This window comes from Panthera onca, chromosome D4, assembly GCF_046562875.1.
Source record: "Panthera onca isolate mPanOnc1 chromosome D4, mPanOnc1 haplotype 2, whole genome shotgun sequence".
Classification (NCBI taxonomy): domain Eukaryota; kingdom Metazoa; phylum Chordata; class Mammalia; order Carnivora; family Felidae; genus Panthera; species Panthera onca.
In genome coordinates, this window is record NC_138351.1 from 92,320,241 (window position 1) to 92,563,967 (window position 243,727).

Below are 243,727 nucleotides of genomic sequence, written 5' to 3' on the forward strand. Positions count from 1 at the left end.
AGCAGCTGTTCCTCAAAAGGGGGTTCCCGTCTGCCAAGGTGGCACCCGGGAGACACCCGGGTAACGAAGGTACCTCCCCGCTGACACCCCCTCCCCCCAGGACAGCGGGGCCCCAGGGAGGGGATGGTATGGGGTGGGAAGGGCTCTTCACCTCTGTGGCCTTCTTTCCAACACCCATAATCCCAGAGTCCTGGTGAGAAGACACATGAGCAGCCCAGCCTGGGGGGCATTCTACGAGATAACCTGGCCACTGCCCCTCCCAACTGCCCCGGTCCTCCCTCCTCCCGAGGAGCAGGGACAGACTGACGCGCTGTCACAGACGGGAGGAGACGACCGCAGGTCGCGTGTGGCGTCCGGGTCGGGTTCTGAGCAGGAGGAGGAAGCTGACGGACGGATGGACGGACGAACGGACAGACGCGCTGGCGAAAGCCACATACGGTCGGTGCCGAGGGCGCCTTCTTGTTGTGCAGGCACCCTGACCTTGGTGATGCGAGGGGGTGATGATGGGGAATCTGGGAGAAGGGTCTGCGGGAGCCCCTGTGTTACCTGCAGCTTTTCCGTAAATCTAAGAGCAATCTTCAATAAAAAGTTTATTTAAACAAAGAACGGGCACACCCCTTGTCCCCCCCCCTCCCCCCGCCGCAGAGAGAGATGGGGTGGGGGGGCTTTGGCTCATCAGCGTGGACCAGACGGAGGCGCTCCACGCGAGAGGCAGCCGCCGGCCTTCTGCCACTCTTTTTGTTGCCCTGGATGGCCCTGGGCACAGGCGGGGGCCGGGGAAGCCTGGCACCCGGGTGACCAGCAGGGCCGCAGCTCCCTCTGCGGTGCTGTCCCGGCCCTGCAAAGCTCTGGGGGACCCCTCCCCACTCCACCCTCTGACTCGTTTCTTGACCTGGGGTTCCGGCACCCCCAGGGCCTCTGTGGGCCCCCTGGTGTTGCGTGCAGAGCTTTGGAAGTCTGGGCACGAGGCAGGGGAGTCTAGCGGTTCGGCCCATGGGTGTTGGCCAGTCCTGGCTCTGACCCTCTGGACGCCTGTGTCCTCTCAGCCTCGGTTTCCTTGTCTGTAAGGCGGGACAGCGGCAGCACCCAACGCAGCGCGGGCGCATGCGGGGCCAGGGACCGGGCAGGGCTGGAGGAGGGACGTGCCATCTGGGTGGGGCGCTGTGGTCCCGCATGTGAGGTGGTTCAGAGGGAACAGACAGGTGGGAGCCGGGACGGAGGCCCTGAAGGGAGTGGCAGGTGTGCAGGCCCCCACCCCCACCCCAGTTTCACCTTCCCTCCCCCACACCTGCTTTCTGCTTCACCCCAAGGCTTTTAGGAAGACGACGTCTCAAGAGCATCACACACCATTTTCTCCCTCTGTGTTTTAGAGAAGGTCAACTTGGTGTCACAGGCCCCTCCCCCCCCCCCCCCCCCAAAAATGCAGAGGCTCACTGGGCAGTTGTAGATAGACTAGAACTTCCAGATGGACTTTTCCTGTTCCAGGAAAGGGATGACCTACCGTTTGGGCCAGACTTAAAACACTGACTCAAAGAACTCTACACATCTTCTTTCTAAAACGAGCACCTCGGGGCGCCTGGGGGGCTCAGTCGGCTGAGCGCCCAACTTCGGCTCAGTTCACGATCTCGCGGTTCGTGGGATCGAGCCCCATGTCGGGCTCTGTGCTGACCGCTCAGAGCCCGGAGCCTGCTTTGGATTCTGCGTCCCCCTTTCTCTCCGCCCCACTCCTGCTTGTGCTCTGTCTCTCTCCGTCTTTCAAAAATGAATAAACATTAAAAAAATTTTTTTTTTTTTTTTTTTTTAAATGAGCAGCTCTCAGCAGCGCCTGGCTGGCCCAGTCGCTGAAGTGGGAGAGTCCTGATCTTGGGGTTGTGAGTTCGAGCCCCTCGTTGGGTGTGGAGATCACTTAAAAAACTAAAATCTGGGGGCGCCTGGGTGGCGCAGTCGGTTAAGCGTCCGACTTCAGCCAGGTCACGATCTCGCGGTCCGTGAGTTCGAGCCCCGCGTCAGGCTCTGGGCTGATGGCTCAGAGCCTGGAGCCTGTTTCCGATTCTGTGTCTCCCTCTCTCTCTGCCCCTCCCCCGTTCATGCTCTGTCTCTCTCTGTCCCAAAAATAAATAAAAAACGTTGAAAAAAAAAATTTAAAAAAAAAAAAAAAAAAAAAACTAAAATCTGAAGAAAAAATAAATCTAAGATAAATAAAATGAGCAGCTGTCACAATTAAAGCAGCCACAGGCCACCACTTGGCAAGGGCCCTGTGTGGAGCCCTGCCCCGCCCCGCCCCGAACTCGCAACCCACGGGCCGAGAGCCATACCCAACAGATCCGTCCAAACGTCGTTTGTCCAGCTCATCTGTGCTAAGCACCAGTCACGGACGGGGAGATTAATACAGCCGCAGGGCCACAGCTCTTGGGAGCGACATACAGCTTAAGAGTTGTTGCCCCACGGTGGGGGCGAGTCCTGTGAGCAGTGGGAGGGATAAAAAGACTGGGTATGATCAGGCAGGCTCCCTGAGGAGGAGACCCCTGAGAGCCTGAAGGGACATAGGAAAAGTGAGCAGCAGGAGCCAGGGAAAGCCAGGCAGAGGAGACGAGTGTTGCCAGCAGGAAGAACAAACAGCTTATGCAAAGGCCCTGTGGCGGAAGGCGTTTGGTGAGTCTGAGGGCCAGGATGCGATCGGCCAGAGCGTGTGGGAGCTGCAGGCCACGCTGGAGACGTGGCGCAACCTTGAGTGGCTGTGTCCCGTCCCGCTGCTCTGTGGAAGCCGGAGGCTGCTGTGGTTTTACAGGAAGAGACGGGGAGTGGACACAGTGGGGTGATATTCAGGAAGCAGGACCCGCAGGAGATGGTGGCCAACTGAATGTGGGGAGTAGGGTGCTGCTGGGAGTCAAGGGCATGACACCGGTTCCTGATGGGGCATTTGGGGAACGGGGGTGCCTGTGCCCGAGGCAGGGAGCCCCACGGCTCTGCCCCTCCATCTGCCACCTCTCAGGACTTCCTCGCTGTCGGGTCCCTTGCCAGTTGCCCTGTTCAGTCCTCAGCTCATGTCTCAGGGCTGTGACCGGGGCCCTTCTGCTCCTCTGGCTGCACAGGCACCGCCTCCTTCATCCCCCAGGACCCCGCAGTGCACGTTCCTTATCATCTCCATTTCACGGCTGAGGAAACCGAAGCTCAGAGGGGTTTAGCAACTAGCTGGAGGCCACACGACAAGGGGGGCAGTTGGGACTCAAACCCAGACCCGCGTGACGCTGAAACACACACCCTCCGCGATCACCTGTGCTGGGCCTCAACAGCCGGTGCCCAGGGGCCACTGTTGCGAACCCTCACTTGACCCCCCGCGCACACAGCGTGGGGTGTGCAGGTGCGTGGGATAAAGGACAACTTATTTTCTGGTGCCCTTTTAATGGCTTGTAACTCTTCCGCTGCTATTATCTTTGTGGGAACCTCTCCAATTTCATTTATTATTTATATATTTTTCTAGTATTTATTTATCTTTGAGAGACAGAGAGACAGAGCCTGAGCAGGGAAGGGGCAGAGAGAGAGGGAGACACAGAATCGGAAGCAGGCTCCAGGCTCCGAGCTGTCCGCACAGTGCCCGACGCGGGGCTCGAACTCACGAACCGCGAGATGGTGACCTGAGCTGAAGTCAGACGCTTCACCGCCTGAGCCACCCAGCCTCCCCTATACCTCTCCAATTTTAAAGGCAGACTGCCCTGAAGACAGCAGTGGCCTTCATCCTGCTGAGCACGGAGACCTCAGAGTCCTGCCTCCCCCGCCCCCCACCTCCCCTCCCGTCTCTCTTGTGACATCAGCAGGGGTTCATATCAGCTCTGCGAGATAGACACCCAAAGTGATAACAGTAAAAAAGGCAGAGGGAGGTGGCAGGGGCTGGGCGGGTGGGGGCTCCTCCTGTCTTGCAGACGGAAAGGCAACGTGGGGCTGCTGCCCACGTCCAAGACTACTCTTCACCCCAAAAAGAAACCCCGTACCCACTAAGCGGTCGCTCCCCACACCCCCTCCCGCCAGCCCCTGGCCAATACCCGTCTGCTTTCTGTCTCTACGGGTTGGCCCACTATGGGCGTTCGACATCACTGAAATCCTACAACATGTGATCTCGTGCCTGGTCTCTTTTCACCCGGCATATCCTTTTCAGAATCCATCCACGTTGTGACAGACGTCAGTACTTGGTTCCTTCTTATGGCCGAATCCTATCCCACGTGCGGACATCCTACATTTTATTAATCATTCATCACTTGACGGACATTGGGGTTCTTCCCACTTTGGGGCTCTTGCGAACGATGCTTCTATAAACTGTGTAAAATTCTTCCAACGCCTGTTTGCAGTTCTCTTGGGTTCACACCTGAGAGTGGAATTGCTGAGTCGTATGGCAATTCTGTGCTTACCTTTTCCAGGAAAACCACCAAACTGTTTTCCAAACGGTCTGCTCCATTTCCCACTCCCACTGTACAAGGGCTCCAATTTCTCCACATTCTTTCCAGCACTGGTTATTTTCGGGTTTTGTTTGTTTGTTTGTTTTGTTTTGTTTTGTTTTGTTTGTGTTTGTTTTTGTTTTTTAATAGTTATCCTCCTGGGTATTCTCATTGTGGCTTTGACTTACATTCTTGATGACTAATGGTGCTAAGCATCTTGTCATGTGCTTGTAGATCATTTCTAGATCTTTGGAGATACAAAGGTTGATGAAGTCTTCTTAAGGTCTTAAGAATTAAGATCTGTTCAAGTCTTTTGCCTGTTTTTAAGTTGCGTTGCTTGTCTTTTGGCTGTTATAAGAGTTCTTCATATATTTTGGATACTAGACTCTAATCAAATACATAATTTGCAGATATTTTCTCTCATTCTTTTGGGTTGTCTCTTCACTTTCTTTAGTGCTCTTGGATGCATGAAGGTTTTTAATTTTTTTTTTTAACATTTTTGAAAGGCAGAGAGAGACAAAGCGTGAATGGGGAAGGGAGAGAGAGAGAGAGAGGGAGACACAGAAACAGAAGCAGACTCCAGGCTCCGAGCTGTCAGCACAGAGCCCTACCCGGGGCTCAAACTCACGGACCGTGAGATCATGACCTGAGCCGAAGTTGGACGCCCAACCGACTGAGCCACCCAGGCGCCCTGAAAGTTTTTTATTTTGATGAAGTCAAATTTATCTCTTTTTTCTTTTGTTGCTCATGTTTTGGCTTAGTATCTAATAATTCATGGCCAAATCCAAGGTCTTGTAGATTTATTCTTATGTTCTCTGCTAAGAGTTTTGTGGTTTTAGTTTTTGCCTTTAGGCCTTTGATCCATTTGGAGTTCATTTTTGTATATGGTGTGAGGAAGGGGTTCATTTTTATTCTTTTGCATGGGGATATCCAGTTGTCCCGGCACCATTTGCAAAAAAGATGATTCTTTCTGTGCACTTTGGTGCCCACACTTTTTCTTCTTAGGATGGCATCTGTCATTTTTTGATTAGGGTCCACCCTAATGACCTCATTTTAACCCAAATACCTCTTGGAAGACCCTATCTTCAACTAGATCATCTTTTTCTCCCCAGTTCTTTTTTTTTTTTTAAACGTTTATTTATTTTTGAGACAGAGAGAGACAGAGCATGAACGGGGGAGGGTCAGAGAGAGAGAGGGAGACACAGAATCGGAAACAGGCTCCAGGCTCTGAGCTGTCTGCACAAAGCCCGACGCGGGGCTCGAACTCACGGATGAGATCATGACCCGAGCCGAAGTCGGACGCCCAACCGACTGAGCCACCCAGGCGCCCCTCCCCAGTTCTTTTAAGATGGTGCACTGCATTCATTGATATTGATGTGTCGAACTACTCTTTCATTCCTGGAATAAGTCTCAGTTGTTGTGTAATCCTTTTAATATGTTGCTTGCTGGTATTTTGTTGAGGATTTTTGTGCCTGTACCCACAAGGGATATTGGTCTGTAGTTTTCTTGTGGTGTCTTTGTCTGGCTGTGGTACGAGGGTAATAATGGCCTCATAAATGATAGGGGAGTGATCCCCCCTCCTCTATTTTTGGGAAGAGATTGAGAAATACTGCTGTTAATTCTTTAAACGTTTGATGGAATTCACCAATGAGGCCATTTGGTCCTGGGATTTCCTCTGTTGGAGGTTTTTGATTACCTATTCAACCTCTTTTACTTATTTTAGGTTTTTTTGAGATTTTGTGTTTCTTCTCTCTTTTTTTAATTTTTAAAAATGTTTTATTATTTATTTTTTGAGAGAGAGAGAGAGAGAGACAGAGTGTGAGTAGGGGAGGGGCAGAGAGAGGGAGACACAGAACCCAAAGCAGGCTCCAGGCTCTGAGTTGTCAGCACAGAGCCCAACGGGGGTCTCAAACTCATGAACTGTGAGACCATGACCTGAGCCGAAGTCGGATGCCTAACCGACTGAGCCCCTCAGGCGCCCCAAGATTTTGTGTTTCTTCTCAAGACAGTTTGGCCAGTGTGCACATTCCTAGGGGTTCATCCATCTCATCTAGGTTATTGAATTTGTTGGCAAACCCTAAAAAGGAAGAAAAGTAAGCCCAAGTATCTTCACATAAGAAAGTTAACCCCCCATTCTGATTCCTGCTTCTACTCACATGAGCATCTCTCTTGTTTTCCAGGCCAATCTACCTAAAGGATGGTCTATTTTGTTGATTTTTTAAAAAAATGTTTATTTATTTTGAGAGAGAGAGCAGGGGAGGGGCAGAGACAGAGGGAGACACAGAAACTGAAGCAAGCTCCATCGAGGCTCTGAGCTATCAGCACAAAGCCTGATGTGGGGCTCAAACTCATGAACTGTGGGATCATGACCTGAGCTGAAGTCAGATGCTTAACTGACTGAGCCACCCAGGCACCCTCTGTTTTGTTGATTTTTTTCAAAGTAGGCTCTATACCCAGTGTGAAGCCTAATCCAGGGCTTGAACTCACGACCCTTAGATCAAGACCTGAGCTGAGATCAAGAGTTGGACACTTAACTGACTGAGCTACCCAGGTGTCCCTGTTGATTAAAAAAACAAACAAAAAATCTTTTAATCTTTTAATTTAGTTAGTCCTCTCTCTTGCTTTTCTATTATTTATTCTATTCATATCCTCTCTAATTTGTATTGCTTCCTTCCTTCTGCTAGCTTTGAGTTTAGTTTGCTCCTTTTCTTGTTCCTTTTGGTGGGAGTTCGGGTGATTGATCTGAGATGTTTTCTCTTTTTTAACATAGGCACATATAGCTATGACTTTCTCTCTAGGTGCTGCTTCTGCCAAACCCCATAAGTTTTGGTATGTTTGGATTTTTTTGTTTGTTTGCTTAGTATTTTCCAATCTCCCTTGTGATTTTCTTTGACCCATTGGTTGTTTCAGAGTGTGTTGTCTGATTTCCACATGTTCATGGATCCTCAAATTTTCTTTCTGGTAGTGATTTCTCGCTTCCTTTGGTTGTGGTCAGAGGAGATATTTTGTATCGTTTTAATATTTTTAAAATTTTATTATTTATAAATTTTTAAATGTTTATTCAATTTTGAAAGAGAGAAAGAGAGAGCAGAGGAGGGACAGAGAGAGAGAGGGAGAGACAGAATCCCAAGCAGGCTCCACGCTGTCAGCACAGAGCCTGATGTGGGGCTTGAACCCACATACTGTGAGATCATGTCCTGAGCTGAAGTCCGATGCTCAACCAACTGAGCCACTCAGGTGCCCCTTATTTTAATCTTTTTAATAAGTTTTTGAGACTTGTTTTGTGGCTTAACATGTGGTCCGTCCTGGAGGACGTTCTCTGGGCCCTTGAGAAGCGTATGTGTTCTGCTGCTGTTGGGCAGAGCGATCTACATAAGTGTTAGGTCTGGTTGGCTATAGTATCATTCACGTCCTCTGTTGCCCTGCTGATCTTGTCTACTTGTTCCATTCATTATTGGAATGGAGGTGTTGAAGTCTCCAACTATTCTTATTGAGCCGTTATTTCTCCCTTTGATTCTGTTAGCTTTTGTTTCATATTGCCCCTTGTTGGGGGCTCTGTTTGTATGGGCATACATGTTTATTATCGTTATATGTTCTCGTTATGTTAAACTTTTTATCATTATATAATGTGTTTCTTTGTCTCTTGTAACAATTTTGGTCTCAAAGTTTAGTTTGTCTGATATTAATATAGCCACTCCAGCTCTCTTTTGGTCACTGTTTATTATTTTTAAAATGTTCTTATTTTATTTTTGAGAGAGAGAGAGAGAGAGAGAGTGAGCATGAGTGGGGGAGGGGCAGAGAGAGAGAGGGAGAAACAGAATCTGAGCTGTCAGCACAGAGCCAATGCAGAAACGCTTGAACCGTGAGATCATGACCTGAGCTGAAGTTGGGTGCTTAACTGACTGAGCTACCCAGGCGACTCTGGTCACTGTTTAAATGGAATGTGTTTTCCTATTCTTTTACTTATAACTTATTTGTTTCTTTGGTTCTAGTCTCTTGCAGACAGCATATGGCTGGATTATGTTTTTCCCCCTTTCATCCATCCTGTCAATTGCTGCCTTTGAATTGGACAATTTAATCCATTTACATTTAATGTAACTGCCTACACAGAAGCACTTCCGCTGTTTTGCCATTCAGTTTTGATATGTCTTTTATCTTTTTTGTGCCCCAATTCTTCCACCAGTATCTTCTTTTGTATTAGATATTTGCTACTGCACCATTTTCTTCTCTTTTACTAAATATTTTTTAGTTATTTTCTTACTGGTTGCCCTGGAAATTATAATTAACATATTAATTTAGAATAAACTATTTTGTATTGGTTTCACTAGTATACAAAAATGATGCTTCTGTATCAGGCTATCCCTCCCTCATGTTGTCATTGTTACAAATTATATCTCTATACATGATCCACTGACATAGATTTATAATTATTGCGTGTGTAGTTGTCTTTTATTTTTTTTTTTTTTTTTTTAATTTTTTTTTTCAACGTTTTTTTATTTACTTTTGGGACAGAGAGAGACAGAGCATGAATGGGGGAGGGGCAGAGAGAGAAGGAGACACAGAATCGGAAAGAGGCTCCAGGCTCCGAGCTGTCAGCCCAGAGCCTGACGCGGGGCTCGAACTCACGGACCGCGAGATCGTGACCTGGCTGAAGTCGGACGCTTAACCGACTGCGCCACCCAGGCGCCCCTGTAGTTGTCTTTTAAATGACATAGGTAGAAAAAGAGGTGTTACTAACTAAAAATATATTAATCTGACTTTCATATTTACCAAAGTAGTTCCCTTTACTGTTCTTTATTTCTTCATGTGGATTCAAGCTACTCTCTCCTGTCCATTCATTCCTCAAAGGGCAGGTTTCTAGCAACAAACTCTCAGTTTTTGTTTATCTGAGAATGTCTTGATTTCTCTTTCTTTTTTACAAGATAGTTTTGCTGGATATGGAATCTTGGTTGACAGGATTTTTTTTGTCTCTTAGCACTTTGCATATGTCATCATGCTGCTTTCTGGACTCCATGTGGTTGTGTTTTTTTTTTTTTTTTCTCTAAGTTTATTCATTCATTTTGAGAGACAGAGAGAGCATGAGCAAGGGAGAGGCAGAGAGAGAAGAGAGACTATCCCAAGCAGGCTGCACACTATCAGCACAGAGCCCAACATCGGGTTTGAACTCCCGAACCATAAGATCTGACCTGAGTTGAAACCAAGAATCGGATGCTTTACCAATTGAGCTACGCAGGCGCGCCACCTCCATGGTTTCTGATGACAGATAAGCTCTTGATCATACTGAAGCCCCCTTGTACATGATGAGTGACTTCTCTCTGCTTCCAGGATTCTCTTTGTCTTTCAACATTTTGATTATAATGTACAGATCTCTTTGAGTTTATCCCACCTTGGATAACTGTTTTGAGCTTCTTGGCTACGCAAACTTTTGTCTTTCATCAGATTTGGGAAATTTTTGGCTGTTATTTCATAAAATATTCTTTCTTTCCCAATGAGTCTGTAATTTTCCCATTGTACATACATTAGTATGCTTGATAGCATTCTGCCGGTCTCTGAGGCTCTGTTCATTTTTCTCTCTTTTCTCCGTTTCGATCATCTCAATCAACGCATCATTAAGTTCTTTGACTGTTTCTTCTGCTTGCTCAAATTTGTTATGGAGTGCATCTAGTGAATTTTCTGTTTCAGTTATTGCTCTTTTCAAGCCCAGAATTTCTATTTGGTTTCCTTTCATTATTTCTATCCGTTTTATTGCTGTTCTCTATTTGGTGAGATATTGTGCTTATGGTCCCCTTAATTCTTTGTGCCTGGTTTCCCATAGCCCTTGAGCATATTAACAGGGTTGATTTAAAGTCTTTATCCAGGAAATCTAACATTTGGGCTTCCCGAGGGACTGTTTCTATTAATTTCTTTCCCAGTGTGCTGGCTACACTTTCTTGCTTGTTTGCATGCCTCACATTTTGTTGTTGTTGTTGTTGTTGGAAATTGGACATTTTGAATATTATAACGTGGCAGCTCTGGAAGTCAGATTCTTCTCCCTCCCTAGGGTTTGCTGCTGATGGCTGCTGTTGCTTGATTTTTCTGAACTAACTTTGTAAATCCAGTATTCTGCATTGTGCGTGTGGCCAGCAAAGTGTCTGCTTGATTAGCTCAGTGGTCAGCTAGTTATTCAATGGAAATTTCATGCAACGCGGACATTAAACTGCCTCTTCCTTGATTGTTTTTCCAGTTTATGTAAACCTTTGACTAGTTTCCAGAGTTCAGATAAAGTATATTCTGACAGTTTTTTCCAGTTTATTTGCTGTTTCTGCAGAGTTATGGGCCCTTGAAGTCCTCTGCTCTGCCATTTTTGCTGACTTTATCTCAGCCGATTGCCAGTCAGATCTCGTTTTCTCTGATGGCTTTTGTTCCTCTGTGATACGTTTAGGGGTGCACTGACTCGTTTATCCTACTTGTGCTTGAAGGATTCATTTCCTCCATCTATTTTGTTCAAGTTTCATCTATTATCTGTACAAATATTTCTTCTCCCCTTTAATTCTTAATTCTGTCTATCTGGAGTTCCTATTAGAAGGATGACATAACACCCCTTTCCTGTTTTTTAAATGAATTTTCCAATTTTCATATTTTCCACCTCTTTGTTCCTCTAACTAATTCTCTCTTCAACAGTGTCTAAGCCACTCTGTATCCCTTCCTCTGAGGTTTAAATTTCCATGTAGCCTGTTTTTTGTTTTTTGTTTTTTATTTTTTAGCATGTATTTTTGATTTCTAGAACTTCTAAGTTTTTTTTTTCAAAATTTCAAAATTTTTGTTAGCCTTTTTTTTTTATTACTTATTTTACATTTTCAATCATTCTGAACATACTTATCTCGTCATCTTGGGATTCCTCTTCAGAGGCAGGGGATAGGAGGAGGGAATACCGACAGGGCCATGATGTCACAGGACGTCAACACAGATAGCTTTCCTGCAGGTGGCAAAGCCAAGAGGGGTTGTCACCATGGCCTTGTAATGCCAGGGGCACCTCCACTTTGAGCGAGGATTCCAGGAGACCAGAAACTGCAGCACTTCCCGGGCCAGCCCGTCTCCGTTCTGTTACCATGATTGTTTCTGCAAACAAAACGTAGGTTTTGGTTCATAGCAATACCTGTTTGCCATGGAAGAAAGCAATGATTGTCAAGAATAAAGTAAAAGCACTCACAATCCTGGTTCCCTCCCACGCTTCGCTGCCACGACCACCCGAGCCCAGCTTCCCTGGCTTCCTTCCCGGCTTGATCTTTCCCCACAGCACCGAGCACCGTCAGGCACCCTGCATATCTTACTTACTTATGATAGTCTGTGCGTCCCCAGGAGCAGGTCAGCTCCACGGCAGCTCGTGCCCTGTGGTACCTGCCATGCGAGGAAGCGGGAGTTAGCGTGCCATGCCCTCGGCCAGGCCCTCTGCGGCGGATGGAGGGGTGGACGCGTACGCTGTCTTACGAGTGAGTACTTTCAGCACCCTTGTCCTCACGGCAATCTTCTGAGGCAGGTCTAGAGAACCCGTCTTACAGATGAGCAGCCTGAGACTCTGGGGGCCACCGCCTGTCTTCCCGCCCTGCCTCCTGCTGGCTGTGACCACGCTGCTGTGGCTGCAGCCCACTCCTGTTCCCCTGAGCCCCCAGGTCGCCCCGGAGACCTCCCCACCGTGTGCTTTCAAGGACGTTACTATTACTGTCAAGCAAATGGTCTTCCGCTGGGGGGGGGGGGCAGGGAAAAGAGGGAAGTGAGAAGACTCACCTCCAAGCTCCAACCCCTGACTGAGGCTCCTCCCGCTTTTCTAAGAGAACCACCAGTTAAGAACAGGAGCCTCCGGTTCCCCAAACGTGCCCCTCGCCTCCCCTACCAAAACGCAGCAGGGTCCTAGAAGGCGCCTTGCAGGTGAAATGCGAACCCTCACCTGGCTCAGGCTAGTTAGCAATTGAACCTCGCTGTGCCTCCCTTTTCCTCTGCCAAGCGGGCACGGTAACCCCTACCTCATAGAATTGTCTGCGGATTCGGTGAAGTTATGTATGTAAAGCTGCTCATACCGTGTGCTGACACACAGTAAGTGCTCATCAAATGACTGTGCAGTCAGAAACCTCTGCCCTTCACCCCCAAAGCTCTCTGCAACCCAGCCTTTGTAGAGACAGATAGTCCTTTCTTAAAAAAAAAAAAAAAAAAAAAAAAAGTCAACATTTATTGATTGTTGAGAGACAGAGAGAGGCAGAGCGCAAGCAGGGGAGGGGCAGAGAGAGGGAGACACAGAATCCGAAGCAGGTTCCAGGCTCTGAGCCGTCCGCACAGAGCCTGACGCGGGGCTCGAACCCACGAGCCGAAGTCGGACACTTAACCGACTGAGCCACCCAGGCGCCCCATGTGGGGCTCAGAAACTTTTTTTTTTAATGTTTATTTATTTATTTCGGGGGGGGGGGCGAGGGAGAGAGGGAGACGGAATGAATCCCAAGCCGGCTCCGTGCTGTCAGTGCAGACCCCGACACGGGACTCAGACTCACGAGCCGAGACATCATGACAGGAGCTGAGATCAAAAGTCAGACACTTAACCACCCAGGTGTCCCCCTCCTTTTTTTTTTTTTTTTCCTTAAGTTGTTCTGGGGGTTGATGAGTCTCCTGGGAAGCTAGGGAAGACTCACAATAACTATGTATTTATGTATTTATGTATTTATGTATTTATGTATGTATGTATTTGTTTATTTATTTATAAGAGCAAGCAAGCGCGCCCTCATGAGCGGGGGACAGGTAGAAAGAGAGGGAGAGAGAGAATCCCAAGCAGGATCTGGCTGTCAGTGCAGAGCCTGATGCGGGGCTCGAACCCACGGACCGTGAGATCATGACCTGAGCTGAAATCGAGAGTCGGATGCTCAACTGAAGCGCGCCATCCGGGCGCCCCACGATAACTAAACTTTTGACAGACTTGTGTAGAAACTGTAATGCAGGAACACAAACTGCTCGATGCCTCCAGGGTCATGACGGGTAAAGACCGCATGAAAGCGGAGGAGGCAGTTGAGGCCCTGGGCCCCGTCCTGGCCTGAATGTGGGTTTAAGGCTGAGGACAAGCTTTAAGTCCATGGCCTTAAGGCTTCCCGCAGGGTTCTGTGTGGGGGTGAACAGGGCAGCGGCCTTAGCTGGAGGAGGTCTGGCTGTCCTGAGGTTTCCAGATGCAGGCTGCAGGGTGGGACAGGAGCAGGAGAAAACAAGTCATTCCTTCATGCCAGACCCCCCCATGGGCCCTGGGGACAGAGCCCTGCTGTCACAGAGCTGCCACACTGGAGCGGGGACAGCCGATAAATGGGCCACGCGAGTAAGAGACGGAGGTGGAGAGGGGAGCCCCGACCAAGTTGGGGCCACAGGCCCAGCCTTTTGCACACACCCTTTTCCCTCCCACAGCAGAAAGCTCAGGCCCTATTTCTGTACTCCTTTGACAGATGAGGAAACCAGGGTTGGGGAGATTAAGTGACTCCATTCCGGGCACTCAGCAGTCCCCAGAGGCCCAACCTCAGTGGTGTTGAAACTCCAAGAGCCTGGGCTGATTAGGGGACGGTCACTGGGGCCGCTGTGGGTTTCTTCCCAAGGCAGCCCAGCCTCTCAAGAGGCCCCAGGGAGGGGCCACGGCACCAGGCCTGACAGGTAGTTAGCCAGGGGCTGGGATGCCCAAATGCCAGCCTCTGTCACATTCCTCTTACAGATTCTGCTCCTAGAGACTTCCAGCCTCACGGAAGGTTACCCCACCGAGCCACCTGGGCAGCACAAGTGAGCACGAGGAAGGGAAAGGTGGGGACCTGCGTCCTTCCATCAAAGCCAGGTCCCCAGGGAGAGCCCAGGTTCCTGCTACATTCCTCGCACGGGTACTCTTTGGATCAGCAGGCTACCCAAGGAGGGTCCTCAGGGTCCTGGACATTCGGTCAGCAGCCTTGACAGCCTGGCTGGTCAGGGGCAGCCTCTGTGGACTCCAACCAGGCTCTGCAAGGCCAAGACCAGGTGGAGAGGATCTTTGGTTTGGCCGGAGGAGGAGTGAGGTGGGATCATCCTGATGGCGCGTGCCCAGGCCGTCCTAGAGGAGGAGACCCAGACGACAGGAAAGGAACGCAGCCTTGGAGATGACTAACACAGGAGTCTGTAAACCCGGGCTTCCGGAGGGGTGCTATGAGGACCACAGGTCTAAGGTGTCAACCTGCAGATTCTCATCATCCACTCCTTGGCCTTCTCCCACTTTGGAAACTAGAAAGGCAAGGTTTTCCCCACGGGCGCCTTGCTCTGGAGTCTTGCCTGGGGTGTGTCAAGGGTCCTGGGCTCCCAGGGAAGGGGCAGCGTGGATGGTCCGGGAAGGTGTTGGCCTGTCCTGCAAACTGTTTTCCAGGCCCCCAGGCTCTGGCATCTCAGCTCTCCCACACGTTAGCTCTGTGACCCAGGGCAAGTCAGCCCACCTCTCAGAGTCTCAGTTTCCTCACCTGTAGGACAGGTGGCACATTCTGGAACCACAGAATGGCTGAATGGGCTCAGGGGAGACCGCAGTCACTCTAACATTAGAAAGATGCGTGCATTTCCGCGGGAGAACGCCTGAGCACCCTGAAGTAAACCCAGCGACCCCAGGGGCTTGGGATGGGTCCAGCCCACACAAGCCAACTTGACCTTGCAACCGGCAGGTTCAGCCAACACAGAGGAAAACCTGTCCCTAGACATTTTGATGGGGTCTCACGTACGCAAGGTGCGCCCACCTTATATTACAGCTGGATAAAACTGTTCTCGTGTATACACCTGAGGAATGGCCACCCAAAACAAGACCCGAAACGTGTCCATGAGCTGAGCTTTTGAAAACACAGAAGAGCCAAGGGTCTCTGCTGTTGCCCACTCCTGGAATCTCAGGATGGGGACCTTTAGCTCATTCCTGCTCCTCCCGGCGCAGATGGGGAAACTGAGGCTGGCGGACCGACCAGGGCTTTGGGCAGAGCCGTGAACACCCCCTGCTCCCTGCCAGCTCCGGCGGCTCGGCGCCTTCTCGCACGCCAGCGGCATTGCGCTCTCGACCCCCGCGCCAGGGGGACGCGAGCTGGGCGGCGGGCCCAGGCGGAGAAGGGTAGACGGAGGGGGCGCGGCCGAGCGCGGCTCCTCCCCGGGCGGGGCCGCCCCTGCGCGCGCGCGCGCGCGCGCCGAAGCCCCGCCCCCGCCCTTCGCGCGCGCCCCCGCCGAGCTAATTAGGCGCGCGGTTTGTTTACAAACACGGGGCTGGGCAGGTGCGCGCCGCCCCAACGGCGCGCGGCTGGGGTTCGAGGGCGGCCCCCCCCCCCCCACCCCCGGGCTCCGGGGTCCCCGGGCGGGAGTGGCGGCGGGAGGGCCGCCGCCGGCCGCGCTCCTGCCTTTTCCACGCCTCCCGCGGGCACCAGGAAATTCGCCCGTGGGCCCGAGTCCCCCGCGCGGCGGGGCGGGCGGCGGGGATGCAGGGCTGGCCACGCGGGCCCGGGCTAGGGGCGGCCGCCGGGGGTCCCCGCCCCGCCCCGCCCCGCGCGCCCCCCGGGCCGGGCCCGCTCGCGGCCGGGTCGGCGGGGCGGGCAGCGGGCGGGGGCGCGCGGGGCGGGGCGCGGCGCCGGCGGGGCCGGGACATGTAGTCCGCGCGCCGCGGCCTCCCCTGGGCGGCCCCAGCGCGGGCCCGGCCGCGGACTACGACTCCCGCCAGGCGCCGCGGCGCAGCGCATGAGCCCTGCTCGGCTCCGGCGCGTCTATTATGCTGCCGGGGCCGGCGAGCCAAAGAGGAGCCGGCCGCGCGGGCCGGGAGGGACGGCCGCTGGAGCCGCCGAGGCCAAGTACGCCTTTCTCTTGCTTCCTTGCGCGCGCGGGGCGGCGGGCGGCGCGGGCGGCGGCGGGCCGGGCGGGCCGGGGAGCGCGGCCCCGTGCGCCCCGCGCGGGCCGCCGGCGCGTCCCGGGAGCCGGGCGCCCCGGCCGCCGCCGCCTTTGTGCGCGGCCACGATGCAACAAAGCGCGGCGGCCGCCCGGGGTCGCGGCGGCGGCGGCGGCGGCGGCGGCGGCGGCGCGGGCTCCCTCCCCTCCGCCCTCGCCCGCGCCCTCCCGGCCGCCCGCGCCCCGGGCTGGGGGCGTCACCGCAGCTGGGGCGTGCAGCCCGGAGTTGGCACGGCCCGCGCGCCCCGCGCCAACCCGGCCTCCCGCGCCCTCCCTCGCGGAAGGGATTTTTTTCCCCCTTTCCTCTGCCCGCCATCTTTCGGAGGGGGGAACGAGGGAGGACGCGGAGGGGAAGGTGCGCGGCGGCGTCCCGGGCCCGCCGTGCGCGGCGGCGCCACTTTCCCGGCGCCCGCCCGCCCTGGCTGCGGCCCCTCGGGGCTCGCGCTGGGGGCCCGGCGCCGCCGCCGCCGCCCCCGGGGCGGGGGGCGAGACCAGGCCGGGCCCGCCTCGGAGTGGCGCGGGCAGCTTCCTCCCAGAGTTAGGGGCCCCGCGCTGACTTTGAGCCCCTTTGAGTTGCTGGGTCGTTGCGGCCAGGCCAGGAGGAGACCCAGTTCCCGTTTTGAAATGAGCCTGAAAAGCGCTTAATCCGGGCGAGGTCGACATGGAGCGGGAGGAGCGGGGTGCTTCTCCCCTTTCCCACTCGGGGTGGGCACCGGCCTGATCATGGCACAAGCCCATCGGGGAGGAATGCCCGCCACGCAGACCTCGAACGTCCCCGTGGCCCTAGTGGGCTCCTCCGTGAATAAAGCTGGGGGCCCCGGGGAGCGCGCTCTCTCTCTCTCTCTCTCTCTCTCTCTCTCTCTCTCTCTCTTTCTCTCCCCCTCTCCCTCTCCCTTTCCCTCTCCCTCTCCCTCTCCCTCTCCCTCCACCGGTTGCTCATATGGGGGCAGGGCTAGCGTGGAGCCTTGTGCGGCCTCCGTTCCCTCGGGGGCCCAGGAACGATTTTGGAAAGCTGGGAGTGGGGACGCAGAATGGGGTCTGCTAGGTGGCCCGCTTGGGGCGGGTTCCTCCTGTGAATTCTCTCTGTTGAGCCCATTCCCCCAGTGTCCCGCGACCCTTCATTTTGGCTGAAAGCTTTCTGCCCAGACCTACAGAACTGGCGTCCCTCCCCCCTCTGCTAACTTGGTTATTGACTGCAAAGTTAACGTGGTGGGTGTGGGGCGGGTATTGTGCATCAGTGGGCAAACTAACGGGCAAGAGGAAAATGAGGGAAACAATCCCTCCGGCCGCTCCTCGTGCTCCCCCACCCCACTGAGGACGAAGAAGGGAGTTTTGTTCGCTATCTCCCTTACTCTTTTTCTTTAAGATGGGGATTCTTTTCTTGGGTCTGTGGCGTGGCCCTGGGAGATCCTGAAGTCTATGCAAAGTTGCCTGGCCTGGCATTTTGGTGGGGACAGGGGAGTAGTTTTGGCTGCAAAGGGGTCAAAGAAATGTCTGAATCTGTGCAGGGGGTCAGTTCTCAGGAGGTAAGGACCTCTTCTCCTTCCCAGGGGCCCTTCGCAGCAGCCCTAAAGGTGGCCTCTCATTTGCAAATAAAGCTCTGTGTTTGCCCTTTTCTGTCTTGAGGCCTTGACGTGTGCTGGTGGTTACAGATAAGGAAAGATAGGGCACACAGCGGGGAGGGACGGACAGGAGGTGACGTGGGCAGCGGAGGGGCATTTCTCTCTGACCTTTCTGGTGACCTGGGGGGGCCTGCCTCAGCCCCTGGGCATCTGGAAGCTACCTCCAAGCAGCTCCTCAGAGGCCTAGATCCTGTCCCAGCCCTGCCACGGGGATGTTCAGGGAAGAGGGATTTAAGACGCTTTTCTGGGGTGGACATTCGACACCGTTTTGATCTTTATTTTGTTTTTAGGAAGTAGAGTAATTGATTTCCTTCAGCAACAGCTTGCCCGTGCTTTGGAAGCGCGCTTCGAATAAAGGACGGGATTTGTAAACACTGGGCTCCCGCCTTTGACTCTCAGGCAGTCCTGGGCAGAAAGTGAAAGTGGAGGGGGGGCCCCTCCAGCGCACCGCCCAGCCCAGCTCGCTGCTGCAGCCCGCGGCTCCTTCCTGTGCCCGCCTCCTGCAGGCTGGCAACTTGCCAGCCGCCAGAGCCGGGTGCCCGGCAAGTGGTGAGGTGCACGGCCACTTCCTGGTTCTAGGTGGCGGAGCTTTCCTGGGGGGGCGCTGTTCTCCCCCTCCCCCCCGCCCCGAGCAGAGTGGTTCTGGTCCTTCTTTTTTTTTTTTCCTCCCTAACTGGTCTTTGAACTGTAACCAGGGGCACCCCAAAGGCAAGCCCCGGATACCTGGCCTCAGCGGGTCGGGCGCCAGTTGAGGCAGTCTTTGTTTTGCAAGGAAATTTTAGTGGACCATGGCAGAAAGTGGCACCCTGCTCGTTGCACACGTGCCTCTGGGAACTCGGGGTGCCCCAGGGACTCGAGTCTTCTTGGGAGTGCGCCTCCCCTCCTGCCTGAGGCTTTGTCCTTTTGTTTGAGCAGAAGAGACCAACAGGTGTCCCCGCAGTGGCTGGGCCGCCTGGCGTGCTTGGGCCGGGAGCACCGGTCACCATCCAGGTGCCCAGGTGGTGCCCGCTGTGTCCACGAGGCCCTTTGGTGCTCACACCCCCGCTCCGGGCACCTGTGCTCCTGCCATCCGAGAATCGTGGAGTGGGGGGGGGGGGGGAGCTTAAAGGCAGAGTGTCATGTTTGGGGATCATTCACACAGTGGTGGTTTGCATTTGAAGTCTGGCTCCTGGATGCACGTTTGCGGTGGAGATGGTGGGGACCTGTGTGTGTGTGTGGCCGGGGCTTTCGGCTCCGCTGTTTAGTGCTACCGGGGAGTGTTGATTTCTTTTGCCAGCTTTGAACTGTTCTAGAACAGTCTGCTCTCAACTGGCTCCTTCCTAGGCCCTTTACAACCTGCAGCGAGAGCCAGCTGAAAGATGTGTTTTGAAGGAAGCCCCCTCCTCCCCGCCGCAGGTCCCAGAAGTACTGGGGGACCTCGTCAGAAGTTAGTGAGGTGTTCGGAAGTACTGTTCCAGCCCCTCAAAAAAGGTCACCCGGAGTGCAGTGACAGTTCGGGTGTTCCTCGCTCATTTTCTCTGTGTGCGGTTGAAGTCGGGCTCGGTGGCTGGTGTGGGACCGTGATCAGGACGTGCCGGTGGCTGCGGTGGGGGCCCCGTTGGGGTCCTGGGCACCAAGTGCCCCAGGACATGGAGGTGGGAATGCCTTCACCTGCTGGCTGCTGTCACGGTGGCCGCTGCCCGCAGACAGGAACACGTTCGCAGGTGTGTGTGGCCGGACCCTCGTAACGTGTTACTAGAAGGAAAAGGAGCCATTTCAGGTCTGTGACTAGGCCGAGGGGATGCCTTTCCCGTACAGGGGCAGTGACCGGAGGGTGTCACGGGGGTGCAGCGTGCGTGTAAGGGGCAGAGAGTGGCACGGGCCTCCCGAAGGGGGTGATTCCCCCAGCTGATGGCCGGCTGCTTCCAGCACCAGCCTTGGCGTGGATGGGCACTCGCGGTTGAGAGCTCCGGCTAGGCTGGCCGTCGGCTCCCGGGCAAGGTCCGCGCCCGCTGGACTCCGTCCTCACTGCCTCCGGGCTGTCCCGGCCGGGGTGGGTGTGGGTCTGGGCTTAGAGACACAGATGACCCGGCCACTGTCCCCTGTGATGGCAGAAAGTCCCCACGGGCCTGTCAGAGAGGCCGAGGAGCGCCGGGGAATAGAGCTTGGGGTACATGCAGGCGCTTGGGCTGCGGGAACTCCAGCACCGCGGGCGGGTTCCCAGGGAGCACAGGGCTGCGGTGACGTCACCACCGTGGGTACCGTTCCCAGCGGGCACTAGGGCGGTGGCAGCATCTGCGCTGTGGGCAGTATTCCCGTGAGTCCTGGGTTGTAGTAACACCTACATGATATCCCAGCGAGCGCCAGGGCCGTGGTGACACCACTACCGTGGGTACCGTTCCCGGGACCGCCAGGGCGGCGGTACTCCCAGCGCGTGTGGGCCGTGGTGACATCCACTAGATGCCGAGGGTGGCCAGGGGCTCAGGAGGTCCCTGCTCCTCACGCCGCGTGTCGCTGAGCGGCCTTGTTTGGGGAGCAGAGGCCAGGCCGTGGTGGGCGGCAGCCTAGCCTGGCGTGGGGCGAGGTGGGGTCGGGACCCCGTCAGGCGTGGCGGTCAGCTCTCCGGGCTCCCTTGGCGGGCCCTCGGAGCTCCTGGCAGCCCGGCACGGCAGCGGTTGAAGCGGTGCCCGCCCGTGACGTGGTCTGGTTCCCGTCAGGCGACTGGGCGCTCCCGCCTCCCTTCCCGGGATGGAACACGCCGGGGCCCGTGGGCTGCACCCCACACCGGGCAGGCCCGCCACAGCCTCGTGGTAGAAAGTCGACAGGCCGAAGGAGTGGCCAGGGCGCCGAACCCTGGTGCTCATGGGGCCGGGCCCCCGCCTCTGTATGTGTGCGGGGCCACTCGGCCTCCAGCGTCCTCGGGGAGACCAGCTGTCCCGAGCGGACGGTCCGTCCCTCCCCTGGACGAGTGTGGATGCCAGTCACTCTGTCCTCACGTTGTCTGTCCCCTGAAGACATTTCCCTTTGAGCCGCGGGTCACTTGCCCCTTCCTGGCCCCATGGAAGGTGTCATTCAGTGCGGCCTGTGGCCTGGCCTTGGGGGGTGCCCTCCGGGGATGCATAGGGGTGTTGCTGGGCTCCCCCACCGCTGACACCAGATTCTGGCCCGCCAGGTGCCTGGGCCAGGGCTCAGCGTATCCGAGCGCGTGTGTGTGTGTGTGTGTGTGTGTGTCTGTCTGTCTGTCTCTGGGCGTGTGTGTGTCTGTGTGTGTGTGTGTGTGTCTGTCTGTCTGTCTGTCTCTGGGCCTTCACACCCGTTGAGAGGCACCCTTAGTATGGTGGGGGGAGGTCAAAAGACATATGGAGATGTACGGAGACAGAGCCTCGCAGCGGCGACGGGGTGCGGCTGGTGAGCCGTGAGCCCCACTTGGCAGTGGGGTCTCAGGTCCGTGTCGAGGCCGATGTTCGGCCAAGAAAGCAGCCCTTCGGAGGTGGGCTTCCCCAAGGAGGGCCGACGGGGTGGGGAGAAGTGTAAGACCTTAGCAAACAGCAGGCTGAAGAAGCATGAGGTGGGCCAGGGGCCCGGGCCCCCAGGTGCTGTGGGTACAGAGCCCAGAGGACAAGGCGGTGGGGGGGGGTCGTCAGGAAGGTCAGGACCGCAGTGCGGGTTGGTCTGCGGGCCAGGCACGGGGCCTTGGGACAGTCCTATAGACCCAGTGGAGTGGCTGCACGTTAGATGGGCCTGGGCCAGCCGGGGTCAGGTCCCGTGCTTCGGGAGAGCAGGTGTGACCTAGACCCAGGGCGCGCTCCCTGCCTGAGCGGGTTGTGACAGGCCCAGCCTCCCGGTCTACTCCCCTCCCCTGGGGTCCCCTCCCCTGGCCCCACAGGAAGAGGCAGTTGGCTCTGTCTGTCATGGGAGCCGACCCTGGCCTCACGGATCCCGTTTCCTGAGACCTGGATGGCCAGCCCCAGGGCGGCCGCCTGTCAGCGTGTGCCGCCTGGGGGCACAGGTTGTCCGGCTCTGGGGCGGCACTCCGCTCCCGTCTGCTGGGCGGGGAATCTGCCTCCTCCTGGCCGGGTGACCTTGTGCCCCTTCAGCCCTGAGCCTCCGTCCCCCCTGGAAGACGGAGCTCACACGGCCTCCCACGGGTGCCGTGAGTGTGGCCGTGGGGGCCCCCAGGGGCACAGAGAGAGAGAGAGAGAGCGCCCTCCCGCACCTCCCTCAGGAGGCCGAGTGTTTGAAGGCCGTCCTCGTTGCTGGTGGGAACTGTGGGTCTGAGCAGGACAAGGCAGCATAGGCAGTCTCCGGCCCTGCCCCGTGTCCCCTTCCCTGGCTGAGACTGGGGACAGACCCCTACCAGTGACCTCCCCCTTCAAAGACAGCGTCCTCGGTGCCTCCTCTCCTCCCAGGACGTGCCACGGTCTCCGCTCAGATGCTCCCCATGCCAGGGTCCCGCCGAGGACCTCCACCGACCCCTCCCCTATGGTCCCTCGACCCTCCCTTTGAAAGCTGGGGCTCCTGCACCCCCCCCCCCCCCCCCGGCACAAATAAAGGCTCCTTGCTCTGGGCCAGGCCAGCCCGGAAATGCCCCGTGTGGCCCCTGCCCCCTCCCGGTCTCATCGCCCCATGGCTGAAGGTGCTCCAGGGCCACCTGCAAGCGAGTGTCCGTGTGTCCCTCGTTTCTGTCCCCCGCCAGCCTCCGTTCCGGCTGCCCGGGAGCGGCCAACTCTGCCTGCCTCCGGCGCCACCTGTGGGCGGCCGCTGCCCCGTCTTGGGGGTGTTTTCCAAGGTGGCGCCTGGACCGAGGATCCTACTCATTTGTCCGGGGACCCCGGATAAGGGGTCTTTCCTGATGCCCCCGTGGGCTGAGTGAGCCTCCGGTGGACTTCTGTGTTCTATCCGGGATCCTAGTTCCCCGTGGAGGAGGGAGGTGGGTCCCAGAGGCTGGGTCCAAGCCCCTTGGGAAGTGGTGGGGGGCCGGCCGGCTGGCTCCGGGCCAGCCCCCACCTCGCCGCCTGCAGCCCGGGGCCCGTCTCCCACCTTCCCCCCTCCCCCCCCAAGGCCCGGCACAGAGCCCCTCACAGAGTGGAGCGTGTGTAGCCCCTGAGGGTTGGTGGCCAGTCTGCCCCCTCCCCTCCCCTGCCACCTGCCCACTTTGGGGACTCCGGATCTCTGGCTTTCACTTGTGTTTGAGGGTTTTTGTGGTTTATCTGAGTTTCCGCTCTGGGCAGTTTCAGATCCTCCAGAGTTGAAGGCGGCCTGTCTCCACTTTGACCTTCACCCGCTTTGCACGTGCTGCCTTCCTGCCCTGGCGGGCATCCTCTGGGAAGTGGGGCAGGTGCCCTGTGCCTCCGTCCTCCCCCTCCGAGGAACCGGGCTCCCTCCCTGCCTGGCGGTGCTTAGCGCAGAGTGGGCACTTGGCGGAGGCTTCCTGGCTGTCCCTGGAAGGAGTGCCACTTGCCTGCCGTCTGCAGGGCCGTGTCGGAGTGGAGTCCCCGCTCGGTGAACGGGAGGGCTGCCCGTGCAGACGGGGAGGGCCGTCTGTGCAATAAATAGCTTTCCGGGGTAGAGCGGCTGCCAGCGGGTGCGTGGGGAGCCGGAGGCTGCTGGTCTACGGGGAGGCTTAAACGTGAAATTAATCGCTCCCACGTCATGTGTGCTTACAAACCTTCAGGCCCACGTTCTAGAAGAACGGTTTCCAGCCAGCTGGCAGGCCCGCGGGCCCTGATGCCGGTGAATTGGCGCCATGCGTTTTCTTCCTGTTTAGCCCAGAAGATGAGACCCTTACCCTGTCCCCTGGGAGCGGCTGGGGCGGGGGCAGGGCAGACTTCGCAGCTTACAGATTGTACATGTCCCGTGTCTGAAGGTGCTGGGGTCTCTTTGGCACCCACACTTCCCGCGCTTTGGACCTGCATGGGGGTCCTCTTCCTAGCCAGGTGAGGGGGGGGGAGTGGGGAGCAAGGTCGTGTCCCCCAGATCTCACAGCTGCTGTGAGCGGGGTGGGGGGGGGTGCAGGGTCCTGAACACCCAAGGAAAAGGGGTTCACCCTGTTCTGGTGCTGTAGGAGCTTCCAGCGCAGTCCATAGCCCCCAGGGTGCCCAGCTTCTCCTGGTTTGTCCTGTCTCCAGACCCCCACTCATTTTCAGGCTCCACCCCCACTATCGGGATGCAAGCTCTGGGCGCGTTTCATTCATAAGACTCTGAGCGCCTGTCTCTGGAAGATAGTAGCCCCAGAAGACTGAAAGCCGCAATGCCTCTATTGCCCCCAAAGTCCTAACGCTGAATCCAAAAGATTACCAGAGTGCTGAAGGAAACGCCCCTCGATTCACTTTGCGGCAGGCATTTCTAGCAGCCTGGCTCAGGCGCCAGAGTCCGGGGCCACCTCCCAGCAGCCCTCGCCCACCCGTGACTGCCAAGAGCGTGCAATGGAGCAGCACAGGCCGGTCCCCTTCCGTGCGACCTGGGAGTCCCAGGTGGGTGTACAAGTTGACCCCGGGGACGGGCAGCCTTCCGTGTCACGCGGATCCACCCAGCTACAACGGGGTTGGACCCTTCTGGTGCCCCAGTCTGCCTTTGTTTCCCCCTCGATTTGGGGGCCCCAGGGCGCCCCCACTGGAGACTCCCTCGAGGAGGTGCCGGAGGTCCCCAGCAGTAGACGCAGGAGCAAGCCGAGCCGGCAGTTTTCTGTGTCTTCTGTCCCCGGCCAGCGCAGCAGGGCGGGCTTCTGCCCCGCTGTTTCTCCCGGGCCTGGCGTGGCCAAGGGGCGGGGCTGGGGTGTCCCGTGTTCCCGCAGGGAGCTCAGGCGTGTTGGGGCAGAGAGGGGCTGGCGCCCACCCGGAGGGGCAGGCCCGGGGGAGAGCAGTGGGTGCGGCAAGAGCCTCCCTGCTCCTCTGACACGTGTGATGCTTCTGTGTGCGTGGCTGGCTGGGTGGCTCATGGTCATAACGTGTGGGGTTGGGAGGACGTTGAGGGGCCGGTCCCGGTCCGCCGGGACACGGAGGTGAGGTGCAAGGCTGTGTTTACCTTAGGCGGACATGTTTTCAATGTCTGTCCCACGTGTGACCTCCGTGTGTCCGCACAGCATCCCGTAATGGGCGTACAGAGACTCGTGGCTGTGGTCCCCGGCCCTTGGCTGTGCTGAGTCCCCCTCCCCGGGTGACTTGGGAACCGGGGCACCTAATTTTCTTCCAGCCCAACATGCCAGAGTCACCCAGCTCCCTAGCCGTTGCCCAGGATGTCCCTGGTCTCCATATCCTCGTGGGTGGGAAGCCATGCCGCCTGTGTTTCTGTCCGTGGGGCTGGGTTGGGAGCGCTCGGTAGGGCGACGGCAATGCTGGAGGTCGGCCAGCGAGGAGAGCCGAGTTTTGAACCCTGGTGTGGAGACCCGGGCGGGTGCTCCTTGCCGCCCTCTGGGCAGCCCCCCTGGCCTGGTGCCCTTGATGTCGGTATGGTGACAGCAGGACGGTCACCTTCTTCGGCTGCCTGGGTCCTGTCCCTCGAACGCCCAGCTCAGGAAATACGCCGAGGACAGGGAGCCTCAGCCTTGTCATCTGTGAGCCTGCACGGTCACTGACCTCATAGGTCACACGCGCGTCTCGGCACCAGCAGAGGGAAGGGGCTCGTGGCCGCGGCCGACCGCTCCGCGTGTCGCTCTGTGTTTTCTCTGCTCGCCCGGGGTGGGGGGGGGGCAGCCGTGAGGGCTGGGCCTGAGGGTGGTGGGTGCTGGCTGGTGGGGTCGGCCCTGCTCCTGGACACGTCCCAGGGAGAGGCTGCTCGGGGCACTGTGGGCGTCCGGGGACCGGTGGCCACCCTGGGAGCTGTTGTTGCGGGATTCCACGGCAGCCGACCTTCACAGCACGTTAGACCTCCCTGTCATTTTGCGCTTTTCCATTACAGATTTTTAGTTCGTGGCTGAACCCTGTGAGGGGGTCGGCTAGTGGTCTGTGTAAGTTTTTTTTGTTTTTTGTTTTTTTTTTAAATGTTTTATTTACTTTGGAGAGAGAGAGAGAGACCTGAGTGTGAGTGGGGGAGGGTCAGAGAGAGGGAGACACAGGATCCGAAGCAGCTCCAGGCTCCAAGCTGTCGGCACAGAGCCCGACGTGGGGCTCGAACTCACAAACCGTGAGATCATGGCCTGAGCCGAAGTCGGACGCCTAACCGACTGAGCCACCGAGGCACCCCAAGTTTTAATTTCTTTCTGGAAGCGTCATTTGCTTCCTGGTCTCAGAACGCAGCCCTGATCCCACCCAGGGAGGCTGATGGGTAGTGTGCCGGCTCCGTGTGCCTCTGGGCCGAGTGGCAGGAACGATGCTCTGGGTCTTGTGCCTGTGCTTTGCCCTGAGGGGTGGGCTGGGTCCGGGTAGCCTGGGTGTGGCCGGTGGGACCCCAGGGGCTGGCCACGCTGCTGGGTGCCACCCTGTACTTTGGGGTCAAGGTGGCCCTGGGGTTTCCCCTCCCGGGAGCTTGCTGGGCTGCTCAGCCCTTCCCCTGACCCCAAGTCCGCGGCCCCAGGCCTCGGAGGAGAAACGGGCGCTCCGAACGCTTGGCCGTGAACCGAGTGCAGGACTGGGGTTGGCTGGTGCTCGAGCGGTGTTTCGAAATAGAAATTCCTTTATGCTCTTCCTTTTGCAAAAGAAACGGGTTTTAAACACAACCTACCTGTTCAGAAACCCAAGCAGAGGGTGAGAGCCCCCGTCCTCGCGGGCTGGTGTGCAGGTCCTTGCCCATCATCCGCCTCCCGGTGGGGGTTCCCACGGTGGCCTGTGGCTCTCCTTCGTCCTCGTCAGCGTCTGTGAGGCCACCGCCTGGCCCGGAGAAGTGTCCAGGGGGAAAGGCAAGGCCAGGCTTTCGGTGCGGCCCTGCTCGTCCTGGACCCGCTGTCCACCTGCGCTTTGAGCAGAGGTGACCGACGCCCAGGCCTCGGCTCCATCTCGAGGGGTGACGGTGTGCGTGCGCCTGCAGGGCTGCGGCCATTCGATGCTGCCCGCCACGGCGGAGGGGATGACACCAGGTGCCTGTGCGGTTTTATGACCGGGACCAGGGGCCTCTCTCCCTGAGTCCCCCTCCCTCCACGGGCGCCTCCCAGGCATCAGGTATTGGAGGTGTGTGGCCCAAGTTCTCTGGCTGTCCCCTTGCCGGTCCAGCCTCCTCTGGAGAGGTGGGTCCTGGCACCTGGGCTGGAAGGGCTTGTGGGGGGTCCCCAGCCCCTTCTGCTCTGGCTGCCCTTCCTTCCTCCCCGTTGAGCTGGTGCCTGGGCTGCCAGGGAAGGAGGACTGGCTCCCGGGAGGCGTGAGAGGCCGAGGGCTGGGTGCTGTCACCCTCAGGTATTTGCAGGGGTCTGGTGGGGGGGTGTCCCCGCCCGGGTTCAGTAGAGTGTTTGCAGGAAGGGGGAGGGCCCATCGCCGTGCACAGTCCCCACAGATCGTGGGGCATCGTGGGCTGGACGGTGCTGGGCCCCTCCTGCACGTCTCACCGGGCCCCTGAGCGGAGCTGGAGGCGGGCTTCACCTCGGGCCACCGTGGAAGGCCTCCTGTGGCCCGTAGTGACCGCTGACCTTCACCGTCTGGGCCCCAGGTCGCGGCGGCTGCTGGTCTGCCCCTGGGCACTCCCCTGAAGGCAGGGTTGGGGACGCGTTCCAGTGTTTGTGGCCGGCGCTGGCTCCCTGCTCAGCCACGGGTTTGGAGCAGCAGTGGTCGGAGGAGGGAGGGAGGGAGGGAGGCCTTGGGGCATTTCTCCAGTCCTGGTGGCCTCCTGAGCGTGTCCCTGCAGTGAGCAGTGCCCGTCTGTCCTCCTGCTTGGGGCGGGGGGTTGGCCCGTGTCCCCCCAGGCCCCCAGACCGTGTTTTAGCCCCTGGCTGCATCCTGCTTGTTCCCTGGCTTCCTGGGCCCACCCCCCTGCCAGATGTGATGCGCGGGGAGGGCTGGCGGGGAGGGCTGGCGGCAGGGGGTTCACAGGGATCCCAGCAGGTGGCAGTGGTGCTCAGGCCAAGCGTGGGCTGGCCTGCCAGGAGTGAGGGTGGGGCCGCGGGGTGTGAGCACGACCCAGGTTTGCGCCCGGCTCCCACACCTTTCTGGTGGTCAAGACCCACCCTCGTAGCCATTAGCACGAGCTGGCACGGCCACCCTCCCCGCTGAGCCGCTGGTGGGGGCCGAGGACACCATGCCGACCGTGCTGCTGCCCGGGCTTGGCGACCCGGAGGAGCAGGAGAGGCGCCAGCTCACCGCGGAAGTGCGTGGAAGGGGGGGTGGGGCTGTGGGCTCCCCAGGGTGCTGGGCGCGGCACCTCGTGGTGGTGGTGGTTCCAGGGTGTCCCTCGAATGCGCACCGCAGGTCTGCTTGGTGCGTCAGAGCTGCCCCTGCTGCCTGTCTGAACCCCCTTCGCGCTGTTCGCAGTGGTTTGTAGTAGGTGCCCGTTACTTTGGCGTGAACACGCCCACGTGGCAGGCGGCCAGCTACCCACAGGGTGCTAACCAGCTCACAGAACTCCCCAGGTCTTAGCCATCCGCTTTTGCAAGTTGTGGGCAGGGTGGCTGATCGCGGTCACCGACATGTGCCGTCCCGGTGACGTCCCCCGGTGCCCCCCCCCCCCCCCCCCCCGGCCCCTCACGCAGAGGGCACTGCTACCCCGCCCCGACCCGTCTGGATATTGTGACGCGGACTGGGACACACAGAAACCTGGAGTGTAGCAGGGCTCAGAAATGTGGCCCGGTGCTCTCGTTCCACAGGTGGTCAACAGTCCACTCGTAAAGTAAACAGTCCCCTCGCGAGTAAAAGCGGGGCCTCCGGCTGCCCCCCGGGATGTGTTGGGGCTTCGATGTCAGGGCCGGCCTGTGTGTTCTGGGGTGTAGTTAATCATCTTGGATTCCAGCCGTGAGCTTGGAGGGCATCCCTGAAAGTTGGCGGGGGGTGGGGGGAGGGAGGTCCACAGCAGCCCCTCATTTCCTGAGAGAGGAGGGTGGGGCGTGCCCTCCCCTGCCCTCCCGATTGGCCCGGGGCCGGGCGTGTCATACCCCCGCCCGCCATCACAAACCAGCACCCGTTCTCGTGGTTACATCAGAACCTCGCTGCCCCGGGGGCCCAGCTCCACACGCCGCGCGTGGTTCCGCACACGTCCTGCCTGCCCGGCTCGGCTCTGCGGGGTCGATGCTGTAGCCCTGTCTACGTGTGAATCCTTCCCCCAAAGGTGCCACGGCCAAGAACAGTCAGAGTCAGCCCCCAGCAGGCAGGCAGTTGGTGGGCAGTGGGCCAGGAGTGGCCGCGTCCGGGGCCACCGCCTCCCACCGCTGCCGTGTGCCCGGACGGCCGCCTTCCCGCCCTTGCGTTGCCCGCGTGGCCAGGTGGCCCGTGTTCGGTTACCTCCCTGCCCCAGCCTGAGAGCCGTAGTTAGAGCGGTTGGGTGACAGGGGAGGGCTGGTTTGACCAGGGCGACTGTCGTGAGCAAGATGAATTGGCCTCACTGCGACCACGCGGGAGCCCGTGGGGCTGGGAGAGGCGGTGGGGCCTGGGTGACCGGCCCGTCTCTGCTGTACCTCCTCCCCCGTAGGTGCTGCCCAGCTGGGCCCAGAAATGGGACGTCAGGCCTCCGAAAGGAGCACAGTGGAAGCCAGGGCGTCCCCGAGCCGCTGCTGTGACGGCCAGTGAGCGAGCAGCGGAGGATGTCCACCACCGCGACGGTCGCCCCCACGGGGATCCCGGCGGCCCCGGGCCCTGTGAACCCGCCCCCGCCGGAGGTCTCCAACCCCACCAAGCCGGGCCGCAAGACCAACCAGCTACAGTACATGCAGAATGTGGTGGTGAAGACGCTCTGGAAGCACCAGTTCGCCTGGCCCTTCTACCAGCCCGTGGACGCCATCAAGCTCAACCTGCCTGTGAGTACCCGCTCGTCCCTGCCCCCCGCGGCCCCGTTCCTGGACGGACCGCCCCTCGGGCCGAGGCAGCGGTGGTGCCGGTAAGCCAGGCACAGCCCGTGGCCCTTGGTGACCGAGGAGCGGTGGTGGGAGTGGGAGGGCCGTGTCCCCGAGTGTAGGGAGACCTGAGCCCTACGGGCCGGAGAGGGCGGGAGCAGGAGCCAGGACTCACCCGTCTTCCTCCTGTCCCGTGGACCCTCCTGGAGAGCGCTGCACCCGCCCCTTGGGGTCACGTTCCCGGCGCGGGCCATCCATCCGACGGGTTGCTCATCTGGACCCAAGTAGAGAAACCCTGAGCGTTTGAAGGCGAAGCCCGGGGCCAGGAGTTGGTGGCCTGGGTTCTGGGCCCGGCTCGGCCCCGGCCTCCGGCGGACCCTCGGTTTGGAATCCGGGAGGGGGCTTGGCCCCGTCTCTAGAGTGCCGATCAGCTCTGGGGCCTGCTCCGGCTGCATAGTCGCGTGCGTCTCTGAGACCCTCCCACGCAGGCAGAAGCCGTCGGGCGAGAGGCGTGGAGGGGTTTGCGGCTGGCCGGGCGCTCGCCCCACATCCCGCCTTTGACCTGGAGAGGCTGCGCGGCGTGCAGTCACTGTCCTCGGGAACAGCAGAAATGACCACGCGGCCGGTGCTCACGACGCCTCTGAAAACCTCTTTCCTAGGATTATCATAAGATAATAAAGAACCCGATGGACATGGGGACTATCAAGAAGAGACTAGAAAACAGCTATTACTGGAGCGCGAGCGAGTGTATGCAGGACTTCAACACCATGTTCACAAACTGTTACATTTACAACAAGGTAAGGGCACCCGTGGCCGCGGGAGGGCCCTCGGGGCCGGGCGCGTCAGCCCCTGGCCCTCCGCCCTTCTGGCCACCGTCCCCACTCAGGGTCCCACACGCTGCCCGCACCAACCCCCCCCCCCCCCCCCCGCCCGCCAGGGGGAGGGGAGGGAAAGGTGGGAACAGCCTTTTCAGAAGGAGTTTAGGGAACCAAATGCTTCAAGCCGTCCGCGCCCTCGGACCTAGACACCCCTCCCGTAGAGGTGGCGGGCTCGCGTGTGTGCAGCCGCCCGAGACGGCGAGGACTCTGCACGGGGAGGGAACGTGTCCACGCAGTGGTTTCCAGCGGGAAGAGTAGATTAGGGAAGGTCCCTGGGACCCTACATTCGTGGGGGTTTCGCCGTTTTCAAGAGCGACGTGATAAAGCAGAGACGAATTGAGTGGGAGCGGGTAGAAGGTTGTGTTTCCTCCACGTGATGGGCTGAAGGGTGGTTGTTACCCTTCCTGTCTCCACAGCGGGATGCGCCCCTTTGGCCTCCTCCCGCCTCCCGCCCCCCGCCCCCCGCCCTAGCAAATCTCCTAACAGAGTCTCGAGTCAGTGTTTTCTTGAGCTACAACCAGCGATGTCTTTGGTGAACGCGTGGTTCCTTTCCCGACAAGTGACCTTGGCTCCCCCTGTGTCTTCAGCCCACAGATGACATAGTGCTAATGGCCCAAGCCTTAGAGAAAATTTTTCTGCAGAAAGTGGCCCAGATGCCCCAGGAGGAAGTTGAATTATTACCCCCTGCTCCGAAGGGCAAAGGCCGGAAGCCGGCTGGCGGAACCCAGAGTGCAGGTAAAGGGGCGGACGGGCACGGTCCTTTTATCCTGACACCCCCCGGGGACTGACAACAGCATTTCTCGTGCGGGTCCCTCGGCCCCTCTGAGCTCAGTTTCCCTGTCTGTCGAGTCGGGGCTGTCTGAGGTCCCGCCGGCCCTTGGTGGCCTGTTACTGTCTGCCTTCGAGCCTGCTGTTGTGGGGAGACTGTGGTCTTGCCATGTCCCCATCCTCTGAGACCAAATCTTCCAGCAGTCTGGACAGGAGGTCCTTGTGTCCCCCCCAGGACTTTGCCTCTCTGGCACGTGTTGCGTTCTCTGTGACAGGAGAGGGGCTGTGTGCCTTGTCGAGAGGGCAGTGGGGATTAGCACTGGGAGCCCTGGGGGGTCTTACCTGGCCGGAACCCGGAACCCGGAACCGAGGTGCGCCCTGATGGAGAGGCCGACGGGGGAGGCCGCAGTGGGTCCCCCACACCGCCGCCCATCACACTTTGCCGATGGGACCGTGGGTGGTTAAGGAGCTCCGCCTGGGTCTCTCAGCTAGTTAGAGGTGGAGTCTGAGTTAACCTCCGGTTTCGCGGTCCCACGCCCGGCCCTTCCTCCCAGGCTGCCCCTTGTCCAGCTTCCTCGTTGAGATTTTAGTCTCTAGCCAGAGGGAGAGCCTGGGGAGGTGTGTTCCGTGGAGGCAGCCAAGGTTCAGGGCCGGGGCCTCAGGGGGAGGGGCTCCCTGGCGCCGGAGTGCTCTGGCTGGAGGGGATGGTCCAGGAAGCTTCTAGAAGCTTCTAGAAGCTGGCTGGCAGGTAGAGCCTGGTGTGTTCAACGTGCTTTCCTTGCCTTCAAGGTACGCAGCAAGTGGCGGCCGTGTCCTCTGTCACCCCAGCAGCCCCCTTTCAGAGCGTCCCCCCCACCGTCTCCCAGACGCCCGTCATTGCCGCCACCCCTGTGCCAACCATTACTGCAAACATCACGTCGGTCCCCGTCCCCCCGGCCGCCGCCCCACCTCCTCCCTCGACGCCCATCATCCCCGTGGTCCCTCCCACACCGCCCGTCGTCAAGGTGAGCGTCCCTGGGGACGAGGTCAGCCGGCTGTCTGATGGCCAGGCCAGGGTTCCTGGATTCGGGCAGGTGTGGGGCGGGCCGGGGGGGTGCACGGCCACCTGTCCCTGGGCACCGACTGCTTGTCGGGTGTTGGGTACATGTGACTTTGGTTCTCTCCGTGCTCCTGATGCAGACGGGGAGACCGAGGCTCGGGTGGCTTTAGGTCACACAGCTGGTGAGGGCAGGCTGTGCTGAACCCCCCCCCCGCTTCTCTGGCCCTGAAGGCTCGGTCTTCACCGTGCAAGGGTCCTGTGGGAAGGTGTGGGGAGAGCGTGGAGGGGCCCGCAGCTCCCCCGCTCACGCTTGAATTTAGGGCAGTGGCCCGGGTGCGTCACGGGGGGCCTTGCACCCGCCCCTGCTGGCGTGAGCTCCGGCGCCATCTGTCCCCCCGGTGTGGCTGGCACTTCCGTGGCGGGGACCGTCCTGGCCGGGTCTGGGCTCAGAGCCGGTGCTCCCCGTGAGGTCTGGGGCAGGCCGCGTGCCGGACGCTGACGTGTGTCTTCCGTTTGCCCCTCACAGCGGCCCTCTGGGGCAGACAGTATTTCCCCCATCTTACAGATGAGGAAGCAGGCGCTCAGAGGGGTTAAGTGGCTCCCCCAAGGTAAAACGCCCCCTCCGTTGCTTTCCCTCCCCCGTGGTCTTCACCGCCTGCTCTTTCCCGGGCGGCGCCTGGCCAGGCTGCCGAGCACAGTGCCCGGCTGTTTTTGGAGCGTGTCCTGTTTGCCATGGCCAGATGAGCTCTCCGCCGGGCCTCTGTGGCACGCGCTTGGCGTCCTGTGGGTGCCCACGAGTGTCTGTGGACCGCCAGCTCGTGCCCCTGCCAGCCGGGGGGCAGTGGCTTGGCCGGGGCGGAGACCGTGGCGGCGCCCCAGAGAGCAGATCCCCGTGAGGCCGTCAGCCCGGGCGCTGCGGCTCCGAGGGGTGCCTCTGCCTGTCTGGGAGGCGGGGAGCTGGCCGAGCCGGTCTCGGGGACGCACTGAGCCCTGGCTGTAGCACACACCGTGATGCCTGTGGGCCCCCGGGCCCGGTGCCTGAAGAGACGCGCACGTGCCAGGACTCCCGGGCTTTAACAGGTTCTCCCTCACCGGGCACAGCCCGTGTGAGTGCCCTGCACACGCCTGCAAAAGGCTCTGTTGGTCGTTTTAACATTCCCTCTCCTCGGGGAAAAGAGCTCTCTGTGGCTCCCGCTGCCTTTGGGGTGAAAGTCCCAACTTGCCCAATCAGCCCCTGGGAGTCCTTGGTCCGAGACCCGCGGCTGCAACCCTGCCCTCCCCGCTCTTCCTGCCTCCGGGCCTCGGCCTGCTCCACCGTGGCTGCCCCTGGAGCCCCAGCTTTGAGGCCCTGATCTGGGGCTTTCCCACTGGCCTTTAAGAGCCGGGAATCCCGTTCATCTCTGCTGTCCCTTAGCCCGAGTCCCGCTTGGGGACGATCCCGGTCCTGGGGTCATCCTGGTCATGCTGACCTCTGGAGCCAGCACGGCCCCCGAGGTCAGACAGATGCAGCTGAGTCGCACGTGACACCTCACGCTGCTGGGGTGTGACCGGAGCCTCGGAGGCCGGGGGGCAAACGGACAGGGCCCTCGGAGGGGCGGCTCGGGGGGACGGTTTCTAAGTCCAGCCTCACCACTACCAGCTGTGTGACCTTGGGCCTGAAACGTGGCCCCTCTGAGCCTCGGCGTCCCGTGTGCCGCGGGGGTGGGGGGCAGCGGGAGGACGGGTGTGGCTGTGCATGCGCGTGCGCGCGGTCGCTTTGCTCGGTGCCTGGCCGATAGCGCCCTGGGAGCGCGGCCGCAGCCACCCGCGTCCTCGTGCCCGGGGCTCACCGGTCGCGTCGTCGCTGTCGCAGAAAAAGGGGGTGAAGCGGAAAGCAGACACCACGACGCCCACGACGTCGGCCATCACCGCGAGCCGGAGCGAGTCGCCCCCGCCGCTGTCAGACCCCAAGCAGGCCAAGGTGGTGGCGCGGCGAGAGAGCGGGGGCCGCCCCATCAAGCCGCCCAAGAAGGACCTGGAGGACGGCGAGGTGCCCCAGCATGCGGGCAAGAAGGGCAAGCTGTCGGAGCACTTGCGGCACTGTGACAGCATCCTCAAGGAGATGCTGTCCAAGAAGCACGCGGCCTACGCCTGGCCCTTCTACAAGCCGGTGGACGCCGAGGCCCTGGAGCTGCACGACTACCACGACATCATCAAGCACCCGATGGACCTCAGCACCGTCAAGGTAGGTGGACGCGGGGCCCGCTCAGGGCGGGGCTGGCGCGTTGACCGCTGGCCGCAGGGGGCCCGCGGGCCCGGGGGCGGGGGGAGGGGGGAGGCGCGTTCTGCCCGCTGAGCCTGCAGCTTCGGGGTCCTCGTCCCGCTTGCACCCGGGTCTGCGCGCTCCTTCTCGCGTCCCGTGCCGGCCCGTCTGCGGTTTCCGTGACCTCAGCAAGGGGGCCCTTTCGGGCGACCCACGCCCTCACTGGCCAGACCGGGGCCTCGGAGTGGGGCAGGTGGCAGAGCTGAGACCGAGAGCCCGGCCCCCCCCCCCCCCCCCCCCCCCGTTCCCGTGCCAGGGCCTCCGCCCGGGGCTTTCTCGGGTGTTGCGCCAGGCCAGGCCGGTGTTACAAGCGGAGACCGGGGAGAGAAAGTGCCCGGGGGGCGGCCGCAGCCGAAGGGCAGCAGACCCAGGGCTGGGATGAGCTCCCAGCGGTCTTCCCTGAGCACACACAGGTGGGGTTCCTGACCCCCTGTCCCGATCGGGCTCGGGCCCCAGCACACCTGCCCCCCTCCCCCCGTCTCCGGCCTCAGAGAGCGCTCCGAGCCGGCCCGGTGCTGGTTCCCGAGGTTCCGAGGAACGCCCCTGGCAGTGGGGGACTGTAGGCCACCTCCTCTGCAAGCTGCCCTTGTGGCCCCAAGAGCCACCCCACAAAGGGGAGTGGTGGCGCCTTTGCACGGATAGGGTCTGGCCCCGGAACGGCTGGTCTCCGTCGTTCTGCCTGGTTTCCCAGTGTTGCCGGACTCGGGCAGGGTCTCCTTACTGGAGCCTCCTCCCCCCGGCGCGTGTGGGTTTCAGGCAGGACAGACCTGGCTGTCCGCCACCCCCCCCCCCCCCACCTCGGTGGTGGCGCTTGGTGAAGCATTCGAGTGACCAAGCCTCTTCCTCAGATACCTTAGGTCCTGCCCCCACTGGGAGCCTGGTAACCTTGGCTTTGGACGGTTCGTGACCAGCACGAGTCAGTACAAATGCAGGACGAACGCAAAGGTGCCAGCAAGGCAGAGGCCGGTGGAGAGCAGATCCCAGCTCTGTGGCTGCCTCCCTTCCCGGGGAAGATCGCTAACCGTGCTTCAGATTCGTGTTTGGCCGAGGCCGGCTCTTGTCTAGCCAGTCTTGACCGTGGGGCGGCGGGAACACGCGCTCCCAGGTGCAGTTCTCGGAGGCCGAGCGCTCGCCTCGTGGAGGCTCCCTCCCTCCGTAGGGTCTGTGGGGTCCTGGCTCCAGGCTGACGGCAGGTGGCTGCCCCCTCAGTCCCAGACAGGGCCGTCTGCCCGTCTCGTTCTCCCCATGCAGTGACCTGGCTGGGACTTGGGTCGGGGGGTCCTGGGGCTGGGCCTTTCCGTCTGCACGCGCCCCTGCTGTTTAGGGACCGGGAAGCTGAGGCTGGACGGGTGGGTGCGTTGTGGGCGGAGCCAGGCCCGGAATCCAGGCCTTTGACTCTTCGAGCCTTGAGCTCCGCCGGCAGAGCTCCTGTCACCCAGATGAGGGCGTTGTTGACAACAGGGACGCTGGTGCCCTTGTTAATCCCCAGAGCCTTGGGGGGCACGTGAGGCCCGACGCGAGCAGCCACACGGCCAGGCCACACGTCCAGGCCACACGGCCAGGGAGAGACTGAGTGGGAAGCGCTGAGGCTGTGGGGAGGGGGCCGCGTCTTGCGGGGACCTGGGCGGTTTGCTCTGGCGCTCCCCTTGAGAAACACCCATCATCCGGGAGCCCCCGAGGAGCCCCAGCCAGCGGCCGACTCCCCTTGGGCCCCCAGTGCACTTAGGTTTAGCCTGTCTTTGCCTCAGCCCCGCCCAGGCGGCCAGCGGTCAAGTTAGCACCAGAGCCTGAAAATCGTACAGAAGTCAAGAGGGTCTCGGGTGCCCGTTTGTGCCCGGTAGCCGGGCCTCCCGTGGTAGGGAGGCTGTGCCGAGGGCTGGAGCCATGCAGCCTGGGTGCTGTCCGCAGCTCTGCAGCTGGTGGGAGACGGGGCATGTATCCAGGGCGCTAGAGAGGCCGAGGGTCCTGGAGTCAGGCTGCACTCAGCCCACCAGAGTCCGGGATTCTGTTCGTCTAGGCTCAAGTGAGACAGGTGGTTGGGCTCTAACCTGCAGGGTCGCGCTGCAGTGGCGCTCAGCGCCCCGGGAAGAGGGGCAACCCTCGCCGACAGGAGGTCGCTGACTGGTGATTTCTGCTTGGGCCCGGGAGAGCCAGGGAGCTCGCTCCCTCACCGAGTCTCCCCTCCATCCGCCCTGACTGGCAGCTTGTGCCTGTCCGTGGTGGTGCCTCTGTGCTCGGCATACAGCCTGCCTGCGTCTCACCCCTGCCGGCCCCACCTTGTTCCACTGGGTCGGCCAGGACTGTCCGGTGCTGCTTGTGGGGGGGCGTCTGGGTCCTCAGAGAGGTGAAGTGAACGTCTCAGTCCATGACCTGCGGAGACCCCCCCCCCCCCCCCACCGACCAGTGTTGGCAGTGACCTTTACCGGAAGCCCCTCGTCCCCCCTGAAGCTCCCCCCGTGTATAATGTCACACAATGTGTGGAAACCAGGGCAAGGAGAGCTTACGTGGCGGCTGCAGGAGCCAGGATGCCTCCTTTCCTTCCACCCAGGGCAGCGGCCTCTCTGGGGTGTTGTTCCGGGGGGTCCCAGAGCCCCCTCCCAAGCCCTCGAGTCCTGCTTCCTCCCTCTCTCCCTCCCCCTCTCTCTCCCCCTCTCTCTCCCCCTCTCTCTCCCTCTCTCTCTCTCTCACTCTATTTATTGGGCTTGCTGCTGGCAGTGGTCCATGCAGGCGGGGCCTGGCGGGGAGTGGGGTTGCTGGGCGGGGGGGTGGCGCCCGTCACACCCTGTCGCTCGTGTCTTACAGAAGAAGATGGACAGCCGCGAGTACCCAGACGCGCAGGGTTTCGCAGCTGACATCCGGTTAATGTTCTCCAATTGCTACAAATACAACCCCCCGGACCACGAGGTGGTGGCCATGGCCAGGAAGCTCCAGGTAACCTGAGGCGCTCCCGGGCAGAGGGGCCTTCTGGGCACAGGTGGGACCCAGCCCAGGGTGGGCACTCGGGAAGGACATGGGCATCGCAGGGGACATCTGGCCAGGAATGCCGCGGGACACGTTTCTCCCCGGGGGCGGACAGGCGAGCCGCGGGCGCACGCCCTCCGGGACGGGCGTGTGCTCCAGCTGGGCCGGGGAGGATGAGGGGGTGTCCATTCTCCTGCAGCTCTCCTGCTCTCGGCTCCGTGCCTGGGGGTGTGGGGGGGGCCTCGCCGCGAGGCTGCCGGAGGTTGTATGCGATGGCTGTTGGCGTGGCCTTTTCTGACGCCGAAAGCGGTTTGTGGGACGAGGTGTGGGAACCTTAGGGAAGGCGAGCCTGACCTTTGGTGCGGGGACTGTGTACCTGTGCTCTCACGCCTCGCACACACAGACGTGTGTGTGTGTGCACGTGCATGCGTGGGATTTTTGGCCAAAGTCTGGGTGCTGCGCACATGTTTCTGCGGGGGCCGGTACGCTCCCTTGGTGATGGGCGCTGTTGCTGTTATAGTTAATAGCAGCGGAATTTTAAATGTCGTGTGATTGGAACAGTGTTTTGGAGGGAAGAGTAAAAATCGTGGACCTCTACTCTCTCTCTTCCAGCATTCCGTGTCTCCAGGACGCAGTATGTTTGTCGCGTGAGATGTTCCTAGTCTTTTGCTTAGAACGCTTTTTTTCGTTTGTCTTGCTCAGAACCCTTGACCACCCGAGACTCAGGGAGGGATGGGGGAGAAGCGGAGAAGCTGTCTTTGTGCCGCTGGGTCCTCCTGTGGGGGGGCCGTGCTGATGCCTGGCGGGGGGGGGGGGGGGCACGCCCTCCGTGGACCGGCTCCCGCTGTGGAGGAGGGCGGAGTGGCCTTGGTGGTCCCAGGATGCCCGGAGAAAGCCCGCGGGATCTGCGGTTTCGTACCGAGACCACGCCCGCTGTGCCTCGGAGCAGAGTTCCCCTCCGTTTGCTCTGTGATGCTTCGGAACCCGGTGCAGCCTAATAAGGGAGCCAGGCGGCCCTGGTGGCAGGTCGGGTGTGCAAGCGGAGGCCGGAGGCCCCGCTTCTGTCCTGCAAGAGGTGGTTCTCGGCAGCACAGCCACAGAGGCCGAGAGCCTTGGTTAGCGATGGCCGTTTCGCGCGTGCGCTGCCACAGTGGTGCGGGGGCAGCTCTGGGGTCCGCGCCCCTCCGGGCCACGTGCCAGGGCCCGGCCAGACCCTGGCTCTGCGCCTCTGTGTCTTTGGGGCGGTCTTCACCCCAGGAGGAGAGTCTGGGTCCAGAACCCGGAGCGGGTGCTTCTGGAGCCGGATGGCTCGTCACTGGGGTGGCATCTCATGTGAGTCATCTGGTGTGGATGCAGCCGGATGAGCTCTGCAGAGGCAGAGCTCCCACGTGGCTGCGCGCCCCCATCTGAAATGAACCTGGGCGGCCGGGAGGTGCTCCTGAGGGCCCGGGTCCTGCTCTGTGGGGGGCTTTTCGAAAGCCAACTTTGACAGGACGACTTTTTTTGGGCCTGAGTCGGAATGAGATGCGATGCTGCGGTAAAAACCCCAAGGTGACCCCAAGGGGGAAAGTAAACCAGCCCCCAGACCCAGCAGCTGGGGGGCCCACAGAGGCCACAGGTCAGACGAAGGCAGGCACTCGGGCTGCTTTGCAGGGGGGGCAGCCTCGGAGAGCCTCAGACCCAGAGGCTAAAGGGAGGCACCGGTCTCCAGAAGGTTTGCGTGCTTGAGAAAGGGGGCTTTCGGACCAGTTCCTAGAAGGCTGTGTCCGTGGCTGGGGCCCCGTGGCGCCTGTCCCTGGACCTGCGCCCGGGGCCTGGGGAGGGGGGGCCTTCCAAGCAGCCGTGGGTGTATCTCCGAGGGCATCTCAGGGGCCCTCGGGTGTGGGTCCCCCGCCCCGAGGGGCCGCCTCGTGGGCGTCCAGGACCTCAGGCGGCCCCCGCTCTCCCACAGGACGTGTTTGAGATGCGGTTCGCCAAGATGCCGGACGAGCCCGCGGAGGCGCCGGCGCTGCCCGCCCCCGCGGCCCCCGTGCTGAGCAAGGGCGCCGAGAGCAGCCGCAGCAGCGAGGAGAGCTCCTCGGACTCGGGCAGCTCGGACTCGGAGGAGGAGAGGGCCACCAGGCTGGCGGAGCTGCAGGAGCAGGTGCGGGCGGTCGTCTGCTCCGGGGGTCCCTCGGCCGCGCCCGCGGGTCGGCGTCGCGCCCGCCCGGCTTGCGGTGGCCGTTCCGGGGGTCCCGGCGGACCCCGGGTGCCTCGCCCGCCGCGGGAGCGTCTGAGGGGGGCCGGCTCCCTGGCCGCTGCGGGGGTGAGGCGGCCCGAGAGCCGAGTGCAGGTGCCCCCGCGGTCACCACGGTGGGGCTGGCGTTGGACTTCGGCTTGAGCCTCGTTAGAGGCGGCGCCACAGGGAAGGTGGCCCTGGGTGCAGCCACCGGGCAGCCTGGGATCCGCGAGGATCCGTTTCCTCCCCTGTGAGGTGCAGCCTACGGTGGCCCCTCGTGGCCCATGTTGGGGGGGGGGGGGGTGTCCCTGAAACGACATGGTAGCTGCTGGCGCTGGGTCAGTCTGTGCTTCTGCCGCGTGGCCTCCCTGTGGCTTCTGAAGGAAGCTGTGGAAAAGCTCCTTCGTGCAGACGAATAGACCTCTACCTAACAGGCCTCTATGTAGACTTGCCTTCGTCTGGAAGATACCTGGTGAGAAGAATGTCAGCTACCATTTAAGGTTTTTTTTTTTGTTTTTTTTTTTTTAACGTTTATTTGTTTTTGAAAAAGAGAGAGAGCGCAAGTGAGCAGGGGAGGGGCACAGAATCGGTAGCAGGCTCCAGGCTCCGAGCTGTCAGCACAGAGCCCGACGCAGGGCTCGAACTCGTGAACCGTGAGATCATGACCCGAGTCAAAGTCGGAGGCTTAACCGACTGAGCCCCCCAGGCACCCTTGGCTGCGATTTATCAGGTTGTTACTATGCACCTGTCCTGGTCTGCACGTGTCACCAGGCTCACCTGCTGGCCTCCTGGCCACCCGTGAGCCGCGTTTCCGGTGAGGACGGCAAGGCAGCTCTTCTCCAGCCGTCACGGGGCAGTGAGGGCAGAGTGGAGCTCGATGCCACCTGCTCTGGGACCTGCCTGCCTTTCCACAGCAGGGTGTGGCCCCGGTGGCCCTGGCTCACCTCCCCGCAAGGTTGAGGTAGCTCCAAGGGCACCCCAAAGCCCCCGCCACCACCTGTGGCCCCCTTGGGCCAGCCCCAGGGCAGCCTTGCTCAGCCACCTGCTATCTTCCAGCTGAAGGCCGTGCACGAGCAGCTGGCCGCCCTGTCGCAGGCCCCAGTGAATAAGCCAAAGAGGAAGAAGGAGAAGAAGGAGAAGGAGAAGAAGAAGAAGGACAAGGACAAGGACAAGGACAAGGAGAGGCACAAGGCGAAGTCCGAGGACGACAAGAAGGCCAAGGTGGCCCCACCTGCCAAGCAGGCCCAACCGAAGAAGCCTCCCGCCAAGAAGGCCAGCAGCACGGCCGCGGCCAGCAGGTGGGCTGTAGTGCCTTCAGACCCCCTCGAGCCCAGTGCCCCACGTCCTAGGTGCTTGTGTGGTGGGCCAGGTGCTGGATCTGGGCCTTTGAGCCTTGGGGGCAAGTCCCGGTGATGCGGAGACTGGGCTCTCGTCATCCAGCGGGATGGGAGCTGGGTGGTCCTGTCTTTCCCGCCTTTTGGGGAGACTAGGGGGACAGATGAGGCCCTTGCTGCGAAGACTGGGCTCTGGGGGGCCTTGCTCAGCAGTCCGTGCAGCTAGCCTCTCGATCTCGGGCACCATCTGGCACAGACCTTGGCATCTCCAGGCTTTGGGGATGTTTTCCTGATTTGATGTGGGGGCACTGCACCTTGGCAGAGGTTCGGCTGTCTGGTCTGCCTACCTTCTGTCTTCTCTCTTGCCACACCAGCCACTGCCCTGAGGAGTGCCTGCCCCTCCCCGGACAAGGGGGACAGTGGGGGACGGGGGGAAGGCATGCCTCTCCCGCAAGGTAGAAGGAAGGCTTCCCAGAGGAGGGGTGACCGCTGTGCAAGAGCAAGCTCGGCAGCGGTCGGGTCAGGGTTCTAAGGGTCAGGAACAGTGGGGACAAAGCCATGGAGCCCAGCAGAAGCGTTCTAGAAACTAGTGGGAATCAGGACGAGGTCGGCTCCACTGAGGAACAGAGACTGGGTCGGGAAGAGGAGTGGCTGAGGTGGGCCAGCTTTGTTGAGGCTTCTGGTTTTATTCCCTGAGCAAGTGAAGGGGAGTCAGGAAGTGTTGGAGCTGGAAGTGGTCAGATCCTGGTCCATGTGGAGAAGGGGTCAGTGGGAGGCAGTAATGGGAGAAAGGACGCCCTGGGAGGTTTTGTGGTTCTGCAGGCAAGAGAGGTCCGGTGGCTGTGGAGGTGGGAGGCCAAAGGGACAGGCCGTGGTGCCTGGAAGCCAGAGGACAGAGGCATGTGGACTCTGGCAGCTGGGTTGACGGCAGCATTGTCCAGAGGTGGTGGTGGGAATACTCGGGTTTTGCCCTGCCTCCCTCAGATTTTCTCGTACTCTCTGTCTGGATTTGGTGTCGGTATAACACTGGCCTCAAAAACGAGTTGGGAGGTGCTCTCTCTTATTTTCTGAGTAGATGTGTAGAGTTGGTGTTTATTCTTAAATATTAAGTAGAACTCCCCAGCAAAAACATCCAGGCCTGGAGTTTTCGTTGTTAGGTTTTTAACAGTGAACCCAGTTATTTTTGTAGCTAGGGGACTGGTCATCTTATCAGTTTCTTCTTGGGTGAGTTTTGGGGATCTGTGCCTTTTGGACACATTGCTCCTTTCCCTGAATTGTGGAATTTATGGGCATTGGTTTGTTTGCTGTGTGCCTTTGTTATCCTTATAACATCTGTGGGGTCTGTAGTGATGTGTCCTTTCTTTTATTCCTGGTGGTGGTAATTTGTGTCTTTTTTCTCAGCGAATCTGGAGATTGATTGGTTTTGTTGGCCATAGAAACAACTAGCTTTTACGTCATTGGTTTTTGTCTGCTTTCGCTTCCTTTTGTTTATGGTCTTATTTTTATTACTTCCTTTGCTTGCTTTGCACTTAACTTGCTCTCTTGAATTAGGAACTTAGGTTTATTGATTTGAGATCTTTTGTAATGTAAGCATTTAGTAATAACTATTAATTTCTATCTAAACACTATTTCAGCTGTACTCTATAAATTTGATATATGATTTTATTTGGTTCAAAATATCTTCTGATTTCCCTTCAGACTTCCTCTTTGACCACAGGATATTTAGACGTGTTAATTTCCAAGTAACTAGAGATTCTTCTGGACATTTTTCTGTTACTAGTTTCTGGTTTAATTCCATTAGGGTCTGAGAACATACATTGTGTGATCTCAGTACTTTTGAATTTCAGATTTATTTTATGGCCAAGATTTGGCGATGCTCCACGTGGACTTGCATATGTGTTCTCCCACTGTTGGGTCTAGTGTTGCCTAAACGTCAGGGGGAAAAAAAAAGACAAAAATGTGTCAGTTGGGTTAATTTGGTTGATGGTGGTGTTGGTCTTCTGTCTTCTTGCTGATTTGTTGTATTATTAATTAACGTGAGGGAGAGAATCGTTGGGTCCCCAGCCGTAATCGTGGATGTGTCTGCCTCCTTTGGTTCTACCGGTTTTGCTTCGTATATTTTGGGGCTTGGATTTTAGACACACGCACACTGAGGACGGTGATGTCTTCTCGGTCAGTTGATTCTTTTACCACGTGCTGTTCCTTCCTGACGATATTCCTTTTTCTGAAGTCTTCTCTGTCTGATGCTAATACACCCACTGCAGCTCAGCTTTCTTTTGGTTAGCCTTTGATTCCCCCATTTCTTTACTCTTAACCTAGTTCCGTCACTGTATTTAAAATGGGGCTTTGTGGACCACATGTAAGTCGGGTCTTGTTTCTTATCCAGCCCGACTTTGTTTTTCTTTTAGTTGGTGTCTTTAGACCATTTACGTTTAATGTAGTGATTGTTACAGTTGCATTTTGGTCTGCCATTCCGTGTCTTCTGTCATCCCTCTGGTTTTTACTCCTCTGTCTCCGTTCCTGTCTCCTTTTGGATTATGTCAATATGGAGGTCAGTTTTTGACCTGCCGAATTTGAGATGAATTTGAGACGCCTGTGGGGTGTTGAAGGGAGCTGACCACTGTAGTCCTGTCCTGGCTCAGGCGTGGAGCACCTTCTGCTGGAACAGGGTGTTCTGTATCCCTGCAGGTACACATGCAGCCCTCAGCCTACCTGGCTTCTCTGCCTGGGGCACCACTTTGGGCTTGCCCCTTGGTAAAAGAGCCCGGTCCTGGAGAGGAAGAAGGCCAGACAGAATGTGGGCAAGGGGCTGGGGCTTCAGGGGGGCTGGAGGGACAGGGGCTGGAGGCTCCACGGGGTGGGGGGGGGGTAGGGACATGGGGCAGGGCCTCCATGGGGGCTGGGGGAACAGGGGTAGGGGCTTCACAGGGGACGGGGCAGGCGCTCCATGAGGCTGGGGGGACAAGGGGCAGAGGGGATGAGGCTGGGGCTTCATGGGGGTGGGGGGACGGGGGTCGGGGGGCAGGAGACAGGAGGATGGGGCTGGGGCGACGGGGCAGGGGCTCCACGGGGGCTGGGGAGACGGGGCAGGGGCTCCCCGGGGGCTGGGAGGACACAGGCAGGGGCTCCACGTGGTCAGGGGGACGGGACAGGGGCTCTGTGCCACGGTGTTCTTTGCCTCGTCCCTCAGGCAGCCCAAGAAGGGCGGCAAGCAGGCGTCGGCCTCCTACGACTCGGAGGAGGAGGAAGAGGGCTTGCCCATGAGCTATGACGAGAAGCGCCAGCTCAGCCTGGACATCAACCGGCTGCCCGGGGAGAAGCTGGGCCGGGTGGTGCACATCATCCAGTCCCGGGAGCCCTCGCTCAGGGACTCCAACCCTGACGAGATAGAGATTGACTTTGAGACTCTGAAACCCACCACGTTGCGGGAACTAGAGAGATACGTCAAGTCTTGTTTACAGAAAAAGCAAAGGAAGCCATTCTGTAAGTTGTGGGGGGCAGAGCACCCTACTTGCCATCTCTGTCCTCCTCCCCCCTGCCTCCCCCGCTTCCCTCTTCTGTAGGCCCGGTGGGGGGGGGGGCGGGAAGCTAGGAAGTGGGGTGGGTCACTCTCCTCCCCCCATTCCCGCCACGTGCCCCAAAGACCGGTGCTGATGGCTCAGCCGGGCCCTCCTCCCCCGCCCTTGGGCAGGTGGGCAGCGCGTGCATGCCTCGGCGGTCACAGGGACAGGCAGGACCCCTGGGTCGGTCCTCAGCCTCCTGCATTTGAGTGCCAGCCAAGGCCTTCTCCACAAGCCTCCCTGAGGCTCCGTTTGGAGCAGGGCTGCAGGGAACCTCTCGATGGTCCCCGTGCCGGGGCAGACCAGTTTCCTCTTACTGGGAGTTGAGGGTCCAGAGGCCTCCCAGGACGGACGTTGGCACCGGACGGGGACGAGGCACTGCCTGGGGCAGCGGGTGCTGGGGAGTGAGGGAAAGGACAGGCCCGAGGAGGCAGGAGAGCCGGGCAGCGCCCGGCCCCAGGGAACAGCCAGCGTGTGCCTACACCTGCGTGCGGCCCGCTCATCGGGCTTTCTCCCTCACTCTGAGGGGTCGGTTGCTTCCCCCTGGACGGAGTCACGTGACCCCCGCAGTCACGCACTTTGGGCCCTCGGTAAGTTCCCCTTGGACTCCGAGGTGGCGGCACAGGCGTGTGGGGCGGCCGAGCCGAGGGAGAGCTGCGCCCGTGAGGAGAACTGTGAGTTGGAGGGTCAGCGTTCAGGTCTCGACTCTGCCCTCCGCACGGGGGACGGTGTCGCCAAGCGGCACGCGCCCGTCTGTGCGCCGTGTGGAGTGGGGATGGCGTGAGGTCTGCAGAAAAGGCTGTGCCTGTGGCGAGGGAACAGCGCATGCGGGCCGGGGTCCGTGTCCCGGCAGGGAGCTCGGGCGGCGGCCCTGCAGGGGGGGGCCAGGCACAGCTCGTGAGCGTCTGGTGGGGGGGGGCGCTGGCTGGCACCTGGAGGCCGCCCTGCCGAGGGCCGGGTGCGGCCTTGGCCCCAGGGGTGGCTGCCCGCCCTCTCCCCGCCCCGCCTTCTCAGCTCCGTGCTCTTCTGCAGCCACAAGCGGGAAGAAGCAGGCGGCCAAGTCGAAGGAGGAGTTAGCTCAGGAAAAGAAGAAGGAGTTAGAGAGGCGGCTGCAGGATGTCAGCGGACAGCTGAACAACAAGAAGCCTGCCAAGAAAGGTACCTGTGCGTGGGCCACGCTGCTGCCGAGGCGTGGGGTCCCCCGGCGGCCCCTGCTGCTGCTGGCGGGGGGGGGGGGGGGGTCGGCGGTAGGGCAGTGGCCGGCGGCCCCAGGCTTCGGTCTGCGGCGCCACCGGCTCAGGGGCAGTGTGTCCTTAGGTGAAGCTCTCGATCTCTTGAACCCCCGAGTCCCTTGCCTGTAAACTGGGGACCCCGGTCCTGCAGGGAGGTCGAGCAGATGGGAGGCATGGGTGGGAGCGCCCCAGGCCAGAACCCCCGGAGAGGACTCTGTGGAAGGGCCTCACTGTGGTCTTTGGGGGTGGACCCCGTGGCTTGAGAGGGACTGGGGTCCTGGCCCCCGGCAGCGGGCTTTCTTCCCGGCTGCCCCTGGCCAGGCCCTGTGCTTTGTGGACCGCGGAGCCTTATTTTAGGTGAGCAGGTGATTTGACTCGTTGTCTCTTTCCTCTGGAGCCTGTAAGAAAGGGCAAATAATTTTCTCCCGGCCCCAGGGATGGTGGCGCCCAGGTGGTGATCAGAGTCGGGGTCCCATCTGCACGATAGTGTGGCGGCTGGGTGCCGCCGCCTTGCCGAGTCCTGCTTGCCCTGCCCGCTCCCTCTGAAGCCTGGGAGGGTCCCCGGGATCGCCCCTGGGAAGGGCAGAGTAGGCGGCACGTGACTGGGGGATATCTTTATACTGCTGACCTCCCCCCACGCCCCGTCAGATCCTCCTAGCAGATCGCACCTGTGTTTTCTAGACTCGAGTATACTTAGCTTTGTTGACCTCTGAGCTAGCTTTACTCCCACTTCTGTCACCAAGTGCGTGGGCTTCTGCTCACACTGACTGCAGTGCCAGCTGTGGGTGGGGTCCAGCCATCCGGTTCGGTCCGGACACTATTTACGTAGGGTTCGCTCAGACCCCAGTGGTGGGGGGTCCACCCCCAGAGACCGCCCTTCTCTTAGATGCCAGGTGCAAGTCCTGGGCCTGCCTTACCACCGACCTGTCAGCTGGGGTTCCCGAGACCCTCTGCTCGGATTTGATAATTTGCTAGAGTGGCTGGCAGAACTCAGGAAAGTGCTTTATCTACCGTGTCGTTTATTGTAAAGGGCACAACTCAGGAACAGCCCAAGGGGAGGGGTGGCAGGGGTGAGGGCGTGCAGCTTTCCTCCCCTCGCTGGGCACGCCACTCTCCCCGCCCCTCCGCCCGTCCGCCAACCTGGAAGCTCCGGGGAGCGAGAACATTTCAGCGCTCCGCCTCCCCTGCCCTCCCTTCCCCGGAGTTAGGGGCCGGGGGGTGGAAGTTCCCAGCCCCCTCCACACGGTTTTCCTGGGGACCAGCCGTACCCTGAGTCGCTCACGAGCCTAAACTCGGGTGTGATGTAAAGGGGGCTCCGCGCAGATAACCAAAGACGTCCCCGTCCGGGGATTCCCAGGGTTTGAGGAGCTCTGTGCCCAGAACCCGGCCAGAGGCCGAGCGCGTCTCTTACCGTACCATGATCTCATTAACGCGGTCATTCTTTTCAACAAACGTTCGTTAATGTCGACCGAGCTCCGGGGTGAAGAAATGGGTGGGTCGAGGCGCGGGACGTGGCGGTGTGACGCCGGTGGACGTTCCGGAAGGGCTCGCCCGGCGGGTGCGGGGGTGCGCGGGGGAGCGCGGGGGAGCGCCTCTCACCTGCCGCGTCTCCCTCAGAGAAAGCGGGCTCCGCGCCCTCGGGAGGGCCGTCCCGGCTCAGCAGCAGCAGCTCGTCCGCGTCCGGGAGCAGCAGTTCCAGCGGGTCCAGCTCCGACAGCAGCGACTCGGAATGAGCTCTGGACTCCCAGAACGGCACAAAACCAGCAACGTCGCACACGCCCCAACTCTGCAGTGTTCCCTTCGTTCCCTTCTATGGTTAATATACTACTTTCGTTCCACGGTGTGCGGGCTTTCTTCTTAACTCAGTGTTATGGTAGCTTCCAGTTTTTGCTTTAATAGGTCAGAGACCTTTCTCGTGGGTACGTGAGGCTTTATGAGACGGTGCGACTCTGCATAAAGTCTTTGTAACCGAACTCGGTTGCTTGGAGACGGTAACTTCGAACGCTGACCCGACGGCCGTAGAAAAAACATGCCAGATGCGGTCTGAGGTTTCTCGCGAAACCCCTCTCTTACGCCCCACCTGGTCTCTAGCCCCGGAACGCATTGTTGCAAAGGAAGTTTCTCTGGATGGTACCGTGTGGAAAGCGGTCAGCTTGGCAAACAGGCGCTGTCTTTGTCCTTTGGGCCCCGAGCTCAGCCTCGCGGCTGGGGTCGCCTCTTTCTGGGGGCGCGGAGAACAGCCAGCCTGGCGCGGGCTTCGGGGGCCCCGTCCAGCTCCAGGCAGGGCTTCTGCAGGGGCGGGGAGAGAGGCAGGCGGGCGTGGAGAGGAGGGGTGTCCGGGGCTCCCGGAAGGGAACACGGGGGCTGCGTGTGCAGTTCATAGGTTTCCATACACTGAAACTTTTACCTCAACTTAAGAAAAAAAAAAAATAACAAAAAACAAAACAAAAAAAAAGATTAAAAAGACAAAAAATAAATAAAAAAATAAAAGGAGACCTTTTTGTAAGGTTCAGCAGTTTTCTACGAAAGCCCAGCCCGACGTGTGTCCCCAACTCCTTAGCTGCCGCACACCCTGGAACCGTTTCCCCAACTTCATGTATATATGGATACTTTATTTATTAACATCATTGGTCATTTTTTTAAAAAAAAGAAAAGAAAAACAAAACTGCAAAAGAAATGCATTAAAAAAAAAAAATATCGCAGAAGTGCAGGCCTCGTCAGTGGTTGGCAGGAGAAGCCCGGACTCCGGCCTGCAGGTGCTCGTGCCCCACCGCCCGCGCCGGCCCCCCTCCCGGCTCCGCTGGGGTTCCGCGTCTGTTCTTCGTGTGTGTGTGTGTGTGTGTGTGTGTGTGTGTGTGTGAGAGAGAGAGAGAGAGAGATGTTTGCAGACGTACAGACAAGTTCCAGCTGCAGCACACCCCCAGTTTTTATTATTTTGTCGAGTTCTTTTGTATTCGCCTCTGGTCTCTTTAGGACTGTTTTAAAAGAAATCAATTTAGGGAACCCCAGTTATATAATATAAACTTTGTAATCTGAGAGAAAAAAAAATGTATAGTAAATCTAAGTCTTGATTTTTAACTTTCTATTGTAAAAAAAAATAATAATAATAATATACAGAGTTTAACAGAAGGTTATGTTTTGGTTTTGTTTCTTCCAGAGGCCGCCCTGCGGCCTTTGAGTACAGGGACGCCCCGCCCCACACTGCCTGCCTGAGCTCTGAGCGTGTGGCTTAGGCCAAGAGTGCCGGGGTCAGCCGTCCGGGTCCCCAGACGGGGCACCCCTCACCTCCCAGCCCCGGGGGCAGGGGCAGCGGCAGCGGCCCCCCGCTGCCGCCCTTCAGCCCACCCCCGGGCTCGCCCTGGCTGGGCTTCTCTCTCCAGGGGTGAAAGACCCCCAACTCCCCGGCCGCAGGAGGGTTCGCTCCCCAAGACCACACAGGGCATTTTCCCATTAGCACAGAAATGACTGACACAGGGCATTCTCCCAGGCCTCCCTGTGAGGACTTCTGGAGGCGGGTGCTTGGGGGCGGAGCTGCGGGTGGCCTGGCCTTTGGTCTGGTGGCACGTTTCCAGGCAGACGAGGGGACTAGTCCTCAGTATCCTAATAGGGGGGCAGTTTTTTTAAATCATAAAATGCATTCAGATTCCACCGGCCCTTACGGTCACGGATGCCCTCGGTGGATGTGGAACTCTGACTGAGGGGGCAGTGGATGGGTTACCATTTTTCTTACTGCTGGTGATTCTGACGCTAGGTGAGTTTTGAGCCAGTTAAACTTTTAATCACGTTTTGTTTATAATCAAAATATATGTGGATTTTAAACTTGCCATTTTTTAAAGTTACCCTTGTTTTTCAAAGGTGTTTTCTAAGCAGATCTTTAATGGAATATTTAAACTAGGACTTTAAGGAATTAATACATGACACGATGGATGGGTCTTAAAGCAGGATCTCTCTGGCAACGCACGGCGAGCGCACCTCCGGGTGACGAACGGACCCCGAACAGAGGGTGCCGGGAGTTGCACGGGGCCGAGGGGGGCTCCCGGGGAGCACCTGTCCAGCCGCAGAGGTGGCGAGGGGCCTGTGTGAGCCGGTAGGTCGGGGAGCCCGCGCTCCTCACACAGCGGACGCGTTTCCGAGCCCTTCGGTACCCGCCGGCTCTGCGGGAGACCGGGTTCTGGAACACCTCTGCCCCTCTCGCCCCGGGAAGAGGCTGCCGGCCGCGATGGCGCGCAGGGCTGCTGTCCATCCAGAACAGTCGTAGGCTGTCGGTGCTGCGGTTTTCTTTTTTAAGGCTTTCTGTGCAGACTTCAAAGCTGGTTTCTCTTTAGAGTTTGGGGGCACGTCCTCGGCCCCCTCGAGGTCAGCCTGCGGTGGCTGCCGTCTCTCCACGTCTCTGTGCTGGGGAGGCTGCAGCGGGACGACGGGCAGGGCCGTCCCGGCGCCGAGGACCCGAGGGCAGCCCCTCACGGCCTCTTCTCGAGCGGGAGGGACCCGTGCGCTTAGGAGGTTGGCCTCACGTGAGCCCCGGAGGCCGAGGGGGCAGAGACCCTTGCTCCTGCCGGGTGGCCGACGTCCTCTTGCTTACAAACTGTAAGATATGTTTTCCTTTTGTTTGTTTTTGTTCTGCCACACCCACGTCTGTGACAGCCCTCTGGGAGAAACACCGCCCAGAGAAGGGACGCATTCCACCCGCTGTAGCCTGTGCCTCGATGCTGGCGTAACGCGTCCAGGAAGTTTTTCTTTTTTATATTTAAAATGTTACTTTTCTGTATGATGTGCATGCAAGTTTACCGTAACTTTTCTTAAACTTTTTAGTGCCGTTTCTAGTATATTCCTGTAAATGTCAGTTACTGAAAATGAGTCCAATGTAAGTAGTTTTAGCTTGTTTATTGCAGTGCTGGCCTCAACACAACAGAATAAAAATGGTAGAAAGTACTCTTGGATGTCTCTGGTAATCATGGACCCTTCTCCTGGGGCATTTGTTTTGTTTCATAATAAAACAAACAAAAAAAAAGAGGTCCCGTACGTGCTGTTTCCTGTGCTTTCGGTGGCTCCCAGCCTCCTGTGCGTGTGTGTGGAGGTGCTCGGAAGGCGGCCCAGTCCCCTTACTGCTGCAGAACGAGGGGCCGGGCAGAAATACCCCAAGCAGCTCCGGTCCTCCCCCCGGGCAGGAAGGCACCAGGGTTTCGGGAGCATCGTTCGTAGCCTTTCCTGTCCGCTGTCCTCCAGAGCAAGCTGTCCTCCATGTGGAGGCACATCTGTCACGTTCCCGTCCTCCTGCGGCCATCCCTCCTCTCCGGGCAGATCCCCCCTTCCCCGCCTCGGTCCCCAGGGGGGCGGGTTCCGGGACAGCGGGCATCAGACACTCGCACGTTTGCGGAGCCCGGCGCGGAGTAGAAGCTTCGGCGAGGAGCGGTTGACGCGGGAGCTCGGACGCTGTTGTGCAAGCAGTCTGGCCGTTTGAGCCGGGCCTTGTGGAGCCGTCCTCCAGAAAGCTGCCGGTGGGCCCAGGTCCAGGCCTGGTGCCCCGCCCCACCCCACCCCCAGGCTGTCAGCGGGCACCCTCCCAGCATCCCCTGCACTGGCATCCTTGTCCACACTCTTCCCCCCCCCCCCCCCCCCCGCCTCATCCAGGCCAACCTCCCCAAGGACGGGGGCTGGGCCGTGTCCACCTCAGTGGCCCCAGCCCAAGCCAGGGAGACCAGCAGTCCAGGCTTCCCTCGGGCAGACGGTGGCTTCCGATGCTCTAAGGAGCTTAGCGCCTGCTGTCCTACAAGCAGCCAGTGCACGTCAGTCACCTGCACACCCTGACCCGTGCAGACACGGGCGGTGGCCGGTGCCGGTCTTCCCAGGCGCTACCCCTCCATGCCTGGGGCCAAACCGAACTCAACCACCACCTGTTCTCAGGTTCATCCGAGGTGCGGGTCAGCGTGTGGCACAGAGGCATTCCCGATGAGTCTCTGAAGTCTGCTTTCTTCCCAAGCAGGACTTTAACGGGAGACCTGCAGAGATGTTGACCCAGCTGTCCACTGGGTTAATTCCCGTGTCAGGGCTGCTCGACAGGCCAGCCCTCACTGCAGAGGCCTCACTTGGTACCTGGGACCAGCCTCCCTCGTCCGCTCCGGGAGGCGATCCACAAAATGTGACTTCAAGCCTCCCAACCCACGCAGCAAGCCGGCCAAGGGTCCGTCACAAAAGACCAGGCCGGTGGCTGGACACTAAACATTTGGGGAACGCACTCGGACCCAGCAGTCCCAGTTCCGGGATGTTTGCCAGTGAACTTGGCACAGCCACAAAAAGAACCACGTACGACGAAGCTCGAGCTGTGCTGTCTGCACGGCACCATCAAGGAGACCCTCTGCCCACCTGCCGGCTCACCGGAATGCTGATCAGACATTCAAAGCATGGTGGAGACGTCCATCTGTACAGCAGAAGAAACTCCCAGAACAAGGCGCACGGCGCAGGCCGTGCCTTTAAACGCATGCGCAGTTGTGCGCGCGCACACACACAGGGCTGATGTTTTGGGGTTGCTTTATGCGTTCCTGTAACGGGGTTTGTAGCAATCATTAGATTCTCCTGGTATGAACACACACACACACACACACACACACACACACACACACACGCACAGAATCTGAAGCCAAGTTAAGGTGCTACGAACAAACATAAAAGAAAAAAAAAAGTGAGGAAGGAAGGAGTGTCCCAAAGGGTATTTATTTAGAAAAACCAGCCTTGACAAAAGATTCCCACAGCTGCATGGCCTCACAGCCTTCAGTCCCAGCAGACGGCAAAGCCTTTGAAAATGCCTCCCGCGGCACGCGCCCGACCCCGCAGAGGTGGCACACCGCGAAGCCGCAGCGGCCTTTTCCAGCCACACGATTGCAGCCCAGTAGTTCTGGGCTTCCGCCCTGTGTTGGGACGTACTTGGCAGCTGGTGCGGAAGCTGCCCCGCGCCTTGCATGCGATGCCCATCTTGTAACAAGACGCGCGGCGTCAGTCCCTCCCGCGGTGCCGCCGCTGGCCTCGGAATCCAGCTTGCCCCCCGCAGACGCTGCCTGCCCACACGTGGCGCTAACTCCTCCACCGTTTTCTAGATCTGTCTCCAGACCAGGCAGAAGGGGGAATGCTGACGACAGCCTAGAAAGTTTTGAAAAGGTGGTTTGTAGCCAGGGGAGTCCTCCTTGCTTGGTTCGTTTGGAAGCGTCCGAGAAAAGCGGCATCTGGCCGTGCCCCGGCCTGGGCTGCCCGCAGTGCCAGCGGACCGGGCACCGGGCCCAGAGGCCAGGTCCGCCAGTCACTCGATCCCGTGAGAGAGGGCTTGGGCGCCACCGGCCCAGCTTCGTCTTCGCGCTCACTATTCGCGATCTCCCAGGAAGGACTGGAAATCACCAAGGCCCCTGAACGAAACGTGGCCTGTTCTCCCCCCCGCCCCAGCCTGGTGCCTGGGCCCCGGTCTTCAGGCTGGAGTTACATGACCGTACAAAACTTGGACTGGCCCGTGTCCCGGGAGACCTCAAGCTTGTTTCTGTCCCGGACCAGGATGGCCTCGTTTCCGTACTGGGAGTACCACATGCTTCGGCTCCTGCTCAGGTATGTCCCAGGGGGCACGGATTCCAGTGTCTGCTGCTGCTGCTGCCAGATGAGCAAGGAGGTGTCCCGGTACCGGAGCCGGGCATAGCTCTCAGACAGGGCCTTCTCTGCCAGCGGCACGCGGCCACTCATCACTGGCCGCAAACTCCCCTCCTGGGCTCCTGCACACCGGGCCTCTCTGAGCCAGAACTCGCGTGGCGTGGACAGCTGCCCGCTGCCTTACGCTAAGTGCGCTAACTAACTTTTTCGGTTGTTGGGTTTCGGGATCCCCTATCGAACTCCGTGGTGAAAAGGAGGAATCCGGGCCCTTTGTAGGCAACACCCTCAGGACGACTGCCTCGCAAGGAAACTTGAGAGGAGCCTCTGAGCATTCTGGAAGCACACCTGAGAAGCACACGCGAGACAGCAAGCTGGACGGTGGCGCCCCGGCCACAGAGTCTTCTGCTGACGGCTGTGCGCACCTTACCAGATGTGCGGTTGCCAGGGACGAGGCACCCACCTTGGGGGGACTTGCCGGGGGTCTACTGTGATTCTGACACCATGGCTGGACCCACTTCACTCGGAAAGGTATCTCTGGTGCCCTGCGTGAAAGGACACTGTGCAACTAGACGGAACTTGACCTCATTCCCCGTAGCTGCCCTCCGCTGATCTGGGCCTGGGCGGGCCTCCCGCGCTGATGCACGGCGGGGTTTGGAGACAGGCTTTCTTCACTGCTTTGTCCTCAGCTCTCGCCCAGGGTGATGCTACAAAGAAACGACCATGTCGTCAGGGGCGGGGGAAAGCACCCAGCGGCAAGCGGGGCCTTGACGGCTCAGGATCTTAACTCTTTTTGGATCTGGAGCACCAGGCCAAAGTACTGACACGTTTCACGATCGCAGTCGCCGTCCAGTGGCCCAGACTGTGAGCCTGGGTTTGAGGGGCAGGCCTGTGACTTATCCTAGTTCTTTTAGGAGCTCACGGGCAATACCGGGGAACTGCCGGTTGGAGCGCGTGAGTCTGCATCTGTGACGGAAGTCCTGAGAACTTGAAAGAGCACAGGTTTTGGGGCTCATCCCTCGGCGCCTGGCCTGGAGGGTGTTTGCCTGGGCTGCCCGTGCTGAGGATGGCTTGGTACTCACCCCGCCACCAGCGCCTTCTTTCTGCTCCAGGCATCTGGGAGGCCCCTGGGCTGGAAAGAGAAATGACGTCATGTGGAAACCAAACAGGGAAGCATCCACAAGACCCCCCCCCCCCAAAATGCTTTCCCAGCCATGCAGAATTTTCCTTCTTTATGGCCAGAGTCCCCATCACTCAGCGCTGCCCTCATTTCTGGCGGCAGAGTCTCCCTGACTTTGCCCAGCCAGCGGGCATCCTTCATGGCACGGGATCCCTTCATGGCACGACCTTGTTGCCTCCCCAGCATCCTGGGCCCTCCACCCATCACTGCCTCCTACGAGGAATCACCCTGTTACTGGGCTCTTCCCCCACTGCCACCCGCCCCAGTCACCCCTTCCCATCGCCTTCTCATCCCGTCGCCTCCTGCCCCGGTCACCCCTCCCCATCACCTCCCGTCCCAGTCCCCCGCGCCCCCCCCCCCATCGCCTCCCGCCCGCCCCGGTCACCCCTCCCCGTCGCCTCCCGCCCCAGTCCTTCGTGGCCCCCATCGCCTCCCGCCCCGATCACCCCTCCCCGTCGCCTCCCGCCCCAGTCACCCGCCCCCACCGCAGACCCGCGCCCAGTCACCAGCGCCGAGGGGCCGCGGTGACGTGCGGGCGCGGGGGCGGGGCGCTCGGAGGCGGGGGCGGGGCCCGTTGGCCTCGGGGCCGCGTCTCCATGGCAGCGCCGCAGGCATGCCGAGCCGAGCGCCGAGGCCGGGCAGGCCCGCGCGGCGAGCCGGAGCCGCGGATGCTCCGGGGGCGGGGCCGGAGCGCGCGACTGGGGGCGGGGGAGCCGGGGACCCGGAGCGGCCCTTGTCTCCGCCCGCCACCGTCGCGGTTGGTCCCAGCGTTTTGTTGACAGTAGTTTCGTGTTGCTTCTCGTGTACTTTTGCCACTGCTGTTGCTATTGCTATCAGCATTCTGACTCCTAAGGATCGATATGTTTTTTAAGATAATTCAAGTTTGCTCGCTGCTCACTGCGTCTCAAAATTAGGTCTTGAACTTCCCTTGCCCCGATGCTGCCCCGAGCATTCCGCACCCCCTCCAGTCATGCCCCAATAATACCCTCATGTGGCATCTGCTCGCTCCCTTACCGAGTGTATTTTACGGTTTCCCCAACGGTGACAAAGACACCGGTCCTGGCGGGGGCCCCCCCGGGGCGCTGCGCCCGCACCGCGAACCCGCACCGCGAACCCGCACCGCGAACCCGCACCGCGAACCCGCACCGCGAACCCGCACCGCGAACCCGCACCGCGAGTGCACGCCCCGCCCCTGCGCGGTGAGCGCGCGTCCTGTACCTTCGAGTCCTGCGTGCGCACCCCCTGTGCGCATCCTGCACACGGACTCAGAACATTCAGGAAACTGAGCATGTGGCGGCTGTAAGTTAGTTTCGACATATTTCAGAGTATTCAGATCATATATAAATAGGGTCACGGGAAAAATGGTCTATAAAACAATAAAAAAAAAAACCAACTAGAAGAAAGCATATTTAATGATCATTAAGAAGTATATTTCTAGGGGTGCCTGGGTGGCTCAGTTGGTTAAGCATCCCACCTTCGGCTCAGATCATGATCTCATGGTTTGTGAGTTCGAGCCCCCCTTCCAGCTCTGTGCTGAAGGCCTGGAGCCTGGAGCCTACTTCGGATTCTATGTCTCCCTCTCTCTCCGCCCCTTCCCTGCTCATGCTCTGTCTCTCTTTGTCTCTCAAAAATAAATAAACATTAAAAAAAATTTTTTTAAAGAAACGTATTTCCAAATTTCTCAATGGATCAAAGAGAAATTCGGAATATAAACTGTAAGGTACTTTAATGGAATAATGATAAAAATGCAACATATCAAAGCTTGTAGGATGCAGTAAAAATCATGCGGGATGGGGGGCCAGGTTTCCCCTGGGGGGCTCAGTTGGTTAAGCATCCTGGCTCTTGATTTCAGCTCAGGTCATGATCTCACAGTTGTTGAGTTTGAGCCCTGAGCCAGGCTCCCTGCTGGCAGCACAGAGCCTGCTTGGGACTCTCTCTCTCCCTCTCTCTGTGCTCCTCCCGACCTCAAAATAAATAAACTTAAAAAAAAAAAAAAAATCATGTGTGGGGTGGGGGTGGGGGACTAAGAGCCTTAAATGCTAAAAAATATACACATCTATGGTGTATATGAGGGGAGGGTATATGGTAACTCTGAACTATCTTTGCAATTTTTCTGTGAATCTAAAACTTTCCTAAATTAAAAAGCTTATTTTGCTTTATTTTTTTAAATGTTTATTCATTTTTGAGAGAGAGAAAGAGACAGAGTACAAGCGGGGGAGAGGCAGAGAGAGGAGGAGACACAGAATCTGGAGCAGGCTCCAGGCTCCGAGCTGTCAGCACAGAGCCCGACGTGGGGCTCAAACTCACGGACCGTGAGATCATGACCTGAGCTGACGTCAGATGCTCAACCGACTGAGCCACCCAGGTGCCCCGTGAAAACTGATTTTAAAAGTAAGTGGAAAAATGTTAACTAACTGGAATTAAAATAAAAACTTAAAGGGTGCCTGGGTTGCTCAGTTGGTTGAGTGTCCAACTCTTGATTTTGGCTCAGTTCACGATCTCATGGTTGGTGAGATTGAGTCCTGCGTCGGGCTCTGCACTGACGGCACGGAACCTGCTTGGGATTCTCTCTCTCCTTCTCTGTCTGCCTCCCTACTCCTCAAAATAAATAAATAAACTTAAAAGAAAATAACAACTTAAAACAATAAGTGAAAAGGAAAGTCACGGACGTGAGAGGAAATTTGCAATACTTATCATTGATAAGGGACTCAGGGTCCAGTTCAAAGACAGAAATCCCACCAATGATCTGACCAGAGAGAAGTTAATAGATGTGGTCGTTCATGACGTCCAAAGTTAACTAGATAACTGTCCAACAAAATAAAAACGTCATAGGTGCCCAGATGTCTAGGGGCATCTGGGTGGCTCAGTTGGTTAAGCGCCCGACTCTTGATCTCAACTCAGGTCACGATCTCACGGTTTGTGGGATCGAGCCCCACATTGGGGCTCTGTGCTGACAGCATGGAGTCTACCTGGGGTTCTCTCTCTCTGCCCCCCTCTCTGTCTCTCACAAGAAATAAGTGAACTTAACAAAACAAGACGTCTGAAGTCTCTCTGAGGCACCAGCTGCAGGAGGCAATGACCACCTCCAGGGCTCGGGGCAGAGAAGAGGGTCCTATAACCAAGTAATATTATGGAGATGGTAGAAACACAGAAGAGGGACAGCACGGAGCTGAGGTCCGACTTTGGAGGAAGGAGCACTGGCAGCTTGAGCTGGCGTGTGTGCACCGAGCGGCCCAATGGCTGGGGACCCAGACCCCGGGGGAGGGGCACCCGCCGGCTGCCGCCTCTGAGGGCCGGCCACATGATAAAGTGGATTCTGTGCTTGTCGGAAAAGCCACGGACCGGATTCGGCAGCTGCTTCAGGACAAAACCGTGAAGAATCTTTACACGCTGGCAGGAATTCCACAGGAAGCAGAGAGGAAGGAGCAGGGCTCCCCAGTCTGCCTCCCAGAGCTTCCCAGGGAGACGCCGGCAAAGGGCAAAATGAGGTTGGCCGGGGCCTCGCAAGGCACAGCATAAAGGATGTTTGAGATCACGTTGGACGTAAAGGCGGCGGGCGATGAGCCAGAAACTTCGGGACCGCCACAGTCCTGCCCTTTGTTCATTCAGCTGGCGAACGTTCATTTCTGAGCGGATGGGGACTTCCTGTAACAGAAGCAGAAACAGAACACCCAGCCCTACGTGCCTGCCCGAGAAGATGAAGCGTGTCGTGCTGGAGCCAGGCGGTCGAGCCTCCCCCGGCCCCGGCGGGACGAGACGCCGTCCCCGGCGACCCTTCCCATTCCGTCTCCTTCTGTCGGAATCTTCTGCCTGAAACCAGATTGCAGCGTCCACTCCCAACAGCGCTTCCCGAAAACGCTAAGGGGGACGAGGAGATCTTAAAAACCGCGAGATGCAAACACGTACACACGTAACAGGCATCGGAGCACAGACAGCTGTCACCGCGCCCGCTCCCGTACCGTCCCCTGTCGGGGGTCCCTCGCCCGCGGCAGCATCTCCGCTGGGCACGGTTTCTTTAACTAACGGGGTGCCTTAGACCTTCGTCCCCGGGGGGGCACAAACCTCCAGTTATCCAGCTATTTATTTACTTTTGGTTGTGGTAGCCCTCTATTTACTTTGGGCGGCAGAAATACCAAAACGCACCTCAGATGACTCCCTGGGTTCGAGCCTTGGCTCTTCCTGCTCTCAGCGTGAAGCGACAACCCACCTTGTCCCTGGTATGAGGGCTCCACGGCCCCAGCCGGTGAGGTCACCCTCTCCTTAGTGTTTCGACGCGGCGGCATGAGGGCCCCCACGTTTCTGGGTGGGAGCCTCGTCTTCCGAATCGAAGGAGCCATTGCGGATTTCCGGGGGGACTTTCCTCCCTCGAGAACCAAGACTTCCAACCCGGTCGAAGCTCAGAGGTGGGGGGGGGGGGTGGGACTCAGAGCGCCGTGAGGTGTTAGTGGAAGTCAGAGGAGCCATTGCCACGTCTACTCTTTGGGTCCTTGACGTGCGATCGGGCCGCGGGGGAGACAGCACCATGTATCTGTCTCTGGTTCGAAGCACGCGCTGGAGTCTGTAAGCGAGGACCCCCAGCTTCCGTGGTGTTCCTGCTGAGCGGTGCCGTCACCATGTCCTTCGTGGGCCGCCCCGCCCGGTGTTCGGTGGGCGCGTCCGGGTGACGGGGCACGTGAGAGACCAGTGACTTCTGTGAGTACGCGCCCACTGCTCCGCTTTTCTTGCTGAGGACTGAGCTCCTGGCTCAGGAGCCGTGCGGGAAGCCGTGATGGTGAACAAGGCCCTCCCCAACTCCATGGATCGTCGGGCTGGCGGAAGACTCAAGGGCAGGGAAAGCCAGTCCACGTCCAGAATCCACATCTGTTCCAGTGGGACGGATAGAACTTCCGTCCCCTCCGTGACAGAGGAGTCCAATGTAATACACGTGCCAGGACTTGGCTGGCCGGCCCCCGTGTGGTGGTGCCATATCGAGAGGGGTCAGCAGCGGCTTTGGCCGTTGGCCGGCTAGGCCCTCAGCAGTGCAGTGGGCCGATCGGCTTTGGTGGCGGAGGTCCGTGGAGTGGCCGGGCCGGGTCTCCGTCCCTCTGACCATGGACGCAGGGGCCATCGAGTGAGCGGAAGAGGCCGAAACCTTTACAGACGGATCCCGTGTGTCCGTCTGATTCTTGAGAGCCTCCTCCTCAGGGGACGGTCCATGGAGACGTCCACCCAGGAGGCAGATAGCTTCAGAGCCTGCGTCCTTTCCAGGACATCCGTCCACTGCCTCTTCCCCAGACCCCCTTGCCGCCAGGCTCCAAGCTCCCAACGCGTTTCTCTCCGGTCCTTAACCAATCCAGCCAAACCATGAGCATTGAAAGCCTAGAACGCTCAGCTCCACGGAGGTGACGACTGCAGGAAGCAGATCGCCCTCTAGGACGGAGGGAGCCAAGAGAAGAGGTGGGGATAATGAAAGGAAGAGAAAGAAAGAAAGAAAGAAAGAAAGAAAGAAAGAAAGAAAGAAAGAGGAGAGAGAGAGAGAGAAAGAAAGAAAAAGAAAGAAAGAAAGAGAAGAAAGGAAGGAGAGAGAGAGAGAGAGAGAGAGAAAGAAAGAAAGAAGAAAGGAAGGAGAGAGAGAAAGAGAGAGAAAGAAAGAAAGAAAGAGGAGAGAGAGAGAGAGAGAAAGAAAGAAAGAAAGAGAAAGAAAAAGAAAGAAAGAAAGAAGAAAGGAAGGAGAGAGAGAGAGAGAGAAAGAAAGAAAGAAGAAAGGAAGGAGAGAGAGAAAGAGAAAGAAAGAAAGAAAGAAAGAAAGAAAGAAAGAAAGAAAGAAGAATCTTGGAGACGGCCCCTCGGAGCTCTGAGGTGACCCCGAAGGTGCCGCCTCCAGGACTGTCCCGGGAGCCCGGACTTGCCGTGAACTGGACTCAGCAGGTGCCCGGTCACTGCCGGCGCCTGGTGCAGAAGCCCGGCAGGGGCCCTCCTGGGGGGGGGGGGGGTGACGGCAGAAAGAAGCAGGCCCCCGCTGCGGGCTCCCAGTAGCGCCTGCCTGCAGAGCCCCAGGGAGCCGCGGGCAGAGTCACCCCAGCACCGCCAGGCTGGTACCGAAGGCTGGTTTGGGGTGGATGGAGGTTAACTTGGAAACCGGTGCGTGTCTGACGTCCAGAATATAGGAGGAATCCCTGTGACTTAATAAGAAAAAGAATAGACCGATAGTTTAAAAAAAAAGTATCAAGACAAAAAATTTTTTTTTTCTTTTAGAGAAACAGAGAGACAGAGCACGAGTGAGAGAGGGACAGAGAGCGAGAGGGAGACAGAACTGGAAGCAGGCTCCAGGTTCTGAGCTGTCAGCACAGAGCCTGATGCGGGGCTCGAACTCACGAGATCGTGACCTGAGCCGAAGTCAGATGCTGAGCCACCCAGGTGCCCCTTAATGTCTCTGTTTTTGAGACAGACAGAGAGAGAGAGAGAGAGAGAAAGTGCGAGCTGAGGAGGGGCAGAGGGAGAGGGAGACACAGAATCCGAAGCAGGCTCCTGGCTCTGATCTGTGAGCACAGAGCTCGATGCAGGGCTCAAGACCCACAAACTGTGAGATCATGACCTGAGCCGAAGTCAGAGGCTCAATGGGCCGAGCCACCCAGGCGCCCCCAGAAAATCCAAATTAAGGGGTGCCTGGCAGGCCCTGTGGGTGGAGTGTGACTCTTGATCACGGGTTTGTGAGTTTGAGCCCCATGTTGTGTGTGGAGATGACTGAACAATAAATTCTTTAAAGAAAAAAGAGAAAAGGAAAGCAAAGGGGAGGGGAGGGGAGGGAAGGGGAAGGAAAGAAACAGAAAGAAAAGAAAATCCAAATTAAGACAGTAGTGGGAGGCCACCCGTATCCACAAGAACATCCGAAAGCAAGAAGATTGACCCAACCACGTGCCAGCGAGTGCAGGCCTGTGCAGCATTGCCACCTGTCTCTGCGGCCAGGGCCCACGGTGTAACGACCCCGAAGGCACTGCCCCACGAAGCTGGCGGGGCCCACAATCGCGAGCCCGCCGTTCCCTTCCTGGGGGTGGGGCCAGCGGAGCTCTGTGCGCGAGCACGTGCACCCGGACGCACGGGCGCGCGCAGCAGCACGGAGGCTTGCAACCGGAAACGGTCCCGTGTCCCTGCCATCAGAACGGGGAGATGAGGGGCGCCCGGGGGGGGGGGGGGGGGGGGGGGGGGGGGGGGCTCAGTCGGTGAAGCGGCCGACTTCAGCTCAGGTCACGATCTCACGGTCTGTGCGTTCGAGCCCCCGCGTCGGGCTCCCTGCCGACGGCTCGGAGCCCGGAGCCCGCTTCGGATTCTGTGTCTCCCTCTCTCTCTCTCTCTCTAACCCCCCGCCCCGTTCGTGCTCTGTCTCTCTCTGTCTCAAAAATAAATAAACATTAAAAAAATTAAAAAAAAAAAAAAAAAAAGAATGGGTTGGGGCAGGTCCCCGCGAAGGAACCCGGTACCGGGGAGCGCTGGAGATGAATGGACCGTCGTCCGCACAAACACACGAATGAATCACGGAAGCAGACCATCAAAGGAAAAGAAGCCAGCCCACACCCTAAAGCGCTCCACGGAAAAACACGAATCCTCTGCGGAGGGATCCCCCTTCTGTGCCGTTCGGGAAGAGGCGGCCCCGATCATAGCACTTATGGTGGCATATTTCGATGGCAAAACTACAAAAGATGTGCACGAGGACGTGGGTGTCAGCGTAGCCGCGGCTCTGGTGGGGGGAGAGGAGACTGCAGGGTGGGGGGGAGGCCGAGGACCTGGGGGCCTGGTGGAGGTGCTCTTCTGACCTGCTGCTCATGTCCGCCCTTCCTTTATAATGTGGCCTGAAGCCGTGTGTTTGCTGTGTGCATATTCCCGCATGTGTATTTCACAGAAGAAGAGTTTGCAGAGGAAGCTAATTATAGATTGTGAGGAAATACACATCAGCTAAGGCCAGACCTCATATCATTCCATCTATAGATACGTGGGTGTTTTTATACATAGCTGCAGTAACAGATCACATCTTTTTAACAAAATTCTTTTAGTGCTTATTAATTTTTTAGAGACAGAGAGAGAGAGAGAGACAGGGTGCGAGCAGAGGAGGGGCAGAGAGAGAGGGAGACGCAGAATCGGAAGCAGGCTCCAGGCTCTGAGCTGTCAGCACAGAACCTGACTCAGGTCTTGAACCCGCAACAGCGAGATCATGACCCGAGTTGGACGCTTAATCGACTGAGCTACCCAGGCGTCCCCCCTCCTTTTTCAAGTGTTTATTTTTGAGAGAGAGAGAGAGAGACAGAGCACAAGTGACAGAGGGGCAGGGAGAGAGGGAGACGCAGAATCGGAAGCAGGCTCCAGGCTCTGAGCTGTCAGCACAGAACCTGACTCAGGTCTTGAACCCGCAACAGCGAGATCACGACCGGAGTTGGACGCTTAATCGACTGAGCTACCCAGGCGTCCCCCCTCCTTTTTCAAGTGTTTATTTTTGAGAGAGAGAGAGAGCACAAGTGACGGAGGGGCAGGGAGAGAGGGAGACGCAGAATCGGAAGCAGGTTCCAGGCTCTGAGCTGTCAGCACAGAACCCGACTCAGGTCTTGAACCCGCAACAGCGAGATCATGACCTGAGTTGGACGCTTAATCGACTGAGCTACCTAGGCGTCCCCCCTCCTTTTTCAAGTGTTTATTTTTGAGAGAGAGAGAGAGAGACAGAGCACAAGTGACGGAGGGGCAGGGAGAGAGGGAGACGCAGAATCGGAAGCAGGCTCCAGGCTCTGAGCCATCAGCACAGAGCCCGACCCTGGGCTCGAACTCGGGGAATGGTGAGATCATGAGCTAAGCAGAAGTCCGACGCTTACTAACTGAGCCACCCGGGCGCCTTCCTTTTTTTTTTTTTTTTTTTTTTTAATTTTTTTTAATGTTTATTTATTTTTTAGAGACAGAGCACGAGTAGGGGCAGAGAGAGAGAGACACACACACACAGAATCTGAAGCCGGCTCCAGGCTCCGAGCTGCCGGCACAGAGCCCGACGTGGGGCTTGAACTCACGAGCTGTGAGATCATGACCTGAGCCAAAGTCAGACGCTTGACCGCCTGAGCCCCCCAGGTGGCCCTCCCTGTTGGTCTTTACAGGATAATTTTGACTGCCATTAGTGATTGTAACTTAGGACCATTGTTTCATTAAGGATTGGAACTTGATGATTTTTCTGATTCTAGCTTTACTTCTGGAATTCTTCCATAGGGAAGAACTTGGCTCATCCACTGTTTGGCTACCGTGAAATATGGTTCATGTGGGAAAAACAGAAGAAATGCCCCCTTCTTTCCCCTTCCCTGTCTGTTTTCAGAAAAGGGGGCTGGTGATCTACCAAGCTTCCAAAGGGATTTTGTTTTTTAAGTCAGGGATTTAGCAAAAAAAGAAAAAAAAATAGGAATATGGCCTCGTGAGTTTTAGTGTCCCCTATTTTTCGACCAGTTGCATTCACTCCGTGTCTGAGGCTCCAGTGTCCCCACTCCTGGCCAGCAGGAAAGCGGGCTGCTGGCGGGGCCCCACTCTGTCTGGAAGCTTTGGGGGAAGGAATCCACTCTATGCCTCTCTCCCAGCTTCTGGCGGCCACCAGCTTGCTCCGCCTTCCGTGGCTTGTGGCTGCCTCACCCAGGGTTGCCTCAGCCTTCACATGGCCTCTCCTCCTCTGTGTCTCTAGTAAGGACACTTGTCACGGGATTTAGGGCCCGGATAATCCAGGATGATCTCCTCACGTCAAGATTCTCTGTTAATTATACCTGCCAAGACCCCTTTGCTGAATCAGGTTAGGGGTTTTAGGGATGTGATGGGGACATACCTTTCGGGGGTCCGCCATTCAGCCCACTGTAAACCCTGACACGAAAGTCGGTGCAGGAAAAAAATGGAGGGAATCTAGGATGGGTTATTTGGCCAGACTGTGGCTAAAAGCAATGAAAAGGCATCCTGTCTCAGGGAACAGGACAAAAGGGGCCAGGCAGCTAAATAAACTGTCTCCTCTGGTCCCCTGGGCTGACCTGCCCAGCGAAAGGCTCTAGGGGACCGAGGGATGGCGTCCCAAGGCAGTGACTGGCGATGGTGGGTGATACTTTTAAAGTGGCTTTTCGAGGAAGAAAATAAAAAGCTAAGATTCGCACATTTTAGTCCAAGGCACAGACCGATAGTCCAAGGCAGAGATGTGATGTCTCAGAAGGCAGCGGAGAAGGCTAGCCTTCGCCGGGCGGGGGGAGTGGCCACTTCTGCCAGCCCCCAGGTTCCAGGGGGAGCAGACGTGGACGGGTTTCCAGCGGGCTGACCCAGCTGTCCCCACCCCCGAGTCTCTTGGCCTCCTCCTCCCCGTCGGGCCCCACTCCGGACACGGGAGCTAACTGGCTGGGGCTCTCGGCCTTCCCTGGGGCACCTCCTCGTTCTCTGCCCGCAGCTACAAGGATGGCTGGCTCCTGATCTGTGCTCTTAGATGCGGCTCCGCCCCGCAGACTCAAGTGGCTGCCTTAAGTGGTCGGCCGGTCCCCCTCCGCTGTCCATCGACTTTCTCCAGTGGGTTCACAGCCGCCCGCCTGCATCCACCGCCGTGGTTCTGATAATTGCTCTCCACCCCCCGCCCCCATTCAGGCCTCTGACTTACCCCGTACATTCTCTTCCATAGGTGCCCCGTCCCAGTTCACCACTAGGGAAAGTTCTAGCAATCACTACCCTGTGCCAGGGACTCTCAGTACAGTGCTCACGGCCAGCCGTGGGGTCCATGTTGCCGGATGGCTGGGGTGGGACGGTCCATAATACATGCTAGAGTCTGCTTCCTGGGACCCCTGCAGGCAACTAGCGTTGGGCGCAGGGGTGGGGAGCGGGAAAGCCCTGGGTGTCGGGGGAACGCAGCAGACGGGAGGGGCTGTCTTGAGATGAAAGGCAGGTGGCAGTGGCTAGGAAGTTATCAGGCCACTCCTGGACCTGGGCTCAGTGATGCTATTGTCCCTCTCTGGCCACGGCAGGAGGAACCGGGCACGGCTGGGCCAGGCCTGGCTGGCGCCTGTGGCTGTCAAGGCCTGTCGTGATGGCAACAAGAAGGAAGATCAAGGCTCTGACCCCTGGAAGCCGGGGGGAGCCGGTTCACGATGTCACATGTTGCTGAGACGGGATGGACGGACGGTGAAACCTTGGCCCCGTGTCTTGACCCCGGAGGGTGGGGAGAGAGGAGGCGTCGGGCCAGAGGTGGGAGAGAAGGTGGGTACCCGGAAAGGCAGCAGAACAGGTGGCTGGTGAGGCTCAAATTAAAGGTTCAGAGGAGGAGACGCCAGCTCTCTGCTGACCGACAGGCCATTACTGTTTAGGTGGCCGAGGCCAAGGGTGTGGACTCGGACTTCAGAGCCCACGGCAGGGGCAGCAGGGCCTGGGAGGACCCTCGGCTCTGAGCCACGGCCCCCCGTGAGAGGAGTGGCTGCGGTGCCCGGGCACAACCAGACTGGCACCCATCAGCGCCCCCTGGCGGGCGCTGGGAGGCGACCCTCTGTGCCAGGCCGGTCCCGAGTGCCCTGCTAAGAGCCCTCTCGCTGACTCACGGTGCAGCCTCTGCCCTGGGGGCCGTCCTGTCCATTTCACAGATGAGAAGACCGAGTCTCAGAGACTTAAATGTCACACCCAAGGGCACAGAGCATGGCCAGGTGGGACTGGAGAGTCTTTCTCTCTCTGAGGGAGGCCTGGTGCTTCCAGCATCAGCCCAAGCACTTGTGAAAAACCAGAGAGGCAGGATCTTGGGGGTCCACCCTAGGGGCTCGAAGCCTGAGGCTCTACGGCCTTCTCTTGCCCTGGCTGAGCCCGGCCTCCCCAGCCCAGCGGGAGTTGCCATCCTGGACCGTTGTCTTTTCCCACCAGATGAACCCTGAGAAGGCCCATCCTGGCAGGCAGTGAGCCACGAGGTCACTCGGCCTTGGGGACCTCGCCTGAGCCTGGGCCGGTCACCACGTCGCATCCGGATGAAGAGCAGGAGCGTGTCTTGGGGGTGGGTGGGGGCTCAGGATGTCTGCAAGAGGGCTAAGCTCCGTTCAGAGACCCCTGGGACCCTCCCCAGGAGGCAAGAGGCCTTTCTGAGACCTCCCTTCTGGCTGTGTCAATCCCGGGCCAGATCTGTTTTCCCCCTGGGGACAAGGCACGTGCAGGGTGGGTACTCAGTGTTTTCCGAACGGGGGGTGGGTGGGTGGCTGGGTAGATGGGTGGCTGGGTTGGGGGATGGCTGGATGGTTGGGGGGTGGGTGAGGGGTTGGGTAGATGGGTGGGTGGGGGAAGAAATGAATTCATGCCGGGCTCTGTGCCAAGCACTGGGACATGATGGGGCACTGAGGAGGCAGGAGATGGTCCCTGAGGGAAGAAGTGGGTTTTTGGAAGCAAACATCTCCTATGTGGACCGTGGTCCCGTGGGCTCATGGCTGGAGACGGCTCAGTGGTGGGCGGGGGGGGGGGGGGGGGTTGGGGGGGGACACGCAGTTCAAAATTGCAGGAGTGTGAAGTCTGGGGCTGGGGTTTGCAGGGGTGGCTAGGAGGGGGCACAGATCAGACTGAGGGGCTCCGATGGGGTCAGGGGCCCTTGAGCATCGTGCCAGGAGGCTGGCTGCGCTCCTAAGGCGGGGGGAGCCAAGGGCGTTTTGTGCTTTTAAATGTCATAGCTTTATTGAGATATAATTGTGTACAACCCGCCCATTTAAAAGGGCACAATGTGTGCCTTTAGCGCGTTTGCAGAGCTGTGCGGCCGCCACCACGGTCAATTTTAGAGCATTTTCCTCAACCCGCAGAGAAGCCCTGTGGCCACAAGCAGTCACTCCCCATTTCCCCGCGGCCCCAGCCCCAGACAACCACTGACCTACTTCCACTCTCTCTGGATTTGTCCGTCCTGAACACTTCCTGTAAATGGAGTCATGTAACACGTGGCTTTTTGTGTCTGGCTTCTCCCACGGAGCAGGACTTTTCTTTTCTCTCTTTTTTTTTTTAACTGAGAGAGAGAGAGACAGAGACAGAGAGAGAGAGGGCTCGCGCAGGGGAGGGGCAGAGAGAAATGGAGAGCGAGAATCCCAAGCGGGCTTCGCACAGTCACTGCAGAGCCCGGCGCGGGACTCGAACTCTTGCCCCCTGAGGTCGCGATCTGAGCTGAAATCAAGAGTCGGGCGCTTAGCGGACTGAGCCCCCGGGCGCCCCGAGCATGACGTTTGCAGCTTCATCCGTGGCGTAGCACCAGGACGCCATTCCTTCCCGTGTATGTGCGTGCGCACAGAACATGAAATATCCCGTTCAGTGTACCATTACGGGGACAGTTCAGGGACACGAAGCACATTCAGGGTGTCGTGCGGCCTTCCCCACCATCCGTCTCCAGAACTTTCTCACGGTTCCAAACTGAAACCGTCCCTGTGAAACCCTGACCCCCCTCCCCTCCCCCCGCCCCTGGTGCCCACCGTTGGTTCTCTGTGTCTACAGAGTCACAGACTCAGGCCATTGCATGTAAATGGAGCCCTGTCATGTGTCACCTTTGGTGTCTGGCCTTTTTTCACTTAGTATATAGCTCTTCTAGAAGTTTGTCCACATGGTAGCAGGTGTCAGAACTTCACTCCCTTTTACGGCCGGGTGACATTCCGTGGACACGTACGGATACGCCGTTCACCTGCGGACAGGACCCGGGGGCTGCGTCCGCCTTTTGGTGACTGTGAACACGGCCGTGCGAGTTTTTGTGTGGACACGGGCCGGGCCGTGGGCAGCAGGGAGCAGGGTCAGCCTTGCACAATCGAACGGTCTTTCCGGCTGGGGTGTGGTGGGGGGCCTGCAGGGGTCAGGTGGGGAAGAGAGATCGGAGAGCCGTGGTCAAGCCTCGGGTGCTGTGACGCACAGCCCTGTGCCTCGGCTCCTAGCACGCGCACCAGAGCTCGCGCGTGAGTGACAAGTCCCCCGGGGACGGGCAAGGTGTGCCTGCTTCCAGATGCTGAAGGGTGTCCGTGCTGCCAGCACCCGCACTCACTGATGCCGGGAGGGGGTCTCACGAAGCCCACCGGGCAGGGGAGGAAATGGAAGTCTCCCCCCTCCCGCGGTGTCACAGCGCCGGTGGGGGGAGCGGGCCGGGCTTCACAAAGACCCCTTTCTCCCACGCAGCAGCAGCCACGAGCCACGTGTGGCTGCGTGCTCTTTACCCGTGGCTCATCCCACTGGGTTGGGGGGGAGGGGCTGAAGTTTTCCTGGCGTGTAATTGTCATTAACTTACAATTTGATGCCTCAGTTTCATTTTGGGGAAACCTTTAGGTATATTCGAGGCTACTGGGTAGGTGAGTCTACTCTCTGGATGATGAGCCTTCCGGAACCTACAGACAGATGGGGTGTTCTGAGAGCTGTTGGGCGTTCAAGCTGATGGGCTGAGGGGCCAAGTATACATCGGAGCTGGTTAGGTTGGTCGCATGTTGAAATGATAACATTTCAGGTATATGGGGTTGATAAAATGTGTTATTAAAACGGATCCCTTGGGGCGCCTGGGGGGCTCAGTCGGTTAAGCGTCCGACTTTGGCTCAGGTCATGATCTCACGGTCCATGAGTTCGAGCCCCGCGTCGGGCTCTGTGCTGACAGCTCGGAGCCCGGAGCCCGCTTCCGATTCTGTGTCTCCCTCTCTCTCTGCCCCTCCCCCCTTCATGCTCCGTCTCTGTCTCTCAAAAATAAATAAATGTTAAAAGGAAAAAAATGGATCCCCGGTTACAGTGAGCTGACGTTCAGCTGTAGGAAGGCATAAGGCCACTGGTACCGGCCACGGCACGGGGAGCCTTGACACTGCTCAGAGAAGCCAGACACAGAAGCCGCTCTGTTGACGCGGACCGTCCGGTGGCTCCATTAACGTGGACCGTCCAGCACAGATACACCCACGGAGCCAGAAAGTAGGTTAGCGGTTGCTGGGTCTGGGCCGGGCAGGGTGCTGGGGATGACAGCTAGGGGGATCGGGGCGTCTTTTGGGGAACGTTCTGGGGTTCTGGCCCTTGTGGTCTACACTGGGGTCTAGCAGGCAGCTCCCCTTCCCACGAGCTGGCGGGCCCGCGGGAGGGCCGGAGGGGCCCCGGGCAGGTCTGCCTCCCGCTCAGGTTGGAAGGCAGCGATGAACACCAGTAAGGGCGGACGGACTTTGAACTGGGCCAGCGTGCCACGCCCGAGCCTGCCGAGAAGCACGGCTGGGCAGCGGGCACCCCACATCAGCTGCACGGGTCCCCTAACCCAGCGGCACGGGGCCGGGGTCTGCCCCGCGGCGGCCTGGATGCCCACCTGCATCCTCGTGGAGGGAGCCTGTCAGCGCCGCGACGGGGGCTCCTGCAGAAGTCTGGAACCCCCTCCCCAATCCCTACGTCTCGGCTTCGTGCCCATAGATGAATTAAGTCCTGGAGACTCTTGAAGCCCCGAGCCACCTGCCCCCTGAGCTCACAGCACCTCTCAGGAGAGCCTCAAGCGATGCACAGCAAGCGGGCAGAGATCAGCTTGGGGTCCGATCCGTGGCATTTGACTTAATTTGGGTAGTTGGAGTAGTGAAGAGTGCCAAGTGTCTGTTTCGCCTTCTTGGTCACACTGCAAAAAGCCCACACCCAGCAACCCGGTGGGGCGTAATCTGAGTCCACGGCGGGCCAGATGGTCTTTGTCTACACCTCTACTTGCCCGGGAAATCGTGACAGCTGAATTTGCATGATGTAGCTACAAATGGAATTTGCAAAATGTGTGTGATCGTGTGGTTTGGACGTGACAATAATTGCTTCACCCAGTCGTTTTGGGAAGAACCAAAACCTTCTCTGCCCCTTCCTTCCCCCACGAACGAGGCCAGTGCTCAGTAAGGAGGATGTCCTCTGGAAGGAGGATGCGGGAGGGATGGCTGGTGGAGGGGTGGAGGGGTGGAGGGGTGGAGAGAGGGCCGAGGGACGGATGCGTGCACGAGGGGAGGGTGGGCAGACTCAGCTTCCGGGGAGACCTTTGCAGGAGAATTTCCATATCCCTGGGACTAAGGGCCCCCTCAGCCCTGGCCCCGTTGAGGGCTGGCACCGAGACCCCACAGCAGCTCTTGATGTTGGCAGGGGAGTCGGGCTGAGAAAAAGCCCCCGGTTGGGTTGCGCGTGGCTCTCCTGTGCGGAAAGGGGAGTGCTCGGGTGTTTGGGCGCGAGCCAGCCCTCCAGCCCTGTCCTCGGCTGGAGGCGCTGCGGGAGACCCACTCGCGGTCACTAGGGCTCTGTGACGCTCCGCCTCCAAGGCGGGTAGGACTAGGGTGCCTCCCCGCTGGGGCGTGGGTGCACTTAAGTGCAGAGCCTGGAGGGCAGGCAGGGTCCCTCAGTGCGAGCTGGGTCGCCCTTCCTGGCATCGCCCTCTCCGAGCGGAAGTGGGAAGCCCAGGCTCACCGCCCGTAAGGCCTCTCGGCCTGACCTTCCTCCCAAGGCCTCCCCTCTGCGACGCCCGGGGACCCGACAGCCACCAGGCTTCCAGAAGGCCGAGGCTGGATGGAAGCATTCCCACCCGCTTCGGCCCAGACACAGGCTGTTTTCCCCAGCAGCCGCCTTCTGGCCAACTCTGCCTCGCCTGCCGTGCTAACGCCCCACTTGTGCGGTGGGGAGTGTGTGTGCTTCTGTTGCTGAGTCAGTAGCTATGTGTCGTAGATACCACAGCATTTTCCCTTCTCCCCCATCACCCACCCGTCCGAATCAGCTTGTCGAGGAACAGCAGGAAGGTCCCGGGCACGGAAACCCCTCTCGACAGCAGTCACGCTTTGCCGGGCCACGCGGGCAGCTCACCACGGTGCTCAGTGCGTAGGTGTCTGCCTTTAACCACTCAGGACCATAATGGCTACTGCGTGAGGCTTAAGGGAGGCCGGGTGAGCATGTGAGGCCCCCGGGCTGGTCACCTGGCACCCAGGAAATGGGACTGTCTGTTGCGATCACGATCCCCGTTAGAACAAACCGAGCTGGGAGGCCATGTGCTACGTGCAGTCTTATGGAACATGACATTACACACTCACGCAAGGATGTCAAAATTCGTTATAACCATTGCTAGAACAGGCTGCACATCAATGGGTCCCGCAGTCTATTTTGTGCTTCAATTCACCCCATTTCTGTGACTTCCAGGAGAGAATATATTGGATTTTATTTAAAAACATTTTTTAATGATTATCTATTTAAAAAAAAAATTTTTTTTAACATTTATTTATTTTTGAGACAGGGAGAGACAGCATGAACGGGGAAGGGGCAGAGAGAGAGAGGGAGACACGGAATCCGAAGGAGGCTCCAGGCTCCGAGCTGTCAGCACAGAGCCCGACGCGGCTGGAACCCACGGACCGTGAGATCATGACCTGAGCCGAAGTCGGACGCTTAACCGACTGAGCCACCCAGGTGCCCCAATGATGATCTATTTTTGAGAAAGGGCGAGAGAGCAGGGAAGGGGTAGAGAAAGAGGGAGACAGAGAATCCCAAGCAGGCTCCACGCCGACAGCACAGAGCCTGACGTGGGGCTCGATCCCACAAACCAGATCATGACCTGAGCGGAAATCAAGAGTCGGATGCTCAACCGACTGAGCCACCCAGGCGCCCCTGATATATTGGATTTTAAACTCGGAGTTGTAGTGCCTTGCCAAGTTGTTGATTCATTCATTGGCATTTCGTTCAGCTACTATTTTTTGACCACCTACCACCGGCCGATTCCACTCTGCAGTGCTGGGCGTGAACGGGGACAGGACAGAATGGTCCCCTGCTGTCACGGAGCTGACGGTCTAGAAGGATGAGACTGGGCAGACCGGCCAGCTTACGCGGCAGTGGCCGGTGCAGAGAAACGTGAGTCGGGTGTGGGGCAGAGGGTAGCAGAGGATGTGAGGGTGTGAACCACGCAGCTGTATGGGCAAGAGTCCCAGGCAGAGAGATGGCAGGTGTGAAGGGCCTGGGGTAGGAGCCCGCTGGGCGTGGCTGGAGAGCTGCACGAGGAAACGAAGTCATCCAGGGAGGGAACACTTCATGGGGGACTTTCTAGGGAAGGAATTCGTTTTTACCTCTAGGGAGGTGTAAGCCAGAGGGCCCCTCTTTGGCCATGAGAGGGACAGGGTGTCACCAAAGTTTCACTGGGTCCTTGCCGGTGGCTGAGGTTGGACTGAAAGGGCAGCGGTGTGCAGCTGAGGCAGGGAGAGGGGGCTGTGATCTCCCTTTCCTACTTTGGGGTATATGGCTGGTATTGGCACTCCCTACCCCCTGGACGGGGGGCCCAGCTCCCCGCCTCTCCTGTGGACTGCCCTGGCACTTAACACAGAGCCTTTCCCGCTGAAGAAAATGGCCATCGGGGACTGTGCGAAAGGCGGGCCAGGCTGAGGTGCAGCCTCGAGGGTACCATTGTCCCTAGGATGTCATGGGAGCTGCCCCCCCGGAGGTGTGTCACAGGCAGGTGTCCCTCTCTCTGATCCATGCTCTGAGTTGGGACAGTCTGGGCCTGCTCATCGCACCCACACCAGTGTCGGGAGAGATTCTCTGCCAGGTTTCCACTCATTCATTCATTCATTCATTCATGTATGTCCAGCCTGCCTACAGAGCCTCCCAAGGACCCTGCGAGATACACATGTCCCCAGTGTCCAGATGGGAAGTCGGGAATGCCGAAGGGGCTGTGACTGGCTCAGGACTGGACAGCAGCGAGGGCTGGGTCTCCCGCCTTGACCATTCTCAAGGCTAAACCCCAGATTCCCCCCTGGGGGGCAGCTGGGCAGCAGGCAGCCCACCGAGGGGCAGTGCCCTCTGCACCCACCAGGGGGCAGCAGACGACCGTCTGCACGGCCGGCTCTGGGTGCCTGTGTCCCCTTCCCGGGTTCATCATCTGGGGTTGGGTCTCTGCCCAGGCAGGAAGGCCATGAAGGGCAGTGAGGACAGAGGCCCTTTTCTTGCGGACGTGGTTACCTGTGGGAGAGAGAGAGACACACACACAGGCATTAAGGGGCTACCATGAATAGGGCGCCCCAAGTGAAGGGCTGCGGGAGCCCCGTTCTGCCCCAGGCCCTGTGCAAAGGCTCTGGATGGTGTCCTGTTTGCTCCCCACAAGCGATTCCGGTGGGGTGCGGGGCTCCGCGTTCTACAGAGGGGTGCCGCAAGGGGAAGGTGCCTGCACAGGCTCTCCGAGGTGGGGGAGCTGGAGGGATTATCCACTTTTGCCTCAGCCCCAACAGGCTCAATCCTACCCTGTGAGGCAGGTTCCTTCCGCACGGGTTCATCAAGGTGCCCGGAGGGTTCCTCAGAGGAAGGTCACCCTAGTCCCCAGAGTACTCCTGTATGGCCCCTCCTCACAGGTCCTGGGCTGTGCCCCAGAGGCCAGCTCCTCCCCTACTTGTCTCCGTGGGCCAGACCCCCGGCCTGCCCCTCCTCCCGGGTTGGGGAAGGGGCAAGTGTGACTTCTGCAGCAGGCCTGGGGGGGATCTTCGCAGTGAGGTGGGGTTGGCGCCCAGTGGAAGAGGGGGGCGGGGCCATGGGGCAGGGAACACGGGTCCAGAATTCCACCAGGAGAGTCCAGAGTGGGTGGCCTCTCAGAGACTGCTCCCCCCCACCCCACTGATGGCCGGGCGGCTCAGGGAGGGGCTGTGACTTGCCCAGGGTGGCCCAGCACATCCTGAGCTGAGCCAGGATCCACATCACTTCATCGGCCGATTGGCTCTTCAAGTCCTTGAAGCAGTGTCGCTGTCGCGGGAGGCCAGCTGCTGACAGCGTGGGGCCCCCACCCCAGGGCGTGGCTCAGGAAGGACTTCAGGGCGGGGTCAGTGGACCCCGCAGTCAGCGAGTGGCCTGCCACGACCCAGATCCCAGGCAGCTCCTCGGGCCTCATGACCAGCCCTCCCTCACTTATCTCGAATATTCCATCTCGGACGCCAGGATTTGCCCTTTGGGCCGCTGCAAGTGGCCAGGCCTCTGGGTCATAAAGCAGGGGAATCCCGGCCTTTGTGCGGAGTCGCGGGTGGGGTGGGGGGACTTCTTGCGGGTCCCCGGCCGGAGCAGAGGATGGGACGGGGGTTCTGGGCGCATCCCCGGCCCGTGTGCCTCCGGCATCGAGTTACCCCTCGGGGACGGATTGGTGGGCCGAGGGGACGCGGGGGGCCTCGGCCTAGTCGGTGCCCCCTCCTGGGTCTGTCCTTCTCGAAGGGCCACGCGGAGGTCCCCAGCGCGAAAGGGGCCACAGCCTGGTCGCCACGAGCGGAACGTAGGGCCAACGCAGAGACCCAGACCCGGCCATCCCTCTACTGGCTAGGCCGCTCGCCCGGGGCGCAGAGCTCCCCAAAAGTCCCGGCGCCCGCGGACAGAGTGGGCGGGCCCGGGGCGGCGCCGCAGCCCCCGCCCTCCGCAACTTTGGCGGGCGGCGGGGCAGGAAGTGGGGGAGCGGGGGCGGCGCCAGGCCCTCGCGCCGGCCCCGCCCCCGCCCCGCCCCGCCCGTGGCCGCGCCCCCCGCGCCCCACCCCCCCCGCGCCCCCTCCCCCCCCCTCCCCCCCGAGCCGCCGCGCCGCCGAGTCCGAGCGCCGGGCGCCGAGCGCGGAGCCCGCAGGCGCGTTGAACAAAGCGGCGGCGACGAGGGTGGCCCAGGCCCCGGACGCGCCGAGCGAGCGACCCGCCGGCCCTTTGTCTCGGGCGGGGCAGGAGCGGCGGCAGCCGCGGGGCGGCCGGAGCGCAGCATGCGGCGCCCCGAGGGGCGGATCGCGGGGCGCTGCGGCGGCGGGCGGCGCGGAGCCCGGCCCGGGGCCCGGGGGCGCTCGCGCGTGTGAGGGGCTCCGGCGCGCCGCGCGGCGCCCACCCCGCGGCCGCACGTGGGCGGGAGCGGCGGCCCGCGAGGAGCCGGAGGAGGAGGAAGAGGAGGGGACGCGCGGCGGCGCAGCGGGGACCCGGGGCCGCCCGCGCGAAGCCCCGCCCCGGCCGCCGAGCCCCGCGCGGGCGGGCGGGATGCCCCGCGGCCACCGCACTTTGGCCGGAGCGCTGCCCTGAGCGGGCCCCGGCCGCGCGGCCGCCGCGGGCGCCATGGAGCAGTGGCGGCAGTGCGGCCGCTGGCTCATCGACTGCAAGGTCCTGCCGCCCAACCACCGGGTCGTGTGGCCCTCGGCGGTGGTCTTCGACCTGGCGCAGGCGCTGCGCGACGGCGTCCTCCTGTGCCAGCTGCTGCACAACCTGTCCCCCGGCTCCATCGACCTCAAGGACATCAACTTCCGGCCGCAGATGTCCCAGGTGAGGGTCCGGGCGCGCGGGCGGCCGCGGGGAGGGAGAAGGGCGCGCCCCAGGAGGCGCGAAGTTGACCAAAGTCCCCCAAGCCCGGGGCGCGCCGCCGCCGCCTGTGGGCACGGCCGGGGAGCGCCCCGGGCCGGTCTGCGCTTCCCTGGCGAGGGGAGACTCGCGGCCGGGCGGGGCGCCCGCCCCTGCCGACCCCTCTCCGCCCGCCCCTGCCGACCCCTCTCTGCGTCCTTCCCGGCCCCGGGGAGCCCGCCACGCCCGGGGGCCTCGCCCGGCGTCGCGCCCTCGGGCTTCGGGTCTGGTGGACTGGACCGTGGGCGACGAGCGGGCGCGGTCGCGGGGGTCGGCGGGGCGGGGAGCGGGGGCCGGAGGGCGCCGGTGGGCTCCGGGCGCCGCCTCCAGGACAGGGCCGCACAAGTTGGTGCGATCGGGGGTCCCCGTCGCTCCCCCGGCACCCTCGAGTGTGGCCTTTGTCGTGGCCGAGCGCGTGTGGCTGCAGGCCGGCAGGAAAATGTCTGCGCAGCCGGCAGGAGCTGCTTTTCTTGGCCCCTTAAAGGGAACTTGGCCGAGACTTTAGCAGAATGAAGCTCCGGTCTTGCCCTCCTGGAGTCCCAGAGCTCCCACCCAGCTCCGGTTTGAAGGGGCCCAGGGGGCCAGCCTGGGTCTGGCCAGCGCTGTTGAGGATCCACCTAACTGTTAGCCCCGAAGCCCCCTTCCTCCGTGGCCCACTGTGGCAAGTCCGCGTGGACAACGGCCATTCATGTGTGACATCGGAAAACAGACTAGGGAGAAGGAGGGATGGAGTGAGTCACGGCTTTTCCAGGCTGGGCTGCATGGCCTCTGCCCTTTGGCTGTGACTGCGTTTCCAAGGAGATGGGGGCCCCCCTCCCCCAGGGAGAGGAGGGGGGTGGCTGCTGACAAAGAGGTGCCCTGAGAGGGTAAGGGGGCTGCGCTCCCACTCAGCCCAGGATCAGGGGAGGCAGACGGGCTGGTGAGGGAGCCTGGAGGTGGGGGCATGAGGTCTTAGGGCCTCCCTAAAGCCAGCTCTCTTGCTAACCAGCCCGGAGTGGGGGCCAGGCGCCCTGCTGCAGAATGCTTTCATAAATCCGTTCCCCTCCATCTACCCCTTGGGGGGGGGGTGCTGGGAGGGAGAAACTGAGGGCAGGAAGTGTTGCCGAGGGCAGAGCCGGCCATGGGCGAGAGTGTGTCTGCCTTTGGCCCTGACACTGTCCAGGCTTGCTGGCTCCTGACGGGTTTCCTGGCTGATTGGCAGGGAGGCTGGGGCACAGACAGAGCCTGGGGTGGGTCCTGGAGCTGCCCTTTGCCAGCCGTGGTTTGGGCAGGGGGCGGGGGGGAGGGGGCACTGGCTGAGGCAGGTGGCTTGGCTCAGCCCTTGTGCTGGAAGCACACAGACGTCCCGGGGTCCACGGAGCCGTCCATGGGACAAGGACACTGACACCGGCACAGCCCCTTTGTGCCCCAGCCTGGGTGAAGGTTTGAATGTTAAGGGAGAACTGGGAGGGCCAGTGTCTCTGTGTCTTCCTGGGCATGTCCTGATTGACACCTGGCACCGTTGCCTTGCAGGTAGGTGACCGCCTTCGGGGCCTCAGTTTCCTCATCTGGTTGATGGGAACAGCTGTGGGAGCCACCACATAGCCACATGGTGAGGATTCCACGGGGGAAGGCGGAGAACGTCCTCCGTGCAGTGCTGAGTTAACGTTAGTGATTTTAGGAGGGCCCTCTGGGCACTGGCAGGTATCGCTCTTGGCTGAGGGCTGGTCTCCCTGACCTCGAGCCCACCGGTCACCTTGTGGGGGAGGGGGTGGGTCACCCCTGTGTTTGTGTGTCTGCTGCTGATGTGGGGACGGCCGCCGGTGCTCCTTGAACCTGCGTTCGCTGGGTCAGGGGGCTGGTCAGATGGCTGTATCTGTATACTCATAGGTCCTCTTTACCAGGTCTGGCTGTGCGTGGTTTGGGAAAGGAGCTTGGGGGCCTCTCTGTGTGGCTGCTCTTTGTTAATCGGGAAGCTTCCGGTCCCTGGAGGTGGGAGAGGTGTCCTGTCGGCCCGGCCCACGGTGGTTGGATCACAAGGAGAATCGAAGCTTCCCTTTCTTACCGGTCCTGCCCTGGGCGAGGCTCGATCCTGGGGAGGGTACACCACCCCTGTTTTATAGACGAGGCCGCCACAGCTCAGAGACATCGACTTGGCCCGGATCACACAGATCAGAAACCACGAGCTCAGCTCTCCCCTCTCGGACTTGAAATGAAGTAGGTTCCGCGAGACTTCCCGAAGCTGTCGGGCTGACTTTCGGATGGGCGCTCCTGGCCTGCTGGTCGGTTGCTCCTGCCGCGTGTCTGCTTCTACCGCGTGGACGGGGTGTGGGGTGTGCGCCTGTTTTCTGTGGGGGTCTGTGGAGGTAAGTGGGTCTGCAGGCCCTTCCCGCGTCCCTGCCGCCCCGGAGTGCCAGAGACCCGTCCAGCCCAGAGGCCTCCACGATGCTCCCTCGTTCCAGAAGGCCGTGCTGGCTGCTCGTGGCGCCGTCGTGGTTTGGGGGGGGACAGCGTGTGGAATGCCCCTCCACTCTGAGTTGACCTCGGCTGGGTTATCGGCCCCAAAGGAGCGTCAGAGCGTGTGCACTTACGGAATGTCGGCTGGGTACGGAGCTGGAAACGAGGAGGTGTTCGCAGAGGATCCAAGTTGCCCCTTTGGCGTGCCTCCTGGAGCTGGCAGGTCGGGTGCTTTCGTTTTGTTTTTTTTTTTTTTTTTAATCCAAAATGCCCGGAAGCCGCCTTGGATTTAATTAAACTAATTAGGTATGGCCACAATCTGCTGATCCCAAGGAGAGATCACGTGTGTCCAGAGCCGCTTTGGCCGTGAGGGCCTGAGGTGCCGATGCCAGGAGCCAGCCCTTGCGTTGGGTCTGAGCCTTCCGGGTGCCACCCAGCCCGCCCCGCGCCCACACCACCCTGGCGGGCCTCCTCCCCGGAGAACAGGTTGGGAAGCCCGTCGGCGGGGACACGGCACAGAGAGGGCGTGGGATCCGGGGGGCCTACCAGGATTCCTCTCCTGCCCACGCCTCCGTCGTCGACTCCTTCCCGACCCTGCCTCGTGCCCTTGCTGGTAGACCTCGCCTCCTCTTAGCCTGATTCTTCCTGGAGGCGCTAGTCCAGTGGCCCCTCCTCTGGGAAGCCTCCTCTGATGGCACTGTCCTGTCCCGCGGCGTGGCGAGCCTGGCCGTGGCCCCCAGACCTGGGTGCGTCGCTAACCTCGCGCCTCCGCGCCCTTACTCCACCCAGCCTGTGGGTGCCACGCTTCTGCTGCGCACTCTGCAAAGCCCAGGAGCTGTGTGTTTTCTGTCGCCCTGCAGACCGGGCCGGGCCCCTCCAGGAGGTCATCTCGGGGTCCCACGGAGCCTGCGTCCCTCTGTTCCTTTGCCGCTGTGTCGCATCATCCCAAGGCAGGCTCTGTGCTTGCTGGGGGCCCCGGGGGGCCAGCTGGGCGGGTCCCGCTCTCATGACGCCCCGGGCGAGTGAGGGCGCACCGCAGAGGTGTCGCCCAGATGCCTGGGGCCGCAGAAGCGGCCTGCAAGTGGCCTGGGTCCTGAGGCCGAGGCGTGCGATGGCAGGGCAGCGGGGAGCAGAGAGGAAGCCTCATACCCGTGGAAAGAGGAAACCTCTTCTTTTTCAATTTTGAAAACGCGTTGGACTCACGGCAAGCTCTGCGTGCTGCACACACAACCTTTTTCGACCCCGTTGAGGTGAATGGGTCACTTGGTCCCTCACCCCGAGTGTGTCCACGTTGCCCCCAAACAGGGGTGTTGTCCTCGTGAACGCGGCGCAGCCTCCCCGTCACGTCCCACCGTGTGACCCAGTCACGCCTCAACGGGTGTCCCTGAAATGCCGGTTCAGCAGAAGGGGCGACCGGGAGGGTTGGCTGCTCTCCCTCTCTCCAGCCCCTCCGTCTGGGCCGGCCCCTCAGCCTTCCCTTGATTTTCAGACCCCGACACCCTGCAGGTACCAGGTGCCTTTTGTCGCAGAACGTCCCTCCGTTGGGTCCCTCCGCGTCCCCTCGGGACTGGATTCGGGTTGTACGCCTGCGCGGGAGACCGGCCACGATGCCACCCGCTCCCGCCCCTGTCCTGCAGGCAGCAGGTGCTTCAGCTTCGACCCCACTCCCTTGCTTGACGGAGGCGGGGTCTGCCGATCCTGTCCTTGGCGTCACTCCGTCCCCCGTCATTCACAGCTTTTCTCCGGAAGGGACTTGGGACAAGGTGCGACCCCAGTCTTTCCTTCCTCCTTCTTCTCTTCCTTCCTCTCTCTCTTTCTGCCAGTTTGGATCGCGGTTTCCTGTTTTATTCCATGCATTAACGTCTGTTACCGTCATCATGCGTGTTTGCGCTCACGCTCCCTCGGATTCGACCCCGGGAACTGCTTCTGTGTGTCTTTGACACGTTCCCAGTGTTTTCGGTGCCCTGCCCTCCTTTCCGGCGTGAGACGTCCAGACTCCTTTTTTATTCTTCTTAGTCCCTGCCAGGAGTCAGCCGTGTGCTTCCATCTTGGAGAGGGGTGTTTAGAAGCCAAGCTCTGGGTGCAGGGGTGCACACCGCAGCAGGGCGCTCTCCGTGGTCAGAGCTGGCGGTCTGTGTGTGTGCACCCAGGTGTAGACGTATGTGCTGTGTGCATGTGTGTGTCTGGACACGTTTGCATTTGTCTTTATTTTCCAAGTGTATCAGTGCCACCCCACAGAAATATGTGAGCCGGTCTGCGTTTAAAAACTTCTGGTGATCGTATGAAAAAAGTAAATAGGGACGCAAAACTCTACTCTTAATGACACATTTAAAAAAAATTTTTTTTTAACGTTTATTCATTTTTGAGACAGAGAGAGACAGAGCATGAACAGGGGAGGGGCAGAGAGAGAGGGAGACACAGAATCTGAAACAGGCTCCAGGTTCTGAGCTGTCAGCACAGAACCCGACGTGGGGCTTGAACCCACAGACTGTGAGATCATGACCTGAGCCGAAGTCGGACGCCCAGCCGACTGAGCCACCCAAGCGCCCCCTTAATGACACATTTTATTTAATCCGTGCATTCTCAGCAAGGGGAGATATGGCCCCCAGGGTGGTGGAAATCGGATCTCTGGGGGTAAAGAAATCAAGTGCTTTTTATGTACACGTGAAGCAGAGACGTACATAGAGTACAAAACAGATACACGGTTCCTCTGTCGTATTAAAATTTGATAGCGGGAGGTCGATTAGGAGGTCGATTATGCAGAGTGCCTGGAAAGGCTCCCAGTGGGGACAACTGGAGAAAGAAACCTGCATTTCGCCAGCACTGGTTTTTCCACGCGGCAGGGTTGTGGCTCTGAGCGGGTGGGTAGCGATCGCTCGTCCCTGAGGGCGGGGCTGGGAGTGGGGGTGGGCTAGCAGAGGCCCATGTGCCGGGGTCCCCTCTTTGGCACTGGCCTGACCAACGGGGAGGAGGGGCCCTTGCCGGGCTGTGTGGAGCAGGGTCCTGAGGCCTGGGTGTGGAATCGGCAGGAAAGGCCCGTGGCCGTCATCTGCCCGGGTCGTGGGAAGGCACAGCCTGCCGTTGGTGGACAGCGGGTTGTTTGTGGGGGACGTGCTGCTGGCACCGGTCTGGCTTTGGCCTCGGTGGGCTGGGATGGAACCTGGAAGTTTGCCGTACGTTTGGCGGGGAGGCCGTCCTGAGGGAGGACCCGCGTCTGTCCACGGTCTGGGCCCTGGAGATGGGCGTCTCAGTGCTGGGAATGGGGGTCTCTACTGAGCCCGGGGCCAAGTGTGGGGGCGCCGGCCTTGCTGGAGGCTTGACCGAGATGAGCAGCCACCGTGAGCCCCCACCCCAGTGCCTCGTTTGAGCTCTTTCTTGCACGCGGACATGGTGGCCAAGGATGTCCCCTCCCTGGAGAGCGACTCCCTCATCCTTCCCAGAGATGCACTAGGTCCCACTCTGGGGGTCAGCAGTGTGATGCCCTCCAGCCTCTTCCTCCCGGCCCCGGGCCCACCATGTTGGTGCCTGTGGCTTCCTGAGTTTGAGGGTGGGACGCCCCCGGGGCGGACAGTGCGGGTGGGGCCCTGGTTTGGGCAGAGACCCAGGCTCAGCCCCACGGCCGAGGCCCTGCCAGGTCGGCCTCCGTCCCGACTGGCCCGTGAGTCCACCCCTGTCTCCCCCAGCAGGGGTGGACCCTCGTCTTGTGTCGAGGGCCAGACGGTACATATTTCAGGCTTTGTGGGCCAGACGGTCTCTGTCGTGACCACTCAACTCTGCCCTCCTGGTGTGAAAGCAGCCGTGGTCGATCTGGAAATGGGTGAGCGTGGCCGTGTGCCAGTAAACTCCACGGAGACTGAGATTTGAATTTCGTATCACTTTCGTGTGTCGCCGAATATTATTCTTCTGGTTTTTTCCCCCCCGCAACCGTTTAAAAACATGGAAACGCGCCTCAGCTTTGTGGCCCGTGCAGAGCCAGGCAGCGGGCTCCCTTGCCATGCTTGGGGCCTGTCCTGGGCCTGTGAAGGAGCCCAGGTCCCTGGGCTCGGCCCTCCCGGAGTGTGCCGTTCTGTCTCCCTTTGTACCCGGGGCCCTTGGCACGGGCTCCCACAGCAGGAAGCACTCAGTAGGAGCAAAGCTTCTCCATCTTGCGCCAGAAATCGTGCCAAGTGCTGGGGCCGTGATCACCCACTTTGTAGGTGAGGCCGCCGAGGCCGCCGGGGCTGGGCCCCCGGGGTCTGGACATTCGGTGAGCGAGGTGAGGGCCCTGACGCGGCGGTGGAGGGACGCACCGTCATCGGCCACTCGGCTCCAGCGGGGACCTCAGTGGCAGCGGGGTCACTGGCCTGGCCGAGTCTCCGTCTCCTCGTCTGAAAAGGGGACGCCCGTGGGCCCCCTGCAGGCTGCCGGGGGCATTTGATGGGAAAACGCGGGCCTGGCGCTGTCCCTGTCTCGTGCCTGGCGCCTGCTGGAAAGGTCTCACACCCTCTCTCTGCTGCTTGCCTCCCAGAAGCTCAGTGCTGGTGGGCGCAGGAGGAGGGGACAGCTGCAGGGTTTGCTGTCACCTCGTTTGGGGCTGTGTCAGTCCTTAGCTGATGCAGATATTTGGATTGGTGAGGACAGGGATCGCTGAGGAGGGCATGGAGGAACTGACCTTGGAAGCCGGATGGCTTTAGGTAAGTGAAGGCTGGAGATGGGCAGTTGCTGCAGAGATGGCCCCCATTAAAAAAAAAAAAAAAATTTTTTTAATGTTTACTTTTGAGAGAGAGAGAGCGGGAGAGGGGCAGAGAGAGGGGGAGTCACAGAATCCGAAGCAGGTTCCAGGCTCTGAGCGGTCAGCACAGAGCCCCACACGGGGCTCGAACTCACGGACCATGAGATCATAACCTGAGCTGAAGTCAGACGCTTAACCGACTGAGCCACCCAGGCGCCCCGGGGGATTCTCGATCGTTGCTGCCAGCCGTGCCCCGTCCTGGGAGGGTTTGTCCCCTGACTGCCCAGCACTGGCCCCTCCCCTGGGCCTTAGGAGACCCCCGTGAGGCACCGGGTTGGGCACTTAATGGAGAGGTTACGGGGGCTGCCCGAGGTCACACAGCTGCGTGCAGCGTGAGGCCTCTTGCCAACCCGCACAACGGCCCTTGGACGGTCCCCACTGGTGAGGAGGCTGGGGGCTGCCCAGGGCCTGAGTCCAGTGGTGGCCCTGGGCTGCCTGGCCCTGCCCTTGTGGCTTCATGGCTCTGGGCCCGTCCTCACCTGCTCCCTGGTGCTGGGAGGGGGCTCACTGTGTCATTGCTCCCCACTCGTGCTCACGCGCTCACGGGCATCGGGCGAGAGAAACAGGGACCCCTGACACTGTGTCCCTGACCTTCCAGAAGAGGAGACGGCAGGAGGGGTTCTTGATGAGACGAAAGGGGCACTTTCCAATGCAGAAAGCCATCCAGCAGGCCCGCGAGGGGCTGCCTGTCGGGACGCTGGGGAGGTGACAGTGGCCCTACTCCAGTCGTGTGTTCTGACCTGTGTCCCCCCGGCCCTGCCTGCTCTCCCCAAATGCCATTTCTGGAACTGGGGAATGCACTGCTTGGGGGTGAAGTTGAGGCCTGTTTGGGGGGGGTGGGGGTGCCTGAAGCTGGGGTCTCAGGGTGAGTGGGCCTCCCTGTCCCCGCCCGGCCGTGGGGCCCTGCTCAGTGCCCCTCCTCCACCATCAGATGACGTCAGGTCCCTGCCGAGCTGTCTCCCGGCGCATTCATGGCTCTGCCATGCAGATCAGTGCGTCCCTGAGATGTGGGAGGTGGCAGGGAGGGTGCTGGTCCACGCCCCCAGGAGTCCCTATGCCGGGGACAGGCCTGGGTGCCAGGTGTCGGCCTGCTCCCGCGCCCCCCCGCCCCCGCCCTGCCTCTGGGTGGTCTCCTCCCTCAGCGCACCTCCCTTTCTGTGCCACACGCTTCCAGGTTGCCCAGATGTCCACTTGATCGTCGTAGCTGACCTGTAGGCACAGGATGCTGCCAGGCGAGGGTGGTGTGGGCACCGATCGCGTGGCGGCCAGTGGCGCAAGGGCTGAGCCACCTGCCGGGGTCCCCACGGCCCGCCCCGCCCCTGCCTTCCTCACGTCAGAGCCGAGGCCCACGTTCAGGCTTCTCTGGCTTGTCCCGGCAGGGGCTGGCTGTGGACCATGGCGCTGCTCCTGTTTGCTGGCCCCTGGGGCTGGCAGGCGGCTTGCTGAGAGGCCTCAGTGCCCCACAGGAGTGGGGGGTCCCAGCTTGTAACTGTACAAGCTGGCGTCTGGTTCCGGGGCCATCGCCACCTGTCCCGGGCACACGGGGCACCTAGGGCAGTCTGTTCGCAGCCCGTGTCGGGCCCTCGTGCTCCCGGCAGCCACATCCGGAGACCCTCCCTCCCTTCCCTAAGCTCCTCCCACTCTTCCTTTACCCCTCCCTGCCAGAGGTGGGCATCTGTGTGCCCCCCAGCCCCCCGAGTCTCTGGCCGCAGGGACAGGAGAGAGGACAGCTGACGGGCATTGCGGTGAGGGACGAGACCGCTCGGGTCTGAGCTGTTTTCCTGCGCGGGTGATGGCCTCACACAAGAGCTGCCACGGAGACATTTGGTGTTACTTGTTTTCACCCCAGAGCTCGGAGGAAGCAGGCTGGAGGCACGGCAGCGGGTGTGACCGCACGGCTGCTCCTCCCGGGCCTCTGTGCTCCTGGCTGCAGAAGGGGCCCCCGTCCCTCGAGGTGTCTGGGCGTAGTCGGTGCGGTGAGGGCTCAGGGCCGGTGTCCTGGCTCGGCTGCCGAGCACCGTGGGCCGCGGAGCTTGACCGTCGTGGGGCCTCGGTTTCCTCCTCTGTAGGATGGGGGATCTTTCTCGGCAGGTGAATAGATAAACGTGGGGGTCTCTCCAGACGATGGAGTAGGAGGCGACCAGAGGGAGGAACGAAGCCTGACAGGTGTTGCCGTGTGGACGAACCTCGGGCACGTGTGGAGGGAGAGAAGGCAGACACGAGAGGGTAAGGACTGTGGGACTCCAGCGATAGGAGGTTCCAGGGCAGGTGAATCCACACACACAGCGAGTGGGGGGGGGGGGGAGGGGAGGGAAACCGGGCGGTGAGTGTACTAAATCACCAATCGTAATTTTGTTACGTGTCCTTTTTTTCAAATGTTTATTTTTAAGAGACAGAGACAGAGAGCGAGCAGGGGAGGGGCAGAGAGAGAGGGAGACACAGAATCAGAAGCAGGCTCCAGGCTCCGAGCCGTCAGCACAGAGCCCGACGCGGGGCTCGAACTCACAAACCGTGAGATCATGACCTGAGCTGACGTTGGACGCTTAACCGACTGAGCCACCCAGGCGCCCCCCCCCCCTCCTTTTTTAAATTAAAGTTTACTTATTTATTTTTGAGAGAGAGAGAGAGAGAGAGAGAGAGGGAGGGAGTGCGAGTGCATGCGAGCAGGGGAGGGGCAGAGAGAGGGAGAGAGAATCTCTAGCAGGCTCCACACTCATCACAGAGCCCATCATGGGGCTCGAACCCGTGAACTGTGAGATCATGACCTGAGCCCAGGTCAAGGGTCAGACGCTTAACTCACTGAGCCACCCGGGCGCCCCTCTGATGTGTCTTACCGCACAGGAAGAGCCTTGGGCTGGCAGGGGATTATGTGAGGCATTTGAGCAGGTGCGGGCAGGTGAGTACCTGAAACCCTCACTTGCTGTGCTGGGGGCCTCGGGGCCACCGTGTGACTCCCACGGGCCCCACACACTTTGCCTGTGGCCTCCCTCTTCCACAGAAGATGTAAAGGGCCCAGTTTTATGACTGTGCGGATGTAAAGGCATATATTGAAATGTGGTCTTTGACCTCACACCCCTTTGGGCCCCTACAAGTGCTGGCCCGCCGTGCCTGGGGAGTGGCTCAGCCCTCGGGCCTCTTCTTGTCCTGGGTCCGTGCTGCTGCAGGACTCGGGGCGCTGAGGCAGGGCTGGGTGCCCCCGGGGGTTCCGCGGGACTGACTTCTCTCTCTGGGAGTGAGGCTTGAGTGGAAGCCGGAAGCAGCTGCCTCTGCTCCAGGCTCCTGACTCAGCGCCTCAGACAGGACGGCCCAGGAGAGCTCCTGAGCTCATGTGTCAGGAGAAAGTCCCCCCTCCTCCCCACCTCCTGTGCACCCGATTCAGAGTGTGTGATGAAGGAAGACGGGTGCCGGGAGCATGTGACAGGTTGCGTCTCAGTGGCCCCACCTGTAAAATGGGACCATCATCTCTAGGTGCCTCCAAGGGTGATGGGAGGAAGGCTCCTGGGGCATGTGATGTCCCCCGTGAACAACGGAAGCCGCTCGGGGTCTGGGTGCTGGGATCTGTGTTTGCGTAATCCCTCCCGCGGGAAGCCGCCCTGCCTCTGATGCGGGAGCCTGCGCTCTGGTTGACAGGTCCCGGGCCTTGTGCCACTGGGTGAAGGAGGGGCGTTTTCTCCCTGCCCTGCAGTAGCCCAGCGGCCCTGGAGCCGCGATTGCCCCCCGGAAGCGCACCCGGGGGCGGCATTGGCGTTCAGCAAGGATGCGGGTTTTCTCCGTGTCTCCGGCAGATTCGGTTTTCCTGCATTGGCGGCCACGCTCCTGGAGCCTTCCCTGCCGTCCCTCCCGCTGACCTTCCCGGCCGGGCGTCCGTGTGGGGGCAGTGGGCTTCCTGAGGGTTCCATCGGGGGACGGGCGCCTCGTCTGGGAGTGAATAAGGGCGTCAGTAAATCCAGGCTCTAAACCTCGCCTTCCGCAGGTGGCCCTTGTGTGCGGAGCTCACGTCTGCTTTGGCTCTGCGGTGCCGTGAGGCTCGGCTGCATTTCGGGGACTTGTTTCTGGAACTGGGTGCGTGTGCGGACGAATCCCAGTGGACCTTGGGGTCAGGAGGCCGGTGCCACCTGCCGTCTCTCTGTGCATCCCTGGATCCCTGACAGGTCTGCGCGGTGCTGGCCGCCTCCAGTAGGCGGAGAGTGGGGGGGGGGGGGGGCGCGGTTTGCGTCCATCCTCCCGGCGGTGGCTGAGGGTTCTGGGGTTTGGCCTGCAGAGCTCCGTCCACCCTGTGCACCCCACTCTGGCCAGGGGGCAGGGTCCAGGCGTCGATGGCCGTTGAACGGCTGGTTCTGTTCATGCCAGGGACCACACTCTGGACCGGCTCTGGATCTCCATCCCGAGGCCTCCCCCCTGCGCGAGTGTCCGGCTGGTGGTGGTTGTGTCCTGCAGGGTGGGAAATGGCCCCGGCCAGGCGGCCGGCATGTCACCGCCGTGTCTCGCCTTGCCCAGCGGAGCGGCTCCGGTCTTCAGCCTTTCTGCCGCTTCGCCATCTGGCGGCCGTGGGGACGTGCAGGCCAGCACGTGGCCTGCCTCCGGGGGGTGGATCCGGCCGGAGTGCTCAGCCCCTTCCTGCGTTCCTCGGGCGCGGCGGTGTCCCCTGCGTGCTGGGCTGGGTCTGGGCTGCTCCCAGGCTGCCCGGCGATGCCTGGATGATCCTAATTAGTCACAGTGCTGGGGGCGCCTGGCCACGGACCTGACCCCGGCAAAGGACAGCCTCGGGGAGCGGGGGTGACGGGGGGCCGTTTGATAGCACTGGAGGCTGAGGCTCAGGGCGTCCGGGAGCGGGTCGGAGTTCACCGGGAGGGGTGGAGGCGGGACTCAAACCCGTGGCCTCCTGTGGCCACGGGCCCACGCGCCGTGCGTGCCGTCGGATGCACCGCCGCCCGCACGCTCTCGCGGTAATTCACGCGCTGGCAGCCCCTCTCCTCTTTTTCTAAACTCGTGTGTGTGGAAAAAAAAATTTTTTTCCTCCTTCTGAAAAACGAGAAGATAGAATCTTCACACACCACTCCCTCCTCATGCAAATACACCTTGGGAGAAATCGGCCTGCCATCTCCATGGGTGTATTTTGTGGTAATTTAGCTGCTTAAATGGAACATCTGTTAGCCAGCGAGGCTCCGGGGGAACGGAGCGGTAGATCGCAAGAGTGCTGGGGAAGCAGTCTGTTTGCAGCGGGAGCTCAGGCCCCTCCTGCCCCCCTGCCCCCCCCCCCCCATCCACGCCCGCGCGTGGAGGGGCGCCTGGCACCGAGGACCACGGTGCGACAGGCTGCGGGAGGCTGGAGTGTGTGTGCCCGCCCCGCTTGGGTCCCCGAGGACAGCTGTGCAGGCTCAGCGAGGCCGGGGCTCAGGGGAGGAGCCCCTCTTTGCAGCCTGCCCGTGCCCGAGGGACTCTTACACCCAGGCCCCCCACCGGCCGCGTTTCCCCGTTCAGCCGAAGAAGGGGGGTCGTGGTGGTCAGGAACCAGGCTGGGCCCGAGCTCAGACCTGCCCCCTGCTGATGGGGCCGCGTGCGCCCCCGGATGCGCTTCTCAGTGACCCCTTCCCCCCACCCTGCCTGTGCCTCCTGGACTCACCTGTGAAATGTGCTGCCGTGAGATCGGGTGAGGTCCCCAGAGTCTCCTGGCCCCCAGTAGCCACTGGTTTCCATGTGGGTTCCGGCCTTTCTGTGAAATGGGTGGTGGTCTTCCTGGCAGCCAGATTCTGGGGGGAGGGCTCCTTCCTTCCCTGCCTCCTGTCGGGTCTCCTCTTCCGTCAAGGGATCTTCCCGGGCGCCCCCAGCTCCTCCTCCAGCCCCCACAGGATCTTCGGAGCTTCCAGCTCCACGTTTACTGAGCACCTACTGCCCGTGCGTGGCTGGCCCTCAGTGCGAGGGAAGGATGGGTGAGGCCTGGCGATCCTTCCGGGAGCTCAGAGTCTGGGGGGGGAGGGGGCGCCGAGGGGAGCAGCGGTCACCTGGAAGGCGAAGCTAGAGGAACCCAGAGCCCCTGCCTTCAAGGCCGTAGGGAGGCGGGGTGGTGGGTGGTGGGTGGCTTGGTCCGGGGTGCAGAGGTGTCACAGAAGGGGGTTGGAGAGAACGTGATGTCCTGGATGTGGCTTCAGAAGGCTCTGTCTTGGGGGCACCTGGGTGGCTCGGGCCGGTTAAGCTTCTGACTTCGGCTCAGGTCATGATCTCACGGTCCGTGAGTTCGAGCCCCGCGTCGGGCTCTATGCCAACGGCTCAGCCTGGAGCCTGCTTCGGATGCTGTGTCTCCCTCTCTCTCTGCCCCTCCCCCACTTGTGCTCTGTTTCTCTCTCTCTGTGTGTCTCAAAAAATAAATAAACATTTGAAACAGAATTAAAAAAAAAAGAAGGTTCTGCCTTGGCCTCAGTGCTGGGAGTGGATTGGAGGCAGACGCAGTCACCCCAGCAGGGAAGTGATCAGGCCTGGCCCGGGTAGGGTAGGGGGTGGTATGGGGGAGGGGAGAGAAGCTCCCGGCTCCAGGGTGTGGGGGAGGCGGGGTGATGAGGAGGGTGCCCGGATGTCAGGCTTGGGCAGTGGTGTAGACGGTGGGGCTCGTCCATATCCCCCCATGGGGCTCAAGGTCTGCCGTTGGCCGTGGCCCAGGGAAGGCCCGGCTCGCCCAGCGGTCTGTCCGGAATCTGCCCTGCACGGGAGTTGCGGGACGTTTCGGCCCCACCCGGTTGTGTTCTGTGTCTGGCTTTGAGCTTCCTGCCTTTTTTCCGGTCTCTGTGTGGCTGACCACATCGGTGTCCAGGCTGGACTTGGGGGCGGGGGGCCGGCCCCGGCCTCGCCGTGCCAAACTCTGCGACCTCTCGTGCGGCCAGGGCCTCGGCAAGAGACCCCTTCCATGAGCACCGGGCTTCATCCTGGACTCCCCTTCCTTGATGATGACGTTCTCTCGTCTGCTAACAGCTTTGCCTTCGCGAGCGCGGGATTGATCAGGTCGTAAGCAGGTGAATCCAGCTCCCTGGGGAAGCACAGATCCCAGCACGTGCGATTCACCTGCAGGTGACACGACGGCCTTCGCGGAGACCCAGCGAGACGGCCGCAAACCCAAAATCGTGGCGTGTGTTACTTTTAAGTGGTTTTTGCCTGTGGGAAGAGTGTTTTTTCTTAAAAAGGGTTCCGCTTTCCGTGGATCTCTTCGAGACCGCTCTATTGCTATGGATTCAGCGAAGCTTTAATCAGGAGACAGGCTCGCAGTGGGCTCTGTGGACGGTAACCTCCCAGCCTCGCCGGTTCGTTCAGTGGGGGAGAATTTGCCGTGGCTCGGTGGCCGCACGGGAGCAGCTGACTGACGTCTCGAGCTCGAGGCCCGCGTTCGGGCAGGGCCGGACCCCAGGACTTGGGGGCTGTCAGAGGGTGGAGCATCACTGTTGGATCCCGGGTGGGACTCAGAGACCCAGGACGGTGTCCCTGCCCCTCACCCCCTTCCTCTGCAGTGAGGGCCCCCAGGCTCTGTAACGGGGGGCAGCGCGTAGCGTGGCATGACATTGGCATGGCTGTCAGGAGAGGGGGGACGGTGTTTGTCTAAGGTGTCCCTTGAGGGATATCCGGGCCTCCCAGGATGGCGCTGTGGGTAGGGACCCCGGACGGTCACGGCCTGTCCGCGAGAGGTTTCTCCCCTCTGGGCCCCCGCGTGGATGGCACCAGACACACACGTACGTACAGAAGGCTTGCGGGTCTGCCTGCCGGCCGGAGGGCACTGTGCAGTTACCTGTGCATCCCCGGGGCGTCCCCGGGGCGTCCCCGAGGAGCCGGGACTGTTGCCTTAGTCCCCACGTGGCAACCTGCTTTTGTCCCTGCTGTGTCTGCCCCACGTGGCTTCCCGTTCACATTAGTTCATCCGTTCCAAGGTAGGTATTTTCTTCGTGTTCTGACGTCTCCGAAATGAGCGTGGGCCTGGGAGCCTTGTGAGGAGGTCCGCGCGGTGTGTGTGTGTGTGTGTGTGTGTGTGTGTGTGTGTGTGTGTGCGTGTGCAGGGAGGGCATCTTTAGTCAGCAGGGAATGAACGTTGAGACAAACAGCCCCAAACACCGACTTCTAGAGAACCCGGTCAAGGAAGTAATTGACCTGGCAGCACTCTTTCCGAAGGGCCTTCTCCGATTCCTCTGTGTTGACAAAATCGTCACGGAGACAGCGGTGTGTGCAGTTCTGGGAGCCTTGCAGGGTCGGGGTGGGGCCGGGAGGGAGGGCCTGGGCGGGTGTCCCCCGGGGGGTGGGGAGTGTGGGGGACGGAGCCCACTCTGCACCCAGCCTCTGGGTCCTGGGGGGCGACGGGAAGGATTCCTTTTGTCTTCAGGCCTCTCTCTGCGCAGCCTTGAGTCCTGGAGCCTCCGCCCCCCAGGTGCCCAGGAGGGTCAGAGAGTGGGCACAGTTGAGATGGGGGTGCCCACATGGTCTGCCTGCGCCCCCTATCCTCTGGCACTGGGCTGCCATGTTTTGCCGCACCTTAGCCCAGCCTTTGAGTTCCGTGAGGCCGCCGGAGTGGGGACACGGGTGGCTGGGGGCCATCAGGACGGGTGTCCCAGGACCGGGTTGTCGGGAGGCTGGGGGATGAGTAGCCAGGGGCAGGGGCGGGTCCTTGGGGCGGCACCCCTTTCCCGTCCTAGGGGTGGGTGCGGAGCCAGGGGCGGCCGCCTCGGAGGACCCGAGGCCGCCCTTCCGCCTCCTTCAGACTCATCGATCCGAGCGTGTTTTCCTGGACGGGTTTCAGCGGCTGTTCCCAGAGCAGCTTGTTAAGACTCGTCCTTGCTTCTCAGCGAGCAAGGTGCCGCTGGCTGAGCAGTGCTCCAGACCAGCCATCCTGGGGGTCGGCCGTGGGACGTGCGTCCCCGAAGCTCCCCTCCGGGAACCAGAGGTCAGGTAGCCGGCCCTCAGCTTGCTTTTCTGGCTGGTGTCCTCTCAAGCCAGCCGTTTGGCTCTGGGGCCAGAAGCGAGGGGGCAGCTGTTGAGGACCCCCGGGCAGTAAAAGGAGCTTATTGCCCTGCCTGAGTGTGGGGCCCGGGGAAGGAAGGAGCTGGGCGCCGGGCCACACGTGTCCTCGGTGCCTCCTATCCCAGATCTCCTGAGGTCCAGCCAGAGCGGAGAGGGGGTTCCAGACCCTTGGGGTGGGGTCCGCAGCCCCAGACAGCCGCGTTCGGCCACTCTGCTTGTCTTCAGGGGAGCGGTGCTCTCCATTAGAGCACCCCGTTTCCTTCCTCTCTGCTGCCCTTGGCTTTTCGGCCACAGACTGACCCCCGGGCATCGGTGGAGGCTTCCAGATGTGGTCCTGGGCCCGGCCTGCCGGAAAAGCCGTCCCGAGAAGGACAGGGAGGGGCGCCCGGTGTGGCTGCTCGGTGTGGGTCGGTGGCTCTTGGATCGGGACCTTCTGCTTACCTGCCCTCCCTGCGCCGGCATCTGCAGCCCTGGATCCGCCCTGGGGTATCCAGCCTCGTGACGGTGACCGCTCCTCCCCTCTGAGCACCTGCCTCCTGCTCCCCCTTCCTTGGGCTCAGGCAACCCCCCCCCCCCTTCCATGACCTCCCCTGCCTGGTGTTCCCACAGCTCTGCTCCTACTCAGCCGGCATTGGCCCTGGGGGCTTTCCCTGCCCTGCCCTGCCCTGGCATGGGGGCAGGGGGCAGCCCGTGAACAGCCCTCTCCCATCTCCCTGGAGTTGGACCCCGTCTCTCTGAATCCGAGGCGCCTTCTTCCTGGGTGCCAGACTCCGCGACAGAGGGTGTCGCAGAGTCAGGTTGACAAAGCGCCCCAGGCCTGGGCCGGCAGAGCATCCCGCGTCGTCAACCGTCTGGAGGGAGGAAAGAGCCTCGCCCTGACTGAGGGGCGCCTCCCTGCGCTGCGGCTGCTGGTGTTAGCAGGCTCCCGGCCGAGAGGAAACAGAAAGCACTCTGCTTCCACTTTCTTCTTAGGCTGGTGCTTGGTTTCCCGGCTTGAGGAAGTAGTTGGCCGTGATGCTTCGGGGTTTGGGGCGAAGCTTCCCGAGGGATCCTCCCGGTGGGACGTCCCTTTGGGCCCGAGCTCAGGGCGAGGCTCCCTGCTGGGCGGCTGTACGCCCCGGGGCCCCTGGGCCACCTTGGCCTTTGCTCAGCGGTTGGAGGCCTCTCCAGGGACCCGGGGAGGCGGGGAAGGGAGCCTCAGTGTCGTGGTTAGTGTTTTAGCTGCGAGTTGATGAAATTCCCCACGGACCAGAACTTTTCTCAGCCCGGCTTGGGCCTGGGAGGGGCAGCTCTGACCTCCCCCGTGCACCAGCGGCAGGCCGTGTCTGTCTGTGGTGGGGTTGGCATCACGAAGCTGGTTTTTGTGTCTGTCTGACTCTTCCTGGAGACAGAGGAGCGGTGGGTCTCCCAGCGACCGGGGCCCCAGGGCTTGCCAGCTCTTCCCGGCACGTGTGTCCTGGGGCAGCCCCTCAGCCTGGAGGCCTTACAAGGACAGAAATCTCTCCTGTCATCTGGTAGAGGCCCCAAGGTGTCGTCGAAGGCCCCAGGGCCCGGTCCCTCCCGGCCATCCAGGGGACGCCTCTCTCAACGCATCATCCAGTCTCTGCCTCTGTCTTGCCTTCTCCACCCTGTGTGTCCCCACCAGGCTTCCGACCTGTGGGGCCTGCCTTTCTGTCCCCGTGCTCTGGCCTGCCCCCGGACGCCCCTGTGGTCTGCAGCTGGTGGGCCGCAAGATTCCCCCCCACCCGGAGCCGCTCCACTGCTCTCTCACTTCCCTTGGCCGCCCCCTCCCCGCCCCCTTCTCCCGAAAATAACCCCGGGGTGGGCGGGCACCTTGCAGGCCCAGCCTAGGAGCCTCGGTTTAACCGTCTCTTCCCGTGGGGGGTGGGCAGAGGCTCGCACTTTCCTACTCGGTGCCCTCGTGCCTGGCACCGTGCAGGGCCGGGCAGCCGTTTGAGTGATGCAGGGGTGAATCATGAATGAACGAAGCAGGGAGGGCAGGTGGCCTGCCCGGGGCTTCCCGAGGCCCTCGTCCGCGGAGCCTGCCCGTGCCTGTCTGTGCCCAAGGCCGTTGGGCTGTGACCGTCGTCCCCTGCGGCGGCCCTGCCTCCACGGGCCCCGTAGCGGACGGGGGCTCAGTTGTGGGAATGGCCCGGGAGGACAGAGCCAGTTACTGTCACGTAAATGTGATCTCGAAACCCTGGAAACACCCGGAATGCCCGACGGGAGGCATCGCTGGAGTGTGTGGCCCGCGTCCGGGGAGATTCCCAAACACCAGTGCCACGTGTCACACTGCCAGGGAGGAAATGCCAGGGCCCAGAGCTGTGTGCTGTTCCCAGCAGTGAATTTTGTAACAGCAAACGACGCCGAGTCAAGAGGCTGGACGACAAAAAGCCCTCGCGTGGCCGGTGGTGCTTCGGGGCCGGAGCTCACGTGGGGTTTCGTTTTATTCCAGACTTCCGCCTCACGGAGGAGAGGCTGTTCCTGTCTGGGGAGAAAAGACCAGCACCCTGAGCAGGTGGGGCCGGGCCCGGGCTGGAGCTCGGCTGCCTACAGCTGCGATACCAGCTCTGGCCAGCTTCCCTCTGCTGGGACAGCTGGGGGCGTGCCCGCCCCCCCCACCCCCTGCCCTGCTGGCCTCTGCCCCCAGGCCCCTGCAGCCTCCCTCCCCCCGCCCGGCTCCCACCGGCTGGGGGGAGGGCGGAGGGTGGAGGGCGAGTCCACAGCTGCGAACATTCCTGACCCCCGGTTCAGGGGAGAGATCTGGGCCCAGCTGCTCCTGGCAGACGATGGAGCTCCTTCCCGTGCCCCCTCCCTGTGCCCCCTCGGCGCTCTGCCCTGGGGCTGGCGCTGGCGCGGCTGGAATTTCCAGTGTGGAGAAGGTTAGGCGGCTGTAGGGTTCGCAGGAAAGCACTTCCCCCAAAGCCAGCCCGGAGTGCAGGGTCTTTTTAAGAAATCCTAAAAGTAACGCGCAGTCATGGGAAACGTGACAGGAGGCCACTCAGGAAAGTTCCCCGGACTCCCGCCCCGGGCAGGCCCGTGTCACTGACTTCGAGGCCCCCAGACCCACAGTGGCCATCAGAGGCTGTTTTTGTGGCTCCTGAGAGAGCCAGAGACCCTCCCGCAGCGGTGGTGGCTTTGGGGGGACCGGGAGGGTGGGGGGGGGGGGGCGGCGCCCAGATGCATCCACGCAGGGGTCCCATGCTAGGGGGACCGGGCGAGCCATCCAGTTCCCGAGGTCTCCCAACCGGTTTCTTTTTTGTAGTGAAATAAACAAGAAGTCCGCTGTCTCAGGCACTTTTTGGGGCACAGTCCAGTGACAGGCCGTCGCCCCCATCCGACTCCAGAATCGTTTTCACCTTGTAAAACCGAGGCCACCCAACACACAAGCCTGCATGCACTCCCCGCTTCCCGTGGCCCTGACCCCACCGCTCTTTCTAATTTGTTTTTTTTTTAATTTGTTTTTAAAATTTTTTTAATGTTTTATTTGTTTTTGACATAGAAAGAGACAGAGCATGAGCAGGGGAGGGGCAGAGAGAGAGGGAGACACGGAATCCGAAGCAGGCTCCAGGCTCTGAGCGGTCAGCACAGAGCCCGACGCGGGGCTCGAACTCCTGGAACCGTGAGATCATGACCTGAGCCGAGGTCGGCCACCTGACCGCGTGGGCCCCCCTGGCAGGCGCCCCTCCACCGTTCTGCCTTCTGTTTCTATGAATGCGGCTTTTCTGGGGCCTCACGGGAGCAGACCCTGTATCCTTGTCCTTTTACATCTGGCCGTTTCCATTGCGTCCTCCAGGCCAGCCTGTGTCAGGATCTCCTTCCTTTTTATTTTTATTTCTATTTCTTGTTTGAGAGAGAGAGAAAGAGAGGGAGAGAGGGAGAGGGAGAGAGAGTCGCAAGCAGGCTCCACGCTCAGCGCGGAGCCCGATGCGGGGCTCGATCCCATGACCCTGCGATCACGACCTGAGCCGAGATCACGAGTCGGCCGCTCAACCGACTGAGCCGCCCGGGCGCCCCGGGATCTCCTTCGTTTTTAAGGCCGGGTGCTGTTCCGTGGTGCGGCTGGCCCCCGTTTTGCTGGTCCGTCGCCCGTCGGTGCGCGGACGGCTTCCGCCTTCTGGCCACCGCGAACACAGCCGTGCGCGTCCTTCGGGCCTCTGCGCTCAGTTCTTCGGAGAACGACCAGAGGTGGGATCGCGGGTCATGTGGCAATTCTGTTTTTAACGTGTTTTGGAGCTGCCGAACTGCTTTCCAGAACAGTTCTTGCCTACGCTTGTGACTTTCCGTTTTGTAGCGTCCACCTAGTGGGTGTGAGCTGGGGTCTGGTCCCCTCCCCTGTCAAAACTGCAGACCCCCCACCCGCCCCCCGCCGGCTCTGCCTCCCCGAGCCCCAGGGGCTGCGGTCAGGCTCACTGGGTGGGGAAACCGAGGCTTTGAGCGGGCAGAGACCTGTCCGCCGTCCCCGGCAAGCTGTGCGCCAAGAGTCCGTGCGCCTCCAGTGACCTGCCCGCACTGGCTGACGGGGCGGCCGCGACGGGTCCGGGGACACGAGGCCCTGCCCCCGTGTGCCCTCTCCCCAGTGGCTGCAGCTCCTCTCGGAGGTCAACGGCTGGTCTCTGTGAGCCCGTGAATGGGCAGCGGTCACGTGGGAAGAGAAATTTCTTCCGCACGTGAATGGGGGGGAGAAGTGACTTGGGAAGCCGCCTCTGAGATTTTGTGTGTAAAGAAAGGGCATCCCTTGTGTGAGGGAGGCTGGGGGGTGGAGAGGAGGTGGGGGCGCCTGGTGTCAGCCTCAGGAGTTGGACCCTCTCCCTGGCTTCTTCATGGAGGGGTGGCTCCCTGCGGGGCCCCTAATCTGGGCCATCAAGGCCGCGGGAACACGCGGGGCGTGGGTGGGTGTTTGATCGAGGGAAGGATTGTGTCCCTGAGGGACCAGGGCTCCCGACGGGTGGAGACCCCACTGACGGGTATTCAGAGGAGGGGCCCTCAGCGCCGCCCCCGTGGGGACGCCCCCGGCCCCCCACCCCGGGCCTGGCGGAGCCTCCTGCTTCCGGGGCAGGCGTCTGTTGGGGCAGCAGGACGCGGTGCCCCCCCCCCCCAGGCCGACCTTGCGTGTCTGGTGCCGACGGCGGTCGGGTGGAAATGAAGCGCGTCTCGAAACAGAAAAAACCGTGTTGACGTCGGAGCCTCCACCTGCTTGGACTTCAGAAACGTTTCCCCGAGTCCTCGTCCACCTGCAGACGTATCTGTGCCTGGTTTTGTTGGTCGCGACACAGACGCACCCACACCTGCACACGCCCCCCGGTGCGCCCCGCCTGGCTGCACGTCCCACACAGGGGGGCTGTGGGGTCAGTGGCAGTGACGGGGGCACAGTGAGCTGTCAGCGGCCACTACTGCCTGACCTTCTGTTCCCAGACGAGGGCTGAGCCCCTCCCCCCCGGAGCCTTCGGGGCCACTCTAAGCACCTGCTATGGGCCGCTGGGCACTTGGGGTCCTTTCTGGCTTCTGGGGAGAGGTGGGTCTTTAAAAATTTTGGTTTAGCGTTCACTTATTTTTGAGACGGAGAGACAGGGCCCGAGTGGGGGAGGGGCAGAGAGAGGGAGACCCAGGATCTGAGGCGGGCTCCGGGCTCCGAGCTGTCAGCACAGAGCCCGACGCGGGGCTCAAAGCTGTGAACCACGAGAGATCGTGAGCTGAGCCAGGCGCCCTGGGGAGAGATGGCTCTTGAAAGGGCCTGTGGCACTTGCAGAGCGGGAGGCAGCCCAGAGAGGCCTGTCCCCAGTTTGGGCTCCTCGTAGACACCCACGGTGTCCCCCCCACGGTGACAGAGCTGACTCAGCAGCTTTGACTCTGGGTGTGGGGATGGGTGGACGGACGGGCTGTGTGTGTGTGTCTCTGGGGGAAAGTGGCAGTCCCTGGGGCTCCCCTCTCGTCTCTGACCTCCCCCCGCCCCGGGAGCTGTGGGGTCATAAGCGGACAGGACACTTTGCCCTTCTCGAGATGACGTGTGCCCACTGGAGGAGGGATTCTCCACGAGCAACCGCGTGCTGTGTTGAGGGGTGCTTCCTGCAGCACGGCTGGCACGGTCGAGGAGGATGTTTTGTGTCCCTCTGTGCTCGTGGCGGCCGGACCTCAAAGGTGCTTCCTGTAATGCACTGGGTTGCCGTGGGTGGGAGGTCACGTGCATGACCGGGCTGTAGTGGGCAAGCGTGAGGGGCTCTTAGCTGCCCCCAGGTGGGCTGCGGCCCCTGGGTGAGAGGGTGGCTTTCACAGCGGGGGGACATTAAGGGGTGAGTTTTGGGGTGCTCGAGCTGGGCGCCCTCCCATAGCAAGATGGAGGCAACCACTGGATGGGGGGTCTGGGGCCCCCGAGAAGTGCACTCAGCTTGGAGCTAGGGTCCCGGGGACGGGAGGTCCCCGGGAGGGTGCGGCAGCAGGAAGGCTCCGATTTGAACCCACATCTGTCTGCCTGAGAGCTGGCTGGGTCTGCCTGGGCCCCACGCCTCGATTCAGCGGTGTCCGGGGCTGGACCAGGCACCGCGATGTTCAGAGGGAGGTGGCAGGGAGGAGGGTCTGCGGCCCACCTGGCTGAGAGCCTTTTTTGGGGCCCTTGTCCCCAAAGAGCCCTGAGTCACAGCCGGAGGACGCGTCAGTGTGCCAGCCGAGCGGGGCCATGGGGGGCCCCGCGGGCAGCGTGAGCGGCGGAGGGCCGGGCGACAGCTAGAAGAAATGGGGATTCTTCCCTTAGGTTTTCCTCCGAGCCCACTTCTTCCACCCGTCCACGCCTCCCTCCACCCCACAGCCCTTCGCCAAGGACACGAGGGCTCTGGCATCTCTGGTTGTGCTGAGGTCACGTAGCAGGTGGTCCAGGGCATGGGGGCGGCCTCTGCCCGGCGGGCGGCCCGGGGCTGCCGTGAAAAATGAGTACACGCTGGGGGTTTACAGCCACAGAAACTCCCACTCTGCCAGCTCCAGAGCCCGGGACTCCGAGATCGGGTCTGGGCCGTGCTCCCTCCGTCCTTCCCGCCTCTCCTGGTGCCCCAGATAGGTGCCCCTTGGCTCGGGTCAGTGTCCCTCCTGTCTCTGCCCTGTCCTCACACGGCCTCTCCTCTTCTTCCTGTGACTCTGCTGTGTCTCTTATAAAGGACACTTGCCGTTGGATTTAGCGCCTCCCCGACCCAGGAGCATCTCACCTCGAGATCCTTAATTACATCTGCCTGGACGCTTTGGCCGAATAACATCATATTCACTGATTCTAGAGGTCAGGACACAGGCATGTGTCTTTGGGGGTCGCCGTGCAACCCCCTACACTTGGTAAATAATGTTCTCAAGCCTCAGTCTCCTCATCTGTAAATTGGGGATCACGTCCGTGCTTCACGGCTCACGTTAACATCAGCAGAGCTGATTGGCCTAATGGCCCGAGCGGGCTCCCTGGTGTGGGGAACGCGGCTCGCCCCCGGTGGCGGCTGCTGTGGGTATCACCCTCTGACAGGGAAGGAAGCCGAGGCTCGGAGAGGTGAAGTGACAGGCCCCGTGTCCAGGCTGGGCTCCTGGCCGTGGGCCTCATGGAGCTCGCCGACTGCCCAGGGAAGGAGGTGAGGCTGCCTGATTGGGTCTGGACCCTGCCCCGTGGGTGACTGCTGCCCCCCATGGTTGGGGCTTTGTGCGCACCCCCAGAGCGGGGAGGGGCTCTCCAGGGGGCGCATCGGCAGGCCCCATCGGGGGCCCTACCTGGGGACATGGTGGGAGGGGTCTGTTTCAAAGGAAGGAGTCCTCAGAGCCCCCTCCCCCTGCACTCTGACTTTCCCCAAGTGCCCATTCTTGTCTCCCACCCCCACCACCCCCCAGAGAAGGGTTGACCATCGGGCAGCCGTCCGGGCAGGGTTTTGACACTTGGTGGCACACGTGGCTGGCGAGGGGCCTCGTCCTCGGCCCGTCCCCAGCATGCCATCCTCCCAGGGAAGGGCGGCGTCTGCCTTGGTTCAGGGCGTGGAGAAGCTTCTTGCCGCCCTCTTGTCTCGCCCTCTTGTCTCGGAAGCTGTTTCCCCTCAATGTTTTCAGCACAGCAGGAAGGGATAATGAGATTCGCTTGTTCAGCCGGGGGTGCGATAATCTGGTGCGTGCTGGCCATTAAGGGAGGCGTTTGGCTCTAATTTCCGCGGGCAACAGGAAAACAAAAATAGCGGAGGCTGCTTTTCTAGAAGGAAGAAGACAGGGGGAAAGGGAGGTGGCAGGGGGACAGGCGCCATGTCGCAGAAGGCTTGCCAGCCGGTGGTGGTGGTCTGGGCCAGGCTGCAGGAGAGAGAGGAGGGGCCGTGGATTCGGGGTGGGGGGCGGGGGAGGGGGCACCGCTCCAGGCAGCGGCTGAGCTAATCTCTCTGAGCCGGGCCTGCCTGGACCGGCCAGGCAGCGGGAGGGCAGGATTGGAACCCTCCGGCCTTCAGAAGCCGGCTCAGGGAAGACGGTCGGCTGCACAGGGAAATCCTAGAAAAGCAATTTCCTGCTGGCTTTGTAGAAAACCTTTGGTTTGACCCTGACCTTGAAGTCTCCATAACACCGGCCACTCTTTATCCCTCTGGCTCACACAGGCCATTAGCCGGAGCGGCGGGTCTTTTGAGGACTGCTGGGAACAATTTCCATCCAGGTATCGGACGGAAATCACAGATTCTTTTCTCAGACAGCTGTGGGCCCACAGGCGTGTCCTCTGGGCCTTGGGACCCCAGGGCAGGGCCTGCCATACAGAAGGCGCCTATTAAGTGTCTGCTCACTAGGTCTGAATGGGCGTCAGCTGCTTACCCGCTCTGCTGAGGCCTCCGAAGTGGTACTCGTCCAGGATTGTTTTCCGCGGGGAGTTTACTCCCGAGCATTGACGAGCAGGTGCGTGAAGATCGGGACAGAGAGGTAGCACCTGGCAGCTGACGCTGGCCCCACGCAGCCCGGCTCTGCCTGCCACCAGCACACCCCTTGTACTTCCTAACCTTTCAGAACCCCCTTCCCACAGCTCGGGGGGCTGCAGACAGACTGGCGTGGCAGTTGGTGGGGAGCCCGGTGCATTGGGTTTCGGGGGCTTAGTCTGTACGGGGGCCTGTTGACTTGCTAGGAGCCGGAGGTCCCCGGGACCAGGCCCGTGCGGGAATCAGCCCGAGAAAAGCCCGAGTTGAGCCCCCCACACGGCAGCCGACCCTCCCTGGTCAGACCTGGGCCCTCTCCCGGCCGCCTGTTGGAGAAGGCGGTCCTCACGCCGTGTTTCCACCTCGGAACGGCGTGCGGCCCGTGTTGAGAAGGGAGGCAGACAGGACCCATGCCGGGCTCCGCGCAGTGCCTGGCGGGGGCCCCGCGGCTGTTTGTTGCTGGAGAAAGCGGAAATGCCACCTGACGATGTTGCGGCCCATCTGTGTGTGACATACTTAGGAGGCTTGCCACACGGTGAATTGAGACGCTGCTGCCTTGTGTCCTTTCTGTCCCTCTGGTTGGTGACAGGCTAGCGGCCGTGGGTCAGGCTGCCTGCCCGCGGGCTGAGGTGGGGTGAGGCCCAGGCCTCGGCCCACCGCCGCTGCACAAAGGGGATGCCGCCCCCACTCCCGGCGGGGAGCCCGGCCTGGCCCCAGTGCCTCCAGCAGCCCGGTGCGTGCGCAGCCCGGGAGGTGGCCTGAGCGGAGGCAGAGCTCCTGTTAAACCGAGCAGACGTAACCGAGCCCCAGATGCCGCACAGATAAGTCCCCGCTGGGCCTGCACTTTCCCTGCGTGGAGCCGGGACAGTCACCGCGGCTTCGGCCCGGGCCGGCGAGGGAAGCCTCTCGGGGTTAATGCTAACTAGCCGCACGGGCTGCGCCCCCCATCTGACGTCCCGGGCCTCAGCGTCCCCATCTGAAATGGATGATAAATGATCTCCGTCCCCAGAGTTGTTGGCACAGCGGACCCACACCGGCTGGCGCGGGGAGGCCCGCGGGCGGTACGGACGTGTGCAGGAGCAGGTGGTCAGGCCAGCCCCAAGTTCCACCTGCCTGCTTGTTTTTGGAAGAGACGCTTCGGGAAGTGAGGGCTTCCCCCACGCAGTGGCACCTGCCCAGGGGGCCCCAGATGCCGCTGAAGCCTTCACGGGTCATGGCTGCTGGGGGGAAGCAGGGCCACTTTGGAATGCCAGCCCTCGGGACACCCAAGCATGCTTCATAGTCCCGTCTTCTTTCCTTCTTTCACTAGATAGTGAGCCCCGCGTGGGTCGTTGACCCAGGTGTTTGGGACCCGCGGGGACACTTGGCCTCCGTTTCTATCCCCACGGGAAGGTCTGGCTAGCCTGTCACCTCAAGGCCACCTGTTCATGTGCCCCAAGGGCCCCGAATTCGAAAGATCCATTCCAGCGAACTGCACCGATTAAATAGTAATGAAGCCATTTTAAAAGGTTTTTGGAATGAGCGTGGCATAAATAAAACAGGAAGTTAATTCATTTCCCCATTTTTTATTGATCAAAGACGCGTCAGCTGCCAGTCAGGGCGTCTGATCCGCAGGCCTCAGCAGCGTGGCCCCGGGCGGCCGGTGTCACTCCAGAGGGACGGCATGTGATTTGTCATCGTGAGGCGTAGCTTTAGTGTCCTGTGTTGGGACGTTTCAGGAACACTCCGCGATGCCCGTGGAAAGTCGAATACGGAGCCCCGCCCCCGCCCCCGCCCCCGCCTGCCTCAGAAAGATGCAGGGATTTTGAAAGGAAATCTGTTGTGTTGATGAGGTCGACACACCCCATCTCCCTCGGGGGCTGTGCTGTCCCGGCCGTGGGGGGCGTGGGAGACAGTGCCGTGTATCTCCTCGTGGTCCCTCCGTCTTGACTGTGAGCCCAGAGCCTCAGACACACCACCCCCTGGAGGCCTTTGGCCCCCTCCCTCCCTCTCCCCCAGCCTCTGGGCCACAGCTTTGAGCAGTGAGAGGCCAGCAGAGGTGTGGACCAAGGGCCCTGGTCCGTCTGGGGTGTGGGTGCTCCCCAGCTCCAGGAGGGAGGTTGGCCCTGAGTGCAGATCACAGGGCCCTGGGTCGTGGGGGCCAGTCGTCTGCCTCCACTCTCCCCGGGCGTGGCGTCACAGGGGCTCTGGGAGCAGGGACTTCAGGATGTCCCGAGGGAGGTGGCCCCAGTGTCCGCTGGTCCCGGAAGTCAGAGGGCAGGATTTTCTCTCCCCGTTTTACAGATGGAGGAACAGGCACGGAGAGGACAGGTTGAGCTGGAACGGCCTGGCCGGGGCTGTCCCCACCAGAAGTGCCAGCTGCGGGTCAGGAGCTGGGCCGCCGTGTCCTGCCCCTGGTGGAGGGCTGGAACATGGGGAGCAGCCTCTCCGGTCAGGGACAACTTACAGGGGCCAAGGGAAGGTCAGGGGTCTCTGCGGAGCCCAACCTGGGGCTTTCCCGGTGGAGCCCCACATCGGCTGAGCATCACCGTGGGGGGCAGCAGGGCCCCTGGCCTCCTGACGCAGCGGGCGAGGCGGTCATGGGGCTTCCCCTGACACAGGCCCTGCAGGAGGAGGTCAGGGGGCACCCGGAGGGGTGTTCTGCGAGCCTCACTTTGTCTGTCTGTGGAATGGGGTAATCACATCCCACGCCTTCCAGGGCCCCTGCAGGCGTCCAGTGGGTTTGTGCAGGGGGGCACGTCCGGTGCCCGGGTGCCGTGAGCTCCCTCCACGGAAACCCTGCTCAGACCGACCGCACATCCCCGGCCGCAGCCTGCTGAGCAAGAAGCTTTGCCTCTCTGGGCCTCAGTTTCCCCCCGTGCACCTGCCTGTCAGTGCTGAAGTACACAGGCAGCCCCTGAGGGACGTGGCCGCGACACAGAGTCCCCGGCACTGGGCGTGCGTGGTGGACCTTGGGTGGGTGTGAGTTCTGGGGGCAGGGTGTCCGATTTGCGACTCCAGCTCGCCTTCGAGGGGTCACAGGAGAGGCCACGGAGGTGTGAAGGCAGCCCCGCCCGGTGTCTCCTCCGTGTGTGGCAGGCGGTGGCTCCCCGATCAGCAGGTTGGTGTCAAAGCCACCAAAGAGAAGTGGCCATCGCGGGTCACACCGGGGGGCACGCGGAGGCCTCGAGGCTCAGATGCGGGGTCTTGGCTCTCAGGGTCGACTCTGCCTCTCGTGCCCGGGATCCCCTCGCTGGGGCAGGCCTTCCAGGGGCTGAATGACGGCTGACAGTGGGCAGCAGGCCCTGCGAGGCTGGCGGAGGGCGGCTGGGCACGGAGCCTGGGCGTTCCGGCTAATCTGATCTCAGCCTGACGAGTAGGCGGGACGGAGGGGTCGGGAATCCGCTGCGCAGGCGGCCCGCCTCTTGGCACGGTGGCCAGGGCCCTCCCCGTGGGCCGGGGTTGGGGAGCAGCGGGCAGGGCAGTGCCCTAAGCAAACACAGCGGGGGCCTACTCGGCTCTGGGCCGCCTGTCACTTGTCACAGGGCCAGTTGTCCCGGGACAGACCCTTATTGTGGCCGCTAAGCAGGACTTCTGGGGCCGTGCGCTCGCCTCCAGATGCCAGGGAAGCTGTGTCTGGCCGTCCTTCGTCCAGGGCCTGGAGGACCAAGCAAAGAGAAGAAGGCCACTCGCCCCTGAGGCCACAGGGACACGGCCAGCAGCCGGCCCTTCTTGGGCCTCAGGACAAGGATGGGCAGCTTCCGGCCTGGCACTGGCCGCTGTCTGGGCCCTCCCTCACCTGCCGTCGCTCAGCCTGTGGCTGGGATGTGCCGAGACGTTCTCTCCCCGTCTCGCCCTCGGGAGCCTCTTTCCCAGAGTCTGAAGCTGTCTGAGCGAGGGACCGTGAGCTTCTGGCTGTCCAGGCCTCGGCCGCCGCCCCTCCTGGGCCCAGGGCGGTGGGGAAGGAGAGGCCGGCCATCGGGCGATTGGACTGGAGCTGCAGAAACAGCAGCTGCCCCCGCTTGGTGGAAAGAGGGAGGAGCCACGAGTCCGGGCACGGGGCCGACCCGCCCTTGCCGCCCCTGTCCGTGGCCGATGAGGGGGGTGGAGGGACCGTGCGCCACTTGCCAAGCACATTGGCCAAGAGGAAGCACCGGGACTCTCGGACACCCGTCCTCTCGAAGGACGTCCCTATCCCAGAGCAGATGTGGGTTCCAGTCTTGGCTCGGGAGCCTCAGTTTCCTCTCCTGAGAAATGGGTGACTGATTGGAGGGTGGGGAGTGAGGGCATCATGGCAGAGCCGCAGAGGTGGGCGGACATAAGGGGAGGTCTCCGTGAAGGAGGCCCCCTCCTCCCGGTTCTGCCGTGTCCGTCTCTCTGGGGTCAGAACCTGTGTGCCTCAGTTTCCCCAGGGCCGGCCTTTCGTGGGCCCTGAGCGGCACCGGGCTCGCCGTGGAAGGCTGGGGCCCACGCGGCTGCCGTTGGGGAGGGGCCAGGCGGGCAGACGCTGTGCCCACAGGGCAAGGGGCGCCCACCCGTCCTGAGCCCCGAAAGGAAGCCTGGCCTCGCCGGCTGCGATTATGGCGAGGAGCTGTGTAATTAACTCTAAAAATGGGAGGCTGAGGAAATAAAGTGGACGCTTCGGGGAGATTGGAGTCAGGCGATGCTCAGACAGCAACGGAGCCGGCCGAGGCCGCAGGGTGGGCGGGAGGGTCTGAGACCAGCGGGGACGAGCGGGTGCCAGCTGGGGCGGCGTGTTGGCGGCCACAAACCGGGGGGCTTAGGGCAGTGAAAGTGTATTTTCCCGGCCGAGCCGTGGGCCTGGCTCTCTCTCAGGGCCCCTCCCAGCTTCCGCGGTTTTGCTGGCCGTCGCGGTAAAATACAGGATGTACAAGATTTACCATTTTAACCATTGATATTTTATTTATTCATTTATTTGTTACTATTTTTTTTTTTTAAGGGAGAGAGCATGCAAGTGGGGGAGGGGCAGAGAGAGAGAGAGAGAGAGCGCGCGCGCGAGGGAGGGAGGCTCCCAAGCAGGCTCCGTGCTGACGTGGGGCTTGATCCCACAACCCTGGGATCATGACCTGAGCCGAAATCAAGAGTAGGACACTCAGGGGCGCCTGGGTGGCGCAGTCGGTTAAGCGTCCGACTTCAGCCAGGTCACGATCTCGCGGTCCGTGAGTTCGAGCCCCGCGTCAGGCTCTGGGCTGATGGCTCGGAGCCTGGAGCCTGTTTCCGATTCTGTGTCTCCCTCTCTCTGCCCCTCCCCCGTTCATGCTCTGTCTCTCTCTGTCCCAAAAATAAATTAAAAACGTTGAAAAAAAAAAAAAAAAAGAGTAGGACACTCAACCGACTGAGTCCCCCAGGTGTCCCCATTTTAACCATTGTTTTAAATGTTTATTTTTGAGAGAGAGAGAGAGAGAGAGAGAGCAGGGGAGGGGCGGAGAGAGAGGGAGACACAGAACCCGAAACAGGCTCCAGGCTCCAAGCTGTCAGCACAGAGCCCGACGCGGGGCTCGAACTCACGAACCGCGAGATTGTGACCTGAGCCCCCCCAGGCGCCCCCATCTTAACCATCACGGTGTCACGGTGTCACCTGACAAGATCTCTGTCATTTCCAGAACTCGTTCATCACCCCAGACTACATCCGTCCCCGTGAGACACTGACTCCCTGTCTGCCCCGGCCGGCTCCACTGTTCTTTCTGTGACTCCCTGTTCTGGGTGCCTCGTGTAAGTGGACTCCTAGCGTCCCTCCGTCTGAGTCTCGATGCTTCAGGAATGGCAGACAAGGCTGTCCACCCCAACAGCTATGGCTTTGCAACTTAGATTGATTAGAAAAAAATTAAAAATGTAGTCTCTCGGTCAGATTAACCTCATTTCAAGTGCTCAGGGGGCACATGTGTCTGGTGGCTGCCCTGCTGGACAACACATACCTCGAACTTATCCATCCTTCCAGAAGGTTCTGTGGGGGCGTACTCTTGTAGGCTCATGGGGATGAAAGAGACGTGAGCAGTAGCATCAGGTCTGAGCCGGGATCGGGCCTCAGGCCAGAACGTGTTTTGCTGTTGGACGCATCTTGGTCGTCCTTTGTCTACTGAAGAAATGGGAGTCCGTGCCATCTGCAGACCAGGGCGTGTGGGATCCACGATGGTTCACGGACACGGACGCTGGTGCTGAGCTCGGGGAAGGGGGCCTCCTTGTCCTTAGGGGCACTCACATATTTGGGGGTACCGGGGTCATGTCTGCAGTTTGCTCTCGCACATTCAGAAAACCCCCACACAGCCGGTGCGTCAGCATCGGCCGTGACCGGTGACCCACCCTGGCCAGGACAGGAGGAGCGGCCCAGGGTGGAGGGCGCCCGGGGTGGGTGCTAGGCCAGGGCGCCGCGTGCCTCGAGGGCATTCTCTGAGCAGCTGGTTCCCCAGGTCGACCGTACCTTCTGATTCTGGCCTGTCCTTCCTTCCGTCTGTCCCCGCGTCTGCGTTTCCGGGGGGCTGGCGCTGGCCCTGTGATTCTCTTGCCGTGGAGCCCCCGGGCCCTTAGTGAATGGTTACTGGTGGGGACGACCGGTCTGAAGTTCCGGGCCCCTTCAGCCCACACGTTGCTGTCCTTGCCTCTGACGCGCCCTTGCTGACTGGACTGGGTGGACCGACGGTCGTCGCACCGCATGGCTCTCTCTGTGCCATCACGGTGCACGGCCCAGCCAGGCACGTCCTGTTCGGAAACCGGGCCACAGGCGCCGAAGCCGCTGTCCCTGGTCCTGTAAGTTGGAATCAGTGGACAGGACTCGAACCTGGGGCCAGAACAAGTCCGGATGGTGCTCTCCAGGAGGCCCGGCCCGCAGGCCCCGTGTGTCCTTCACCAGCAGCTTCTCCACAGGGACTACAGCCGGCCATCCCGTTCACCCCCAGCCCCAAGCCTCCAGCCCCCGTCACTTTGCCAGGCCCAGTGTCGCCGGGTCACCGGGTGGAGGAGGTGCCCCAGTGCTGATCGGGAACCCTGGCCCTGTGCACCCCCAGCCTCCCACCGTGGCTGGCGTGTCCACTCCCGGGGTCCGCCACGGACGGCTTCCACGGACCGCTCCCGGCCTTTGGTTTCATCACATCTACGATAATTGGGGCGGGCCTGCGCCAGGGAAGACCGGTGCGTGTGCGTGTGCATGTGCGTGCACGCGTGTGTGTATGTGAGGGGCGCACGTGTGCAGGTGCCCGTGTGTTCACACGCTGGTGTTGCTGATTCGAGACTACATTTGCAGCCGCGATCGTCAGTGCTGGGTCCCCCTGGGCAGGGGGGGCGGGACAAAGGGTCAGGAGTGGCCGGGGTGAGCTGGGGGCGCCTGTCACCTCTGGCCCAGCGGGGCAGCGGTGGTGAGGCCCCCCCCCAGGGCAGGAATGTGCGCCCGGGCACCCGCCACTGCCTTTACGCTCTTCTCACAGACCCTGGGGGCTCAGTGCTCTTGTCTTCTCTCCTCTAGTTCCTGTGTTTAAAGAACATCCGCACCTTCCTGAAAGTCTGCCATGATAAATTCGGACTCCGGAACAGCGAGCTGTTTGACCCCTTCGACCTCTTCGATGTCCGAGACTTTGGGAAGGTGAGTGTCCGGGCACGGTGGCCGAGCGCCGGCTCTGTGCGGGGGGGCCCCGACGGGACAGGCCTGCCTCCTCCGGGTCTCGCCACACCCAGGGTGAGGTCAGGTGTCCAGAATCCGGGAGGGCAGAGGGAAGGCAGGGTGTGGACTAGGACACAGCCGGGGGCGGAGCCCTGGCCCTGCCTCCCTGGCCGGGGCATCTGACGTATACTTGCTCCCCCGAATCTCCACTCTTCACGGGAAGTCGGGCAGGTGTCACCGCCAGCCCGCCCGGGGGTCGCCTGAGATGCTGCAGGGGCACGTTTACTCGTGGAAAGATCCGTGGCGGTTACGCTCAATGCCAGGAGAGCAGCCTGGCTCCCAGCATGTGTTGGGCGAGGAGGGGGTGATGACCCGAACCCCCAGGGTTCCTGGAGGTGATCCTCGAGGCCTGGGCCAAGCAGCTCAGAAGTCTCCCCGTGTTCTCGGAAGCGCCCTTTGTCAGCTGTCCCGCAGAAGCCCTGTGGGTGCGGGTGAGAAGGTACCTGGGGCTGGGCAGGTACGAAGGCCGGAGGCTGGCGGGGGGTTTCAGCTCGTTTGCGAGCTGGCTCCCTGGTGAGCCTGCCTTCATAGTGGCCAGAGACATCACCCGCCATCTGAAAGCACATCCTTTTAAATGGCTGGAGTCGGGACCATGATACCGTTTGCTGGATGGAGGCCGAGGGCTTGAGGGAAGGCCTTGTTCTGTGCTGCCTGGAGTCGGGTGGCCCCCCGGCCCCGTGGGCTCTCAGAGGACGGCACCGGGGAGCTCTGCCCTCGGCTGCGCTGGCACGGGCTCTGTGAGACAGTCGCTTCCCAGACTGCCCAGCGAGCCACTTTCCACCTGCTGATGGGAAGTATCGGGAGATGTTTATTGCTTAATCTATCCGAGGACCATTACCGGGGACTTGGTGTTTGAGGAAACGTTCTACGAATACGTGATTTACGAAACGCAGGGAGAATTTTGTATTTGCAGTAACAAGCGCTGAGAAGTCCGTTCGCAGAGGAACCTTCCTTGAGACGCGATGAAGTGTCAGATTACTGTCAGTAGCTAGGATTTTCCCATAAGCCACCTGGCCCGATGGTGTCCCCCCCCCCCCCCCCTTCCCTGGTCCTGAAATCCTCTAAGAAAGAGATTCAGGGACCGGCTCAAGAACCCATGTCTGTGTGATCAGCACCTCATAGAGGTTTCCGTTTCCCCTTGAACAGCTCAGTCAGTTCCCTGTGCCCCGGGCCGCGTGTGTCCGAGCGGCAACCGAGGCTGGGGTGGGGCCAGGCAGGTTTCCTCTCCTAGAAGTGGGCTTCCCAGTCCTCGGGGCTGCTTTCCAGTGGATTGGATCTCCTCTCCCGTTCTCCTTTCTCCTGGGGAGCGGCAGTGCCCTGGGCTCTGGAGAGGGGCCTCCCGGACATACACCCACGCTCTTCACCTGTGTGCACACTCACGCAGAGACACTGCTTTGCACTCACATGCTTTCATACGCACTCGTGCATCCACACTCGGGATCACACACACACACACACTCAAGCACACAACCGGTAGTTAAAATAACCATATGGAGAAAAAGACGGGATAAACCTCGGCCAAGTTCATTTCTTGGCGAATAGTTAAAATGCAAATGACCCAGGCTGCAATTCCCTTTTGCTTTTGATTTGCCACAGCCGAATGCAGTGATGTCGGGCGCGCGTAAATTCGGATCAAACTCTCATCCTGCGACTCGCCAGCCGTGTGGCCACGCGGTTTGCCAGGGGGCGCCCCTCGCGCTCATCGGCGGTTCCGGGGAGGCGGCTTGGGTCCAAGGTGGACGTGCCAGGTCCACCCAGAGGGGCCGCGAGGACGCCGCTTCCGAGCTGGCCTCCGGTCCGCCCACGTGCGCTGTGACGGTCACTGGCGATGCTTCGCCACACCGTGGCATCTGCTGTGGGGAGCCAGGCGTGGTGTGGAGGTGGTGTGATGGCCCAGACCCCGGCGCTGAGCTGTGTGCAGGGGGGGGGGGGGGGGGGCCTCGGTTCATGCCCTGCGCCGACGACCCTTTGCTCCAGGAGGGGCAGGGCTCGGGCAGAGCTCCCCCATCCCGCCTCTGCTTTCTGTGTGTGACCCTCGAGTCAGACCGCTTGAAAATCTCACCCTGCTTACTGGCTCGACCACTGGGCCGGTGACACGGTGCCTCTGACCTCGGTTTGCCTGGCTATGCAGGCGGCGTGGCACCCAGCCGTCAGTAGCTGCTCCTGAAACGGCGGGCATGTGTCGCTGTCCAGCCCCCGCCCCCAGGTCTGGCCAGGACAGAACTAGAGCCTCACAGATCAGCGGCAGATCTCCTGCTTTTTCCCTTGTTATCTTCCTCGTAAAGACGCAAGTGTGCATCTTTGGAAGACGGGGCCGGATGGCTAAGTGCACAGACTCTGCACCCTCGCGGGCTGTGTTTGAGTCCAGTGAGCGGCTGTGCCCGGGTCGCTCAGTTTCTCCATGCCCACCCCCCCCCCCCCCCAGTAAGGTCTGTTGAGCAGAAAGTGCAATTGGGTTTGTGGAGTGCCGACACCTGGCTCCCGTCCCGGGCAGCTCGCCCTTGTTTTCACCTCCCTTCCCCTCGTGCCTCTGGCCTCTTGTTGGCTGCGTGGGAGCGTGGGAGGCACGTGGGGCTCCAGGCAGAGCCTGGCCTGCCCCTTCTGCCCGCTATGCATCTGGCCAAGCGTCCTCCTTACGGGTCTCCTGCCCTGCACGTGATTCTCATCAAGGGAAACCTGTGAGTGGGTAGCAGCACTTCCAAGCTGGGGGCCAGTGGAGGCTTGGGCCTCTGGGTCGTGCTCTCCCCGTAGCGGCCCCGGCCTCTCCTGGTGTCCAGGGAGGGGGATACCCTGGGAGAATAAATCGCCAGCAAGGCCCCAGCGTCTGCGGCCTGCTTTGCTTGGTGCACGGACACACGGGGACTCTCCCGCTCCTGGACCGTGGCGCTGGGCAGGGCAGGGCAGGGCGCAGCAGCAGGCAGACTGGGCCTCCCGGGCTGGTGATGATACGGAGCTGGTCTGGTTTCTCATTCACTGTTTTCTGAGATGGGCCTGGGAAGGTTCTTGCACAGAGTCCCTCTGGGCACAGAGACACAGCCAAGTTTCTATGCGTCTCTTCAGGGACATCTACTGAGATTTCCCATGGGCCTGGATTCGCCTTTTGGCCTCCAGGAGCCCAGCCAGGACACCACGGCTCTTCCCGATGGGCCTGGCGGCCACCATTGACGTCAGACCGTGAAGATGTGACCGAATGCTCTGCCCTCCCTCTGGCCCCCCCGCGGTTGGCCCTGGAGCGGTGAGAGTCCCAGCCAGCAGGGAGGCAGCGTCTGTCCCGCTACTGAACACCGAGCTCTGTAGGATCAGAACCGACTCGTCGTCTCCTGGGCGGGTGAGGCCAGTGGGGCAAAAGGACTGATCTCCGTAGCCGGGCGATTGCTGCCGACCAGAACCTTCTGGGAGCCTGGGTTCAGGGGGATGCTGAAGCTTCTTCTTCCGGGGCACGGGTTTGGGACTGGGGGGGTGGGGTGTAGGGCCAGGGATTGGAGGGACGGGTTTCTTTCTCACTGGCTGCTGGTGTTCATGGCGTCCGGGCGGGGAAGGGATCCTTACGGAGACGCCGGTTAGTCTCAGGCTGCTTTAGAAATTTCCAGATTTTTTAAAATTTATTTTATTTGTTTTATTTAAGAAGGTTTGTGGTGTTCAGATCCTGTCCCTGTCCTGGGTTTTGTTGTTCCTTTTCTAAACAGCCACCTCTCAGCTTCCCAAGCCTTCATATTGTTGGAGTCGTTGCTTCAGGAGAAAAAGCATTCGTTCATTCATTCATTCACCCATCCACTCACCCACCCACCGTCTGTTCACACGTCCATCATCGTAGCCACTCACCACTCGCCCGCCCCCCCCCCCACACACACATCCGTCTACCATCCCCCCGTGTACCCAGCAGTTAATTTACGGCACGTTTGTGGAGCACCCGCCGTACCAGAGAAGTTGCATGGCCTTTGCCCTCCAAGGGGGAGCCCAGATTAGCTGTTGTGCCATCAGCGGTAGAAGAAAGGAGAAGGTGAAAACCCTGGGACTTCCCCAGGAGCTGCCCGGCCCTGGCCCCTCTCTCAGCCGCGACACCAGGAGGATTTCCTCCGCGATCGTGCCCTAGGGAGGATCACGCACAGTGAATGCACGGCCCGTGTTGCTGAGGAAAGCGCTGAACCCCTCTCTCCGGGGATACCGCTCGGAGCTGGGGCTGATTCCCACGATCTTCCCGTGTGCAGACCCAGCCCGCCCCCCAGTTCCTCGGGCTTCTCCTGCGGCCTCCGCTGGGGCAGACTGGGCCGAGCAGGGCACGTGCAGAGGGGAGCTGGTGTTTTGGGGCCCTCGAAGCTTCAGAAGGTGTTTTCTTAACCCAGGAGGCGTGCTGGGACAGACCGCGTTGGCTGGGTTCTCTGCTCCCTGGCTTAGGGCACCCGGGCAGACCCTCAGCAGAGGCCTTGGTGGGGTGGTGGGCAGGTGGACCCCTGGAGACCCTTGAGGGCGGCGGGAGCCCTGGGCGCAGCCAGCCCCCCAAGGAGCGAGCCCTGCTCGCCGGGGGGAAGCCACTGTGCCTTCCTTCCAGCACCTTCTCTCATGTGGATTCTTTTGGAGCGAGGCGATGGAGGCGGCCAGCAGGAGAGGGAGGGGCTTCCTGTCCGCCAGGCCTGGGTGGGATCTGGGCTTTGCAATTACTTGGGCTCCTCCAGCTTTCCTTTCCACAGGGATACATACAACACAGATGCTGTGACCCCCCGTGTGGCATCGATACGAGGTCTGAGTGAGGAAGTGCGAGACGGGCCCCAGTCGACTTGATCGAGTACTTTGTCCCTCTTCCTGCTGGGTCACCCGGCAGGCTCCGGCAGGAGCTGGCAGACCCGGAAAGTTGGTTCCGGAAGTCTTTCCTTTTTCTGGTTGCTTCCTGGGTGTTTCTTGCGTTAAAGGGACCAGGTTTGGTGGGCGGGCGTGGGGAATGTGGGGCTTGCTGGTGAAATCCTGCCACAGGCGGACCCTTCCCTTCTCCCTGCGTGCCCCCTGTTGGATGCACACGGCCCAGCGTGGGAACAGGTGGCCCGCATCAGCTGGGCCTTCCAGAGACGCCGTTGCCCCGGCCTGGAAGCCGGTTGGGAGTTTTGGGAAAGAAGATCCTGGAGAGACTGCACTTTCTGTGGCTTTCTGCTGGCATTTCGGTCCCTGGAGGTGGCAGAGTGGTGGCCCCACCTCCTTATTGCGCGCTGGCCCCCGGGGTGAGCTCATTCCTCAGCCCACGTCATGCAGCAGGAGGCGAACCCCAGGCTGCAGGGAGTCGCAGAGGGCTGGCTCTGGGCTGTCCTTCCCTCGTCCGTCAGGAGTGGCAGTGGTCATGTGCGGGGCTCCGTGCTGCTGTGCTGGCCTCCTTAGGTCCACGAGCTCCGGCCGTCCCTCAGGGACCTCATGAAATAGGGAGGGAGCCGAGGCCCAGAGAGAAGACGCATCCTGATGGGGGAACGGGAGGTCTCTGTTCAGGTCCTGCCGGCAGAGGTCGGTTGTTACGCGTTCCGCTGCCCCTTCCCTCCCGCCCGGCCGGGCCGCTGTGTGCAGGGACAGGGCGAGGTCAGCCCTGTGGAATTCTGCACATGGGTTGGGAGCTAGGCCAGAGGCCAGTGTGGAGGCTGGCGGGGGCAGATCGATGGCCAGGAGGCCGGTGTGGAGGCCCGCAGCGCTGTCTGGGGAGAGGCCGTGAGAGGCCTAAACCAGGATAGAGCTGACCGTTAGCCCTTTAAAAGATGCGGGGCAGTGAACGCATGACTTTCGGAATGAAGGTCAGAGCAGGTGCCGGTGACTCCCTCCTGCAGTGGCTCTCAAACCACTTTGGGCCTTCTCAGGAGGCAGGGAGGAGGCAGGGAGGGCAGGGCCTGCTGCATCAGGGTGAGCCTACTCTTACCTGCTTTCCTGGGCAGCACTGGTGCTTCTAGAAGCCAGGGGGAAGTGGGGCCGCTGAGACAGCTTTCGGGGCTCGAGACGGAATGTGATGCTGCAGGGCCGGGGCTGGTATCGGGGCCTGGGCGGCACCGGTCGCCTCACCCCCTGGGGCCGTGGTTTCCCCGTCTGTAAAATGGGTTTGCAGCTCGGCCCACTTCTGAGAAGTGTGGAGGAGGACGTGGCAGGGTGCGGCTGTGCGGGCTGGGTCTGGAGCCCTCGTCCCCACCCCGCCGAGCAGGTGGCTGGCAGCCTTGGCCGTGGGCCGGGCACAGCGGTGGTTCCTGCGGGAGCACCCGCCTCGTCCGGCCCCCTCGTCCGGCCCCTGCTGCGCCAGCCCCAGCATTGATTTCTCTGTTTAGCGCCTGCATCGACCAACACGTTCCCCCGGGTGCCGTCTGGCCAGGGAGGGAGGCAGCAGGCAGCCGCGGGGTATCGATCGGACCCCTTATCTCTGCACCCAGGCCCCGCGTTGCCACGTGTCTGTCCGTCCCCTCTTCCTGTTTGTTCACCAATCTGCACAGTCCTCGGTGTTCTCTCCAGGCCTTTGCGTCGCTCGTTTGATGAGCCCCAGGCGCTGACGCTGCGGCCACCGTGACGTCGTGGGCCAGGCGCTCTGGTCCCACAGAGTCCACGGCGCACTAGTTACTTTTAAGATGCGGCCGCTGGGGGGCGCTCGCGTGCACACGCACTGGGGTGGGCGTGGTCCTCTGCTCCCTTCCCACGGGAGCCGTTGGCCGGGGGTGGGGGCGGTTGGGTGTTGGTCCCGGAGTCCCTGCGGGTCTCACCACCCCACCACCCCCCCAGCGTGGGAAGGTCTTGGGTGTGAGGCAGAAGCGGGGCGGGGGGGGGGGGGGTGGCGTCCTCTGGGCCTTTGTGTTGGGCGGGGCCCCGGGCAGGTGGCGGCCCCCAGACGCGGCCAGGTCTCCGAGCACCCTGTGCCTGTTGACTCCCGTCTTGCCGATGACTCATTTCTGGGGAGAGAGGGGGATTCGGGACCGTGGGTGTATGTGGTGGAAACGGTCACACCTGACAGCAGAGAAGCAGGGGTGTGGAGGAGATGGGCTCGGGAGGGGTGCGCCCAGGCCTCGCTGCACCAGGGCAGAAGGCTGCCCGCCTCTCTGGGCCTCGGTTTCCCCATCTGGGGTCAGACCCCTGCGGGGATGGCCTCTGGGGCGTGGTCGCTGGGGGTGGCCCTGTCGTCCCCCTGGGTGTCGGGCAAGCCGGCCAGTGTGTGTCGTCCTCTCCTCTGGGTCTGCTCTGCCCTGCAGGCCCCACCCAAGCGGCTGAGAGCGTTTTCTCTGCTGGGTGTGGTGTGGCTCATGCCTGCCTTTTTTCCTCTGTCCACAGTCAATTAAATATTAATTGGCTAATTGTTTCTCCCCGGTGCCCCGGGACATTGTTTCTGTGGAAGCCTGACAATTTGATGTTTGCAGCAAAAAATGCTGGATGAGAGTAAGAAGGAGAGAAGAGAAAAAAATAGCAAAATGTAAATAATTAATTGTAACAAGGTGTTCTTTCTTGGCACCCTGGGAAGCTCTTTTCAGGGGGTATTGATTCTTGTAAAGGCACCGAGGGGTCTGCAGTGCTGGCGTCAGCGGTAGGATCCGGCCTGAGAGTGGGGGGCGGCTCCCCTGAATCACAGAGAGTGTGGCTACGACCTTGTTGGCCGGGAGAGACCTCACCACTGCCCCTCCGAGAGCTTTGCCTCACCCCCCGCCCCCCCAGTGCTGCAGGTGTGGGGTGCAGGCCCCCCCTCCCCCCGACTCCAGGATTAGGGAGCTTGGGCCGGAGCCCGTGGATATTTATCCTGGGCGATCCTTTTTGACTTTTTTTTTTTTTTTTTTTTTTTTTTGAGACAGAGACAGAGCATGAACGGGGAGGGTGAGAAAGAGGGGGACACAGAATCTGAAACAGGCTCCAGGCTCTGAGCTGTCAGCACACAGCCCGACGTGGGGCTCGAACTCACGGACTGCGAGATCATGACCTGAGCCGAAGTCGGCCACTCAACCGACTGAGCCACCCAGGCGCCCCTTGACTTTCATTTTTTAAAAGCAATTTTGTATTGTGATAAAATGGACGTAACATATTATTGATCGTTTCGGCCATTTTAGTGCACAACCCAGTACGTTCGCGGTGTTGGGTGGCCGCCACCTCCTTCTCATTCCAGAGCCTTTTCGTCACCCCAGAAGGGAACTCGGCCCTCTCCCGTCCCGCACCCCGGCCCCTGGCCACCACCCACTGGTTCCCTGTCTCTGTGGGTTTGCCTGCTCTGGACATTTCATGTGCCTGCAATCAGGTCACATGTGGCCTTTTGTGTCTGGCTTCTTTCGCTCAGCGTCATGGGCCCCGGGGATGTCCTTGTGGCGCCTGCCAGAATTCCATTCTTTGTGGGGCACCCCGGTGGCTCAGCCTGTTGAGCGTCCAACTCTTGGATTTCAGCTCAGGTCATGATCCTAGGGTCGTGGGATTGAGACCCTTGTCGGGCTCTGCTATGAGTGTGGAGCCTGCTTGGGATTCTCTCTCTTTCTCTCTCTCTGTCTCTCTTTCCCTTTGCCCCTCCCCCACTTGTGCACTCTCTCTTGCTTTCAAAAAAAAAATATATATATAAGTTAAAAAGAACTCAGTTCTTCGTAAAGGCGGAGTAGCGTTCTGTTGTACGGATACACCACCTGTTGTCTCTCTGTCATCTGTGGGTGGACGTTGGGGCCACGCCTACCTTTGGCTGTTGTGGACAGTGGTGCTGCTGTGAACGCAGGTGTGCAAATGCCTGTTTGGTTCCTGCTTTCATTTCTTCTGGGTAAACACCCAGAAGTGGATTTGCCGGTTCCCGTGTTCAGTTTTTGGAAGAATTGCTCTAATAGTCACAGTGGCTGCACCATTTTGTGTTCCCGCCAACAGGGCACAAGCGTTCCGATTCCCCTGTATCCTCGCCAACATCTGTTGTTTTCTGTGTGTGTGTGTGTGTGTGTGTGTGTGTGTGTGTGTGTGTGTGAGACAGCCACTCTAGTGGGCGTGAAATCCTACCACTGTGGTTTTGATTTGATTTGCATTTTTCCCTCATGGTTGGTGACGTTGAGCACCTCTTCTTGTACTCGTTGGGCATCCTTGTGTCTTCTTTGGAGAAATGCCTGTTCAAGGCCTCTGCCCACCTTCGAATCCAATCCATCCAATCCTATTGAGCTGTAGAAGTTCTTTATGTATGCTGCATACTAATCCCTCGAGGTGCGTGGTGCACGGATCCTCCCCCCCCTTTCCACTGGTCACCTTTTCACTCCCCTGGCAGTGTCCTTCGATGCCTAACAGGCTTTGATGAAGACACATGTGGCTGTTTTTTTCTTCTGTTGTCTGGGTGTTTAGCATCCTCTCCAGTGAGTCACTTCCAAATCCAGTGTCATTTAGTTTTTCTCTTGTGTTTACTTGTAAATGTTTTATGGCCTTAGCTCTTACATCGAGGTCTTTGATCCCCTCTCGAATTAATTTTGGGATATGGTGGGAGTAAGTGCGCAAACCGTACTTTGTGGACGTGGAGGTCCTGTTTTCCCAGCGCCCTTGCTTGAAAAGATCGTCATTTCTGCAGCGGACTGTCTTGGTATATTTGAGGGAGGGCGGGTGTTGAAGACAGGACAGGGCCTCCATGGAGGGTTGGCCGGAAGCCCCCCGCCTCAGGGCAGTGAGGGAAGCGTTCATCGTCGGTTCGTCCGGGAAGAGTCTGCCCAGTCGGGCCCAGCTTCACCCGCCTCAAGATCCCCATCTTTAGAAGCCCCCCGCCGCCAGCACCGCCCCTGCTCGGGACAGGTGTCCACCAGGCACCTACCTGGGCCTTCCCTTGGGGGTGTCAGGCCCCTCCCCAAGGGGTGTGAGCCCAGGCCCCTCGGCAGCCCCGGACGGGGCCAGGGGCCCGTTCTGTCCCCGCTGGCCATCTGGTTGGAATCGGGGAGGCACACGTGCGTGCCACGTCCTGCCCGCTCCACCTGCCGGCAGGTGGGAAGCGCCCAGGTGCACCAGTCCGTGCAGACGTCATTACAGCAGCCCTCACGTCCGGTGCCCTCACGTCCGGTGCCCTCACGTCCGGTGCTCGTGGCTGAACCTCCGAGAAGAGCGAACATCTCGGCAGATGGGCTCTGTGGAGACTTGTATAATCGGCGGTTGATTTCTTGTCGGCGCTCGGGCCCCGGGCTTCCTCCGGATTCAGCGCCGAGCCAGGTGGGGTGGGGGGAGCTCGTGGGAACACGGTGGGGCCGGCTGAGAAGTCGGAGCCCGTTCCCCAGGGTGGCCGCCGGGATGCTGAGGGGTCGCCTGAAGGAGAGCTGCTAGTGAGCAGTGGCCACGAGGAGGCTCGGCGTGTATGCGGGGCGAATGTGGACACGGGCGGATGCGGCCGATTTCACGGGCGAGGAGGCCCGGTGCGCGAGGTCAAGGCCAGCCCCCTCACACTGGCCCGGGAAGGCGCGCCCCTGGCCTGGGCCGTCCACACGGACGTACCGGGCTCGGCACGGCCTTGTAAGCGTGGTGGACGTCGCGGGGCCCTCCTGGGAATGAAGTGGCCGCGGCCACAGCCCTCGTGGCACCACCACCCTGGCCCCTGGCTGCTGGCCGTTGCACGGAGGGCATTGACACCTTCGATCCTGGTCTCGTTCTCTGTGCAGGTCGGGGCAGGAAAGGCGAGCACTCCTGGGGTCTCTGTTGTTTTACGTATTTATCTCTTTAAGCAGGCTGCACACGCCGCACGGAGCCCGACACGGGGCTTGAACTCACCAGCCTGAGATCAAACCTGAGCTGAGATCGAGAGTCGGACGCTTAACGGCGCCCCAGTCCGGGGTCTCCTTAGGCCGGAGGCACCGTGCTTGCTCAGTGTCACTGTCGAGAAGGGGTGAGCTCAGAGCGGGGCCCGGCTGCAGCCCTCATTCTGTCCGTGAGGCCGTGGGAGGCAGCGGTTAGGAGCTGGGTCCTGCCGTGTCTGGGCTTGAGACCCAGAGGCGAGGGACCTTGGAGCAGGACACGGCCGGCTCTGGACATTCGGTGCCCCCCACCCCTTCCTTCCACAACCACTTAAGGAGCAGTGGCCACTGCTGGGCCAGGTGCAGGGGACAGAGTTGCGAGCGGGACGGACCCCGTGTCGTCTGCTGCTGTGTTGTCTGGGGGGGCGGGGGTTGCTCTCTCCCGCACGTAGGAGTTTGGGGTCTGAGGGCCGAGGGCTCCAGGGAATCTGCTGGGTCCACACGCCCGGCTTTGGTCCCCCAAGGACCCTTTTGAATACCCTCCTCTCCTCTTAGGGCCGCACGTTTTCAAATATTACGCCAGTGAAGCCAACGACGTTTATTAAGTAATTAGTTTTCCCGTTTTTAATTAATCAAAGGCTAATTATGAGTTACATCTCCAATTAGAGTTTCTGGTCCACGCCTGGTGGCGGTGCCCCACACGGAATGTGCTCCAGCCAGCCGGAAAGGGGGCGGCAGGAAGTCAGGGGTTGGGTATATTCAGTTTGGGGGTGTGCGGGGTGCTTGGAGACTGTGGGGACGGTGACCTTCAGGACCCCGCTTAGGGCCCCTATCTGTGCAGAGGGCACAGCCGGTCAGCACCGGGCACCGTGGCAGGTTGGCAGGCGTGGGGAGGCAGGAGAGGGAGCTCAGAGGGTGACGGGTGACGGCAGCCCCAGCCCCAGGCCACCCCAGGGCTCCTCGGTGTCATGGGGTCCCGGAGGGTCAGCCGGGGCGTTCTGAGGGCGGGCATCCGGGGAGGAAGGAGCAGTCTTCCGGCCCAGCCCTTGTACAGACGGGGACACGGGCCTGCTTTGTGACCTGCTGTGGGTCCGAGACAGAAACTGGCCTTTCTCTTCTGGCCCCGGGAGCCCAGGCCCCAGGCGATGGGGGGCTGAGTACAGCCTTTCAGGACGACCCGATGAGGCCCCGGGCTCAGCCTCGGACGGCAGACCCCCTCACCCGTGGGAGCTGCTGATGGCGTATCTCAGGGGGCACCCCGGCTCCCGGCCTGTGGCGTGGTCCCTGCATGTTTGCGCTTCTCCTGGCCCGAGGGCGGGTCACGCTGGGGCCCCTTCGGGCGCCGGGGCCCGGGGATGACAAGAGCGGACTGTTTGCTTTGCTTCCCCGAGACAGACTGCGTGCATCTGGCTCCGAGTTCTGTGCTGTTTCCGGTTTGCATTCCTCCTTGATCTGAGACTGAAATATTTTAGCTGGTGGCAAAAATGGCTCAGTGCCCTTCCTCCCTCCCAAGTGGAAGGAATGTTCAGGAAGAGTCTGGTGTCCTGGCGCGTTTCCTCGCCGAGTGGGCACACTCTCTGACCTGTGGATGAGGAAGGCAGGGAGGGCAGCTCACTCTCCTGGCCACTGGGGACAGGGAGGCCCTGGGCTGGGAGTCTGGGTGCCTGGTTTCCGGGAGGCCGCCAGCTGGGGCTGCGTCTGGGGCAGGTCACGGGGGAACAGCTCCGTGGTGCCTGCAGCCTGGCCTCCGCGGGCCGGGAGGTCCGGCAGTTGCTTAACTTTCCAGAGGCTTCCATTTCTCATTAGTCCTGCTTTGCAGCTTGGTAGTGAGAACGCGGGAAGGTGGCCACGGTGCTCCTCCCATGGAAGGTTCCGGAACTGGCACAGGGGTGCTTTTACCCTCCAGCAGGTAGTCGGGGAGCATTGGAAACGCAGGAGTGTGGCAGCAGGGGAGGCCAGGGAGGCGGCCGCTATGGACAGGGAAGCTGTAAACCATGAGGGCCACAGGCAGGTCAGGGAAACGGGCAGGATAAGAATGTTAAGTAGTGGAAATGATTCAGAAACACGACTCCAGACCCCAGATCTTAGGGAGGCTGTGGATCCCGGGGGCCAAGGACGGGACGGGGGTCAGACAGGCCCAGGCTTGGGTTCTGCCTTGTGCCGATTCAGTGGGTGAGCTTGGTCATGCTACAGAAGCTCGCTGGCCTCAGTCATCTCATCTACAAAATGGGAGTGGATAGGACACCAGCCTCGTGGGGATCTGAGGCTCGAGTGAGACCCACGTGTGGGACCCACCTCGAGGACCCCAGCCAGTGAACGCACAGAAATGCCTCCCAGCAGGTGCCGTGGAGGGGTGCACTCTGGAGGCCCTCGTCTCTGGCCTGGATTTCTTTTTTTTTTTTTTTTTCCAATCAAAAAATATTTTCATTGTTCATTTACTTTTGAGAGAGAGACAGAGACAGAGTATGAGCAGGGGAGGGGCCGAGAGAGAGAGGGAGACACAGAATCTGAAGCAGGCCCCAGGCTCTGAGCTGTCAGCATGGAGCCCGACGCGGGCCTTGAACTCACGAGCCATGAGATGGTGACCTGAGCCAACGTCAGACGTTTAACCGACTGAACCACGCAGGCGCCCCTCTGGCCTGGATTGCTAGATGGTTCCTGGTAATGGAGGTAGCCCGGGGCAGCTGGAGGTGGGTTCAGTCGACAGACAGAGGCACTTGAAAATGCAGGAGTAAGACAATTACGAGCGACAGGCTTTCTGCCCTGTTTTGTCCTTCTGCCGCAGCAAAGACCACACGCCTCCTCGGTGTAAAAGTAGTTGGTGCTGAGCTGGAGGCACCGATTCGTCTGTAACGTTTCTAATGGTTTCCCTATTAATTTAACTGGTGGAAATCACCCTGAGATGTCTTTCAAGTGGAAAAGGAGAGATGTCCTGATACTGTGGGCATATCATTAGGAAAAGCAAATTAAATCATGTTTAATGGTGTTAGAATCTCAATCACTTTGGAAGATAGAGCCAGTGAAGCAGGGAAATGAGAAATTCTGACGCCCTTTGGAAGGAGGTTTGGGAAAGGAGCACCTAGCCGTGCTCCTGGGAACGGCGGTGGGCCGGGCTTGGGGGGGGTGGGGGGAGTCCCAGCCGGTGGGATCCAGCCCTGTCACGGTGCTGGGTAAGTTCTCCGTCTCACAGGCTCAGTCTCAGCCAGCAGGTGTGGGGCCGTTGTGGGCCGGGGGTGTGTCTCCCCCCAAAGTCACCCCGAGGTGGAGGTGTTAGGATACGGAGCCTTTGGGAGGGGAGTGGGTCGTGGGGTGAGACTCGGGGGAGGGACCCCAGGGCGCCGCGAGAAGTCGGCCTCACCCAGCGTCAGGATCCTCTGTGGTTGTCGGCGGTCGGTGGTGTTCTGACAGCCGCCGGTGTGGACCAAGGGGTCCAACCAGCACTCTTGTGTCTCAAGGATTCTCTCCTCCAGGTCTTTTGGGTTCTGTCTAGAATTGGGGCGCAGAACCAATCCAGCCCTTCATTTTTTAAAGTTTATCAGAGAGAACGAGCAGGGGTGGGGCAGAGAGAGGGGGGCAGAGGATCTAAACTGGGCATCGTGCCGACGGCAGAGAGCCTGACACGGGACTGGAACTCACGAACTGTGAGATCGCGACCTGAGCCGAAGTCGGTTGTTTAACCGACTGAGCCCCCCCGGCGCCCCCAGTTTGGCCCTTTCGTGGATGCCTGACCGGGCAGATTGCTCTCCTCCGTAAGCTTCAGTTTCCTCATCAGAGAAGGGTGGGTGGCCCTGCCTCGGGACCTTTGTGGGTACGTGCAGCCCCGTGGGGCTGGGCTCAGAGTGGGGTCTGATCCGTCTGGAAGAGCTGTGGCCCCTTTGTACGGTGTGCATATTTTCAGTGGGGCCAGTGTTTTGTTTTTGAGTCGCTAATGGCACTTCGGAGATTATGTCTTTGCAACTTGCTAGAAATGATATCTCTAGCTCTCGTGAACATAAAAAAGCCTTTCTTGCGTAAAAAGAAAAAAAAACAGAGTTTCTCTTTCTCTCATGGTAGGTTCTCAGTTCCCTGATATGTCATAAAACATTTTCAACTTGACATTCTACCATTAGGGAGTCATTCCTTTGACTTTGTTCCTATTGATGTAGGTAACGCGTTAGGCTTTATCACTCGCTTCTCAGCACTGAGGAGTTTGTTGAATCCTCTCTCGAGGATGGGTTCTGATGAGGAACAGAAAAGGAGCTTGGGCTCTCCAAGGGGAGGACCAGCTGGGGGCCCCTGAGGCAGAGAGGCACAGAGCGCAGAAAACTGAATGAGCTCTCCGGCGGGGGGCGGGGGGGGGGGGGTTGCCAGCCCCGGTCAGGGAGGGCTGGCCTGCGGCCTGCTTGGGTTTGGTGAGGAGAGACATTTGAGGTAGTCAGGGAGGGAAGCAGGGGCGGGGACTGCGGGGCATTAGGGCCCCTTGAGAGGAGCAGCCCCTTCTCGATACTCCGCGAGCTTTTGCTGGGCACCAGCCCTGAGAGAGGTAGGGTGACTGGCTCTGGGACACACGGCTGACGCTGTTGGGGATGCATACAGAAGGCACTTAATAAGCGCCTTAGCACGACTGGAGGCATCCGAGGCGTGTTTGCAGGGGAGCGGACAAAATCGAGGTTGGTCCAGGGAAGCCAGCTGTACTGGAGAGGTAGGCCTGTCCTTCTGCCACGGAGGCCAATCCCTCAGCATCCGCCCTGTCCCTCTGGTGCGGGGTCTTCCCCCTCCCCCCCTCCCCCTGCTCTTTCTCCCTCTCCACCGGCCACTGAGACTCCCACTCACCCACCCCTGCGTCTCAAAGCACCAAACTCCCTGTTAAAAGTCGTACTGTTTCCCGCGCCCGTGTGGCCCGTCGGGGGCCCAGGAAACGGGGCTCCGGAGGTGGGAGGCAGGTGTTGTTGCATTTTCCAGGCTTGAGCTGGCAGGCCCCGCCCGGCCTTTGTCAGCGCCCACAACCCTCCCTTTGTGCGAGGAGGGATCTCCCCAGGAGAGAAACTTCGGAAATGAATCACTGTCCGTTAGCATTGTCCTTTACTCCGCCTTATCTGAGCGAGAGGCTCCCCGCCGGGAGGGAGAGGCGGGCGACGAGGCCCCTCCTTCCCTCCTGTCCCCGTGGGCGTGGCTGGGGCCTCTGCCCCTTTCCCACCAGCCTTCGGGAAGGGAGAGCGTGGCCCGCGTGTTTTGTGTGTGTGTGCGTGTTGTGTCTGCACGCGTGTGCATGTGCGTGTGCGTTTTGCGTCCTCTGTTGTCCCGTGCGCTTCTCTGCGGAGACGAGGGGCTCCCTGAGGGCTCACGGTCTCGGGGTGCTTTGCAAACGGGGCAGGGCCCCCCCCCCCCATTTTGCATTTCCTTCAAATGAAAAGTTCCTCGTTGTGGGGACTGTGTCTCTGGGCAGACATTCAGCCGGAAGCCGGCGGTGGGAGCCGTGGAATCCCAGGACGTGTTGAATCCCCTGGAAAACATAAGGTTGGGGGGTGGGAACGGGGGGTCCGGTGATGACCCCCATCCCAAGGAGCGGGGCCGTGGAGCCCCTGTGCCCTGCCCCGGGACCGTCCTGAGGTCATGGAGCCCTCGAAGACGGGGCTGGGCCCTCGAGCGGGCATTGCCGAACACTCTGGTGCTTGCGAGGCTCGTGCACACAGCACCCGCGTGCCTCCTCGCGGCCCCCTCCCACCCGTGAGCCCTCGGCCTCCTCTTTCCTGGGGCGGTGGTGGTACAATGCCCACGGCACAGAACTTACTGTGGCAGCCGCTTTAAGGCGTGTGACCATTGCCACCGTGTAGTTCCCGAGGACGTCCATCAGGCCGGAAGGAAGCCCCGGGCCCGTGGCAGCCACCCCCAGCCCCCAGCAACCGCCCGCCTGCTTCCGTCCCTCTGGACTCCCCTCTTCCGGATGCTGCGTGGAAATGGAATCCCGTGCCACGCGGGTTTTGTGTCTGGCCTCTTCCACTTGGCGTGATGCTTTCAGGGTTCATCGATGGGGCCAGCGCTTTGTTCCTGTTTATCCTCCCGTGATATGCCACAATCTGGCCGCTGTGGACTGCGCTGTTGTGAACGTGTGTGCAAGGATCTGTTTGAACGCCTGCTTTCGTGTCTTGGGGGCACGTGCCTCGGAGAGGAGTTGCTGGCTTCGGGTGTAGTTCTGTGTCGAACTGGCGGGGCCGGGGCCTTCCTGGCTGGGAAGACAGCGCGGTCGCCTCCCGGGGTTTGGGGTCTGACGTATTGAAGCAGGGTTGTTGCTGTCGCTTGGTCGCGGCTTTGTTTCAGGACCGCTGTGACGCTCTAACCGGCTGGCCGTCCCCGCCACGGGAGGCATGTCTGTGCACCGTCCGGGCTCCAGGAGGAGGGCTTTCTTGAGGGGGGTCACGTTCTCCCCGGGACCCGCCTGGCGCCGTTGTGTCCTCTCTCTGTCCCTTTCTACCGAGGGCTCGCTCTGTCTCCTCCCTCATCCCCACAACCCGCCATGGCCATCCCCAAATGGCACTCTTAGCTGCCGCCCCATCTCCGTGACCATCCAGCGGCCAGTGTGGCTGGAGAACGTGGTCTCTGTATCCCGGCTCCGGGATCTGAGCATCTCGGTGGGGCCAGGCGCTGTCCCGCCCCTCCTCCGCTGTGGCTGTGCTAGGACGTCTGGGGACAGGAGGGACAGTGAAGGGATAGGGGTGGGTAGGATGTGGGAGGGAAATGTGTCTCTGTCAGGAAGGACCAGTCAGTGTCCTCAGTAGCCATTGGATTCTGTGCACCCTTGTGCGTGGCTAGAAAGCGGGTTGGGGTCGGGGTGCCGGTGGGGGTCCCTGGACCGGCCGCAGGAGCTGGGGGGGCGGCTGGGGGCATCCGCGGCCGGCTGGACAGGGAAGGAAGGTCGTAGAGGGATGGGGTTCTGTTAGGCGGGAAGGTGTGCTGGGCACTGTGGGCTGCAGGGCTGGGGTGTCTGTGCCGTGACCGCGGGGCCGGGGGGCTTCTTTGGGTCAGACCTGGGTGGCTTTGCAGCTGGTCTGCAGCTGATTCCTCTGCCCGGTCCCTTCTGTGCAGGCCTCTGTCCCCGCCATGCCACCGGCGTGGCCCCTTCCGCGGCCTCCACGGCGCTGAATCCGTGGTCAGCTCTCTGCTCGGTCCTTCTGACTCCAGAGCGCCGTGCACCCTGCCGCCCTCCCCGGGTCCCGCGGTTTTCTCCTCGGGCCCCGTGCTGGCGCTTTCTCTCTGCCCTCCCCGTCCAGAGAGAGCCTGCTGGGCACGTGACGCACCCAGAGCGGTGTCCCAGGATCCTGGCCTCCCTCCCCGGCTCTGCCCCTCCCAGAGGCTCCCCTCCAACCCCCCCCCCCCCCCGGTGGCACCTGCTCCCCCTCAGTTGGGTCTGACCGGGCCGCTCTCAGCCGGGCCATCTTTGACGTCTGGAGCCAGTTTTTGGTGTGGTCACAGCTGGGGCCCGGGGATGCTCCTGGCATCTGGGGGTAGAGTAGAGGACAGCCCCAGAGGCCACTGGCCGAGGCTGGGGAACCCTGAATGATAACCCAGACCCACCGCTGCGCGCCTCTCTTGTTGGCGGCCGGGTCAAGTTCGCAGCTGGGTCATTTCAGCCTTTTCCGGTCTGTTCCCTCTACTGATGCCCTTGATCCCACTGCTGTCTCCAGCCTGTTCTCTGACCGTGCCGGATCTAAGTCTGATTGTGCCCCTGCTCTGCTCAAACCTTGCCTTGGGTCCCCTCATCCTCAGAGGAACGGCCACGCCCCCACAATGGTCATCATGGCCCAGGGGGCACGCCTGTCCCTCAGGCCCATCGCTCCCTGCATTGCCTGCCCTTGCCCAGCTCTGCTGGCCTCTCGCAGCTCCTCCATCAAGCCAGGCCACTTTTACCCCAGGACCTTCGCACGTGCTAGTCTTCTGCCTGGATCGCACTTTCCCCAGATGGCTGCTCGGCCTGACCCTCACCCCCTTCAGGTCCTCGCCCGCTTCCCCTGTTCTCACCACCCCTCCCCCACACCCCGTCCCCGTCCTCTGCCACGCTCTCTCTTGAGCACTGAGAACTATCCTACTTGCTTATGTCATTCTCCCCAGAGAACGCGGGTCCCACGGGGGCCGGGCTGCGTCTCTTGTCCACCCGTAGATCCGAGGAACCAGCGCAGCGCCTGGCACGTAGTTGCGGCCCCACAAACGTTTGCGGAATGAATGACGTGGCAGCACTTTCTGGAGATGACCTCAGGTGTCTTTCTTTCCTCCCCCAAATACACGGGGGCATCCTTCCGGGGGCCTGGTTCTTTCTGGAACACAGCTGGCATTTATCGTTCATTCTCGGGGCTCATTAAACAGACCCACAGCTCCCGGCAGAACAGGGAGGTGGGGCCGGGCCCCAGGGGGCTCACACGATCTCTCTGGAAGCAGGAAGCGCCAGCAGACCTTTTCCTGACTTCTGCGTCTCGCCCTGGAGCCTCTGCACCGTGCCGAACGCCGTGTGGACGCTGCTCTGGGGGGCTGCCTGGGACCTCCCCGAATCACCGGCATCTCGTCTCCGTTTGCTGTCGAACGTCAGGCAGCTCGGCGGGGACGGGATCTGGTCCGCTTGGTCTTGCGTCCCGGCAGCGGCATTCAGAGCCTGCGGTTCTCAGGGGACCCCTGCGGGGACCGTGTCCCCTGGTGGTCACTGTCGGCACGTGTCCGTGGGGGCTCTCTCAGCACAGAGGTGAACGCCACTCTCCGCACGGGGCCCGGAACCTTGACCCCACCCAGGGGGCATTTTTTGGTGGAGAATTGTGGTGGGGACAAAAGTCACAGCGGGGACAGCGTGCCCTCCAGTGTGCAGAGTTGTTCCCACGAGTGTGTGCGTCTCTTAGCAGCCCCCACGGGTGGGGGGCTCACTCCCACAGCCAACCCCCCCACCCCCCACGTGCCAGTCGCAAGTTCTAGGTTGTCACCTGTGCTTTTGACGGACCGGCTGTAGCTCAGGGCTCCCACCGGCCCCTCCTCGGGCTCCATGACTTTCTAGAGTGGCTCCAGAACCCAAGAAGACAGTCTACTCTAGAGTCTCGGCGTATCACCAAGGGCGCGGGAGCAGCCAGGGGCACAGGTCCCCAGGGGGCGACGTGGGGAGGCCAGGGAGCCTCCGTGCCCTCTCGGACCCCGTCGTCAGGATCTGGTGGAGGCTCCCTCACACACGCACCTGCCGGGAGGATGGGGGCTGGGGCTGCAGTGTCACGCTTCTGACCACGGCGTGGTCTTTCCGGTGGCCAGTCCCCATCCCGAGCCATCCAGGAGCCCGCCCCGGGTCACCTCATTAAAACAGAAGGTGTCCCTATCACCCAGGAAGTTCCAAGGGGTTTAGGAGCCCCGTGTCAGGATCTGGGGTCAAAGACCGAATATGTGTTTCTTTTAAAAAAAAAATTCTTTAATGTTTATTTATATTTGGGGGGGGGGGTGTAGAGAGACAGGGAGACACAGAATCCCAAGCAGGCTCCAGGCTCTGAGCCATCAGCACAGAGCCCGATGCGGGGCTCGAACCCACAAACAATGAGATCAGACCTGAGCTGAAGTCAGACGCTTAACTGACTGAGCCACCCAGGCACCCCTGGATTGGGGCCCCAGGCTCCGTATTTCTTGTACCAGCACCCAGGCTGTGCAACAGTCTGGGCCTGAGAATCAGTCCTGGGGAAGCCCTGCCGTGAGGCTTTGGGCTGCAGACGTTTTCCTCCACCAGGAGGCTGGCTGGGGGCGAAGGGCCAGCTAAAGCGTCCGCTGGCCCTGGACTGGGGGCCGTAGGACCCTCGGGACCACCCTGTTCGCACAATTGGGAGGGGTGAGCAAAGGGCAGGAGGAAACGTTTGGGGTGATGGATGTGCTCACTGTCTCAGTTGTGTTGGTACTTTCACGGGTGTGTAACTGTCAGAACCGATCGAATTTAACGCTTGAAATACGTGAGGCTTGTTGCGTGTTGATCGGACCTCAGTAAATCTGTGACAGATTAGCCACAGTTGGATGTTCATTTTCTCAAGGGTCACACGTGGCCGGGGAACCCGGTATTCGGCAGTGCAGACAGACCCAGCATCTCCCTCATTCCAGAAAGTTCCGAGGGGTGGTGCCACTCTGGAGCAAGGCTCTGGGAACAGGTTTGTGAGTGAGGCATGCTTTTTGTTGTTGTTTTTTCTTCTTATAAGAAAATTTACCTCCGGGGGCACCTGGCTGGCTTGGTTGGTGGAACGTGCCACTCTTGATCTTGAGGTTGTGAGTCTGAGCCCCATGTTGGGCGTAGAGATTACTTAAAAGTAGAATCTTAGGGGCACCCGGGTGGCTCAGCCGGTTAAGCGTCCGAGTTCGGCTCAAGTCACAATCTCCCGGTCCGTGAGTTCAAGCCCCGCGTCGGGCTCTGTGCTGACGGCTCAGAGCCGGGAGCCTGCTTCTGATTCTGTGTCTCCCTCTCTCTCTGCCCCTCCCCTGCTCATGTTCTGCCTCTCTCTCTCGGTCAAAAATAAACAAACATTAAAAAAAATAAAAATAAATAAATAAGATCTTAAAAACAGTTTGCCTCCAGTTACACTGATGGTTTGTGAATACGCTCCTGTCATTAAGCGTCAAGACAGTAGAGACCAACCCTGTGCTCCTGAGACTCGGCTCTGCCCTGCCCGACCTCCCACAGCCTCCCACCAGCCCACACTGGATCCTGACAGTCCGGGGACCACGGTCCGTTTCTGGCTGTGTCCCGCCGGTGCCGCGACCCCTAAATAAGCACGCGGATCTCAGATGTCTCAGGATGGCCTTGCTCTTGGCGGGAACTTGTTAGGCTTCCCCAGATCTTCTTCTGTGCTCGCGGGGGCTCTCGTCAGACGTCTTCCACTCACTTCCCCTGTTTTCTTGTGACTTTGGGCAAGTGACTCACTGGACCTGGTTCCCTCATCTGCAAAGGGGGGGGGGGGTTAGTTCAGGTTAAATTAGGGAGCTCACAGCATGGTGCTCCTTCGGTCCTGTGTCTTCACATGGAAGTCCCGAGCCTGCCTCTTGGCCGTATCAGTTAGAATAGGCTTGGCTGCTTATAACCAGGTCCCTCCCAGCAGTAGCCTAAACCCACAAGGATTTACTTTGTCCTGTGAGGAAGTTTGGGTGTACACAGTGCAGAGCGGGTATGACGGTGCCATGGGATCATCGGGGACCCGGGCGCCTCCATCTTTCTTCCCCACCTCCTCATCACTGGTTTCTGTCCTCAAGGTCATGGTCTGAAGTGGCTGCAAGAGCTCCAGCCGTCTCTTCTCTATTCCAGGCAGTATGGAGGATGGTGAGGGGGAAGCCGGCTCATTTAAGCAGACTTTGCAGAAACACCCCTCCCCATTCTAGCTTCTCCTTATTGGCCAGAGGGTGGTCACGTGGTTACAAGGGAGCAAGGGAGCCTGGGAAATGGGGTCTTTCGTACTGGGCTGTCCCCGATACCGCGTGCGTGCACCTGGTGAGGCTGAAGGCGAGGACAGAGCTGGGAGGCCGCCAGCTGTCCCTGCCCCACAAGCAGCTGAGTTTAGGGGGGAGAGTGATTTATGAGCTCGTCCGTGTTGGCGTCCACGAGGAATCTAGAGTTAACGCGTGTTTGGACATGTTAATAAACAGAAGTAGATCCGTGGAAGCAGCTTCGGAGTCGAGGAGAGCAGGTGTGGTCCGAGTGTTCCTGCGGCCCGGGCCCCCGCATGCCCCCCGTCCCCCGCCCAGAGCACGTCCGCCGGGGCCGGGATTGCGGGCCTCCGTCCACACGTGCCGACGTTTAGTGAGCACGCTCGTGCCGGGCACTGTGCTGTGCACTTCTGTGTGCGTGTAGCTTGTTGAGGCGGGTCCCCTCGCGAGACCGCGTTCCCAGAGACGCATGGCCGTGGGCAGGCTGGCGGAACCTGCACGGGGGCGGTTGGGGGGCGGGGTGGACACGCTGTGGCCTGCCCCCTCGCCCGTGCAAGGACGGCAAAGAAACTGGGTTGTGTGTGGGCAGTCTCGTTGTCGGTGGCAGCCGGGCGCCCTGACCCGTGTTGCAGGTAACGACACGGAGACCCGGGGGTTATCGACTGCCCTGCCGGTCCGTGGGTCACACAGCTCAGCAGCGGGGGAACCCGCTTGGGACCCGCTGGTGGGCTCTAGGGCCCCGACTCGGCTCCGTGAGCGGCCTTCCGGCCAGGAAGAGGCGGCCACATCACCTCACCCTGCGGAAGACAGACGAGACGAGAACGCCCGACCCGGCTTCCGAGCGTCCAGCTCGTCTCCAGCGGGAGATGCCGGTCGGCCGATCCGATAGCCGGTTTTTATAACGTGCTTCCTCCGCAGGGTGGGGCCCGGCAGGTTTGACGGTCACCGCGATCCCTGCAGGTGCCTGGATGTAGGCGGGACGTCGCCGCGCTCCCACTCGAAGTTGATCCTTTGAGTCCGGTGTTCGCACCAGCTCGTGTGCTTCTCCTGTGTTTCTACTGAGCCCCTCCCGCTTGGCGTGCTCACCTCGGGATCCCGGAGGCGGTCCTTTGTCCCGTTACTGGTGACCGGGCCCCGCACGGTGCCCTTGGAGCTGCGGGGGCTGCCGAGCCAGCCCAGGCGAGTGGGCGCGCTGCTGCCGCGGGATGCAGGCTCCCGCCACCCGAGCTGCCGATGTGCCGCCCCAGAGGGACCCAGAGCTGGAAAGGGCGTCCGAGCGGCCCTCCCCACGGTCCCCTTCAGGGCTCAGAGTTGACTTGAGGCCGCCCCCTCCCCGCGTCCTCCGGGCCATCAGGTTCAGAGGTTCCAGGCTTTTCCAGGAAGGCATTCGTGTGGCTGCACGGCTCTCTGGGGGTTTGCTGTTTCAGGAGCCTGCTGGCCCCGCTGGGGGAGGTGACGACCGAAGCGGTGTCCCCCCCACTCGCTCTCTGGCATTGCTCTTGGCGGGGGCAGCGGGGGGGGGGGGGAGCTCCGCGTGGACGCTGATCCCCACACCCGCCACCACAGCGCCGGCTTTTGGGGAAGTGCCAGCAGGCGCTTCTCTGCGACGCCACGCGCACAGTGCCCACGCAGCGGATCCGACGTGGCCTCTGGAAGAAAGTGGGACTCGGCAATTCACGGATTAGCACCCCCTTCGCTGTGCAAACGATCTGAAGTGGCCGTGAAGCAACACACAGCGTAAAAGGAAAGAAACCGACCAGGCGAGTGACGCCTCGGGAGAGACGGTGGGGGTGGGGGGACACGGGACCCGCCCGGGGGCCCTTACTGGCACTCCGTGCTCACCAGGTTCTGTGCTCCGGACGGCGGATGTGGAAACAGAAAGCCGGTGGTCCTGGTCCCAGTTCCTCCCGAGGGGACGTGGCCTGGGCTCCATCAAGGGTCCGACCGGGAACCGCTTTCCCATTGTCGGGGCTCCTGACCGCACAACCCTGGGGGGCGCTCTTCCCTCCTGGGCGCTGTCGGCGTTCTCTGTGAGCGGCGCGCCCAGCGCCCTGCTTGTCCTTCTTTGTTTCCTGCCATTTCCGTGTTGAGATACGTCCTGCTCAGCAGAAACCGTTTCAGAAAGCTTCACCCTCCGTGGCAATCGTGGGCCATGGGGCCACAGGCCACAGAGGGGACGGAAAAGGGATTAGCCTCCTAGTCGTTTCCCTTCTCTGGGCTTGGGTTTGGGTCGTGTCCTGCTCTTAGACTGGACCCGTGCCTTGCTCTCTGGGAGCACGGAGTGGGGAGGAGAGGTCAGTGGTGCAGTGACCACAGAGCGCTGGCGTGCCAGGGGGGCTGGGACAGGCTGGGGGCATCAGGGAGGGTGACAGGGCAGCGAAGAGGGTGTGAGGGAGGACACGGGGCTGTAGCTCCCATTTTCGGGTGGCTTTTCCTTCTGCCTTCCACACTGTCGGGCAGGCTCCCCCCTCCTCCCTGCCCACTGGAGCAGGACTAGGGAGCCAGGGGACCACGGGCCCCTCTCCCTGGCCTCCGCCCTCCTCTGCTCCCTGGGGTGACGGTGAGGGGGTGGGAGGGAGGCGTCCCCCCGGGCGCTCCCCGCTGCCTCGTTTGCGCCTCTGTGATCACCCCGAGTGCGGGACTGCCCGACGACTGCCCTTCTCTTTGTTACTTTCAGCCTGGTTGTTTTGAAACTCATTAAGCCTGGCATGTATTTACAAAGGCTGGCGCGGCCCAAGCCGACAGAGAACGCGGACAACGGGAATTGGTTTCCGAGGATGGCGGTGGGATCTAGGAAATGTCAGCCTTCCCTCCAGAGTGTATAAATCAGTTCTGATGCCTGCGAGGCTTCTCCCATCCCAGAAATCCTCTCCGAGGGGCTCTGCCGCTTGGGCAAGGTTGGAGTTAACCACCTGGGACCCGGTTAGTCTCTTGGCTTTGCTGGACCAGCTGGGTCAAAGAGCCTCCCCCCACGTCTCCACCTGCCTCTTCGTCATCTGGGCCAGGAGGGGCGCGAGGCCGCGGGGACTTGAGCCTTCTGCTTGGGGGACAGGTGCACGGCCACAATCAGCCTGAATTTGAAGCAGTGACCGGGGATGGGTGGCCAGCCTCTGGGATGGCACACGGGGTGGGGGTGGGTGTCTTTCGTTGCTCCGGGGGAGGAAGGGTCCTCCTCGGACTCGGAGGTGGGTTGGTGGGGTTCCTTGGCCCCGAACGTGGTATTGATGTTTTGTAACCGGCAGAGGACACGCGTGCAGGCTGTGCCCCGCGCCCTAGCTGGGCAGGTGGCGCTTGTCTCCCCGGTATTCTTCGGGAGGCATCCTATCCGTGGTGGAAGGAAGGGTGTGCGTGAGGTGCGGGTACCCCAGGAGCCAAGCCGGGCCCGCCCCTCGGCCGCTCACTGGCCAGCCAACCTGGGGTGGGTCCCGGGAGGGCGGAGCAGAGCCTTGCTTACCCGCATGGAAATCTCCCAGATTCTGGGTGCAGGAAGTGTTTGTAGGTCGAGGCCCAGAGAGGCCCTCTTCCTGCAGCTCCGTGTTCCGGGGGTTTCTCGGGGAACTGGGCTTCACGGGCCCTTCCGAGCGGCTGACTCAGAAGTGGCCTTGGGGACGAGGCCGGCTTGGCCACACCACACAGAGCTGTGGCGGAGAGGAGAGAATCTTCATGCAGGGGTGGGGGGCACAGGCCCCAAGTGGGGAGCATCACCGGGCGGGGGGTGGCCTCAGGGACCGCAGAGGGGACAGGGGAGATGGCTGCCCGGCACGCGGACCCCAGGGGTGGGGAGTTCAGGTCTAGAAGCAGAGGTTCTGGCTGCCTGTGATCCTGTGGGCCTCCCACCGCCCAGGCTGCCCTAACCACGCACCGCAGACCGCATGCCCTGAACACAAGTTTGTTTCCTCAGGCTTCTGGAGCCCCTAAGCCCCCCAGCGGGAGCTGGTGCCTTTGTCCTGGGTTTGCAGACGGCCGTCTCCTCCCTGTGTCTTCACGTCTTCCCTCCGTGCGAGTCTGTCTCTGTCCAGTCTCCCCTCTTAGGCAGGACACGGTCCCGTTGTCCTGCCCGAGACACCTCATATCACCCCGCTGACCTCTCTAGAGACCCTGTTTCCAAATCAGGTCGCGTCCTGAGGACCTGGCAGTAGGACCCCGACGAACCGTGAGATCACGACCCGAGCCGAGATCACGAGTCGTCAGCCGCTCGACCGACTGAGCCCCCAGGCGTCCCGGCTCCGGCCTTTCGAGCCCCGTGTTTGTTTGTTTTTAATTTTTACAACAATTTTTAAATATTTATTTTGGGGAGAGAAAGAGAGTGAGCGTGCATGCACACGGAGCAGGGGCAGAGAGAGAGGCAGACACAGAACCCGCAGGAGACTCCAGGCTCTGAGCTCTCAGCGCAGATCGTGACACGGGGCTCCAACCCACGAACCGTGAGATCGTGTCCTGAGCTGAGATCATGAGTCAGTCGCTCGACCGACTGAGCCGCCAGGAGCCCCGGTTCCGGCCCTCCAAGGCTGTGTTTTTGCCACGTCTTCATTCTTTAAAATAACAGTTTTAGGGGCGCCTGGGTGGCGCAGTCGGTTAAGCGTCCGACTTCCGCTCAGGTCACGATCTCACGTTCCGTGAGTTCGAGCCCCGCGTCGGGCTCTGGGCTGACGGCTCGGAGCCTGGAGCCTGTTTCCGATTCTGTGTCTCCCTCTCTCTCTGCCCCTCCCCTGTTCATGCTCTGTCTCTCTCTGTCCCAAAAATAAAATAAAAAACGTTGAAAAAAAAAAAATTAAAAAAAAAAAAAAAAATAACAGTTTTACTGAGGTGTGATTCACATACCGTGCAGTTCGCCCCTTGAAAGCGTGCAGTTGAGTGGTCTTTCGTATCTTCTCAGAGTTGTGCAACCACCAATTCCAGAACGTTTCCATCACCCCACAAAGACACGCGGGACTCGTTAGCCGTCCCTACTCACCCCTCCCCCCCCCCCCCCCCCCCCCGGCCCCCAGCAGCCACGAATCCGCTTTCTGTCTCCGTGATTTGCCTGCTCTGGACGTTTCCTGTAAACGGATTCCCACAGCACGTGGCCTTTCGTGTCCGGCTTCTTGCACTCGGTGTGGTGATTTCGAGGTTCGTCCACGTCGCGAGGCGTCCGTGCCTCATTAGTGTTGAAGGCTGTGGCTGCACCACCTTCCGATGTGTGCATCGGCCGCATTTCGGGTCTCTCTTTGGTCACGGATGGCTGTTGGGATTCATCACGCAATTTTTATTTACGTTGGTATTTTTATCCAAGTAATTATACCTGCACGTGGCCAAAAAACCCAATCCACGTGTACGGAAAGGCTTGGGGTGAAAAGCAGGGTCCTGGTCCCCTCCCCCTTCCACCGCCAGCACCTCCCCCGCCCCCACCCCCTCCAGGGGCTGCAATTTCAGCTTGTCTTCAGTTCCCCTTGGGTCCCCTTCGTGACCCTCAGTGATGTGCTCGTCGCCCTAGCTCTCGATTTCTTGACCTCAAGCTTCTCGTTGTTGCTCTAGAACATCAGCACCTACCCTCCTCCCTTCCCCAGCGGCTCTGCTAATGTGGGTTCCTCTGTGGTCTTCACAGTGTTGCTGCTTCTCTTTCGTGCCCCCCTCCTCTCTCCTGACACCCCCGTGCTGTTTCCAGAACCTCGGCCCCCATCCTCCCCACCTCCCCCATCTGACCCACGGCATCGATTGTCTTTCGGTTCTGACCACGGGGTCTTCTGCACTTTGCTCTGGGGGCCAGTGCCGCTGACAGCGAGGGGCGCGCTCAGAGCCGTGACCGCACCTGCCCGTACCGGCCATCGTGCAGACCCGGGTGTCGTCCTCCTCGGGGTCCCGGGTCCTGGGCTCTTTCCCTCCCCGGGGGCCGGGGGCTGGGGCCTCCTGAGTGTGCTGTGTTCGTGCGGGGGCTCAGGATCTGCCCGGAGGACGTGGGGACGGGGTGGCCGTCTGCCCCTCTCCCGGCCGCACCCGGCCAGAGCCGTGGCCTTCCCCGTACTCCCTCCCTGCTTTGGAACTTGACTGGGCTCAGGTGGATTGTTCTCACCTTGGGAGACCTGTGTGGGGGGGCAGGGGGGGGCGGGTGTCCTAGAAGATCCTCCACAGATCTGGTTCCTACAGCAGCTGCCCGGGGAGGCCCCAGCGGTATTCGGGGGTCCCTCTGGGCTCAGATGGAGTGAAGCGGCTTCTGCCTTGGCGGGGCGCTCCGGTCCCGTGGCTTGCTGCTGGCCGCGTTGGTGGCCTTTGGTGACAGAGCTTCAGTGTCCTCTGTGGGTCAGTTACAGCAGGCCCGGGCCTGGCCGTGGCTGGTGCTGTGTCAGCAGTGTCCCCTCGGGCAAGGTCACCTTTGCCTTGGCAGCCCCTGTGTCCTCCTGGGGGGCCGTGAACTCTACAGGCTGTGGCTCCCGAGCCAGCGGGGTGGGAGGGATAGAGTGGGGGATGGGCGAGACGACCCCCCGGGGCCTCCAGCCGTCCCGCTTCCCAGAACTCAGCCCAGGTCCCTCCCGGCACGAGGCCCCACAGAGCCCTGCCAGGCACATCGGGCAGAGGTCCCGGCACCGACTCCCCATCTGCCCCTGTCCCCGCTCTGCCCGGCACGTACTGCCCATCGTGGGGGGGGGGGGGTGTGCCCGGAGGGACTCGGTGAGGACCGGCATCGGGACAGCGGGCTCCTGGTTCAGACACACCCCCGGGCCGGTGACCTTCCCTGGACGGACGGTGGAGTGGGGCCGGTAGGATGCGGTCCCCCTTTCCCGTCGATCCCGCTCTACCGAATGTCACCACCGCGGCTGGTGTCACCACGGCTACCGTCGCTGCCACCACGACTGCCACTGCCAGTGTCACGGCGGCCACCACTGCCCACGCCGCCGCCGTTCCTGTGCATCTGGACACGGCGGCCTGGGTGGCAAGGGAGGGCCGCACGGAACGCTCCGTCCAGCGCCGTGCGGGTGGTAACTCCGGGGGGCTGTGCGGGCGCCCCGCTTCTGAACTTCCCTCCTTCACAGAACCGAGAAGGGTTTCCCGAGGGCCAAGCTGGGCCCGGCCCTGGTGTCCGCGCCCGGTGGCCTCCGAACCCGACCCCGTGTGGCCCCGTCTCTGGCTCCTCCCCTCCGTCCGGCCTGTGCCGTGGTCCTGGGCCCCTGTCCTCCGCGCCTGGGGTCTCGCTCAGGCCCGGAGACCCGGGACGGACGTCCACGCGGGACATCTGGCCGCCCTCCGGTCGGGCCCCGCGTCGGGCGGGGGGAAGCGCTGGGAACCGGGAAGAGTCAAAGGCTGCCTTTTCGGGACCCCGGGGCCGACTCACCGAGTGACCTTGGGCAAGTGGCTTAATCCCCGTGGGAGTGTGTGTTTATAGACCGCGATGCGAGCCTTCTCCAAAGGTGTCCGTGTTCCCTGCCCGCCTCAGCCTCCGCCACGTTTGCAAAATAAACAGAGGCCTGTTTGTGTTCAGGGGACACTCCCAGCTCTCAGTCCGCTTGCCCTGCTCACCAGCCAGACTGCGCGGCCCCTTCACTCACCCTGGGCCTGCCTCCCGGTCCCACCCAAGCTCTCCCCTAGCCGGGCCCTCACACAGCGTCTCCCTTCTTCCTCCCTGCCCTCCCTCCCCTCCCCTCCCCTCCCCTTCCCTCCACCCCACCCCTGCATCCTCCCCACCCTCCCCTGCATCCCTCCCTTCCACCTCACCCCTGCATCCTCCCCAACATTCCTCCCCTCTACCCCACCCCTGCATCCTTCCCCACCCTCCCGTCCCTCCCCTCCACCCCTCCCCTCCACCTATCCCCTCCACCTCACCCCTGCATCCTCCCCAACATTCCTCCCCTCTACCCCACCCCTGCATCCTTCCCCACCCTCCCGTCCCTCCCCTCCACCCCTCCCCTCCACCTATCCCCTCCACCTCACCCCTGCATCCTCCCCAACATTCCTCCCCTCTACCCCACCCCTGCATCCTTCCCCACCCTCCCGTCCCTCCCCTCCACCCCTCCCCTCCACCCTCCCCTCCACCCATCCCCTCCACCTCACCCCTGCATCCTCCCCAACATTCCTCCCCTCTACCCCACCCCTGCATCCTTCCCCACCCTCCCGTCCCTCCCCTCCACCCATCCCCTCCACCTCACCCCTGCATCCTCCCCAACATTCCTCCCCTCTACCCCACCCCTGCATCCTTCCCCACCCTCCCGTCCCTCCCCTCCACCCATCCCCTCCACCCCACGCCTGCATCCTCCCCACCCTCCCTCCTCCCCCCCTCCCCTGTATCTCTCCTGTTTACCCCACGCCTCTGTCCTCCCCGGGCATTCTCTCCCAGCCCTCCCCTGCATCTGTCCTCTCCATCCTGTCCTCCTCCTCTGTACCACCACCCCTTGCTCCCTGCACTGGCTCCCTGCTGGTCCTCCCTGTATCTCCCTGCTGCTACTCCCGGGCCCTGAGTGGGGGGGTGCAGCCCACTTACAGCATGGCTATGGCTCCCCTTCTTAAGGCCACAGGGATCTCCTCCTGCCTCTTTGTTTTGCTTCTGCTGTGGCTCCTGGCCCCCGAGAAGCCGAGTCCTGGTGTGAGGTATGGGCACTGCTTCCAGAATGTTCTCCACTGATGGTAGGACCAACAGCCTTTGGCCCTCTGGGCCACCCGCATGGAGCTCACGGGCACGCTGACCACGGGGGAGGTCTTAGGGAGTGGGCCGGTGGGTCCAGACCCCAGGAGGTGGCTGGTGGTCCCGGGGTGCCCCTTTGGAGGGACTGCCTGGGGTCCTGCTGGGGTCCCTCATCCTGCTGGTGAACTTCTTTTCAGACTGGAAAATGTCCAGACGGGTATTAGGGGATCTGAATATTTTTGTGCTTTGGATAGAAGAGATGGCAGGTCTTTGCCGACTGGGGAGGACAAGGGGCCAGCGGGGAGGACAAGGGGCCAGCGGGGAGGAGGGCGAGGCCGCTGAAGCAGGAGACCCTGTAAAAGTGGAGGGACAAGTGGGGTGCCGTCTCTCTGGTACAGGAGCCCAGGCAGGGGCGCGGCTCAGCTCCCATCATCCCCTCGCTCCGCCGCCCCGTCCCCGGCACGTGGCCTCCACCTCGCGGTGCAGGATGGTTGCTCAACCTCTGCCATTGCATGCACCTTCTGTGCCGTGCGTCAGGGAAGAAAAAGGGTGCGGTGGTGCTTTTGCTGGAAGCGCAGGGGTCTTCCTCACGGCCTCGCGTCCTCACCTGCTGTCCAGAACGCATTTCCGAGGCCGCACCTTGCAGCGTGGACAGAAGTGGAGTCTTTACTCAGGCAGCCGTGGGCCCACCTGAACTCGTCTTCCATGAAGAGGGAGAAGGGCTGTGGGGGGCAGTGCTGGCCGGTGTCTTTGCCACGGGTGGGGACAGTTACACTCCTGTAGAATAGAATTTTTCCTATTAGAATTTTTTCCCTGCTTTTCTCGAAGGGAAGACACCACGTCAGGAGCTGGGAAACCACACTGTTCACACTGCTGGGCTTGTTTGCCTGTATCGCTCCTCGAAATGGTGCGAGGTGGGGACCCGCAGCCCCTTGGCACAGACGGGGAGCCCGAGGCAGAGAGCGCCCCGTGTGGTCGTGCAGGGGTGGATTCAAGGCCAGGCTTGCCTGACTCCACGGAAGGAGCCACTGCCTGGGCTCCTGGCTTTGGCTCACGGCCTGCTTCATCCCCTAAAACCTCGGCCTGTGCCCAGAGCTCCGTGGACGCACGGGGCTCCTCAGGCCTCCCACGGGCGTCCGCGCCTGTCATGGCTCTCGGGGGCGCCCTCCCTGCGAATGCACGCCCAGCTGCCGCTCATGAGCCGCAGAGCACCCCCCCCCCCCCCCACCAGGCTGGCAGCTCCTTCGGCTGCAGAGATGATAATTCGCGGGGCCGTCCCAGGAGTGGCCCCTCTGGGTCACATATTATTCACAGACAATACTAATATTCCAGCTCAGGCTCTTTGGCAGAGGCCGCCGGGTCGATGCCCGGCCTTGCATCGATAGTAACATTGGAAGCTTCGGTAAAGCGCTGTCACGTCTGGAAAGCCCGATGAGGTTTAATGGGGACAGGAAAGAAACATTTTTTCTAAATGAAATGCCTTATAAACAGATGTCTGTGCCTTAGCGCCTCGGGGACGCTCTGGGCGTCATATTCCCGAACCCCTTTGGTCCTCGTTGCGTCCGAAGAGGTGAGGGCTGTAGTTGTTCCCATCTCCCGGATGAGGAACCGAGGCCAGGAGATGGAAAGCCGACTTCTCCAGGGTCCCGGGGCGTCCGTTCCAGGCTTTTCCGGCCCCTGGTCTGTGCCCTTGCCTCTCTGGGCCTTGACTTCCCAAGTTGAGGGCAGAGTGTGGGTGACGGTGCTGCTCCTTCCGGCCCGCAGTCCAGGCCCCCCTGGCCTCACCGGGGGAAGGTCGGAGGTGAGAAGAATTCTCCTGGGGGCCGTGGCTCTCAGGCTCGCCCCCCTGCTTGGGGCCGGCAGGGACTTGCCCGGAACACACCGCAGTTAAATGCGGGTGACAGTCTCCTTCCTGAGCGACTCACCATCTCGCCAGGGCCCCGCAGCCTTTTACTGGACAAGGGGTCACTTTTGTTTCTCTGGGGGTGGGGCGGAGAGGAGGGACGGTTAAATTGTGCACACCTACAATTGATCTCACTAATGGCGCCTCTCTGGGTCTGGAAATCAGATGTTAAGTACCTCGAAGCCAGCTGATGGGACGGCGCCCTTGGAACGAATCAATTAGCTCAGGCTCGTGATACCAATTGGGGACAATCCGGGTTTGTTCAGCTTTGACGCTCCAGAGGACGCCGGTCTCCTCTTGCTGCCGAAAGCCTGGGACACCAGGGAAGCCCGCCCTCGCCTCGCACGCGGACGCAGTGGTTTCTGCAGAGGCCGCTCCGGGAGACCCCGAGGGACACGGGAGGAGGGATGGTGCGTCCCTGGCCTTTGTTCAAGAGCCAGCGCGCAGGGAGGCGGGGGTGCGGTGGTGTGTGTTCATTCGCGGCGGCCGCTTCGTGGCGCGGTAAGAGACACTGAGGCGAGGTGCGCCCTCCCGCCCCGTCGAAGCGCGCAGTGGGGCGGCCTCGAGCACCTCCACGCCCTGCAGCCCTCACTGCCGTCCACGGGAGAAGAACCAGACCCGGACGGTAGTTACGGTGGTAAAAGCTGGTATCTGGGGACTATGGAAATAAATAGTGGGCAAGAGACCTCAGCGTAGCACCGGGCTCAACCCCGAGTACAGCACGGGCGGCTGGGGAGTTAGAGCCTGGGAGCAGGTGGGGTCGGGGATAGAAAATCGCCAAGAGACATCGGAGCCCAGCCAGGGGACCAGAAGTCACCCGGGGGATCGTAGGGCTTGAGGGTCCCGTCCATACGTTCAGGGTGTCTCCCCCTCCTGGGGAGGGGACCCCATGATGTGCTCATCCCAACTCAGCGGAGACCCAGAGGCACAGAGGGGTGAGTGGCCTGCGGGTGGCACAGCCAGGACCCGAGCCCAGGTGTGACCGTGCTCCCCCTGGGGCTGATCAGAATAATCGGATAGTAGAATAACGGGGGGGGGGGGTGCACACTTCACCGACTTCCCTTCTGCCTGGTCTCTGGGGGAGCCTCAAGGGTGCACTGTCCATTCTCTGCCTCCGAGGGTCTCTCATTGTTTCCGTCTAGGACCGGGTGGCAGGAAGCAGCCTTCCTCTCCAGGCTGCGTCTGGGGCCCGTCCCGGGTGGGAGCTGGGGGTCCTGGGTGGGAGCTGGGGGCCCCGGGTGGGAGCTGGGGGTCCCGGGTAGGGACAGAGCATCCGTCGCCCCCACACCCAGGATGACCTTGGGCTTTCGTATCCGCTCTGGCCTCAGTCCCCTCGTCTTCCAGTGAGGGCTCAGCCCACCCCCAGGGGCTTATGGGGACTTTGGGGGATTGAGGACAGCCCCCTTGCCTGTGCTGAGTACGGTCACGGTGCTGCGGGCTTGACCAAGGGATGTGGACCCTCTTGGCACCTCCCGGGACATAGGTGGGGCGTGTGTGTGTGTCTGGGGCTGGCACTGGGGTCTGGTGGGGCCGGGGCTGCTGGCTGGCAGTCACTATTGTTAGAGAGGTGTGTTCATAGGACCCAGAGAGTTCCCTGGGCCCAGATGTCCACATCTCTGAAATCCTGGCTTCTTCCCCAGCGCCCCCTCCCTGGGAACGGTGGGTGGGTGGGCTCCGAGCAGCTGAGGCCTGCTTTGTTCCCCGTTCAGGGGGCCTGTGGGGGCCTCACCGTCCCACCCCCACGCTGTCCCTGGGGCGTGTTATTTATGCTTCCAGGCAATTAGTTTCTGCAGGGAATCCTCTGTGGGATGGAGAGGTCACTTCCCGCAGAAGGGCGGCAGATGGGCCCGCCCCCGCCCCCACCCCACCCCTGCCCCCACCCCCACCCCCACCCAAAGGAGGGCGTGACTTCACGGACAGGGCCCTGCTGTCCTTGGCCCCAGCCAAGGAGGCTACCGGCTGGCTCTCTCCTGAGTGTGCCTGAGCCCCAGCGACCCCCTTTGCGTTGAGTCTCCCCCCACCCCCTTCCCAGGTGCTGGGGAAGAGAAGGATGGGCCTCAGGGTCCTTAGCATCTGCCTTGGTGGCCCCCATCATCCGTGCTCCCCCCAGTCCCTGCTGGAGCCCACCCTCTGTGTGACCTGGGGAAGAAAGGCTTGTTCTCAGCACTCAGCCCCTAAATTGGTCTCTGCGGTTTTTACTTTTGTTTGTTTTTGTTTTTAAACTCAGGAACAATGGCATCCCACTGTTTGGACTGTAGCCTTTCTTTCTCTTTTCTCTCTCTCTCTTTCTTTCTTTCTTTCCTGCTTTTGAGAGCGAGCGGGCACAGGGTAGGGAAGGGGCAGAGAGAGAGAGGGAGAGAGAGAGAATCCCAAGTAGGCTCGCGATGTCAGCACAGAGCCCAACACGTGAGGCTGAAACTCACGCACCGTGAGATCGTGACCTGAGCCGAAATCAAGAGCTGGACGCTCAGCCGACTGAGCCACCCAGGGGCCCCGACCTTTGCATTTGGAAAACCTGACCACGTCCCCGCACTGCCCCTTGCCCCAAGCCACGTGGCTCAGAGACCCCAGGAGATCTCCTGGAGTGTTTGCATGAAAACAGGCTCTGTATTTGGACAGTCCACCTCTCTAGGTGACTGAAAGCTACTCACGGATCCACCCGGTTCTGGACAACGTGTTGCCAGCTTTTCCGATAAATGCAGTACGTGCTGTGCCCCGGGAGCCGAGCTGGCTCCTCCCCAATTCCCATGGGCGTCCAGGGTCCTTGCCTCCAGTAGGAGACTCGGGATCTGCACCAGCCAGACACTCGGGCCTTGCAGACCCCGACCCAGGGCCCAGGCCGAGCGGCGAGAGCGGATGCCACACGGTGTCTTTGCATCTGGCACTGCCTTTTGCCTGCAGTCAGGCCTGAGCTCGGTCCCGGCCAGAGTGCGGACAGGGTTTGAGTCCTGGATTTGCTGCTTTCTAGCTGGGTGACCGCAGGCCACTTATCACCCGCACTGCATGTGACTCAACCGTGCTAAGGGGGCTAGCCAGTGCCCTCTCCACGGGAAGCCAGGGGGTTAGCAGGGAGCCCCATTCTGTGTGTTTTCCTCCCGATTCCCCCTTCTGGCCAAGGTGGTGCTGGGACACGGGGATCCCGTGTGGGTGTTGGCCTGAGGTGGGCAGTGGCCTGGCTGCTGGCTGCCAGGATGGGGCCCCGATTTATTTCTGTATCTTCTAGGAGCCTGTGCAGGTAGTTCGGGGCCTGTTAGGACTCAGCATAGCACTGGCCCGTCTGTTCATTCAGCCGGCCTGGCGTCTCCTGGTGGCGGGCAAGCCCTGGGCCGATGTGTCAAGTGTGGGCCTGGGGGCCGCTGCCTCCCCTGGGTTCCGAGGGCCCATCCCGGGAAGGGGAGCCTCCGTGCCAGGTGGCAGGAAGGCAGGATGCAGGTAACTGGTTCGGCCAGGGTCCCGGGCCCCCGTGGCCTTGTGAGCACAGCAACTCTGGAGGCAGTGACCTGGCCCTTCTGGGTCTGGTCATCTCCGCGGGGGGTCGATACCACGCCCACCTGGGCAGGCGGGTGGCTTGGAGATGGAGCGGGTCCGCTCGGTCTGTGGGGGCCAGCAGGGTACTCGGAGGCTGGACAGGTGTCACGGTCTCTTCCACCCCACAGAGCCGTAGGTCAGCCTTGTGTTGGGTCCCTGTGCCACGCCAGGTCGGGCCCGCGTGGGGCACATGCTTGCTTGCACCTCGGGGCTGCTGGCGGACCACGAAGGCCCTTTGTCTCTGAGCCGTCAGGTGGCTGTGGGGCACAGGGCGTGGAGGAGACACGGGGGAATGTCACCTGTCGCTCACGGGCCGTGCCTCAGGAGGAGGGCCGTCCCAGGTTGCACCTCAGCTGCACCCCAGTTAAACGTTTAAACGAATAAAGCCAGTTAAGCGTTTCTGGAGTTTCTAGATTCAAAGCTGGAGGGTGTTTGTTTTTTTTTAAGGTAAACTTCTAATGGAGTATCCTGCTTGCACAGGAAAAGGCGTCTGTCCTCGGTGGACAGCTTGGTGACCTGTCACTACGTAACCTCCCCCCCCACCCCCCCACCCCCCCCCCCGTACAGGGTGGTGGCTGCAGGCGTCTGTCCACTCCGTGTGGTGGGACGACAGCAGGGGCGGTCAGCCCCCCAGGGAGGGGCTGAGGAGCACTTTGCAGGAGGCTGAGGTCGGACCGGGACGGGGTAGGGGGGCACTCCTGGCCAAGGGGACAGGAGGCACGGGTCCAGTGCAGCAAAAGGCAGGTGCACGGAGGAGGTGCGGAACCCGCTTGGGCTCATTTGGTGCCTCCGTGAGCCCCCCTGCTGGCTGGGTCGTGTGTGTACACGCGCACGTGCACGTGTGTGTCTGTGTGTGTGTGCTTGGCTTGGCTTGGTTTGGCTTGATTACTAGTGTCCTGAAAGCTTCCCCTTCATTTTGAATTCTCTTTCCTCAGCTGCTAGAAGCCGTTTAAGCACGTGGGCCTCGGGTGAGGGCTTGGGGTGTGCTTGACCTTTGGAGGAGCACTGGCCGGGGAAGTCTTCTCTGATCGCCCGTGCGGTGCCAGCACCGGTGCCTTACATACCCCCGGTGACGGGGTGCTCACTACCCAGACTGCAGCCTGTGCCCCTGACGGACTGCTCCGACAGAGCCCGAACTTGCATCGTGCACGGCAGCCCCCGCCGGGCCAGTCGGCTGAGTGGGTTGCTCTTGGCTCCACGTTATTCCGATATGTTCCTCTTAATTTTTGAGTGCCTGAGCGTCCGCAGCTGGTCCACAGCTGGCTCTGAGCTCCCCCCCCCCCACCCCGCTGACTCTGCCAGATCCTCTCCCCCTTCGTGTTGTTCGCACCCGTTAGCCCCGAGCCAGCTGCCCCACAGGGCAGGGGCGCACCGTCTCCCTGCTTGATGTCTCCGGGTCTCACCAGCCATTGGACTTTGTGCAGAGCGACATTATCAATCAGGAGGGCTCTTTGCGAATCATTAGGGGAGCATAACATGAGCAAATGATAAAGGGCCCCTCTGCTCGAGGAGTGTTGTGTGGGAGGTCAGGGCTTTTGCGGGGTCAGGGACCGTCCCCTCCCTACCACGACTCGGGGAAGGATCCACAGGGTTCAGAGGGGTGAGGGCGCAGGGACGGTGCTGAGGGAGATGTTCCTGGCGAAGGAGGGTCACCCCGGCGTGGGGCGGATGTGGGGACGCTGCTCAAACTCAGGGTGCCAGGAGCCTCCGGGAAAAGCCGAGTCGATGTTCAGGGTCATGGTGATGTGCCGTCCCGTCCCGTTCCTGGGCAGCGCTCTCCTGGTCTGTCTGGGCCTTGGCCGTCACCTCTTTGGGACCCCTGCCTCGGTGGCTGACCGCCCTCTGCCGCTGGGGGGTCCCCAGGGCCCCCGAGTGTCGCCTTGTGGCGTTCTCTCCCTGAACATTCAGGAGCCCATCCTCTCTGAGGGGCCGAGCGTCCTCAACCCTGGCACTGGGGCCTGTGACTGTCAGCCTCGGTTCGGCGCCCGGGTCTGGCGTGACCAGTCACCACAGCTGGGGGGCTTGCAACAGAAATTGCTTCTCCCCAGTTCTGGGGCTGGAAGTCCCCCCCGCCCACCGGAGGTCACAGGACCGCTCCCTCTGGAGGCTCCTGGGTGGGGGGTTCTGCCTGCCCCTCCCAGCTCCCGGCCGCTCTCGGCACTCTGGGCTGCGTCTGCTTCCTCCCTCCCTCGTCTCTGCCTCTCCTCTTCGCCTCTCCTCTTCTCCCTGTGACTCTTGTGTCCTTTCTCATAAGGACACCAGTCACGTTGGATGAAGGGCTCACCCTACTCCGGAATGACTTCATCCTGATTGTGCCCGCAATCGTCCTTTTCCCAAATAAGGCCACTGCTTGAGTCGGGGAAGGACGTGAGTTTTGGGGACCCTCAAACCCAGTATAAGGCCTTCGTTGGCTGCAGTGGCAGTGCATTCGGGTGACCCGTCTTTTGTGTCAGGCACTGACAGGCTGCCCCTCGGGGGCCCTGAAGACGGAGCGGACGGGGTGCTTGGGCTTGGGGAGCCCGCACTCTTGGGCTGAGCGGGGGTGCAGGATGCATGGGCTGTCCTCGTGGCGGGGTGCCCCAGGAGGGCCTCGCCCTGGGTGTCTCTTCCATGCCACATCCTGTTCCTCCCTCGTGACCTTTCTTGCCTTCCCGTGACCTCCAAGGTGAAGTCCGGGCCCCTTAGCTGGTCGTGTGCAATCCGAGCCCGGCCCCATCCACCCGCACCCCTACCCACCCTCTGGTCCTAGGGAGGTCGTCCGAGGACGGCCGGGTCTCTTTCCTGCCTTCTCCCTCCCCCGTGCTCCCAGCTGTGGGTCCTGCGGGGGCCCCTCGTCTCCACCTGCGTCTCCACTGGAGCCTCCTGGGAACTTGTTGAAGGAGAATCTCGAGCCTTAGAGGCCCGAGCCGTGGCGTGGACCCACGGAGCTGGTGCAGAGAACCGCGTCCCCCGGCGGTGTCCCCCAGGGCCGCTGCGTTGCGCGTTGTGCTCGTGAGACCCAGAACACATTTACAAGGGTCTTTTCATGAGTCGGCAGGCAAGGGCTTGGTCCCGCGAGGGCTCGGTCCCACCGTGTTCTGGAGCCCGCGTCTTGGTGGTGCTTTGAGGACGTAATTCTTCCAGCTGTGTCAAGGACGGGAGAAGCCGGGCTGCCTGGCTCGGTCACTCTGGGCCGTGGGCCTGGACAGGCTGCTGGCTCTCTCTGGGCTGCTTGGTGACCAGGGTGAACCTCCTCTGCCCGGGATCCCGTCAGGTCCCCACACTACATCTCGTCATCATGTCCCCTGGGGCGCCTCTGGGCTGTGACAGGTGGAAACCCCCATTTTTAATTTAATTATTTTTATTTTTATTTTTTTATGTTGTATTTTATATTTGAGAGAGGGAGAGTGACAGAGCATGAGCAGGAGAGGGACAGAGAGAGAGAGGGAGACACAGAATCCAAAGCAGGCTCCAGGCTCCGAGCTGTCAGCACAGAGCCCGATGCGGGGCTTGAACTCGTAAACCATGAGATCGTGACCTGAGCCACTCAGGCGCCCCCCTTTTTCTTTAAGCATTTAAAAAATAAAAAAAAATTAATATTTTTATTTACTTTTGAGAAAGAGAGAGAGACGGAGCGTGAGCAGGGGAGGGACAGAGAGAGAGAGGGAGACACAGAATCCAAAGCAGGCTCCAGGCTCCGAGCTGTCAGCACAGAGCCCGATGCGGGGCTTGAACTCGTAAACCATGAGATCATGACCTCAGCTGAAGTCAGACGATTGACTGAGCCACCCAGGCGCTCCTAAATTTTTTTTTGTTTTATCTCTCTTTTTAATTTTAAAGACAAGACTCCTGCTGGAAAGGTCTCCTTGTGGTTGGTGCCCAGTGAGGGGCAGAGGTGCCCAGAGCCCATGTGGGGCAGCAGGTGGGTCTGTCCCCTGCCGTCCTCCCCGGGCCACATCACTCTGCTTTCTCCCCCGCCTCGGACTGGCCCGCTTCCTACGTGTGCTCGCCCCTGTGGTCACAGAGAATCTGTTCTGGGCGAAAGGCACGTTTGAACCCTACCCTTAGGTAGGAGAAACTCCAGGGGGCGACTGGGGCGGGAAGTCCCTCGATGGGCCAGGATTAAGCCAAACTCCTTTTCTCGGAAGCAGCCTGGAGCTTTGTCTGTGGCTGTTTTCCATCTGTTTCTGGAAACACAGTGCACAAAAGGAAAAATCACTGTAGACTTTTTCCTGGTGAGGGCTAGCATCGCACAAATCGGGTGTCTGGGCCCGACGCAGTCGCATTCTTGGGCCGATACGGCTTTAGAAAGGAGAGGGTGCTGTGCAGGGCCAGGTGCTGAGGGCACGGCAGGGCCCTGGGGCCACCCCCGAGGCCGTGCTGTGGGAAGGTTGCCCTCATTTATGATGAGTCCACTGTGCATGTGCTGGCATTCACCAGCCCGTCACCCAGCTGACCCCGTTCATCCCTCAGGTTGACCTCCTCCGGGGAGCCTTCCCTGATGCCCCCCTCAGTTAGGCCCTCCGCCCCACCGGCTCATCCGTCCTGTGCCCTAAAGCATTGAGGACACAGCGGGTCCTGTGAGCTCCAGGAAGCCACGTCTGGCCTCTCCTCCGCAGGGCTCAGTACCTAGATGCTCACTGAATGCTACTGAACACACAGGTGAGCAAATGAGAACCGTCCTCAGGGTACTCGTCCCCACGTTACAGGTCAGGGCCCGGGTCCCCAAGGGTTTTAGGGCGCTGCCGAGATCTCGGGGACAGTCTGCAGCTGGGTGCGAGCTGGGGTTAGTGATGCCAAGCTGGCTCTCTGTACCCCCTGGAAGGCGGTGCCACGGGGTGCCCTGGGATGGGACGGTCAGGCACCTGGCTCCAAGACGGGGGAGACCCCCCCACCTGAATCCTCATGATTCGAGCAGAGCAAGGTGCGTGGTCCCCACCCAGCCGTCGGCTGCCCTGCTGGCCCTTCCCCACCCGCCCCTCCCCTGGGGCCGCTGGCCCAGGTGCGGATTCCTGCCACAGGCGGTGAGAAGTCCCCCGAGGTGTGGCTTCCTGGGGATTGTACCGGGACCGGTGGGGGGGCAGGGGCCGCCTCTCCAGGGTTGCGTCCGTCCACAGGGGCTGTTGCCGTGACAGACTAGGTGGCTGCAACAGCAGGCATGTATCTCCCGCGTGTCTGGAGGCCTGGCGCCTGATCAGGAAGGTGCCGGCACGGTCGGGTTCCCGTGGGGGCCTCTTCCTGGCTGGCAGGTGGGGGCCCTCTCCCTGCAAGCTCACAGGCAGGGACAGAGAGATCTTGCCTCTGTGTCACTTCCAGCAGGGACACCGACCCCGCCCTTGGGGGCCCCACCCCTGTCCTTCCCGCTCGCCCCCAAATACGCCACCTCCTAAGCCCTCCCCCTGGGGTTAGGGCTTCAACGTAGGAATTTGGGAACACGTTGAGTTCATAGCAAAGGTTGGCCTCTGTGTAGTGACAGCCACAGAGGGGCCGGATGACAGTGAGGTCAGGGTGCAGCCACAGGCTGTGGATTCATGTGGTCTCCTCACCACGTGGGGCTCTGTGGCCCCCACTTCCCAGGTGGGGAGACCGACTCCGTTCCGTTCCGTTCCGTGGCCGGGGATGGCAGAACTCTTTCTGATGCTCAGTCCCGGCAGATCTTTCCAGAAACACCCACAGCGTGTCACAGCTGTGAAAATGCCCAATTTGCAGCTTGTCCCGTCACGTCCGTGGCCGCTGCGGTGTGGATGCTGTTCCTGATCCGGCCTGAGCCCCCTTCCCCTCCTTCCAAGCTCAGTGGAGATGCTCGCCCGCCTTCCCCGGGCGCCGCCGGGAGGGTCCTGACACCCCGGGGCCGCGCCCCCCTCTGCCGTCAGCCCGCGGGGTGCAGGGTGCTGGAGGTGCTCCCAGGCGCTCCGGCCCAGCCCCGGAGGAAGCGAGCTGGCAGAGACAGTCCCCTTACTCGGTGCGCTGAGGTCATACTCGCGCTTAGTAACGGAGTTAACCAAGTCATCGCTCTAGAGATAAGTGTGTGCGTTGGAAAATTATCGCCACGGTGCGAGAGGTACGGGTTTTGTTCCTCTTTCCGTTACGATGGCCATTAATCAGGGAAGGCAGTGGCGCATCCTGAAGCCCGTCGGCCCCCTCCAGGTAATGGCTGCTGTCCCCTCTTCCCCGTTAACAAGCCGGGGTTGACGGATGGTGGGGGCCCAGACCGGAGTGGCTGAGCCAGAAGTGCTGCGGGAGGGGGTTCCGGGGTGAGGCCCAGACGGGAGGCTGAGGCTGTTCTTCTGGATGCTTCCTTCTTAGGCGCGGTGAGCACAACTCAGCCATCCGAGGTCTTGGCCATATCTGCCACTGTGCACAGGGGACCACTTTGATCCTCTGGTTTTGACAAGGGGCACAGGAGCACTGACTGCCTTGGGTGGTTGAGGATTGAGTGAGGCAGCAGGGGAACTTCGGACTGAGCCCCGTGCTGGGCTCACGGCGGTCGGGGCTTAGGCTCCTGGTCAAGAATCAGTCTCACAAACAAGACTCGGGCTCAAAGTTAGGCTTCAGGTTCATGGTCAGGGCTCAGGCTCGCTTTAGCATCGGCTCATTCAGGCAGGTTCTGGGGAGTAGTACTGTGTTCCGAGCACTGCTCCTGAGCTATGGCGGAGTGGGATGGCCAGGTTGGCTAGTAAACACTTGAGAATGCGGATCCCAGCCTGTGGGGGCTGTGGCTTGGCATCCCTTGGGGTTGTACCTGGAGGACTGTCCCCATCCCAGCCCCCAGCTGTCCCCGGGGCTGGTCGTGGGCACCCTGAGGAATCCGTTCCTTGTGTCTGGCAGATCGTTATTTATTTATTTTTAAAAAAAATTTTTTTTAATTTTTTTTAATGTTTTTTATTTATTTTTGAGACAGAGCATGAACGGGGGAGGGGCAGAGAGAGAGGGAGACACAGAACCGGAAGCAGGCTCCAGGCTCCGAGCCATCAGCCCAGAGCCCGACGCGGGGCTCGAACTCACGGACCGCGAGATCGTGACCTGAGCCGAAGCCGGACGCCCAACCGACTGAGCCACCCATAGCAGATCTTTAAATCCAAGGCGGGAGGCAGGTCACTTCTCGGTGAGAGAACGCGGAAGGTGCTCAGAAAGGGCCGAGTCGGAGAGACAGGTTCAGTCCTGGACCCGCCGCTATGGTTGTGTCGGGGCCTCAGTTTCCTCATCTGGGAAATGGGGAAGATGGCCCTGACCCCACACCACTGGGGTGGAGCCCAAGGTTGGACGCGATCGGTGGAAGAGGCAGAGAGGCTGGCGTGGGCTGACGGGGCACAGGGACCCGCTCAGGCGCGGGCTGTGGAGACGCCTGCTCTCTGACCCTCGGCTCGCCGTCTCTGCTGCAAGGAAGAGGGCTAGGAAGCGTGTGGCCAGAGCCTTTCAGACAGGGCGAGGTTTCCACGCGGGGCTGGGGCTCCCTCCTGCCCCGCCCTGTGGTGTCTGTAATGCCGTTGGCATCTGAAGCCCTGGGCCGTGGGGATTTTTGCACCTTCGGGTGGTGATTCACAGCACTGGGCAGCTGGTTCGTGGCCCCTCCTCGGATCAGAGGGGAGATGTGATGCCGCTTGTCTGTCGGAGGCGCCTCCTACGTTTTGACGCACCCTTGTCCCACCTCTTACCTGTCTGGCCGGGGAGAGGAGGCGGTCTGTGCTCTCCCTCGGCTGCAGTGGGCGTGCATTCACAGGTGACCGGTGGCCCACCCCGCCAGCTCCCGGAAGCCCCCGTCGTGGCTGGGGGGGCTCGCTGGCCTCCGTGGAACTGCAGGGCCCCCCTTGATCCCGGCTGCCGCTGTCAGCCCACGTCCGGAGCCGTCCTTTCCGGGGCAGGGCTGGGCCAGAGAGTGGGGGCGGGGGATGCCCAGACGAGCCGAGTCTGTCTCAGGTCGCTGCTTGTCTGCCTGGAACCCCCGGGGCCTCAGTGACTCCTCCGTAAAATGGGGGGGGGGGGGGGTAGAGCAGAAGTGTCTCGTGGAGGGCTTGGGGGGATAAAATGAAACGGACCTGGTAGAGACCCAGATACCAGCTCTAGTTGTTAATGGAGCCGTGTCAGGGAGGCCAAGAGCCTGGAGCTCCAGAGGGATCTCGTGAAAGTTCGTGGGGGGCCCTCGCAGGTCACCTGCAACCTCCTGGCTGGGTTTAGGTTTCCCATTTGGGCCGGGTGGCCACTGCGCCTTTTCCACCCAGGATTTTAAGTTTCCCCGACTGGTTCCTGCATATCTTCCTGGTCAGGCACAGCTGAAGTTCACGCCGTCTCCCAGCCCGGTGACCACAGAGCATTTGACTGATGTCACGGATCAGGGACAGTAGACAGTCAGTGCTCAGAGGGACTCTGGAGACCTCGAGGTCTCGGTGTTTCCCCGGGTGGGCTCGAGTCTCTCCTTGCATGTGCTGGATCTTTCTGACAGGCAGAGCTGGCTCAGAGCACCGCCTGTCAGTAGAGAGAGCTTCAGAGGCCGCCTCTGGCTTGAGCAGGAGAGAGCGCTGCGTTTGATTAGTGACGTGTGGCAAGCATTTGCCGCCTCCTACGTATCGTGTTCCCCTTATTCCGTAGATGGGGACACTGAGGCTCAAGTAGTCAGTGGCGGGTTTAAGACTTAACCCCCGCCTCTGGCATTTTGTCCTGGTTTGTGGCTCTCTGCCCCGTACCCACGATTACAAGTTAATTAGAACAACTTCTCTAACTTGCCCGGCGCAAGTCGGCGCTCAATGTGTGAGTCCCATTAGCATCATTCGTTCAGTTCGTAGCTACTCTGGGCATCGGCTCCTACAGAGTCCAGGATCCAGGGCTGCTGGTTCCTGAGGCTCAGGACAGCCTCTGCCGCTTGCTTGTGAGGTCTCCATCCTCCCGTGAGCACAGGACGTGCAGCTAGATTGGGGGTTCGTTTCGAGTCGTGCGGAAGCCTCAGTTCGAGCCCAGGAAAGAGGAGAGGGCCGGTGCCGCAGTGTCCACAGACTCTGCCTCTCTGTCCTGTCTCTTTCTTTGCTCCTAAGACTCGCTTTTGAGCTCCGACCCTCTTTCTAGCACGGCCAGACCCTCCTTCCGTGCGTTCCCCTCCGAAGTTGCCGCCTTTCACCGGCTCCCGTGAGCGGCGCTTTTCGTTCTGCCGCTTGGGCGTCTTGGGGCCTGCGGCCCGGCTCACCCCTGTCCCCTGCGCGCACTCGGCCCCTTGCAGGAAAGCTGTGTCGGCTGCTGTGCGGGACGCAGCGGCTGACAGGCGGCCGTGTTTCCCGTCTGCTTTGGTTTGTCTGGCTGCTCCGGGCGGGGGGGGCGGGGGGGGGGGTGTTGCAAAGCCTGACTACGGGGTTTGTGACGAATCACACCCCAGCGGCCGCTCCTCATCCTGAAGGCAGCAGCGCTGAGTTTGTTCTGACCTTGCTGTCCATGTGAACACAGAAAAAACCAGAAGGGCGACGGTGGGGCCGAGCGGGGCGGGGGCGGGGGGGGGGGGGAGGGGGGACGCAATTCATGACGACTTGCTTCTGCATATGCAGCAGCGTTAGCCGCAGATTTCCCAGGCAGATAGGGGAGTTTCCGGGGCAACGTGTTTAAATGAGGTTCGCAGTCTTGCCGTTTGGCTCCGTTGAGCCGTGTGTGTGCGCGTGTCTGCGTGTGTTTCCAGATGTGTGGTAATGGCTGATAAGGAAGGCCTGCGGGCTTGAGCCTGGTCTGTGGGATTCCTGCTTATTGACTCCTAATGACAGCAAGTGCCTTGGGGCCAGGAAGCCCTCCTGACCAGTACGGGCTTTGCGAGCGAGCTGGGTGTGACGGGCACAGACGTCCGCCAGCTCTCGCCCACCTCGTCGTCGGCACGAAGAAGCCCCGGGTCCCTCTTAAAGGCCGGCTCGCATCCGTCTTTGTTGTCCTTCTGGATCCTTCCTGCCCGTGCTTCTTCATCGAGGACCTCGGGGAACCTAGGTGGCCTTGCTGGGTGCCACCTCGCAGTGCCAGCTGAATGCTAGCCGTGACACGGTCCCCGTACTGTGGTTCCTGAGCGTCCCGTTCGTATCGCCTTCCCGTGGCAGTGATGCGTCTGTTCTCCTGTTTCGTGGCGTAGGCGTTTGTCAGCTCTGCAAACTACTTTTTTATGGTACGTGTTAGCGTGTCAGCCTTTATTCCGAGGGGTATTGATTCTCACGCTTGCAGAGAAACAGCGTTTCCACATAAAGAGCTCATACCCTGGAGGACTTCTGTCTTCTACATTCGGGATAATAGAAGACTTGAAAGCAGAAAACAAACACGGAAAACCTTGGCTCACGTTTCGAGTCCCAGTGGAAAAGGGAGGTGTGGTGGAGGCTCGCCCGGGAGACAGCAAACCTTCAGGGAAGTTCCGGGTGGGCAGAGCGTGTTCACACGTGCGTGTGTGTGCGTGTGTGTGTCTGTGTGGTCTCTGCCCCAGGAAGACCTTCAGGGACCCGGCTGATGGAGGCCTCACCACCTTTAACGTGGGCACTGTGAGGTTGCCCGGAGGCGGGAGGTTTCGTGAGCCAGGCCCGCAAGCGGCCCCCTTGACGTCTGCTCCCATCCACTGCGTGGCCCTCGGGAACCGCAGGAGAGGCTGGCAAGTGTCCAGCCAGGCCCCAAAGGAGGGGTATGAGGTCTTGTGCCCAGCTGCAGGCTCCGGCGGGGCAGTGGAGGGGCAGGTTTGGGTCATGTGGATGTAGGTTTGGTTCCTGAATCGGCCACTTATTGCTGGGTGACCTGGGACAAGATCCTTATTCAGTCCAGTCCCCAGGGTCTGTCTCTAATAATGGGGAGTTGGGGGAAGGGAAGAACACATACGGGAATGTTGTTTGTGTCGTGCGTATCTTAGTGCACAGTATATACTAAGTGCTCAAGAAGTGGTAGCTCGTGTTCTGACATTTAAGAGGTGGGAATAGGGAGGCAGGTTCTCTTTGGGTCCTTTGCTGCTGATCCTGTCCGTCCATCTACCCGTCTGTCCATCCATCCATCCATCCATCCATCCACATACCCAGTTTATCCTCATCCACCCATCCATCCCCAGACCCATCCATCTACCCATCCAGCCATCCATTCACCCATGCACCCATCCGTCTATCCACGCACCCACACATCTACCCATGCACCCATCCATCTACCCTCAGACCCATCTATTCATCTACACACCCATCCACCTATCCACACACCCACACATCCACCCATCCACCCATCCATTCACCCATTCACCCATTCACCCATCCATTCATTCACACACCCATCCATTCATCTACACACCCATCCATTCACCCACGCACCCATCCATCTATCCACACATCCACACATCTACCCATCCATTCGCCCACACACCCATCCATACGCGTGTGCGCCCATCCATTTATCCCCGCACCCATATCCCCAGACATCCTTTGAGCATTCTAAGGTCATTCTGTGTCTCAAGCCCATCATATAAACTCAGTAGTGGGCTGCAGTTTTTCTCACCCATGAAGTGAAGAAGCAATTCAGAGCCTGGTTTTGAAGGTCAGATGTGATGCTAGCCCCAAAAGAGCTTGGAGAAAGCTTCATGAGGGACATGAGCTGTGTCAGGTGCCCAGAAGGCCTGAAGAGAGCTGGAGTAGCCGTGGGCATCCTGAGCAGAGGGCATAGCCTGCCAGGTTGTGTTCCTGTGCACCCTTGGAACCATGGTCTCTGCCACCTGTAGGGAAAGGCGAGAGTGTGGAGGTTGAAAGACATTTTGTTGCGGACCCTCCCCCTCAGAGGTTCAGTGGGGTGGGTAATAGGAGTGTCTCTCTCAGCCACTGTTGACCAGCTGTGTAAGCTTGAGCAGGTTCCCTGGTTTGGGGCCTTGGTTTCCTGTCTGTGAAATGGGCAAGCAATCAGTCCAGTCTAGTGTCTCTCATGGGGGGAGCTGTCCTGGGGCTCAGAAGTTTCATGAAATGCCCCGAGCTATGTCAGCACAGTCCTGTGCCCCAGGGCAGGCTCTCAGCTGCAGGGCTGGGAAGGGGGTGCTGACCAGTGTTCCCTTCAGCACGACAGGGTACCTGTGGCCCTGTGGCCGCCTTGAGAATTTCCCCAGGTGGGACTTTAACGTGAACAAGGCAGTGGAATGTGAGAAAGAGCTGACTGCTCCGTCCTGCTCCCCCTTCTCCTGGCCTCTGTCCGAAGTGAATTTGAGGCCTTGGGTGGGCAAGAACCCAGGAGATCCTCCTGAGAAGTAGGGTCCCTACTGAGCCATCCACAAGGACTGCAGGAAAGCCTCTGGTTTCTCTGGCAGGGGTTATACGTGGTGGGTGTACTCTGTGAAGACAGTGGGGATTACATCATTGAGAAAACCCAGCTTGGCTCCAACTCTCAAGGAGCTCACAGACCAGAGTGGTGTGGAAACCCCTCACTGGGGCTGCAGGCCCCACTTATAAGCCTTATAAGGGGAAGGCCCACTTATAAGCCTTCCGCTGTCATGTGGTCATTCACTTTTTCCTTCTGTTGTTCCTTTCGTCCTTCCTTCCTTCCTTCCTTCCTTCCTTCCTTCCTTCCTTCCTTCTACCCATCTGTCTGTCCTTCTGCAATACATTCATCTATCCATGCATCCTCCCTTCTTTCCATCCATCTATCCATCCATCTGTCCATCTGTCCATTTGTCCATTCATTCATCCATCCGTCTGTCCGTCCATCTATCCATCCATCCATCCATCATCTATCCATCTGTCCATCTATCCATTCATCCATTCATTCATCCATCCATCCGTCTGTCCGTCCATCCATCCATCCATCCATCATCTATCCATCTATCCATCCATCTGTCCATCTGTCCATTCGTCCATTCATTCATCCATCCGTCTGTCCGTCCATCCATCCATCCATCCATCCATCCATCATCCATCATCCATCCATCTGTCCATCCATCTGCCCATTCGTTCATTCATCCATCCTTCCTCCCTCCCATCCTTCCTCCCATCCTTCCTCCCTCCCATCCTTCCTCCCATCCTTCCTCCCTCCCATCCTTCCTTCCTTCCTTCCTTCCTTCCTTCCTTCCATTGACCCATGTATCCATCTAGGCACATCAACATTTGCCAGGTAACGTCTGTGTGCACGTACTTGGAATATAAAGTTCAAAGGCGCAGCTCCACATGCTGATACATTTCAAGGAGGTCCTGTGTCGAGTACTCCTTAGGTTCACAACAGTGAGGGTCCTGATCAGCTGCAGCTTGAGTGGACACCCTGCTGCTGTGCCCTCTGGGTGGGGGGTGGGGTGGGGTGGAGAGCGGTGTTTTTCGACCAGTTTGCAATAGCTGTGGTGTAGTGAGAGGAAACCCGGCCCGTGTTTCCACCTTCAGGTCCAGAGTCAGAGCCTTTTGGTTTAAATAGCACGTTTTATTGACAGGACAATTCAGGGAGGGTCTGCACCCGGGGTGGGACACCAGCAGACTGTTGTTTTTAAATACCATCTGCCCCCACTATACTTTGTAGGAAAATATAAAGCTACAGCCAAGGAAGCAAACTGCACAATCACTCTGTCTCAGCCTAACGTGTTGTGCGTTTCCGCCCGTCTCTTTTTAAGGAGCATATAATTTTAAAAATTAGACTTTATCGATTGTACATGTTTTACAACTTGTTTCTTTCACCGAAGGGATTCATGAATACGTTTTATATCAACAAATTCCCTGCCGCGACATCAGTTTGCACGGCGGCTCAGAATCCCCTGTGCGGCTGTGTCTGGCTTCTTTTCTCCCCGAGCCTGCTGTTGGCCAAGTCAGGCTGCCGGTGGATTTTTGGAGCATTTGTAGATTGCTGCAGGGGCACCTCTGGAACGAAATGGCTCCACACATAAAAGAGCGGGGACTCAGAGTCATCTTAATGACACCAGGGCAGCGCGGACTCGCTCCTCCTGGCCGGAGAGCTGGATGGTTTCCACCGCCCTTCTTGGAAGGATTTGCTGGAGGCCCAACCAGGTGCCTCTCGGGGACACATCGTGCAGGCTGCCTGCCCACCTCTTCATGCCTGAGCGAGATTATAAGCTGAAGCACAGAGGCGGGCCTGGGGTGCTGGTTCGGGGTTCCTCAGGGGCTAGCGGGACGAGCTTCGTCAGCCCGTTGCTTGTGGGGGAAGGTGGGGGCCCCCCAGGGGCAGAGGTCCTGGGAGCCCCTTTCTGGAACTCTAGGCTCATCGCTTCTCGGCCTTTTGGCTAAGATCAAGTGTGGAACTCTAGGCTCGGCAAGGTCTGCACTGGACACTGCCCTGCCCTAGATCCCCCCTTAGCTTCCCGGGGTCCAGACCACGTGTCCTTTCCCCAGAAGTCCCTCCTGCCCCCTCTGCTTGACTGTCCATTCCCTTCAGCGGCTCTGTGCTTCTCAGGCCGTCCGGAGATGGATACCCGGGTCACTCTCCTTGCCCTTCTGCAGGCCTCGACCTGCAGGGGCTGCCTGTCGGACCCCGTCCCTGGGGCCGGGGTGCCCAACCTCGGCCCCACATCTGGGCCACCCGGGGCCCTAAACAGATTCCTGGGCCCCACTCTCTTCCGTTCCAGAGCCTCCGCAGGTGGGCCCGGGGTGCCGGGTCTGCGTTCCGAAACTCCGCCAGCGAGCGAGCAAGCTGGTGGGCTGCTGGTGTCGGGGAACGTGTCCAGCCCGAGGGTGGAGCTGGTGGAGAGCGTGGGGTCAGAGCGGGTCGCGGCTGGGCGGGGACGGACCCAAGACCTCCACCCCGGGTGCACACCCCACACCTCTGCCCGGTGTCCCCTGGGCTGCCCCATCCGCCCCTTGCCCCTTCCTTGGCCGCGCATGTGGCTCCTCCCAGTGGGCCTGGGCCTCTGGGGACGCGTCCTTCTGCTGTGACCCCCTGCCCCGCCCTGGGCACACCTTCCTTGGCCCCAGTGAAGTGGTCGGTGATCGCTGAGCCCAAAGGCTTGAGCCGGTTGTGGACGGGGAGGAGGGGAAGCCGTTCCATTCATTAACAGAGGCAGGCGAGAAGTGGAGATAAAAGTTGGGAAAATGTCATCCTTTGACATTTACGTTTTCAGGAGAGCTGGAGGGGCCGTGGGCTGGGAGGTGTTTGATCATCGCCCAGCCCCTCCGTCCGGGGACGGGGCCGCCGGCCAGGGGCGCTGTGGGGCCCACGCAGGCTCCTTGCTCCCCTGCAGGGAGGTGCGTCCTGCGCCCTGTCTTTCCCCGGGGGGCTGCCGCCACCCCTCGTCTGACCCCACGACTGTCTCGGGAGGCCCCACGCCTGCTCCCGGCAGCCCCTGCCCTCGGTCACTGCAGTGGGGGTCCCTGCGGTGGGCTCCCCCCCGCAAAGCACTCCTGTTTCTGCACAGATGCCAGCAGGGAGCACGCAGCCCAGGCAGACCCAGGACCAGGGCACCTCCGGGAGAGATGTTGACCCTGGCTCGACGGGAACCCAGAGCCGAGTCCCTCACAACTGCCGATGACAGATTCCAGCCTGGAGCAGAGTGTCTGTGGGCTCGGGGTGGAGAAGCCACTGTGCCTTCTGCTGGGACGGTGGGCGCGTGGACACGTCAGAGACCTGTCCCCTGGCTTTGGCTCGCTCCCCTGCGGCAGCCCCTCCGCGCCTGGGGCTCCCTCTGTATGGGGCAGAGGCTTTGTGCTAACTCCAGGTCAGGAGACAGGTTCCGTCTCCTGGGCCAGGGCTGACCGATGGCTGCCGAGCGTGGGATCTGCCAGGAGGACTCTGGCCCCTGTCCGGCCGGCTGGGGAGGAGTGCGGCAGGGGATTAACAACGTCAGCCGTGGAGGTGTGGGAGCGGGTGGCTTGTGCCCCCGAGCCCTTCAAGCTCTGCCATTCATTCCTAGCTTCTAGCAAATAACCGTAAGCCCATAGCAATAATGCTTTACGTTTTGTTCTCCCTGAACGCCTGGAGCTCTCACGAGCTGAGAGTAACAGCCAGAGCCAGGAGGCTCATTACTCGCGAAACACCCTTGGAGCACACAGGCGCGGGGCCGTGGCCGGGCCAGCCGAGTCCTCTCTGGGGAGGCACAGAAGGACCCCGACGTTCTGCAGTTTCCTGACTCCCACGGCCCGGCCCCTCAAGCGTGGCCACCTCCGGGAAGACCCCTCACAGCACTTACCTCGTTGGCCGAGGTCGCGGACTGAGCAAAGGGGCTTTCTGTACGGCTTGGGTTTTTCCCTCCCGTTCAGAAAAGTGCAGCTAAAACAAGTCTGTGAAATGCGTCTCAGCTGGGGGCTTTAGGCAAGAGACCTTGCCTCAGTTTCCCAGGCTCCCAAATGTGCATAGCAGGCCTGGCCGGGTAGGGTGAGGATTCCCCAGGACGGTGCCCGTAAAAGGCCCAATGGGCTCGCTTCCTGGGGCAGCCGGCAGCCGGCAGGGGTGTGCGTGGCTTTAGCCGGTGGTCATCGTGGGCCATGTTCATGGGCCCTGTCGCCAGACACACACAGACTGTACCCACGCGCACACACAAGCACACACACACACACACACACACACACACACACAGGCGGGCCCATGCACGCTTACACAAGGAAGCCTCAAAGCCCAGGCTTGCGTCTGCTTCGTCAGCATGTGACGTCTGGCACAGCAGGTGCCCCGTGAATTCTGTAACGAATCGTGAGCAGCTCCATGCGTTTTATTTTATTTTACTTTTATTTTATCTTATTTTATTTTATTTATTTTTAATTAACCAATTTATTTTTTTAACGTTCACTTATTTTTTGAGAGAGAGATACAGTGTGAGCAGGAGAGGGGCAGAGAGGGGGAGACACAGAATCCGAAGCAGGTTCCAGGCTCTGAGCTGTCCGCACAGAGCCCGACGCGGGGCTCGAACTCACAAACCGTGAGATCATGACCTGAGCCGAAGTCGGACGCTTAACCCACCGAGCCACCCAGGTGCCCCGTGTTTTTTTTTTATTTGTTTAAAAATATTTATTTATTTTTGACAGAGAGAGAGTGAGAGAGAGCACACACAAGCGGGAGGGGCAGAGAGAGAGGGAGACAGAGGATCCCAAGCAGGCTCTGTGCTGAGAACAGAGACCCTGACACAGGGCTCGAACTCACAGACTGCAAAATCACGACCTGAGCCGAAGTCAGATACCTAACTGACTGAGCCACCCAGGCGCCCCTCATGCGTTTTATACTCTGTGCTCCGGGGCGGCCACTCCCCTCTCTCTGCCTCAGTTTCCCCGTAACCCTCTGTGGAGCCTCATGCCTGCTTGCTGCCTGTTGGGTGTAACTGTGTTGGGGCTTCTGAGGCTGGGGGACAGGCGGGCCCCATGTGTCTGGAGGGGGCTGCCTGGGGCACAGGGCAGGACGGGTGTGGCCGGGGGCAGCCAAGAAGGAACGGCCACTGCTCATGGTTCAGCACTTGAGAACCTCTGCCCTGACAAGCACGTTGGTCTGGGGAGATAGCGCTCGGATCCCCTCATGCGGGCTGAGCCTGGTTCCGTTCGCCCTGACCCTTTGAGGGGGCCAGGCATCAGTTTAGAAGGTCAGATGGAGGGAGGAGGGGACAAAAGGGAGGGAGCACCGCGTCAGCGCTGTGCCCCAAGCTGCCGTGTAACTTCGGGCAGGTCGCTTGACTTCTCTGGACCTCTCCCAATCTCTGAACTGGGTCAGCACCTACTGGGAACATGCTGTGAATCATCCGGTAGCTTCCAGAACAGCAGCATGGGATGAGCACTTTGTAAGCGTGACGCCCGTTAGGACTGTCAGCGGCCCCGACGAGGTCAGCCCCGCCCCGTGTGGGTGAGGACGCAGCCCTGCCTGGGGTTAGTAGCTGGCGCCCGGAGGGCGGAACCGGTGAGCCCGGCCCCGCTCCTCCGCACGGCCCTCGGCGAACCTTAGTGCGCAACACGTCTTGTGCCATGCGCAACATAGGTATCCAGCCCGCAAACGTTACACGGTGTGTGTGGGAGTGTTCTTTTGCCAAGACGAGATGTGCTTAGTGAACAGCTCTCTGTGCACAATACCCTTCGTTGTGGTTCTGCGATGACTTCCTGGTTTCTCGTGGAATGACAGAAGCGTCTTTCTGGTCTCCCCAGGTCATCTCTGCCGTGTCCAGACTCTCCCTGCACCACGTGGCCCAGAACAAAGGGATCAGGTGAGCTCATCGGCGCTGACGAGTGCCGCCCTCTCGTCCTCCCCGCCACCCGCGTGCCTGGCCTCAGATATTAGAGTTTTCAGCAGATATCCTCAGCCCGTGGCCTTATCATGAATTTTCAACGTGGTCTCGTGTCGCCTGTTGGCAACAGGAAGGGGCGGCGGCAGGGGGCGGGGTGGGGGGGCCCTCCGCTTCCCACCAGGGAGATCTTGCACGCGTGTTCGACTGATGGCTGCGAAATCCCTTTCGATTTCGGTAATAAGATCAGCAAATTAATCCTTTCACAGATCGTTGCCTACCTAAGCACACTCCCCACGCATCACAACCGGGGGGGGGCTCGGCCGTGAGGGTGGAGACCCGTCCCGCGGGGTGGGGGGGCCTCAAGTCCCTGGGTTGGACTTCTCACTCCCGGTTTTACTGCTTTCAAAGCTCAGCCTCAGAGAATCCTGTCACCCCTGCGGTTTGGCCTCTGGTCCCCGACACGGGACTGGGCACGCAGGCAGCCGGGACAGGGGAGGGCAGCCCCAGTGAGATTCTGGCCCACAGGCATGGGGTCAGGGAGACGTCTAAATGGGGATCAGGTTCCAGGTCGGGTGGGGACAAGCAGAGGACGTGCCCTTCCTCAGTGTCCCTGGAGGACATGGGCCCAAAGGGTGGGGATGAGAGGTTTGGGAACCCGAAACAGCCCCATCTGAGGGTGGAGGGCCGTGGGGTCACGCCTGGGTGCCAGCGACATCGAGAGGGTGGTCTCTACGGGAGGGACTTCCAGCAGCTGTGTGGCCTGAGTCTGGGGTCCCAGGACCAGGCCAGCCCGGCCGCCCCTTGGTGGGGCTGTTTGCCCAGATTCAGAGAGTCACCGGGACAGATGCAAAGGTTAGGGCCCCCTGCCCCATCACTGGAATGTCATTTGTTGTATTGTCAGAGAGAGAGTCCTTTGAACTGGGGGTTTTTGTTTTTTGTTGTAAGTCAGAGATAGGATAGCCTCTTCAAAAATGCCTCTAGACTCTCCGCTGAATGCATACAAAAGGGCATCTATAACACGTTTAGGGTAACGCCATAAGACAAGGCTCACACCCTGGGACACCAGTGACACCTGGACGCCCCCCCCCCCCCAGCATCACCCGCTGGTATTCAGGGTCGCTTCTGTGAGGTCCGCAGCAGGGACAGTTCAAAACCGCTAACTCAGAGTACGTGTGGTATTTCTGGATAGGAAGGAGCACGTAGGTTTGGTGTTTTGGCTTTTTTCTGGAAACGATCGTCCGTCGGCTCTCCCGCTGGCGGCCCTCCCGCTAGCCCGAGCCGCCACGGGTGTTGCTGTCGCACTTCCAGTGTGTTTCTCGCCTGGACGCGTGTCTGCGTGCCCACGTGGGCGCGAGTGACGTCCGTGAAGCAGCACTTGGTCGTGTCATTTGCTCGTTGACGGAAGGCTAGAGCCTGATCTCTTCTCTGTGTCCATTTGGAGCCCGGTTACATCCGGGCGCACGCGGACCCGCCTGGCTTTGCCCTGGACGGGCCGCCCTGCTGCCTTCCAGGCTCTCCGTGCCCGTGCCTCCAGAGCCCGAGGCCGAGTTAACCCTTCAGGGCACCGGGAGGAGGAGGCAGTGAGGGGTACGGGGGAGGCATTTGCAGCGCAAGAAAGGTCAGGGCCTCCCCCCCCCACCTCCGTGGACCGGCACCCTCTGCAGAGAGAGCTCCCGCCTCTCACCTGCACGCCCTCCTGCCCTCGTGGCCCCGGGACGGTGGGGCTGCCTGGGCACAGCACGCCGAGTCCCCCGCACAGGCTAGGATTCCCACAGGTGACTGGGGATTCTGGGAACCACCAGTGCTCTGCAGCTTCTGTGAATTTAGGAGCAATTTCACAGCGTTACTCATTTCCTGAGGTTTCGGCTTGGCCAGACCCTTTCCCTTTTTGAAAAGCCAGCCACCAAGCCCGCAGCCCTGAAGAGCGTCTTCCCCGTTTGTTTCGTGGCTGGATAGGAGCCCAGCATGCTCCTTTAGAAAAATGATCATTTTTACAGCCGTTGCACTTTGCATAATGAGCTGATTTTCCGTAAAAGCCCCGATTATACTTCTCAGAGGCTGATGAATAGGGGACTTAATCTGAGGGCCCCACCCTGGGGCCGGCCGGAGGACCAGAAGTGAGGTTGGGGTGGGGTGGGGGGCGCGTGCAGGGCCTTGTCACAGCCAGAGCTGGCCATCCAGAGTGAGGAACGTCCCGTGGGGGGTCATCACCGCATGGGGGGCAGAGGAAAGGGCAAAGGGCAGAACTCTCCCTGTTACTGAAGCCGGCAGGTGAGGCCAAGGAACCCCCAGCCCACGAAGGTCACCTCTGCCAGCCACCTGCTCGCCCAGTGGCCTTACGCAGGGATGCTCTCGGGGCCTCTGTCTCTTCTTCTGTAGCTGGGAAGGGTCCCCTGCTGGGCAGAGTCACCGTGAGCCTACTCACTGCACGGCACCTGACACCCCGTGGATGCCCAAGGCGCTGGCCGGGGTGGTGGGCTGACAGGGGGCCCCCAAAAGCTACACCCCCCTCCTGGCTCCTGGCCCTAATGTGACAGGGAAGGGGTTCTCTGCAGGTGCAATCAGGTTGTTATAGATGTGATTATATTGTAAGGAAAAGAGGGGGGCAGGAGGGTGGGAGCAGAGCAAGGAGACGAGACAACAGAGCAGAGGTTGGGGCGATGTGGCCACAAGCCGAGGAATGCTGGGGTCTTAGGGAAAGGCAAGGAGCTGCCAGGCCACGAAGGGGGGTGTGGCCACTGCCACTGGCCCCGTGGCTCCCCCAGCACACTGCCTCCTGCCTGTTCTTGTGACCCCACAACTCTGCTTTTGAAGGTTAATCACACCGGATCCAAATCTGAGCGCGGGAAAGTGTTCTGGAACTGCAAAGAAGTCCCTCTTGTCCCGTCGCTGGCTGCAGAAGACCTGTCCTTGGTCTTCCTGCGTCAGGGGAACGGGGAGTGAGCCTTCATCCCGGATGCTCTCCTGGGTTGCACACATAAGGCGAAGGAGCTCGGGCAGGGGTCAGCCTTGCTGCCCGAGGGGTCTCCCGAGGGCGTGTCCCGTCTTGGCCTGAAGCCAGCGTCTCTGTGGGATGGTGGGGGATCCTGTGCACCCTGTGTTTCTAGGCAGGAGAGGCAGGACCTCCCTCCATCCTCAAAGGGGCTCCTCCCCAAGTAATGGTCCTGTCCTGCCGCGGGGCTCCCTGTGTCGGTGACGTCGGCTGTGGCTCTCTCGGGCACAGTCTCCAGCTCTCTCCGCTGTCCCCCTCCCTGCCGATGTCCCTTTCTCGTCTGGTGCCACCTGGTTAATTCCAGGTGACGGGACTGTGCACGAGAGGCTCGGATGGAAAGCGGCGATTTTCACGTGCTTATAGCTCATTCTGTGGCAAGATGGTTTTAATGGTCCCACCTGGTGACACCAGGCACCTGGCCACTTGTCCTCAGTGGAGAACCGCGTTCCTCTCCTTTCATGATGACCGCGGGGCTGGCACCGTTGCGTTGGCCGTGGGGGAGTCATTGGAAGACACGAGACTCCTTCCCGAGAGGGGCTCCCATGAGGCCACCTGTGGGCTGTTGGGGGTCTCGGATGCGCCCGGCCTCCCCTGGCGGCTCGGTCCGGCTGGTGCCTGCCCCGCACCCCGTGCCCCACTCGTCCCGCCAGGGTGAGCGAGGTCGTCGGTCGGTGTCACGTGCAGAGCCCCAGCCTGGCCTGGTTGCTGCCTCACTCCCCGCATCTGCCGGGGCCGCTGCTCAGGTCTCCAGGCTTCGGCCCAATGAGCCGTGTCAGAGCGTGTGTGTGTGTGTGTGTGTGTGCATGTGTGCCTGGCGTGTTCCCTGCGTGTTTTCTCGCACACCGCGCTGGGACCGCCCACTCACGTGTGCATCCTGGTGTCTTGTCCATCGGCGTGCCGGCAGCTGAACCTGCACGCGGATGTGCCAGCCGGGGCGGCGGGGGCCCAGAGTGCTCCAGATCCTCCCTCGGGGCTCCGTGGAAGGTTCTAGAAGGGATGGCACGCCTAGTGGTGAAGGCAGGGGTGGGAAGAAAGGTGGGCAGGCAAGGAAGGCAGAGGTGTTTGGCCATCCTGCCTGGGCAGCGTCGGAGGAGAGAGTGTGGGCAGGGGGAGGGGGGGACCTTCTGGTTTAAGGGTCCCGGAGCTGGTGTGGCAGCCGGGCCGATGACAGGGCCGTCACTGCAGGGGTGGGGGTGCTTCATGCAGCACAGGGGGCTTGTGTTGTGTGGGCCAGGCCCCAGCGTGGGCAGGGGGGCAGATGTGGCTGTGGCTCAGCTCTGGCCTGGCCCGTGTGTGTCACACAGAACCTGCCTCTGAGAAGGAGGGGCTGCCAGGACAGGGCCCATCCCAGTGGGGACGAGGGTGCCTTTTCTGTTCACCTGACAAAGTGACACCAGCTCGTCCTGCTTGTCCTGCTTCGGAGCCCCTCCTGGGAAGGACTCTCACGGCATTCCCTCCAGCCTCCTGTCCCCTCTCTCCCCAACTTGGTGACGGTGGCCCACTGTCAGGGACGAGGGGAGGCCTCGGGGCAGAGAGGAGAACGACACGCTGACCTTGGTGGCAATGAGGCCGTGTCCTGTCCACACCGGCCACCAGGACAGAGCTCCCGGGCGGCAGCCCACCGTCCTTCCTCTGGACACCCGAGTGGTTGTCACCTGCAGGTGAGATCCGGCCACCGTGTCAGGACCAAGTGGAAAAGCCGGGCAGCCGGGCATGGTGGCTGGCGCCTGACGAACGGCAGCCAGGTGACTTTTGCAGTGAGTCTCTCCCAAGACCCCGGGAGGGACCCTGCCTCCTCTTGTCACCCCCCCCCCCCCAACGGGATTCCCGGGGAACCCTCGGTGCACTTGTCTCCGCCACTCCACTGTGGGCACCGGGGCTGGAAGGACACACGCTTGTTCAAAATGTATTAACGGGCCGTCTTGTGCCAGGACAGCGGGGAGCTGATTCACGCTGGGGACAGTCAGGAGGAGCAGGCCGGCTGCCCGGCGGGAGGGCCGTGAACCGCCAGCTGGAGCCTCCACGGCCGGCAGGGTCTCCAAAAAGACAGAGGGCCGCCGATTGCGCCCGCTCCCCTCCCGGATCTCTGGTCCTGGTGGCGGGGCTCGCGGGGTGGGGGTGGGGAGCCCCCGTGCCGTCCGCTCGCCCACAGAGCGCACTCAGCTGGCTGATCTCTCGGCCCTCCCTCCCCCACCCCGCCCTCCCATCCTCTGTTCATGCGACCAGTCGGCTCTGCATCTGTCCATCTGTCCCTCTGCCCCCCATCCATCCACCCATCTGTCCACCTGTCCCTCCGTCGATACGTCGTCTGCACGCTTACCCATCCTTCTACCCACCCGAATGTCCTTCCGTCCCCCCTCTGCCCATGTCACATGAACGTGGGTAGGCTGGTCTCAGCGCGGTGCTGTGACGTGGTTAAGGTCACAGCCTCGTGCCGTGGTCCAGGCCCAGCAGCGGTAAGGCGAGGCCCGGTCTGCTCCCCAGCGCAGACCAGGCGCTCGGCCGTGTTTCATCCGGGGGGGCGGACAAAGGGGTGACCCAGCTGACCTGGGCGGCGGCCAGATGCCGGGCCCGTTTCCTGCTCCTGAGCCCGTACGGACCCTTTGGTAAAGCAGCTCACAACCCCCCTGGGCCGTTGTGAACATTCAGACGACCCCCGTCGAGCCCTCCACACAGGCCCTGACAGGCGGTAGGCGGAGGGGCCGCCTCTTTGTGTCTCAGCTTCCTCGTCTGTAAACAGGGGTCTGCCCACACCCACCTGGAGGGCTGAGTGGGTTAAAGCAGGTCGTGCGCGAGTTTCCTGCTTCGAGATGGGTGGAGGGAGCGTGGGCCCTGCCTGCGGACGATCTTGGCAATGCTCACGCCTCCGAGAGCCCGGGGTCACCGCCGCGCTCGAGGTGCTCGTGGAGGACAGTCGGGGACAGCGTGCACCCAAGCCCGAGCGTCTGCTCCGGTGTGTGGCTCAGGAGCATCGCCCCAGTCCCCGCCGGGCCTTCCTGGGGCAAGTTCAGAGTCATGGCCGGGAGATGTCACTGGTGGCTGCATCGGCCTGTCCTCGCTGACAGACATTCCTGGTGCCAAGACAAGAGACTCGCTGCTTGAGGAAAACCCCAGGAGCGTGAGCTGCCTCCCTGGCCGAGGACCTGTCTGCGCCAGGCGGTGAGACGGAAAACAAGGGCTGGGGGGCCTGGCATGTTCTCTGCGACCCTTGCAGATTCATTAGGTCCCCAGGGACAAATTTCAGACCTTTTGCCCGGCTCCCACAGCCTGGCACCTTCACGCTGGAGGGGCCCTTCATCCCTCCTTTTACATGAGGGGAAACTGAGCCCCAGAGGACCTTTCCTAAGGTCCCTTACCCAAGGAAGTCAGCAGTCATTCATTCATTTGCTCATTCATTCTGTCTGTGCCTCGTGATGTCTGCCCCCAGGCCAGGTGCTGGGACACAGCCAGAACTGACTGCTGTCAGGCAGGGAGTTGGACACAGGGCCCCGGTCACAGGCAGGTGACCGTGCCACAGCAGGCCGCGGGGCAGGGCGGGATGAGTGGGGAACGTGATCTGAAACCCGGAGGCACAGGGTGAAGGGCAGGCCTGAGTTAGTCGGGTCCAGGTGCCGGTGGGATTTTCAGCCGGTGCATTAGCCCTGAGCCTGTTTCCTGGTCTCTGAAAGGGAGGCTCGTGTTGGCCGATGGTCAGAGCCCTTGGTGAGGCCCAGGGCCCAAGCAGCCCCGAGCAGTGGTTCTCAGGTGAGGCCTGAGGACGCCTTCGAAGGAGAGCCCAGACCGGGTGGGCGTGGGCTGAACGGTGGCTTTAAAAAGATACACCCCGGACCTGTGAATGTGAGCTCACTAGGGAAACCCAGGGGGCCCTAATCCGATGGCCAATGTCCTTATGAGAGACGCGTGGGAGAGAGACGCAGGCAGAGGGGCCGTGTGCAGACGGAGGCAGGGACTGAAGGCCTCTGCCACAGCCCAGGGACACCGGGGCCCCCCCGGGAGCTGGGAACGGCAGGAGGGAGCCCCGTGCCCGGCCCTGCCCACATCTCGATTAGCATTTCCGACCTCTAGCGCTGAAAGCATGGCTTTCTGCTGTGTTCAGCCTCCCAGTTTGTGGTACTTGGTTACTGGCAGCTGCAGGACTCTCACGCAGTGGGTTTGGCTGGGCAGCGGGCTCTGGGGCGGGGGCCAGGTGGGGGCCCCAGCCTCCAGCATGCCTGGCGTGTGGAGCTGCGAAGTGCCCTTCCCAGAGGCTGATCGGTGTCCCCACCGGCCCCAACCACCGACACCTGCCCACGGCGGGGACGGGGGGGGGGGGGGGGGGGGAGCTCAGAGACGCCCCTGTGGTTAGCAGGGACGGGAGGCTGGGCCGGCACGGACGGCGGCTCCTTCTGCAACAGTGTTCGTTGTTGGGGGGCGGTGAGGATCTCCACCCGTACTGGGTCCAGAGCCCTCTCAACTCCTGCCCTTCCCTCTGGGGAGCGAAGATGGCTTCACTCTGCAGCAAGCCAGACGATAAAAGCCTGCCTCTTCGGCAAATGTCACCATTAAAAATTTATCGGGGCAGCTGTGCGACATTATCGGCGCGTTTTCGGAGACCAAGCAGCAAGCGTTGGCGTGCGGTGGGATTTACGCACGTGCAGAGGGGAGGTGCGGTCGTCAAAAGCGCCCGCGGAGCAGAGCGTGACGTCCTGACACGGTGGCGGTGTTGGGACTGTGGCCTGGCCGGGGGCGGCGGGGGGGGGGGGGGGGGGGGGCGATGTCGTTAGCAGGGTCCCCCAGCCCAGCTCCGGGGTGATGTCTCTTGTGCTCTGTACAGCCGTGAGCCCGGCTCCCAAGCATGGGGACAGCCCGCACCTGTCGTCACCGGCAGGGGCCCCGTTTTCCCCCAGACATCACCCGGGGTGTCCGCCTCAGGGGGGGGTTCTCGTCTGTCCTGTCCCTCCTCACCACCGGCTGCTTCTGTTAGGCTGGGCCAGGTTCTGCAGTGGCAACGGAGAGCCCCCGAGGCCCGTGACTCAGAGCAGCCAGCGTTCGTGTCTTGCCCACGCGTTACCACGGCACCTGCTCCCACGGCCAGGCCGACGGGCGGCCTCCTGCTGGAACAGCGCGGCCGTCACGGCAGGGACGCGGCCCCGACGGCTCGTGCGCCGGCCCCTGCGGACCGTGCCCTGTCGGCGAAGCCATGATGCTTGGTGACAGGGACTCAGCCTCTCCCGCTGCTCGACGCTGCTCGTCCCCGGGGTGGGGGACTGTTGCTCCCCTTTCACAGAGGAGGAAACTGAGGCCGGGAGGCTGAGGGGCTTGCTGGAGGGGGTCTCGTGACGGGGGGGGGGGCAGGGGAGAGGGGAGCTGAGCCAGGGCCTGAGCCCGCCCGGTCGCCCGTAGTGATCTCGCTCACCTGCTGTTCATTGTGCTGAGATGCGCTGGTCCCCCCCCCACCACGTGGCCCCCCTTTTGGCCAACACGTGGCAGTAAGTATTCTGACAGGAGAGAGGGGGGTCTTGGAATGGACCACCTTTTCTTGGCCTTCTTAGTCCCCATTTGTTCTGATCTTTTCCTCTTCTGTTTATTTTTATTTAATTATTTATTTTTATTTTTGAGAGAGAGAGAGAGAGAGAGAGAGACAGAGCATGTGTGGGGAAGGGGCAGACAGAGAGGGAGACACAGAATCTGAAGCAGGTTCCAGGCTGCGAGCTGTCTGCACAGAGCCCGACGCGGGGCTCGAACTCACAAACCGCGAGATCGTGACCTGAGCCGAAGTCGGATGCTCAACCGACTGAGCCACCCGGGTGCCCCTTCTGTTTATTCATTTAACTTTTGATTATTTTGAGCCCTCTCGAGCCCACCGGTCAACCCAGGGAGCTAGAACATTCCAGCTCACAGGGCCCCAGGAGACTCGGGACCCGGCCCTGCTCCCACACCCACCACCTGCCTGCTCCTGCCTAGTTAGTTTCACTAAATCTCACGTGTAGTCTCGTCTCGTCCTCCTCGTTTTGGACGTTTGACGAAGACAGTCCGTCAGGTTGGCTCCGGGGACTCGCTGTTTTCTCTGGCCGTCCTGTGACGCATCAGGTCGCGGTATGCGGCCCTGGGCCCCGTCCCCCGCGCCACAGCTCCCTGCGGGTCAGCGCTCCCGAGCGCCCACCCCCACCCGGGAGTCGGGGGTCTCGGCCCCGCTTTGCAGAGGGGAGGCCCCGAGGGAAGCCTCCGGCCCGGTGTCCCAGCCGGTCGGTGGTGGGGCCGGGACCCTGTCCCGTGGGAGTCAGCGGGGCGTTGGGGGCCCCGGGGCCTGGCCCCGCACTGACCCGGACACCCCAGCCCTACCAGCCTCAGTTCCCTGCAGGGCTCCATCCCCGCTTTGCGGACACCGGGTGGGAGACCTGGACGCGTCTCTACCCCGACCTGGCCCGGAGGCCCTGGCGTCCCTGATGCCGAGCTGCTCGGGGCACAGGCGCCTTGCTGGCTCTGTCCCCCGTCCCCGGTGGCGTTGGTGGCTGCAGAAAGCTGGATTTTCTGCCATGTGGAAGAATTCCCTCCTCGAGCACCCCCGGGTCCCGGGGCCCTGGACGTCACTGCGGCCTGAGAACCCGGCCGGCAGTCCTGAAGCAGGGTTTGGGCGGAACAGTGTCCAGCCGTGGCCCCTCTGATTATTATTTCCTGAAGCTGAGGCCTGGAGCCCGGCCCCGGAGCTCGGCTGGGCCCTGGGCCCTGCACACGCCAGGGTGGGCGATGACCCACACGCGGCTCCACACCCAGAGCCACCTTCAGACCCAGGGCTGGCGCCATCCGGGAGGGCTGAGGCCCGGTTCTGATCCAGAGTGGCCACGCCAGAGTCCACGGGGCACGGTGGGAGGGCTGTCCGTCCTTGTCCTCGCGTGGGCCCAGGGCAGCCCGCTGCTGGGGACACAGCTGATTACGGCTCTCCCCTGTCCTGACCTCTCACCCTCTTGAGGCCCAGGCTCCAGGGGGAGGGGGGGGGGGGGCACTCAGATGCCCTGGGCAGGGCACCTCGATCCGGCTGAGCCCCAGGGAGTGAGCAGTGGCAGGCCTGGGGCAGCGGACGCCCCGGCAAAGGCTTCCGGAGGGAACACACTTGGTGTCCTGGGGGATGGAGAGGGGCCAGGGACAGTGGGAAGGAGACCTTGTGGGGAGGGATGGGCAGGGCACAGGGTCTCCGAGCCTCTGAGTGGGAGGGGTTTCAGCCGGGCCATGGCCTCTGAGATCTTGTCTGGAACCCTCCGGCCAGGACCGGTGAGGGGCAGCCATGGCTGGATGCCCGGGCACAGGGTGGGGGTAGGGGTGGGGAGCATGGGCTTGCTCCTGCCTATGTCTCCTGCGCTCTCTGGCCCCTCTTGGGGGCAGTCCTGGTTCCAAGCCCAGCTTTGTTCACCTCCCTGGGCCTTGATGTCCTCGTTTGTGATGAGATGGTCACCCCCGTCTCGTGGACAGTTGTCATGACTGACTGGGAGCTTGAGGACGCCCCCCTCCTTGTCCTGAGGCCTCCCGGGCCCCTTGTGTGTGAATGGGGGGGGGGGGGGCTCGGGTTTCACGCATGCCCCACCTCACCCACACCCCCGGCCGGCAGATGGAGGCTTGACTGGACTGCCCTGGACCGGCCCCGCGTCTGGGCCGTAGGTGCCGTGATGGAGGGGTGGCCAGAGCTCCCCGGGACGCTGACCTGCTTTTCTAACCAGAGCCCACGGGTCAGGCTTTCCCCCGGAGTGCGATCCACCCCACCACTGACCGTGGCTGATCAGCGATGCCGTCACGTGGAGGGGGCGCCGGCAGGCCGGCCGTGGTTTGGCCTCTCCGCCCAGGGGGATCCACTGAGGGCGGGGGTGCTGGCTCCGGGGGGCCTGCAGAGGCCTTCTTAGGTCTCGGTGCTTTGGGGTTCGCAGCTACCATTTCCCAGGAGACAGGCAGGAAGTGGGAGGGGCACAAGGGTGCCTCCAGCTCTGTGTCACCCCAGTGGCACCCCCCCCACCCCCCGCTCCGCCCACACGGTTTGTTCTTGGAGAGGAGAGAATGGTGGCCCAGAGAGGGGAGGGATCTTGCCTGAGGTCACACAGCGACTTGGTCAGTCCGATTCCCCAGTAGGGTCCCCATCTAGTCTCCCAGCTTTTGCGTATTTCCTGAGGAGATCTCGGTCTGCTAACCCACCGACTTGGCCTCCTTCCGGAGCCAGCGGCGTGCATTTGACCCCCGGCACGGCGAATGAACGTTTCCGTGTCTTTCTGACCCCACTCCCACCAGTGCGTCCGCCACAGGCTCGGGCAAGCTGCCATTTTCTGCGTGCCAGTGCCACTGGGTCATGTAATTAGGGAGCAGAGGGGGGTCGGGGAGGGCCTGAGCTCCAGCATTACAGACCCGTGCTGGGACCGGAAAGGTCATTTCAGAGAGCCACGTCCACGTTCAGATGTGGACGTGGCAAAGGAGAAAAGGGAAGAGTCTCTATCTCCAGTAGCTGCCAGAGGATTCCGCGGGGTGTGGATTTCAATTTCAGTCCGTGTTCCCAGCTGCCCTGGTGGGGGCAGTTTGGTAAAGACACCATCGCAGCAGGGGGCCTATGGAGCTTCCGGCCTGGAGGCTGGTGGGCTCTGGAGCCTTCGAACGGCCAGGCCTGCTTGCTCCTCGGGAGTCGGGCCTGTCGTCCGTCTGCCCATCCCTGACTACAGTCCCGCCCCGGCCGGCCCCGTGTGCCTCCCACTGCCCGGCGTGTCCGAGCTGGGCACGGCTTCCCCAGCCAAGGCCAGAGGACGTTTAGGGGCTCTGGGCCACCCGTGCCCGGTTTGGAAACTTTGTGCGGAGCGGGCACGCTGGGTTTCTGTTGGCACAAATGGGGGTGTGCAGAGGCCTTAGCCCACAGACTGGGAAGAGGGGCCAGGCAGGCGGTGGCTCTGGGAACCCCCTCTCTGCGGGTCTGCGGCCAGTTCCGAGGCGCTTCCCGTCCCCTGGTGGACACGGCCAGACTGTCCCGTTCGGGCAGGGCACGGGCCGCGGGGATTTCCTGCCCCCCACCCCCCAGGCATGGGAGGAAACAGCGGACTGGCTGCGGGGGCTGGGCCCTGCCGACCCACTGGCCTTTCCGCTTCTAAGTGCTGCCGTTCCGAGAAGCGTGCCGGAAAATCAAAATTACACTGAGTTTCGGGGCTGCTGAGAAGTGGCCGCTCCGGGCCCTGCCCTCCCGTCGGTGGGATGGCCCGGCCGGGACGAGGTCAGAGCGTCTCCCTCCGCCCTGCTAGGTTTGGGAAGCAAGGGCGGAAACAGGCTGGGACTTGGGGATCGCTTGGGCTTCCTCTCTGGTGGGGGGGGGGGTGCTTGCCATCTCCCCGGGTCGCCCCACTTCCCCGCTCAGCCTGGCGTCTGCTGGGCCTGCCGCGGCTGTGATGGACATGTGGCTTCACTTTGGTGCCCCTGCTTCCCAAGCCCCCGCCACACGGGAGGCAGAGAAGGGGGATTAACCCCCATTTTACAGCCCAGTTCATCGAGGCCGGGGCTCGGACCCTTTGGCCAGCTCTCGGGCTAGGAGACCGGCCAGTTCCGACCCCCGTCCTACACGAGGCTGGGACCCTGCACTCAGCATCAGCATCAGACTTTGCTCTCCAAGCCAGCTCACCCCCCGCCACCTCCTGTGAGCAGCCCTCCTGATTGCCCCAGGCCAGGACTGCCCTTCCACCCGGACTCCCTCCTGCTCTCTGCGCCTCTGTGGCTCCCTGCGCCCCTCAACCCCGTGTGGCTCACCCTCATCTCCGACACGGGGTGTGGCCTGCACCGGCTGCGGGCGTGGACGGGGTGCACGGCCGGCGCTGCCCCCTGACGCGAGGGCCCGTCTGCGCTGGGCGGCGGCCGGCTGAGAAAAGAAACCGGATCGTTTTGACAATCGGTGCTGTGTGGCGGGAGGGCCGTTTTTAATAAGGAACCCTGGGTGCTTCAAGGCCTCGCAGCCAATTAGCAGACGGCACGCAGGTGACTCTCGCAATAATTAAACGGGCCCGTCGCGTCCTCCAGGCTGCTGTTCTTGATGTGCCGTTCAAGTGTGCCCGGCCACCGCTGCCCTGGCAAACTGGTGCCAGAGGGGGTGTTGTCCCCCCCCCCCCACCCCCCATGCTGGCCGCTTCCTTCTCACCGGCCCCTGGGCACACCTGCGCACACCCGGGCACACGTGGAGAGATGTGGCCAGACCCGATGGTGTCCTGGTACCAGGCTCTCCCACAGCCCCACTACACCCAATTTGAAGGCCAGCTTCAGAAGAGGAAACTGAGGCCTGGCCAGAGATGTAGGCTGCCCAGGACCCCTCAGGTAGTGCCCGCGCCCCAAATGGAAGCACCGTTGTCTCCCGCGTGCGGGACTAGGAGGCCAGCACTGAAATTCCCTGGTTCCGGGCAAACCGGATGGCGGTCGCCCGCTGCAGGGCAGTGCTGGGTGCTGGGTGCCCCTGGGCCTCTGGGGCCCCGTCCGCCGGTCTACCCCTCCGGGGTGTGGACTCAGGGCTCTGGCCCCCACCCTTCCCTGGGGCGCAGCGGGCCGGCCAAGGAGGACTGAGCCATCCGCGACCCTGCCAGTAAACCCGGCCCTTGGAGGTCACTTGCAGGGAGTCAGAATTGTGCTTTCTTCTGGAAGGCGCCAAGTGAAAAGATGAAGTTCGGCTGTGTCTCAGGCCCTGGGTCCCTTTCATCTGAACGCCCGCAGAACGTGGGAAAATGAACGCTGTGTCCTACGTTCTCTGAGCAGTGCTGAGCGACCCACGTCGGAGCCAAACGCTGACCCGGGACGTTCTTACCTTCCTGAGTGCCAACTTTTGTTTCCAGACGATGTCCTTTGTCTGAGGCACGGGGTGGGGGGTGGGGGGTGGGGGGAAGAGCTCTGGGGATGGGGTGCAGGGCCCGGTGACGGTGCTGACCTTGGGCCAGGGGCTGCCCGCTGGGGCTGGCTCCGGGAGTCAGCACCGGGAGCTGTTGGGCAGGAGGCCGTGGGAGCCTTGGGGACTGGACTGTGTGTGTCCGAGCCCTGGACTGGGCAGGTGGGCTCTTGGGCTGGGCCACCCAGAGGGGAGGAAGGGTGACCCCCCCCGTCAGATACTCACCGGACACTCGCCGGGTAGAAGGGCCTGACCTTAGAGGCTCACGGTGTTAACTTGTTTCAGTGACTGCGACTCCCATTCTACAATTAGGGAAACTGAGGCAGAGAGAATAGTGAGCCTGCAGCAGAGTCAGGATTCGAACCCGGATCTTCGTTCTTAGCTCTGCCCTCAAGGCCTCCTCTGAAACGAAGGTGATAGACGTGGCTTTCTGTCTTGGCTTCCGGGGTGTTGGGGATAGAGCTGGGGGACGGCGCATCTGGGCCCGGGGCTGGGCCATCTGCACACACAGCTCGGTGAGGAGAGGTGCACCTGCCATGTTCCCGGGCTTCCTGGTCTGGGGTGAAGGACCCTCCTCCCCCGCCCCCCACCCCGGGAAGCAGGCCCAGGAGCCCCCGTGTGGCCCTGCACAGTGGAGTGTGGAGTAGAGGTAACAATGTGGAGGAGGTGCCACCTGGCACCAGCCGCCAGACGGGCCACAGACGCGTGCCACACACACGGAGAAGTCAGGCAGCGGGAGGCACACCAGCCCTGGGCACAGCCCCGCGTTCCCTCCCGTTGGCTGCTGCCTGGACAAGTACCCAGGCAACTCGGACAGGAGGATCATTTCCCCCGGAGCCCCACCGCCCAGGTCCCACGGCCCAGGTCCCACCACCCAGGTCCCACAGCCCAGGTCCCACCGCCCAGGTCCCATGGCCCCGGTCCCACATCCCAGGTCCCACCGCCCAGGTCCCACGGCCCAGGTCCCACGGCCCAGGTCCCACAGCCCAGGTCCCACTGCCCAGGTCCCATGGCCCAGGTCCTACCGCCCAGGTCCCACCCCCCCAGGTCCCACGGCCCAGGTCCCACTGCCCAGGTCCCACGGCCTAGGTCCCACCGCCCAGGTCCCACGGCCCAGGTCTCATGGCCCAGGTCCCACCGCCCAGGTCCCACATCCCAGGTCCCACGGCCCAGGTCCCACGGCCCATGTCCCACGGCCCAGGTCCCACGGCCCAGGTCCCACATCCCAGGTCCCACGGCCCAGGTCTCAATGCCCAGGTCCCACCGCCCAGGTCCCACTGCCCAGGTCTCACGGCCCAGGTCCCACGGTCCAGGTCCCACATCCCAGGTCCCACTGCCCAGGTCCCACCACCCAGGTCCCACAGCCTAGGTCCCACCGCCCAGGTCCCACATCCCAGGTCCCACGGTCCAGGTCCCACGGCCCAGGTCCCATGGCCCAGGTCTCACGGCCCAAGTCCCACCACCCAGGTCCCACGGCCCAGGTCTCACATCCCAGGTCCCACGGCCCAGGTCTCACGGCCCAGGTCCCACATCCCAGGTCCCACCGCCCAGGTCCCACGGCCCTCACCACAGCACAGGAGGATGTGAAGCTAACTGGTCCTCCTGTGTCAGAGACCCGGAACCTGCTTCTCAAGGAGGGTGTTGTGTCTGGAGGTCCTCTCTTTGGCTGTTTTGGGCTTTGTCTTATAAAGCAAATCTGGCTGCCCACTGCTCAGGTCCTTCCCAGAAGGCAAACCTGAACCATCTGCCTGAGCTCCCGGAGTCCCAGCCGGCATGGACCTGAGCCCACCACGTTCAGCTCCAGGACCCCCAGGGCGTGGTCTGCCCCCCTTTCGGACCACGCATCCTCTCCCCATGGACCTGTAGGCACGTGGGGGGCACGTGTCATGCCCTTAGAGGCCATAGTTTTTTAGCAGATTCTTGGAGAAGTCCTGAGGACGAAGACCAGAGCCTGATGTCTTGATTCCAGAGCTAGATTCAAGCTGCACCTTCTCCCTGGAGCTCAGAGCAGGTGCCCAGGAAGTACCAGTGAATGAATGAAGGAGAACGAAGCAGGAGGATTTAGAAACGGGAGTCGGGCCCTCGTCCGTTCTTTGTTCAGGGGTTTCGGTTCAGGCCCCCTTAGGGTGCCCTGTTTTCAGTGTCCCCTGTCTCTGGCTGGTGACCCCCTGTGCCCTCAGCACCGGGGCCGTGATTGTCCTGGGCGAGATGTGTCCACGCTGGATGCGGACATTGTACTTGGGGCGGGGGGAGGTGTCATCTGAGGGGGGTTCCTCCGGAAGCAGCGGTGCGCACCTGTCACCGCCTGTCCCCGGGAGGGGGGTGTGCTGGGTGGGGAAGGCTGGTGGGGTGGAGGAGACATCGCCTGACGCTTCTGGCCCGGCCATCCCCTCTATCCCCTTGGTGGTCCAGGTGGGAAACTTGGCTTCCCAGAAGCTGGGCACCAGGAAATGTGGTCTCAGGAAGGGCCCGATGGGACGAGAGGATCCCAGCCTGCCCCGATAGGCTGGCGGGGGGGGGGGGGGGCTCGCCATCATTTCTGTGCTTCCGTCTCATTTCCTTCTCTTAAAGCGCACACGGGACACGGGCTCTACGGTTAACGTCTGGATGTCTCGTTGAGCTGGGAGGGGGATGGGGGGCAGATGCGGCCGGGGGGGATCTGGGTCGTCAGCTGGTGCCTGAGGCAGAAGGGACAGAGCACTGGGGCAGAGTGCCCACCCAGTCGCCCCTGCTCCAGCCCCGCCCGAGCTTTAAGGCACAGCTGGGACGTAGCCCCAGAAGCAGCTCAGGTGCTCTCTGTGTAAATGGGCGTCCCCAGTGTTAGACCAGGGTCAGTGCTGCGGGGTCACGACTCGTGGGTGACGTGAACACCCGTGCGTGGTTTCTCCTAAGCTCCCGACGGGGCTTTCCCGCGTCTAATTCACCGCTGCCCTTTGTTGTTGTTTCCCGGGGCAAAGAGCAGCTCGAGAGCACGTGACATCTGTCCGTCGTCCACCCATTCGTCCGTCTGTCCGTCCGTCTGTCCATGCCTTTCTAGTGCCAGGCTCTGTGCTGGGCGGACGTGCACCCGGGCTGAGAGCGTGGTCAGATCTTCCCATCTGAGGTGGGGCTTGAGTTGAACCTTGAAGGGAGCTCGGCTTCGGGGGGACGGGCTGGGGCAGGGGACGGAGGGCAGAGGGCGCGCACGAGGGCTGGGGGCAGGGCGGACGGGGGTAAGGCCGCCCCCACCCTGGGTACTCCTGTCTCAGGGCCAGCCCCCCACGGCCAGGTGGCCGCCCCTCCCTCTCCTGCTCTGGCCCACCCTGGCCGTCGCCGGTCTTTGGCTGTGGCAGAAATGAAATGAACTTTCGCAGCCCCGTTCTTGAGGGGGTTTGTGGCCCGGGATGGGGACGTTAGAATAAAAGAAGCAGATTCTGTTCTGCCCAGGTGGACACCTGGGTGCTGAGGACCACAGCTGGCCCTGTCCCCCCTGACCGCCCCCCCTGCTCTCCTAGATGCAGTTTGGGAAGACAGTTGGTAGGGACCCTGGGGGTCCCCCCCCCCAATACGGAACTATGAGAAAATAAAGGGCCTCAAGTCCAGATAAGCTTGGGACTCACGGCCCACTCTGTCTGCTGGACAGATGTGAGAGGCCCTGACAAGGCCCGCAGCAGAGAAGCACAACCCCCCGGCCCCTGCCAGGAACTCTGTCCCACACCCTCCAAAAATCAGGGGTTCACCACCTCCAAAATCAGCCTTCGGATTCGACGGTGTCAAGGTCTCTCTCACCCTTGTCTGGAGGAGTTTCGTTGGGGGAGTGGATGCAAGTTGAAGGGACAGAGAGGAGGTGATGGGGGGGCTGTCGGTAGAGACAGATGGACTGTTCCTGAGGCACAAGGCCGAGGGAGGGGAACGTGGCAGGTGCTGGGGGTCCGGGGTGTGGCACCAAGGGGCTGCGTACCCAGGGGGTGACCCAGGAGGGAGGGAGCATCGGTGTGGCCATCGAGAAGACATTAAAGAGACTGCCGTGCTCCTCTTGGGGCTCCTCCCCTCGTGGCTCCCTTTCCAGAAGGGAGGCAGGGCCTTTGGGAAGGCAGCGGGGACAGGAGGACACGCTGTGGCCCTGAGCCAGGCCCCGGGGCGCGGGCGAGCACCAGCCTTCTTACAGGCCACGGCGCGTGCCCAGCGTGATGGGCAGCCTCCCACACGGCACGCTGGTCCTCGCTCCTGTCCCTGTTCCAGAAGCTCCCCCGTCCCCACCAGAATCCCGTCCTTCGTCCTGTCCTCCGGGAGGATGACGCTGACAGTCCTTCCGGCCGGTGCTAACCACGAGGGCGCCCGGAGAGCCCCAGCGCTGTCACACCGGTGAAGGCTCCCTGCCGTCCCTGACGCTGTTCCCTCATTTGCCAACAGGGCCGCGGGGGCCCATGGAGAGTGACCGACCACCAGTGTCCCAGGGCCAAGCTGGGCACGGCCGTGCTCACCCCTGACGCCTCCACCTGGCTGGTCCCGATGCACGTGCCACCGTCGTGCGGACCCTGCTTCTTCCGCGAGAGCAGACGGAAGCCCCGCATTGCAGACCCGTGGGGGATTTGAGGCTGGGCGCCCGGCGGGCCGTACAGACCTGCTCACCCCTCTCTCGTCTCTCCACAGGCCCTTTCCCTCGGAGGAGACCGCGGAAAACGACGATGATGTCTATCGCAGCCTGGAGGAGCTGGCGGAGTAAGGAACCGGCAGGGAGGGGCGGGGCGGGGCCAGGGAAGTCTCACCCGGCTGCCCTGCCCAGGGCCTCTCTGCTCGGGCTCCCCCAGGCCAGAGTGAGAACTCGGGCCTCCGTGAGAGCTCAGACGGATGAGCACGTCTTCACTTCATGCCCCCCTCCGGGTTCCGGAGGCCTCCCGGCTCCCGCCGGCCGTGGGGAGAGCTGGTGTTTCCAGAAGCCGGGGCCCCCGGAGCACAGGCTACAAGCAGAGGCTGTTTGTGGGCTCAGGGCTGTCTCGCGGCCCCACGGGGGTGGGCGAGGGGCTGAGACCAGGTCACCTGAAGCCACAGGGGGCGTCCACCCCCTGCTCCGTGGCCCCGCCCTTGCATTGCTCTGTGTCTGCTTCCAGCCCGGCCCCCCTGTCCCGGGGACCCCAGGGACCAGCTAGGAGCCCCGGGGCGGTGGCTCCTCGTGAGGAGGTGGTCCGGCCCCGCAGGGCCAGCTGTGGCCGAGGGTCACGCGGCCGCTGCTCAGAGAAGGGGGTGGGCAGCTTCCCCGAGGAGGGGCCGTGGGGTGGGGGAGCTGGGGTGCCCCGACCGCGGGCGAGGAGGCCCGACAAGCGATGGGCCCGCCCAGTCCCTGGGGTGGCGGCTGGTGGCTTCTGCCCCGGCCGGCCCCCTGCCCTTCCCAGCTCCTGCCGGCTGACTGCGCCCCTCTTTCCCCTTCGGTAGCAGACATAGCCTTGTCCGGGGGACTCCCCATCTCTCTCCCCTCCTCTTACAACAGACTGAACCCGAAATCCAGTGAGCACAAGAGCCGGGGTCTGTCGTGCGCCTGCCGCGTGGGGGCCCTGTGTTTGCCCCCCTCGCTCGCGTGTGGGGCTGCCTCTAGGGTGAGGGGTGTGGCCCATGTTTTTGTAGGATTCCCACGGATGTAAGCGATCTGAGTCACCCAAAAACCAGCGTGTCAGCACCATGCTGGTGGCCCAGCCTCATGGGAGTCTGTGAAGGAAACACCTCGCCGGCCTGTGGGAGCAGCGCCCCCCCCCCAGCCCGCCTTCCTGAAGCTGGGCTGGTCCCCGGGGCCCTGGGGGGACCCCACAGTGAAGTGTGGGGCTCCTGGGGGCGCCTGGTTGGCCCCATTCGAGTTAGAGGTCTGGAGAGTGCCCTGAAGGAGGCAAGCGGAGGTCAGGGCCCACACGAGTCACATCCAGGTCCTGGACCACCCCCCCTCCCCTGGATGCCACTGGTCACCCTGACCGGTCTCAGGAATCGCAGAGGGACTTGGCTGTCAACTGCACCCCGCCGGCTTCTTGGGGTGCCGGCTTGAGTGAGAGGCTGCTCCCCCGACCCTGTAAAGGGTGGGGAAACCGAGCCTCAGAGAGGCACGGCTGGAGGGAGGGCCCCCTGGGGGTGAGGGCCCAGCCCATCCCCCGTCTCCCACCTGCTGATGGCAGGCCCCCTTGCTGCTCGACTCAGGGTTACAACTGCGTCTCGCCCTCCCTTCCTGGCTTTTCCTGCCTTGGAGGTCCTTCTCGTCTGCCACATCTGGGCCTAAGCGTCCCCCACTTGGGGAAGCCTCTCGTACCCACCCCCCCGACCCCACGGGGCACCCACAGCCCTGTTTGCCTTTGGGCCGTCCGTGGGGTGCATCACGGTTGGACGGTGAAATGTCCGTCTTCCGTAGACTGGAAGGTTCTGCGGTCAGACTCTGTGTCTCTTCCATGCCCCCCACCTTCCGCCCCCAGCTGCACACGCCTCCCGCACGCGGTGTGACTGCAAGTCCCGAGCGGTAACGACACTTCTGGCGGGGGGTGCCCCTTTGCGGGGCCAGGCACTGCTGGGGCTTCACCTCCTTAGGAAGTCTCTGTGAGGTCCGCGCTGTGGGCTCCCCATGTCACAGACAAGGAGGTAAAGCCCGGAGCCTGAGAGCCCCGTCCAGCGCCGAGGGGGTGGGGTCCTCATCTGTCCCTTCTCCAAAGTCACCAATGTGAGGCGGAGGGTCTGTGCCCTCCGGAAACATCCCCCCCGTGGTCAGCAGAGACTGAGGGCTCCAGCAGGAGCCGGCCGCGTGCGGCCCAGGCCAGGCAGGAAACACATCCTCAGACCAGCCGGGGACCCTCCCCTCAGCATCCCACCCTCCCCCCCCCCCCCGCCAGGATTCCTGCCTATCTCTGATGGCTGGCTTTGCATGTTCAGTATCGAGGGTTCCTGTGCGCGAAGTCCGGCGGTGGCCCTGGGGTGCCCGTGGCCGCCCTTCCCCGCCCCGCTGCCCCCCGACCTCCAGAACCAAACACGGGATGCGATCCCTGTCCCACAGAAAAGCCGGTGCGGGGGACGCCTGGCCTTGCGCAGTTCAGCAGGGTGGCTCTGTGACATTAAGAGCGGACCTCCTCAGTCCACTGAGCTCCTCGTGAACGCAGTTGCTGCCAACGAAAGTCGTAGATCCCAGGGACAGGTTGACTCTGTGTCTTTAACTTGAGGTTTGGTCCCAGCTTCTAGTTTAATCAATTTTTCTTGCTCCTTTCCCCCCCTTCTCCTTTCACCGAGAAGCACGTTTTCCTCGCATCTCGTCTCTGCGGGCTCGGGATCGATGTGGATCCGTTATGGCAGTTGGCAAGACCCAAGCCGACCTGCCGTTTCCTACCTGGCCCTGCTGGGGACGGCAGGTGGCCACGCGTCCTCCGGGCTGGAGCCGGGGCAGTGGCTCGGGTCCGTCCTGACAGTGGCGGGGAGCAGGCGGTGACATTTGGAGTGGAGCCGGCTAATTCCTTGCCTTGGGCTCTGGGCCAGGTGTCCGAAGCGATGATCTCCTTGTGCTGCTGAAGGGCCTCCCGGCCGCCCGACCGCAGACGCTTGGCCGCTGTTCGAGGTTGTCAGAGAACCCGGCGTGGTTCTCGGGGCGCGGGTGAGGGGCCGCCATGTGTGCGTGGCCCCGTGTACGGCTTTCATTCCGTCGGTCAGCCACGTACGTGTTCAGTGGTCCACCGAACACAAGCGCTCCCTGTGTGTCAGCTCGGGCCAGGAGCTGGAAGCACAAAGGGGAGGGAGACCCAGCTCCTGCCTCCGGGACCCCGGGTTCGGCAGAGGGTGGCGTCACTTACGAGCTAATGGGCCATTTTGGGGTCAGCGTGGTGAGGGTGGCAAGAGGGGCGAACCTGCCCCTGGCATTGCTGGAGGCAAGACGGGGGCCTCCCGTGTGCGGCCTTTGGGAATACTCACTGGGGGCGTCCAGAACCTTCACTGTCCCCGGTGTCCCCAGGAGGTTCTCCGCAGCGAGAGCCCCCTTCTGGGCCCCCTGGAACAGGTGCATCAACTGTGTGGGAGAATCTGTCCGTCCGACGGGCCTGGGAGCCTCGGCTCTGGCACCTACTTGCGTGGTCTTTCCAAGTTACCCGCCTCTGTGCCTCGGTTTCCCTCTGTGTATGACGCGGTGTCAGGATCTGCTTCGGGAAGACCGTCAGTGATGTTGCGGGTGGCGCCGCGCCCCGGGGGCACACCGCGAGCCCCCCCCCCCCCCCCCGCCCCCCGTCTGCCCGTTTCACCAAGATTGTGGCTTTTTCCCCCCAGTTTCCAGATGGCTGTGGCAGTGCTGTCCGGGAGAATGAGGACACAGCCACACGCACGACTGACCGCAGATTTTCCAGTAGCCGCGTCAAAACAGAAAAAGGCGGCATTAATTCCAAGAACGTGTCTTTAACCCCACGGGCCCAAAGTGTGTGGTCAGCGAGACCGATCGTCAGGCAGCTTGCCTTCTCTCGTGCCGCACAAAGTCCAGGCTGGTGCGTGTTAGACGCTGACGGCACAGCTCAGTTTACGGGGCCGCGTCGGTGAGCTCGCAGCCACGTGTGGCTGGTGGCCCCTGTGAGCTCAGCACGGGTCGCGGACCCAGCACGTGGCTCCAGGAGCCGGTGCGGAGCCCTCCCCACGTTTGCACGGACGGTCGTCGTGCTCTCAAGCGCTCTGAGCTCACTTTCGAGATCCCTGAATAACGTGTAATCAAATGATAGAGCAGCTCGTTGCAAAAATAAACACAAAATGTTGCCACTCGAATGGCCTGTTTCCAGCTCCCGGGGCGCCATCACTGACCGCGGGGCCGGGGGCTGTGCTCTCGGGGTCCCCCGCCCCACATTCGGACACGGCAGCTTCGGGATTTGGAAGTGCACGTTCCCTGCGCTTTGGGACTAGGAGCGTGTGGAGGGTTTCCTTGGCCCAAAGGAGGCGGGGGGGGGGGGGTGGCTGGGTCACAGCCACGGGACACCCCGGCTCTGCTCAGCGGCCCTGCCTGAGGGAATGGGGGTGGGAGGCAGGGACGGCGTGTCAAGCCCCACGGTGACAGATGGCGGGCCAGCCACCCGGGAGATGTGCGGGAGGGTGAGGCCGAGGTGCCCTGACATGTGCGGGCTCCCGCTGGAAGGGCTGTCCTCCTGCCCCCGCCGGCCGCCTCCTGAGCCCCTGGGACAGGAGCTCGGAGAGATCACCGGCGCGGGGCCTTGGGCTCCTTCTCTGCTGTCCCCTGGGACTCGGGACCGGGCTCTGGCTTTGCTCGGTGACTTTCCCTGTCCTTTCCAGGGGCCTCCGTTGCCCCAGTGACTTGGTGCCGTTGACTCCCGCCGTGTTGGCGAGCCCCTGCTCGTTCCAGCCCGAGAGGAGCAGCGAAGGCGCTGTTCTGTCTTACTTGGGAGACGTTAAATCCTTCTCAGGGCCTCAGTTTCCCCACCTCCGAGATGAAAGCAGCCGGCTGGTGTGCGGGTCCGTTGGAGCCCGAAGGAGCCACGGCTCTGTGACCGAGGACCCCCCGTGCTCAGCCCCTCGTCGCTTCCCTGGGGGTGGTAGTGACTTCCAGACGTAAACAAACGTAACTGTGGTAGGGACAGAATTTACCCGAAAACGTATAGCTGCGTGCTTTGCCGAATCCTAAAATCACTTTGCGGCTTTCAACGTGTCATGTTGGCATCATTGGGATAATTTTTTTTAATGTTAACTTATTTATTTTTGAGAGAGAGTACAAGCAGGGGAGAGGCAGAGAGAGAGGGAGACACAGAATCTGAAGCAGGTTCCAGGCTGAGCTGTCAGCACAGAGCCCGACACGCATGGGTCTCGAACCCATGAACCATGAGGTCATGACCTGAGCCAAAGTTGGATGCTTAACCGACTGAGCCACCTGGGTGCCCCAGGGGATCATTTTTTTAAATGTTTATTTATTTATTTAGAGAGAGAGAGAGTGCAAGCAGGGGAGGGGCAGAGAGAGAGAGAGAGAGAATTCTGAGCAGGCTGCATGCTGTCAAGTCAGAGCCTGACTCGGGGCTCAAACTCATCAACCATGAGTCATGATCTGAGCCGAAATGAACAGTCGGACGCTCAACCGCCTGAGCCCCGCTGGTGCCCCTGGGGCAATTTTTTAAGATGTGTGAAATGTAGGCGTGTCCCAAGTTGATGCTCCTTCAATGACACGAGGATGTCTTTTGCAGCAGGGTCTTTCCCGTCCTCGGGAGGAAGGTGGGGCACACAGGGGTGGGGGGCAGACACTGTGCTTCTCCTGCCCCACCCTCAGGTGCCCCTTGTGGGCAGGGGATGAGAACAGTCACTGTGCCCGACCGTGACCTTCACCCGAGTGACAGTGCATCCCCACCCTCCGTCCTCGCCCGTCCGCCTCTCCCAGCCACAAAGAAAGCTTATTCGAAACCTGTCCCCAGTTCACGGACGTTCAAGCCACCTGCGTGAAAGTTCCGTGTCTCGTGGACAGACCTGCACGTGTGGGGATGCCCACCTTGTGTCGGGGGTGGGGGCGCAGGCTTGGGGACGTCTGCTGTTCACCCCAGAGGATGGCTTTTCCAGAGGGGACAAGCTTGGAAACAGACTATGTAGGAACAGTCCCGTTAAAAACAAATAGCAGCCCCCAGTCCTGTGGGGCAGCCCCTCCCCAGCCCCTGTCCCCTGTGGAGGACCCGGAAGAACAGCCCCACAGTCTGGAGGAGGTCGAGGCAAAGCCCCCCCAGGGTGGACGTGTGGGTGGACGCCCTCCTGGGTCATCCTGGGAGGCCGCTGTCCTTAGGCTCACAACAGGAGGCCGGCTGGAGGGGGCGGGGGCGGGCGGGAGGGTCTGTGCAGGTGTCTCACTGCCCCAGGGCACCTTCCAGAACTCAGTGCCCTGGCTGTGGGCCGGGGAGGCGGTGACAGCCGGGCACAGCCCTCCTTCGACAAGGCCGCCTTCCGTGCTGGCCGAGCCTCCTCTCACCTGGCCGTTCGGGCTTCCTTTGCACGACTGTGTGCCGGGCACGTGCGGCCCCAGCCGGGGTCTCCGGGGCAGCGCGTGGCGCCTCAGACCCTGCGGAGGGTCTCCCCGTGCTCCTGTGAGCTCCGTGAGGCCTGGCCAAGTGGAGGGTGCGAAGCCATCATCCCTGGGGTACACGCCGGGTCTGTTCCCACGCGCAGCCCCGCAGGTGGGTCCTGGAGCCTTCTCTCTGGACGCAGAGAAGAGAGGCAAAGGTGCCCGGATGCAGCGACTAGAGGGCAGAGGTTCGACTTGAACCAGGTCCGACCCCGAGGGCCACGGGCCTCACCGCCCTCCCTGCCCCAGGGCCGTCTGACAGAGCCCCCCCTTGGACCTGCTGTTGTGACTCCCGCCGAGCTATCCAGGTTCCGTCCACGGGGCCCGGGACACTGGGAGGGCTTCTTGGAGGAGGTGTTGCTGGAAGTACACCTTGAGGGAGGGAGCATAGGATTTGCTGGCGTGTGATTTAGGAAACCTTCCCCCACCCCCACCAGGCTGGTTACCGCCTCGTGTTGGGCCAGGGTCCTGGGAGCATCTGGGTCTCAGCCGTGTCCGTCTGTCACTTAGGAATTGAGGGCTGGCAGTCCTGTCCCCAAAGTCACCCTGTCTGAATGTGTGGCCCGGTGGTGGGACAGGCAGCACTGGGGCCCTGGCCTCTCTCTCCTGCCCCTGTGGTCTGGACAAGCCGCCTGATGCCCCTGCCCCCCCCCCCCCCCGGCCCTTCCAGAGCTGGGCAGAGGGCAGCCCGTCTGAGCCCTGCCCGGTAAACAGGCTCCAGTCCCTTCCTGTCATTCTGGTGACAGAGACGACTGGCCACAGCTGGCGAGACTGGCCGCCCAGCGCCGTGCTCCCCGCAGCTCTGAGGTTTCCTGCTCTGCCCCCGGAACACCTCGGTCTCTCCGTGCACGGGCCTGAGCTGCCCTGGCTGGCCTGGGCCTTCGGTGGCCTTGCAGCCCTGCTCCCCGACCCCAGCACTGCGGGAAAGAAGTCTGCTCATGCTCTACGCTGAAGCGGGCCGGGGGGCCCTTATCAGTGAGTGCCGCCCAGCTGCCCCATTGCCACCCTGCCCTGCTAGAGACTCATGTATGCAGGCCAGCGGATAGAACACAGGCTTCTGTGAATTTCTGTTTTTAATACCTCATTAGGCCCGGTCTTTTCAGGACCAAGGCGGTCGTAGCGCTTCCGTGGCCTGATTTAACAGTCTCTGCAGGTGGGGAGGCCAGTGCAGAAGGAAAGCTTTCGAGATGTGAATATTCAGCTTGGTCCCAGAAGGAAGCAGGGACCAGCTGGGCTTGGCCGGAAGGAGAGGTTCACCTTCTGTCTAACAAGGGCCTTTCTCAATCACTTTCATGGTAGTGTCTTCTGGGACGCCATGGGTGTTAAAGACTAGGCCTCTTTGACATTATGTCTCTTGTGTTCAATCATGCCTGACACAACGAATAGGCCTAACATCCTGGATTGCATCATAAAAAGTCCTGTCGTGTGGAGGTACCTGCTGTCCCCGATTACAAAACTGCATCCCGCAAAACCCAGCCTAGAGGTCACCTCCTCCAAGAAGCCACCCTGACTTTACTCGGCTGAATGAAGTCCTTCTTCCCTAGAAGATTAAAAACCACACCAGGATTTCTTTGCCACCGTGTTGTCGTGGCCTCCCCGTGTTTGTCCCCCACCCCTGGAAGCGAGCTCCCCTTCAAGGGCGGGCAGCTTGACCTGAGCCCTGCACGCTGGCACAGAGAACGTGCTGGGTGGTAGTGGGGGAGGGGGGGGGGGTCCCGAGCCTTTGCTCTTTCCGCTCTGGGGACCGGAGCGCAGTCCCCAAGTGCTAGGCCCTGGTCTTTCACAACACTGCAAAGTGGGGGGTCCTGCCCCCATTCTGCAGTTGAAGAGATGAAGGCTCAGAGAGGGTAGGTGACTTGGCTGTGGTCACACAGCACACTTGACATGAGCAAAGTGGGGATTGAAACCCTGAGCCATGTGCTGCTGTGGCCCAGGACCTTCCTCTGGCTTCCCCTTATGACCCAGCTCAGGGGGTGGGGATGCTTTTGTATCCCTGGAAAAGAGAGAGAGCTTCGATCGAGAGCACTGGTGCTGGTGAACTGGGCTTCCCCTGGGAGCCTGGGAGCCGTGGTCTCGTCTTCGTGTGCTCCTACGTGGCTTGGCAACCTTGGGGGACTGTCTCGCCCTCTCTGGGCCCTGGCTTCCCCACCTGTGGGAACGGCAGCGTCTCCCACGCAGGTTGGGGTGAGGGTCTGCCGAAGGCGCGCAGGCCGGCCTTCCTCGCGTGGGAGCAGCGTCTGGTCCCTTGTCTGTCTGTCTGTCTGTCTGTCCCTACAAGCAGCCGTGCAGCCCACAGCTCGGAGGCCCCCTCTCTCTGCTGCCCGGCGCAAACCGGGGTCAGGAAGTGTCCGATTCGATTTCCAAGTAACAAGTTCAGGATGGCTCGGGATCCCTGCTTCCCAGCATCAGACCGCCCGGGGCTGGCGCACCTCCGCGCCTGTCAGCAGTGTTTTATGTCCGCGTAAACACGCGGGCTCGCCCGGGGCGGATGGCGGAGAGTTTGTTCGCCATTCTTTGATTTTCCTCAGGCGGCGGGGGCGGCGGGGGCCTCTCGGAGCAGCTGACTTTCTGTAACAAAATCGGGGCGGGCGGGCCGGGCTTTGGGGGCCAGACCCCGGGGTCTGAGGCGGGAGGGGCCGCGCGGGCCATTGTGAGGACGAAAATAATTGCCGGGATTTAGCATCTGTCAGAGCAGCTGCCCGCTGGAAAACTGCAGAGCAAAAAGATGGGGGGAGGGGAGAGGGGAGACAGGGAGGGGGCGGGGGGTGCAGGTCACTGGCCCCGGGGGGGTGGGGGCCGGGGAGGCCGAGGGGAACCGGGCAGGTCTCTCTGGGGCGTGGGGCCCCGAGGCTCACCTGCGCTTTCCGACTTGGTCCAGGATCTCCCCCCACCCGCCCCGTTCACACCGTCCTTGGGCTCGCTCGTAGGTGCGGGGACAGAGAAGGGCCATCTCTGAAACCCGTGAGGCCCAGGTCAGCACTGATGCCTAGGGTCTGGACCCCCCGCCTCTGTGTTTCAAAACCTGGGCGTATTTAATGCCCATGGCGTCTGTTCGTTGAGTGCGGGCCCCTGTGCCGAATATGGGCCCATCCAACCTCCCCTCCCACCCCCTGCAGAGGCAGGCAGGCCACAGCCACCGCTTACCGAGCACCGGCTGGATGCTAGGCCTCAGCTAGCCATTTGCATCGTGGTTGATCCTTCCAACGAGGGGTTGGGGTTATTCCTACTTCACGGATGGGGAAACTGAGGCTTAGGCTCTCCTGCCCAGAGTGACAGAGCCAGGCAGGGCTGAGCATCCAGCTGGGACTCGCCTGACTGCTTCACCTCGGGGTCGGGGAGGGGGTGTGTGGAGGGGGGACTAGTGAGAGTCAAGTTCCCAACTTGAGTAGGGAGACCTGGTGTGCATCTGTCTGGCCTGAGGAGGTGGGGACCTGTCGGCTCTTGTCCAGTGCTGATCGAGTGCTGTTAGCCACACGGTCCGGCGTGACAGGGACGCTGAGTTTGTCCATGAAGTGTAGCCTCTGGTGACTTACAACCTCCACAAGGTACGTCTCTGTTGGCCCGAGGGGCTGATGCGCAGAGAATTAAGGTACAGTCGGAACCCAAGCCAATCAGAGCTCGGTGGAATGGCCCTCTGCTGAGGCACAAGACGCTTCCGGGTTTTGCAGGACTGGGGGCGGTTGGGCTGGGGCTGGGTCAAGTGCTCCGGGCCCAGGTGGGAGGTCCCCTCCCCCGTGGGACCGTGTGCAGGCCCTGGGTCATAGCCAGACACTCAGGGAGCGGTGTCACCAGAGAACAGAGGCCAGGGTCCTCCCACGGGTGGCTCTGCGTGCCGGACACTCAGACACTCGGGGGACCTTCCGCCCCCCATTCCCCAACCCCCCATCTGTCGTTTCCTTTTCCTCCCCTCCGACAGCCACGGCCGTCAGGTGCACTGGGCCCAGCTGGTCATGACATAAACGAATCTGTTTCAACAGATGCCTGAGACTCGTAATCTGGCCCCTACCCTGTTCAGGAAGCTCACTCTTGGAGATGATGCCTTTGCTAAAAACCAAGGTGATGGTGGGATGTCCGTGCCAGCGTTGGCCAGAGGAACTGAACTGTTGGGATCCAGAGCTTGTCACCCCTACTGTATTCTAGAAGCATCTGTATGTCAGACATGACTGCTGCCCTGTCAGTCTCCCCACCTGGACCGTGAGATCCACGGCGTAGAGTTGATGCCTTCGTCGAGTTGCTGGCACAGAATCGGTCTTAGGATAGGTATTGATTTAACCAATCGAACCTGATAGGTGTTTTCTCTTAGTTGCCGAGTTAAACGAATGTTTGATTGTACTTTCATAATCGTTTAAGGTTTATTTACATAATTTCTGTACCCAACATGGGGCTCGAACTCGTGACCCCGAGATCAAGAACCACGTGCTCTGCCGACTGAGCCAGCCGGGTGCCCTCATCACTTTGTATTAAGAAGAAACCCTCTCTCCACTTTGCTGTTTCGTGTATTCCCCTCCCTTCTCCCATAACATGGAGCGTGCTTGAAGTGTCATTCTAATGCCGCTATTTTGTGGTTTCAGATAATATGCACGGACCTTCATTGGCCTGCATTAAACAGCGTTTGGGAGAGTGTTTTCGTAAGTGAAAGGAAGGTAAATGTAGAAAGCGTGGGGTTGTGAGTGGTCTACGGCCGTAGGACGAGGACCCTTTGAGGAGGGGAAACGGAGGCCAGTATAGTCGGGTGACCGACAAGTCACTTCCCCAGTCTTCAGCAGGCTTTGGGTAACAGACATTTTGCACAGCGGAGACAAGGGACGGTGTCTGCATTTTTTAGATCTTTCTGTCGCAAGTTAAGACACAAGTGTACAACTCTTCGTCTCGGGTTTCCAGGGGCCTGTTTTCAGCCGCAGGGCCCTGAGTGAATCAGAGGAGGTGAATGGGAAAGGGTGTGGAAAGAGGGGTCCCCATATGAATGAATGCTCCTTGTCTTGGTTGATTTTGAGAAAGGAAACAGGCTGAGAACCTGGTGGTGGCCACGTGTTGGGGTGACCGCCCTGGGTGTATTCCCAGGGCCCTAGTCTGTGCCATCTTGTCCCTTCTGAATACAGGGAAGTAACTGTGTCCCGTCACGCTCCCCTGGAGGAACCCCAGGTTCTTCAAGGCGCGCACACTGTGGGAGGGAACGGGGAGCCTGTAGCCTTTGCCCAAGGGTGCTTCCCGGTCCAAGTAGAAAGCTGCAGTCAGGCCGGCTTAAGGTGTGAGAGGAAAGACATGGACGCTGGTAGAGTGGCCAGAAAATTAGGAGGAAAATGCTGGAAGGGAGGGACCCAGGAGAAAAGGAGCCCCAAGCCGCCAAATCTAATAATCCGCCGAAAGCCTTAGCTGGCCATTAAATCTCATCACACAAGAAAGACCCTGAGGTTTCCAGTAAAAAAGAAGGAAAGAAAGAAAGAAAAATGCAGCAGCCAGAAGCTGAATTCAGCAGCCATTTGGGCTGGCTGCTCACTGCTCACTGCTTCGGAAGACAGAGTTTGAAGTGTGAGTCCGGTTAACTGTCTGCTAGAACATGTATTGATTGGTGGGAACAATGGAACCTCCGTAATGGGTCATCGGTCAGGTCTGATGTCCAATAAAAAGTCCTCAGACTTGTGAAGAAACAGACAAGAGTCATATTCAGGAAGAAAAAGTCAACGTTGAGATGACTCTGATGTTACCATTAGCAGTTTTGTAAACATGGTCAGGAACTTCGAGGAAAATATGTGCCAAATGAATGAACAGATGGGGAGCCTCAGCAGAGAAATAGACAGCCCTATGAAAAGGGCCAAGTGGAAACGTTAAAACTGAAAAGCATGATCGCTGAAATGAACGATCTGTGGATCCGCTTTAACAGAAGATGGCAGATGGCAGAGGAGGGAGTCACCGACTGCGAGATCGTTCGGTGGAAGTAATACACTCTAAGCAACAGAGAAAAGAAGGGTCCAACGCAGGTGTAACTGGAGTCCTAGGAGAAGAGAAAGAGAATGAGGCAGGAAAAGAAGTTGACAAAAACCTAAGAAATGGCAGTGTATATACCATGTTCATGGATCGGAAGAGTATGTTGTTAAGATGCTTGTCTTCCCAGGGGGCTTTTTGTGTGTGTGTGTTTTTGTTTTTGTTTGTTTTTAAATTTTTTTTGGCAAGATGATTGTAAAGTTTATACAGAAATACAGAGGACCTTAGAATAGCCTTAAACAATCTCATAAAAGAACAAAGCTAGGAACTTAAACCACCTGGTTTCAAGACTTTCTATAAAAAAAAAAAAAGTAATCAAAACAGAGTGCTATTGCCATAAGCACAGGTGAATAGGTTGATGGGATAGATTATAAAATTCCAAAGTAGACCCACACTCATGTGGTCAGTTGGCCTTGGTCAAAGGAATCCAGTGGGAAGAAGAAAGTTTTCAACAAATTGTCCTGAAAACTCCCGGGTATCCCTGAAGAGAAATGGACCTCAATTTCTACCCCATGCCATACATGAAAATCTGAGCCGGATCAGAGGTCTGTAAGCGTAAGCACTGAAATTATATAGCTCTTAGAAGAAAATATAAGCTTTGCAGCTTAGAAAACAAAGATTTTGGAGCACCTGGGTGGCTCGGTCAGTGAAGCGCCCAACTTCGGCTCAGGTCATGATCTCACGGTTCATGAGTTCAAGCCCCGCGTCGGGCTCAGTGCTGACAGCTGAGAGCCTGGAGCCTGATTCAGGTTCTGTGTCTCCCTCTCTCTCTGCCCCTCCCCGGCTTGCACTCTGTCTCTCTCTCTCTCTCTCTCAAAAATAAACATTAAAAAAAAATTTTTTTTAAAAGTTGGAGGCAACCCAAGCGTTCATCGAAAGGTGGATGGAGGACAAGTTGTGGGTTGTTCATACAGTGGCTGGTACTCAGCAATGAACAGGAATGAGCCTCTGTGTGAGCAACACCATGGATGAATCCTCAGACGTGACGACGGTGGCGAAGAAGCCAGACACAAAAGTGATCCTAACACAGGATGCCAAGGATGTCCAGTTCGAGAACAGGAAAGGCTAGTCTTTGGGGAAGAGTAGTCTGAAGGGTGGTCACGGGGAAAGAGGAGGGGACTGATCAGGAAGAGGAGGAACTTTCCGGGGCAGATGAGAACGTTCTATAAAGGGACGGGTGTGAGTTACACGGCGGTATCCATTTGTCACAGGGTATGGTGAGCGTGCATCTTGATCTGTGGAAGCCGTAGCAAAAACCCGGTGGAAAACCGTTGTGGGGCGTTGCGGCCATGCCTGAAACACGGCAGTGCTCTGTGGACGTGGGGTGTGCCTGGGCGGGCGAGTGAGCTCAGGCTTGCGGGAGGTGCCAGGGGAGAGAGGGGCGGAGAAACACGTTTTCCGGGACCCAGCTGCGCAAAGCATCTTCAGGTTCAGCCTGTGCAGGAAGCTTCCCCAGCCCTCACCATCCTTTTTCCCCTTAGAACGCTACCGCTCATCTTAGGGCTCATAACGGGGCTGGCGCCTACTTCACTTTGAGATCCGTAGATCCGCCCTCGTTTTCCTCTGAATGCGCCTCAGTGCCGACTCCAGAGCTTGGCATGTCATCAGTCACTCGGTGAAAGAAAGTGTGGTGACCGGTCCACCTGGCCGGGAGGCAGCACAACGCGACGATGGCCTCCAGAAGATCCGGAAGGTCTTGGCAAGGTCCCCGGCGCCACGCACCCTGGCTCACTCGTCTCTGCCACAGAGAGCCCTGGGCTCGTTGGCAAAAGCGAAGAAATTGCGTCTGGAGCTCGGGTTGTGGCTGATCTGAGGTGGGACTGCGCCGAGGTCTTCCCTTCTGAGTGGCTGGGACAGAGAGTCCAGGGGTCCGTTAGGATGTCCCCCTCAAACGTGGGCCGAGGAGGGGGAGCCCTGTGCTGACAGCTGGCTGTCCCTGAACCAGGTGACCTCGAGGCCCCTCTCCAGGCCTGTTTTCAGTCTTTGTTATCGTTGCATCAGCGCTTAGCGTATTTAACTGTCACGGTCCGCCCACCCCCTTCCCCCAGCCCATCAGAGCAGAGCCGAGGTCTGTCTCCAGACGGCATGGAGGGCCTCAGCTGCCTTTGAACTTGTCTAATTTAGCAGCCCGCGAGCTTCCCTGTCTCTGCTCTGTTCCACGCCGTCAGAATTCCCGACAGTGGCTTTGTCACCAGCCTCGCTCTGCTGTGCGACAAACATCTGGGGTGGTGGGCACCCGCCAAAGAGAACCCGGGCAGGCACTTGCCTGGACACCCAGTAACCTGGCGGGCACAGCTGCCCGAGCTGTTTCCTTTGGGGACAGAGTCTGGAGAGGCACGGGAGGTGATTTGTGTCTCCGCGAGGGGCCCTTCCCCGGGCCCACCCAGGGCAACAGGCCTCGGAGTCGGTGGGTTCTCACCCGTGAGTCGCAAGCACCCTTCCCGGCTTTGCTCCCTGCTGGTTCCAAGCAGGGCCTCTGTCACCGTCTGGGCACCGTGCTGCCGCGTGAGGCCTCGGGACAGCCATCCAGACCCACACAGGGGTCGGCAGGGCGGGGCGGGGGAGGGGGTGGCGCGGGTGCAGGGAGGCTACGCCTGGGCGAACCCTCCCCTCCCAGCCTGCTGCGGGGCCTCAGGGTGTGTCTGTCATCTGTGAAATGGCCATGGTGTTCTCTGTCTCCCAGGGTTTGTGAGGTTAAAAAGCATAAATGCTTTTCAAGGGCCTCGCAGGGCTCACCAGGGGGCAGGTGTCTGTTGGTGTAGTTAACGAGTCTGTTAGCTGGTCTAGCCCCAAGTGACCTGTCCCCAGCCAGCTCCTTACCCGGCGTATGGGCTGCTCGCGGGACCCTCGTCTAGTCCGGAGCTGATTCACGGCCCCCCCGGGTCCCCCAGAGGGAAGCCCAGACGTGTGGGCCTGGTCGTGCTCGGTCTCAGGGGGAGGTACCCGGGTCTTTGGCTCCAGAGGCCTTTCCTGAATACAGGCGCTGCCTCCCTAACTCCCAGCCTGTCCGATGACAGCTAATATTCACAAGCCGGGTTTGAGACCTGGCGAGCCGCCGGGTGTCATTTCTGCTGTCTCTGTCCCCCGCCGTTGTCTCTGTCGCCTTGAATTCTGGCCGCCCGGTGCCGTGGGGGAGGAGAGGTGCTTTACTGGGTCTCTGTGCCTTCCGGAAGCCAACTTTGCCAGGTGCCGCTCTGAGCCCAGGCTCTGAGTCTCCGGTGTCGGGCTTCCAGGGCGAGCTGGCCTGTGAACACGACCTGCCCCGAGGACGGGCCCCACGGCAGCCGACGGAAGGGCCAGTCAGCTCTGGGCCAGGGACAGAGTGACCCGCCGCACGTGGTTGGACCGGCTCGTTTGCCGATGCGTGAACACCTACCGCCTGTTAGGAAGGGCGACCCGACGGGGTTAAGCAGTTGGGTTTTGTCCAGGGAAGAGATAGGTTCACCCTCAGGCACTTACAAGATAACGGGAGCTGCAGCGGGAGGGATGTACCTCGTATGAGAGGAGGGTGGGGGGTGGGTCCTGGGTCACAGACGGGGCTGGGAATCCCCGGAGGCCTCCTGGAGGAGGTGTCCCATGACCTGAGTCTGGGAGGTGGGGGAGGTGGGGGAGGACAGCTTGTTAGAGGGGAATCAGAGCATGGTCGTGCACTGAAACGAAGTTCGGTCGCATTATAAAGCGAGTCGTGGCTTCCTGGCACTCGTTTGGGAAGCTGCACCCCAAACTCCGTGTCCGTCTCCACTCGCTCTGCTTCCGCACCCCCTGGTAGGTGCGAGCTCTGCTCCTTGACCCCCACACCTGGGCTGACCCGGGGAGAGGCCCCAGCGCAGGGCACTGCGGGTGACGAGCCACGCGAGAATTCCCCTTCAGGCAGTGACTCACCCCGGGCCTCTGGCAAGAGTCCCCAGCACTGACCAAAGGGTGGAGGAGTTGGGGTGTGATCACGGTAGGTCCTTCTAGAAGAACGGCAGGCACGGCACGAGGGGATGCTCTCTGTGCTGCCTGGTTCAAACTCCGAGAAACCCCGGGGAGGCCCCCTGCACCGCGTCCCCGGAACCTGCCTTCCACCCGCCTGACCCGCTTCTCTCCCGCGCAGCGAGCATGACCTGGGGGAAGACATCTATGACTGTGTCCCGTGCGAAGATGAGGGCGACGACATCTACGAGGACATCATCAAGGTGGAGGTACAGCAGCCCATGGTAAGCCGTCCGTCGCCCGCAGCCCAGCCCCCTCTCTCAGCGCTCCCAGCTACCGGGGTCGGGCGGGGGCACTGCGGGAGCCCCAGAGACCTCTCGGCCCCCGCGGGGTTCCTCCCCTTCCTTGGGCCCAGTCCTGCCTCCGGAACGTTGTAGGAGACCGAGGTGTGACCCCCACTGCCACTGAGCCCCCGCCACCACCCCCCGGAGGCGCTGTCGCGGAGTTCTCCCAGAGGTGTGCAGGATTCCAAGTCCTTCCTGCCTGGGGAGTCTGAGCATGGCGACTGGATGCTCAGACGTGCACAGCGCGCCTCATTTTCCGCCTTTGTGCGGAGAGCGAGGAGACCGCCACTGGCTCAATTAGCCAGCTGTGCGTCTTTTATGTGGGAGGATATTTATTTCCGACCGGCGCTGGCGAGCACTTTCTCGGACACCAGTGTGCTGCAGGGCAGATTTATTGCCAGCAGCTGCTGTGTGGAGGGTGGGGTCCCGCAGGGATGGGGTGGGGGGGCCCTGGAGGGGACAGCCGCAACCCCCTGCGTCCCCGCACTCCCGGGGGCTGGTCGAGGTGCCAGTTGCCGACTGTGGAGGCTTTTTGATGCTTTCACTAAAGAAGTGGGAGGAATTTCTCAAAAGGCAGATTTCAGCGTTTTCCTCCAGTGTGGGAGTGACCAGTTGGTGGCGGGGGCGGGGGCACGAAGCGGGGGCGACGGCTCCCCTCCAAGGCCTTGCAGAGAGGCCTTTCCCACACTGGGGGCGCCTGCCCTCCCCCGGCCTCACGCCAGGAGAGGCAGAGAAGCGTGGCTGCGGCCCTCACAGCCCCCAAACTCTGCTCTTCAGAAAGGGTTTCTCATTCTGTCCCTGGAGGGTCTGAAGGGTCCCCCGTCTTTACCAGGGGTCTCTCTCTGTGACCCCGGGTCTGCCCAGGGCCAATTCTGCCCTTCCCCCCCCCCCCCCCCCCCCCCACAGCCTTGCAGTGGGGCGGCTCTGCCCCTGAGCCTTCCCGGGAGGTCAGTCACGGAGCTGGAAGGCCAAGCCGTTGCCCCGCTGACGGACGTCCTCTGCCTTGCCTAGAAGCCGAGCCGGCATTCTGGGTCTGGGGCCAGCTCACTCCCAAGCCCTTAGAAGTCCAGCGTCCTGTGGGTAACGCGGGAGCAGTGAATGCAAAGGCCCTTGCACTTGGCTGGAGGATCCCCTGCCTTCGGGCCGGAGACGCCCCTGAGAGGCCCCCGAGTGGGCAGTCCCCAGAGCCTGTTGCTGTCCCTGGTCCTGAAGCACACTTGGCCGGACCCTGGCTGTTTGCAGGACCCGCGGGGGGCTGTGAGGGGACAAGCTGGCGTCCCACCTGCCCTACTCCGTTTAGTGTCCGAACAGCGCTCCGTGCTGCTGCCCTCGAGCTGTCCTGTCTATCTGGCAGGGCGGGCCTCCTGCCCGTCCTCTGAGATAAAACAGCTGGCTTTATTTCCTCCCCGGTCATGTCTGGAGCTGTCCGAACAGTCTAAGTGGAAGGTAGACGGAGACCTTTCCAAAGGAAGATAAAGCCAAGGGATGGCAGGTGTCGCTCCCCACACGTGAGGGAGACCCTGGCGACGTGCTGGGTCCCCGCGCTGTCCCTCGCCACCCGGCCAGGCTCCTGCTGGAGCGGGCGGGCGGTTGTGATGTGTCCCTGGGGCTCTTGGCTTGCCCCCACCTCCCGAGTAGGGCCCGGATAACGAGCACTGCTAACTGGTTCTGTCTGTGGCTTGTTTCCTCCATGCGTTCAGATCAGATACATGCAGGTAAGTGGCAGGTGGAGGGGGACCCGGGGTAAGTTCTGCCAGCACCGTCTTCCCCCACCTTTCGGGGAAGGTCTCAGACCTCTTGGGAAAAGCCTCCCTGTCCCCAGGGAGATGCTATCAGGCACTACACTTTTGCACCTAGTTTTAGGGGATCGTGGGCCCCCAACATCCCCCTGAAGCCCCTACATTAGCAGTGTAGCACCCGGACAGTGGGCTCGGGAAGAAGCCCCTGGGTGATGAAGGACGATGGCGTAAGGGCAGATATGAGTCCAAATGGCATGTCACGTGGCCCAGCACCGTTTCCCCAGAGCCTCACTTAGGGACAGATCTGGCCCGCTCAGCCTAAAAGAACGTAACGGGGGGTGTCTGGAAATCCACGGCTGCCTCTGAACAGTTCCCCCGCCTGCGGGCTCTACCCCCTGTGGCCACACGGTCTCCTGGTCAATCCCGCCTCTGGCCACATCCCCCCCCATAGGAGCTGGGGAGCAGGCTCTGCCCCGAAACGTGTCCCAGTGACCCCTGCAATGAGCTGTTCCCTCACTACCCCGAGTGGAGCCCAGGGGACACTGGGAAGGCCCAGGCCTGCAGGGCATTGGCATCTTTGTCAGAGGCCCTCGCAGGTCGCTCAGCTGGTGGGCATGGGTCCTCGGAGCTGGTCAGAGCCTTTCCCTGTGCACAGAGTGGGTGCTTTAAGCCATGCCACGCCCGCTGTATATGCTGGGGGGGCTGGAGCGTGCTTGGTCTGCTAGGATTCACAGAGGGCAGCGGGAGCCCAGACTCTACAAGGCCCTGTGCCTTCCCCGAGCTGTCGCCAGCCCCCAGGCACATGCCCATCCCTTCCCTGTGCCTCAATTTCCCCATCTGCAAACAGGAGGGGAAGGGCTCGGGCCCCCTTCTGTCTCCTGTCCGGCCCCTCCGTTTCCCACTTGGCGGCCAGGCCTCGGCGGTCTGCAGGCAGTGGGCCCGGCGGGAACCCGGCTCACGTCTTGTGTCCTTCCTTTAGAAGATGGGCATGTCCGAGGACGACAAGAGAAACTGCTGCCTGCTGGAGATTCAGGAGACCGAGGCCAAGTACTACCGGACCCTGGAGGACATTGAGAAGGTGGGTATGGGCCTTGGTGCCGTCCTGGGACCACCGGTCCCCTGGGGCGGTGCTGTCCCCAGGCAGGGACACAGGGCAGCAGTGACAGGTGCAGAGGCTTCGTGGCCCTCTCGGCTTTGCCGTCAGGCACCCCTTGGGCTCTGCTCCCCACACAGGCCAGTGTCCTCGTCGGCTGTCACCCTTGTCCCTGATCCCACCTCCCACCCCTCGGCCCTGGACCACCCCGAACTGGTCTCTGCTGCTCTTTCTGGCCTAAACTGGGTATCGTTACAGCTTCTGTTCCCGATTGCACTGGGCTAACCTCCTTCTGTGTACTCTTTCATGCAGACTCAGCGCTAGGTTAAGTGCTTTCTGTATTCCTTCTCACCCAAGACATTCTCTGTGAGATCCCACTCTGTGAGCTGGGATCACAGCAAGGCCACCTCATAGATGGCTGTGCGTGTCCTGCCCCTGGGGCATGGTCAGGCCCACTGATGGGAGCCTGCAGAGCCCCCATGGTGCACCCTGTGCTCCCCTGAATGGCTGGTCAGTCGTCTCTCCCCGGCTGGCCCCCTGAGCTCCCAGAGGACCACGGATGGGCCTCCTCCTTCCCCCCGCCCTGCTCTGGCCTCCCGTGCACGCTGGCTCAGTGACATTTCCCTGTCGCTTGAAGGTCCTTGTTGCCAGCTGCTGGTGCTTACTGGGTGAACATCCAACATTGTTTAAGGGTCCTCTGTGGCTCTTTGCTTGCAGCGTAGGGCAAGTGTGGCCATGATGGTGGGGCCTCTAGCCGGGAGTCCTGTGATGCCCCTTGGCCCCAGGCCCCCGCCTCCAGCCTCAGCCAGGCCTGTGTGCCCGCCCTCCCACCCCACTGGCCACCGGCCTTGCCGCAAACACACCAGCCCCATCCCTGCTGCACGCCCTGGCCCCCACTCTCCATCGGCCCCTCCCCGGGCAGTCTACTCCCCCCGCCAGTCCCAGCTCCCAGGCCAGCTCGCTCCGGGGCCCTGCAGACCTCTGCAGTCCCTCCGCACAGCCCAAGTCCTAAGCTGCGGCCGTCTGTCTCCACCCTGGGACGTGGCCAGCCTTCGAGGGCAGGTGCTGCTGGTCCCAGGCCTGATGCGCGTAGCGGGTTAAGCAGGGAGTGTGCTTGACCAGGGCACGCGGTGTACTGAGCACTTGGGGGGACAGTCACATTTTAATCTTCCCCTAGCCATCGAGGTCATTGTTGCTACCCCCACGTCCCACGCGAGAAAACCGAGTGCTAGCCCGTCCTCGGCACAGGGAAGAGGCTTGTGCACTTGGATGGTTCTCGCCTGCTCTGCACGGCGGCCGAGGAGGAGCCCAAGGGGCCAGGACCCCATGGGGAGAAAGGTGGCAGGTCCTGCGCCACAGGGCCTCTGGGGCACCACCTGACGGTCTCTCCTGTGCGCATCTCCTCGGAGGCCAGGCCCGGAGGACTCCGGAGAACCACTCCCTGCCCCGGCGGGGCTTCCGGGTCAGGGAGTATCTCTTTTGATGGCAGGTTTAGGGCCGTACCTAGGCTCAGGTGGGAAGTGTGGCCCTGTCACTGTCCAGAGGTGTACCCACGAGTGATGTGCCCTCACCTCTCTGGCCTCCGTTCCCGGAAATGTCTCAAACAGCGGTAGCATCTCCCACCCTGGGTTGCAGCAGGGTTCAAGTCCAATCTGCTGGACGCCTCGGAGCTTTGCCCGTGTGGTGGGCGTGGGTGCTTAGGCCAATCCCGCCCGCCCCTGCACATTCCCGTCCTGCCACCACCCTGCACAATGGAGCACACCCCCCCTAGGATGCACACATTCTCCAGCAACACTGTGCCAGGCCTGCATAACCGCCCCGCGGAGAACCCCCATCCCCTGGACCCTGGACCTTGGCGAGGTGGTCTGAGCCCCTCCCGTCGGTGGCTCTGGTCTCAAAGGGGGCTGATGGGCTTCTCTGTTCCAGAACTACATGGCCCCACTGAGGCCGGTGCTGAGCCCGGCGGACATGACGGCCATCTTCATCAACCTGGAGGTAAGGGTCCGGGCCTGCGGCTCACCGTGTGCAGGCCCAGGTCTCCAACCGGCTCGGATGTCAGGCAGGCTCCAGCCCGACTGTCCCCATGGGTCCTGGAGAGCTGCGTCCCTGCCAGTTGCATGGCTGGTCAGAACTATGGGTGTTTTTAGGACAGATGCGTAGGAGGGGAGTAGCCGCCCTGCCCTCCGGGAACTTTGGTGCTCGGAGACCGGAGGACAAGGTTTCAGCAGAAACCTCTCTGTCAGCAGGGTGGGGAGGCTTGGCATGAGGCCCCAGAAGCTACACGTGGGTGGGTTTCATCCAGGAATGCCCAGTGGGTGCAGCATGCCCCCAGCTGGTGCAGCGGCTCCTGCCTGGCTCCCTCAGCCCCTTATCACCTCAAGAGGTGGGTGCTGGTCTCCTGGTTGAGGCTGAGCCAGACTCCAGACTCTGGAGGCTCTAGCTCCCTGTGCCCCCTACTCAGAGTCTATCCTGCCTTGGGTGGTGGCCAGCACAAATGGCCGTGGACAGAATGGGAGCCTGGATTGGGGACCATGGGGAGCCCTGGGGGGGCAGAAGCCTGGATCAAGGGACGTGGGGAGCCCCAGGGGGCCAGGAGCCTAGATCGGGGGCCGTGGGGAGCCCCGGGGTGCCGGGAACTTGGATCGGGGGCCGTGGCAGCCCTGGGAGGCCAGGAGCCTGGATCGGGGGCTGTGGAGAGCCTCGGGGTGCCGGGAACCTGGATCGGGGGCCATGGGGAACCCGGGGTGCAAGGTACTTGTATCAGGGGCCATGGGGAGCCCCAGGGGGCCAGGAGCCTAGATCGGGGGCCGTGGGGAGCCCCAGGGGGCCAGGAGCCTAGATCGGGGGCCGTGGGGAGCCCCGGGGTGCCGGGAACTTGGATCGGGGGCCGTGGCAGCCCTGGGAGGCCAGGAGCCTGGATCGGGGGCTGTGGAGAGCCTCGGGGTGCCGGGAACCTGGATCGGGGGCCATGGGGAACCCGGGGTGCAAGGTACTTGTATCAGGGGCCATGGGGAGCCCCAGGGGGCCAGGAGCCTAGATCGGGGGCCGTGGGGAGCCCCAGGGGGCCAGGAGGCTAGATCGGGGGCCGTGGGGAGCCCCGGGGTGCCGGGAACTTGGATCGGGGGCTGTGGCAGCCCTGGGAGGCCAGGAGCCTGGATCGGGGGCTGTGGAGAGCCTCGGGGTGCCGGGAACCTGGATCGGGGGCCATGGGGAATCCCGGGGTGCAAGGAACTTGTATCAGGGGCCATGGGGAGCCCCAGCGGGCCAGGAGCCTAGATCGGGGGCCGTGGGGAGCCCCAGGGGGCCAGGAGGCTAGATCGGGGGCCGTGGGGAGCCCCGGGGTGCCGGGAACTTAGATCGGGGGCTGTGGCAGCCCTGGGAGGCCAGGAGCCTGGGTCGGGGGCTGTGGAGAGCCTCGGGGTGCCGGGAACCTGGATCGGGGGCCATGGGGAATCCCGGGGTGCAAGGAACTTGTATCAGGGGCCATGGGGAGCCCCAGGGGGCCAGGAGCCTAGATCGGGGGCCGTGGGGAGCCCCAGGGGGCCAGGAGGCTAGATCGGGGGCCGTGGGGAGCCCCGGGGTGCCGGGAACTTAGATCGGGGGCTGTGGCAGCCCTGGGAGGCCAGGAGCCTGGGTCGGGGGCTGTGGAGAGCCTCGGGGTGCCGGGAACCTGGATCGGGGGCCGTGGGGAGCCCTGAGCTGTTGCCTGCCGGTCGCCCAGCTGCTCTGAAACGTGGAGGAACACCTGTCCCCATGGAGGGACTCCATCCCGCAGAACCTAAGATCAGGGCAGAGAGCCCCTCTGTCCCTGCACACAGCAAGACGGTACAAGGATGCTGAGTGGGAACAGCCCCCCGGGGGGGCCATCGCTGTCACTCTGGCACCAGGGCTTTTCCCTGGTGGGCCACCCTGTGTCTGAGCCGGCTGAGAGGTCCCTTCACACGTCTGGCACCACAGCACCTTCTAGTGTTTGCGTGGGGTGCACGCCCAGCGCCCGGGCCTCTCTAAGTTCTCCACCACGGCAGATGGGAACCGTTCTAGAGGGCGGCCTGGTGTGCCCGTTCACGCACCGACGGCTTTCTCTCCCCAGGACCTAATCAAAGTGCATCACAGCTTCCTGCGGGCCATTGACGTGTCCATGATGGCAGGGGGCAGCACTCTGGCCAAGGTCTTCCTGGACTTCAAGGAGAGGTGAGTGACAGGCCCGCCCCTCGCTGTCCGCGGGGCCTCGGGAGCGTCCGGGGCCTCCAGTTCCGGCCTGGGGACGGTCACAGGTGCCGGTACTCAGGTGGGTATCTCACGGCGAGGCCCTCGAGGCAGGTGGCTGTGCCCCTGTGAGCCCCTGTCCTCACTGGGACACGGAGAGAGCTGCCCACCCTTCCCGCCGTCACAGCCTGGAGGGGCGACCTCCCCCAGCAGGGCCTCCCGAGGACTCCACCAGCTCCCTCTGCCTCTGTGCCTGGGGGTCTTGGTGGCTGGAGGCCATTCTCACCATCACGGTGCACCTGCTGCCTGCCAGGTCCCCCGGGAACCTGGCACCTGAGAGACTCTGCTCCTCGAGCTGCACGGGTGGCGGGTGGCAGCTGAACGACAGGACCCGAACCGGCCCCCGCAGGTCCGAGGAAGGGGCTTCCGGGCTCTGGGTGCCCAGGGGTGAGGCCAGTTCCCTGCTTCCTCGACGGTGTGTGTCACGGGGCCGGGACTTCCTAATCTGTCCCTGAGGGACGCTGATGGTGTCTGTGCCACGTGGTGCCCCGAGGGTAAACTGAGGCCAGGCCCGTATCGCCGACGCGGCTTGTCTGTGGCCATTGAAGGGCTCCGGTGGCCGGGACCCGGCGGACAGGCAGGCGGGATGGCGGGGAGGCAGCAGCAGCTGTGGGCACGGGCACCCGGCCATCCTGGCCTCCGCCAGCCGCAGCCCCCAGCGTGGGGAGACGGGGCCCCGGACAGGCACGCGCAGGCCTGGGTCCTCCGATCGTGTGTCCGCGGCGTTGGGGCAAGTGCCCGTGAAGCCCGAGGGGGCAAAGATTCTGCCCGTCAGCCTCCGAGGCAGCATCTCTCCTCCCCTTGGCGCCCGCGGGGTCAGGCTGAGTCTAGATGCACAGACGGTGCCAGCCTCCCCACTGCCAGAAACATGCAGAATGTGGCTCCTCCCACCGTCCGGGCCCCTCGTCCGGAACCGGTATCGTCGGGGCAGGAGACTGGCAACTCGTTAGAAACCAGCGCAGGAACCTTCTCGAAGAATTACGTGGCTGTCGGGAGGCCTCCACGAACCTGTTTTGTTAAGCTTCTCTGCCTGTAAAACCCAGTGGATGGAAGAGTGTGGAGATGCCTTCCATGCCCCGAATGTCCTGCTTGAGCCCGGCAGGGGAGGACTGGGATTCTGGAAGCTTCTGTGGCTCTGCCGTCCCAGCGAAGGTCTCAGAGGCCGCCTTTCTTCCTGGAGCCCGGGCAGCGGCATCTTTAAAGCCGGGCACGAAACGAGATGATGCAAGGACTCAGCCGGATGCCCGGGGCTGCGGGAGCCCCAGAGGACTGTGTTCCAGTCTCTGAAGTCTCGGGAGGCCCATCGGGAGGCGGTGCCCTGGCTCCTGCCCCTCAGACTCTGGAGAAGGCGCCCCCAGCTTCTGTGCTCACGGCTCCTCTGCCTGCCTGTCGTCCGAGCCACCTGGGAGCTTGTTAAGAACACCAATTCTGGGGTCCGCTCTGCAGGGTCTGAGGGGGAGGCCCCAGGGTGGCTGGTGGGCACCCTGGGTCCACCTCGTCCTTATCTGCAGGGAGGTCCCCTGCCAGGTGACGGTCAGCTCAGCTCACGTGTCCTCCTGGCCAGGCGGCCCATCCCAAGGCTGGATTCCAAGGCCTCTACGAGCCCCTGAAGCGGCTTCCCCTGCGTGCTCTGTGGCTCCGGGCAGGGAGCTCTCTCCCCTCCGCACGGGCAGGGGTCCCTGAGCCCCCTTTCTAGGGGCCATGGGTGAGGCCCCAGGCAGGCACAAGGGAGCAGGCAGTGCCTGAGGACAGGCGGCAGATGTGGCCAGAGGGCGGATGTGCTTTTTCCAGGCACTGGCAGACGTGGGCATGCTGGCAGGCCCCGGGGTGGGGGACAGGCGGCTCCCTTACCCGCCCCCTGCCCCCAGCAATGCTTTCTTCTCACCTGGCTACAAGCCTGTGTGCCAGGGAAGCCAACTCAGACCCGACCCTCATCCTCACGGGTGGGGGGGGAGGCCACGGACCTGCTGGACCAGGCCTCTGAGACCTGTGGAGCCACCCCCAGGCAGAGTGGCCAAGAGACAGACCGCCCTTCCCCAGGAACCCCCTCCAGCCCAAGAGCCTGCCCCACGGTGTTTGCCCTTTACAAGGCTGCCGTCCTCTGTGCTCAGCTTTGGGCCTCACAGGGCTCTCGGGCCTCGTTTCTGCCGGGATGACCGTTGTTTCTACGGCCAGAGCGGCTGCAGGGACTGGATCGTGTTCCGGCACCGGGAGCTCGGCAGATGGGCTCTCTGTCACCGCCCAGCAAGGCTTTGGAGGCCAGGCCCTGGAGTCTGGGTAGTTTGGGGAGGGGGCGGGCTGCGTCTCATCAGAGCTCGTTTTCCAGCCCTCGTGATCTGTCCCGGCGTCGATCTTTTCTGCCCCTTCGCCTCCTCGTCTCTGAGTCAACACCTGAGGTCCTGACGTGCGATTCGGCGAGCATTTATAGAGTGTCTGCTGTGTACCAGACGGGACAGGCTCTGCTCTCACTGGGCGGGGAGGTCAGGAAGCAAGTTCACAGGCAAAGGACTTGAGAGCACGGGGAAAGGGAGAGGGTGGGGGCAGTAGGGGCTCGTAGCAGACGAGAGGGCGCTGAGGACTTGGTGAGAGCCCACCACCCCTGAGGTGGGGGCAGGGTGGGGGCAAAGCCGCAGGGAAGGCCCCGGGAGAGGCAGGAGCGGGACTGTTTGGGAACTGGCAGAGGCCGGAGGAGCAGGACTGAAGTGAGCAAAGCAGAGACTGTCCAAGGAGTGACTTGTGGCTTCTGCAAGAGCCTAGAAGATCAAGATAGGGATTTAGATTTTACTTATTTATTTTTTTTTACAAGGGCAGGAAGAAGCCCCTGAGGAATTTTAGTGGCAAGATCCTGGCAGCTCATCACGGATAAAGGAGGGACTAGCGTCCAAAGTGGCAGAGGACAATCCCCTCCCTCTTTTTGGAGCGAATACTTCTGTGCATACAGCCTTAGTCCTCAGACAAAGCAGATGTTCCTCTTAGCCTTGCCTTGTGGACCTGAGGGGACAAGTCCCACACAGTGGGACCTGGGCCTTGGGAAGGGTTTGCATTTTGCAGATGTGGATGGAACAGAGAGCCACGTGGTTTATCTGTGGCTGGGGGTGGCCAAGCCAGGTCAGTGGGGCAGGACTACAAAGGGAACCAGCCACAGCGAGTTCGTGTCCCGGAGAGAAGGCGAGGGTCTGGCTCTTAGGAGGAACTCTCTGGAGCTTTTTGCACAAGTGCTTTTCGAAGGAGCAGCCGTCAGAGTACGACTGACGGCGTCTCCACCCGCCCAGACCCGTGGGCGCTTCGAGAGAAAGGCTGGGCCGGAGGCGGGCGCCGGGTGCTTTGCACTCTGCGGTTTCTGGCTGCTCAGGGTGTTGGGCCGGGTCGCGCCGCTCTCTGGTTGTGGTTCCCGCCGCAGGTCTGGGTCTCGGGAGGCTGGGTGGCTCCTCTCGGTCTGTCAGCGCTTGCAGGGGGGGAGCCCGCCCAGGGCCGAGCTCCTCGAGCCCCCGCGGCAGGGCTGCCTGGGACCCTCCGACCCCGAGAGGCCTTTGCCCGCCTCCTGATCCTCCTTTCCCAGGCGGGGAGGTTGAGGGCGGGAGAGCATTGGCCACCACCTGGCCGTGGTCCCGACTCGTGCCTGTGTCTCCGGCGTATGCCCGGGAGTGCCACCTGTGTCCGGGACCTGCTCTGGCCTTGTCCCTGGGCACTGCGTCCCTGGGGTTCTGTGACAAGGGACGGAGTGACGCGGTCACCCGGGGGGCAGGTGAGGGTCCCCCTGATAGATGCATCTACTCCCCCTCCGTAGCGGGGTCCGAGTTGCACGTTCAGGAAGTTACGTGACGTAGCCCTCGAACAGAGAGACCCCAGCTCGTGTCAGATACCTACCGACCGGCGTGTGAGGCGCCCGTGCGCCGAGTCAGCGGGGAAAGAGGGCAGCGCCGAGGCAGCGACGCCAGCCGCACACCGTTGGGGTGTCCTCTCCGACAGGGCGGCGAGCGTCTGCACCCCGGCAGTCTCCCGCCAGGCCACGGGGCGCCGCCTGGCCCGGGGCCCCGGTGGCCGAGGCCGGCTGCTGTTTCCAGGGGCCCCACGGAGCCCCTGAACCGTGAACGAAACCCCCGTGTGCGTGTTGCGTGACTTCCGAGCGTCGGATGGTTTTTCTCAGCAGCAGAGAGATGCTCGTGGTAAAAAGGAAGGCCTGTCAGCTTTCACTTCCTTAAGTGACTTCCTTCTGTAGGCTGAGCGTAAGGTCCGCGGCCCACGCCGCCCAGGACGGGGCAGGGCATAGACGCAGGCCAGAGATCTGAGTGCGTGTGGGGCGGAAATGGATTCTCGCAGTTTCACGGGGCCCAAATCCAGATGTGGGCGGGCGGCGCTCCCTCCGGAGGCTCGGGGGGGGGGGGGGGGGAGGGAGGCAGGGCCTTCCCCCCCTTCCAGCTGCTGGCGGCCCTGGGTATCCCTTGGCTTGGGGCCTGCCCCTCCGGTCTCTGCTCTGTCCTCATGCGGCTTCTGGCCTATGAGGCCTCTTCTCTTCTCTCTGACAAGGACACTCTTCGGTGATGCTATCTTCTGCGTCCTTGCCGTAACTGCAAAGACCCGGTTTCCAAATACGCTCGCTTTCTGAGGCTCCAGGGCGCCTGCATTTCGGGGTCACTCTTCAGCCCGACAGGCCATCTCTGGTCGGTCAGCCGGGCCCTCCTGCGGCTCCCTTCCCATCCCAGGCCGCCCACCGGGTCGGCGGAGGTGAACGAGGGTACAGCCCCGGGGTAGCCTGGGACTCCGGGATGGGGGCCTCATGGATGCACTTTGGGGTCTTGCTGGGCCCCTTGAGAAGTCACGTCGCCTCTCAGAGCCTCAGGGCCGCTGTCTTACAAGTGGTGTTTCACGAGGACAGGCTGAGCTCGGGTGTCAGTGCCTCCCGTGGCCCGGCCTCTTTAGGTCCTTAAAGCTTTGCTCTTTTCCCTGCAGTGGCTCCCCTGCCCCCCCGGAATCGGCTGCAGCTGCTGCACTGCCGATGGTCAGGCCCCTCGCAGCCAGGCGTAAGGCCTCTGGGCAGGCCAGGCCCCCGGGCTCAATGCTGCGGTGTGGGGACAAATGAGACCCATCTCTGGAGCTCAGAGCCGGTGCAGAGGGTAGATTCTCACTCGGCTTTGGACAGGCCTCTACCCAGAGGCTCCCTACCTGTCTCCTTGCTTTTCTGTCTCACCTCCCTGGACCCGGGGACAGGGTTGGGAGGGGAGAGGTCGCAGAGCTGGAAATGATGGGGCGGGGGTTTGAGGGATGAGTAGAAGTTCACTGGCTGGAGGAGGCCGGAGGAAGTGCAGCGTGTGGTCTGGGGATGGGAGGCGTGCCGTGAGAGCAGGGTTGGGACCCGCTCTGTCCACGACCTTGGGCCGGGATGAGCCCGGGGGGTTCTGAAGTTAAGGAGGGGAACCCATAGGGCTGGCTTGGCCCGCCCAGAGCTGTGAGCACCCGGTGCTTAGGAGAGGCGGCTTCGCTGCCCACACAGACTTCCCTCCACGGGGGCAGCTGGGCTGTTGCCAGGTCTGCTCATTTAAAACAATCTGGCAGAAACCTTGGAGTCTCTAGCCACCCCCCCCCCCCGCCCCCGCTTCCAGAAATGATGCGTTTTAATCAACTTTTATACTAGAATTCTCAATTCAATAACCGGCTCATTTAAGTGGAAACCAGGGCTCAGGTTCTCATGCCAAGCGATGTCCGGTCAGCGTGTCCCCGGGCACAGCCAGGGCCGGGTGCTCTGTGGGGCTGCGGACACAGGTCCCGGCCGTGGGGCGTTCTCCTTTACAGTGGCCGGGAAGGTGAGCTCCCGCGTGAGGTCCAGGACTGGATCGGTCTCTCACTAGAGTCGCGGAATCTCAGTCTGTCGATGCCGGAAGCTTCCCTGCAGGCTGGCACCGGCCAAAGTTCTCAGGGTGGCTTGAGAATGTGGCTGCAGCTTGGCCGAGCGCCTGCGCCCTGGAGCCTGCGAGCACGGGCCGGCACGGCACAGCCCAGACGCCTGTCGGGGGCTGGGAGACGCTGCCCACCTCGGGGCCGCTCCGGGATCACGGTTCGCTGGGTTGGAAACGTGCTCTGGGCATGCAGCTTTGCCCTTCCGGAGCTGGGAGGAACGTGGGGGTCGTCTGTCCCCAGGCCCCTCCGGCCCCATAGCGGGAGCCTGGGGAGCCCCGCAGACCAGGATGCTTCTTCTCAAGTACCAGCCGACAACGGGCCCAGCTGCCGGCCCTGAGCGCCCGGCCAGGGGCCCCGCGGTGGAGCAGTGTCCACGGTGGACAGGCCCGTGTGTCCCAGCGTGTCTTGACGTGTCCCAGAGACTGCCCCCAGCTTCTGGAGCCCGGCCAGGAGGGGCCTCCAGCCGTTTGCTGTGACACAGAATCTCTGGCACCTGGCAGGGCGTCACTGGAGGGCGGGGCCGTCACCCCTTATCAGCTGGTGACCTTGTAGCGCGTTCACTGAGGCCTCGGTTTCCCTGCCTGAGGAGTGGGGCTCACTGCTCCTCCCTGTACAAGTGGGTGAAGGGGTCCCGATGTTGTGCGTGTAGCACCAGGCAGGAGTGGCTGTCATTGCTTGTCACAACCAGCGTCGTCACCTGTGTGGTCCTGCCGGGGCCGAGCCCATAGTCGGGTGACAAGGCTTTCGGAGATGAAGTTTCAGGCCGGTAGCCCAAGGCCCAGAGAGTGCCGGGGGCTCCGGTCTGTGAAGTGGGGGGGGGGGGGGCGGTCGTGGTGTTGGAGGGTGTTCGGGGGAGGAGAGAGGGCCCGAGGCTCCTCCCAGCATCCCGAGGCCCGGGGGCCATGCCCATTTTCCAGGTGTGGAGCAGGGCGTTTGGGGCTGACGCCACTCTGCCCTGAGAAAGGGGGTGCCTAGGACCCCGGCGGAGAGCGTCGGCATCACATGGAAGCAACAAGGGTTGACCTCAGGGGCCACCACCCCGGGCAGGTGCAGAGCCAGGATGGACCTCCGTGCTCAGACCTACAGGCAGGAGGAGTCTGAGCCTTCCTGGGGTCCCCCAGCCCTGGGTGGGGGGGAGGCAGGGGGCTTCTCTCCTGTCTGACTTTGGCCTTTCCGGGGGCAGGATTGGGGTGGCAGTGAGAACCACAGAAGGGGGCTTCCTTGGGTCCGGAGAGCGTGGGGGAGCCCCCTGTCCCCAGCGTCTTGGCAGCCCCCTGGCCTGGCAGCATTTCGGGAGGCGGGGAGGCAGCCACATGGGAAGAACGGAACCACGAAGCAGGTTACCGAGTGAGGAGCTGCCTCGTGGGGTGGGGGTGGGGGACAGGTCTGCCGATCCCCTGCTGTGCCTTCCACGGGGATCTAAACCCAGGCCCCGGAGCCGCAGCGTGTCACTGACTGTGCACGTGTGTGTGTTCACTGCCCAGGCTCCTGATCTACGGGGAATATTGCAGCCACATGGAGCACGCCCAGAACACGCTGAACCAGCTCCTCGCCAGCCGGGAGGACTTCCGACAGAAGGTCGAGGTAATGGGGGCTTGGCGGTTGGCCCCCCCGCTGTCCCTGCGTCTCCAAGGCTGCAGCTCACCGGCCCCTCGCTTGCCCGTTTTGCGGGAAGGTGGACGTGAGGGCACTGGCGGGATGGTGGTTGTTTTTCCTCGGCATTTTGCTGGGGTGGGGAGGGCAGGGGGAGGTGCAGCAGAGGCAGACCCCCTGGGGCCCGATCCGGCTCGGCGAGGGGCTGTGACTGAGCCCCTGTGCTGGCCTAGGCAGACCCCTCGGGGACCCCGGGTGACAGACGTTTGCTGGAAGCCAAGGAGACCCCCTCTCTCGTCACCTGCCCCCACTCCCCGCCCAGGCTCAGGGCCAGTCTCTGGCAGTTGTCCACTTTCCCACGTGAGCCCCTCTCCAGGCCCCCTCCCCCTCCCCCTTGTCAGGGGCACCTGAGCTGCTCCCCGAGGCTGGGGGTCCCGTGGTGTATTTGGCCAGTCAAACCCTTTCCAGAGTGAATCCTGGCTCAGGGTCCCTTTGCTGTAGCGACACTGGGAAGGACGTCCCTTGGAGACGCATGGTGCCCCTGTGTGTCCGGGAAACCGGTGGGGAGCCCCTGGTTCCTGAGGGTGGCCCCGCGATGGTGTGAGCTGGCTTCCCTGGAGGTCTCGGGCAGACCTGGTCAGCGCCGGGGTCGCTCAGAATCCCAGAGCCCTGGCGTGGCCACTGCAGATTCCTGAGGCTGCAGAGAGGGCTGGGCCCCCCGCCTGCCTGCTGTGAGCCCCACCCCTCTTCTGCACACACTTGACTTGGGAAGGGGCTTTGGGAGACGCTGCCGGGCTGGGGACCCCGGCCAGGCCAGGACCAGACACTTGGCCCCAGTTCAGGGCTTAGTCTGCCCCCCACCGCGGCTGGGGGTGGGAGCGTTGGGATCGCGGTCCGGGCCAGGATGTCGGTCATCCCCTCGCTGCTCCCCCCGCTGCCCAGGAATGCACTCTGAAGGTCCAGGACGGGAAGTTTAAGCTTCAGGACCTGCTCGTGGTCCCCATGCAGAGGGTGCTCAAGTATCACCTGCTCCTGAAGGTGAGACGGTGTGCGAGCTCCGCGGCCGCCCCCGGGGAGCGGGATTGGGGCCCGGTGGCCGGCAGGGGCGTAAATGGGGCCCGGGTGGGCCAGCGTAATGGAGAAGCCAGCAGGCAAATCTGTCCAGACGAGCCGTGCGGCTGTATTAGGAACGTTCATCACAGTAAACGTGCGAAGGGAAACTGGGATTGGAATCAGTAAGAGAACCGGGAAACCGAAACCAAAGAATGTCCTCGGACCAGGACTAGGAGATGGCCTGTCCTTGATGCCTTGACCCAGACTCTGAGCTTCCTGGTAGGCAGGAGAGCAGTGGAAATAGGAAGCCCTTGTGCACAGACTCGCCAGAGAGACTGGTTTCTGTGCCGTGTGAGGCTCTTCAGTGAATCAGCCAGTTACCCTGCGGCCTTAAAGTCCCTGCCATTCTGCACAAGATTTGGGGACCCCTCACCCTGAGGCAGTGTGTCAACTGGGAGGGGCCTTGCTGTCTGTCTGCCGGGCTGGGCAGCCGAGCCAGAGCAGAGCCTGGGGCCGGGGGGGGTGGCGCAGGGAGTCTGCCCCGAGGGTCTTGCTCTGTGCCCACACCCTGTGCCCAGTGGGAGGAGGGGCGGAGGCCGGCACCCCCGAGCGGTGACCCGTCACTCCTCTCCCACACATCCAGGAACTCCTGAGCCACTCCGCGGATCGGCCCGAGAGGCAGCAGCTCAAAGAAGCACTAGAAGCCATGCAGGTGGGTGGGTAAACTGAGGCAGGGAGGGGCCCGGCCAACCCGGGGCTGCAGGTACCCGGTCTGTGTCCTTTGACTGGAGTCGGGCTCACTCACAAGCCTTGTTCTGGGACCAGAGATGTAGCTTTTCCTGGAAAGACAAGAGGCACAGCGGGGGCAGGGCGGTGGGTGGGACGCACCCATGGGCAGGGAGGGTGGGTAGAGGGAGCCTCAGGCACTTGCCCCAAGTGTCCAGATCCCTAACCTTGTCCAGCCCGCGGTGCCTTCCCTGGGCCTGCCTTCCTCCTGCTTCCCGACCGTCCATCAGAGCTGTTGCCAGTTCCCAGGCTCTAGACTCGCTCTGGGCCATCTGGCCTGGGCTGCCCACTGCCCAGTCCTGTGGCTTTTGCTTCTGAAACGCCCATTCCACCCAGCCTCCCTGGAAGGAGAGCTCAGCTCATGCCACCCCCTTGCTCAAAAGCCTTCTATGGCTCCCAGTGCCCACCGAGTCGGGCTCAGGCTCCACGTCCGGGCACACGGGCCTCCACAGACACGCACGCCTAGCTTTGCGGCTGTGTTTGCCACTAATGCCTGAAATTCCAGGTGAGTGTGGCCACTCCCAGGCCAAAATGACGTTTCCCATCATTTTCTATCTCTGTTGGCTCAGGCTGGATCTTCTCCTTGTCACCTGGCTATGGCCTGTACATCTTTAGTCTTTGCAAGGTGACATTTCCCAGGATGATTGCCCCCCCCCCCCCCGCACACGGTTCTGACCCCTGGGGACGGCTGTCACCCCTTTTGTGCCCGTTGCCCCCTGATCACGCTCACCTGGGTCCCCAGGACGGGCACAATACCCAGCACGGGATGGGTCCCCTCAGCACTGCGGCTGGCCAGGGTCGGGGGACAGTACCCCCAGCACCTCCCAGGGTGCACACCTGACCTCTGTCTCCTCTGGGCTTTGGGCTTCCTTTTGCCTTCTGTCTCCATCTGTGGCTTCTACCCCGTCCCCTGGCCCTTGGGTGGTCTGTGCTGGGGGGTGTCGCTGATGAGCCAGGCCTATCCTGTAACGTTTCTGCCTCGGGGTCTCAGATTCTGCCCCGCCAGTGGGGTCCTTCTAGGAGCAGGCAGGAGGTGCTGGAGGCTGGATCCGGCTCCCCACCTCGGCCTGGCTCAGGGATTCCACCCAAGGCGGCCCGTCCCCCTGCTGGGCTTGGGTCTCTGGCCCCCAGTCAGGGCCGGCTGCCTGGATTGCAGCGGGCACCGCCCCCTGGTGGCCATTGGGAGGACAGCAGCACATGGACGGCCGGAGCTAGACCTCGGGGTCACCCAGTTCTGTGAGGCTGTGCGGGAGCTCGGGGCCTCTCGGGGCCTTGCCACTTCCCAAGAGCTAAGAAGCGGGCTGGTCAAGTCTAGGTCACTGACTGTTTTCCTTTTGTCCGAGCTAGAAGGGGGTCGAGTGACAGGGCAGAGAGACACTGTCCTAAGAGGCAGGGACTTGGGGTTCTTGGCCCAGGGACACGTGCCGTTTGGGGTCAGTTTTACCTCTCCTGCCTTAGTTTACTCGTGTGTCACCCCCGTGGGGTCTCGAAGGCCTCCAGCTGTGGTGGCTGGCAGCCCGCCAACCCCTCCCCCGCCTCGTTGTTTTCAGGACTTGGCGATGTACATAAACGAAGTTAAGCGGGACAAGGAGACCCTGAAGAAAATCAGTGAATTTCAGAGTTGTATAGAAAACTTGGTAAGTGTAGCTGATTCTCCAAAGCGTGGAGATTAATTACGACCGTATACACGCATTTTAGAAATTACTTTCACGATCTTGATGTTCAGTATGCAGGTGGGTGAACACACTCTGTCCGTGCACACTTCACCCACCCCACACGCTCTGTGGGGCACGAAGGTGGCCCGCTCGCTGAGGGGCAGGGTCTGGGGAGGAATGGTATTGACCCCTCCCACCCACCCCACCCCCGGCCTGGACCAAGGACTCTCTGGGGTCCAGCCTAGAGCCCAACGCGGGGCTCGAACTCACAAACCAGGAGATCGTGACCTGAGCCAAACTCGGACACTCGCTTAACCGACTGAGCCACCCAGGTGCCCCGAGATCTGCTGAATGTTTAAACCAGGCTCTCTGCACCCCGACAACTGTTGACATTTGGAAACATTCTTTGTTTTGGGGTCTGTTCCGTGCGTTGTAGGATTTCGAGCAGCACCCCTTGTCCGGGCACTCTGGGTGTCAGTAGCACCCCTCCCTTGGGGGGCCCAGACGTGGCCAGATGTCCCCCGAGTACAGAGTTACTCTGGCCGAGAACCACTTTCACTGTCGGGTTCCTGAACTGGGCACAGTCCGGGTGAGTCCGTCAGGGGCAAATCAACACAGAAACTTTTGCAAGAGCAGCCCCTGGATGCCTTTGGCCCGTCCGTCACCCACCAGGCCACCTGTACACACGTGTGGCATGGGACACGTTCCTGATGTGTGGTCAGCTGAGAACAGATGTTGCCAAACAGCGTTATGGAGCAACCCCACCTTTCTGTCTTTTCAGAAAGAGAAAAATGCCGAGGGCCGAGGAGGTGAAGGGTAGATGTGCCCCAGCCCATTGGCAGTGGTGCTAAGTGCCCAGCGGGGTCCTCCCCTGGGATCACCTGATCACCGATGTTTTGGGGTGTTTTTTAAAGAGGTTTTACATGTGATTGATCGTGTTCCTTAAATAACAAAAATGAAACAGCGGTGCTGAGCAGCTTGGAGCGTCCCCTGGGCCGGGCGCGTGCCCGGCCCTGCGGTTCTCCCGCGGACCCCGTCACCGGCAGGTGGATGTGGTCCGTCGGCTTCGGCACATCAGAGGTGGGACGCGGGCCGGGGCTGGCAGCCGCGTGGGTGCTCCCTCCCCCCCGCCCCCCCCCGGGCTCTCCGCCTCGGCCCGGCAGCTCGTGCAGAATTCAGGAATCTCACAGAGAACCGGCCGTCGTAGCGCCAGGGCCACGGCCCCGCCAACGGGCCGGAGCACTTCCCTCCTCCCCTCTCCGGCGTGGGTAGACCCTTCCTCTGTGAGCCACGCAGGGAACGCGTCACGACGCGCCCTCCCTGAATCAAAGCGGGGTGGAGATACAAGCCCAGCGAAATGAGATCTCGGCAGAGCGGAGAGGGCTTCCACTCGAGGCCTCTTCCTGTGGCAGACGCGGCGCTGGCCCCCGTCTGATAGGCGCCGTTTGTTCTCTTCAGCTCGGTGTCCCCGGCCCTCCCTCCCAGGGCCCTGCTCTGGGCCGCACACAACAGCAGCCTGTTCCCGTTGCCCTGACCCACGCCGTCAATGGCTCCTTGTTCCCGCCGTGCTGAAGGGAGTGCTCCACGGGGCCAGGGGAGGGCCCGGTCCTCCCCCGCCATCCCCTCCCACCCTGCCCCGCGCACCAGCCGGGAGGCACAGGCTCCCATCCCTCGGTTCTGCCTCCCGTGTCCGTGGGAGGCAGGCCCGCCTGGGCGCCCGCCCCGCTCCGGCGCTGGGGCTCACGGCCTCGCCCTCTCTTTCCAGCAGGTGAAACTGGAGGAGTTCGGGAGGCCGAAGATTGACGGGGAACTGAAGGTCCGGTCCATAGTCAACCACACGAAGCAAGATAGGTGAGCGGGCAGGGTGGCAGCCCGGGGTGGTCGGGCACCCGCTCCCCAGCGGGCTGGAAGCGGCTTTTCCCGGGGAAGGAGCGCGTGCCCGGTCAGCCCTGTGTCCTGCCTCAGTCGCTTCCTTCCTTCTCGTGAGACCGTCCACACCACACCAGCCAGTGGCCGCCCTGCCCGCGGCCGGCACTGGGCTGGGCTAGGCTAGGGGGCAGCCAGAGGCCCTGGCGCGCGAGCTCCCAGGCTCCCCGGGACTGGCGTGGGCAGCGAGGCTGCGCGAGCTCCCTGCTGCGTGACTGCAGGGGAGGGCTTAGCTTCGCACGGCCCCTGCTTGTTCAGAGCCCTCCACACCACCTACTCTGTGCGAGGCCTGGGGCTGTGGCTGGGGTCACGGTAGATAGGGATCCTGCCCCCACAAGGCTTCCGGTCTGGTGGAGGATGGAGCGTGGGGGCCTCAGGACCCGTATGACCCTTGGGCCATGGGGGCAGGTAGCCAAGGAGGGCTTCCTGGGGGAGTTGTATGGAGAAGCTGAGACCTGCCAGTGGGGGAGCGGGGGGCAGGGGGCGGTCAGAGATGGCAGGTGAGCCAGGCATAGGGGTGGGGCTCCGGGTCAGTGAGGGATCAGCCCTCCTGCTGCCCACCCCGGCCGCACGCTGGCTGTCGGGGGCCTCGGAGCACGGGGCGCTGGCCGCACTGACGGGCCCCCTGGCTGCACTGCTGGGCCAGGTACTTGTTCCTGTTTGACAAGGTGGTCATCGTCTGCAAGAGGAGGGGCTACAGCTATGAGCTGAAGGAGGTCATCGAGCTGCTCTTCCACAAGATGACCGACGACCCCATGAACAACAAGGACGTCAAGAAGGTGGGCCCTGGGCCGCCTGGTGGCGGTGGCCGGCAGCCTTCTGGGCTGAGGGAGGAGTCGTGGGGAGGCCTTGAGAACGGCGTGAGCCGGGGCGGAGGTCAGCACTGATGCTGACTGGGTGGCTCTGCAGTGCGGACAGGGGCTTCCCTTCTGTCACCCTCTGGTCACTCTGACTTGTGAGGACAGCACGCTCACTCCGTACCAAGTCCGGCACTTCCCTGGCCCTTTGTCTGACTTTTCTCGGGGCGGGGACGCCCCTGGGATCATGGTTCCCGGGTGAGGGGAATGCAGAGGGGCTCTGGAGAGAGCCAAGCTGAGACCATGGCCATCTGACTCCAGCCCACCTTCCCCCTGCAGTAAGCGGGCCTTCCCTTTGGAGGAGGGGTCCGAGCGGGCCTCACTGTGGGTCCTCAGACACGAAGACGAAGACGAGCCAGGGGGCTGTGGTAGCTGAGGCGGGGCTGTGGCTATAGGGGGTGGGGGTATGACTTCTGGAGGGTGGGGTCGTGGCTGCTGGGGGTGGGGCTTTGGCAGCTGGGGGTAGGGCTTTGGCAGCTAGGGGCGGGGCGGAACTGCTGGGGGTGGGGCTTTGGCAGCTAGGGGCGGGGCGGGACCGCTGGGGATGGGGCTTTGGCAGCTAGGGCTGGGCTGGGGGTGGGGCTTTGGCAGCTAGGGCAGGGCGGGGCTGGAGGGTGGGGCTTTGGTAGCTAGGGGCGGGGCGGGACCGCTGGGGGTGGGGCTTTGGCAGCTAGGGGCGGGGCGGGACAGCTGGGGGTGGAGCTTTGGCAGCTAGGGCAGGGCGGGGCCGCTGGGGGCGGGGCATGGCTGCTGATGTGGGAGCCACGACTGTTGCTAGGGGCAGGGGCATGGCTGCTGAGGGGTGCCATGACTGCTGCTAGGGGCAGGGTGGGACTGCGGGGGGGTGGGGCTTTGGCAGCTAGGGGTGGGGTGGGACTGCTGGGGTGGGGCCTTGGCAGCTAGGGCAGGGCGGGGCCGCTGGGGCCGGGGCATGGCTGCTGATGTGGGAGCCATGACTGCTGCTAGGGGCAGGGTGGGACTGCGGGGGGGTGGGGCTTTGGCAGCTAGGGGTGGGGTGGGACTGCTGGGGGTGGGGCCTTGGCAGCTAGGGCAGGGCGGGGCCGCTGGGGGCGGGGCATGGCTGCTGAGTGGGGCCATGACTGCTGCTAGGGGCAGGGGTGTGACTGCTGGGCGTGGGGCTTGGCCTTTGGGGGTGAGGGCATGGCTGCTAGAGGGTGGGGCCATGACTACTGGGGGCGGGGCCGTGACTGCTGGGGTGGGGCTGCCACCCGCCCTGGTTCAGTCTGGTTCGGAGGCTATTGCATTCAGTGTTTGAGCACCTACTGTGTGCATCCCAGGCTAGATCTGGGGACCAGGAGCCAATGTGCTGAAAATTCCAGACTCTGGACTTCAGAGCTTGCAGTACAGAATGTAGATACCTTCTGGAAGGGCTATTGGGGGTAAACCACTCATCCCCACCCGAAGTCTGAAACAGTTCCCCAGGGTTCGGGGCTGAAGGCACAGTCCCCGGGCCCAGCCCCTGGCTCTGGGAGGCAGGACCTTGCCCTTGGCAGTGGTGGGCCCAGGGCTGCGGTGCCCAGCACAGGTCCAGGCTGAATCTCTTAACCATCTGTCTCCCCTTTTCCTCCTCATGCTTCCTAGTCTCATGGGAAAATGGTAAGCACCCGGGCCCTCTTCCTTTGCCTTCCTTCCCTCAGGGCCCAGCCGGCCCTTCCTTCCTGAGCCTGAGCGGGAGTGGGGGCCCCAGGTGGGCCTGAGCAGGGCCAGGGCCAGGCTCCTGGCTTTCTTCTTCCTTGGTCAGGCCCTCGGTGTCTTCATCAGGAAGGTGGTGTGCATTCATGATGAAGAATGCCATTACAGAGGGTAGGAAGGAAGGCCCACCTGCCTGCCCTGGCCCCGCCCCCCCCCCCCCCCCAGGTCCCTCCTGGTGAAGGACCACAGGTGGTCTTTCAGTGGGCGGGGCTTTTGTGTATTCTCAGTCTGTGTCTGTCCTATTTTCTTCCCCTCTCCTCCTCCCTTCCCTGCTTCCCTCCTTCCCTTCCCCCCTCCCCCCTTCCTTCCTTCTCTCCTTCCCCTCTCCTCCCTCCCTCATTTCTTTCTTCCTCCATTTTTTCTAACACAAATGGGTTCAGACTTTCCGCACTCTTTCTGGGCCTCTTAGAAAGCCCCTAGAGATGGCCAGGCCTGGTGGGTGGTCAGGGCAGCTGTGGGCTGGCTCTGCTGCAGCCCCCCCCCCCGCCAGCCCACGGCCTTCTCCAACCTTCTGTTTTGTTTGGTTTCTGTTCTTTTACTTCAGAGCAGTGAGTTTTTTAGCATCACATTTAGGAACTGAAAGTGGGCAGGCCCGTTCTGAGCACAGGCTCCCTGGGGACCCAGCTCCAGCCTTAGAGACGGCCCTGGCTGAACCCACCGAGAGTTCAGTCGAGGGCACACCTCGGAGGGGGTAGGAGAGGGGTCCTGGACATCTCGTGAGAGGGGTGTGCACATGCGTGTGCACGTGCAGACACAGGCATGGGTACACCATACACGTGCACGCAGGTGCGGGAACGGGCGGCCTGGACACGCGTGCGTGTGTGTCCTCGTGCCCAAGCCCATGCCAGTTGCGAGCTGGTGCCCCGTCTCCTCCCGCAGTGGTCCTACGGCTTCTATCTAATCCACCTCCAAGGAAAGCAGGGCTTCCAGTTTTTCTGCAAGACAGAGGACATGAAGCGGAAATGGATGGAACAGTTTGAGATGGCCATGTGAGTTCAAGGGCGGCCGCGGCGGAGCCCCAGGTGGGCTTTAGCCAGGACCCCCGCAGACCGGGGTATTGCAAACACCCAGAGACTGGGGCAGGCTCTGTCACACCAAGACCCCAGGCGCACCTCGGTGGCACCCCAGCTGCGTTAAACTCTGCCTGGGGCAGGAGAGCCTCCCTCTGGGACAGCCTGAGGCCCCTGAGGCCCAGCCTGGCACAGGTGCCCAGCAGAGCAGTGGGCGGCCAGGGACGGCTTCCGTGCCCAATGGACTCCCGGTAACCCGGGTCCTCAGGGCCTTACAGGCTGGTGGATGGTCACTTTTTTGTGAAGGCACGGGGCTCTTTCTCCATGAAATCTAGAAGGAGCCTCAATACGTCCAACAGAGAGAGGTGATCAGGGGGTCCCCAGACACAGCAGACCTGGAGGCCAGAGTGGCAGGGTCCTTCTGCACGTGGGTCCTGCAGCCAGGCAGGCTGGGGGCCCCCGGGCAGGTGCGCTCCCCTCCCTGTAAACAACTTCGGGCTCCGTCTCGAACACCTGGCCTTACTGTGTCACATCCCGTCGTCCATCTGTACTTAGGTCAGTACACCGTTCAGACCCTCAGTTTCAGGTCTGCGTCCAGCGAGGCCTCCGAGTATACATCGGGCTGAGCTGTGGCAAATCCCGCACCTGCCTACAAACCCTCGCCTAGACACAGCCCCTTGCCATCCTCCCAGAAGGCTCTCGTGCCAGCGCGGCCCCGTTTTAAAGCCCCCACTCAGATCCTCATTCTGCCCGGGGTGTCGGGGCCGGTCCGGGCCGTGAGTCCTGGCCTCCCGCTCCTGAGCCTGGCTGGTCCCCAGGTGGGCAGTGCTGCCTCGGTGGAGCTCAGGGAGCCCGGCCCTCTTTCCCTCCCGTCAGGTCAAACATCAAGCCAGACAAAGCCAATGCCAACCACCACAGCTTCCAGATGTACACTTTTGACAAGACCACCAACTGCAAAGCCTGCGGGATGTTCCTCAGGTGAGGCCCCTGGCCCAGCCCCCCCCCCCACCCCCCCCCACCCCCCGTCCCGGCCCCTCTCCCCCTCCCCCAGCCCCAGCCCCAGCCCGCCCCCCCCACCCCCCCACCCCCGTCCCGGCCCCTCTCCCCCTCCCCCAGCCCCAGCCCGCCCCACCCCCACCCCCCCCCACCCCCCCCCCGTCCCGGCCCCTCTCCCCCTCCCCCAGCCCCTGGCCCAGCCCCCCCCCCCCCCCGTCCCGGCCCCTCTCCCCCTCCCCCAACCCCAGCCCGCCCCCCCCCCCCCGTCCCGGCCCCTCTCCCCCTCCCCCAGCCCCAGCCCGCCCCCCCCCCCCGTCCCGGCCCCTCTCCCCCTCCCCCAACCCCAGCCCGCCCCACCCCCCACCCCCCACCCCCACCCCCGTCCCGGCCCCTCTCCCCCTCCCCCAACCCCAGCCCGCCCCCCCCCCCCCGTCCCGGCCCCTCTCCCCCTCCCCCAGCCCCAGCCCGCCCCCCCCCCCCGTCCCGGCCCCTCTCCCCCTCCCCCAACCCCAGCCCGCCCCACCCCCCACCCCCCACCCCCCCCCCCCCCGTCCCGGCCCCTCTCCCCCTCCCCCAGCCCCAGCCCGCCCCACCCCCCACCCCCCCACCCCCCACCCCCGTCCCGGCCCCTCTCCCCCTCCCCCAGCCCCAGCCCGCCCCACCCCCCCCACCCCCCCCCCCCGTCCCGGCCCCTCTCCCCCTCCCCCAACCCCAGCCCGCCCCACCCCCCACCCCCCCCACCCCCCCCCCGTCCCGGCCCCTCTCCCCCTCCCCCAACCCCAGCCCGCCCCACCCCCCCCACCCCCGTCCCGGCCCCTCTCCCCCTCCCCCAGCCCCAGCCCGCCCCACCCCCCACCCCCCCACCCCCCGTCCCGGCCCCTCTCCCCCTCCCCCAACCCCAGCCTGCCCCACCCCCCACCCCCCCCCCGTCCCGGCCCCTCTCCCCCTCCCCCAGCCCCAGCCCGCCCCCCCCCCTCGTCCCGGCCCCTCTCCCCCTCCCCCAGCCCCAGCCCGCCCCCCCCCCCCCGTCCCGGCCCCTCTCCCCCTCCCCCAACCCCAGCCCACCCCACCCCCCACCCCCACCCCCCCCCCGTCCCGGCCCCTCTCCCCCTCCCCCAGCCCCAGCCCGCCCCCCCCCCCCGTCCCGGCCCCTCTCCCCCTCCCCCAACCCCAGCCCGCCCCCCCCCCCGTCCCGGCCCCTCTCCCCCTCCCCCAGCCCCAGCCCGCCCCACCCCCCACCCCCCCCCCGTCCCGGCCCCTCTCCCCCTCCCCCAACCCCAGCCCCGCCCCCCCCCCCCCCGTCCCGGCCCCTCTCCCCCTCCCCCAGCCCGCCCCACCCCACCCCCCCCCCCGTCCCGGCCCCTCTCCCCCTCCCCCAACCCCAGCCCGCCCCCCCCCCCCCATCCCGGCCCCTCTCCCCCTCCCCCAGCCCCAGCCCGCCCCACCCCCGTCCCGGCCCCTCTCCCCCTCCCCCAGCCCCAGCCCCAGCCCGCCTTCAGGGGAGCCTTGTGCTGTGTCCGTCCAATGTCCCGTCACCCCGACCACCTACCACCCACCAGGCCAGTGCCGTGCTGGGCCCAGAGGGGCTGGGGAGTGTCCCTTCAGTGTCACTAGATCCGTCCGTCGGGTGTTCCGGATCGAGCCGGGAGGGAACGTGGCTGTCCCTGTGGGTGCCCAGGGCCTGCTCTGCGGCATGGCAGGAACAGGACCGGGAGCGGTCTGGGCGGAGAGCCAGCACCAGGGCGTTGGGGGCCTGGGGTTTTGAGGGACGACGCGTCGTGCGAGGGGCAGATGGCAAGGCGGGCAGGGCAGGCCTGGTGGACTTCGGGCCTTGGCCTTGGCGCTGTGTCTGACTCACGCCCCACCCTCCCCCTGCTCAGGGGTACCTTCTACCAGGGGTACCTGTGCACCAAGTGTGGTGTCGGGGCACACAAGGAATGTCTGGAAGTGACGCCTCCCTGCAAGATCAGTGAGTAGCGGCCACTGCCCTGCCCCGGGGGCTGGTCCTCGGGGCCCCCTGCCCGCTCCCAGCGAAGGGCCCCATGGCTCACAGCTGCCCTGGTACCTCCCTCCGGGCCCCGGCTGCCTTCACACGCTCTCCTTTCCCACCACGGGGACCCCCTGGGGCCGGGACCAGATGAGAAAACCGGGGCCCAGAGAGGAGAGGACACCTGCCCCGGGTCACACAGTACGAAGAGGCCCAGCCGGTGGGCTGTCCCCTGCCGGGGCCTTCCCTCCTGGGGCGCTCCAGAATTTCTCTCCGCCTCTTTGCCTCCCCCACCCCACTGCCCCACTCGTTTACAACTTGGAGACTCTCTACCCCAAACGGGCACAGAACATTCGTGGCAGGTGCGTGCAAGTTGCCTACCACAGGGAAACATCGGTCATGACTGTCCCTTGTCCCCGGTTCTCCTGCACCCGGAGAGGACTGGCATTCCGCAGCCACAGCGACAGCCCCCTCAGCAGACGGTTTACGTGCACACGTGTGCACACACAGGCACGGCACCTACAGCACTCTCGTTCTCTCCGTGCCCGTTGGTCAGGGGGGGAGCCTGAGGCTCAGGGAGGAGAAGGGACCAGAACCTGCCCAGATATCAGCCGGACTCCTGCGGGGGGTGAATTTTGGGGAGTTCCCAGCCTGCAACCGCTATGGCCAGAGTCCACAGGCGCCAACTACAGCTTTTTAGCTTTGCCTCTCGATACCGCCCTCTGGTGGCAGCGTGCCCATCACATTAGTTGACGGGACAGTTCATGTGTTCTGGCATTTTTTTTTTTTTTCTGATCCTAAAAGTAACATATTTACTTACCAAAGATTTGGGGCAGGGTGGGGGGGGGGGGGGAGAAAAAAACACAATAAAGAAGAAAGTAAATATCGCCCCTGAACTTATCAAGAAAAAAACAAAGGTGGTATCTTGATCTATTATTTCCTTCTAACTTTTCTGATTTAAAATGAATCTTTCTGGGTTTTTAGTCTCCTGGTTATTAAACAGTCATTTCCCATAGAAAACGTGGGAAAAGTAGAGAAGTGTAAAGCAGAAGATGACCTCCTCACGACCCCACCAGACAGACTCACCGCCGTTCACGGACCCCTTTTCCCTCTGCAGACGCACGGCCGCCCGCCTGCCCAGTCTCTTCTTATGTGTGTGTGTTTTTCATAACGCCTATAGTTGGGGTGTCACCAGATGGGCAGTTTCGTATCTTTTGCAAGCCCAAGTTCTCATGACCAGCCACCCCATGTCATTAAAAGCCTGCGGTGGGTGCCTGGTTTTATTCCGGAGAGTTCTGAGCTGGGCTGGTACTCGGGCCTTTCGTGCCGGGCCTGGGCTCTGGACAGGACTCTTTGGCCTTCGTCAGCTCTGGCTCCGGGCTGGGCCCCTGACCCGAGGAAAGGCAGATTAACTCTTTGTTGCCCCAGGGGCCAGGATGTCCCAGAACGGTGCTGGCCACTCCCAGAGGGCCTCTCCCGTGGGAAGCCTTGCTGGCTCCTCCTGTGTGGGTGCCAGCTACGCATCACCCGCTCCTCCCCGCCCGATGCCCACAGGGTCTGTAGCCTCTGCTCTGCAGAGGCTGTCGGCGACTATCCACAGCAGTCGGCCACGTGCGTGTCGGGTGGCGTTGAGGTCACCATAGCCACGCACTTTAGGCATCGTGGTCCCTGCTTTGTCCGGTGGCGGACTGGTGGCCCAGCTTGTCAGATGGCTGGGGTCCAGCCTGGGACTACTTCCTCCCCTGGGGTCACCCCGAGGCAGGCAGAAAGGATCTTGGGAACACCTGCCTTCCATCTGACATGCCCGTGAGCGAGCACACCGGCCACTAGGTAGCACGTGTCCTGACATCTCTTGTCACGCGGCCATGGCAGGCATCACTGATCGGTGGTGGGAACTTTGCCTCTGAGCCCACGTGGGCCCCAGTGGTTCAGGCAGCTTCGGCCGTCGGAGCAGACCTGGCCCACACAGGAAACCTGTGTGCCAGGCTGGGGTCCCCCGCGGGGCCCCTAAAGCCAGAGCTCAGAATTCGCCAGCGGAAGGAATTGAGAGACTTTTGTAGTCACCTGCTGTGTGTGCCTGTGACCCATGTCTGCAACCAGCGGCCTTGACCTTTGCCTTGCTTACACCTAGGCACCCCGGGCAGCTCCTGCTATGCGGGCGGGAGCTCCCCCAGGGCTGGTGGCTTGCCTGCCAATGCGTCTCCCGCTTCCTTTTCAGGTTCTCCTGCGGACCTGGTGAGTCTTCTAAGACTGTTCTCCTCCCGCTGCTCCGTGCCCCACACGGCCCGTGTGCCTGAGCCCAAAACACCCTGTGGTTCCTGATATCATCCCTCCCCCACCCCGGGGCCACACTGGCTAGCACACAGGCCACTGTTGGTCACCGGGGGCCTTTGATTTCCTTCGTGGGTCCCCGGGCACAGCCAGCTGGAGGCCCCTGACAGCCATCGCCCTGGCCAGGCAGCGCCCCCCCGACTCTGCTTGCCTGGTGGCTTGTGACATGCGTCTGCCCACCTGCCCCCCGTCCTGGCTTAGAGCCCTCTGTTCAGCTGACTTAAGGATGACGTCCCTGAATTCACTTATGGGGTGTGGACATCACGTCTCGCCCCAGTTGTGGGATCTGGTCAAATTAACTAGCACTTAGAGGGTGCTTACTAGGCCTTGGGGGGGGTACAAAAACACCCTCATGGAGGAGGAAAGACATAGCATTTAGTCTCACGCAGCAGGACATGTCCCAGAGAGAGATGACAAGCTCCAGGCTCAGAGCAGGGAGGTCCCAGGGCTGGCGTGGTCAGGGCAGGCTTCCTGGAGGAGGTAGGAATTAATGCAAAGGGATGGGAGAGGAAGGGATGGATGTCCCAGGGCTGTGGAGGGGCACAATGGTGGAGGGTGTAAGTGAGAATGGGGGGGGGGGGGTGTCCTAGTGAACCAGTGTCACATCTACCTGTGGGTGTCCGGATGTGTCCCTCACCTCCCCCCCGCTTCCTGCCTCAACCCTTCTCTCTGGGGGTGTGGGGGGCAGGGAGTGGCGACGCTTGGCCGCCCTCCCTGATCACCGTGGTTTGTCCTTGCCCTCACAGGACGCCTCTGGAGCAGGACCGGGTGAGTCTGTGGGACCCGGGCCCTCTATCAGCGGTCACTCTGGGAGCCGGGCCTGGCCACGGTGACCTGCCAGCCTCCCCCAGCCTGGCCCAGCCTTCCGGACTCCAGGCTCCCAGGGAGTGTGCTCCCTCTACGGCCCGGTCTCCGTATATAACTATATCCCTCCGATCAGGTTCCGACGAGCCACAGAGCTGCAGAGAAGAGTTGGGGTCCTTTCAGGAGGGAGGGGCTGTAGCCGGAGACCCCCTCCCCCTCCCTGTGCAGGGTGGGCTTCACAGCACCTCCACTGTCACTTGGCCGTGTTCCCCATGTGCCCCGTGTCCTCATCCCCCCTGCTTTGCGCCGCGTGATAGGAACGTGGCTTTTAGCCGTTGAGGGCGGGAGGCCTCGTGAGCGGTGCAGCCGGAGCCGTGATGGGCCAAGTTGCTGAGCGAGGGTCCCCCTCCTGCCCTGTATCCGCAGGTCCCAAGATGGTGGCCGTGCAGAATTACCATGGCAACCCTGCTCCCCCTGGGAAGCCAGTGCTGACCTTCCAGACGGGTGATGTGATCGAGCTGCTGAGGGGCGACCCCGAGTCTCAATGGTGGGAGGTGGGTCCTGGGGACCCGGAGGGGGTTGAAGCCCCTTGGGGCAGATGCGCAGAGTCCTGTCACCGGGGAGGGGCAGGTGTGGGGGTGAAGGACCGTCCCGGGGAGAGGGAAGTAGGCTGTTGGCAGGACCGCGGTTGCCTCCAAGGCGGGAATTCTGGGGGTCCCCAGCCCTGCGTTCCTCCCGGCGTTTGCTTTTGCAGGAAGGGAGTGCTGTGTCCCCTCCCGTGTGCCGCCTGTGTCCGGCACACCCTCCCCAAGGCTGCGCCCACCCTCCTGCCCACCCCGCCCCAGCTCTGCCCCCCACTGTTATCATGAGGCAGCCAGGCACCGATTGAGGTCAGCCCTAGGGGGACGCCATGCCCGAGACCCTCCCACCACTTTCCCCCCAGAAGTGCCACCTGGTGGAGCAGAGACAGACGGGGACACAGTGTCCCGTGATGATTCACAGTTCTGAGCCACAGAACTGTTCTGGTTAAAAGGTCCGCAAAGGAGGAGCGTTTCTTCGCCCGCCTGCCCTTGGGCACCCTGCCAAGCCCCAGCGCTCAGGGGAGCCCGGGACACTCGGCCCAGCCTGGGCGACCAGGGGTGTGGCCGAGACCTGCTTAGAGCAAACGTTTGTCAGGGTTCCCGTTACTATCATGGCTGTTATCGTTGTTTTGTGATGGTCCTTGTCACTACATACTTACTTATGAATTTGTTGTACTAGACCGTGGCTTCACAGAACTGGAGATTCGGAAGGTGCAGAAGGGTGTCTGTGATATAAAGTCTCTGTCCCACTCTGACCCCAGCTGCCCGGTTCCCTGCCCCGTGTGTCACCAGAGCCATCGGTTCTGGGTGGCCTTGCAGACGGGCTTTGCTGAGGTGATGGGGGCGGGGGGGGGGGGTGAGGCGGAGCTGCCTGGAGGACCATGGGAGGCTGTCCCGGGCAGAGGGGAGAACAAAGGCTGAGCCCCGGCCCCTGCAGACCCTCCCAGGCAGCGTCTGCCTTCCACCCGTCCACGCGCCCCTTCCGTGTAGAAATACCCTTGTAGAGCAGAGAGCTGGGGGCGGGGCTCTAGCCCCAACCCCGGGCCTCAGCGTTCCCATCTGTGAAGTGGGGACACCACGTGCCTTCCTGCCTGACGGTCATAAGGTCAGCTGAGGCTACGGCAGAAAGCGGTACCAATGCACGGTCTTCTTGGGAACTGTCCTCGCCCAGTCCTTAGGCTAAGCCACTCACCCCACGCACTCCTGCTGGCCAGGCCCGGCCCCCATCATCTGTCTCCTTCCAGGGTCGGCTGGTGCAGACCAGAAAGTCAGGCTACTTTCCTAGCTCGTCCGTGAAGCCCTGCCCCGTGGATGGAAGGGTGAGCACTTTGCACAGAAGCTTCTGGAACTCAGTGGCCAGGAGACTGGGGGCTCTGCGGGCTGTCTCCTCACTCGGAGCGTCTGGGCTCGTTCAGGACGCCCTTGCTAAGTGGCTGTTGTGAGCTGGCCCCAGAGCTGAGGACTGGGCCCGGAGAGCAGATGGACGGGTGGGGGGGGGCCAGGGGCAGGGGGCTGGGTGCTGCTTTTCTCGTAGTTTTAGAAACACAGAAACGGGCATTTCAGCAGCAGTCGTAATGGACAAAAGACCAAGAAGGTTGCCTTTCTCCAAATTTTGGGGACTCTGTACGTCTTCTGGGACCATTGTACAGCCCCCAGGGAGCAGAAGACTCCCGCAGACGTCAGAATTCAGAGCCAGACTTTAGGGTGTTTAGAAAAAAGGCAGCATGGCCTTTCTTTCGGCCGAGTAGTGTGGACCACGCCTTCCTCTGCTACAGAAGACATCACGCAGTCAGCCTTGAATAATTTAATTACTTCTACCCACCCCCCAAGAGGGCATTTTATTCATTCATTCATTCATTCATTCATTCATTTTATTTATCTTTAGAGAGAGAGAGAGCAAGTGGGGGAGGGGGCAGAGAATCTTAGGCAGGTTCCAGGCTCAGCATGGAGCCGGACACGGGGCTCGATCCCACAACCCTGGGATCATGACCTGAGCTGAAATCAAGAGTCGGACACTGAACTGACTGAGCCCCCCAGACGCACCCCCCACCCCCCGCCAAAGGCATTTAAAAGTACAAGAGGGAACTTTCTCCAGAGGGAGCAGGAGGCGGGTCCCAGACAGCACAGGAGCCCTGCTATAGCCTTCAGGCCCTGCCCGGGGCCTCAGTTTCCCCATCTGCGTGGTGAAGGGCCTTGCCCAGCCTGTGGCACGGTGAGGGGAGGCCAGGCGTGGGGTCTCGGGCTGCCCGGCCTGAGTGTGGCCTGCCGCCTGGATGCCTTTGGGGCTGTGAACCCATCTGTGGCAGAGAACTCAGCTGTAGGCTGTACCCCCTGACACTGCTCTGAAATTCCTGCGGTCTTTGGTCACCCCTTCCCTGGGGGATAAGTGCCTTGTCGGTTGGTTGCTGTTCATTCAGTCTCATCAGTCAGTCAAACCCCCTGAGCGTCTCCTCAGGGACAGCGAGTCCCGGCTGCTGCCCTTAGGGACGTCCCCATCCAGTGGCTCCAGGGCTGAGTCCACAGACGCCCTGGTAGCCAGTGCTGGGCTCGAGGGTCGGGTCACTGATGACAAGCGCCCTCTGGCCCCACTCGGGGCAGCCCCTGGGGGGACATTAACGTGTGTGTTCTCTCCTGCCAGCCGCCCGTCAGCCGACCGCCCTCCCGGGAGATCGACTACACGGAGTATCCCTGGTGAGTGGGTCAGCCGCGGTGCCCTCCCCACTGCCCGCGAGCAGGCTGGGACGCGGGGCCCCAGGGTGGCTGAGCCCTCTCTCGCTGTGTGTCTCTGGGAGCCTGGCGGGGGGGGGGGGGTGTTCTGTTCCCCAGGACAGGTGTTCCTATCGGCTAAAAGGTCACGGAGAGAACGAAGCTTTTTTTTTTTTTTTTTTTAACGTGAGTTTAATGGTGCTTTGTCGTAGAAACTATACGAAAGCGGTGTATTTAAGGCTGTTGACAATTGCACGCTGACCCATGTTGTCGCTCCAGGAGAACAGTGGGGCCGTTTGGACGGACAAAAGCACGAAGCCGGGTTTTCTAGGATTGGGGCACAGACCCCGGTCGGCCTCGGGGTCCAGCTTTTATCGCTCTGCCCACTGGGCGCTCCGGGGCGGCCTCGGTGGTAGTAGGTCCCTGTGCTTTGCGCCCTGTGGTGGCCCCCGAGCGGCGGGCAAACTCCTACCCCGGGAGCATCTGGCCTTGGGATTTGCATTCGGGGCTCGCCCCACGGGCCCAGCGGCGTGACGCTTGTGTGCTTGGTGTCCCGGCCTCTGCACGTGGGCTTGGCCTCTCCCTCCACGTCGCAGATGCCGCGGGTCCACCCCACACGTGGGCTTTTATGTGTTACCGCGTTTTCAACGGCGAAAACCCAGAAATGCGCTCCAATGCACGTGCTGCGTTGGGCGCCTCTCGCAGGCCGGGTTCTGCAGCAAAGCCCTCGGGGCCGGGCTGAGGTCTGGGGTCCGGAGATCCCCCCCTCGCCAGCCCCTCCTGCAGGGGCTCAGCCTCGTCCCCGGACGGCTCCTTATGCAGGTCAGCGCTGTCGCCGAGGCCTGGGCGTCCTCGGCTGTCCCGGTGTTAACCGTCCACTTCCTCCCACCCGCCAGGTTCGCAGGCAACATGGAGAGACAGCAGACAGACAACCTGCTGAAATCGCACGCCAGCGGGACCTACCTGATCAGGGAGCGGCCGGCCGAGGCGGAGCGCTTTGCCATCAGCATCAAGTACGCGGTGGCCCCACTCAGGGAGACCCCCCCGCCCCGGGGCCACTCTGGACCACGGAGCCCACGTCCCTCTAGGTCCTGTGCTCTTTGGGTTTGGGAGTGGCCATGGACCGTATTGCCCAAAGCAGGACACTTTAGAGACGGGAGAGTGTCTGTGGGTCTGCACCACGTGGCTGGCCCGGGACGTGGGTGAAAATGTCCCGCCCAAAGCCACCCCGTGGGCTCAGTCCCCCGTTGTTCGGGTTGCGGGGACCACGCGGGCTCAGGTGCAGAGTGGGACGGGGCCGGGGCAGGGATGCCATACGAGGTCAGGGACTTCCCGGCACCAGTGGCCTTCGGGGGAAGGGGAAGGTCACACCGCTGCGGCCTGTGGCCTCAGCCTTTGGCCTGGGTGTCCTCCTGCCCAGCGGCCGCCCCCTCGTGCACCGTCGGCCACCGCCCCCTCAACAGATGGAATCTGACCGGTGGGCGGCCACCTTCGGCCTAGGACGCCCACGAGATGGGCATCTTGGGTCAGGCCCCCCGACGGCCCACAGGCCAGCAAATAGAGGGGTCTGTCTGCCGTGGTGACCCCCAAGGTCCAGTCTGCTTTGTGTGCTGCCCCACAGGGTGGCCTGTGTCCAGGGGCAGGCCCCTCCCAGCCTCACACCCCAGCGTTAGCAAGCCCCTTCCTCTGCACCTGGACCCAGTGGGGGCCGAGAGCCCGGCCTGAGGGGACAGCCCTCACATGCGGTCGGCCACCACGCCTGTGTGCATGTGTGTGTGCGAGAATGCCCCTCCCCTGTTCCAAATCCAAGAGAGGACGGTGGGTGGGGACCCGTGCTCATCCAGGGCCGGGGTCCCCCTGTGCAGACGGGCGCTGAAGGCCCCCAGAGGTGGGATTGCTGGAGGTCGGAATCTGCCCCAGCCTTTCCCCAAACGCTTGGAGCCGGAAACCAGCACGCTGGTTCTACAGTACAGAGAACAAGGAAGACGGGCGTTGGGAGGGACAGACGTCCGGTGAAACAGGCAGACACGGCCCAGGCCACCCGCTAGGCAGGGCCTGCTCCCCAGCTGAGGTTGCGGTGCACCGCGGTGGCCAAGGGGGGCCTCGCGAGGTGTGACCGTGCGGTGGGGCTGTGACGGCCTCAGCAGGGCCCTGGGAGGAAGTGGGGTGTGGACCGTGTGGCAGGTCTGTGGGGGAGGTGACAGAGATATCACTCGCCAGATAGGAGTGATAGGAGTTCACCTGGCACCTTCTGTGTGGCTGGCCTGCAGGGCTCCCCCTGGGGCTGAGACCGGCCCAAGGAGTTGGGGTGCGGTGAGCGTGCACGGCCGACTTTGAACCCTTGAGAAACAGTGGGCAGTGGGCGGAGGCCCCTCGGGAGAGGATGCTGGCCAGCCGGCACCTGATCATTTGCCGGTTGTTTATTCCATTAACTGATTTCCGGTTGTGAGACCGGCCTTGCGTTCTTGGAGTGTCCCATTTGGCTGTGGTGTGAGGTCCTTTTAACTGTTCGGGTTATATAGACGTACGCGTGGGGAGAGATTGTTTGCTGAGGACTTTTGCATCTGTAGAGGTGTTGGTGTGTTTCCTTTTCCCGTGATGTCTTCGTCTGGAGTGGTGTTTGGGGGGGAAGGGAGGCTCTCCGACAGGGTCACATTGGAACTGAGACCTGAGGACTCGAGCTCAGGAGGGGAGGATGGCGGGAGGGTGGGCCTTCCCGGTGGGCCTTCCCGGCAGAGGGGCAGCTCTGGCGGGCGTGCGTGTGGCCTGTCTGGGGATGCCCGTCGGCTGGAGTGGAGGGTGCAGAGGACAATGTTAGGCGGCATCGGAGCTGGGCGGGCTGCTCCCCTGGGGCCTCAGGGGGCCATGGTCAGACCTTGGACTTTATAAACCAAGCTGTGAAGGCCTCGCCAGGTGACGGGGAAACGGAGAAGGATGACGTCCCCCGTGCAGAGAGGGGAATGAGCAGAATCCCAGGACAGGAGGCCCCCGTGGGCTGGATGGGGCCTGAGACCCTGCTGGCTGACCCTGGAGGGGCCCAGGAGGGGGTGGGCCAGAAGGGCTGGGGGCTGAGGGTAAGAAGGCGAGGGCAGACAGGTAATAAGCCTGGACCCCTGGGGGCCACGTGGCCCGAGTGGTGACCCCAAGGCCCACGTGTTTGCCCAGGTTCAATGATGAAGTGAAGCACATCAAGGTGGTGGAGAAAGACAGCTGGATCCACATCACAGAAGCGAAGAAGTTTGAAAGCCTCTTGGTAGGTGATCCCGTGGCTCCCTCGGCCTGGCCTGCAGTCGTGGGAGGGCCCGGGTGCCCCACCGCCGCCATGGCCTCTGTAGGCTGCACTTTCCCGCCACCAGGGAAGATCCAGGGAACTGGGTTTGGAGGGCACCTTGGGACACTTAGGTCACAGCCCCTGCGTTGAGGCTTCTGCCCCCAGAGGGCCCGGTGGGTTCACCGCGGGGCACAGTGAGGGGAGGGCCTGGCCTGGCCTGCCGTGCGTCACTGCAGCCACCACCCCCCCCACCCCCCCCCCACCCCCGCCAGCGCCTAGCCCCGCAGCCCGGCCCCCAGGCGCCCCAAGGCACAGTTCTTAACGTGATTTTTAAATTAGGCCTATTGTGTCTTTCCTAAATGACATGAGCTCTTAGACGAGGCCGCTGTGGCCCCAGAAAAGCACAAAGTAGAGAGACATGTCCCCAGTTGCCCCGCCCAAAACCCCGTGTTCGCATTCAGGCGGGGCCCCTCGACCTGTCACAATGGCTGGGGTGTGGCTCGTATCTACGGTTTTGAAACAGAACTGTTGCCCATGACGTTCGCATACTTTCCGCGAGGTAGCCTTCCCCGTTGGCACAGCCCTCTCCTCCCCACGCCGGAAATCGCAGGGCATTCGGTCTCTGGCGCGTGCTGTTCTTTCTGGAAGCCCTTCCCTGCTGTCGGGGCATCCCGGCGCCATCCTCCGCGTCGGCCCCTGGTTTTTCTGTAGCAACAGCTGGAGGGAAGCTACTGGCTCGGGGGCCCCTCGGGTTCTGACCGCCCACCCTGGGCGGGCGGCGTGCTGGGCCGAGAGCAGGAGCGGGGAGCCCTCGGGGGCCCAGAACACAAGTCCCCCAAGTGAAACCGAGGTGGGAGAGGGAGGCCAGGGCGCCTGGGAGGACTGCCTGGAGGCGGTGACAGCGGCAGTGAGCACGTGTGTCCCGTAGGAGCTGGTGGAGTACTATCAGTGCCACTCGCTCAAGGAGAGCTTCAGGCAGCTGGATACCACGCTCAAGTACCCCTACAAGTCGCGGGAGCGCGCGGCCTCCAGGGCCTCCAGCCGGTCCCCAGGTAACGCCCGCACCCGCCCGGCACACCGGTGCTCACCCGGAGGTGCCCGTTCTGCCCGCTTCCCACGGCCCTGGCTTTCGCTGCCCACCTGCCCTCGAGGAAGGCTTTCCCGGGGGACCCAAGCCACTGGCCCAGGCGCCCCCCCCCCCCAGGCCATCACAAGCACCCCCCCGAGCCAGGGTGTCCTCGTGGTCCCTGTGACGGGTAGGGAGTGCCAGCTCTGGACTGCTGCTCCCTGTCCTGGCGCCCTTGCCCGGGGGTCGGCGTGGGGTGAGAACGGGGCAGGTCCCACCTGCGCTCAGATCCCTCCCTGACCCCCCGCCCCCCCGGGGTCCTCACTGGGAGGGAGCCAGATCTGGCACCTCGTTTGCGGGCAGGACTCCACGGGGACAGGGCAGCGACTTGCTTGAGGCCACCTGGAGTTAGAGGCGGGGTGGGCCCAGCGTGTTTGAAGTCCCGCCCACGACGGGCCCTTGAGTGCGCACCTACTGAGTGCTGGACAGGTGGCTTCAGACACGCCGGAGGAGAGGTGGCGGGAGGGGCAGCCCCGCCCGGCAGGCCTGGCCCCGCACCCCTGCGCTCTGCCTGCGTGCCCCTTTCACGTTCTCTCTCGCCTCTTTGCAGCTTCCTGCGCCTCCTACAACTTTTCTTTTCTCAGTCCTCAGGGCCTCAGCTTTGCCTCCCAGGGCTCCTCCGCTCCCTTCTGGTCAGGTACCGCTGGTGCCCGGGGCGTGGGGGGGCCCGGCCTGCCGCCCGCCGGCCCGCAGCCCCCGCCGGAAGGCGTCCGCAGCTGCCCGTAGCCCGGCACGGGACAGGGCCGAGGGCACAGGCACAGGGAAGGGACGGCCTGGCCGGCGGGGACAGGGCGGAGGACGCGGTCAGGCTCGGTGCCACCCTCCTCACCGCCGTCACCTCTCTCACGCGCTCACCCCGACGGCCACCCCCCAGCTTGTCACCCCCCAGCCCCCCCCTCGCTCGCTGAGGGCTTTGCCTCTGGGAGCGGCGGAGAGCCGGGTGGCCGCCCCCAGGGTGACAGAGGGATCACCCCGGCGCACCCCCCCGGGCGGGCCCTGGAGACAGGGGGACTGGGTCTCAGCTGGGCCCGACTGCTTGGCCCTCCGCTGCCAGAGTCAGAGCCCTTCCCTGGCCGCTGCGTCTGTCCCCTCCACCACGGTCATTGTCCCCTGCCCACCAGGACTCCTGGGTCCCCGGCCGAGCTGGCCCAGCCCCGTGTCCAGTTTGGTTTGGGGACCTGGAAGCCAGGCACCGGCACCCTGGGGTCTGGCCCCAGGTGCTGCGTCAGCACGCAGGCTGGGTCAGCTGAGTGACCACTGGGCAGGTGACACTCGTGCACCGGGCATGCAGGGGTGGGGCCCACGCGAGTCGTAGTGATCAGAACCTCAGCACCTGCTCTGAGCCCACGATCACATTTGTTGGCCGTGACACGGCGTGAGTGCCTTCGCGGGAGGGTCGCGTGGGCCATGGCCTGCAGGTCTGGGTGGAATTGGAGAATAGCCTGTCCCTTCAGAGCCTTTCTGCCGGACAGCCCTCCTCTCTGGGCACGGGGCCGGGCACCGGGGGGGACCAAGCTGGCCCCCCCTCCCCCGCCGGCTGTGTGACGCTGCCCATCTCCCCCAACAGTGTTCACACCCCGCGTCGTCGGCACGGCCGTGGCCAGGTACAACTTTGCTGCCCGGGATATGCGTGAGCTCTCGCTGCGGGAAGGCGACCTGGTGAAGATATATAGCCGCATTGGCGGGGACCAGGGCTGGTGGAAGGGCGAGGCCAACGGACGGGTAAGCGGCTCAGCCCGGGCCAGGCTGGGGCAGGCTGGCACCTCAGCGTACCTGCCCCAGCACCGTGACGCCCCCTCTGAGCCATAGACCCGAGCTGCCCGGGTTGGAGCCGGACCCAGGCCTGTCTGGCCCCGTATCTGTGCTCGGTCCCGTTCTGTGGTTGTGGCCACCGCAGGGGGACGTGTTTTACACACACGCTCCACATTACCTGCACGTACTCAAGCCCTCTTTGCAGGCAGAGAGGCCGCAGGACCACAGCAGGGCGCTCAGGTGTCCTCACTGGCCTCCCTTACACGCTGGGGAGACGGGAAGGGGCACACTGTGTTCCCACCCACTCTGCCTGAGGACGCCCTTCCCTGTCTACCCCATGACCTTGCAGCACTCCATGGCCCCTTATTCCTGTACCCCTTTTGGGCCCCCTGGCTTTGACCGGGTTTGTCAGCACTCACCCAGCAGCGTACTGGAGCTCGTGTGGGGCAGCTGCCCTCGGCAGGCACACCGGGCTGTGCAGGGTTCGCCTGCCTTGGCTCCCATGGCTCATCATTCCATTGTCAGGTGGTGGAGCTGGTCTGCTTCCACCTAGCCTGTTGTCTGCCCCTCGGAGGCCTCGGGTCAGATCCATTTTCCACCCGACAGCCCTTCAGAAGCATGAGGACACCGAGTCCTAGGTGCTGGCCTGGAGGGCCGAACCACTGGTTTTCAAAATGGCCCTAGGGGCGCCAACATTGGAGGCTCCTGGGGCTGTATACTTAGGTCCTCCTCACCCAGATCATGAGTAAAGCAGTTTCCCAGGTGATTCAGAACTCCTGGTTTAGAGTGTGACTAGATATTCCTGTTGCTTTGGCCCCATTACGAAATGATTCTTTTTGTCTCTGGCAGTTCTTGCTTCCAAGTCTACTTTGTCTGCTCTTTGAACAGCCCAGCTTGTTTGGGAGGAGTTAATGTTTTGCGTGGCAGACTTCACTCTCTCATGCTTTACTTTCAACTTTTCTGTATTCTTAAATTCAAGGTAGAGATAAGATAAGATGTTATGTTATACACATTTTAAAGCCAGTCTGATCCGACCATCTCTGCCTTTTAATAAGAGCATTAGCCCATTTACGTTTAATGTAATTACTGAGCGAAGATTTAAATCCATCATCTTTCTGTTTATTTTCTATTTGTCACATCCATTTCTTCTTCTTTTTCTTCTTTTTTTTTCTTCTTCTGCCTCCTCCTCCTTCTCCTTCTTTTTGCCTACTTTTGAATTGTCAGTATTTTTTTTTTTTCCTATTCCACTTCCTGCCTCCTTGGCTGGTGAGTTACACATTCTTTTCCTATTACTTGAATGGTTACTTAGGGATTACAGCGTGCACTCTGACTTCTGAGAGACTATTTTAAATTAGTACTTTTACTGCTTCCCAGATAATGCAGGGACCTTACAGCTTCTGACTGTACTCATCCCCTCCCAAATTTGGTACAGGTGTTGTCGTGTATCTTAATTCTACATATTTTTTCAGTCCCATTAGACATTATTTTTGTTTTAAGCAGTTAGTTTCGTTTAGAGTTCCCACCTGTTTACCTTGCCCCAGGCTCCCCATTCTTTCCTGCTTTGTTGTATTTCCACCCAAAAGCATGTTCCTGCTGCCTGAAATTCCTTCTTCTAAGTATGTTTTCTAGGGTGAGTCTGCTACTAATAAATTCTCAGTTTTTGTGGAATCTGAAACCTCTTTGTTTTACTTCCTGTTTTTCAGTGTTCTTATTAGGAAACGTTTACAATTTTTTTTTAAGTTTGTTTATTTTAGGTGGGTGAGAGACACAGGGAGAGGGAGAAAGAAAGAAAGAGAGAATCCCAAGCAGGCTCCGAGCTATCAGCGCAGAGACCGACGTGGGGCTTGAACTCATGAACCGTGAGATCATGACCTGAGCTGAAGTCAGACACATAACCGACTGAGCCACCCAAGCGCCCCTCTAATTTGTTTGGATACAGTTTCAAGCTTAAAGAAAAGTTGCTGTAGCTCTTTGTGCCCAGAGTTACCAATTAAGAGTCCTTTGTGCATTTATCACTTACGTTCTCCTTTGCTCTCTGCTTGTTTTTCTCTTAACCATTCGATAGTCAATTATAGAAGTCCTATCCTTTCCCCCACTAAAGCCCTAAGTACTTCAGTGTCCTACAATCAAGGACATTCCCCTTTAATAGAATATGAGTCTCTAACCCACAGTCCATATTCAGATGTCACCGATTATCCCATGTCTCGTCTCCCCAAAGGAATTGCATTCACTTGCCATGGCCCTTAACTCTCTTTCTTCTGGAACGATTCCTCAGCCTTTCTCAGTCTTATATGACTTTGACCTTTTTGAGGAGTACAGGCCAGTTGTTTCTGTAGGCTATCCCTCAATTTAGGTTTGTTTGATATTTTCTTCATGATGAGGTTGAGGTCGTATATCTTTGGTGGGAACATAACGTGGGTGTTGTATCCCTTTCAGTACCGTACTGTCCCATCCAGAGGTATATGAGGTCAGTGTGTCCTGCTGTTGTGACGTTAATTTTGATGACTTGGTGAAAGCGATTATCTGCTGAGTTTCTCCACCATGAAGTTACTGTTACTCATGAGTACCTTGCAGGGTAACACTTTGAAATCAGGTAAACATCCTGTTCCCCATCAAACTTTCATCTACTGGTTCTCTCACTTACTGATGAATTTTGTCTGGTCAATTCTTTCTATCATGGTTGAAAAACAGTGATTTTCTGGCCGGTGTTTCTTGAACACTTATCGAGGGACGTTCTATGCTAAGAGACAGTTTTCCCCTCTCCTGGTCATCCCCCGAGGGATCAGTCGTACCTCCAGCGAGACCTGCTTCCTTTTTGTGAGGAATTGTGTCGAGTTCATTTTGGGATAGTGTTGTCCAGGGGATAAATTTGAGGCTACCAGGTGTCTTCCGTTGGCACTTCGGTGATGTCATTCCATTGTCCCTGGTTCCATCGTTTCCGTAAAGAAGCAGCCAACTTCTTAGTGTGGCTCTTTTGCAGGGAATGTGTCCTTTACTCCCCAGGGGGTTACATGTAAAAAATAAATAAATACAGTCTGGTTTTCATCGGTTGTACTCTAATGTGGCCGGATTCTTAATTTCAGTCCTCTTTCCCAGTTCTTTGATTTCTCTTTGATTTCTGATTTCAGTTCACTGGTAAAGTTTTATTCTCTGTCATCATTTTTCTCAAACGTATACGTCCGAGTCACTTACATTCCCTGGTGACTCTCATACCTGCGGATTGCTTTCCGTTACCTGCATTTTCTCCTACTTTCTGTCACCAGGTCCTGATTGAATAACGAGCCTGGGTATAGAACAGAGGCTTGGCATGATGTTATTTTCCTCCAGGGAGGATTTAATTTTTTTCTGGCCGGCAGGTAGAGGGAGAGTATGTCATCTTGAGCTGCCGGGGGCGGGCGCATTTGAGGGTCATTCCTACCCCGGGGCCGCAGCTCCCCCAGGCTCACAGTCTTTGCCAGGACCCCCCGCTTGGGGTAAGCCTGGCTTCGAACTCCCAGTCTTTTGAAGGATCCCCCATTTCCAGGAGCCTCTGCTGACCCTCACCCCGACACGTGCACATACCTGTGCAGACACACGCAGACCCGTGCGCACACGCTCTCTCATGTGACCCCGTCATCTTTTTCAGATCGGCTGGTTTCCTTCAACGTATGTAGAAGAGGAGGGCATCCAGTGACGACAACAGCACGGACGGGGCTCATGGCTTTTCTTCGAAGAGTCCAGCTCTGAAGTCTGTCTCTAGCTCTGTGACTCAGAGGGGACATGCCCGCCAACCTTCCAGTCTTCAGCAGCCCGTGGGGATGGGGAGGGTGTTCAAAATCCTACATGCAAACCGGCCCACCTTCAGTCTGCCCTCGGTGGCCTGTCCTGGGTACGCTACTTGTACATAGAGGAGAGCCGGGCCAGCCCTGTCGTGACGGCCACCGCCAGAGCGCCGAGGGGAGGGAGCGCCCGGGGCGTCCTGAGCCAGGCTCTGGGTGACAGCTGAGGCCAGAGCTCACCTGGCCCCTGTCCTGTCGAGACGGCATTCGGGAGCCGAGGTCTGAACGGCAGGTGCCCCCGGGGACGACCGGGACGGCAGAGGGGGCCTTCCCCCGGCCCCTTCTGCTCAGCCCCGGACCCTCAGCCTGCCTGCTTCCTGCCGCTCCCGGGGGGGCAGCCTCGGGCCCAGAGAGTCAGAAGGGACCGGAGCCAGGCCGTTTGCCGCAGCCCGTGCTCAGCCCCAGCTGTGCTCAGGTGTGGGAGAAGAGAGCATCGCTAGGGGGTCCGCGCGGGCCCCCTTGACTCCTCGTGGCCCTCCGCGTGAGGGGTGTGCAGGCTCCGCCCGGGGAGGGGGGCCCTCTCTCAGGAGGGGGCCCGAGCGAACGATGGAGGGGCCGGCCCTCCTCCCCAGCCAATGGTACCGTTCCTGCCCTGCACCCCAGGAATGCGTCTGTCCTGTCCTGCTGTCAGGTGGATATGTGGGTGAGAAGAAAACAAGAGTTTTCCCCCCGCTCGGTCCCTGCTGTTCACACTCCTCTCCAGAAGGAGCCCCCCCGCCCCCGCCCCGGTCCCCCCCACCCCGGAGTCTCCTGTGTCGTGCGGGGTGGTTCCTGAGGGGCCTCCCAGCCTCCCCACCGGCGCCGGTACCGGCCCTTGCGAGACTTCCTCCTGCCGGCCCGAACTGGGCCTGTGGCCAGCTCGAAATAAGTGCTCTTGGGGGTGGCCCCCCTGCCCCCACCTCCCCCTCCTGACTCCCCCTGGCCTTTGACCTCTGGCTCTCTCGTCGAGACCCGCTCCCTCCCTCGGCCTGGATGTTGCACGAGACCTAGCGGTGCCACCTCCCCGCGAGCTCCGTGCCAGAGCTGCTGGTGAAAGCTGGGCTGTGTGTCCCCTGCCCCTCGGCCAGCCGCCCTGCCCTCTGCAGGGCGCGGGGACCGGGCAAGGCCAGGCGTGGGGAAGGCCAGCCCCTGCTGCGGTGGCTGCTGTTGCCCCGCTGCACCCTGGGGTTCCTCTGAAGTCAGCCGTGTGGCCTCCAGGCCCAGCTCACACGCGCAGTGTCCCGGCCCCGGGGAGGAGGCAGGGAGGGGTCAGGGACGGTCAGCAGCCAGGGGAAGAGGGAAGGTGGTCCGCAGAGGCTTGAGGCGGGAGGGTGAACAGGATCGCGTTGGGGGGCAGAGGGACAAGGGGAGGGAAGCCGAGAGTTGGCCTCGGAGAGAGCAGCCCCGAGTCCCCATCATCAGGGCACATCCAGCACTTTGCACACTCTGCCGATGGCCCAGCCACGAGCCTGGGGAGGGGTGGGGGGGTGGGGGGGACCCAGCCGGCCCCTTTCGTGTTTACTGTTGTCAAAAGGGTTTTGTTTCTCTTGTTTCGATTGTTCTGTTTCCGGTTTGGCCTGTTTGTTCTTTAAGGGAAAAAACGGTTTGTAATTATTTCCTCCAAAGCTCCCGTTATATATCTGTGAATAAGAAGGAAGATATTTTATAAGAGCAAGAAAATGATGTATATTTGAGGTTATCGTGAAACGAGGCGTCACGACAACGCAGGATACTGAGAAAACACAATTTAGAACGCTGGTTTTTGTGAATGTTTTGTTTTTGTTTTTCGTTTGTTTTGAAACGTGTTTGCACTGCATGAACCCGGAGGGGAGGCAGGCCGGGGGCAGGCTGGGAAGCGGGGGTGGGGGGTTTCGGCAGGAGACAGGACGGGCTCCGGAGGGGCTTTGGACCCGGGGCCTGACATTAGCTGTGAACACTTAGGAGCCCGGTGCATGCGGGTCAGGGGTCTGGGGGTCCCACAGCTGGTGACGACCCCCCAGTGGGACGCAAACTGTACACTTGCCAATAGGTTTTTTCAGACCACGGTTTTTACTGCAAATAAACCTAAGTTCTTTTCTGCAGGAGTGGCTGGCCTTTCATGCCAGGGAGGAGGGAGTGGCTGGATTCTTCTGTCAGTGTCCAGCAGAATCTGCCCCACCCGGACCCTGTGAGCCCAGGATGCTGTGGCCTGGGTCAGATAGAGGCCTTGGGGAGGCAGGAGGCTGTGGGTCTGGAATAGATCATGATGCCAGGGCCACTGCCCGGGCGCCTCCTCCCGGCTGGCCCCGTGCCATGGGCTTCCCACGCCGTGTCCCACAGAACCCTCCCGCGGCCATCGGAGACAGTCTTCCCATTTGGGTGGGATTCAGCCCTAGCCCTGCCGCCTCTCGGGTATGTCCTTCAGGCCAGCCAGTTTCTTTTGTAGGTATATGTTGGAGATAAAAAATAATCTCTCCAGAGAGTGGGTCTATGGCCTTCGACAGAAAATCAGAACGGTAAGGGAGAGATTCATTTCTCCCTCATGGAGACGTAGTCCAGACAAGGTTCCGGGGACGGTTTGGTGCCCCATCCCCAAACCCAGGCCCCTCCCCTCCTCAGCATTGTGCGTCCATCCTCGCTGTGGCCTC

At 61.5% G+C, this 243,727-nt stretch overlaps 3 protein-coding genes across 12 annotated transcripts in view; 2 read left to right on the top strand and 1 right to left on the bottom strand.

Moving 5' to 3' along the window:
- Nucleotides 1-51,073, top strand: part of BRD3 (bromodomain containing 3) — a 68,273-nt gene extending 17,200 nt beyond the window's left edge. The window contains exons 1-12 of one of the 4 annotated variants that reach the window (XM_078436277.2): nucleotides 16,122-16,252; nucleotides 29,489-29,813; nucleotides 30,509-30,646; nucleotides 31,315-31,462; nucleotides 32,285-32,499; nucleotides 34,387-34,758; nucleotides 37,639-37,767; nucleotides 39,749-39,940; nucleotides 41,072-41,313; nucleotides 44,540-44,832; nucleotides 45,942-46,067; nucleotides 47,759-51,073. In XM_078436277.2, coding sequence (XP_078292403.1) covers nucleotides 29,601-29,813; nucleotides 30,509-30,646; nucleotides 31,315-31,462; nucleotides 32,285-32,499; nucleotides 34,387-34,758; nucleotides 37,639-37,767; nucleotides 39,749-39,940; nucleotides 41,072-41,313; nucleotides 44,540-44,832; nucleotides 45,942-46,067; nucleotides 47,759-47,874 — 2,184 coding nt within the window. In that variant the 5' untranslated portion in view covers nucleotides 16,122-16,252; nucleotides 29,489-29,600 and the 3' untranslated portion in view covers nucleotides 47,875-51,073. Of the gene's footprint in view, nucleotides 1-16,121; nucleotides 16,253-28,999; nucleotides 29,129-29,488; nucleotides 29,814-30,508; nucleotides 30,647-31,314; nucleotides 31,463-32,284; nucleotides 32,500-34,386; nucleotides 34,759-37,638; nucleotides 37,768-39,748; nucleotides 39,941-41,071; nucleotides 41,314-44,539; nucleotides 44,833-45,941; nucleotides 46,068-47,758 lie in introns of those variants that run through there. The other 3 variants (XM_078436280.2, XM_078436278.2, XM_078436279.2) reach the window with 3 other exon arrangements.
- A 1,760-nt stretch (nucleotides 51,074-52,833) lies between these two features.
- BRD3OS (BRD3 opposite strand) lies at nucleotides 52,834-55,598 on the bottom strand. 4 transcript variants are annotated; one of them, XM_060610373.3, is made up of 3 exons: nucleotides 55,430-55,474; nucleotides 54,847-54,896; nucleotides 52,834-54,471 (listed from the first exon to the last, which is right to left on the bottom strand). In XM_060610373.3, exon 3 carries the CDS (start codon nucleotides 53,858-53,860, stop codon nucleotides 53,606-53,608), a length of 255 nt encoding a protein of 84 aa, XP_060466356.2. In that variant the 5' UTR covers nucleotides 53,861-54,471; nucleotides 54,847-54,896; nucleotides 55,430-55,474; the 3' UTR covers nucleotides 52,834-53,605. The 4 variants fall into 4 exon arrangements, 3 of the variants coding, with proteins under 3 accessions (XP_060466356.2, XP_060466357.2, XP_060466359.1); XM_060610374.3 differs by having other exon boundaries at nucleotides 55,437-55,454; XR_013551626.2 differs by having other exon boundaries at nucleotides 53,862-54,471; nucleotides 55,451-55,598.
- A 19,810-nt stretch (nucleotides 55,599-75,408) lies between these two features.
- Nucleotides 75,409-241,753, top strand: VAV2 (vav guanine nucleotide exchange factor 2). 4 transcript variants are annotated; one of them, XM_081790974.1, is made up of 28 exons: nucleotides 75,409-76,139; nucleotides 108,757-108,873; nucleotides 162,985-163,043; nucleotides 181,544-181,612; nucleotides 198,001-198,103; nucleotides 200,885-200,980; nucleotides 202,922-202,990; nucleotides 205,086-205,186; nucleotides 212,641-212,740; nucleotides 213,692-213,787; nucleotides 214,446-214,514; nucleotides 216,139-216,225; nucleotides 218,009-218,094; nucleotides 218,816-218,948; nucleotides 221,619-221,728; nucleotides 222,626-222,727; nucleotides 224,626-224,714; nucleotides 226,951-226,967; nucleotides 227,810-227,831; nucleotides 228,294-228,421; nucleotides 229,693-229,767; nucleotides 231,087-231,139; nucleotides 232,051-232,167; nucleotides 234,320-234,407; nucleotides 235,354-235,477; nucleotides 236,102-236,188; nucleotides 237,119-237,273; nucleotides 240,929-241,753. In XM_081790974.1, exons 1-28 carry the CDS (start codon nucleotides 75,936-75,938, stop codon nucleotides 240,974-240,976), a joined length of 2,604 nt encoding a protein of 867 aa, XP_081647100.1. In that variant the 5' UTR covers nucleotides 75,409-75,935; the 3' UTR covers nucleotides 240,977-241,753. The 4 variants fall into 4 exon arrangements, 3 of the variants coding, with proteins under 3 accessions (XP_081647100.1, XP_081647099.1, XP_081647101.1); XR_014135996.1 differs by having other exon boundaries at nucleotides 75,410-76,139; nucleotides 200,882-200,980; nucleotides 236,136-236,188; XM_081790973.1 differs by having other exon boundaries at nucleotides 75,410-76,139; nucleotides 200,882-200,980.
- Nucleotides 241,754-243,727: the final 1,974 nt, after the last annotated feature.

Bases quoted from the DNA above. Each gene is read 5' to 3' on its own strand.
- BRD3OS (XM_060610373.3), bottom strand. From the start codon at position 53,860: ATGAGTGGCCGCGTGCCGCTGGCAGAGAAGGCCCTGTCTGAGAGCTAT.
- VAV2 (XM_081790973.1), top strand. From the start codon at position 75,936: ATGGAGCAGTGGCGGCAGTGCGGCCGCTGGCTCATCGACTGCAAGGTC. The intron at 205,187-212,640 runs GTGAGTGACAGG...TTCACTGCCCAG, and splicing joins TTCCTGGACTTCAAGGAGAG to GCTCCTGATCTACGGGGAAT. The intron at 235,478-236,101 runs GTAACGCCCGCA...GCCTCTTTGCAG, and splicing joins GGCCTCCAGCCGGTCCCCAG to CTTCCTGCGCCTCCTACAAC.